The following is a 204,660-nucleotide window of genomic DNA, read 5'->3' as shown; positions in this document are numbered from 1 at the left end:
GAAGGGGACAACAGAGGATGAGATGGTTGGATGGCATCACTGACTCAGTGGACACAGTTTGAGCAAGCTCCAGGAGATGGTGAAGGACAGGGAAGCCTGGTGTGCTGCAGTCCATGGGGTCACAAAGAGTCAGATACGACTGAGCAACTGAACAACACAAAAGGAAAGGGTTGGCGGCCATGTCTCCATTCCATACACGTCCCCACAAATTCTATGATGGGCAATGGCAGAAGCAGTTTAAAGCCCAAAACACGGCTGTTTCATTCTGAGATAAGAGTGATCATATGTTCAATTTATGTTAGTATGTTTTCCTCTGGAAATTGGGACCAACCAGGGTACCAAAGTGATACCAGAGGCATTGTGCCTGGAGCTGCTGGAGGAGACAGTGCATCTGAGACAAAATATTTAACCTCTCTGCCTTAATGCTTTCCATCTGTAAATTGTCAATTATAACAGTAACTATTTCACAGAGTTATGATAAAGATTAATGGGATAATCCAAGTAAATCACTCAGCACAGTGCTTTGGCACAAAGTTGATGTCAGGTACTGTAATAGTACACACCGGTACTGTGTGGAGCACCCACACATTCCATCTACCGCCAACTTGCCCTGACCCACAGAGTTTGGTTTGGCTTCATTTTCAAATCAGCCCAGGCTTATGAGCTTGAAGACTGAATGTCATGAACACCTGGACTCACACAAGTGACTCAAGGGCCATCTGGATCTGATGCACAACCCCAGATGACCAATCCTTGTGAGTGTCACACAGCTAGCCTGGGGCTGTTTCTGGGTCCTCAGAGTGGAAGACCTCTGCACTGGAGCGAGGTGTACTCTGCACCTGGGGTTGGGAGAGTGTCAGGGTTGGAGCCTTAGCAATAAACCAAACCTTGAGCAAGTCTCTCTATCGCAGCCTCTTTTTACTCATCTGTGAGATGGAGTGTGAGTAGCATCTACTCTGCATAATTCACACAGCTTCTGTAAGATTCAAAATCAGATAATACTTACATGATGCAAATGCCACAAACTGTTCTGGATCCTTTAATCTTTTAATTTTCCTAACAACTCTGCGGTAGTTACTGTCCCCGCTTCACAGAGGAGAAAATTGAGTCAGGCAAGGAAAATCACAACAGCAAGTGGCAGAACTATATTCAAACCTAGGTAAGTAGCCTGGCTCTCAAGTTAGGTGCTATCAACCATAGCCTCATCCTTTCAGAGTGAGACAGTTGGTAAACTGCACCCCCTCCTTAGCAGTACAGCTTGAACTGGCCCGGAGGGGGAAAGATGAGCCGTGGGGGAGGAATTACTGTGCAACCCTGGACACAGGTGAGAGGGTGGGAGGCCGGGAGTCAGGAGCAAGACCTGCAGACTCCTTAGGGTCGCTCTTCCTGGGAGCGGGATTCCAGAATTCAGAGGACTAGGGGAGGGGGACAAATTCCTCCTGTTCCTCCCCTAGCACCAGCTCATTTTAATACAGGTGCCAGGGGCTTCGGCCCTTGTCGCAAGTGAGGGGTGCGTGGAGCGGGTGACACTCCCTTTCCGATGCTGATGACTCCGGTGGTGTCTCCTTAGAGGGGTGGGGGGTGCTAAGCCTTCCGCATCACTCCGGGAACAAATTGCTGTTTTGGCCCCGGCGGTTCCTCTGGGCGCGGGCGGTAGCCGCGCTCGCTGGCAAATCGTGGGAGGGAGGAGGAGCGGCGCTGGCAGCGCGAGCCTGGGGGGACCGACGCAGCGCGGGAGGCCGGCGAGAGACTGCGGCCCCGGGCCGGGCTGCGCACCGCCCAGGGTCGGCTCCTCCTCCCACCCCCTCGCTGGATGGGAGGGTCCCTCAGCCACCGCACCCTCTTCAGCGCAGAGCCTAGGGCTCCCGGACTGAAGGCGCTGGGGCAGAGGAGACACGGTCCTCTCACTCCCCGGTCGCAAAGACCCACTAACACAGGGCTAGGAAGTTTCCCCCAGCTTCTGACGGCTACCGTACCTGTATTTGCAGCCTGGAAGCGGCAAAGGGTGACCAGAAGAAATGCAGGGGCAAGACAAAGGTTCTGGGGCTCCCCCATCCCCACACACCTGTTTTCCACTCCCTACACTCTCCACCTCCCGATCACACACGAAGAGCGTCTAAATCTTATTTCCAGGACTGCCCACCCTCCAATTCCCTGACAGCTCCAGTCAGCCGCCGCTTCAGGCTGAGATGCGCTTAGTGAAGGATGATCCATTCCCCGGAGGGTAAAGTAGAGGCTAAGAAAGACTCGGATGCCCAGAAGCTGTGTTTAGATCCCCTCCACCAAATCTCCTTGCAGACGTCCCCTGCCCCACAGCTTCCGCCAACCACCGGTCTTCACCACCTCCGCCTGCTGGCCCAGCCCCCTTTCCTATTACATTTTTCCTAAGGGAAAAGCTTCTTCTAAAACAAGCAACCCCCGCTCAGCCCCCGCCTGAGCTCTCCCCAGGTCCCTCCGGGGGAGGAGAGGCTGCCAGGCTCTGTGAGCACCCCCTTGCTGCAGAGAAAGACGCCTCGCCCCTGCGGCTGAGTCAGCCCGAGCGGGACCAGGCGCTTGCCCGTCGTTCTCCGAAGGGCGGGCGGGGCGGCTTGGGGTGGCCCGGGCGGCCCGCTTGGCTCGGGTAGGGAGGGAGGGCGCCGCCTCCCAGGCCCCCACGAGGTCCCGAGGGGAGGGGGATCCCTCGGCGGGAGGCCTGTCCCTTTAAGGAGGCGGCCCTGCCTGGGTGTGCCCCGTCTCCATGGTTACCCCGGTGCTGGCGGCGGGCGCAGGAGGGAAGGAGGGAGGCTGCCGCTTCTCCCCGACAGACGGAGGGAGCTGCGGGGATCCGGTGCGGAGCGGAGCCCGAGCGGGAGCCGACCCGCAGCCGAAACGGGAGCCGCTGCTGCAGCCGCCGCGCGCGGAAGGTGCCGAGAGCACAGCGCGAGCGGAGCCGCGAGTCCAGGATTCGTGGGCTGCCAGGGCGCGAGGAGCCGCGCGCCATGCTCCGGGCCCCGACGGCGGGGACGCCCCCTTACGCGCGGGCGGCTGGCAGGACCTGCGAGCCTGGGGTGGGCATCGCCCCCCGACGGCTGCGCTAGGGGGCGCGGGGCCCGGCGGGGGGCGGCCGACTTGGGCGCCCTCCCCCGGCGCTGAGCTCCCGCGCCCCGGAGGGATGGGGCGGGCGGCCTTGGCCGCCTAAGATGCCGGCCATGCGGGGACTCCTGGCGCCGCAGAACACCTTCCTGGACACCATCGCCACGCGCTTCGACGGCACGCGTGAGTCCCGACCCTCGTCCCACTGGCTCCCGGACCAGCTGTCCCTAGCCAGGATTCCCTCTAGTCCGGTACTCTGACATCTCAGACTGGAGCCCTCCTGCTCTCGCCTTCCCTTCCCCGAGCCCCACTTTAAGCTGGGACCACCATCTCCTTTCAAATGCCGTTTCTGAAAAATTCAAAGTCAACGCTGCCCCAGGCCAGGCGAAATGACTAGAACTCTCAGTCTGGGAGCCGGACATGCTGTCTGTGCCTGGGGGAGCGAACCCTGAGCTACTTAGTCAAATCTATCCCATCCCTGCGTCTGGCGCTGTCCCATCGACTACCCTCGAACTGGCAGGTTGGGGAGTGAGGCAAGGAAGTGTCAAGAGACAGCCCAGAGGCTTAAGAAACTGATTTAGAAAAGAGGTTTGCAAACCAAGATAGAGTAAACGGGTCTCCGGAGAGCACTGTTGGTTCAAGCTCACCTCACCGCCTAAACCCACTGAGTCCATCTATCCCCAAATAGACAGATTTGGGGACTCCCACCAAAACTGGGGAAGTTTGGAGAAGGCAACCAGAGTTCTGAATTATGATTTTCTATGACTCTGAGCCCTGGAAAGTCGTGAAAGCTCCCTTCCTCCTCCTTCTCCCTCAAACTACTCCCCAGTGGGGCTTCCCAGCTCTCTACCTCAGTCTCTGGCTCCTCATAGTGGGTGGAAACCCCTCTCTGAGGACCCCTTCAGGCTTCTCCCTCTGCTTTGCCTGCACTTGGCTCCTGTAGCCTGCGGATTCAGTGCCCCACCACCCCCCAATACGTTCCTGGCTCCAGGCTGCCAGAGCTCAGCCACCATCCTTACACCCCCATTGTGGGTCACATTCACTAACTCCCGAGCCAGATCAGGCAGCTGGGGCTCAGACAGAGTGCAGAATAGATGATGGCTTGAATCGCCTCTCCCAGCCAGTCTCAATGGGAGGAGCCAAATAGCCAGCCTGACTACCTGGCAGGTGAGTGAACCTGGCAGAAGCTGGGGTGGGGCTGAGGCTGGCCTAGAACTGGTCCTGCAGTCCTTCAGACATCCCCAGGCCCACTCCTTACCCCAAGCTGCTCAGCTCACACTCCAGAGAGCAGAGCACCGACACAGGGCTGCATTCACCAACCTCAGGGCTCAGGTAGCCAATTCACTTATACACACGCTGCTAAGAATGGGTCCTTGCAGGGCACTGACACACAGGTGACACCCTAATTCCAGTTCATAAACAGCTCCTGTCCTAACCACCCTCCAGGCCCCCAGCCCAAACACTCTCAGGCAGGATTCCCAAGATTTGTCACCACCCCCCTTTGATAGCAGGCAATGTTAAAGGAGGGGCAGTAGACCTTGTGTCCCTTCACCACACACCCACTCTGAGAGGTGCTCTCTTGCAGATAGTAACTTCGTGCTGGGCAACGCCCAGGTGGCGGGGCTCTTCCCCGTGGTCTACTGCTCTGATGGCTTCTGTGACCTCACGGGTTTCTCCCGGGCCGAGGTCATGCAGCGGGGCTGTGCCTGCTCCTTCCTCTATGGGCCAGACACAAGTGAGCTCGTCCGCCAACAGATCCGCAAGGCCCTGGATGAGCACAAGGAGTTCAAGGCTGAGCTGATCCTGTACCGGAAGAGTGGTGAGGGGCCGTCTGTCCAGCCTGCCTTACTTTCTTGGTCTCACCCAGCCTGGTACCCACCCCATCCACAGTCCCTCCTTCCCACTCCCATCTTCATCTCCCCGTCTCATCCCATCTCCCCACATTCCCATCTCCTTTTTCTCCTCACCGCAGTCTCAGCCAGTCCTCTATTTCCCATCTTGGATTTCCCACCCCAGCAGAATTTGCCCATCTTACTTAGCAGGACAGATCTCTGAACACGCATGTCTGAATGTCAGCTCTGTTCTCCCTTGCCCTCCCTCGCCCTGCTCGATCAAGCCTAAGTGTCCTAAGTGGAGCTGGCTTGTGCCGTAACTAAGGGGTGTCAGTGGCCCCTCTGTCGTCTTGGGCAGCATGGAAAATGGGAGCTGAGCTGTGTCTTCATGCCCAGGGCTCCCATTCTGGTGTCTCCTGGATGTGATACCCATAAAGAATGAGAAAGGGGAGGTGGCCCTCTTCCTGGTCTCTCACAAGGACATCAGTGAAACCAAGAACCGAGGGGGTCCTGACAATTGGAAAGAGTCAGGTGGGTACCGCTGATCTGGCTGCTCTGCCTGGGGTGTTGGGTACTTCAGCCTGGGTGGGGCCATGGCACCCAGTGCGGGCTTGAGGGCCCCCCACCCTACCCGCACTGACTGACTCCTGCTCTACTGGCTAAGAAGCCTATGGCTGTCTCATCTCTGCAGACCCAGGTGGGAAAGCTTGCTGAGACACAGTTGGAGTTGTTTTTTTCTTTTTTTTAAAGATTTTTTTGGTTTGGACCATTTTTAAAGTCTTTATTGAGTTTGTTAAACATTGCTTCTGTTTGATGTTTCGGTTTTTTAGCTGTCAAGCACATGGGATCTTAGCTCCCTGACCAGGGATCGAACCCACACCCTTTGCATTAGAAGGCAAAGTCTTAACCATTGGACCACCAGGAAGTCCCCAAAGCTAGAGTTTTGAAGTCAACTTTACTAAGAAACTGGAAAAAAAACACATTCCACTAGTGTCCATGAAGTACCATTTTTCCACTGATTAGTGAGGCCCACCTGGTTCCTTTTCCTCACACAAACCTGTCTGGAGAGCCCTACCCAAAACCCTCTTTTAAGTCCTTGTGGTCTTTCCCCTCTTGCATCCTCTCACGGCTTGGGAGTGGCCTTTGGACAGCTCACAGAGCTGTTATCGGAAGCTGCCCCAAGGCCTCTTTGCCATTTGCTAAAGCTGAAACTGCAATACTTTGGCCACCTCATGCGACAAGTTGACTCACTGGAAAAGACTCTGATGCTGGGAAAGGTTGGGGGCGGGAGGAGAAGGGGACGACAGAGAATGAGATGGCTGGATGGCATCACCGACTCTGTGGACATGAGTTTGAGTGAACTCCGGGAGTTGGTGATGAACAGGGAGGGAGGCCTAGCGTGCTGTGATTCATGGGGTCGCGGAGAGTTGGACACGACTGAGCGACTGAAGTGAACTGAATGCTGGGATACTCTTCCCATCCCCCAGCTATGGGCTGCAGCAACTCTGCCCCATGGCCTCCTGCTAGCTCAGCACTCCGCCACTCTGGGAACCATCTCCCCACTCCTCTCTCAGGCCTTTCCTAGTGGAGATCCTCTCCTGCCTTGCCCTGGTCCCAACCTCCTTCTTGGAGAAGGCACTGCGAGGAGGGTCCATATGCACCCTCAGCACTGCTCATTGCTGGGGTTGTTGGCAAATGACTCTAGGCAGTGAGAAATGCTGGAGCCCCAGCTCTGAAAAGTCTAACTAGTCAATGAGCCAGTCCATGGGCCAGCACCAGGTGTCCCACCCCCACACCCCAGGGCTAAGTGTGTAAGTGCCCCTCCCCGTCCTTCTCTCCAGCCCTTCTTCTTTCACAGGTGGTGGCCGACGCCGATATGGCCGGGCTGGATCCAAAGGTTTCAATGCCAACCGGCGACGGAGCCGGGCTGTGCTCTACCACCTGTCTGGGCACCTGCAGAAGCAGCCCAAGGGCAAGCACAAGCTCAATAAGGTGGATTGCGCTCTAGGGTGTGTGTGGGAGGGGGGTGCGGGGGGGCAGGCTGAGGAGATGGAGCAGGGGCACGGAGCCTACCCCAGACAGACTGCTCAGGGGGCTAGGGGGCTCTAAAACCTGTGTCAGAAGTGGTTTTGAGAATGCAGGGAGAGAAAGGAGGCCAGACCCTATCCAGACTCAGCCTGTGCCAATTTCCTGTCCTCTCTGCCTGGACCTGCCCTGCCTCTCATTAGGGGGTGTTTGGGGAGAAGCCAAATTTGCCTGAGTACAAGGTAGCCGCCATCCGGAAGTCGCCCTTCATCCTGCTGCACTGCGGGGCGCTGAGGGCCACTTGGGATGGCTTCATCCTGCTGGCCACCCTCTACGTGGCTGTCACCGTGCCCTACAGCGTGTGCGTGAGCACAGCCCGGGAGCCCAGTGCCGCCCGCGGCCCCCCCAGCGTGTGCGACCTGGCCGTGGAGGTCCTCTTCATTCTCGGTATGTGCACTCTGTGCCTCCCACCCCTGGGGACGCCCGGGCTTTGATGGCGATAGTCTGCATGGCTTCCACTGCCCCCTGGTGTCCCCCTGGCCCTCCCTTTATGACCCGTGGCCTTTGAAATAGGACCTAGCTTCCATATGTCTTCTCCACTGCTAATGGGTCACTTGACTGCGACCTAGTCGTAGCCTCTCCAAGCCTGTTTCTCCCACCATCAAATAGACATGACAGTACCAACCCTTTGCAGTTACTGTGAAGACTAAGATGATGCATATAAAGGGCCCAGGCCAGTGTCACATACTGAGCCAGGGGCCCAGCAAAATGTGGCTCCTCCCCAAGCTGAGTTCCGCTCTGACTTCCCACAGACATTGTGCTGAATTTCCGTACCACATTCGTGTCCAAGTCGGGCCAGGTGGTGTTTGCCCCCAAGTCCATTTGCCTCCACTATGTTACCACATGGTTCCTGCTGGATGTCATTGCAGCGCTGCCCTTCGACCTGCTGCACGCCTTCAAGGTCAATGTGGTCAGTGCGGTGGGGCTGGGTGGGCTCGGGGGCGGGATGGGCCGGGCCAGCCCTGGGGTGACCGCCTCGCCTCCCCCCACCTCAGTACTTCGGGGCGCACCTGCTGAAGACAGTGCGACTCCTGCGGCTGCTTCGCCTGCTCCCTCGGCTGGACCGCTACTCGCAGTACAGCGCCGTGGTGCTGACCCTGCTCATGGCCGTGTTCGCCCTGCTTGCCCACTGGGTGGCCTGCGTCTGGTTCTACATCGGCCAGCGGGAAATTGAGAGCAGCGCCTCGGAGCTGCCCGAGATCGGTACTGGAGGCTGCTTGCGTGTGTGTGTGTGTGTGTGTACACACGTGCCCAAGGAATCTGTTCACTCAGGGGTGTGTGTGTCAGGGAAATGTCAGTTCAAGTGTGTGACAGGGGACATCTGTGAGCTGATACAAGGTGTCAGATGCGTGCAACCCTGCGTGTGTACATGCTCACAGCTGTGTGTCTGGGGCGTGTGTGCAAGTATGTGTTTGTTTGTGAGGAGACAGAGGCTGGTGTGTGTGTGCAGAAGGGAGTGTGACAGAGCCTCCCCCTCAAGGCAGGCCTGCTCTCCAGCAGCCCCTTATTGTGGAAAAAGCCTGGTAGGCTGCCTGGGAGAGGCTGTTCACCCATCGTGGCCTCCTCGTGGTCAAGCCTGTGGCACTTGCTTCTGTTCCCTGCCCACCTGGGAAGCCCACCCCTCTCAGGAGACCTCTCTCCCGTGGTCTCCCATGGTTTCCCATGGTCAGGGGCTCCTCCCATGCCTGGCACTTTCCCGCCAATCTCTTGGAAACTCATTCCCACCACCTTGGCTCCTGAGGCCCCTTCCCTACTCCTTCCACCTCTGGCGGCACGTTTTCTCATGCATGTCAGCCTCCCCCTGCCTGAAATGCAGCCTTTCCCTGTGCCCCCCCCCACCAGTGTCTTCACTCTCCTTCATTTCACCTCCACGCTCACAGCTCCTCCCTCTGCTTACCTCCCACTCACGACTTAACTCCTGCCAGGAGGGCTTCCACCCCCACCACTCAACCCAAAACGTCACCCTGCAGGTCACAGCGACCTTCTGGGGCCAAACCCTTATCCCCTTGAAGTCCCCAGAGCACCTGACCCTGCCAGCCACCTTTCTGCCCCAGGAGGAGGATGAGGCCTCCTCCTGCCCCGGGCTTTCCTCAGACTCCTCCTCCCCTCGCCTTGCTCTCCCTGGGCGACTCCACTGGCACCACTGCGTGAACATCTCAGCTTCTCCAAACCATTCTGTTCCAAAATTGAACACACCTTCGTCCACCCACGTCCTCCAGCAACTTCCTGGTAACTGGCCTTTAGCCCCTGTTTGCAGTCAGTGGGCGAGAGGCCAGCTGCTCAGACGCCCCCCTGTGACTACCTGCTCCTTGGTGGGGTTGGTCACCTAGAGTCCAGGTTGGCCTTAGACATGTGCTCTGATCAGTGCCCGGGGATGAGGAGACTTCTGCGAATCCTCCCCCGTTCACAAAGCCCACAGAGACTGGTGTGTAGCCCAGAGGCCCACTTGGATATTCCCCAAAGCTCTAGTTGCTGAGCACAGGAACCAGAATGTTCCAGACAGTGTCAGCTCCTTGGCACCTGCCCTTCCCAGAGGGAGGCTGTAGTGGAGGCAGCTCTAAGGTCAGAGGGTTGGGAGACAGGTAATGGTGACGCAAAGCCCTGACCCCAAAGTCATGTACGTGTGCGTTAGGACTCAGTTGTGTCTGACTCTTTGTGACCCCATGAACTTTAGCCCACCAGGCTCCTCCGTCGGTGAAATTCTCCAGTCAGGAATACTGGAGTGGGTTGCCATTTCCTACTCCAAGGGATCTTCCCCGCCCAAGGATTGAACCCATGTCTCTTGAGACTCCTGCAAATCCCTAGGGTCAGTTGCCTTCCCCAGCAGGATCCAGACACCTGAGTCTTGGGTCCATGTGGCTTCTCCATTCTGGCTACCTCACAGGGGTTGCTGAGCTGACATGAAGAGCACCTTTGGCTCCCAGAGGAGCTCTAAGCCCCTCCATGGAGAGTATGGGGGTTGTAGGGGGCTGTCTGACTGTTTTGCAGATCATACCTTGAACCCTAAGTTCCAGAGGGTTTTTCTGTTTGGGGCTGGTACTAGTTCACATTAGAAACTTCCCTGTAGCTCAAACGGTAAAGAATTTGCCTGCAGTTCAGGGGACCCGGGTTTGATCCCTGGGAAGGAGTTCGAAGGAGTTCTCCATTCTGGAGAAGAGAATGGCAACCCACTCCAGTATTCTTGCCTGGAGAATCCCATGGACAGAGAAGCCTAGCAGGCTATAGTCTGTGGGGTCACAAAGAAGCAGATGTGACTAAGCAACTAACACACACACTAGTTCACTTTAGGGGAGTTTCCAAGTCCTTCACATTTTCATCTGCCCCTTTCTTCTCCAAGGAAACTACCCTTAACTGGGTGGGAGCTACACCCAGACCTGCTGAAATCCACCCTGGCCCGTTGGAGAGAGTGGTGCCCCCTGGTGTCCCAGCTCTGCCTGGTGGGAGGTGCCTTCCCTCAGCCTCCTTGCCTTGGTTCTGGGCAGCTGCGTCGCCCCGGGTGTGGACACAGAGTTCCGACCCCAGAGTCCCACTAGCCCAGTGGAGATGGGCTGGATTTTCAAAAGATGGTGCTAAATACTGAGGGAGGTCATTTGGGGGCATTTCTCAGTATGAATACCGTCAAACTCCAGAACAGCTTCTGCAGTTGACCCTCCGCGTGCCTCCAGCCTCCTCCTCCTCCCCTAGCAACTGGCTTCACCTCAGCGGCCCACCTAAATACCGACTGAAGAGCTCTGTGCACTTCCTTGCGTTCTCACATCTCAAATAACAGGAGGGCGAGCCCTCGCCTTGGCTCAGGATTTCACATATACCTCCAACTCCTCAGCCTGGAGCTTGCTCCCCAGCGTGGACCCCACATTCTAGCTAAGCTAAGCTACTTGTCTATACTTGTAGCCAGTTCTAGGTTAGTCCAGGCCCTTCCCTAGATCAGGAATGACCCCCCTCTCAGTTTCTTCATCTCAAAACCACCCATCCTCTGAGACAAAGCACCAGTGCCCCCTCTTTCAGGAAGTCATCTAACTCTGGCCCATAGCACATGGGTTGGAGCCCCACCCCAGGGCCCTCAGGTCCTGGGTACATTTTTCCCCTGCAGGAAGCTCCTGGGGGTCCCCCGGCACATGTGTGAGGTTACTGAATGAAGGGCTGGGGGTGCTAGGAGGGGTGTGAGGACCACGGGGGCTGCGGGTGTGGTGTTGGAGTGAGTGTGGACTAGGGGACTGGGGAGGGGCATGTGGAAAGGGGGGTCCAACCGCAGCCTGTGATCCTGAGCCCACCCTCTGGACCCCTGTGCTAGAGCTGCCCTCTCTCCCTGGCTCTCCGTGGCCCCCACCTCTGCCAGGACTCTTGGGACCTCTGTGGACCCTGGGGACCTTTTTCTAACGCCTTTGAAATCCCACATCCCTCCAGCTGGACTGAGTGACTTTGGGCAGCTGTGGGCTCCTGAGAGACCCCAGTACACAGTCCCACCCCCTCTAAGGTCTGACCAGAGAACGTGGGGTTGATGGGGAGACTGGGGTGGTCTTCATTCTCCTCCCAGCGTCCCTGGCTGGCCTGTGTCTGTGTGTGTGCAGAGCCTCTGTGTTCACTTCCCTGTGTGCTCATGTCCACACAGGTGTGCCCCTCTCCTACCTGGGTGTCAGTGTGCGAGTACCTCTGGGTCCCTGGCTCTCTCCTAAGTGTGCACAGGCATGGCTGTGCTCCTGGGGCTGTGCTCACACCCGTGTGTCCTTGTCCTCTTGCCTGCGTGGAGCACAACTATAGCCTTAATGGGCTGTAGGCACACATCCTTGTCGCCGTGCCCGAGAACATGTCCACGATGGAGGATGGCTTTCCGGAGCTCAGAGAAAAAGTGAGACGAGTCTAGGAGGATCAGGCAGAGGAGGGGGCCCTGGGAGTGAGGCTGTGGCTGGTACAGTGAGCCCACCAGCCCCTGTGCCCCCTCCAGCTGGGCTCACTGTCTGGGTTTAGTGCCACCATGGGGAGGAGGGTGCAGTGCTCCTCACTGGAGCCTCGGCACCCAGAGACACGGTCTGGGGAGATGACAGTCTCATACTCGTGGGCTTGTCTTGGTGAGGGTCAAGGGAGGATGGGGTGTGCAAGGCTGGCAGAAGAGGGACACACCTGGCAAGAAGCCATGAGGGTGGATCTGCAGCCACATGCCCCCTCACCCCAGGGGAAGCAGCGGGCACGCCTGTGCCCACAGTGCAGCAGTGCCATCCTGCCCTATCCCCAGGCTGGCTGCAGGAGCTGGCCCGCCGACTGGAGACCCCCTACTACCTGGTGGGCCGGAGCCCCGCCGCAGCGAACAGCTCGGGCCAGAGTGACAACTGTAGCAGCAGCTTCGAGGCCAACAGGACCGGGCCCGAGCTCCTGGGCGGCCCCTCGCTGCGAAGCGCCTACATCACCTCCCTCTACTTCGCGCTCAGCAGCCTCACCAGCGTGGGCTTCGGCAACGTGTCCGCCAACACGGACACGGAGAAGATCTTCTCCATCTGCACCATGCTCATCGGCGGTGAGGCCTGCCCCGCTCCCGCTCCAGGGCCCCCTCCCAGACTCTGACCTAGGCCGGCCCCGCCCTCCCCGCCCCTCGCAGGGTCCCCAGGTCCTTCCCCGAGGTGTGACTGCCTTAGAGGAACAAGGAACCCGAGGCCGGGGCCGGGAGAGGCCACACGGCAGCCGGGGCCTCGCCTAGCGTGGGGCGGAGGGGGAGCTGGGGGGCAGATGTACCCAGCAGGTGGCAGGTAGGGCTGGGCCGGTCCTGGAGGTGACCCCTCTGCCGCCTCCCCAGCCCTGATGCACGCGGTGGTGTTTGGGAACGTGACGGCCATCATCCAGCGCATGTACGCCCGCCGCTTTCTGTACCACAGCCGCACCCGCGACCTGCGCGACTACATCCGCATCCATCGCATCCCCAAGCCCCTCAAGCAGCGCATGCTCGAGTACTTCCAGGCGACCTGGGCGGTGAACAACGGTATCGACACCACAGAGGTGCGCAGGCCTCCGGGGCCGGCCCTTCCAGCCTCTGCTCCTTCCAGGAGCGTGCGCTCCGCCCAGGATTCCGAGGAGCAGGCTGGAGGGCGAGGGAGGCAGCATTCTGACCTCTGTGCCTCCGCTCTCTCCTGGGGAGACAGCGGGGAGGAGCAGAAGGCAGCCAACCCGGGCTCGGAGGCCCCTCTCCACCATCGTTAGATCTACAGGCCCAGCTCTCTGACGTCCAAGCCCAAGGCCTGGTGGAGAAAAGCAGGGCTGCTGGAGGGGAAGGAGGCCGGTCCCTCCCACGCCTCCCCTTGCTCCCCAGGCTCTCCGGGTGGAAAGGGCTGGCGGGAGGCTGCCCCCATTCTCCACTCTGACCTTCCCCACCTGGTGCCACCCGCAGCTGCTGCAGAGCCTCCCGGACGAGCTCCGCGCTGACATTGCCATGCACCTGCACAAGGAGGTCCTGCAGCTGCCCCTGTTCGAGGCGGCCAGCCGGGGCTGCCTGCGGGCGCTGTCCCTGGCCCTGCGGCCCGCCTTCTGCACACCGGGCGAGTACCTCATCCACCAGGGCGACGCCCTCCAGGCCCTCTACTTCGTCTGCTCTGGCTCCATGGAGGTGCTCAAGGGCGGCACCGTGCTCGCCATCCTAGGTTTGTGAGGGCGGAATGGAGGATGCCAGGGCTGGGGAGCGGGGCGGGTGGAACCACGGCCCCTTCTGCAGAGAGAAGATGTGGGCAAGGCTACCAGGGAGAAGCAGCCAGGGTGGGGTCGGTAGCAGCCCTGGAGCCCTGAGCAAAGCTCAGAGTGGACCCAGTGACCACCAGGTGGCAACACAGAGAAGTGACCTCATCTCGTGGATTTCGATAGGCCAGGCTGAGAGCAAAGTGCCAGCCTTTGGTCTGTGAGGGGATGGAGGGGAGCACTTTCTGTCAAGGGGGAAAATCAAATGCTAAAGATGCAAGTGCTGGAAAGTGTTCAGGCAGGAAAAAGGGAGGCAAGAACGCTATTTTCTTTCAATTTATTGAAGTATAGTTGATTTACAGTGTGTTAATTTCTGCTTTATGGTAAAATGATTCTGTTATGCGTATATATATATACACAATCTTTTTAATATTCTTTTCCATTATGGTTTATCATAGAATATTGAATATAATCCCTTCGCTACACAGCAGGACCTTGTTGTTTATCTATTCTATATAATAGATTGCATCTGCTGATCCCAACCTCCCATTCCCTCCCTCCCCTGTCTTCCCTCCCCCTTGGCAACCGTAAGTCTGTTCTCTACGTTCTGTGAGTCTGTTTCTGTTTTGTAGATAAGTTCATTTGTGTCATAGTTTAGATTCCACATGTAAGTGATATCATATGGTATTTCTCTCTGTGTCTGACTTACTTCACTTAGTATGATAATCTCTGGTTCCACCCACGTTGTTGCAAATGGCATTGTTTCATTCTTTTTTATGGCTGAGCAGTATTCCTATATACATATATACATTTTTTTTTTTTCCTAAGTCGCTTCAGTCGTGTCCAACTCTGTGCGACCCCATAGACGGAAGCCCACCAGGCTCCCCCGTCCCTGGGATTCTCCAGGCAAGAACACTGGAGTGGGTTGCCATTTCCTGCTCCAACATATATACATACATACATGCTACCTCTTCTTTATCCATTTTTTGGTCAATGTGTATCTAGGTTGTTTCTATGTCTCGACTATTGTAAACAGTAATGCTATGAACATATTATTTATATGTTCAACTTATATTTTTTTAAATTAGAGTTTTGTTTGGATATCTGCCCAGGAGTGGGATTGTTGGACCACATGGCAACTTTTTAGTTTTTTGAGGAATCTCCATGCTGTTTTCCATAGTAGCGGCATCAACTTAAATTCCCACCAACAGTGTAGGAGGGTTCCCTTTTCTCCACACCCTCTCCAGCATTTGTTATTTGTAGACTTTTCAATCATGGCCATTCTGACCAGTGGGATGTGGTACTTCATTGTAGTTTTGGTTTGCATTTCTCGAATAAGTAGCAATGTTGGGCATCTTTTCATATGCCTGTTGCCTATTTGTATGTCTTCTTTGGAGAAATGTCTATTTAGTTCTAATGCCCATTTTTTGATCGAGTTGTTTTTTGCTGTGATTATGGTTGTTGTTGAGTTGTATGAGTTGTTTGTATATTTTGGAAATTAAGCTCGTTGGTCATATCATTTGCAAATTCTATAGGCTGTCTTTTCATTTTGTTTATGGTTTCCTTTGCTATGCAAAAGCTTAAGTCCATCTTAGCTCAGGTCCAAAAGCTTAGGTCCATCTGTTTATTTTTGCTTTTATTTCTATTGCCCTGGGAGATTGACCTAAAAAATTACTAGTACAATTTATGTCAGAGAATGTTTTGCCCATGTCCTCTTCTAGGGCTTTTATGGTGCCATGTCTTATGCTTTTAAGCCACTTTGAGTTTATTTGTGTGTATGGTGAGAGGGAGTGTTCTAAGTTCATTGATTTACATGCAGCTGTCCAACTTTCCCACATCACTTCCTGAAGAGCCTGTTTTTTCTCCATTGAATATTCTTGCCTCCTTTGTCGAAGATGAATCAACTGTATGTGTGTGTGTATGCCATTTTTGTTCGAAAACAGGAGATGCTACTTTCCTAGAGCAGGCCCGGGATTGAGATGGGTGACAACAGAGCTCAGGCTCCAAATACATTTCCCTTCTTGGCAAAAGAAAAGACTTATCCTTAGATCAGTCCCTTAGATAAGGAGGGAGAGATTGCAGTTGTGGAAGGGATGTGGTAACAGTGCTGGCCCCAGGGGTCCTACAGTGGAGCCAGCCCTGCATCTAGGCCCTTACATGCTTCAACTCACACAACCTCACAAAACCCAGCCGGGAGAAACTATTGCTAATCCTATTTTGCATGGCAGGAGACTGAGACTCTGAGAAGTTAATGAATCGGCAGGCCACTAGGGCGCGAACCTGGTCTGCTGACTCTCTACCTCAGGCTTCAGAAGTTGTGCTCTGAAGTGCTCTGCTCTGGGGAGGGTCATCCTGCAAAAAGGGTGCGATTTCAGGGTGGTGGGCGACATGGGGCTGCAGGCTCTGGGGCTGTGGGGATGCTGTGGTCTCTGTGGGGAACAGAGGGCCTCACATACGGATGGAAGGTGCCCGGACCACAGCCAATCCTCAGGCAGCAGTGCTCGCACACTCCCTGTGGGGACAGCTGATGCTGCCTGGAGAGGCTGGAGTTTGTCACTCACCTGGAGAACCACATGCCCAGCAGTAACCGTGTGTCCAGCCTCTCGTCTCTGAAGATGGTCTTCCAACAGGAACAGAAGAAAGAAATACCATGCGAACTGAGAGAGGCTTTGTTCACAAGTTTGGCTTCTGGTCCTATGTGCAGCTAATGCCAGGACCCTGAGCAACTGGAATTGTGGCCACTCGCGTATGGCTGGCAATCCAGGAGAAATTATGAGGAACTGGAGATAAATCAGAAAGGCAAAAAAGCAGATTTCGACAGTTGCAAACTGGTCACTCCAAAGCAAGATTGTCCAGTGGATTATTAAGCAGATGGTTGTCAGCTTGGAGCTGAGGAAGCAGCGTGGCCAGGAGCTGGCATGGGTCCTGCAAGAATATCTCTTTGATGCCAGGTGCCAGGTCTCAGAATACCATATTTGATAGGAAGACAGCCTCAGGGATGGCCACTGCCCATGTCCTGGCCTTTGACTCCAGAATTCTCCAGCACTGGGACTTACGCCACCTTTGATCCATCCTGTCCCTGCCCATATGTTCCAGATGAACGGTTTCCTCTGTTGACTTGGCTGCACTGGACGCCCTGATGGATGCCTGGCTCCCTAGCCTTCATGATAGCCTGGTTTTCTGCTTTGCCTTCACCCCATGTCCCACCTGCCTCCTTAGTTGAACATGCAGGTGCTTCCTGCCTGCTCCTCGCAGCTAAGGCTCACGCATCTCTAGCAGTATCAATTCTGGTCCCTACCTCTGTGTATAAACTAATAGCTAAGCATGCAAAGTGAGTTATGGGGGAGGACAGAGGCAAGACAAAGGGAGATGAGCTGAGTGATGGTGTGGGGACAACCTCACACGCCTTGATGAGTTGAGCTGGAAGCTCTGGCTGAGGTCAGCCGGAAGCTGGTCCCCGAACCAGTGGCATGGAACTACCCCGAGATAGGTCCTGTCCTATCTCTTGTTTTTCTCTCCCCTCTTGGATGAAGACAAGAAATACATCCTTATCCTATTTCCAGATGACACACATGAGGAGAGAGAGCTCATTCATCAGATGATCACACTGAGATCCAAACAGCTCACAGAAGGAACCAGAAGGATGGCCGGGAGCCAAGAAAATAAGATTTAACGATGATGCGTTCTACACTTAAGTTTGAGCAAAAGTCCGTGAACATTTAGAGGAGGCCTTTAAGCTCAGTGAGTTCTGCTGGCAGCGGGAGGCAGCCCACAGCGGGGGTGGCGGCAAGCCATCTTTTTCCTTAAGGATGAGGAAAAGCTGTCTAATCTTGTGAAATGTCTGGCTGTGGGCTGAGCTTCCTTGTGAAGGCCATGAGTGCTCTGCCCAAGCCCCCGTGGCCAGCCACCCCTGATGGGAATCAGCTATAGGGGATTCTTGTTGAGAGGGAAGGGAAGGAAATGAACTTTGACCGACCATCTATGTGACCAACAGTTTATCTACACTAACTCATTTAATTCTCATTGTGTCCGATTGGAGATATCCTATTTCATTGATTCTAAGTCATATGTTGCCCCCCCACCCTGCAATTTAACATCGCTTGAGATTGGGTGCGGACTCTAATTGATGCCATTTTACAGTTGCTGTCAGTCAGGTGGCAGTCTCACTTGGGGGACAGGGAACCCCTCTGTTGACACCTTCTGGTAAGATGGGGAACGCACCACAGACTCAGTTCAGGACAGGATCTGCCACATAGAAGAGGCACCAAGGCTCTGGCGCAGTAACGTGACCCTCCCTCCCCCCAACACACACACAGCACTAACTTGCTGGTTCCACATACTGGTTCCTAGACAAGCTCCACCTGAATCACCCACGGGGCTTAAAAACAATTGTGCAGTCTCCAGTAGATATTATGATTCTGTACGTAGTGATGGGGCTCCTTCCCTGGGGAGTCTGATAGGTTTAACTTTCCCAGAGGATTCTGATCCACACGCAACCTGGGAACCATTAGACTTAAAATTCGCATGTTTCAGCACAGTGCTTTGATCCCAAAGGCATTGGGCACCTGGGTCACAGAGCTGTTCTGAGAAGCCAGTGAGGCGGGCAGCGGGGGTCGCCCGTGTCTGGGTCCCACTGCTCTTGTCCTGGCTGGAGAGGCCCCAGGCGTCCCCCATCTGGTGGCTGAGGGACAGGGCTTGCTGACCTCTGTTGCCTCTTCCCAGGGAAGGGAGACCTGATCGGCTGTGAGCTGCCCCGGCGTGAGCAGGTGGTCAAGGCCAACGCCGACGTGAAGGGGCTGACGTACTGCGTCCTACAGTGTCTGCAGCTGGCCGGGCTGCATGAGAGCCTGGCGCTGTACCCCGAGTTTGCCCCCCGCTTCAGCCGGGGCCTCCGAGGGGAGCTCAGCTACAACCTGGGTGCCGGTGGAGGCCCCGCCGAGGTGAGGGCGCTGGATCCAGCGTGGGAGGGCTGGAGGCCTGGGGAGTTGGACAGAGAGGGGGTCCGTGGGGTGCTGTGTGAGCGCATGGCCTGGTGTGAGCACCGCGTGCATGATGGGGGTGGCTCCACACTCTCCTGCCCCTTCACTCCCTCACACTGGCCCTTAGAGCCCAGCCCCATCCTGCTCAGCCGCCTCTCCCACTCTCCCTGGCCCAGGAGAGTCTGACCAAGCCCACTGGCACCAGACAAGGAGGCTGTGAGGCTGCAGGGGAGGGCCGGTGCCCTCGGGTCAGGCCACCTCTGCAGAGAGCCCTGCCGTGACCCAGGACCACTCTGAGGGGCTTTTGAATTTCCCTGCCTTATGTCACTAATTCCAAACCTGTGTTTAGTACCAGCTCCTCCTGGATAGCTCAGTGTGCCTCAGAGACCAAGTAGAGGGACAGCGATTCCGTGCTTGGCTAGAATTTTGAGGGACAGTGAATGCCTCCAGGGCTGGTGGCTTTGTGATGGCAACAGGAAAACACCCCTTCCCCCTGCTGAGTCTCCTCCTCAGGAGACACCCGCATCCTGTTTTAACAAAAACAGCTCCTGGCTTCTAGGACCATGAGACCCAGCCGGGGGGAAGTGAGTGGGACACTGGGGATGTTATCCATGCTGACTCCCTGCCCCTGCTCTCTTCAGGCAGACACCAGCTCCCTGAGTGGCGACAACACCCTCATGTCTACCCTGGAGGAGAAGGAGACAGACGGGGAGCAGGGCCCCGCAGCCTCCCCAGCCCCGGCTGATGAGCCCTCCAGCCCCCTGCTGTCCCCTGGCTGCACCTCCTCGTCCTCAGCTGCCAAGCTGCTATCGCCGCGGCGAACTGCGCCCCGGCCCCGGCTGGGTGGCAGAGGGCGGCCAGGCAGGGCAGGGGCTTTGCAGGCTGAGACCGGCCCCTCAACTCACCCTCGGAGCTTGGAGGGGCTTCGGCTGCCCCCCGTGCCATGGAACGTGCCCCCGGATCTGAGCCCCAGGTGAGCAAGCTCTGGGCCACTGAAGTCAGGCAGAGATAGTGTGATAGGGCTGGGTCCCCAGCCAGGCACACTGCTGCCCTGGATGCCCATCCTTCCATCCTAACCCCTCCCAGCCTCCTCCAGGAAGCCCCCCTTGACTACCCCAGCTTCTCACTGCCTCCACTTCACCATTCAGGCCATGCACTGCTCAGAACTCTTGCTGTTTCACATCGCTCAAGCTTGAAACTACAAGCTCCTAGGGAAAAAGGGACCACGTGTTCCATCCTTCTCTTGGGACCCCAAGCCCCTGGCCTAGCTCCAGCTCTTGTAGCTTCTGTGGACAGTGGGGCATCTTGTCCTGTAAAACAAAACACCACAATGGCTGTCTATTGGCTGATTTGTTGTCCTGGCGCCCGCGTCCACAGGGTCGTAGATGGCATCGAGGACGGCTGTGGCTCCGACCAGCCCAAGTTCTCCTTCCGTGTGAGGCAGTCTGGCCCGGAATGTAGCAGCAGCCCTTCTCCTGGACCAGGTACTGGGGCTCAGTCCTTGGGGAGGCTGGCAGAGCAGGCCCCTTGCCCTGGGGGCCTCTGAGAAACTGGCAGGGCACAGACTTCGGATGCCTTCTCACCCTCACCCACCTGCATGGTTTGGGTGGGGGAGTTTGGTGGGTAAGACCAGCACGTTGGTGTTGGAAGGTAGCTGAAATGGAGCTTAGATCTCTGCTGCCAGCTTCCCATCTGTAAAAAGGTGGTTGTGCATGTAAAGTGAGATAATGTTGCTAAAACCCTTAGAAGTGTCTGGCCCACTGCGGGAGATACAGGGCTGGGGAAGCAGAGTTGAAAATGGCCCCTGGGCAGGCAGCCCAGAGTGTCCCCTAGCCTGGAAGACGGAACAAGAGACAGTCATGAAGGCAGCTTGCCGAGGGGGAAGCCAGAGTCAGTGTGCCCGAGGCCCCCTGGCGGTTTGCACTGGACTCAGCAACTCGGGCAAGGTTACAAATGGCTGTTCCTGGCGGCAGGCCTGGCCAGGCCAGCGTGGTCTGTGCTAACTAGGCAGAGGCCTGGACCCCACGCTGTCTTCATTCACCAGCCCTGGCTGGTAACCCCATCCTACCGTCCACAGAGAACGGCCTGCTCACTGTCCCCCTTGGGCCCAGCGAGGTGAGGAACACAGACACGCTGGACAAGCTTCGGCAGGCGGTGGGTGAGGGGCAAGGCGGGGCGTGCCTGCTGTTGGGAGGTCCCGACTCCACTCTGACCTCGCCTGCCCTCCCTGCAGGTGGTGGAGCTGTCTGAGCAGGTGCTGCAGATGCGGGAGGGGCTGCAGTCCCTTCGCCAAGCTGTGCAGCTGGTCCTGGCACCCCACGGGGAGGGCCCCTGCCCTCGGGCGTCAGGAGAGGGGCCCTGCCCGGCCGGCGCCTCTGGGCTACTGCAGCCCCTGTGTGTGGACACTGGGACATCCTCCTACTGCCTGCAGCCCTCAGCTGGCTCAGTCTTGAGTGGGACCTGGCCCCACCCTCGTCCAGGGCCCCCTCCCCTCGTGGCTCCCTGGCCCTGGGGCCCCCCCGCATCTCAGAGCTCGCCATGGCCTCGAGCCACTGCTTTTTGGACCTCCACCTCTGACTCGGAGCCCCCAGGCTCAGGAGAACTCTGCCCTGAGCCCAGCACTCCTGGCTCACCACCTCCCGAGGAAGGGGCTAGGACTGGGCCCCCGGAGCCTGTGACCCAGGCTGAAGCTGCCAGCACCGGAGAGCCCCCACCGGCTTCAGGGGGCCACGCCTTGCCCTGGGAGCCCCATAGCCTGGAGATGGTGCTTATTGGCTGCCATGGCTCTGGCACGGTCCAGTGGACCCAGGAAGAAGGCACAGGGGTCTGACCACCAGCCCCAGAACTCAGTGTTGCCAGACCTGCTTCCATCTACTGCTCTGCCCAAGCTTGGGGTGGAGGAGGGGACAGCCACCCCCCGCCCCCCCGGGACACAGTGCTGCCTGCGGACTCAGGGCAGGGAGCTAGACAGCAAATGAAGGCCTGGCCCCGGACTCACAGGGTGGGCGGGAACTTCAGGGGCAGGCCCCAGCCCAGGAATCTCTGGGCTCCTACTCCTGGGGCCCTTGCTCCCCTCAGCCTGCTCCTCTGACCACCTTGTCTCCCTCTGAAGGCTGGGGGACAGTGGCCCGAGGCCCAGGAGGGGTTCTGCTATCCCCTGCATGTGCCCCTGCCTCACCTGTCACCATGTTTTTTATATTAAAAAGAGAATAAAGAAACTACTTTGGAACTCAGTACTTTATATTTACAAAAGAAAAATAATAAAAGAAAAGTCTGAAGCTATTAATAATCAGCTGAAGAGAGGGAGCAAAGGCGGGAATCTGGGGGAAAGGGCGGGATCGTCTGCAGAGAGAAGGAGAGAGGCTCTGGCACTAAGGAAGCTGAGGGTCCCAGCCTCAGGTGCTTCCCAGGGCCAGCCGCACCCGCCCACAGAGGCTCAGATCAAGGGGCCAGGAGCCGAGTCTCCTGCTGCCCACTCTGGTTTCTCCAGGAGCCGAGTCCCCAGCTCCAGGGGCTGGGGTGGCAGGGGACACTGAGGCCGGAGGGAGCCATGGGTTCCACCGCCACTTCTCACTGTGGTGTGGTCTTGGCAGCCTCGGCCCGAATGAGGGCAATGAGGTCCTGGTTGATAAGGAAGACAAACCGCAGGCTGGCAATCTGTGGGCAGGAGAGAAGGGTAGCTGAGGACGGAGGTGAGACTGGGGCTAGGACCAGGCCTGCACTCTGGCTCACCACACCCCAGGCTTCACCCTGGCCTTTCCACCTCCCCCCAGCTCACCTCCACTACTGAGTTGTTGCTAAGGCGCCACTTGGAGCCACACAGCACAGGCCGTCCATCAATGTAGATGGGCCGCCGGCCCTCATTGGCAATGAAGAAATCACCATTGTTTTTCAGCTTGATGACACCTATGGGAAAAGAAAGGAAAGGGGTATGATGGGATGAGAGACGCGAGAAGAGGGTCTAGCAATACCCACATGTATCCTCTGTGACACTACAAGGCACTCAGCACCCCCAAGTTAGGGATCTTAAAATGCCAGCTCCTCAGCCCCTGACTGTCTCCAAGGTTCCCATGGAGGCCAAGTCCTGGGGTTGGAGGGACTTCCTCACGCTGCTTCCTGCAGATACCTTGCTTCCGGGAGATTTTCCAGGCCGGACCCTCCAGGGACAGGTCCACATCAATCTGGTTGTCCTTGGTCGCTCTGCCGAGGGTGATCTGAGAAAATGGGGCAGGTGAGGGCTGGGACCTGAGGAACGGGAGGGGTCCACACAGGCCAGGGAAAGATGAGAAATCAGGACCAGACATAGAAAGGGCTGTGAGGGGAAGATCAACAGAGGCGGGGAACCTCGCAAGGGGGTGTGGGGATGGGGATGGGGACGAGGACAGGGAGGGCCGGGCCGGCCTCACCTCTCTGGAGCGCATCAGGTACCGCACCATGCGGCCCCGCAGCACTGCCAGGGTCTGGTTGTCGAAGTCTGGGGAGCTCATGCCTGGGGGAGAGCAGCTTGTGTCAGAGGAGAGCCCCAGTGTGGAAGGCAGGGAACCAGGCCAGGACCCACAGAGGGAAAGGAGCTACAGGCCTGGGAGAGGAGGGTGAGCCCAGCCCAGCAACCAGGGTGCTCGAGGTGTGGCGAAGGGAGTGGGAGCACGAGCGTGCTGGCCCCTGGCCGCCTCACCTGTGATGCTATCTACTAGCACCTGCCACTTATGCAGCTCCTGTTCCAGCTGCCGAATCTCCCGTTTCTGGCGCCGGTCAGCCACAGTCAGCTCTGGGGTGAGGTGGGGTGTAAGGTCTGAGGTCACCGGCACCTTTCTGTTCCAGCAGGAGCCCCCACCCCCTCAACATTCCCACCAGGGCACACTCACCATGTTCCAGGACTTCATCTCGCATGTCCCTGGGGGGCGAGAAGAGAAGGATGAATCAGGCTCCAATTCAAGCTTACCTGCCATCACTATTAGGTACTATTTGGCTCACTAGGGTCCCTCAGCCCAGCAGCCCTGTAGGCTGCTCCTCTGGTCCCAGCAGAGCCTCCTTCCCTGGGGTGGGGGGTCACGTACAAAGGGTGGAGGTTGGGGTAAGGAGGGCTCAGTAGGGTGACCAGGCACCAACAGCTGTAACTGGGACTCCAGGCCAAATATGGGCTGGGCTCCGTGCTCCGCAGTGAGAGGCAGGGCTGGGCAGTGTGGGGAGCTGCCTTGGGAGACACATGGCTCTCTGTGCCCTGCTTGTGACCCCAGCCACTCACTTGAGCTTATTGTCATCAATCAAGTCCTCTGCGTCGGAAAAGTTCAGCACTTGGTCCCCCTTGGGCAGCGGCTGCACTGAACGAAGGACGGAGGGAGGGTCAGTGCCAATGCTCCCACTCACCCCCGAGATGCTGAGCGGACAACTGAACTAAAGGACAACCTGCAGAGATAGCCCTGTGGGGACGGCCTCGTGCTAAAATCAACAAAGTGAGCCTGATACAGGTAACGGAGCACATGCAGGTCAGACTGCACGCTACTTTGGCACAACGCATTCCTAGGCTTAGCTGGGGGCAGAGGTGGTTCTAGAAAGTGAAGGAATTAAAGCTGACCTCTGTGTGCTCTCTCAGTGTGCGAACAGTTCCCACTTACAGAACTTGCTCTATGCGGGGAAGGTGCTACTACTAGCTGCACGTTCCAGATGAGGAAACAGGAGGGTGGGTTAAGCTCTGTGACTCTAGTTCAGGACAGCATCAGGAATCAAGGCTGCTTTCCTGCTTCCAAGTCTAAGCTGCCCCTTCTACTACATCACATGCTCCCAAACATTTCCTGACACAAGTTGTTGAGAGGCACAGGACAGTCAAGTCTCATTCAGGAGGTGTCAGAAGGGAGCCTTAAAGCCAGTGTTTTCAAACTGTGGGTCATGACGCATCAATGGGCCATGAAATGCATTTTCTTTCCAAAAAAAAAAAAAAAAGAAATGGAATACAATCAAATGTAGTCAGATATAGACTATACCCACCAGATAATAGGATAAATACTGATGTTTTTTTAATGAAAAAGTTTTATGAATGTTTTTCAGTTCTTTGTGGTCAAAATGTAGAAAGGGCTAGGGTCCCCAAATCTGAAAACTCCTGCTTCACGGTCAGTGGTTCCTAGGACTGCAGTGTCTGCTCAGCAGGAGCTCCACTAGCGAGACTGCTGGCTGAGGAGCCTGACAACCCCTGAGGTGTCGTTACTGCCAGGGAAGCAACGGGGGGGCTGCACAGGAGCCACAAACGCTCCATCACTACCGCCTCCCCTCCCCCCACCACCTTCACCTTAGTCCAGACTGGGTGGGAGATGGGGCTGGGGCAGTCACCCCGCCACAGCTGCCTGAATCCTACCAACCTGACATCCAGCTGACTTGAAAGGTGAGCTCCCTGTTGCTAGACTCCAAGTACCAAATAACCAAGAAATCAAATACCCACACAATATGACTCTTGAAAAGTTATACCTTTACATTAGCAAATTTACACAAGATAACTTTCAAAAGAGTGACAAAGGAGCTAGCTGTAGCAGCAAAAATAAACTTTATCCAGTGTCTGCTCTCTCTGTGGGAGGTCAGTGACAGCTGAGCCTGGGTGAGCAGCAGAGATCTGGAAGCTGCAGGAATAAAGGAGGAGGCACACTGCACACTAAATTCAGAGATCCTCAGGAAGAGAAGACGGGGCCTCTCCTGACAAGATTTCCTAAAATCCTCTGGTAGGAATCTTCTATTATCCAGAAGCTACAAGACCTAGGGAGTAAGGTGAAGGGCAGAACCATGGCTTGTTTTTCAGATCAGTGTGAACCACTACATGGCAGCCAACACGCAACAGTACTTAAGAGGCGAGAGTAAAGTGTGCTTGGACCATGCAGATCTGACCCTGAATCTTAAATCTAACTGAAGAGTTTCTTCCCATCTAATCGGACCACTTTCCTAATACTTATTACGAGAGTGAGCGTCTTGTTGGCAAGGGAAGAGAGGAATCGGAGAGCACTCTGACCCCTGGGAAAGAGGAAGACAGGCAGCCTGGGTGTGAAGCCCCTTCGGGGATTTCTGAGTGGCCTGAAGGCAGCCCCACAGCCTGGTGGGAGCAAAGTGGAGAGAGGGAAAGGCTTAGAGAAAATGGTCTTTATCTCCAGGGAGGGAAAGGGGGAGGGTGAGCAATGAAAGAGACTTTTGCGTTTTACTCAAGTTTGAAAGTTACTCATGAAGCAAGTCACAAAAGCAAAATAATTGAGAAGTGGGAGACCCTGCTGTTCAGTCTTTCTGCTCGGGATTCTAGGCAATTCTGGCTACCTTTACCATCAAGACCATTCCAGCCAGGCTCGCTCCCTCTGGAAGGAAGTGGTTTTTGCTGCAAAAAGAGGTGAACAAGACCCTGGGAACCACTGAGGATTTGTTACAAGGCACTTGAAAGCGGCTGCATCCAGACCCCTCCACACTCATACATACGCGCGCCCACTCTGCCAGATCCTGGGCCCAGTTACCTGTCTGGTCCTCCAACAGGTAATACTGCTTCATGAGCTGCCAGTGGGCCTGCAGAGCCTTGGCAGTACGGGCCAGGTAGAAGGCATCGGGGTGTCTATGCAGCAGGTCCTGGAAGGTCTCCAAGGTGGGCTGGCTGGTCTGGAGGGCAAGGAGTATGCTCCGGGGGTCTGGGTTTCCTTGTCCTGCCCCTGCCTCACCATCTGTGCCCCCTGCCCCAGTCCCCATCAGGCGATGGAAAAAGTGACAGCTCCTGCCAGTTAGGAAGCCAGGCTTGGCTCTCCCAGACAACCCTGTCCACAGAGGCCCCACAGGTGTACATGTGTCTGCAGGGTAAGTCCCCAGGCAGCACAGCCTCCCTGCAGTCAGTTTTCCAGGTGACTGGTTCCTGCCCTACCCCCTAGCCTCACTAGCCCTCAGCCTTACCGATCCCACTTTGCTCAGCAGCTGTTCCTCAGCCTTGCTAAACAGCGCCTTGCTCTGGATGGCTGCAATGGCCTCTGGGTGCAGCTGTCTCATGGCCTGGCAGGCCAGCCTGGGAAGAAGGGAAAGAGGGCAAGGGCGGGGTTAAAGACAGGGTGTCAAGCAATCTGGGGTTCCTACTTCTCCAAAGCCTGCAGGTCTTTGCAATGCACAACTCAAAGATCCAGGCCCTCAACAGAAGAGTCCAAGGGTGATGAGCAAGACCCCGGTGGCCTCGTGGGTTTGTCAAAGACGTGAATAGGCAATTCAGAAAACTCAGGCTCCTGTACTCAACCCTGCAAGGGCACAGCTGCCCAGAGGCAGTCCTGAGGGCGATCCTAAGACCAGCTGCACCTCCCGCCCCAAGACCTTCCCCTTTACTTGGCTAAAGCAGCCACCCACTAGACCTCCTCTTCCCCAAACCATGCCCTGCCCATTTCCTGGTGTATCAGGGCTGTGGCTATAACTTAAGCGGCACCAGTGTCTGTGGAGTAGAAGGTGGATGTTAAGCATTATTCTGATAACGTCAAATGAAGTGTCTGAGGAGGAAGTGTGTGTGCTGTGTGTGTGCACAGGTGTATCTGGAACTTGGACTGCTAGAACTGGAAGGGACCCTGGTGTTCTTCTGTTCCAACTACTTCCTATGAAGGAAGAAACTGTGGGAGGTCAGTGTGGGAAAGCTGGAAGGGGACCGCCCTAAACCACCATGCACACAGCAGTAGGACATGGCTCCCAGCACTCTTTCTGATGTTTTCTCTAGTGCTACTTCCTCAGCTTCCAGGTCCTTGTTCTCAGCATCCAGCTCGGACTAGCAAGGTTGATGTCAGGAAGAAGCTACCCCCAAAGCCTGGGAGGTCTTGGTATCATCTCAGAGAATACCAGGCCTCAGGGAGCCCTGCCTCCCAGCTCCCTCCCTTGTACAATTCTTTCTGTTCAAGAACCAAATCCTGGTGTCCCCAGTACCACACCGCCACTGGGGCCAGTTCACTCACTTGGAGATGACAGGATCGTAGAGCAGGGCGTACCAGCGCTCCTGGACTTCCCGCAGGGTGAAGCGGCAGCTGAACTTCACACCCAGGTGAACAGATGTCAGGTCATTGGTCTGCAAGACCCCAGGGCAGTTTGTTTCAGCCTTGGACCTGGGAAATACCCTCCCGTGCCACCTCCAGACACTGCCAGGCTAGCCGGGGGCTGAGAACTGGAAGCAGTGGGGAAAAGGGAAACAAGATCCCTGTGGCAGGAAGCACTACCTGCAACACGGCATTGATGAGCAGGAGGTCGTCCGCAGGCTTCCAGCGGCCCAGATCCTTGGTCACCTGGAGTGGCTGTTTGCTCTTCTTCACACGCTTGGTGAGTCCAGGGGCTGGGGCAGGGCTGGGAGGCACAGGTGTGCTGGGGGTCTTGGATACCTGGGCAGAGGGCAGGAGCAGAGTGAGCTCAGAGCTGGCACCAGGGCAGCTGGGGCTTCAGACCCAGAGCTTTGTACAGCCCCACCCAACAAGAAGCCACAGGCAGGGAAGGGAGCTCAGCTTTCTAATACCAGCCCCACCCCTTTCCTGCCCCCATCAAAGTACTTCTACATAGTCCTAGACCATATGGGGTCTTCTTTTTGCTGATGGTGCCCCCAACCCTGGAGTGGAGGGTGGGTGCGGAGGATACCAGGAAAACACTTGCTGGTACAGTGTCTGGGGCCAGAGCAATGCCACCTGGGGGTTATTTTTACACCCAGCAATGCTGGGAACAGGCTGTCTGCTCCCAGAATAGATGCACGCTCTATGCCTCCCACACAGAATGTGATACAGGATGCGCTGACAGGGTGGTGGTGGTGGTGGGGGCTGCAGCAAGAAAGGGGGAGTAGTGAGATGGGCTCCCAGGAGGGAGGCATCTGAGGTTGGGGCTGGGGCGGCTTGATCCTCTCACAAGCCTCCTCTGCAGGGCTCTTGCCAGCTGGCGAAGGTTGTGGGGAAACACGAAATCTGGCACTGGCCCCCACCCCCTGCTACTCCCCATTCTCCCAATCCTCACCTTCTTCTTCTCACTGGAAGAAGGTTCACTCCCCGAACAGCGCCCTGGTTCCACCCCACTGGCCCCCTTCGCCCGGGTAGAGGATTTAGCCAGGCTGCTCTCCACCAGCTCATCATCGAACTTCTTCCTCTTGATGAACCTGTGAAGAGTCCTCCTCAGTGAGTTCTCCGTGCCCCACCCCCAGTACCCACTCACCCACACCCAGCCTCCAAAGGAGAGCAGCTTCCCAGCAGTCAGAGTGCTCACTGCTCTGGCTCAGTGGTCGAGGCATGGAACCTTTATGCTCCAACCCTCTGAGATGACAGGGTACCACACTACAAAGACTTCACATCAAAGACCTAAGATCTCCCTCCCTTGCTCCGTCTCAAGGAGAGGGACTTAGTAAGGTCATGAAAAGCACAAGTCTCTGACAACGCAGGCCCCAGAGGGGTGCAGGGGTGAAGGCATGCTGCAGTCTCAGTTTCTGGCCCTTCAAACCCTTATTACCTAGAGGAGCTTCTCCGTTTAGGGATGGTCCCCAAGGCCTGAGAGGAGGCCCGCTTCTGCCCTGCCAGTGACTCCTCATCCTCTGAGCGGCTGGCAGTGCCTGATGCCATCAGGGATGAATCTAGTAGCCCCTGAGAATCTAGAAAAAAGAGAAGTGGTGAAGTCAGACCTCCTAACTGCCAAGCAGAGCCTTGAGCCTCTGCACGGGGGACCCCTCCTCAGCCCCACCTTTCCCAGCCAGCCCTCTTGGTCCCTCCCCTGCCTCCTTGACATTTGAGGTTTTAAGGTGGGAGTTCCTTGGCCATCCAGTCCCATCTGGGCCCAGACCTTCCACGCTGGGCAGTTCTCCCGGTGCCACGTGTCATGTCGTGCAGCACATGGTGCTCAGGTCAGACTGGTGATGCCGACACACCGGGCTCTGGGCATAACTGCTCCCTCTGCCATCAAAATGCAGCCATGCCAAAGAGCAGCAGCTCAACAGAAAGTCAGTCAATTGTGGCCTCTGCCGAGAGGTACGTGGGTAGTGCTGGCCCAGGGGGAGGTGGCAATGCCCAGCCAGGACCGAAAGACACATGTGCCAGGCACGGGGTGGAATCAGCAGATGCTTGGCGCCTGAGCGTTTGGGGAGCTGGCCCGGCCTCATACTACCTTTGTCCATCCTCTTACAGTCCCAAAGCCACTGGTTCCAAACCACAGGGCTAGAAGGAAGGGTCCCACAGGCTCATCCAAGGATTCTGACCAGGTGAGCTTAGAGGCTGAGAGGAGATTCTGCAAAGGAGAAATGAGGCTCCCTGAGGCTCAGATTTCCGTGTGGCCAGCCTCACCTCCTTATACTGGAACTGGTCCTCAGCATCCCATAAGCTAGTGAAAACACCAGAAGAGACACAATATATTCTGCTAATATGACCCTAATAAACCAGTAGCCTTTTGAAGGTCACCAACATCTCTGAGACAGTGATAAAAGCTAGGGACCCTAGAAAAATGTACACATTTCAGGAAGTTCATAAACCCCTCTAATTCTACTAACAGCCCCTAGGTGAAGGGCCTTGACTCCAAACTAGCAAGAAACAAAGGATTCTTGGCTCACTTTTGCTTTGTCAGCTGCCCACTCAGCTCCCCTCCCAGTCCAAAGCACGGGAAAGGACTCCAGCCAGTCTACCTTTTTTTTCATTTGAAGCTTTGGCTAAAGGTTTAGAGGGCGTTACTTCGTGGAAGTTAAAAAACGCGGCTTGGTCACTGAGCAAACATCAGCCGCCGTCTGGGGGACCCTCGCCTAAGACCGGAGAACTCAGGTACTGGAGACTCTCCGGTCCCGCCCCTCCTGATCAGGGACGCTTCTGACCAGGAAGCGCTCCAGCCCTACCCCCAGGTGCGCTCGTCAAACCGCTCCATCGGATACGGTTGGGAATTTAGCCACTTGGGGAAAGGGTGAAGAGCCCGATGCCGCCGTTACACTGAGGCACGGTCTGCGCCCCCTTCCTTTTCTGGTCCTCCGCCCTTCATTCTCCCCGCCAAATGCACACCCAAAGTAGGGAATTTGTCCGGGTCTGTTTCAGGGGCTCGGGATAGAAGTGGTGAAGTCAGTCCTGCAACTCAAAATCTAAGCACCGAATGAACCCCGATGCTCTCGGAGCCTTAATTCTAGCCCCAGGGGCCGGTGGCGGGGGCAGGGAGTCAACTCCCAGGCTAATTCTCACCCCACCTTTGGCATGCTACCTTTGCGCATGCGTAACTTCTCGGACCAGATTCTGGCCCGGTCCGGCCCACGCATGCGCAGATTTTCGGGGCGCTACCGGGGCGGAGCCCCAAACCTGGGGGGGATCGTACCCGGCAGCACTCTGGGAAACCCCATTTCACCCCCAACTCTCCTCAGAACCCTCAAAGGCGAACCGCGAAGTCTCACCATTCCTAGGCTGCCAGTTCCAACACTTTCTCCGCGGCGACAGCAGCAGCCGCAGGGCCAAGGCCGGCTTCCGTGAGGTTCGTCTACTTCCGGGTCTACGAACTAAGGGTTGAGCAATCCCTTCCGGCTCGCCCCGACTACGTAAGTAAAGGGGCGTGGCCATGGTAGCGAAGATGTTACCGTTTTGTTATCAACCGAAATCAAACTCTTTCCTAATTGAAACAACTTATTGGGAGACATCAGGTATTATAGGCCCCAAGTTGGAGGAAGTGATTAAAGGGAAAGGTGAGACTTGGAGCGTGATAGCCTGAACGGCTAGGTGAGGCAACCTTGGGAGGGGGTGGGCCGGAGGGTGGGGCCGCGCAGCTACTAGATTTCGGCTTCCGAATCTTGCCGCCTTGCTAGAGATCTAGGACTCTGATAGTTTCCCAGGACCACTTATAGATTGCTCGATTCCACCAGCGGTTTTAGAGAAACTACTGACTGACTGACTGACTCTGTGGCAGACCTGTGCTAGGCACAATATGGGGAGACAATGTTGAGGAGCTCCCTCCAGCCGGAGAGATGTGGCGCACAGAAGGGGCCGGGTGGTTGATGTCTAACGAAAGGATGGAGAGTTGTGGACTGCGGCTCTGGAAAGAAGAGGCCGAAAAGAGAGAGCGAGTTGAGGCCCAGGAGAAGGAGTGCCCTTCCAGTCAGCCCCACCACGCCTGGATTGCTGGAGGGAGCTGTTGGCCCTGGGAGGTAAGACGACCCGCGGAAGCACCTTCAGAGGAGAAGCCCTGAAGATGGGAGGACAAGCCTAAAGGACAAGTTGGGCGTTTGAGGGTGTGAGAGCTGCCTTGAGAAACCAGAAAGACTGCCCTCTAAAAGAGAGTTTCTATTTGTTTCACGCTTCCTTGGAGAGACACAGAAGTGTAATAGCTCTAAAGAAACATACTGCAGCTCAGAATAAGAAAAGTACAATTCCAAAGCTGTCTAGCAGCTAGGTTGGACCCCTCAGTGGAGGTGTCAAGTACTCCTCACCTGAACATTGCCAGGTGATTCAAGTGTTAGATGGTAGGCTGGCCCTTCTGGCCCTGAGAGTGTATGATAGCCTTCATACACTCTGAGGGGACGCGAGTCCCCTGTTCATTTGTGATCTTCTTAATGAGCATTAACCTACTGTATTTCCCCTGAAAGACTGTATTTTCTGATACAAGATGTGATGGACTATACTAAATACAGCCCAGGGATGGGGGAGCCTGGTGGGCTTCTGTCTATGGGATCACACAGAGTCGGACACGACTGAAGTGACTTAGTAGCAGCAGCTATACTAGGTGAGAGTTATCACAGAGGTCTCTAAGGAGATGAGGGTTGAATTGAGATTTGACATTTGATAAGGGATCAGTTGAGCAAAGAGCTGGGTTAAGATGGCCTAGTCAGCAGGGACAGCATAGTTCCAAAGCAGAAAAGAATTTGGAGAGACTGAGGAACAGGATGGAGATTAGTGTGACTGGAGCGGGATGATCAAGAAAAAGAGAGAAGGAGGAGATGAGAACAGAGAGGTCATCAGGACAGATCATTTTAGGCCTTGTGGTTCATGGTATGAATTTTGGCCTTTATTCTTTAAAAAAAAACTATATTAACTATATTAATTTACTTTTGGCTGTATCACACAGCATGGAAGATCTTAGTTCCCTGACCAGGGATCAAACCTGTGCCCCCTGCAGTGGCAGCATGGAGTCTTAACCACTGGACCACTAAGGAGTCCCCTTGGCCTTTATTTTTATTGCATTAGAAAGTCCTTAAAAGATGCAAAAGCATCCATTCTGTGATATGATTTACTTTTATAAATGATCCATTTGTCTGCTTGTGGAGAACAGATTGTAGGGAAGTAAGAGGAAGCAGAGAGAACAGAGAAGAGGCTACTGTATCGATCCAAATAAGAGGTAAACTCAGGTGGTTTAGATGGGTTGTGGGGGCAGTGAAAATGGACAGACATAGTAACTTTGATGTGTATTTTGGAGGTAGAACCACAGGGACTTGCTGATGGATTGGATTTGGGATATGAGGGAAAATGAAAAATTAAGGATCTAGATTTTTGGCCTGAGTAACTGGATGGATACTAGACAGCCCCTCCCACCCTGTCTTTAGAATATATCCAGAATCTGGTCATATCTCACCAGCTTCTCCACTATTTCCTGATCCAAATCCCCTGGATTCATCATCTCCCACTTGGACTATTGCAAGAGTTCCCTAACTAGTGTCCCTGCTTTCATCTTTACCACCTCTCCTCCAGTTTCTTTATAGCAGCTAGAGTATTCCCGTCAAAATGGAAATCCATACATGTCAAGCCTCTGCTCAAAATTCTCCATCATCCTTGGAATAAAAGCTTATGGTCTAGCCATAAGCTTAAGTGTTGGGGATTCCAACATTTAAGGTAAGGTAGAGGAGGAACCCATTCCCATCCATTTTAGTTCACAATTACTAAGATGTCCATGTTCAATCTTGCCATCTCTTGCTTGACCATGTCCAATTTACTTGATTCATGGAACTAACATTCCAGGTTCCTATGCAACAGTGTTCTTTACAGCTTTGGAATTTAAGTTCACCACCAGACACATAGGCAACTGAGCATCGTTTCTGCTTTGGCCCATCTGCTTCATTATTCCTGGAGCTGCTAGTAATTGCCTTCTGCTCTTCCCCATTAGCATATTGGACATCTTCCGACTTGGGCGGGAGGGTGTGCTCATCTTCCAGTGTCATATCTTTTTGCCTTTTCATACTGTTCTTCTGGTTCTTCTGGCTAGAGTACTGGTGTGGGTTGCCATTTCCTTCTCCAGTGGACCACATTTTGTCAGAACTCTTCACTATGACTCGTCTGTCTTAGGTGGTCCTGCACAGCATATCTCATAGCTTCATTAAGTTATACAAGCCCCTTCACTATGACAAGGCTGTGATCCATGAAGGGGCCTCAGATATGCAAATGGTACCACTCTAATGGCAGAAAGTGAAGAGTAACTAAAGAGCCCTTTGATGAGGGTCAAAGAGGAGAGTGAAAAAGCTGGCTTGAAACTCAGTGTTCAAAAAACTAATAAGATCATGGCATCTAGTCCCATCACTTTATGGCAACTAGAAGGGGAAAAAGTGGAAGCAGTGACAAATTTTATTTTCTTGGGCTCCAGAATCACTGCGAATAGTGACTGCAGCCATGATTTTAAAAGAAGCTTAACCCTTGGAAGGAAAGCTATGACAAACCTAGACAGTGTATTAAAAATCAGAGACATCACTTTGCTAGCAAGGGTCTATATAGACAAAGCTATGGTTCTTCCAGTAGTAATGTACGCATGTGAGAGTTGGAGCGTGAAGAAGGCTGAGCACTGAAGAATTGATGCTTTCAAATTGTGGTGCTGGAGAAGACTCTTGAGAGTCCCATGGACAGCAAGGAAATCAAACCAGTCAATTCTAAAGGAAATCAATCCTGAATATTCATTGGAAGGACTGATACTGAGGCTGAAGCTCCAATGCTTTGGCCACTTGATGCGAAGAACTGACTCACTGGACTAGACCCTGATTCTGGGAAAGTTTGAAGATGAAGAAGAGGGCAGCAGAAGTTGAGATGGTTTGATAGTATCATCCACTGAATGGATGTGAATTTGAGCAAACTCCACAAAATAGTGAAGAGCAGGGAAGCCTGGCATGCTGTAGTTCATCGGGTCAAAAAGAGGCGAACACGACTGAGCGACTGAACAACAAGAGAAGGAGCCAGCAAAGGAACAAAAAGAAGAGTGTGCATAAAAAGAAAAGTTAGTAGTAGCACCAGTCATCCAACCTCCAGTTAGCTGTCCCTGGCTCCAGAGTAATCGTTCACAGTACAGCACCCTCCCCAGGACAGGTGTGGCCCGGCCACGGAGGCAACGATCATGGTTTCTCCTGAATCTTTGCTCAGGGCCCTGGGTTCCTTCTTCTGAGGGATTAGGACATGGTGGTTAAGATACAGGTTCTGGGCTTCCCTGGTGGTCCACTGGGTAAGCATCCATCTTACAATGTGGGTTTGATCCCTGGTCTGGGGAGATCCCACATGCTGCAGGGCAACTAAGCCCATGCATCACAACTACTGAGCCTGCACCCCAGAGCCTGCGGGCTGCAACTGTTGAAGCCTCTGTGCCCTAGAGCCTGTGCTTACAATATGAGAAGCCACTGCAATGAGAAGCCTGCACACTGCAATAAAGAGTAGCCCCTGCTCGCTGCAACTAGAGAAAGACTGCGCAGCAGCAAAGACCTGCCACAGCCAAAAAATACAAAATTTAAAAAAAATTTTTTTTAAACAGAATAGAGGGTCTGTCCAGTTTTATTTCATTTTTTTTTTTTTTTTTTTGGCCATTTGGCATTTGGGATCTTAGTTCCCTGACCAGAGATCAAACCTGTGCCCCACCGCCCCTGCAGTGGAAGATCAGAGCCTTAACCATTGGACTGCCAGGGAATTCCCAGGCTCTGACTGGTTTTAAACCTTAGTTATCTCACCTACCAGCTTGTGACCTTGAGAAGTTATATTTCTTTGCCTCAGTTTCATCATATTGGGAAATAATAGTATCTACTTCATAGGATGGTTCTGAGGAATAAATCACTCTGCCTAAACAAGTAGGTCATATATAGCAAATGCTTATAAAATGTTTGCTGTTGGTAGTGATCCTCCTGCCAGGTGGTCAGTCTTGGACCCAGTGTCTGATAATATTCCCCTCCATTAGAGCAGGACCAGTTTTTCTTTCACCTGAGACTGCTACTTTCTGGGCACTAAGAGGACACAGGATTGCACTGCCCTTGGCTCAACTATACCTTCTTCGGAAGTCAGGTTTAATAATCTTTTGACCAGTACAAAGATGACTTTGGACTCAATGCATTTTTTAAACATTAATTTTTATTGATTTATTTATTTGTTTTTGGCTGCACTGGGTCTTTGTTGCTACACTGGTTTTTCTCTAGTAGCAGCGAACAGGGGCTACTCTAGTTGCGTGTGCGGGCTTTTTATTGTGGTAGCTTTTCTTGGGGAGCACGGGCTCTACAGCATATGGGCTTCAGTCGTTGTGGCCAAGGGCCCAGTAGTTTGGTTCCTGGGCTCTAGAGCACAGGTTCAATAGTTGTGGCATGGTCTTAGTTGCTCTGTGCCATGTAGGATCTTCCCAGATTAGGGATCAAACCTGAACCTGTGTTTCCTGCATTGTCAGGCAAATTCTTTATCACTGAGCCACCAGGGAAGCCCCTCATAATGCATTTTAAGTCAACATATACTCTACTTGATATCTGTATACTTTTCTTTTTTCTTTCTCTAAGTGAGGAGAAACCATCTGCAAAGTAAAGTCTCATACACAGGCTGAATTTCAATGAAATATCAACCCCCAAGGTAGAGAGTCACAGGCAAAGTTTATGAAACATCTGACTTGTTGTTCCATCTCGGTCTGAAAACTAGAATCACACTTAATGAGGAAACCTAAATTATTCCCATTAAAGTTAGGTATTCCATGAGGATAACCCCTATGGCTATTTTTATTTAACACTGTCTTGGAAATACTAGCCTATTTAATTTCAGAAGAGAAAGGAATGAGATATAAAAACTAGGGAAGAGGTGAAATTACCATTATTAATTTATGATTTAATAGCCCAACTGGAAAATCAGAGGATATCAACTGAAAAACTAATACAAATAAGACATTTTTGCAAAGTGGGTACAAATTATACACAAAAAGTCAATGAACAATAGCCAATTAGAAAGTATATGGGAATAAAAATATCATTTATAATAGCAAGGAAAAAGTAATGTAACCTAGAGCAATCTTAACCGTGTGCTAGATTTAGGTGCCCCAAACTGAAATTACTATCAAAGAACACAAAAAAGATAAGAATAAATGGAAAGGCATACTCTATTTTTGGGTAAAAGATACTATCATAAAGATGTCAGCTCTCCATAAGTTAGTCTATAAATTTAACACAATCTAATAAAAATACCAACAGACTACATAATCTGAATATAAAATTCATATGGAAATTTTTGCATAAAAATTAACAGCATTCTAAAAAAGAAAGTTAATAAGAGAGGAATAGCTCTATTGGATGTTAAACCAATAAGAGCTAAAATAGTAAAATCCAGAGGACACTAGCACAAGCATAGGCAATTTGATCAAGAGAACAGAGTCCAGAAATAGGCGCAAGACATTGAAAATGTTATCATGGAAAGATGGATTATGTGGTAAGTGGTATTGAGACAATTGTGTAGCCACCTGAAAAAGTATCTCGATTCCTCACACTAAAATAAATCTATATGAATCAATTGTGTTTAAATAAATGTAAAACAGTAAAATTATAAATTTGTATGTCACAGCAGAGAAAATAGAATAGCACAAAATTTCCCAAAGCATAATAAAAGGCAATTCTGTCAACATAAAAATCTAATTTCTGCAGAGCAAAAAATACCATAAACTAAGACAAATGGCAAACTGAGGGAAATGTTTGCAGCTCATTTCATAGACAAAAGGACTAATTTGCTTAATATATACAAAATCCTTTCAAATCAATATAAGAACAAAAATACAAGAACAAAATAGGATGGTTAACATGAAAGATAAACGGCTTTTAGACTTATGAAAAGATGCTCAACTTCACACACAAGAAAACAAACTACATTTCAATATCATTTTTCACCTATAGATAGGCAAAAATTCAAATGTTTGACAATATGCCCTTGGCATGGTTATGGAGAAAGAGGCCCTCCAATGTGTTACTAGTAGAACTGTAAATTGTCAGTACTTGCCAAAATTACAAATGAATATAATTTCTGACCCAATATACTTGCATAAGGGTTTCCAGGGGGCACTAGCTGTCAAGAACTCGCCAGCTATCGCAGGAGATGTAAGCAACTTGGGTTCAATCCCTGAGTAGGGAAGATCCCCTGGAGGAGGCACGGCAACCCACTCTAGTATTCTTGCCTGGAGAATCCCACGGACACAGAGCCTGGCAGGTTACGTACAGTCCATGGGGTCGCAAAGAGTTGGACACGACTGAAGTGACTTAGGACATATTCAGACTGAGTTGGAGGTGCCAGTGGGCAACCAGTTGAGATCCTTGGTTGGGTGGGCATACGGCTGTAGGACTCAGGGGAGAATCATCTGGGAATCATCAACATAGAGCTGATGTTTGAAGCCATAAGGGAGGATGAAGTCATCCTGGGATGTCCTGAGGCATGAGGAGAGGAGTCTGGACACTGGAGCAACCCCTGGCCTACAGGCAGAAGATCATGAACTGCCACAAGAGCCAGGGGAGTGTGGGGAACAGGAGGGAAGCCAAGTGTCACATGATAGAAATAAGGGAAGATTTTGGTAGCATTTCAGTGGTCCATGTCTCTCACTTGGTTAAAATATCCTTAAGGACATAAACTAGGTCTTATTTTTATTTTCTCCCTCTCTGCTCCACCCCTGCTGCTGCTGCTGCTAAGCCACTTCAGTCGTGTCCGACTCTGTGTGACCCCGTAGACGGAAGCCCACCAGGCTCCCCCATCCCTGGGATTCTCCAGGCAAGAACACGGGAGTGGGTTGCCATTTCCTTCTCCAATGTATGAAAGTGAAAAGTGAAAGTGAATTAGTCGTGTCCGACCCTTAGCGACCCCATGGACTGCACCCTACCAGGCTCCTCCATCCATGGGATTTTCTAGGCAAGAGTACTGGAGTGGCTTGCCATTGCCTTCTCCGCTCCACCCCTACCTTCAGTCAATACAAGATTTTGCACATACTTGAGACGCATGTGAACAAATAAGGGCACAAATAAGTAAATGCAATCAAAGCTGGGCCTTTACTTCATTACAAGTCCTCTAACTGGTCTCCTTTCATCCATTCTCTAACTTCTCCATGTTACCACACCTGCCTCTCTACAGCACAGGTCTAGTGATATCACTCCTTTCCTTGAAAATCATCCATGGCTCTCCACTGCCTGCTGACGAAAATCATCAGCTTGGCCTTCAAGCTCATCCAAACCCAATCTCAGCCCAGCTTTGCTCCTGTAATATCTGGCCTGTTACTGATGAACTACAGCCATATTGACCACTTTCTGGTCCGTCAACATGTTCTATGTTTATAATATTCTAATCCCTTGTATTCCCCTGGAGTCCTCCACCCCTGCCACCTGTGTTAGTTCTATACATCCTTCAGCTTTCTATTGAAATCCCACATAGCCCTGGGGGCCTTTCCAGACTGCAGTGAACATCCTTTTCTTTTGTTCTCCATTTGACTTTGCATCTGTCCTGTGTTTGTGTTTGTTATGTAGCTGCTGCTGCTGCTAAGTCGCTTTAGTCGTGTCCAACTCTGTGTGACCCCATAGACGGCAGCCCACCAGGCTCCCCCATCCCTGGGATTCTCCTAGATCCCCACTATTTACTACTTTGTCTCCACAGTGGAGTGTGAAAAGAGATTGTGTCTCAGTGTCATCATTACACATCCAGCCTTAGCACAGTATATTAGTGAAGTGAATTCGCTCAGTCATGTCTGACTCTTTGCTACCCCATGGACTATAGCTTACCAGGCTCCTCTGTCCATGGGATTTTCCAGGCAAGAGTACTGGAGTGGGTTGCCATTTCCTTCTCCAGGAGATCTTCCCGACCTAGGGATTGAAGCGGGGTTTCCTGTATTGTAGGCAGACACTTTACCATCTGAGCCACCAGGGAAGCACAGTGTAAATGTGCTAAACGAGTGATGAGTGGATGGTAGGTCCTTGTGAGGACAAGGACCTAGTTTTACATATTTTTATTACTCTGGTGCTTTGCATGTAGCCTGTGTCCTATTTTTGCAGTTAGCTCCTTAGAAGTTTGTTTAACTGACTTTTACACCCTTACCGCCTGGTACGGAGCATAACATCACAGTGGGTGCTCAATAAATGTTTAGGGACTCAATAATTACTCATTGAATTTGCTCTCAGTAGCCTCCAGAGGCAGTAGCTTTGGCAAACAGTGTTTGGCATGTGCTTCCTGCCGGCTCTGACAGGCTGCTTTAGTAGGTCATTGACAAGCTATGTCATGTAGTATGGTTAACAGACCGAATTAGGACTGTCATGGTGGTTACGCATTTAAGACAAAGAAAGAGATGTGGCTCTCCAGGCAGAAATGCAGCCTGGAAGAGGCCTCAGCGGCACGAGCAAGGCAGCTCAATTAAGGAAGGGTGGGATCACTTGTTCCTTAGGGAAAAATCTGACTTGGTGTCTACTATGTGCACAGCATTCTGTACTGGGGGCAGCTACAGCTACAAAAGCAACTGGGCATCTGCTCTTAAAGAGTTTAAGATCTGGTGGAGTTGAGGACAGCTCACCAACAATCCCAAAACAGGGGCTTCCCTGGTGGTCCAGTGGCTAAGACTTTGCCTTCCCAATGTAGGGGGCCCCAGGTTCGGTTCCTAGCCAGGGAACTAGATCCCACATGCTGCAACTAAAGATCATCCATGCCACAACTAAGCCAAATAAATAAATACTAAAAAAAAAACATCAGCAAAGATGGAGAGAACCTCCAGGAGAAGTGGGCACCTTACGGAGGATCAGAAGAGGCATCTTGGTAGGGGGAGTAGCATTTGAGTTCCTTTACTAAACTTTCCTGAAGAGAAAGGAAAGTTTCCCCCTCCTCGCCTGCAGTCTGTTCCCATCCCTGTGGCCAGGGTGATGCTCTGGAAGGGTGGATCCAATTACATCACATCTCTGCTCGGAATTCTGCAATGGTTCCCATTTTATTCAGAGTAAAAATGGCTCCTATTCTTTCAGAGTGAAGAACAAAGCATCCTTACAGTAGCCTACAAGGCCTTACGTGACCTGTCCTCCAGTCATTCTCCAGCGCTTTCCACGCTACTCTCTTCCCACTCACTCACTCACCTGGCACCAGTCACACGGGAGACCTGGCCATTCCTCTAGTATGCCAGGCATGCTTCCACTTCAGGCTGTTCCCTTTGCTTGTTTCCCTTCAGGCTGTTCTCACAGCTTGCTTCTTCATCTCCAAGCCTTTACGCAAATGTCAACTCAGTGAGGCCTGACACGCCCTATTTTAAAGGGTAATCTCAGGAATGCCCTGGAGGTGTGACACTTTCACCGCCTACTCCTCTGCTGAAATTTGTGTTTCTCCATAGCATCTTTTACCATCTGACACACTGTGTATTTTACTAATTTTTTGTCTATTTTTGCCCAATAAAATGTAAGTTCTGGGAAATCACTTAAAAAAAACAAACTCTTTTCTTCAGCACTATATCCCAATGCTTTCAACAGTGCCTCCTATTAGGAACCTAATAGATATTTGTTGAATGAATGAAGATGTGATACATATTTGAGGAAGTCTTCAGGAAAGGCCTCCTGGCAGAGTTCCTAAAAAATAGTTGCCTAAAGTATCATTTACAAGGACAGATCTCTGAACTGCAAAGCTGAGGACCCTGCTGGGGGTGAGTGAGTCAGGTGCCCTAGGCTGAAGCCACCAGGAATGGGTCCAGATGTCCAAAGGATGGGTCTGGAGTCCCTTGTCTCTTTCCCTATATTGATCGTATTTGCTCTCTTCACTCAGCCAAGCACCTTCTCAGATGAACTCCACCCAGCTTTGGCTGTGTCTTTCGGCAGTTCCCATACAGTTCGGCCCTCTCCCTACCCTGGACAGCCGAGGCCCTTAAACAAGCACTCTGCTGCCTCCTTGTGGCTCCTGTAGAACTCTCTTCTGGAAAGTGAGAGGACAGAGGTCTACACAGGGACTCTTAGAATGGGGGGTGTGGGAGAAGAAACCTGAATCTTCTTGACCCCTGTGGCAACCCTGAAATACTGGCAGCCACTCCCGCCCCCCCCCCCAGACATTACTGCCAATAGCAATGACCATCCCCTCAGCAGAGCCCTGACAGGTATACCAGCTGACCTGTGGCTTTGGCTGTTCCAGGTTGGGTCACCTTTGTGGAAAGAATTTGATGTAATAGTCAGATCCCAGGGCCTTCTTTGAGGGGCATTCAGACCAGTTGACTAGTGTATCGATCTTCTCTCCTTCTCTGCCTCCTCCCAACTCACAGCCAATAAGAAGAAGTCTTTAAGACCCCATGAACAGTATGAAAAGACAAAATGATAGGATACTGAAAGAGGAACTCCCCAGGTTGGTAGGTGCCCAATATGCTACTGGAGATCAGTGGAGAAATAACTCCAGAAAGAATGAAGGGATGGAGGCAAAGCAAAAACAACACCCAGTTGTGGATGGGACTGGTGATAGAAGCAAGGTCCGATGCTTTAAAGAGCAATATTGCATAGGAATGTGGAATGTTAGTTCCATGAATCAAGGCAAATTGGAAGTGGTCAAACAGGAGATGGCAAGAGTGAATGTCGACATTCTAGGAATCAGTGAACTAAAATGGACTGGAATGGGTGAATTTAACTCAGATGACCATTATATCTACTACTGTGGGTAGGAATCCCTTAGAAGAAATGGAGTAGCCATCATGGTCAACAAAAGAGTCTGACATGCAGTACTTGGATGCAATCTCAAAAACAAAAGAATGATCTCTGTTTGTTTCCAAGGCAAACCATTCAATATCATGATGATCCAAGCCTATGGCCCAACCAGTAATGCTGAAGAAGCTGAAGTTGAATGGTTCTATGAAGACCTAAAAGACCTTTTAGAACTAACACCAAAAAAAGATGTCCTTTTCATTATAGGGGGCTGGAATGCAAAAGTAAGAAGTCAAGAAACACCTGGGGTAACAGGCAAATTTGGCCTTGGAATATGGAATGAAGCAGGACAAAGGATAATAGAGTTTTGCCAAGAGCACGCACTGGTCATAGCAAACACTCTTTTCCAACAACACAAGATAAGACTCTACACACGAACATCACCAGATGGTCAACACCGAAATCAGATTGATTATATTCTTTGCAGCCAAAGATGGAGAAGCTCTATACAGTTAGCAAAAACAAGACCGGGAGCTGACTGTGGCTCAGATCATGAACTCCTTATTGCCAAATTCAGACTTAAATTGAAGAAAGTAGGGAAAACCACTAGACCATTCAGGTATGACCTAAATCAAATCCCTTATGATTATACAGTGGAAGTGAGAAATAGATTTAAGAGACTAGATCTGATAGATAGAGTGCCTGATGAACTAAGGATGGAAGTTCGTGACATTGCACAGGAGACAGGGATCAAGACCATCCCTATGGAAAAATGCAAAAAAGCAAAAAAAGGCTGTCTGAGCAGGCCTTACAAATAGCTGTGAAAAGAAGAGAAGCGAAAGGCAAAGGAGAAAAGGAAAGATATAAGCATCTGAATGCAGAGTTTCAAAGAACAGCAAAGAGAGATAAGAAAGCCTTCCTCAGCGATCAATGCAAAGAAATAGAGGAAAACACCAGAATGGGAAAGAATAGCGATCTCTTCAAGAAGATTAGAGATACCAAGGGAACATTTATGCAAAGATGGGCTCGATAAAGGACAGAAATGGTATGGACCTAACAGAAGCAGAAGATATCAAGAAGAGGTGGCAAGAATACACAGAAGAACTGTACAAAAAAGATCTTCACGACCCAGAAAATCACGATGGTGTGATCACTCACCTAGAGCCAGACATCCTGGAATGTGAAGTCAAGTGGGCCTTGGAAAGCATCACTATGAACAAAGCTAGTGGAGGTGATGGAATTCCAGTTGAGCTATTTCAAATCCTGAAAGACAATGCTGTGAAAGTGCTGCACTCAATATGCCAGGAAATTTGGAAAACTCAGCAGTGGCCACAGGACTGAGAAAGGTCAGTTTTCATTCCAATCCCAAAGAAAAGCAATGTCAAAGATTGCTCAAACTACTACACAATTGCACTCATCTCACACGCCAGTAAAGTAATGCTCAAAATTCTCCAAGCCAGGCTTCAGCAATACGTGAACCGTGAACTTCCAGATGTTCAATCTGGTTTTAGAAAAGGCAGAGGACCCAGAGATCAAATTGCCAACATCCGCTGGATCATGGAAAAAGTGAGAGTTCCAGAAAAACATCTATTTCTGCTTTTTTGACTATGCCAAAGCCTTTGACTGTGTGGATCACAATAAACTGTGGGAAGTTCTGAAAGCGATGTGAATACCAGACCACCTGACCTGCCTCTTGAGAAACCTATATGCAGGTCAGGAAGCAACAGATAGAACTGTACATGGAACAACAGACTGGTTCCAAATAGGAAAAGGAGTACGTCAAGGTTGTATATTGTCACCCTGCTTATTTAACTTATATGTAGAGTACATCATGAGAAATGCTGGGCTGGAAGAAGCACAAGCTGGAATCAAGATTGCTGGGAGAAATATCAATAACCTCAGATATGCAGATGAAACCACCCTTATGGCAGAAAGTGAAGAACTAAAGAGTCTTGATGAAAGTGAAAGGGGAGAGTGAAAAAGTTGGCTTAAAGCTCAACATTCAGAAAACGAAGATCATGGCATCTGGTCCCATCACTTCATGGCAAATAGATGGGGAAACAGTGGAAACCATGTCAGACTTAATATTTTGGGGCTCCAAAATCACTGCAGATGGTGACTACAGCCATGAAATTAAAAGACGCTTACTCCTTGGAAGGAAAGTTATGACTAACCTAGATAGCATATTAAAAAGCAGAGATATTACTTTGCCAACAAAGGTCCATCTAGTCAAGGCTATGGTTTTTCCAGTGGTCATGTACGGATGTGAGAGTTGGACTGTGAAGAAAGCTGAGCACTGAAGAATTGATGCTTTTGAACTGTGGTGTTGGAGAAGACTCTTGAGAGTCCCTTGGACTGCAAGGAGATCCAACCAGTCTATCCTAAAGGAGACCAGTCCTGGATGTTCATTGGAAGGACTGATGCTGAGGCTGAACTCCAATACTTTGGCCACCTCATACGAATATTTGACTCATTGGAAAAGTCCCTGATGCTGGGAGGGATTGGGGGCAGGAGGAGAAGGGGACGACAGAGGATGAGATGGCTTGATGACATCACCGACTTGATACACATGAGTTTGGGTAAACTCCGGGAGTTGGTGATGGACAGGGAGACCTGGTGTGCTGTGATTCATGGGGCCACATTGAGTCGGACACGACTGAGTGACTGAACTGAACCGAAGTCTTTAAGGGCTACCAGCCAGCTCAGGGCCAGGTGTGTATAAAGACAGGAGGGGGCTTGGCACTATGGAGAAGTGGGGGCCCATGCCCTGGAGGATGCTGCTCAGCTGAGACACTGCTAGTTCCAGCCCATTACTATTTCTGCAGGTAACTGAAACCCACCTAGGCTATTATCAGCCCCTAGTCAGGGAATGTCCTGGAATACACTGGGTTATCTTGTGGACTTACAAGGGATACAGCTGGACCTCAGGAACCACCTGACTGGCAAAGGCTCTGATGAGAAGACTTCTTTCTTACTTTTCTATATAATTTGTTTTTATTTCTGGCTGCTTTCAGAATGTTCTCTTATCTTTGGTTTCAGCAGTTAGACTATGCTATACTTAGGTGTGTTTTTCTTTATCCTGTTTGGGGTTCTCTGACATTCTTGGATCTGTGGTTGGTTTTCTTTCATTAATTTGGGAAATTCTCGGTGGTTCTCTCTTCAGATATTTCTTCTGCCCCATTCTGTCTCCCTTTTTCTGGAACTTCAGTCATGTCTGTCAGAGTATTTGTCATTGTCCTACATATCTTGGTGCTTAGCTTTGGGTTTGCTCAATTGTTCCTTAGCTTAGAATTACAGTCTGTTTAAATTTCCCCTGACCCGGCTTCAAGCTCACAGATTTTTTTTCCTCTGCTTTTGTCCAACTTGATTAACTGGCCAAAGGAATTCTTCATCTCTGATATTACAGTTTTCACTTTAAGCATTTCCTTTTTTTAAAAACACTTTCCTATCTCTGCTCAGATTCACCATCTGTTCATGCATGTTGTCCACCTTTTCCACTAGACTAGATCAGTCTTAGCCATGCTCATATTTTTTTTGGAGAAGACGACTCCTCCAACAATAGAATCATACTCATCCTGTATCTGACTTTTTCTAAGTCAGCCTCCCCATCACATGGGACACACCAGATCCCACCTGGCTTTCCCCTCCCTGGCTCTTTGTCCTGATTGTTTACAGATGGTTTTTGTCCCTTTCACTCCATCAGCACCTCCTTGAAGGCCACAGTTAGGGCTAAAATAGACCCTTCTCTCATGTTACCTTCCACCTTAGTGTTGATTCCTCATCCTGGAGACCCCGAGACTATGGGCCATGCAAGCAGAGCTATGGCCAACTCCCAAATCTGGCTTCAAGAAATACGCCAAGCAGTATTACTTCTCATATTTTGGCTTCCCTGTTTTTGTTTTTTTGAGGTTTAAGGCAATATCTTATTTGATCAAATACATCAACTTTGCTCTGAAAAAAAGATGAGGCTCTTGTATAATATTAAAGAATCTCATACCAGGAAAACATCATACACTATATCTATATATCTCCTTGGTTGCAATCCTCTTGGCTTCACAGCTTCTATCAGACACTCTGCTTGCTTGCCGGAGAGCTTGAGAGAAGACATCCAAAGAGTCAAAAGTCCTCCATCACCAGAGCGGGTTTGGCTGCCAGGCACCTTAAGCACAGTGCCAAGAGCCTATGAAAACATGTGAAACCTTTAAAAATGCCATTGGTGGGACTTCCCGGGTGGTCCAGTGGTCCAGTGGTTGGGACTCTGGTGCTTCCACTGCAAGGAGCACAGGTTGGATCCCTGGCTGGGAACTAAGATCCCACACTTTACTCCACAGGGAATAAAGTCATTGGCACCAAAATATAAAAAACATGTAATTAAATGTTTATATAATGCTCAAAATTCTCCAGTCCAGGCTTCAACAGTACGTGAACCAAGAACTTCCAGATGTTCAAGCTGGATTTAGAAAAGGCAGAGGAACCAGAGATCAAATTGCCAACATCTACTGGATCATTGAAAAAGCCAGAGAGTTCCGGAAAAACATCTACTTCTGTTTTATTGACTACGCTAAAACCTTTGACTGTGTGGGTCACAACAAACTGAGGAAAATTCTTAAAGAGATGGGAATACCAGATCACCTGACCTGCCTCCTGAGAAATCTGCATTCAGGTCAAGAAGCAACAGTTAGAACCAGACAATCCTGAATATTCATTAGAAGGACTGATGTTGAGACTGAAACTCCAAAACTTTGGGCACCTGATGCGAAGAACTGACTCATTGGGAAAGACCTGGGAAAGATTGAAGGCAGGAGGAGAAGGGGGTGACAGAGAATGAGATGGTTGGATGGCATCACTGACTCTGGACATGAGTTTGAGCAAGCTCTGGGAGATGGCGAAGGACAGGGAAGCCTGGTGTGCTGCAGTCCATGGGGTCACAAACAGTCAGACACGACTGAGTAACTGAACAACAACAAAAAACATAATATTGTCAGTTTAATTATTCTGTCAAATTTAATATTCAAAATGTCCTCATATTTACAAAACTTGTTAGATTTCATCTCTATGGGTGATGATTGCTGAGAAGTCACAGCCCACTGCACATTAAAAAAGAACCCTACAACTTACTCATAGTCAATTTCCAAAGCTAAGTTATAAAAATCTTTTCAGATCATTTATAAAGAAGTATATTTAGCATGAGGGCTACCATGGGTGAGGCCTCCTGAAAAGAATAGACCCAAAAGGCTAGAAATGGCCCATTCTTGCCCCAGCAGTCCAGTGTGTGTGACCTGCATCAAGAATGCCTCTCAACATCCTCCCTCCAGCAGGCTTCCTTGGGATACATTGAGCTGTGGCTTAGAGATCAAATCCTGCTTTGGCCCAGAGATCAGGTCAAGCGCCCATCTGTTTGCATCCCGTATTCTTCTCTTCCTTGCACAGTTTCAACCTTAAGCCGGGAGCAAGCATGGCTGCCATTCCTAAGAAACAGAATCACTGGATTGCGGATTCTCTGAGGACAGGGTGATTTCCTAGCTAACGTTGTGTTGTGCTGGCTCCCTAGGCCCGGCCCGGCCGGTGAAACAAGGCAGAAGGGGAGAGCCGAGGCTGATGGGAGACTGGCAGACGGCTGAGTGCAAGGGAGAGTGAGGGTGGGACTCTGCTTGTAAGCTGTGTGAACCAACCAAAGCCATGTCTTACCTGAATTAAGACAATAGACAGGCATGGCCTCCTAAGCCCACACCAAGTAGATTTAGAAACTCGTGTCTCCATTTGTTCCATCTGTGTCCTGACTTCACAGAAGGGCACTCGCCTTTGCCCCCCAACCCCAGCCTGGTCACCCCTGGCTCTGACTTGTACTATCTTCTTTTGTTCTAAGTGTTGACGCTCATTATCAGTTACATATTTGTCCACGTCTCGGACTGAATGAAGGCTTACTGAGCCCTGACGTATGCCAGACACTAATCATGGCTGTCTCGGCAGGTCGACTCCCAGAGGGCAAGCTCAACATCTGGGGGATCCTCTGTAACTGGTGTCCAAGTCATGGGCCTGGTTCCAAAAATGAGTTGGGGAGGTGTGGGTTTTAGCAATGAGACAGAAAATTTAAAAAATAAACATCTCTCTATTTTATTAACAATGTACAGTTTGCTTACTGAAAGAGGAAAGTAGTGTTTCTCAAAGTTCTAGGATTACTTAGCAGGACCCAGAGAGTTTGTTTAAAAACAGTAGCTGGGAATCTGCTTTGGAACAAGTTTGAGAATCACTGACTAAAGCATGGAATGGGGCTGGGATTGTCTCGATCCTTCTGGCTTCTTAGGGTTCCAGGGAAGGACTCGTTTGACTTTCTATGAACAAGCTCAGCTAACTCCTCTGGGGTTCCTGTTCTTCCTTTCTTTGGGTCACTGAGGCACTGAAAGAGTTAATAGAGTTATGGGTTGGGGAGCAGCTAAGACATGGCCCCTGATATGTGAGTGCCCACCCAGCCTACCCAACTGTTTCGCTGGTCGACTCTGGAAGACCAGTCCAGGGCTGACCCAGATGTGGAACTGCTTAATATGACATTTCTGCCACATTCCAGGGGCTCTGCTTCTTTTCTTGTGAATTTTCCTCTTCTTTCACATCACAGACTTCTCCCTCTTTCCTCCCCTCACTGTTTCCTGCTCCTTCTTACCCATCCATGCTTCTCCACCACTATCTTGGTTTCCTTCCCAGAAACCAAGTTATAAGTCCTCTCCTCTGTCAGCACCACATTGGAAGTCTGCATGAGTCCCTGCTCGCTGCATCTTGGCACACACATGTGAACCTCTGTGTACTTTGTGCAGAAACAGGCTCTGAGCAAGGGAGGGCAGGGCAGTCTGAGTTGAGGTGAAGATTCTTCTCAGACTACAGACAGTGTCTAGAGTGTGCGGGCATGTAGCTGTCTTACCTGTCAGACAGAGAGCCCAGGGGAGACGTGTAAAACAAAGCAGAGAAAGATTCTGGAGAAGGGGGTCTGCTGGCCTTTGAGAGACTCAATCCCAAAGCCCGGGCGGAAGATGAAGAGCCCTTCCCCACATGCTGAGAAGACATCCCAGTGAGCCTTTGATGAGGCAGGTTGCCAGTGTCAAGCAAACGGGGAGAATGGCGCAGTTGGCCCGAGGTGGGTCCCAGTTAGGAGACTAGCCACTACTGTGAACTGGAGAGCACAGCCAGGGGAGCTGATGAGGCGGGCAGGGTCACAAAGGGGTGAGTGGCCTGGACCCACACAACAGGTGGACATGCAGATTTGAGGCAGGCTGGGGGCAGGCAGCCAAAAAGAGAGGATGCACTTTTGGGAGTGGAAGCAGCATATCTCCAGAGGCATATACACACAGAGAATTCACAAAGACAGCAGCACGACTACCAGCCCAGGGGCAGTAGGAGCCTGGGAAGCGGCAGAGAACTTGCGTTCAGGAGCAGCAGATTCTCAGGTCATAGAACCAAGATCCCAGGACAAGGCAGGCAGCACTGCCCTGAAATGTCGGGGATCGGCTTGACATCCAGGGAGGTGGTGCCCACCTGGCACGTGGGTAAAGAAGACAGAAGCAGCAGGGCTTGACTTCTACACCTGGTACTGTGATAAACTGAATACGCGCATGTGGAGTTAGAAAAGGAGGAAGAAAATTGTATTCACCTAAATTCCCCTGGAAAAGAGAAAGTCTTCGGTGGGAACAATATTTTGATTAAGTGCTTAAATCTGAAGCTGAGATCCCAGTGGAGGGCTGGGTGTGGGTGGAACAGCTCTGCGTGAGACAGGAAGGAGTTTTTGTGTTCTGCATGTTATATACAGAGAGAGGGGAAGACAGGAGGCTGCTCTGTGTGCTGTTCACTGTGAACCCCTGTCTCTGTCACCCTCCTAAATTTTCAGAAAGTTACTAACATCGTGAAGCGCATGGGGCCAAGTGGCGTGTGTATACTTGATATTTCTGTGCACGCATTTATGTGTGTCTGGAGAACAAAGGGGTCGGTGCCTCAGGTTGAAACAGATGCAGAGCAGAGCCCTGGCCCTGGCAGAGATGCAGAGAAGGAGCTCAGAGAGGAGAGACACCACTATGGGGGTGCAGGAGTTGAGGGCAAGTTTAGCCCAGTCTCAGCAGGGTGTGGTCCCAGTTGATTTCTGGGTTACTAAATTCTGCCACGCTGTTGTTTCGGTTATTCTCAATTCTGTTTGCTCAGTTCTGTTGTATCCAAATCAACTAACAACAGCAGCAACACACCCACACACTTGGAATCTCTTCAGGAACTGAAAACCAGGTATCTATGTACTAGGTCCCACTCCAGCACTCTTGCCTGGAGAATCCCAGGGACGGGGGAGCCTGGTGGGCTGCCGTCTGTGGGGTCGCACAGAGTCAGACACGACTGAAGCGACTGAGCAGCAGCAGCAGCAGCAGCATGTACTAGGTGGGCTATGTTGCTGTCCAGCTGGGGCTCTCAGGACCACTTCAGCGTGGTATCACAGCCGAGCACCAGCTTCCTCTGATGCTGCTGGGCCACCCTGTCTTCCCTCAGTCCCTGTCGTGAGGACGATGGCAGCACCAGCATCTTGCAGGCTTGGTTCCGGTTAGGTCTAGACTGGCAGGCATCAGTGCCCTCTCCCTGTCCAACTCATTCGTTCATTCATTCTTTTCTTGCAGGATCTTAGTTCCCTGTGTTCCTGTGCTAAGCTGTTTCAGTCACATCTGACTCATTGCAACCCCATGGACTATAGCCCGCCAGGCTCCTCTGTCCATGGGATTCTCTAGGCAAGAATACATGGGTTGCCATGCCTGCCTCCAGGGGATCTTCCTGATCCAGGGATTGAACCTGAGTCTCCTATATCGCCAGCATTGGCAGGCAAGTTCTTTACCACTAGGGTCACGTGGGAAGCCCCTTAGTTTCCTGACCAGGGATTAAACTAGGGCCCTGGCAAAGGAAGTGCCAAGTCCTAACCATTGGACTACCAGGGAATTCCTATTCCATTCAGAGATCTTTAGTTGGCGCATGGCCAGGGCCACAAGAGACAGCTGGCATTAATAATGTAGAAGGGTTCCTTGAAGAACCTTGAGTCTTCAAGCCAAGAGAGGCAGAGTTGAACCTTCCTAACCAGAAAAGCCTCCTGTTGGCCCACTGAGTCCCACTTCCCTCCCCTCAGCTGCTCTTCCCGGGGGCAGTTCTTGAAGGCAGTAAGGAAATGACAGTGCCAAAGATGGGCCCAGGTTTATCTTGAGATTTTTGGTCTCTCTCATCTGTCCATACCTGCACCTGGCTCACCTTGAGAACAACCCCCAGGCCTAGGGAAAGATACACTCTTGAGTAATTTACATGCAAGTCCCAGGAAATAAGTGGAAAGAAAAGACTTCCATCCTGGTCTTCTGAGATGCCATGTGGAGTCTTTGAGAGAACTAGAATGGTGTTGGTGTGGTGACCCAAGCTCATGGCTGATGAGGCAGGTAAGCATCTGTCTGTCTGATGTGGTACGCTAAGTGAAAGCGTTAGTCGCTCAGTTGTGTCCAACTCTTTGCTACTCTATGGACTGTAGTCCACCAGGCTCCTCTGTCCGTGGAATTCTCCAGGCAAGAATACTGGAGAATTCTTCTCCAAGGGAAACTTCCCAACCCGGGGATCAAACCTGGGTCTCCTGCATTGTGGGCAGATTCAATGTGTTACAGTAAGTGAGTCATTATTAATGTTTGGAAAGATATCTGTTGGGCGGTTGGACACAGGGAGTGTTTACTCTGGCCCATGGGCAGGTTTCCCTGAATCCAGACTGACCATCTGGCCTTGCACCTTACCGGGCCTTGAGGGACATCAAGCTTTTGTGGAAGGAGGACTGCACATCCAATGCCAACAGGCGGGGAATGTCTGGGAAACCTCCTAGCTGGTCCCAGGACAGGCTGGCGGGGGTCTTCTTTTCTATGGGGTAACTGGAGACAGCCACATCAACCTTCCACATGGCCTCCATCTGGTTCCCCTGTTGGCTGGGGTGTGAAGGTGGAAAGTGCAAAAAGAGATGAAGTTAGACTTACAGAAAGGGAGACAATGGGGAGCAACAAGCTCTCCAGGGTTTTCTTCCCTCCTCAGACAGTTGTCACCATCCTCCCAGCCACACCTCTTCCCTTCCCTACTCTCAGTCTCACCTCCCGGAGTCTCCTCTGATTGAGAGCTACTGGAAAGGTTGTGAGATAGCCCCTGTTCCTCCGAGACATGCCCCGGGGCTGAAGCCCTGACCCGGCCACACTAGGATGGTTGAGGTGTGGCTCACAGTGTCTCTCTTTGAGCCCAGCGGTCACAGGTGGGAAGGCTCAAGTTTATTTCTGTGGACGGACCAATGCTCGGGGTGGTTGTGAGTTCTCAGCTGTGGGTCCAAGGAGTCTCTCAGTTGCATAGTTTGAAACATACTTGGTCAGGCCGGCTCTTGAAACCCACACACCATACACATACACAAACCCTCATCTAGGCCAATGACCAGAATTGGGCAGGGGAGCTGAGCAGCTGGGCTCCTTGCAACTCATGGGTGAGCTTTGCTTGTCTGTGCCTTCACTGAGCTTCTGGTCCCCTCCCCATTCTGGTCACCCTTGCTCCCCGATTCCCTACTCACTCAGCCAGCTGCCCCCGGCTTCCATGCACCTACCGGGCCATCTGCTGAGGCACACGTGGCTGGTGCTTGGTCTTAAAGAGCTCCTGGGATCGCTTGCAGAAGGGGCTGCTGGAGTGGATGTGCCGCAGTAGGAATGGAGGAGGCTTGCTTTTCCTTGACTTCGGGGAGATGACCACAGGGATGTGCAGGTTAATGTTCCACTCCTTCTGGAGCTAAGCAAAACCAGCAGAGAGGCATCATCAGTGAGACAGGAATTTATCCTCTTTTTAAAGAATCCGCCTGCCAATGCAGGAGATGCAAGAGACACAGGTTTGATCCCTGGGTCAGAAAGATCCCCTGGAGGAGGGATGTTTACCCACTCCAGTATTCTTGCCTGGAAAATTCCAAGGTCAGAGGATCCTGGTGGGCTACAGTCCATGGAGTCACAAAGAGTTGGACACGACTGAGTGGCTGAGCACAGCCCAACACAACTACTGCCTGACTTGGGGTTTAGCAGAAAGGGGGAGGCCCAGGGGATCCCTCCAATTAGAGACCGCTGGGACTTCAGTGGATCACATTTCCTAGAAATGCCTTGAATTGCAATTTGCTGGTTTAGTTCCTGTTTTCTCCTTTGTTGTGGAGAATCCGGACAATGGGCAAAACAGCAAGGGAAAAACTAAAGGAAGCTAGAGCAGCTGGAACTGTGAAGACTCCTAGGGTTCACGACATGGGTCAGGTTGTGTCTGGAATGCTCTCTGTATCTAGTCATTCAGCCTCTGCCCTGGCCCTGGGCAAGGAGCTGGGGGAACCCTCACTGCCACCTGAAGAATTATGTATATATATGGTCCCTTTCCTTCTCAACCTCAAAACCAATTTAGTCAGTCAAGACACCTACAGGAGGTGATCAAGACTAGTATAAGGAGACAGGAAACTGATTTGGGTGATAGCTCCATGGCCAAGGCTCTTCCAACTGCCTTGACTCAACTTCCAATGCTAAATCCCTCAGGACACTGCTTCCCCCAGACTCTGACCATTGCTGCTCAGGATTCAGAGGGGTTACCTCTTGGCCCATCTTAGCAGATTCAGAGTCACTGCTAGCCATCAGCTAGCCTCCTGTGGACCATGTCAGCACTCGATGCTTTTCTGACCTTGGTAGCAAGAGAAAGAGTACAGGAAACTGAAGGCAGCCCTTAGAGAATAAAAATAGGTCAAACCCAATAGGAGTAAGACTCAGAATGACTTTTGACTCTCAACAGCAAAGCCACAACCAGGAAGGCAATGAACAGTGCCTTCAAAATTGTGAGAGAAAATGAATTCTAACCTAGACTTCTCTATACAGGCAAGCTGTCAACCACAGTTAAGGGTAGATATTAAGTGAAGACATTTTCAGACAACCAGGGTCTCAGTGATTCTACCTGCCAGCAACCCTTTGTCAATAAGTGACTGGAGGCGGTGCTCCACTAAAACAAGGGAGACCCAGCATTGGAAGCAGGGAGCTGTCTCCAGAGAGGAGTAAAGGGAGTCCGCAGCATGAGGGTGAAGAAGACAGCGGTGACCAAGCCTGGAGAGCAACCAGATCTGACAGGAGCTGGACAAGGAGACCCACGGGAGAAGGAGGATCTGAGCACAGAGCTGGACTGCAGGTTCTGGTTACCTCCTCTGCAGAAGAGGCTTCCTTCTCTAGCTCTTTTCTTTTTAAAATTTATTTATTTTTGGCTGCACTATGTGGCATGTGGGACCTTAGCTTCTCCTCCAGGGATTGAACCTGTGCCCCTTGCATTGCAAGCATGGAGTCTTTGCTGGACCACCAGGGAAGTCCCCTCCAGCTCTTTTTGAGGGTCCCTCAGATCCCCTGGAGAAGGGAAAGGTTACCCATTCCAGTATTCCGGCCTGGAGAATTCCATGGACTGTATCAGTTCAGTTCAGTTCAGTCGCTCAGTCGTGTCCGACTCTTTGTGACCCCATGAATCATAGCACGCCAGGCCTCCCTGTCCATCACCAACTCCCGGAGTTCATAGTCCAATACAATTCATGGGGTCGCAAAGAGTTGTACACAACTGAACGACTTTCCCTTTCTTCCCTCTCTTGCTCTCCCCCATATATGGAGATTGGAAAACTTGCCTTCCTTCTACTCAGACTGCCCCCTGCCTTTCCCTCTTCCTGGTTCAGAGGTTTTAATTTTAATATGTTCTCTGATTTCCCATCTGCTCTCCTGCCCCCAGGTACACCCCCACAGCCCCGTGGCTCCACCCTGGCCCTGTTCCTGCTGGCTGTGCTGACCCCTGAGAAGGTCGCCAGGTGCGAGGCCCACCTTGGGGAACATAATTGCCATGCTGCTCAGGCACTCTCGGTGCTTCTCCTCCAGGTCCTTCTGCTTGTCTGTCCACACCTGCAGCTGGAGTTTCTGCAGGTGGTCCACGTTTTCCAGGAAGAGGAAGAGGTTCTGGGCCTTGTAGGAAGCCCCAGCTTCTCTCACGACTTGTATATGGTTGATCACATCTTGGCTGGGAAGAGAGGGAAGCGATTTAGTGGGTGAAGGGGCCTCCTCCCGGCCCCTAGCTCTCTGTTAACCAGGGATGACTCTATGTGAGAACTGGGGAAAACGGGGAGCAGAGGTGAGATGGTATCAGGTAAGAAGCCTTGGGCTGGGCTGGAAACAGGAAGAGGAAGTAAGGTACATGGGGGAGTGTGGTAGGCGGGTTATGGGCAGGGCAGTAGGACAACAGGAAGACAGTAGGAAGACTCACAGAGGGACAGTAGTACTAAGTACTCTACCTCCCACACCTCAGGGTTGCCCAAGGCTCTGAGGCTGGGTGTCATGTGTAAGTTCCCCTCTCAGGGGCATCATGTCCAGGCCTGGGTGATTCTCCCCACCCCCTGCCCCGTGCTCCTTCTTTCTCGTTGGGTTTTGGCTCTGCCCACGGGTGTGAGTGGTGCCAATGGTTGCCAGGGAAGACTTACCGGAGGCTCTGGAAGTGTCTGTAGCAGATGTACTTGTGGCAGAGGCACCATAGCTTGAGCTCATTCAGCTCCATGGTGGTGGTGGTGAGCTCCAGAGCCTTACTGCGCAGATAGTGGGGCAGCCCCAGCGTGTCCTCCTCAGTCAGGAGCTGCAGATTCCTCCTCTGGGCCTCCATGTCCATATGGTATACCTTCTCCTTCAGAGTTACTGTGGCTGTATGCAAAGGGGGCTGGGTCACCCTTCGCGGGGATGGACCCGTGACAGGAAAGGAGGCCGATTTCTTGGGCTTCATGGGAAGCCGGTGGGCCTGTGGTTTCTGGGTAAACTCAGCTGAACTCATGGACCTCTTGTTTCTGGGGGTGGGCTGCTGGGTCTTAGGGGACCTGGGCACATGTGGCCTCCTGCCTTGAGCAGATTGGGCCCGGCTTGGGGGAGGTGTCAAAGATGCATCCTCCAAGTCCCTCCAGCGACTGATGGGCACAAAGATCCTCCTCTCTAGGTCCTCTCTCGGCTGCTCCAGCTCCCTCCACGGGCCCTTCGGCTCCTGGTCCAGTCTCAGCTGCTGCTCCCTTGCCACCTCCTCCACCGCCCACTGCCGCAGCTTCTGCTCATGCTCCTGCTCTAGCAGGGCCCACCTTTCCTGCCGCTGCAGCCACATCTCCTCCTCCTGCTGCCACTGCTGCCTCCGCCTCTCCCAGCTGAGCTCCTCTTCCCTGGCCTCTGCTTTGCTCTCCGAGGCCAACTTCCTCGACCTCTCTAGGGATAGCTGCTTCTGAAAATGGGGCTTAATTTGGGGTCCTTCCTTCTCCCAGGTCACTTCCTGGAAGTCCTTCTGGTCTTTGGCTCTGTCACCTAGGCTTTCTGCTGACAGTCTTTCCCATTTCTTAGGAAACATGTGATCCATGGAGGATGGCAACACAGGCTGAAGACTTTCAGCATCCTTGCTCCTGTACACATCTGCAATCCTTGAATCCATGGTCATGGTGGAAAGAGGCTGATCTGGTGAAGGCAGAGCACCACTGTCCCAGGCCATGGCCACAGGGCTTGGGGAATGTGGTGAAAACTGCTCCTCCTCCTTGGGTTCCTGTTGGGTTTCTTCCATGACTGTTTCTTTCTTTGGGAGGGCTTCTTTCTTGGCAGGGTCTGGGAACTCAACCAAGACCCTGACTAAGTCTTCTGCTTGACCTCCAGCGGACTGAATCTTCTTCAGCTGGAACTCTAGGGCATGCTTTATCAGGAGCAGGTCATGATACTTTCCCCCTAAAATTTCTATCTGCTTTAGTAGGGCATCTCTCTTACTCTCAAGGACCTGGAGGGACTTCTGGAAGTACAGCTTCTGGTTGCCGAGTTCTTTGGTCATCTCTATTTTCAGGTGCCTGTATTTGGCCTCCAGGCTCCTGTTCTCCTTGTGCTGGAGGATCAAGGCCTTATTGAGGTTCTCCACCACAGCAGACATGTACCTGATGGCCCTAACCTCCCCTTGGTTGAACATGGTGGAGTCCAGGAGCTCCTGTAACATGGACTTCACCTCGGAGACCTTTACACAGGTAGTGTGCTTGTCCTGCAGCATCTGCTCTGGGCTCAGGGGCTGAGGGCAGGATATCACTTTTTGTGGGCTCTGTTCCTGCCAGTCCTGCCAGAAGGTATGTTTGGACACTAGGAGAGGTAGAGAGAACAAAGACGATAAGCTCCCATGGATCCAAGGATTATACTGATTCTCCAGATCCTGCTTGGCCACGTTCCCATCCAGCCCTCTTAGGGCTTTGGTAATAAGGAGCTGGGGCATTACATGAGGCCAGGGGAGATACTGTCGGGAGAGGACTCTGTTGGGCTCAGATCTTACCTGTCAGGGTCTGTCAGCTCCATAGCACCTGTAGGGTCCAGAGGGGTCTAGACCTATTTGATCCAGTTCAACTCAATTCAATACACTCCCGATCCTCCATATTTCCCTGGAGCAGAGTTATTTTTATTATGCTGTTCCCGGTACCTACTTTGTGCCCCTTTCCTTTGTCCTTCAATGAGAGTGGAGCAAAGGGAAATGAGAGACTCGATGCCTCCTTTGGTGGCTATGAGGGAGAGAGGTAACACCTTTTCCATCACCTCGATCCATTCATCCAGGGCTTCCTCTTCCTCCTCACTCTTCCTGTTCTTGATCTCATAGGTCAGGCTGTCACCTGAGAGAGAGTGGGAGGTTCAGGCTAATAACAAGCTGTCCTCTATGGAGCCCCAAACAGCCCTATAGCATGGGGGTAACCCCAGCAGCCTTTGAGGTTAAATTAGTTTAACCTCTTATTAGCTGTATGATGTTGGGCAAATCACTTATTCCCCTGAGCCTTAGTATCCTTGCCAAAAAAGGGTTGGGTATGGATTAATGAGATAATACAAATGAAATGATTGTATGTACAATTTAATGCATACATATTAAATTGTATTGTTTAATTGTATTATTCAGACACAAGGCCAGGCATGTGTCTGACTTGTTATTTTTCTACACTCATTGCCTAGTCTAATTATTTATTCTATCTGGACAATTAAATGAATTAACTGTAGTCAACAGCTCTGCTTAGTTTCTGGAGGCAGCTGAAGAACTACTGAACTGAGCACTCCTCAGGAGCAGGGCAATGGGTTAGAGCATATGCTTATACCATCTTCCTCCAACACTGCAGCATCCATCACATCTCACACCAGACTGAGGTCTCTTGATGGAACAATTCTGATCCTAAGAGGGATAGCACTGGTTCCAGGGCTGCATGCAGCTGGTCCACACCCAAATGGCTATACCAGTTGCTTACAGCTGGCATCCATGCTCTTTGGCCTAGTATCCATTCAGTACTTTGAATATCACCCTTGAGTTCCTCTATGAAATAGCTAATGCTGCTGCTGCTGCTACTGCTGCTGCTGCTAAGTCACTTCAGTCGTGTCCAACTCTTTGTGACCCCATAGACGGAAGCCCACCAGGCTCCCCCGTCCCTGGGATTCTCCAGGCAAGAACACTGGAGTGGGTTGCCATTGCCTTCCCCAATGTGTGAAAGTGAAAAGTGAAAGTGAAGTCGCTCAGTCGTGTCCGACCCTTAGCGACCCCATGGACTGCAGCCCACCAGGCTCCTCCATCCATGGGATTTTCTAGGCAAGAGTACTGGAGTGGCTTGCCATTGCCTTCTGCGAAATATTATTAGTTCTAATACTTTTTTTGGTGGAAATAGCTAATATGCTCCACCAAAAAAAGTATTAGAACTAATAAATTCAATAAAGTTGCAGGACCTAAAATCAACACATAAAAATCAGTTGCATTTCCACACACTAACAATTAATTATCTAAAAAAGCAATAAAGAAAACAATCCCATTTACAAAGCATTAAAACAATAAAATATGTAGGAATAAATTTAACGGCAGTGTGTGAAAGATCTCTACAGTGAAAACCATAAGACATTAATGAAAGGAATTGAAGAAAACACATATAAATGGGAATATAACCCATGTTCATGGATCAAAAGAATTAATATTGTTAAAATGTCTATATTACCCCAAATCATCTATATATTCAGTGCAATCTCTATCAAAATCCTGTAGCATTTTCCACAGAACTAGGAGAACAATCTTAAAATTCATATGGAACCACAAAAGATCCCAAATAGCCAAAGCACTCTTGAGAAACAAAAACAAAGTTGGAAGCATCACACTACCTGATTTTAAGCTATATTACAAAGGAAATCAGTCTTGAATATTCATTGGAAGGACTGATGCTGAAGCTGAAACTCCAATACTTTGGCCATCTGATTCAAAGGAAGGACTCATTGGAAAAGACCCTAATGCTGGGAAAGATTGAAAGCAGGAGGAGAAGGGGATGACAGAGGATGAGATGGTTGGATGGCATCACCAACTTGATGGAGATGAGTTTGAGCAAGCTCTGGGAGTTGGTGATGGACAGGGAAGCCTGGTATGCTGTAGTCCATGGGATTACAAAGAGTCGGATATGGCTGAGTGACTGAACTGAACTGACAAAGCCATAGTAAACAAAACAGTGTGGCACTGACATGAAAACAGGCACATAGACAAATGGGACAGAATCAAGAGCTCAAAAATAAATCCATGCGTATACAGTCAGCTAATATTTGACAAGGGGACCAAGAACACTCAATGAAGAAAGGATAATCTCTTCAATAAGTGGTGTTGGTAAGCCTGTACATTCACATGCAAAAAAATTGGACTGCTGTCTTATGCCACTTACAAAAATTAACTTGGAAGGAATTAAACTTAAATATAAGCCCCTAAACCATAAAACTCCTAGAAGAAAACTTAGGGGAAAAACTTCTTGATATTCATCTTGGCAATGATTTTTTTTTTTTTGGATATGACATCAAAAGCAAGGCAACAAAAGCAAAAATAAATAAGTGGAACTACATCACACTAAAAAAGTTTCTGTACAGTAAAAGAAATGATCAACAAAGTGAAAAGGCTCAACCTACAGAATGGGAGAAAATATATGCAAACCATATATCTAATAAAGGGTTAATATCCAAAATATCTAAGAAACTCACAAAACTCAAAAGCAAAACAAAACAAATAATCTGATTAAAAATGGATAAAGGGGACTTCCCTGGTAGTCCAGTGATTAAGAAACCACCCTGCAAAATGCAGTTTCAATCTTTGGTCAGGGAACTAAGATCCCATATGCCTCAGAACAACTAAGCCTGAAAGCCCCAACTATGGAGCCTGCATGACACAGCAAAGATCCCTATGCAGTCAAACAAATAAATAAACATTTAAACATTAAAAAATGGACAAAGGATATGAATAGACATTTTTGCAAAGAAGATATACAAATAGCCAATGGGTATATGAAAAGGTGTTTAACATCACTCATCATCAGGGAAATGCAAATCAAAGTCACAATGAGATATTACCTCAGACCTGTGAGGATGGCATTATGTGAAAGATATGAGATAACAAGTATTGGTGAGGACACGAAGAAAAGGGGCCCTTGTGCACTGTTTGTGGGAGTGTAACTTGGTATAACCATTTTGGAAAACAGTATGGAGGTTCCTCAAAAAATTTAAAATAGAATAACCGTATAATCCAGCAATCCTACTTCTGGGTATAGAACCATAGGAAACAGAATCACTGTCTCCAAGAGATATCTGCATGCCCATGTTCAGTGAAGGCAATGTTACAAAAGTCAAGGCATTGGAAACAACCTAAGTGTCAGTCAGTGGAAGAACGGATAATGAAAATGTGGTATATATAATGAAATATAGATAGTCCCCAACTTATGACTTTTTGACTTTACAATATGAAAGTGATATGCATTCAGTAGAAATCTTTGAATTTTTATCTTTTCCCAAGCTAGCCGTATATGGTATGATACTCTCATGATGCTGGCACTAACAGAAAACTGCAGCTCTAAGTAGTCACACAATCACAGGAGTAAACAACAAATACACTTACAACCATCTGTATGTATACAGTCATCCTGTTTTTCACTTTCAGTATAGTCTTCAATAAATTATGTGAAATATCCAACACTTTAACATAAAATAGGCTTTGTGTTAGGTGATAAGCTAATGGAAGTGTTCTGAATAAGGTAGGCTAGACTAACCTGTTTGATAGGTTAAAATGAAAGTGCTAGTCACTCAATTGTGTCCAACTCTTTGGGACTCTGTGGACTGTAGCCCACCAGGCTGCTCTGTCCATGGAATTCTCCAGGCAAGAATACTGGAATGGGTAGCCATTCCCTTCTCCAGGGGATCTTCCCGACCCAGGGATAGAACCCAGGTCTCTATTGCAGGAGACAGATTGCAGGCAGATTCTTTACCATCTGAGCCACTAGGGAAGGTTAGATGTATGAATACATTTTTAATTTATGGTATTATAACTTACAATAGGGTTACTGGGATGTACACCCATCATAAGCTAAGGAAGATATATATTATTAAGTCACAACAAAGAAGGAAATCCTGCCACTTATGATGATATGGATGGACCTTGAGGGTATTACACTAAGTGAAATAAATCAGACAGGGAAATGGAAATAAAAAAATGTTTAACTGACAGAAACAGAGAGTAAATTGATGGTTATCAGAGGCTAGGAAGTGAGAGAAATGGGGAGATGTTGGTTAAAGGCACAAACTTTCAATTATAAGATGGATACATTCTGGGGATCTAAACTCAGCATGGTGACTACAGTTAACACTGTATTGTATGCAGGCACATCTGGTTTTACTGCTCTTTGCAAATATTGCTTTTTTAAAAACTGAAGGTTTGTGGAAACCCTGCATGGTCGGATGATTGTTAGCATTTTTTAGCAATAATGTATTTTCAATTAAGGTATGTACATTGTTTTCTTAGATATAATGCTATTGTACACTTAATAGACTACAGTATAATAAAAACATAACTTTTATATGCACTGGGAAACCAAGAAATTCTTAAGATTCACTTTATTGTGGTGGTCTGGAACTAAACCTGCAATATCCAATATCTGAAATTTGCTAAGAGAGAAGATCTTAAATGTTCTTACCATACACACAAAAAAGGGTAGCTGTGAGGTGATGTGTTATTGTGATAATCACTTCACTGCATACATATATATATAAAATAATCACATGTACACTTTACATTTATACAATGTTGTTTGTCAATTATATCTCAATAAAGCTGGAAAAAGAAAATAGTGTGAGTTTGCATTTAGTTTCTGTCTTGATAACAAATGAGATGTAATAATGAACCCATGACTTAGGCTTCATCACATAGGCATCTAATGTCATAATCTGTTATGTTTTGGACAATGACACATTTGCCTCTCTGATGTGCTATGTCATGAGTGGGAGATGTTTTCACTGGAGAGGCACTGAGATGTATTCTTTGCTCCTTCTGCACCCACCACCCTGCCCTTCCCTCCCAGCAAAGGCTGACCTAGGGTGGGGAAAGGAGGAGGTTGAGTGAGCTGGAACCAGAGTCACTAGGGGAAGGAACCCACCCTTAGGACTGCACCCAGCCTGCAAACTTACCCCAGTCACCTAGCCAGTGAAGAATTTCATACAAGTGCTTCTCTTTAGTCTTAGCATCTTTGGAGAAGGAGGAAATTTTCTCCAGCAAGAGGAATCTGTTCTTGCCCTTTTGTTCTGGCTGGGGAGGTTTTGCCTTTTTTTTAAAATCATATCCTAATTCTTCCTGGAAGCGGTTGATGACACAGTTGACATTGTCCAAGATTTCTGAGAGCTGGGAAGAAATATTCTACACGGGAAGCAGCAGATTGTAGTGTTTAGGAATGTAAACTCTGGCACCAGATGCCATGTCCTAGTCATGTGATCTTAGACAAGGCAGCTAACCTCTTGGGGCCTCAGTTTTCTTATTTGTAAAGTGGGGATCATTACAATAACTATGTCACAGAGTTTTAGTAAAGATTAAATGAGCCAGTATTTGTAAAGCACTTAGGTCAGCACCTGGCACAAAAAGTAAGTGTTAGCTTTAATTACTCTCATTTCAATTATTAAGACCAGGTTAGGGAGAGAATACTAAACATTTACAGTGAACATTTCTTCAGAATTCCAGAATTTGCCAGGGACTTCTGGACATCTCTCCTCACAAGGATCCAGAGGCAACAGACTAGGAAAATGAGGCCTCAAGAAACCCAAGGATCAGAAAAGTGAAAGTCCCTCAGTTGTGTCTGACTCTTTGTGACCCCATGGACTATACAGTTCATGGAATTCTCCAGGCAAGAATACTGGAGTGGGTAGCCTTTCCCTTCTCAAGGGGATCTTTCCCACCCAGGGATCGAACCTGGGTCTCCTACATTGCAGGCAGATTCTTTACCAGCTGAGCCACGAGGGAAGCAAGGATCAGAGGTTTCCATTAAAAAATGCAACAGAGGCTCATGTGCAGGATGATTAGAATCTTTGGCTATTTCCCTGTGAGTTTGTAGGGCCCAACTTGGGGAGATTCTGATAGGTTGTCAAGAACAGACCTGAAATCATGAACTCTGGGCCCCTTCTGCCCTAGTAGGACCCACCACCATGGTCTCAGGGCCATCCTAGGGCTTCTCTTGGGGTGTCCTCTTCCTGGACTCATTGCTGGCCTCAGGGGGCACGGTTTGATTCCAGCTCACCCTCCAGAGGCCAATCTAGGAGGTGAATATTTTGCACTAAGCTATCCACAAACCCAGCTTGCTGAGGATCCTAGGACCCACAGGGGCCCAGAGCTGGAATCTTGCCCAAATCTGGCATCAGTCCCTGGCCTCCCCATCAGACCCCAACAGAAAGGTGACATTTTCATCTCAGGGGTTACCTCCTGAGCCCGAGTTAGCTGGGCAGCCTCGATCCTTGAGATGATGGCTTTCACTGACGCAGGAGTCACTAACTGTGGGGGTTTATCTTTCTCCATCTTGGATCACTCTGTCAGTCACAAAGACGTCCTGTGTCTCTGGTGCAGGGGCCTAAACACACAGTTTTGGCTGCTTGGGGGTTAAGGACTCCAGAGTAGATCCTGACCCCTCTTCCTAGCTGCAGCTCCCTGTAACTGCCAGATGACAGGTTCCAACTGACCTTCTTTCTTCCAATGACATCATCAGGTTGATTGGAAGAATGACTCCCTGTCATCTATCTGCTTGATTATCTAGCTTTTTATCCATATCCATCACATAATATATATTAACTTGGCCTATTGCTTTTTAAAAAATCATTAAATGTTATACTCCCAAACTAATATTAATAGCTAAAAGTAGGAAAAAAAATTAGAAAAAGTTATTTTCCCAATGAGGTTTTTTAAAAAATTACAACCAACCAATAACTAATGGGAATATATTTCAATTTACACCAAGAGTCAGGGCTTAATCAATACTTTCACTGAAGATAATCATCATTACCAGAGGCCTTTTTAAAACAAATGATTAAAATGGACACTGTTTCATGCCCAGGACTAGAACTTTGCCTGGTATATAATAGGCACTTAATAAACATTTGTCAAATTAATGAATATGTAAGAAAAATACATGTATGTGCAAATTATCCTTCCATGTTACTGAAACATTTAACAGATAGGAATTAAACATTGTAAGTTCAGTTCTCAGCAGTGCCTTAGCCACTTAAAAACATGTCACCAGACACCCACCTGTCTTTTACATACTATCATTCATTCACTATGGGCTTCCCCTATGGCTCAAGCTTATTCAAAGTTAATTCTTTCATTGTCTCATTCAAGCAATGAACACTTATTGGTAACATTTAATGTTTCAGGCATGGAGCTAGGTGCTAGAAATACAGAAGAGTGAGACCTAGTTCTGCCTTTGAGGTACTCACATCCTGCTTTATGGATTCCTATATATACATCTGGCACTGGATCCCTTTAATCCCTTGTGATTTCAGAGCGTGTTGTAGTTTACAAATAACTTATTCATCCTTACAAACATGTTTTAGAGCCAGCTGAGGCTCAGAGTTATGAGATTTATCTAAAGTTATAGAGCTGGCAAGTACAGAATCAGGACATCAACCTGCTTTTCTGATTCCCCGTCTGGGGTCCTTTCCTCTTTTTTCCTTTCTCTCCCTCTCTACTTTTTCTTTCTTTTAAAGATGATCATGCTGCTGCTGCTGCTGCTGCTGCTGCTAAGTCACTTCAGTCGTGTCCGACTGTGTGTGACCCCATAGACAGAAGCCCACCAGGCTCCCCCGTCCCTGGGATTCTCCAGGCAAGAACACTGGGGTGGGTTGCCATTTCCTTCTCCAATGTGTGAAAGTGAAAAGTGAAAGTGAAATCACTCAGTCGTGTCCGACTCTTAGCTACCCTATGGATTGCAGCCTACCAGGCTCCTCCATCCATGGGATTTTCCAGGCAAGAGTACTGGAGTGGGGTGCCATTGCCTTCTCCAAAGCTTAAGATTAGAATCATACAAAATCTGTTCTCAGATCACAATGGAATTAAACCATAAGCCAAAAATTAAGAGATATCTGGGAAAATTCCCAAATGTTTACAAATTAAACAACACACTTCTATAGAACTCATGAATCAAAGAAGAAATGACAAAGAGAATTATGAAATATTTTGAACTGATTGAAAATGGAAACTTGACATATTAAAATTTGTAGGATGCTGCTAAAGCAGTGCTTAGAGTAAGAAACTAGATAAGTAATTACAGAGAAACTGAAGCAGAAGGGAATCATATGGATAAGAGTAAATAAATAAAACAAAACAAACAAAGAAGGATAGAGAAAATCAATGAAATCACCCAAATCTGGTTCTTTGAAAAGATTAATGAATTGGTAAAGCTTGAGTGTACTCCGGGAGTTGGTGATGGACAGAGAGGCCTGGCGTGCTGTGATTCATGGGGTCGCGGAGAGTCGGACACGACTGAGCGACTGAAATGAACTGAACTGAACTGAACTGAAAGCTCTATCCAGCTTTTACCTGGGGGGGAAAAAGACATAATTTACCAACATCAGGAATAATAAAGAGGACATCACTACAGACTCTACAGTGGAAAATAATGAGAGTATTATGAAAAAACTTTATGCCAAGAAACTTGATAAATTAGATGAAACAGACAAATTCCTTGAAGGATACAACCTATTAAAGCTCAATAAGAAAGCAAAACCCTGAAAAACCCTATATCTACTAAAGAAATTATAATTAAAAACCTTTCCCTTAAGGAAGACTCCAGCCCCAGATAACTTCATTGGTAAATTTTGCCAAAGATTTAAGGAAAACATAATACAAGTCTAGATACAGTCTTTGAGAAAGTTGAACAGTAATGGAATACTTCTCAAATCATTTTAAGCAGTTAGCATTCAGTTCAGTTCAGTTCAGTGGCTCAGTCGTGTCCGACTCTTTGCGACCCCATGAATTGCAGCATGCCAGGCCTCCCTGTCTATCACCAACTCCCAGAATTCACTCAAACTCATGTCCATTGAGTCGGTGATGCCATCCAGCCATCTCATTCTCTGCCGTCCCCTTCTCCTCCTGCCTGCAACCCCTCCCAGCATCAGAGTCTTTTCCAGTGAGTCAATTCTTCACATAAGGTGGCCAAAGTATTGGAGTTTCAGCTTTAGCATCAGCCCTTCCAATGAACACCTAGGACTGATCTCCTTTAGAATGAACTGGTTGGATCTCCTTGCAGTCCAAGGGACTCTCAAGAGTCTTCTCCAACACCACAGTTCAAAAGCATCAATTCTTTGGCGCTCAGCTTTCTTCACAGTCCAACTCTCACATCCGTACATGACCATTGGAAAAACCATAGCATTATCTTGCTACAAAAACAAGATAGAATATTACAAAAGCACAGACCTGATATAGACATAAAGGAAAATAAAACAGAAGCCCTTGACAGGAAAAAAATTATTTGCAAACATGTATTTGGTAAAGGACTTGTATCCAGAATATATCAAGAACCACTATGACTCAATTACGAAAAGGAAAACAATCCAGTTGTTAAATGGGTAGAAGATGTGAATAGGCACATCACTGAAGATATTCAGGGGCTTCCCTGGTGGTCCAGTGGTTAAGAATTCACCTGCCAATGCAGAGGATACGGTTTGATCCCTGGTCTAGGAAGATCCCACAGGCCAAGAGGTAACTAAGACTGTGCGCCACAACTACTGAGCCTGTGCTACAGAGCCTGGGAACCAGAACTACTGAGGTTCACACAAAGAGAAGCCATCCGCGATGAGAAGCCCGCACCACAACAGAGCAGTCCCTGCTTGCTGCCACTAGAGAAAGGCTGCGTGGAGCACAAGACCCAGCACAGCCAAAAACAAATAAATAGATCTTAAAAAAAAGGAGGTTCTCAAAAGGTAAATAGCACTAAAAAGATTCTCCACATCATTAGTCATTAGGGAAATACACTCAAAACCACAACTTGTTAACCACAATAAAAAGTGTGAGCACACTAAGTGTTGAGGAGGATGTTGGAATGTGAAACCCTCATTTATTACTGGTGAGGATGTAAAATGGTATGGCCACTTTAGAAAGCTGTTTGGCAGGTTTTTTTTTTTAATTAAATATGTATTCCATACAATTCAGCAAGCCCATTCCTAAGTATTCACCCAAGATAAATTAAAACATATCCATACAAAGACCTATACACAAATATTCATAAACAGCTCTATTTGTTATAGCTCAAAACTATAAGCAACCTAAATGTCCATTAACTGGTAAATGGATAAACAATGAAATGTACCACTTCATAGTTTTAAAAAGGAATGAACTAGTGATACATGCAATAACATGGATAATCTCAAAAGCTTTACAGGAAGCAAAAGAAGGCAGACACACACTACTGCAAACTATATAATTCCACTTACATGAAATTCTAGAAATGCAAAAGTACTGTGACAGAAAGGAGGCTAGCTGATGCCAGGAGCCAGGTGAGGGAGGTTCAGCTGACGGCAAAATGGAACAGAGGCCTCTGAGGAAAGGACCGTTTTATGTCATGATTAATTCACTGCACCCTACACTTCAAATTGGTGAATTTTATTATGGGTAAACTGTATATCAATAAAGCTGATTTTTAAAAAATTATTTATTTATTTGGGTGTACTGGGTCTTAGTTGCTGTGTGTGGGCTCTAGTTCCTCAATAACTAGGGATCAAACGCAGGCCCCTTGCATTGGGAGTGCAGAGTCTTAGCCATTGGACCACAGGGGAAATCCCAAAGTGGACTTTTATCTATTTTTTTAAACTTTAAAAATCATTTATTTTTGACTGCTCTGGGTCTTTGTTGTCACGCACGGCCTTTCTCTAGTTGAGGTGCATGAGAACATCGCAATGGCTTCTTCTGTTGCGGAGCATGGGCTCTACGAGGTGAAGGCTCAGTAAAGGCTTCAGAGACATCCCCCAAACTGATTTTTTAAAATGTAATGTTCTATAATGTTCAGGGCTGTGGAGGGATTATGGGCAGACAGCACAAAGGACTGGAAGTTAGTCAGGAGGGTATAAGGAAAGAACTCTTTCTCTTTTCTCAGGTGGCAAGTCTTCCCTATTTCATTCCCTTTACCACTGGAGCTAGACACTTCCTCCTCCAAGCCCCTCTCCCATGCAAGCCAATAGCAGAACCTTCACCACAGTTCAAGGGTCACACTAGTTGATCACCAGCTCAAAAGAGATATTTGCAAAGCTTTAAAAAAGCAGCTGGGGGCTTCCCTAGTGGCTCAGTGGTTAAGAATCCGCTTGACGATGCAGGAGACACCGGTTCGATCCCTGGTCCAGGAAGATCCTACATGCCAAGGAGCAACAAAGCCCGTGCGCCACAACTACTGAGCTTGTGCTCTAGAGTCTGGGAGCTGCAACTATTGAAGCCCACATGCCCGAAAGCCCTTACTCTGCAACAAGAGAACCCACTGCGATGAGAAGCCTGTGCACCACAACTAGAGAGTAGTTCCCGTTTGCCACAACTAGGGAAAAGTCTGCACAGCAATGAAGACCCAGAACAGTCAAAATAAATAAAAATACATAAAATTATTTTAAAAAACCCAGCCGACCCTCTTCAGCAAGCAAAGCCTTTTGTAGAACTTCACTATCTAGAACAGATACAAACAATGTCTTATTAGAACACATTTGTAAGTTCAACTTCATATCTCTGTGTTATAAAATCATTCAATGTCTGTTTTGACAAACCCAAAAATTTGAAATGCAGGACATTTGAGTGTTCATATTTTTAGGCTGCTGTTTTACAAACAGTCAAAAGATATTTAAAGTTTCTGGGTAAAAATGGTAGATTGAACACATGTATCTAATTTTGCTCTACTAAAAATACACTAAAACTATAGCAAAGGGATTTGTTTTTTAGGGCATAAATGCACAAAGACAGGAAAACAAGAGAGGAGACAAGAGTGAAATACTTTAGGAAGCTAGATGAGTGGTTTCTGACAGAACAGAGAAGGATGAATCCTAGGACTGTAGTGCGGCAACCATATGGCAAATGGAATTGGTCGTGCCAGACTGCTGACCACCCCGAGAAGGCAGGCCTAAAGATGGGACTCCAGAGGTTCCCTGTGGTGAAGTCCTTGGAGACAAGTCCACTCATGTACCTAAGCCCACACAGCACAAATGCTTCTAACTGGGATTTTGGTAACCCATCCTTAATGTGAGCAGACAACAAAGGATTATAAGAGCAAAGAATACACATGAAAGAAACCAAAATCACAGAAAAAGAAATTTAGAAAAAACAACAATTATGTGAAAGAAGAAAATTTAAACCAAAGGATCATTAATAGTGTCAGAGATGTGTGCCTGTGCTCAGTGGTGTCTGACTCTTCGAGACCTCATGGACTGTAGGCCACTGGGCTCCTCTGTCCATGGGATTTCCCAGGCAAGAACATTGGAGTGGGTTGCCATTTCCTTTTCCATCTAAATTATAGGAGTCACAAAAAGAAATGAGAGAAAATGGAAGGGAGGAAATCACAAATGGGATGATTCAAGATTATTTCCCAGGGGACCTCCCTGGTGGTCCATGGCTAAGATTCCATGCTCCCAATGCAGGGGGCCTGGGTTCGATCCCTGGTTGGGGAACTAGATCCCACCCACATGCCACATCTAAGAGTCCGCATGCCACAACTAAAGATCCCTTATGCTGCAACGAAGACCTAGTGCAGTCAAATAAATAAATGCAATTCTAAGAAAGACTGTTTCCCAGAAGTCATTGAGTGCCCAGCACTACAAGTAGCCTCTCCCGGACATATCACTGTCATTTCAGAAAACTGAAGACAAGGAGAGGTTCAGAGGGAGGGGGAAAGTCACTTATGAAGGATAAGGAGTTAAAAGACTTCAGACATCTCAAGAGCAGTGATAGAAGCTAGAAAGTAATATCACAATGCCATCATAATTTCAAAGAAATTCAGGCCCAGCCAAACAAAACAGCAAGTGTCAGAAGAGAATAATGGTAATGTCAAATGTACAGTTTCCAAATAATTTACCTTCTCCTTTCTGAGGAAGCTTCTAGAAGATGGTCTCCTCAAGAGGGAATAAGTTAAAAGAGAGAAAGATATAGAAAATGGCAAATAAAAGACCTAACAAAGGAGAGAGGCAAAGAAAATGCCTAGAGAGATGAGAAAGGAGATGCTAGGCGCAGCAAGGGGATGGGAGGATGAACATTGGAGCAGGTCAGGAGGCTCCAGATGTCATCAAGAAGGTGAAATTGATAGGCTATCTCCTGTATCTATACATTCTGAGAAGAGATTTAGGCAACTTCGGGAAGATTCTGAGGCAGATTTTGTGATAAACACATAGAAAACTAAACAAATGAAAAAAACAAGATAAGTACTAATTCTGCTGCTGCTGCTGCTGCTGCTAGGAAACACAAAAAGTGCAGGAAGGGAAGAGTAATCAAAGTTTCTCACAAGGCTCAATTGTGAATAGCATATGCAGTCACAGCATCATAAGAACTGAAAATTGAACTAACAAAAATCATCAAATTTAATTTGGCAGATAGGAGATAAGAAGAAGGTATGAGCAATGGGGAGGGAGGAAGGGGAAAGAGTTAAATCCTCAATACTGCCCCTATTATTTGTGGGGCCTTCAACAAGATTACAGTTGGAGACTCACACTACATATCTAAATGTTACAAACTAAGGCAACACACTGTTAAAGAAAACACCTTCTAAACTCCTAACTTAACAAATAAACTTTCCTAAGGACCTACCTAAAAGGCCAGGCTCTAAATTACAATTTTGGGAATCCTGGGTTCTACAGTAGAAAATAACAGCCCCTAGCCTCTGACTCTTGCCTGACCCCCTTCCTTTCTGCCATTGCATCTGTCCTGCAATGAGAGAGCCTTGCATAAGGTCCTGTGGACACCCCAGCTTGTGCTCATTCCTCTTGCTTGAATAGCTGCTCCCTGGCTACCCCTCAGTCCTAGGAATGCCCATATGATCAGCATGGTCTCTCTGGGGAGGAAAGACCCAAGGAGGAAGCTGGTGCAGGCCCAGGAAGCAAGCTGGGCAGGGAACCCCAGGGTCCCAGGTATTCAGAATATCATATATTAGAGGGTAAGTGGGCTTTGGGTCTGGAGGAGGGCATGGCAACTCACTCCAGTATTCTTGCCTGGAGAATCACTTGGACAGAGGAGCCTGGCAGGCTACAGTCCATAGGGTTGCACAGAGTCCGACACCACTGACGCGACTTAGCACACAAGAAAAGGCTTTGGGTAGGCACATCCCCTTGGATGCCTCACCCTGAGGGGAGGGGTACAGCTGGAGGAGGGTCAGAGGTATGAAGATAAATGCCAGAAGAAACAGTTAAAAGAGCTGAATATGGCTGCTTCCCAGGAGGTAGAGATGATGGACGAAGGGCTCTGCTGTGTCTATGTATTCTTAAAAATTATCTCATTAAAAAAAACTGTAAAAATAAAATATGATTGATAAAAGTTTATGGAGCCCCCGAACCATTCTACTATGCCTACTACTGCTGCTGCTGCTAAGTCACTACAGTCATGTCCGATTCTGTGCGGCCCCATAGACAGCAGCCCATCAGGCTCCCCAGTCCCTGGGGTTCTCCAGGCAAGAACACTGGCGTGGGTTGCCATTTCTTTCTCCAATACATGAAAATGAAAAGTGAAAGTGAAGTTGCTCAGTCATGTCCCACTTAGCGACCCCATGGACTGCACCCTACCAGGCTCCTCTGTTCATGGGATTTTCCAGGCAAGAGTACTGGAGTGGGTTGCCGTTTCCTTCTCCATCTGCTATGCCTAGAGGTCTCAATAATAATATTTGAAAGCAACAGGACTAGGCCCTCGTTTGAGGCCATCTAGTCCGAAGCGACTTAGCAGCAGCAGCATTACAATGAAAACCACATGGTTTGAGAATTCCCTGGTCGTCCAGTGGTTAGGGTCATCCCTTCCACTACAGCCGGCAGAGATTCCAACCCTGGCTCTGGAACTAAGATCCCCACAGGCTGTATGCTGCCAAAAACACACTCCCAAACCAACTCCCTCCTAATGAAATTTCTCTCCGCAGTGGCCTTAAGAATGACTCGCTCCTCCTTTCCTCCTGTTTGTCACCTTTAGAACTTCTACTTCCTATTGGTTGTTTTCCTATCTCTCACCTGCTAGGCTCTCAGCTTCTGGCAATCGGACCCAGGTGGAAGTTCTTTGTGTCTTCAAGATCTAGCACAGTACCAAGCACTGAGCACAGGCTCAGCTGCTGCTGCTGCTGCTAAGTCGCTTCAGTCGTGTCCAACTCTGTGCGACCCCATAGACGGCAGCCCACCAGGCTCCACGGTCCCTGGGATTCTCCAGGGAAGAACACTGGAGTGGGTTGTCATTGCCTTCTCCGACAGGCTCAGCTAAGTGTGGATAAATAAAGAAAAGAGGAAACACCTTTACCTGGGCTTTGGAGGGAAGGTGTTCCACCTTTCTGCACACAAATGCCTGGAGCTCTGTAAGTTACTAGCCCTGAGACCTTGAACAGTCATTAAATAGCTTTAGGTTATGATTCCTTTATCTGTGCAACGTAATATCTATGTCACATCTTTATTCCTAAAATGAATTGGGCCCCTCACCTCACTGTCTTTACCACACGGTGGGAGCCAATCTCAAATACAGCAACACCGGAGTCACGTTAGAAGCACGTGTGCAACGCACGAGGGCAGGAATTTCCGGAGATCTGTTCACTTTTATTTTTTCCACTGCTATTTGCCCAGTGCCTGCACACTTCCCGGCACATTAACAGGTGCTCAAAATAAATAGCTGTTGAATGAGTAAATTAAAGTGCTAAAAATAACTATGCACTGAACCAAAAAACGTCTTGCGAAGTGCAAAGATACCCCTATATTCGGAATGAATACTTGGGTCTGGCCTCTGGTCCTAGGAGCAAGCGCACACGTCACTCCGTGCGCTCGGGCAGCCCAGCGCGAAGGCCGAGAAGCGGAGGGCGGAGGTCGGAAGCCCGCCGGCAGGGTGGGAAAGAAGGGCGTAGCAGGCGCGCGCTCAGCGGTCAAGCTCCACGCTCTGGCCGCGGACTGCAGCCCTGCGTCGGCCCTCTCGCAGTCAGAGCCGGGGGCAGGCGTGCCCCGCCCCCAGTGGGCGGACCCCGGACCCGGCGGCGAGGGGGCGGGGCCTGGCTCTCCGTGCCGGGGGCGGGGCCGGGCCCGCGCTCTCCGGGCCGGTGGAGGACCCGGCTGGTCGGTGGGAGAGACCGGAGCCCCGGCCACCAAGGGGTGCGACCCCCCACTGGCCCCGCCTTCCCGGCTGCGGTCGGCCAATCAGAGCGGCTTTTACTGGCGGGTGGGCTGAGCCGGCCCAGCTGCTCCGAGGCTCTGGCATGGTAACGTCCCCGCGCGGGGGTGGCGGGGCCCGGGGCGGTCCCACAGCGCCCCCGGCGGCCCGGGCCTGGGCCGGGGGGCGCAGGGAGGCCGCCAGGGGTACCCGGGACCCCGGGGCAGAGCGAGGGGAATGGGGGGTTAGGGAGAGGAGCCAAGGAGGGGGAGGGGGCGGGGATTTGGGGGAGAAGGGGCGGGGGAGGCCATGATGGAGGATGGCGGGGGGGTGGGGGTGTTGAGGCGAACTGGAGTTGCGGGACTGGGTGAGGAAGGGAAGAGGATGAAGTGAAGGGTGCGTTTGTGGAGAAAGGTCGGGAAAGAACAGAAGGGCGAGAGACGTGGGAACCGTGGGTCTAGGGGAAAGCGGGGGGCCACAGCTTCTCCTCCTGGGATGTTTGGCGTGCGACAGGCCCCTTTCTCAGACTCACTGCTTGCTCCCTTTGGAAGCCCTGGATGCCCCCTAAGACCTCTTGAGACTCCGTCCTTCGTTTCCCCGCATAGTCTCCTGCTGTGAGGAGGGGGTATTGTCTCCTGAGGAAAGAGACGTTTCTGGCCCCAACCCAGTGCTGGGTAGTCCAAAAAACGGGGAGAGCAGAAGCCCCTTTGTCCCAACCCTGGCTCTGCTGCCAAGACAGTCTGTAACAACTCTGTGTGACCTTGGGCAAGTCACTCACTACCTTTCTTTGGGCCTAAGATTTACCATCGATTTAAAAAAAAAAAAAAGGAAGATGCATAAGGATATCCCAGATCTCTTTCTGCTCTTAAAATGGGGAGGTGCTTGAGGAGAGAGTTCAGGAGAATGGGTTCTAAGACGTGGGGAAGCAAAGGAAAAAAGGATGAAGATGGAGGCTAGGCCTTCAGCTGGGGCCGCAGAAAATCCCCAGGGATGTAAGGGGAGGGTAGGCACAAAGCAAGGCTGGGGCAGGCTAGCCAGCGCCTCGAATCCTGTTGGAGTGATGGGAGGACTGTAAATAAGACGAGGAGGTTGAGACTGAACCCAAGAAGGATGAAGACCAGAAGTAACATTGTGTTCATCAGGAGAGTGGTGAGGTGATGGCAGGATTAGAAGCAATGGAAAATATTTTCTAATATTTTGGGGAAACAATAATAAGGCTGGTACAGGGGAGTGGGAACTAGGATGGCTTCTAAAACAGGGAGGGAGTGGTTGGTGCTGTTTGGGGCAGCTAAAGAAGGGCAGCTGGTGGATGTAGACCACAGGGTAATCAGCTGGTCTCTTGGCCTCCCTAATATCTTTCTTTTTGATGATTGCCACCTCTTTCGGAAAGGTGTGCCTCCCCAGCCTTCATTTTCCAGCATAGATCCCTTTAGGAAGTGAGTCAGAGCAGGCCAACCTTGGGATCACTTGGCTGTCTGAGGATTTCAGGATTGTTTGAGAATTGGGGTAAAAAGAAAACAGGGGAATGAATTTGAATGTGAGAAATGCTTGTGGTACCATCATCCTTGCTGGGAGGCTGCTTCGTAGAGTAGTTGAAAGCTTAGTCTTCTTCCGGGTCAGACTGCTTGGATTCCAAACTTGCCCCTCCCATTTAATCTCTTGGAACCATGGTCAAGTTACTTGATCTCTCTGAACCTCAGTTTCTTTATCTGTAAAATAGGGATAATAATCTCTAAAATAGTTGCAAGGATTAAATGACTGTTTGTCATGGTATCTGGCTCATAATAAGCACTCAGTAAATATTAGCAATTAGGTTTTTTTTTTTCCCTTCCCTCCTTCCGTTCTGTGTCTCTCCAGTCTTCTCCTTTTCTCCTTTTGTTCTTTTTTCTGAATCTTCAGTTCTGAGATGTCCCCCACGAGTGAACACTGAGAAGAATTGATTGTATGGGGGTGGGGAGGAATCCTTCAGTTGGCCCAAGTGAACACATGATGATCAGATGATTGATTATCTCTTCATTGTCTGTCCCTACCCACAAATGTGTTTTTGTTCCAGGGAAGACACATGATCTGTTTCTCTTTCAGCTCCCTTTTCTATATCGTTTTCTCACACAATTACTTCTTCAGAGTCTCACTCAGAAGTGTAATAAGACTCAAAGTTACATAGGCACTGCGTCAAGTGAGATGGGGCAGGGGTGTTTCAGGAAAGAAAGTATACAGGTTGCACAGGGGAGGCTCAAGGAAAGGAGGGCTTTGAATGTTTCACAGTAATGTGTTCATACCATTGCTTTGTCCTCTGTGGAAACTGTCCAAAACAGGCTAGTGTCTGGATCCTGGCCAGGGGTCTCCATTCCAAGTTAAAGATGGTCATATAGAGTTAGTTTTTAACAATTGTTTAGGTTTTCCCATGCTAATATTTGATTCTAGTTCACTTTCCCCAGACACACAGACCTCTGCCAAACTGCCTCTCTCTCCATCACAGTCAGCTTTTACCAAAGAGTTTATACAAATGTACCTGGGTACATAAGCACACATTTGTCTGTTTTAGGATATTCCAGTATGCAAAAATAAGGTTAGGGATGAGTCTGCATTTTGTCACAACACTTTGTATACAGGACCCTGACTTGACATTCAGAAGAGACTTAAAAGGAGAAAACTCAATCCCTAAACGTGGGGAAACCCCCACCTGAGTAGCAAGACATGCAGTCCCATGTGAAACACCCAGCAAACATCCATAGAGTAGCCTGTCACTCTGTGCAGGGTAGTGTAGTATTTATCCTGAGGGGACTAAGGTAGGAGGGTATATGTGTGGAGGATAATCATAAAGGACCTGAAGGAGGTGAATATCGGATCATCTTGAACAAAATAAAGAGACAAAGCAGAATAAAAGAAACACATGGAGTAATCTAATACTTGCTGTGCAAAGAGGAGGAGGGAAGCCATGAATCAGGGTGAGCCAGAAGAATGTGGGATGGGTCTTGTTTAAAGGCTTTGAATGTCCAATTAGAGATTCTGTAGGGTGGGTAATGGGGAGCCACCACTGATCTCCAAGCAAGAAAATGTTGGACTTCCTGGTTTAACCATGTGGCAGAGAATATGCTAGCGTGAAAAAAACAGACCTACTTCTTGTAAGGATTGTGTTTTTAAGGGAGTAGGCCTGGAGGGCAGATTGGATCCAGCCCTGGGACCCATTATTCCCCCTTTTTTCATCTGAGAAAGAATGCCTAGGGTAGTTGCCAGAGTCTCCTCCAGCTCTGACATTCTGTGTTCCCTAAATAACTGCTAGACCTTACTGATGCCTTTGTTTTGTGAACCTGCCAAGACCATTCAGTCATTAAGTTAAGAAATAATAGCATGTACTGTGAGCCAGTGGGGGTGGTGAAGAAATTACAATGGGCACAGGGTTATGGGATGAGCAAAAACAAAGCCCTTGCCCCTTAAAGTTTCTAGCCTAGGCTGGAAACGAGGTATCAGATATTTCATTGATTCTAAGACTCACATCTTAACATTTCTGAAGTCAAGATGCATCTTAAGATCAGTGGTGAAAGTTGCTCAGTCATGCCCAACTCTGCGACCCCATGGACTGTAGCCTACCAAGCTCCTCTGTCCATGGGATTCTCCAGGCAAGAATACTGGAGTGGATTGCCATGCCCTTCTCCAGGGGATCTTCCCAACCCAGTGATCAAACTTGGGTCTCCCGCATTACAAGCAGATTCTTTACCATCTGAGCCACAAGGGAAGCCCAAAATCAGTGGAGTATCATAATTTGGCAGCATTTGTTTTTACACATAAAATAATAATACAATCAGAATTGTACAAATAACTAAAATTCCACTGACTAATTGCTGAAGGGGAAGGTACATGGTGTATGAGTGTGTAAAAGAGGAGTCTGACTAGTCCGCTGGGTTGGAGAAAGCCTTTCCTGGAGAAATAATGATGACCAGATACAAAGGTTATGGAGGTGGGGTGTGTGGGGTTGATGGGAGGATTGCCGCAGGCAGAGGTGGATGTCTTGGTTGGGAGGACTGCAGGAAGGAGTTCACCATGGATGAGGAAGGCAAGGCAGTTGGGGAGCAAACCTGTCACAGCTTCCCAGGCCCTGAACGTGGGTTTGGGGACAGTAGGACGCCATTAAAGAGTTTTAAGCAGAGGAGTAATGTAGCCTGCGGTTGGAGAGGATGGGTGGACACCAGTCAGGAGGCCACTGAAGTGGGTCAGATTTTTTTTTTTTAGGTTGTAGGATTGGAGGAGGAAACAGATGGATTCAGGAAATCTTTAGGAGGTAAAATTAACTGGACTCATCGATGTATTCACAGGAAAGAGGAAGTGTGGTGAGTGGCTCACAAATTTCTGTCTTGGACAATTGTGTGGATGGTGGCATAGTCTCTGACACGGGTAATCGTCTAGCCTGGTAGGACCCAGAGATGGTCATGTAGCCCCTGGGAGGCTAGGACCCTGTGGCATTGGGTGGGAAGGTATGGCACAGAGAACTGGATTTCATCCTAAGTTGACTTGTTTCTGACTTCTCATGCAAAAGGAGGTTTCAGGGGGCGGAGCAGGCCTGGATACAGGGCTTAAGAGTAGCTGAGCCCCAAGGAAAGGTAATTCAAGTTGGAGTAGTTTGACTTACCCCCTCTCTTAGGACAAGATAAGCAGAGGGAAGGAAGGACAAGTGTTGCTGAAGTGGAGAGTAGAAGCATTGTTAAATAATGAGTCTTCCCAAAGTAGGGATACTTGGGAAATTGGGCAGCAGTGAGCCAGCTCCCACCTTTACCTGGAACTCCTCCTCACCACCACACTCCCAGTACCTTCCAAGCAAGGAGGAGGAAGGACAGAGCCTTTTAGCTGCATTTCAATGCCCCGGTTTACTTAAAAACTGTTTTGGAATGGGTGAATTTAGTTACATTCAGAGTTACAGAGGGCAAACAGAGTTCTTTCTACCTGTGTCCTCATTCTCATTTCTTGTGTCATCTTTTGTTTCTGATTTTTATGCAAGTAATAAAACTTTGCTGCACTTTGCTTTTTTTCCCACTTGTTTATGTATCTTCCAGATTATTATTGAGACAGTGAGCCTTTTCATTCTTTTTATGACTCAGTAGTTCATCTTATGTTTGTGTAAAATTTTATAGTTCCTTACTTAGGAATATTTAGGCTGATTACAGTCTTCTGGTTTTATAAATAATGCTGCTCTGAAAATCTTGTACACACATGTAGGGCTATATCTATAGGATGAATTTTTAGAGCCTAAGATTCTATATAAATAGGATTTGTTCTTTCATTTGTTTATTCATTCACTTTATATTTGTTGAGTACCTATTATGTGCCAGACGGTGTGGCAGGTACCAGGAATTCAGCTTTCGACAACTCAGATATGATCTCTGCCCCCATGGAATATGTGTATATGTGTAAGGGGAAGCACGTATTCAATCTAACATAATAATTACAAAATTGTATACGTGAGGAAACTAAAAAGAGGATCAGAACAAATTGGATGTGCTTTAAATAGTATCAGGAAGGATTCTTAGAGCAAGTGATATTTAAGCTGAGAACTAAAGGATGAGATGTGGCTAGCCAATGGGTGTAGGACAGGGAGACCTAGGCTGTTCAAAGCCTCCTCCACTGGGGTGAATCTGTAGGAGAGGCACAGGCCGCTATCTTGGTGGGGGCTGGGATGCAGAGCTAAGAGAAGGAGGGAATGGGAATGGAAGTGTCAAGGAGAGTGAGTGACTAAAGATGCAGCCAGTTAGGGGAGGGGGCTGGTGGTAGTACTTAGGAAGGACTAGTGATTGTGTTTAGAGGGCTTTGGGTTGAGTCTCTGTACTGGGTGAATTCAGGAAGGCGAACAGGAAAAGAGGACACTTCCTCCCTGAATGGGAATGAGAGACCTCTGACTGATTTGAGGGAAGCACAGCCTTGCCCACAGGCGGGAGGGTGGATCACAGGCCTTGGAAAGAGTTGATCTGTGCCTGAACCTCCTCCATCTTTTCTTGGCTTGGGCAAAATGGAAACTTCCAAACTACAGATGACTTTGATGGGGCTCAGCCAGCTGACTCTGGACTGGCAAGGAACAGGTCTATCGAGGGCTCAGAGTGGAGATGGGCAGGAAATTGGGCTTTGAGACTCTTCCTCTGAACTTTGTACTCCTTTTTCATCCTCACGCCTCTGCTTCTCTTCTACAAAAGCCCATCTCTTTGCCCATCCGGGGTTCTATGACTTTTCTCTCCCTCAACAGTCGGTTCCCGATTCTGGTCCCCGGCCCCCAGCAGCGCCTGCCCCCTTCCCACCGGGGCCCCCCATGATGCCACCACCCTTCGTAAGTTTTATGTCTTTCCCTGGGCTTGGCTTTTCCAGCCTGCACCCCCAACTTCCTAGTCCCCAGCACTGCTGCAGCGCCAGCACAGTTTTTGTGTAATGCCCGCTTCTGTTGCCCTTGGATGAGGGATGGTTTTGCTTGGGTCCATAAAGTTGACAGTTCTCCCTTTGTCTTTTTGTCCTTGGGACACACGGGGGCTGGGGCAAGAAGTGAATGGGAAAAGACCCTCTTAAGTGTGAGGGCAGGGTGGGCCTTTCTTTCTCTTTCACTGCTCCTTGTCTGTATTCTTTTTTGTCCCCCCCCGCCCAGCATGGCTTATGGGATCTCTGTTCCGCAACCAGGAATTGAATCCACGCCCTTGGCAGTGAAAGCTTGGAGTCCTAACCACTGGACTGCCAGGAAACTCCCCTTGTCTATATTTTTTAAATATGTCATGAAGTCAGGCTGGAATAGCAACTGGTGGTCATCAAGCTGGGAAAAAAGGGAAGGAGGCAGAGGACTGGGAGATTGGGAACTGGACACCTGCCTCTGGTCCCGCATCTGAAAGGCCTCTTTGGAGAGAGTCGCTTAAGTGGTGGAGCCTTCCAGTCACAGTCTGGTGGCAGTTCCATTTCTCTTTCCCCTCTCCCCTGCCTCTCAAGAAGCTGTTTGCTTGCCTCTTAGACCCAGAGGACCCCTGTTATCAGTCTCAGTGGTGAGGAGGGAGGCAGTTTCATGCCTCTCAGACTGAAACTATGGAACTGTCTCAGAGCCAGGGTGGAGGGTTGGGTGGGAGATAAGTGGCTGTTTCCTGACAGGGGCAGAGCAGTGTCTCCTCTGCTCAGGCTCTCTTCCTTTCCTCATTTCCAGATGCCTCCTCCAGGAATCCCCCCACCTTTTCCTCCAATGGGGCTCCCTCCCATGAGTCAGAGACCACCAGCCATCCCCCCCATGCCACCTGGCATCATGCCCCCAATGCTCCCACCAATGGGGGCACCACCGCCACTCACACAGGTAATCTCCTCCCTTGCACCAGGGCCTCAGAAAACCCTGTCATTTCAATTGCAGGTAGAGATGAAGGTGGATATCTGAATTTAACCTGAGAATCTGGGGAGGGAGGGAGGGAGGGAGGGAAGGTGGGGCCAGGCCCACGTGAATTTGTCTGCTGAGTGGCTAGAGGCCACTCTGAGGCTCAGCTGAGCGCCCAGAGCCCAGTGAGTGCCCTTGTGAGGGTCATGGCCCCGACAGGATCTCTCAGGACTCTGTGCAGCCTGTGCTTGCCTTCACCTCAGTAGCTGGTTTTTGTCTCCTTTGTATCCATAGATACCAGGAATGGTACCTCCCATGATGCCAGGAATGCTGATGCCAGCAGTGCCCGTCACCGCAGCGGTAAGCACTGGGGGGCAGGAAGTGGGCTGTGTGCTGCAGCCCAGTGGGTCTGACTTGGCGTGCAGGGATGCGGCCTCCGTTCTTTCCCTCTTCTCATCACATCCACCCTTGGCCCTGCTGCACTCCCCACACTGAGTCCTTCTTCCAGCCACGAACTCAGCTCTTCCAGTTTCTCACTCATCCCAAAAGGCACACACACCCTCTCATCATCTCCCTGCTATGCCCAGTTCCCTTAAGGAACACCTTCACTCCAGACACTGATCACTCACAGAGTCAGCACTGTGGACACGTGAATACAGTTTCCTCTTTGCATCTTCTTTGTCTCTGGAGGAGGCGGCAGTACCTGGAGATCTCACTGTACCTTCTTGTGCTGCTGTTCAGTGTAGTAGAGTTGGGTAGGATGTGGCAGTTGGTACTTTCTGTGGAAGAGGTGGGCCATGGAGTCTCACTCAACAGAATACTCTCATCTGAAAATGAAAAAAGGAGCTGCCGTGCAGTTTCTTCCTGGGGTCCTAGAGCCATGGTCCCGGAGGGCGGGGGAAGCTTGTTAGGGAGCAGAGATCCCTGGGAGCAGGACACATGGATCCTGGCCTGGCCTGCTTCTTCATCCCCCATGGCCTGGGTCTTGGGGGCCACTGGGCTTGGCCCCAACCCTTCCCCCTCCTCTTTCTTCGGCAGACGGCTCCGGGTGCGGACACCGCCAGCTGTGAGTCTTCTGGGGGTCTGCTCCCCCCAGGCTCGGAGGTTGGGGGGGAGAGGGGACCATGGACTAGAGCCCACCCTGGATCATGCCTGTTGGGGTGCCAGGGATCCTGGGATGTGATGGGACCAGGGGAGATTTACTGGGGATGGAGTGTAAGGGAGGAATAGATGGGGATCAGATAAGGATTGGAACAAGGACTTAATAGGTTTCCTTTGGCTTCTTTTCTAGCTGCTGTGGCTGGGACAGGCCCTCCGGTAAGTTCTTTCCACTTAGGGGTCTTTGGGTAGAAAGGCTGAAAGGGAGGTGCGAATGGTTAAATTTTGGGGATGAGGAGGAGAAGCTTTGGGAAAGGAGCCTTGACCACCATTCTGTGCACCCTCCCCTCCCCTAGAGGGCCCTGTGGAGTGAGCATGTGGCCCCTGATGGGCGCATCTACTACTACAATGCTGACGACAAGCAGTCCGTGTGGGAGAAGCCCAGCGTGCTCAAGTCAAAAGCAGAGGTCCTGAGTGGGGCTTTATGGCCCTTTTTTTCAGCTGCCCTGACCCTTCCAAGACCTTGGCCTCCCCTGAATCTCTAATCATACTTGTGGTTCCTCTAATCCTAAGATCCCTGACCATTCCCCAGCCTTCCTAGGATCTCAAGAAGTCCACCTTCCCTCATCTTGAGCCAGGCCAGGTGGTAGCTAAACACTCCTGTGTCCCTCCCAACTGGGTCCCCTCACTTAGCTCCCCCAACTGTGGCAGGCAGGTATGCCCAGCCCACTGACATTCCCTGGCCCATCCTTTTACAGCTCCTGCTGTCCCAGTGTCCCTGGAAAGAGTACAAGTCGGACACAGGCAAACCTTACTACTACAACAACCAGAGTAAGGAGTCCCGCTGGACCCGGCCCCAGGACCTGGATGACCTGGAGGGTGAGGAGGGGCGGGCCCAAGCAGGGCTCGGGGGCGTGGCTCTGTGCTGCCCTCTAACCTCCTTATCCGTTCCTGTTGCAGCTCTAGTCAAACAAGAGGCTGTAGGGTAAGTGACTTGCTTGTCTTGCCTGCCTGTCCACCCATACATGGAGCCTCCTGAGGGGTGGGAGTGGCCTCTCCCCATGATCCGTGCTCTGTGAGAGGAAGAGTCAGCTCTCATCTCCCTGTGGAGTGGTCTGCTCTGGCCTTAGTCCTTCACAGGATAGAGACCAGCCAGCCCCTGACCACCTCTGTCTTTGCACTACTGGACACTGCCCTTCCGACCCACCTGCAGGAAACAGCAGCAGCCACAGACACTACAGCCACAGCCTCCTCAGCCTCAGCCCGATCCCCCACCTGTGCCGCCTGGCCCCACCTTGCTGCCCACAGGCCTCCTAGAACCTGAGCCAGGTGGGAGTGAAGATTGCACTGTGTCGGAGGCTGCCCAGCCCCTGGAGCAGGGGTTCCTGCAGCAGCCAGAGGAGGGCCCCAGCAGGTGAGGGCTGCCCCCCATGGCATTCTAGACCTCAGGCTCCCACTTGGGTTCAACCCTTGACCTCTGCCAGGTTTCTCGGGAAAGGGGTGAAGATCTGGGCATGGCCTCTAATGAGCAGAAAAGGGCTTCCCTGGGGAGCAAGGGGGTGTCCTAATCACACAGGGCACTGAAAACTATAGGGACTTGGGGACACTGTGGCTGACTTCCCTTTGTCCCCCAGTTCTGCTGGACAGCATCAGCCACCACAGCAAGAGGAAGAAGAATCAAAACTGGAGCCGGAGAGGTCTGGCCTCAGTTGGAGCAACCGGGAAAAGGCAAAACAGGCCTTCAAGGAGCTGCTGAGGGACAAGGTGCTGAGGGTGGGGCTCCCAGGATAGCCCTGGAGGGGGCTGGAGGTGGGCAGGGCCCATGACCCCTGCCTGCTCCATTCCAGGCTGTCCCCTCCAATGCTTCGTGGGAACAGGCCATGAAGATGGTGGTCACTGACCCCCGTTACAGGTAGGCCTGGGCAGGCCCTCCAGACATTGTTCATGAGGGCGGCTGATCCAGGGATTTCCTAAGAAACCCTGAGGGGGTCAGAGTGAGGAGAGTGATAGATGGGTGAGCGTGCTGAGGAAGAGAAGCTGAAGAGCCTCAGGAGAAGGAGGGGAAGGGAATCATTCAATAAATGCTTGTTGAATTGAATTGATTTGAATTGAATTAATTGGGGAAAGAGGGGTTGGATAGGGCAGAGGCCTGACTGCAACTTGAGAACCCATAGCAAAAGGGCTCAGTATTAATAGTGTCTTAAGAGCCCTGTCTTGTTCCCTTACTGTTTGTCACCTCTCCCCACATCCCAGAGACCAACCTATCTTGCTTCCCCTGGGGCCCCTGCAGCCCGCTGTGGCCATGCGTGGACACTTCAGTCAGTTCTGTGAGACCCATCCCCAGTGTGCCGTGACCCTGCTTTGCAGGCTCTGCGCTGTGGTTCAGGCTGACTCCTCCTTCCCCACCCAACTCCTACCTGTCCACCCTAGTGCCTTGCCCAAACTGAGTGAGAAAAAGCAGGCATTCAATGCCTACAAGGCGCAGCGGGAGAAGGAGGAGAAGGAAGAGGCCCGGCTAAGAGCCAAGGAGGCCAAGCAGACCTTGCAGCATTTCCTGGAGCAGCATGAACGCATGACCTCCACCACCCGCTACCGGTCAGGGGGCCAGCCTGGGTTGGGGCCTGGGAACCCTGAGACCCCCATGGGCCCAGGCTCTGTTCTCTGCCTGGCTTCTCACAGCCCATATGCTCCACAGGCGGGCAGAACAGACCTTTGGGGAGCTGGAGGTCTGGGCTGTGGTCCCTGAGAGGGATCGAAAAGAGGTTTATGATGACGTCCTCTTCTTCCTGGCCAAGAAGGAGAAGGTAACAGCTACTGGACTGGATCCGTCAGCCCCAGTCTCATTAAGGCCTTCCATGTCTTGGCTTCCTTGTGGGCCCATCCATTCACTTGCTGCCCCAGGGTCCCGGTTTCTTACTCAGAAGCTGGTATGGCATATCCCCAGTTCATGCTCTGGGCTCACAACTTGGTGTGGGAGGACAGGAAGGTCTCTGAGGGTGTGGTCTGTAACCTGTGCTTCCCCTTTCTGGAGTCAGAAAAGCCTTGAGTCTGGCCATCCCAGAGTTCCCAAGCCACCTGCCTTTACCGAGGTTTCCTCTGCCCAGGCCCACTGTATAGCTCTGCCCTGCCCTGCCTCACCCTGACCCCATGGCTCCCTAGGAACAGGCCAAGCAGCTGCGGCGCCGCAACATCCAGGCCCTGAAGAGCATCCTAGATGGGATGAGTAGTGTCAACTTCCAAACCACATGGTCCCAGGCCCAGCAGTACCTCATGGATAACCCCAGCTTTGCTCAGGACCATCAGCTGCAGAGTAAGCCTGGGTCTCCACTCGCTTCTCTCCCTTCCTTTTTCCTCCCCGACCCCCAGCACCTGCCTCACATCACTTCCCCTGCACCTCCTGCCCCCTTGGACATCTAGGAGTCCCTTGCATTTAGTCCAGAACCTCTCTGGACTTGAGATCACAGGATGGATGCTTCAGGACACCTCTCTCTCTAGGGTTTATAGTTAAATAGGATATTGTGTGTTCTTGGGGGAAGAGCACTGGGGTAGGAATAATATTTGAAGATGACTTTTATAGCTCATGTGAATATGGTTTTAAATCATCTTGGTATGGTGGGCTATAAATGGTCACACATATGGCAATCAGCTGCTGTTGGCCTGTCTTCGCTTGCAGTATCTTCTGATATTCACCTTCTGAAGTTATATCAAAGCCTGGTTGATTCCCAGTCCAATAAAAAGTAAAACCTTAGATTCTGAGATAACTGATTTCATAGTATGACTTCTAGTAACCAAATTCACAAGAGCTGAATGCTTCTATATAATACTTCATATAATCACTGAACCCTTTTCATGAACCATCATTCCAATAGCCTCTCCCAGGAGCCCCTGCTCCCCTCTCCCTACCACCCTGGATGGCCCCAGCACCTGCAGGAGTAGCATCTTGGAAGCTCTGGGGGTGCTGGGACTGAGAGGGTGTCCCGCCGGTGCGGTGCCTGCTGAGCCTCCTCTCTGCGGTTAGACATGGACAAGGAAGATGCGCTGATCTGCTTTGAGGAGCATATCCGAGCTTTGGAAAGGGAGGAGGAGGAGGAGCGAGAGCGAGCCCGACTTCGGGAGCGGCGCCAGCAGCGCAAGAACCGGGAGGCCTTCCAGGTATCTTTGCTGCCCTCTGGATCCGAACTCAGCTCCGCCCCGGACAGTCTCCTCTTCACCCATGCCCTGCCTCCTCTCGGCCAGGCCCACTGTTCTCTGTGTGCCCAGCCCTGTCCTTGCTCCATGAGGTCTCTCTGTGCCTACAGTTTTGCTCCTGCTGTGTCCCCTCAACTCTGGGCCAGCTCCTCTAGATAGGTGTGTGTGCCACCCAGAAACTGCCAGCAGATGGCGCCCTAAAAGTAAGGCTCGGCAGCCTGGCCATGTTTATTTCCCTTCACTGGGGAGCCAGACAGGCATAGCTAGTTCATCCCCCGTCTTGGAGGTGGCACTGGTAGTGGTGGTGGAGGGGGTTACTTGGCTGTAACACATTGGGAAGTGTGGGAGTCACGGGACGGTAATGCTGCAGGCACATTTCTGTTTCTTTGCCTCCCAGCTGGCTTAGTCTCATGTGAAGTCTGTCCCTCTCTGTTTTACAGTCTCTGTTCACATTGCTCTCTGCCTCTCCATCTGTAACTCTTCATCTCTGCCTCCCTTGCCTGCATTTCCTCAGTCTGGCCGTTCCTGCCTGTCCCTGCCATCTCTCCTCTTCCCCCCCCAGCTTTGACTTTGCCTCCCTCCCTCTCTCACTCTCCCTGTAACTGGCCTCTTCCCTGCTTAGACCTTCCTGGATGAGCTGCACGAGACAGGGCAGCTGCACTCCATGTCCACCTGGATGGAGCTGTACCCAGCGGTCAGCACTGATATCCGCTTTGCCAACATGCTGGGCCAGCCGGGTAAGGCAGCCGGGCTCTCCCTTCTCTGGCCTGGCTTCCTGCCCTGCCAGTCTCTCTGCACTCCCACTCCCTGGTCCTGTCCTCAACCCCACCCTCAGGCCTTGGGAAGCTGCCGCCCGCCAGGCCCCCCTCCCTCCCTCCCCCGCAGGCTCCACCCCTCTGGACTTGTTCAAGTTCTATGTGGAGGAGTTGAAGGCACGATTCCATGATGAGAAGAAGATCATAAAGGACATCCTTAAGGTGAGGGAGGCCTGGGGCTGTGGATGGATGTTGGCTGGGTGCTGGGCTTGCTCCCAGGACAGGGCTCCCGGATAAATCCTGTTCTGTGGGAGCATTGCAACTGAGTTCAGGAGATAGCTATTGCAATCCTTTCTTTATACAGAAGAATACAATTTCTGCCCAGAAGGAGCTCAGGGTCTAATAGGAGGAGAGACATGACAATTAGATAGACATTACAGAGGGGCAACGGTTATTATTACAGAGATGAGAATCAGAAGAATTGCCATTTGAACTGCACCTCTAAGAATGAGGAGGTGGGGAGGATGGAGGCCCTGGATGTAGGGTGCTGCAGGATCAAAGAGGAGCAGGAAGCACAACTAATCATAAACTATTTGCCCACAAGTATTTTCCTTCTGCCTGTACAGTGTTTTAGAAAAACCTGGAATTTGTTGCTAACATTTTAAAACCAAGAGATTACAATTAAACTCTGGATCTTCAGCATCTCTTGGAAATTTGGATTATCTAGCAGCACTAGGCTGGCTTTGCGAAACATTCAGTGGGCTAAAGCTAAATTGCCACGGCCTTTTAGAAGGGGCTTATCCTCCTCATCTGTCCTCACTCCTCCCTGTCACGTCTGTAACATGAGAGCAAAGTCACCTACAATTTACCATCTCCATGCTGGAGAGTTCCTCAATATTCATGTCTATCAAAGAGGGAAGAGTGAGTGATGGATTGAGAGAGCCCTGTGTTTCAGGAAAAAGATAACAGAGATGCATATTTCTTTGTGGAAGTGAAGACCCTTCTTATGAGTTTCGGGGAGCAGTGTGCACCGTGGTTAGGAGCAAGACTGTGAAGGCAGACTGGGATTGAAAGCCCATCTTAACCACTTACAAGTTTTGTGACCTTGAGCAGATTACTTTCTGAGCATGTTCCCTCATCTGAAAAGTGGGGAATATTCCCCCAGACTTCACCTGATTACCAGCAGGAGTACCTTGGTACCCGAGATGAAGAAGGTCTGAGAATAAAGCTAGGAATGTCTCACTGCACACACATTTCTTTTAAGTCCCGTGTTTTGCCTTAAAATTCATGCAGGTGCTGTACTTTAATACCATAACACTCATCTGTTAATATAAAGTTAATATTTTAAAATTACTTACCATTACCATTACTTATCGTATTGTCCTGTGGCTTCCTCTATTTCTCTATACCCCAGTTGGGAAGGAGAGCCCTGCATATAAAATTCTTTGAATGCTAAAATAAGGAAATTGGATTTTTATCTTGTAAGTAACGGGGAGGCAGGGAATGATGTCTTGGAAAAGCTCCGGTGGTGGTGTAGAGCCATGCCTGCAGCCAGAGTACCTACGTGCACAGGGATGGAGTGGTAGGAGGACGGGACTCGAAGCCTCAGGACACAAAAAGCAATAGTGGCAAGGGATTGAGATCAACTCTGAGCATGAGTCATCCTCTTCTGACTCACCCCTAGACTGCTCCCTTGCTGTTGGGGCCCTTGGGAGAAAAGTCTGGGCAGCCGTGGGTTTGAAGTGTGGGGGGTGAGCAGAGAGACCAGGCAGGGGCTGCTGCATGATCTAGGTGGGGATGGCCAGTGAGCACAACTGAGGTGCTCCAGTTGTTTCTGAAAACTCCCTAGGTCGGCTCACAGAGGCCTTTGGACAAGCCAGAGGGGGCGGGGTGGAGGGGACTTTTTGCTCCTTCCTCTATTTTCAAGTGTAACTGCTTGTTTCTCTTATGAAATGAGGGTTCTACTTAAGATTTTTATTTAAAAAAAAAAAAGCATCTGCTGATTTAAAAAAAGAATTTCAAACCAGTAGGCTAGAGTCACTCAGAAGTAGAATTGACACATTTTTTTGTGTGTGTGAAATTGAGGGAAGGAAGGAGTGAGTCGGAGATAGCAGGGGTGGATTGATGGTTGGTAAGGATTAAGCAGGAAGAACATGGCTGGAGAAAACGAATTCCATTTGGGAAATTATTCTCATAAAGCAACCGGGGGCAGGAGGAATAAAGCAAATACTATATTTTAAATATGATAATCACATAAAGTAGAAATATCTAATCCAGGAAGAGTTAAATTTTATTCGATACTTAACTTTTAACCCCTAAGTGTCTAGTACTGCTGACAGGCCTGTAGGGGCCCTATCCTTGCTGAGGCCTGTCTCTCCACACTTCCTGAGGACAGTCTTTGGTCTGTTCCCCTTCCTGTTGCCCCCTTTTGGGCTCCTGCCTCTGGAAGGCAGGTGAACCCAGGGCTCCCTGAGGCCATCTACCCGCCAGGCAGACTGTGGACTGTGACGGCACTTCACATCCCATAGGGTAATGCAGAGTCCTGAACTCAGAACAGCTGAAAGAAGATCTGGGCCCATCCATGGGAGTGGGGAGTGGAGTGAGGGGTGGGGGCTCCCAGAAAATGAATTATCTTGGGATCTGCTGAACTTGAAGTGTCTGTGAAATACCCAGTCTGGAATGGGTCTGAAAGTCAGGAGAGAGGTGAGGGGTGAGATTGCTAGGAACAGTGTGGAACCGGCACATACAAACGAGAGGTGGCAAAAGGGGTCAGAGACAGGAGGGGACCCTGGAGAAGGAAGGACTGCAGAAGTAAACAGAGGACAGAAGAGTGAGGACTGAGAAGGGGTCCCTGGAGTTCTTACGACTTGAGCGACCTCTAGTAGAAGTGTCTATGGAGCGGGTAGAATGAGTGCAACACAGGCTTTAGAGTTATATAACTCCTGGCTGTTTATTGGTTGAGACCTCTGCAAGTCATATAATGTTTCTGAGCCTCAGTTTCCTCATCTGTAAAATGAGGATAATATATATGCAAGGTCATGAAATTAAATGATAACATTTGTAGTACCTTGCTCATTAGTAGGCTTAATGTTTTCCTTTGTGCTGCATTTAAAGATTGTGAAACAGAGGGACAGAAGCAGAGGTTATTAGCTTGAGGAAGGTGAGCACAAGGTGGAAAGGGTATTCCAGGTTAAGTGAGGGGCGTACTTGATGGAAGGAGCCAGTGAAGAGGTGAGATCGAAGTCTGCAGTTCCCTAAGCGAGAGAGATTGTGTGTCTGAGGAGAAGAGCTGGAGGGCATGGGCTGAGGAAGCGATTTTGGAAGCAGCAGGAAGAGTATGCCTCTGCCATCAGGAGGGGCCAGAGCAGGTTCCAGATGAGCAGAGGCAGTAGAAGGGGACCTGCGCCTCTGCCTCAGACCTCACGCTCCAGGGGCTCCACTTTCCACTGAGTTGTCTTGGGCCAAGTGAGACAACCCTCCTACAGCCTGCTCATTGGGGTGTTGTGAGGCTTAGGTGAGAAGCACAGCACCTAGTCCATGGTTCTTTATAGTGTGACATTTTCTTAATAATGTTCGGGAGTTGTACAACTGATGGCTTTTATTTTTCCCGTGGACAAAATGATTGTGGGTATAGTGCTTAAAAGTAGGGGCTTCGTTGTTAGACCTGGGGTAGAATTCTTGTCCAGCCACATGTTAGCCTTGAAGACCTTGGGCAGTTACTCTAGTTCTCTCAACCTTGGTTTCTTCTTCCACATAAAATTAGGACCTGTGCTTTAGTTCAGATACGTGAGGATTACAATGAGATAATGCGTGTGAGGCACTCAGCATGGTACCTCGTACATAGTAAGCACTCCATAAATATAGCCGAAGATGCTGACTAAGAAAGAATACAGGGAGCTTACGACCCAGCAATGGCTCAAGCTTAAGCCAAAGGGACAAAGAATCAACTGTGAGAAACACAGGCATCTATCGGAGAACATGTACCTTGAACACTTACCCGTGATCCAACCCCCCCAGTTCCTGTGACAGCTAAGCCAAGGGCGGGTATGAGAGGCTTAATTATCAGACGGGGAGGACTCGAATGACTTGGCCTCTGAAGTGCATACCCGTCCTGTGGGTCCCTTCTGGGGGAGGGGGCTACTTGAGCATCTGTAGTCTGACCCTGCATGCCCTGGAGGCAGCCAACTTCAGGTTCAGGCCTGTGGTGCCCCCCTGCTTCATGCGCTGCTGTGCCCACAGGACCGGGGCTTCTGCGTGGAGGTGAACACAGCCTTCGAGGACTTCGCCCACGTCATAAGCTTTGACAAGAGGGCTGCTGCGCTGGATGCAGGCAACATCAAGCTGACTTTCAATAGTGTGAGGGGCCGCGCGGGGTGGGGCTGTAGCCAGGGCTCCGTTCTCGAACTCGTCCCTCGCTCTGGTTCCGTTCCTTCTCACTCACTGCCCCAGTGTGACTATCCCCAGTCCAGGAGTGATAGTAGGAGCTTGACTCCAGCTTCCCACACAACCACCTCCTGAGTGACCCTGCCCTGTGTCCTGTCGCCCTCAGCTGCTGGAGAAAGCAGAGGCACGTGAGAGAGAGCGGGAGAAGGAGGAGGCTCGGCGGCTGCGGCGCAGGGAGGCTGCCTTCCGAAGCATGCTGAGGCAGGCTGTGCCTGCTGTGGAGCTGGGCACGGCCTGGGAAGAGGTCAGGACTGCAGCCTGGCATCAAACACCATCCCCTCAGTCCTGAGGGCAGCGGTGCTTCTCCACCACTGGGGGCCCACCCCAGTCAGAGCACAGCTCGGGGCCAGCTTCGGCGCCCTTCCTTCCTCTGCCCCAGCCCTGCCCTGTGCTCACGGCGGCCTCCATGTTGTGCTGGGGCTGGTCTGATCAGCAGTGCTCTCCTGTTCAAGGTCCGTGAGCGCTTTGTGTGTGACTCAGCCTTTGAGCAGATCACCCTGGAGTCGGAGCGGATCCGGCTCTTTCGGGAGTTCCTGCAGGTACTGGAGGTGAGGCAGAGCTTCTGGTACTCTCTATCTACTCCAGTCTGGTGAACACATGAAGCTAGCTTAACAGTAGCCTCAGTAACCTCTCAGCCCCAGGCTTTCCTTTCCCGGACAACTAAGGAAAGGGAGGTCTCACGGTGCCCTGGATGTACCCACGGCCCTAGCCTCAGAGGAGGCAGCAAAACCTCTGGGACACAGGGTCCTTCCTGAGGCTAACCTTGATGCCTTCCTCACCCTTCCTTCTGCCTCCACCAGACGGAATGCCAGCACCTCCACAGCAAAGGCCGGAAACACGGCAGAAAGGGCAAGAAGCACCATCGCAAGCGTTCCCACTCGCCTTCAGTGAGTTGGCGGGTAGGAAGGATGTGGGGTGAGGCTGGACTACCTGGGGGAATAAGAACCACTCCTCTTGCTTTCCCCATATAACACCTCCCCTGGAGGGAGACTGGGAGATTCCTTTGGTCTTGGATTTTCCTGTCCCCAGTTCGCAGACTCGAGGGCTTCTGGAGCCCAGTGCCGCTCTGTGCTGACTTGTATCTGCTCATCTACCCAGGGCTCTGAGTCAGGAGACGAGGAGCTGCCCCCGCCCTCTCTCCGGCCCCTCAAGCGGAGGCGACGGAACCCCTCGGAGTCGGGCTCTGAGCCCTCTTCCTCACTTGACTCTGTTGAAAGTGGGGGTGCTGCCCTTGGAGGACGGAGTTCCCCCTCTTCTCGCCTTCTCCTCGGATCAGGTAAGCGGTTAGGAGCTGGAGGGGAGGCCTTAGGGGAGCCCCATCCCTGAGAGTGGACATGCTGGGGAGGGCTGCACCTGTCAGAGAGTAAGAACTTCCCGTCCCTGCCCAGGCGGGAAGCGGAGAGAAGGAAGGAGAACTGGACTGAGACTTCCTCAGACAGGTCCCTGCCTGTGAAGAATGAGCAGAGAAAAGGATGAGGCCTCCCTTTTCCCGTGGGACTTAGTGGGGATTTTTCCATCTCCAGATCATGGTCTTCGAAAAGCCAAGAAACCAAAAAAGAAAACTAAGAAGAGAAGACACAAGTCGGTGCGTAGAGAAGGAACTCGCGTCCAAGGCTCTGCTATATTATGAGCTATCTTCATGTCTTCAGCCGCCTCCCGGGCCGTCCTCCACAGGAACTGAGGAGGCGGGCTCTGGGCTCTTACAGAATAGTCCCGAGAGCGAGACAGACCCTGAGGAGAGAGCTGCCAAGGAGAGTGATGAGAAAGAACCAGAACAGGACATGGACAGGGACCTCCGGCGGGCAGAGCTCCCTAACCGCTCCCCAGCCTTTGGGATCAAGAAGGAGAAGGTGAGAGGCAGCCCCTGGCCCCGCCCGCTCAGCGCTCTGCCCAGGCCCTCGGGGACGCCGTGGCTGAGCTGTGCCTTTGCTCCACCAGACGGGCTGGGACACGTCGGAAAGCGAGCTGAGTGAGGGTGAGCTGGAAAGACGGCGGCGGACGCTCTTGCAGCAGCTGGACGACCACCAGTGACCTGACGTGCCACCGTGCCTCGGGTCTGCGTGAGGCTGTGGCTGAGTTCACCCTCGCTGTCTGCCCCAGACTTCTTCCTTAGTTGGGTCTGTGTCCACTTTTTCTCAAGTATCCCCAACCCCAACCCACCATTTCTGGCATCTTCCAAGGTGCTTGCGGTGTTCAAGGGTCCCCTCAACTTCCTGGACAACTAGTGCAGTCCTTGCCCTCAGTCTCAGACCAGCGATTGGTGGTGAATGCCATGTGGGTGGGTGGTGCCAGTAGATAAAATGTGAGAAGGGGCCCCCAGAACAAGTGGCAGGCTGGTGGGCACAGCCTGGATGTCAGGGGCGGGGTCCTTAGCCTCTAGCATCAGGGCCTGCTCCCGCCTGCCCAGGCCCTGGGGCTCCACCACTCCTTCTTCCAGCCCTGGGGCCCAGTGTATGTGTGTTCCTTTTGGTTTTGTTTTTTAAATGACAATATTTATAACATGGCCAGTGGTTCTTTTGTCTTATCCGTGGGCTTGGTACTGGGGGCAGGCTGGGGACCAGACAGGTACACCCATGGCCAGCAGGGGGCACTGGTGCCTCATGGGAGGCCTGCCTCCCTTTGTGAGGTTGGAGCCCATCTAAACAGGTTCTCCTTGCCCAGGCTTCTGCAGTCACCTCCCCCAAGCATGGCAGCTTGGCCCAGCCTCCTTTCTGTCCCTGTGGCTTGCTGCTGCTTAGTCACATCAGTTGTGTCCAATTCTGTGCGACCCTATGGACTGCAGCCTGCCAGGGTCCTCTGTCCATGGGCTTCTCTAGGCAAGAATACTAGAGTGGGGTTGCCATGCCCTTCTCCAGGGGATCTTCCCCACCCAGGGACTGAACCTACGTCTCCTGCATGGCAGGCAGATTCTTTACTGCTGAGCCACCAGGGAAGCCCCCCTGTGGCTTGCTGCTGCTGCTAAGTCGCTTCAGTCATGTCCAACTCTGTGTGACCCCATAGACGGCAGCCGTCCCTGGGATTCTCCAGGCAAGAACACTGGATTGGGTTGCCATTTCCTTCTCCACCCGCTGTGGCTTAGGTCAGCCTAAATGGCCATTATAGCCCCTATGCTCAGAAAAAGGAGACAGAGTCAGGTCTGGTATTTCAAGCCTTTGTTGAGAGAAGGAAGGTTTAGGGTTTATGTACAAGAGAGAAGGAAGTGGTACATGTACAAAAAGGACTGGGCCCCTGTGTTCCCTTCAGGGACTGAGAAGAAACACAGGGGGTGGAGAAAACAGCTGAGACCACCAAGACCCTGCCAGCAAAACCTAGCTGGGGAGACGTGAGGCTGCTGCTGGCACAGCCTTTCTCTTGCTGTCTCCAGGTTGGGGAAGAGGAAATGAGCCCTCTGCTCACATTGGCAAGGACAGAGTCAGCCTTGACTGCAAAGGGCCATGGGCAGGAAGCATGGGATTGCTCCTCTCCCCTCATCACTAGGGCACAGCTGGGCGGACCCAGGCTTAGGAGAGCCCTTGCTCCTGGTAGAAGGTGATCTGAGGCTGGCAGGGTCCAGGGCCTTCTAAGCTTGGACACTCCTAGATCACAGCTGACCACTGGGATTCAAAAAGTAAGGGGAAAAAAGAAGGGATAATTGCTTTCTCCTCTCCTCCCTCTGGCTCTAGTGACGGCAGGCCTAGGTGCCCATGGCCTAGCTTAAAGCTGGAAATGGTTTTTCTAGCCCTGAGCTGGCTCTTGAGGAAATGAAGTTGAAGACCTTGGGAGCAAAGTGCAGTACTGGAGGCACCAGGGAAGTGCCAGGCCCTGAAAGACCTAGTGCCCACAGAGGCGGCAGGCAAGCCGGGGCGGGCTGAGAGTGGCAGAGCCCTCTGCCGGGCCCTGGGCCACATCCAGGGCTTCGGGTGCACTGGCTGGACCTGCAGGGCTCTGAGGGTTGAAGTGCTTCTGCTTCCAGGAGGGTCTCAGTGGGGGCCTGGAGCCCGAGGGGGGCCGGCGGGCGGTGCAGCACTCCTGGCTGGATGGCGAACAACGAGGGGCTGGTGGTGGAGGCCTGTGGGGAAGACAAGAGGCCTGTGAACAGGCAGGGAGGCTGGGCCAGGCCCACCTCCTGTAGGCCCAGCCCCACAGGCAGGTCTAGCGAAGAGCCAGCGTGAGGCGAATGAGTGAGATTAAAAGAGGCTGGAGTGGACAGTCAGGGTGGACTCTGCATGTTCAGAGGAACAGGAGGGGGTACTAGAGGTCACTAGGGAATGGCAGAAACAAGGTGGACTCAGCAAGAGCTAGAAGCTGGGAAGAGACCCCAGGCAGATTGGATATCAGGGAACAGGTCAAGGATCATCTGATGTCCCTGGGCAGAAGCCACTGCCAGAGCTCATTTGAGGAGGCAAGGACAACGGACACCCAGGCCCAGGACTGGAGCTGCTCAGCTTCAGTGATCAGAGGCAGCGCCTGGCCCTGCCCATTTGGGCAGCTCCTTACCCCTTGGGTCTTAGTAGAAGCCAGGACAGCATTAGTGGGAGAGCACCACTTCCCTGAGGGTACATGCAGGGGATCAGTCACGCTTCTCAGAGCATGGGGCATGCAAGGGAAGAAGTATGTGTCCCCCGTCACCACAAGGCTGCCAGAGGACGGTTCCAAATCATGCAGAAGAGGAGGTGCCTGTGGGTCCCAGCAGGAGTGCTGGGAGGCGGGCATGCAGAGGGCAGCTGTGGTGCCCAGTACCTGTCAAGGGCCCCAGCCTTGGGGGTTAACAGTTTGACTCATCATGGTGGGCTGCATCACAGAAGAAGCGTGAGCCCCGCTTGGCAGTACGGGCCGTGAAAGGGACACTCTTCAGCACTGTGGCCCAGGAGAGAGACACAGTGGTCAGGCCCCATGGGGGTGGGGTGGGAGGAGGCCCAAAGGGCTATGGGAGGGGTCTGGGAGCCACCCAGTGGCCAGGCGCCAGGGAGGGCAAAGGGCCCACCTGTGATGATGTCCTCAATGGTACCATCCTTCCCCTCGTAGACAGGCCGGTGCTCCTTGGCTTGGCGCCGCCTCAACTCTGCAATCAGCTCCTGCTGTTGCCACTTGTTCCGCTGAGATGGGGTCTAGGGCCGAGCATTTGAAAGGGAAGGGAGTCAGCACTAACCCTCCACGGGGCTGGTTCCTGCCGCAAGATGCACTCAGACCCTGGAGTGCCCTGGACTGTGCTCACCAGCACCCCCGCTATGGCCTGGGAGTCCCCTCTCGGAGCCCCTCTCCCCATCCTGTGGACTCCAGCATCAGGCCCTCTGGGGGGTTTTTGGGCTCCAGTTCTGCATCTCCTCTCCAGCTCTCTGCTCCACCCTCGCCCTAAGCCTTTGCTCTGTTCTCCAGGCCTCAGCTCTTGGTCCCACCCACCTTGGCATCCAGTTTCTTGGCTTCCTGAGCCAGCTGCTTCTCCCGCATTACCTCCTCCTGCTTCTTGCGGGCTTCATTCTCTTGTTCTGCTTCCTAAGAACCATGAAAGATGGGGTGTGTGTGCGTGTGCGCGCGCGCTGGGGCTCACACACGCTATGAGGGGAGGAGCTGACACAGGGTGGAGAGTGGGTGTCAGTGGGACCAGCAACCCCAGGTGGCCACCCTCTGGAGGGGTACTTCCTGCCCCAAACAATGACAGGAAGGGCCTGGGCCCCCACCCTGCCCACCAGTTCACAGCTAAGAGGCCTGTGGCCAGCTTCCATTGATCCCTCCCAGGACTCAGAGGAGGAGATGAAAAAGGCCCAGACGTGAAGCCCAGCCCTCTCTCCCCCTACCCCATTTCCCTGAGCCAGACTCCTCTTTAAAAACCTCTCTTCTACTCACCTTGTAAGAACGAATGAATCGGACAAACACTGGGAAGAACACAGAAGGAGGTGTGGTCTTGGGACTCTCACCAAAGTAGCGTACTACCGCATTGTAGGCTTCCTGGGGAAGGGGTGGGCAGAAGGGGTCAGCCCGGTCGGGAAGGGGAAACCCAGCTCCCACCAGGGACCAGCCAGGTTCAAGGAGAGGCAACAGCAGCCCCCACAGCCCCGGTGGGAGAGAAAAGAACAAGGGGCTCCCAGAGCCCCCTGGAGTGCATGTCTCCAGGAGCAGCTGCCTGCCACCCACAGTGCAACCCCCTGCCCCCCAGTCAGCCAGCCAGCTGCTTGATGAAAATTCTCTGAGCCAAGAACCGGAACCACGCCCACCAGAGAGGCATGGCGCCTTGGCTCGGCTGCTTCCACCCGCCTCCATCCTGTGCTCACCTCGGCTGTCTTGGCGTCACGCTGGAGCTTGTCCAGTTTGCCTTCGTTGGTGCTAAGGAAGTTGCGCAGGACGCTGTTGTCATGTATGCTGCATTCCCGCCGGATCAGCTCCATGCCCCGGCCCAGCTCCTTCACGTCCAGCAGCACGTTCTCCAGGGACACTGTGGTCATCAGAGCCCAGGCTGAGGACTACAGCCCTCCCTGCAGCGGGGACCAGCTTGGTTCCTCATGCCCTGCTTCCAGAGCTCCCACATGGATGGAGAGGGGCACACCAAGCTAGCCAGGCTCTTACAGGGGCAAGGAGAAGGAGTGGAGGCTGTGGGCTCGTGACCCTCAAGATAGCCAAGGAAGGTGAGTTGGAAACTGCTGGGCTCCAACACAGCTGCCCCAGGCCTGCCCCGGTTTCATGAGGGGGACAAAAATAACAGTGCCCCGATGTCTGTGGGGGGCTTCACACACATCACAGAGACATGCCGGCTCCAGGGCCAGCCTGCGGGGGCAAAGAGCCATGGCTGCCTTTCTCTACCAGCTCCCATGGCACCCGGGTGGGCTGGGCTGGGTGGGGCGAGGGTCCTGTTGGAAAGCTCTCCCTGGGGGTGGCCCCTGCCCCTGGCACCAGTGGAAAGCTTTGAAGTGTCAGAAAAAAAAAGCCAGAAAGAAAGGCACCCAAGTGTTCTTCTCCTCATAGCTTCTGGGGATTGTCCTAGGCTGGACATGAGGGCGGGCTTGCCGGGCCAGACTCTCACCTGCAGCGGCTTTCTCCACAAAGTGCAGCTCATGCCAAAAGTTAGCCAGGTCTGGGTACTTCTCCTTCACCGTAAGGGCAATGAAATGAAGCAGGGTCATCTTCCTGTCGGTGGACTTGGTGTCCAGCAGCTGGTCGAGGGGGGCAAAGGGCAACGCAACAGGTCTGAACACCTGGGCTCCACAGATGCCGCCCCTCAAGCTCCCTGGCTCCATGTCGCCCCTACCCTCTTACCAGATCCAGGCTCTGGAGCTTGAAGCCATACACAGCTCCCCGCTTGCTGCTGTTCATGTAGTTCCCCAGCGCAAGTATGATCTGTCCAGAGGTGCACCAGAGGAACTCAGGGCAGGCCCTCCTCTCTGTACAGCTCCAGCCCCACCCAGGACCTGGGGACTACCCGCACCCACATCCACAACCTCCCCCACCTCCAACATCTGCTTCAGCTTCTGGGAGGACTTGACAGAGGCAGAGGCGGCAATGATAGCGTTGAGTTGCTGGAAGGAAAGAGGAAGAACTAAGTAACCCCACGCCAGGGCGGGATGGCGTCAGAGCAGGGCCAGCAGGGGAGGGGGCCAGCAGGTCAGGAATGGCGGAGGGGTGGGGGGCGCCGAGGACCACCGGGATTCGGGGAGAGCCGTACCGGCGTGAGCATCTGCAGGTTGTCCTGGAAGTTGCCCAGGAAGGCCATGCCAGCCATTCGCTGGGTCAGCCGCTCCACCTTGCTGAAGAGCAGCATGAAGCGGTCCTCGGCGGTCAGCTCCTCCAGCGGCTGCCGCTCCCGCTCGTACTGCCGCAGCAGCTTCACCTCCGCCTCCGTGGGCAGGAAGCGCATCAGGCACTCCACGAAGTCGACGGGCAGTGTCTGGAGGTCAAACCTGTGTAGGAGGGAGGAACCACCTCGGTCTTGCCTTTGCCCACAGTATCTGTCATCCCTTCATTATCCAGTTCCTGCAAGGACGGAGGGCGGGGTCTTGAGCTGCACACAGCCAGAGGCAGAGGACTCTCTGCCTCACCTCCAGTAACTCCACTACTGATGGTACTCGGCACCAGTAAAAGCTCTAGGGGCACAGTCCATCCTTGTTTAAGAACCCTTCAGTGTCTTCCCTCTGCAGCTAAGAAGTTTTAACTCCCAGATGTGGCTTAGGAGGCCCAGCCTGCAAGACTTCTGCTTGCCTTTCTGCTCTGTCTCTTTGGCTCCCCTCCTTACACTAAAGCCAGAGTCAATTTTCAGTATCAAGGGCACCATGCCTCTCCCTCCAGGCCCCAACCTGTACTTCATATACATATACATCCTTCAGGTCGCAAGTGAGACATCGCCTCCTCTAGGAAGCCTTCCCTGATCACCAAGCTCAGCTACCTGGCCCTCGCTGTTCTCCCAAAGCCTCCTGTACCTCCATCATCTTGGTGCTCGACTCCCCTGCACCTCATACAGTGTCTGGCACACAGCACAGATGCAGTAAGTTCTGGCCAAGCCACTGGATGACTGAGGGAGTTCTGTCGATATCCTGGAATCCAGGGAAGGCTGGGGTCCCAGGTGGAAATCCTAAGTGGGTTACCAACAGCTGGGGGCTGGGGAAAGTTCAGTGGGAGCCTCACGTGTGGATGGCCCTGCAGATCTCCTCAGCTGAGCGGCCAGCCTTGCGTAGGGTGATGGCCAGGTTCTTGGCACGATTGGCTTCCAACAGGGTCACCTTGCTGGCAGCCTTTTGTGCTGTCTTGTTCTTGGAGCAGATGAGATCGAGGGCAGGGCCCTGGGCTTTTGTCTTGAACAGTTCTTCGAACTTGTCCAGGTCCAGGTCCTGGCAGGAGTCATGACAGGGAAAGTGCTATGGTCTCACCCTACAGGAGGAGAGCCCCTGGCAGCACACCAGCACTGGCTCAGCTCTAGGACCCCAAGGACTGAGTCCGGGGGCTCCTCCAAGGCCAGGAGATCTAGCCTGAAGGACAACCTAGTCCCTAGCCCCCAACCCCATCCCTCAGGGACTCCAGGCCCTGCTACCTCCAAGATCTTCTCATCATCAAGTTCGCTGAAGACAGTGCCGCTGATCTGATTGGGTTTTAGGGCTGTCCAGTTGAAGACGGGCAGCCGGAATTTGGTCTTGATAGGTTTCTTAATGCGAATGGCTAATTTAGAAGGAGGATCAGTGAGACAGGAGCCAAGGACACACTCCCTCGGTCCCACTAGCTCTGCCCAGAGCCCTCAGGACACTCACCTGACAGGCCCACTGTCAACACCACAGAGGGGGCAGCGCCAGGGAGAGGTGGGGCTGGAGGACACTTGTCTGGGGGAAGAAGAAATGGCACAGTGACTCAAGGGCCAAGAGACCCCTCTGCTCGCCTACCTGTCCTTAAAGACTTTCAGGGGAGCAGGCTGCATGAACTCCTTGCCCAAGCGGCTCCCAGGGGTTCTGACTCTGACTCCCAGGGGTCCCGGGGTGGTGGTGCTGGTCTCTGACCCGCTCTTTCCTGCTTTAGTCTAAGCCCTCTCCTTGAATGTCTTCAGAGGAATCAGAAGCAGCATCTTTATGCTCCTTAAAACAGACCCACACCTGCTCTTAGAATCCCTTCCCTAGTAACCTGAGCATCTGTCAGATTCCAACCCTCCCTCAGCCCCTCCCATCTGACTTTACATCCTTCCAGCACATCCCTGTGGCCCCACAATAAGGTTGCACCTCTTAGCTTTTACCGGGTAAGGGGCCTGCTTACCTGGTAACGGGGGAGGAGGCGGGGGCAAGGGAGGAGCTGGCGGTGGAGGCAGAGGTAGGGCCTCCTCAGGGGGTGGGGCCAGAGCGAGGAGGTCCAGGTCAGAGTGGGGCATGCCCTCATTCAGCTCCGCAGAGCCCACCCGGGCCAGAGCCTCGCTGCCCACGGACTCCAGGCCCCGGGCACTGGGCTCCAAGTGGCACCGGCGCTGGAAAGCCTCCTCTTTCTCTTTAATGAGCCGCCGCAGGGTGTGTACCTGGTGGCTTGTGTTCTCGTAAGTCTCCTATTGGGCAGAGGGTACTATTAGGAAAAGAGCACCTGAAGGCCTCTGGGAGCGAGGCTTCCTGCACAGGGGTCTCCAGGAGGGTGCTCAGAGGCAAAGAGCAGCAGAAACCCAGGTGGGGACTGGGGGGAGCTGGGATGCAACGTAACAAGAGGCGAGTGGGAGAGTCGACCACCTGGCTGGCACCCTGCATGCTCCAGTCCAGTTTCACTGGTCCCTCGAGACCTGGGTAGAAGGCTGCCTTGTGAGATGCTCCTGGACCCACCAGCAGCCTGCTATGGCTGCTCTCAGCCCTTGGTGCCTCAGGCCTGCTCTCGTTCCATCTGCTTTGTACAACTGCTCAACTGGAAGCCCCCTACGGACGAGGCCCTGCCTCAGCCACCTGTGTCCTCCATACTCCCGACAGAGCACTTCAGACTCTTAGCAGGGGCTTGGCGGATATGTGCTGGGCTCAACAGAGCTGGCATAACTGTATTCCTGTGGGAGAACAGGTAGGTTGGGGCATGATTTTGCAACTACAAAAGTTCAATGAGGGACAGAAAAGACACTGAAATATAAGGAGGCCTTGCCCTCCAGTATGGGATGCCGGTGGAAACCCTAACAAACAGCCCCAAGGAGCTGGGCTGGGGAAGCACGTGGAGGTGCAGGCGAGGGAGAATCAAAGGGACGGGCTGGAGGAGGAGGCGGGGACTCCAGAGGGGTCTCCAGCCTTCTGCGTGTGCATCTGGCCCACTCTGGCTCCGGCTTCCCTCTCCAGCTAGATCCTGGGGTGAAATCATCAGCCCACCCTCAGTGGAGTGCTCCAAGGGTGAATCAAGATCTGGATTCTTGAGGACTTGACATGACTCAGGGATGGAAAGCAAAATCCCCTGGCCCCAGAGCCCAGGGGCCCCTTTCCCAGGTAACCTGGTACCTTGATGCTCTCGAGTTCCTTCTCCCGCTGCAGCAGCTGCTTCTCTAGCTCCGCCACACGCATCATGTTTTCATTCTCTAGGTCCAGAAGTTTCTCTGTGAGCTGCAGGATGAGAAGGGCAGATCTGGGGGCCAGTCCAAAAGCCTGGCCACTCAGCAGAGTCTAGGCCCAAGTGACCAACCCGGGTCCAACCCCTCCACCCAGGGCTCCAAAGGCATCCTGGCCCAGTGGCTTCCCTGTGGACTCCTGTGGGCCTGGGATCTGAGGCCGTGGGAAACAGTACTGGGCAAATGGCTACACCCAACTCTCTGGAGCCCAAGGCCACCTCACATCCAGTCCAGAGGTCTCTAGTGGTGTGTTCACTCCACTGTGGACGGCCCAGTGCCTCAGCCAAATCATGCGCTGGAGAGCCCTGCTGGATTCTGAGGCTTCCCGGGGGCTCAGTCGGGAGGTAGGTAGGTCAGCTCGGGATTCCTGGGACTCAGATGTCCCCACTCCCTCCCCACCCTCAACAGCGGTCCTGGCAGCAACGGAGGACCACGTACATGGGACACATGCTCCTCCAGCTCTTCCACCTTCTCCAGGGCCACATTCTTGGTCTCAGCATCCTCCAACAAACCCCCCACGTCGAACACGTTGTCCAGGTACGCCTGGATCTGCACCTGCAGCTTCTCGCTCTCTGTGTGCCGTGACTTCTGGGGAAAAGCAGACAGAGTAGTAGTGGGGGGAGCCTCCTCATCCCCTCCACAACCCCTTCCCAGAGCTAGGACCCGGGGAGCTCCTCCTGCAGCAGTGTCAGATTCTTGGCCCTGGGGCTGACTGACTGAGCCCTCTGCGGGAAGGCCTGAGTCCCAGGCCAGAGAAGACAGGTGGGGTGCCAGGGGCGTCCATGACTAGGCTCTTAGAAAAGAAACACCCACTGTGATACAGCTAAGCTGGTCCCCTGTCCCGAAGCGCCTCCCACTGTGAGGACTGCGGCCCGCTCACCTGCAGGAACTCCTCCAGCCCCAGCTTTGTGAACTCATACTGCAGGTGGACCCGGAAGTTCATGTCCTCCACGGAGTGCACCACGATGTTGATGAACTGCATGCAGGCCACCTGGGGGAGGGGCAGCCCCGAGGGTCAGAGAGCGCCGAGACAGACGCAGGCGGCTGGCAGAACCAGCATCATCGGGGGTAATCAAAAGGAGTGAGTAAATAGGTAAGTCTTCGGGGAACAATAGCAATAAGAGTATTTTAACTTAAGTCAAACAATATTCAGTGTGTGAAGACAAGTAAACTATATGAGAAATGGGTATAAATGAAGATCCGTGCTCTGATTTCCTTTGCACATCAGCAGTTTTGTTTTTTTTAACTTACTTCTATTTTTATTTTTTGGCCACATCACCTGGCATGTGGGATCTTAGTTCCCCGATCGAACCTGTGCCCCCTGCAGTGGAAGTGCAGAATCTTAACCACTGGATCACCAGGGAACTCACTCAGCAGATATTTCTTGAGACCACCCTACTAGCCGAACACCTTCAACTGAAGAGAAGTGGAGCCAGAGGAAAAGCTGGGGGAAAGGAAAGCAGCTCAGGAAGGATCCAAATCAGGGACGGTAAGGCCACAAAAAGCGGGAAAGGAACCAGACCCAAGACAGAAAAGTGACCTTGTCCTGAAGTTTCCTATGGGGTGAGTGGACAAGCAGCAGTTACTGAGCAGAGAGCCACTTGAGGTTCTACATCGAACACCAAAGCACACTGTCGGCCTGGCCCAGCTCTCAAGGAGTAGGTGGCCCTGCCGGGCAAGCACCCGACCCAGCCCAGCTCCTCACCATGAAGTCAATGTTGCTGTCCTCATTCCGGAAATATTCCATCAGCTTCTCAAAGCGGTGCAGCTCCTTGCACACCTGAACAAACAGACTTTCTCAGTAACAGGATCTGTCCCCTGCATAACTCTAGCACCCCCCGAGCCCTGGTTCCTAGGAACATTCGGCAAAGAGACTGGTTCTGACCAACTGTAACCACAACTGTTTATGCAACTGGCCACTTGGGACATAACATAAGAAAGCCTGGGACCTGACATCTGCTCTAGGCCTCAGAAGGGGATCAGTAAAGGTGTGACCTTAGTCTGGGGCTCTAGGTGCCTCTGGGGGTAGGCCAAGAAGAAACAAAGGGGTCTGAGGGTGCTGAGTTATTGAAAGGAATGGGGTGGAAGATGGGTGGAGACCAATGCTGAGGCAGGATGCTGAGATCCTAGCAGGGATGCAGGAGAAAGGCCGGGGCTCAGGAAAGCCCCGGAGCTGAGAACGGACCAGAGACTCCGCCGAGCCTCTGGCTTCAAGGAGGAAGAGCCACTTCCTGGCTTGAACAATGGATGCTAGGGAAGAGGTCCAAAGAGGAGGAAGGGGTGGGACCAGCAGCTGCGGCTGGACGTCGAGGAATCCTATGTTCAACCATATGGGGGTTTCAGAGCCAGGCCCCGGGGCTGGGGAATTCCAAGTAGGAGCTCCCTCTCCCTTCACCAACAACAGTCAGCAACCCAGGAGAACCTCTGCTTCTCTTCCCACAACAAGTATAACTGCCTTGGGTACTACCAGTGTGTTCACTGCCTCTGAACCACCCAGAGTGCCTGTTAAAGCACAGATCACCAGGCTTCCCAGGAGTCCAACCATTTACCAGGCTCTTCAGGTATTCTGCACAGTGGGTTAGGGACTATAGCCCTCAGTGAAGGCATCCTTTGCTGGCCAATCAGGGGCATTCCCAACATAAGATCTAGTAAGACTGAAGTTTGGCTTTGGGTTTAAAAAAGCAGGGGGCAGACCAAACTAGCTAAAAGCACTGGGTTGCTAAAATCCCCAGGATGTGTGAGATCACAGGGAAGGGTGCTTACCTATCTGGCTCCCACAGCCTCCCCACCAAACACACACACGCACACACACGTCAATGTAGGACACTGACCTCTTTGAAATTGTCAAAGGCAGCAAGAATGATTTCGTGACCTCCTCGTACCAAACACACAGCTGCCAGGAGCTCTAAGACAAGGGCTTTGGTCCTAAGGGGTGGAGAATAAAAATGAATACCCTCGCCCCTGCCCTGGCCACAACACAGTTCACTTGCACACCTGTGTGTGTCCTTTCGAGAGAACAAAGACAGCCTCCGTGGTGAAGGAGAAGGTGTGGGCTCAGGAGAGAAGGCAGGGGAGGCAAGCTGGCTCCCCTCCCTAAGCTGTGAGGGAAGCAGAACACTCCTCCTCCAACAGAGGGGAGGGGGCCGAATTAAGGCACTGACCTAGGCCATGGGGGCAGGACTTCCAGACAGGGACAAGTGGAGCCCAGATCTCCAGAGCCCTGGGCAGAGAGGGGAGGAAAGGAGAGGAAAGGAACTCACCTTGGATTCTTGTTGTTGAGACTGAGCGCAATCTCATTGACAGCATGAGGGTGGGACATGACCAGGTTGAATCCATACTGCAGCAAGGAGAAAGGACAGGAGGGGAGACGGTGATGCGGGGAAGGCAGACCCCTGACTGTGGCCCCACCCACAAACTCATCCTTTACAAGCTGGGGCCTTCGCGCTCTCCTGGTTGGGAGGCCAGGCGGAAGGGGCAGAACACCCGTGGCCAGTGCTGTTGCCGTACCTGGTAGTTCATGATGGCTCTGAGACAAAGGATGCACACGTGGACGTCATCCTTCTGGCTCACCAGGCGGGAGTTCTTCAGGGCCCTGCGCCCAGGGAGAGTGCTGTACCTGCAGGACAGCGAGTTTCTGGTGAAGGGTCGGGGGCACACAGCATCACCCAGACAGCAGGCTGCCCCTCAGCAGCAGGAGGAAAGGGGGATGCAGGACCTTGCACCAATAGCCCTGAGAGAGAAGGTGGAGGGGGCAGGGTGCTCCACTGTTTTCACCTCCCTGGAGCAGGTCTTTGTCAGTAAATCTCCAGGACCCCAGCCTTAAAACCAGTCCCCAAACCATCCTAAGCCCAGAGCTCCTCCAAACACAATAGGAGGTGTGCAGGCATTCTGAGACCTCAGGATGGGTCTGGGAGACATCCATCTAAGCCCACCTTCCTCCTCCTCCCAGTCACTGCATCTTCTACATGTCCCCTGGGGCAGGGGCATCTTGGCTCCCACCCCACTTCTAGGTCCTAGAAAAGACAGAGAAGACCCCAGAGGCTACAAGAGGGCCGGGACTACCTCTGACTTTGCCCCCAGTGATGTTTCATGGAAAAAAAAGGCAACACAAATGGTATCTGGTCATGCATGACTAGAACGATGAGCAGTGTCAGGGGCAAGACCCAAAGGGGACAAGGAGAAAAGCATGGCTGAGGGAAACCATGGGAAGGGCCACAGGGCCCAAAGGGAAGCCTCCTTCTGTGAAGGAGCTCTGCGAAATCATCCAGTCCATCCACCTGCGTCCGGGCAGGACAGCTCTTCAGCTGCTGCAGACCAATGCACACGCTGCAGCCTTAGAGGAAAAAAGACCTAAGGGAAGAAGTGAGGGAAAGGTGAGCAGCAGCAGGCTGGTGGGGGCTGGTCTCCGGGCAGCTGATGGAGCTGAGTACAGAGCAGAGGGAAACAGATGTGAAGGCAGGTGCTGGACCAGTCAGTGAAGACCAAGGAGCTGGATGAGGACAAGCCCGGCCTGGGGGCCTGGAGGAACGGCAGAGTGAGAGTGAGGAATGGAGGGGCCCCCAGAGCGGGGGGGACGAGAGGGGAGGGCTGGAACCCCAGAGTGGGTGGGCACAGCCGAGGGGGATGTACTTACCCAGGACAGATCGTGGGCAGAGTCAAGGGACAGAGAGGACAGACCAGAGACAGACTGGCAGGCAGAGGGCAAGAGAGCTGAGCCTGGAAGCAAGAGTGAAGGGAGGAGCATGAGCACTCACCGCTGTTACCCAGGCCCTGCACGGATGGGGCGAGGGTGGGAGGCAGGCGGGCAGAGAGAGCGCACACATACCGGAGCACAGACTGGCGCGCAGAGCGAGCAAGGCTGTTGGTGAAGGGGGCTGACAGCACGCTGGGTGGCTGCAGGTCCTCGATAGACCTGCTCCAGGACCGGAGCTTGTCAAACGCACCATCGTCACCACTCTCCAGAGCCTCAAAGTCAAACCTGGAGCAGGAAAGGACACACGTGCACGCACACAGGAGGAAGTCAGTGCCGAGCCCCTGGCGGGCCCACCCCCGCCCGTTAGACCTTGAGGGCCACGAGAAGCAAGGGCAGCCAGAAGAAAAAGCGAAACCGGGCAGCAGAGACCCAGCCCTAGCCAGGAAAGCCACTGGCACAGGTGTGCTGAGCAGGGCAGAGGCAGCACAGGCCATGCCCAGGAGGGGCATCTGAGGACATGGGGATGCTGAGGCAAGTTGCTGCTCCCCACTGGCCAAGCAACTCCAGGAGTCACCTCCCATGGGCCTGAAGGGACTCGGGGGGCTGGCAGTCTTTCTGCACCCCCAGCCATAGATAGGACATCTCAGAGACGCCACGGGTCCCCTTGAGTCGGCCCGAAGAGCAGCAGTGGGGAACTGGGCAAGTGCAGGTACTACTAGGCGGCCAACAGCAGCTGCCGGAGAGGCCTCTCAATGCCCTGAGGGCCCTGGGTGGTTCTGGATTAGGTTCATGAGGGCAGGTCTGAGTGGAGGAGGATGGGGGTCCTGGTGAAGCCAGAATGGGACAGGCCTCTAAGTTCAGGAGGAACTCCACAGTCCCATCCCAGCACTGAGTTTTGATGGCTGGGTTCTCCATGATTCTACTTGAGGTTTCCAGGTTTTCCTGGCTCAGAGGCTCCTTGCGCTGCAGCTTCCCTTGGGGGAGGGCAGAGGTGTGAACTGGGGTCCTTAGTCCCTACAGGATTTGGGACGGCTTCTTTGTCACTTTCTGCTTCTCGGACCAGCTGTCTTCCACAATCAGCAGTTTGGGAGTATGGCCAGAGCAAAGAGGACAGCTCAAGATGATGAACCCACAGGGCCTTCTCCCTTGCAGATCCCCTGAGAAACAAGCCCCACTTCCTGTCCTCTTCCCTGAAGTGGGTCACCCAGGACAGAACGAGCATTTCCAACAGGCTCCTTAAATATGCACAGCGCCAGGGTCAAAGTCACAGAGGCTAGGGCTTTCTGAAATAGGAAGCAGTATCTGCAGATGCCTGAATGTTTCCAAGAAAGTAGGAGCAGACTTCAGGATCCTGACAGTCAGATGTTTGATGGGGCTTTCAAGCGGACCTCGGAGGAGTCTCCAGGACAGGAAACCGCTTGCCAGTGCGCTCCCTCCATCGATAACAGCATTCCCCACTCCAACCCCACTCCGGGACGCTCAGTGTACAAATAAGTGCCTTTACTCAAACTCTATTTGGCTTCACTCTTTTCCTCTCAGCCTTCCCCAAAACACACACTCTTACCTACCCCCTACCTGCCCTGAGTCTTTCTCTTAAAAACACAGTCAAAGGTACTGCTATGGACACTATAATACTAAGGTTCCAGGGTATTTTGGTTTCAAGCAGCTGGAATTTATTTGCTTTCCAAACAAGATAGGCTTATTTGGAAAAATGATCTACATCTTTTACTATAAAAGCTCTGAATTTTTTTTAAATCGCTTCAGCAAATATTTTTCATTTCTTTCTATAAAAAGAGTGAGTTTTTTTTTTTTTTTTAAGGGATAGAAGGATGATGAGACTTGACTTCTGCAGGGATGGGAAAGGGAGTGGGTCACTCTTGGTTTTAACGGGATGACCTGGTAAAAATGACTAAGGCCAAACCCAGGAGAGGCAATAGTTCCGAACTCTTAAGGAGATGACGGGAAAAACCTGCCGAGGAAGGAGAATGGTCCAGGGCAAGGACGGCAGCAAGAAAAGTGAAAGTCACGACTGGGGTGGAGTCCCCGGACTGAGGAGTTCCCCAGGATGAGGGACTTTCAGCGCTAACGCTGGGGAAAGTCACGTGGAGAAAGTCACGGGTAAACTGGGATGATCGGTCACCCGAGGGCTCTGGTAAGTCTTGGGTACAGGTCTGCATGTGTTGGTCATGCTGTGAATGATCAACATAATCCCTCTTTCCATATATTTAGGTAATTATGGTAGGGAACACCACCTTAAATAACAACAATTAACAAATAAAAAGTGGCTATCACAGTACAGCCTATGTTCCAAATACTACAAACTGCTTTACACACAGTATCATCTAAAGCTTAGAGCAACCCTGGAACATGGATCCCCTCTTACATAAGAGGACCTCAACAATCTTTCTAGAGGTCACGCAGATAGTAAAGGACTGAAGAGACCCACGCGGGGCTTTGCCTTGAAAGACCTCGTTCCTTCCACTCCCCACCCAGCCCACGTTGCCTTTTCCTCTGTGCTAATTCACTTCCAGCTGCCTCCAACCCCCCACCTGCTTGAAAAAGGCTCCCGAATGCTTCATTTTCAGTCTGTCAAAGGCCATGCTCACTGCTCCTGGGGTGGCATGGAGAAACCCTCTCACAGCTGGAGACCTAAAGTGGCTTTGCGAAGACCCAGCTCTTCCAGCGTAAACGAACCCTGTGGGGGCCTCTCTCCCAAAAGCCAGGACACCTCCTTGGGCAGCTCCCAGCATGGAATCTGGGTCTTCTGGGTTAGGATCCTGAGCTGCCCTTCAACATCTTGCCTTCTGCTCCCCCAAACGCACCTTCTACTCCAGTCACCTGGCATTCTTCACTGACCTCAGACAGCCCCGTGGCCACCTGTCCACGCCCACACTGTTGCCTGGGGTTCCCATTCCACCTTCACTACTGCCAGTTCCGGTCAAAGCAGAATGGGACCACGTCCAAACTCACTGGTGCCCCCGCCCAGTCCCAGGCGGTACTCACATGACAGAACACTGGGCGAAGGACAGGTAATCCACCAGCACGTCCAGGCCTTTGTTCTCATCATTCAGAAACTCCCGCACCCACCTGCAGGTAAAGGAAACATAGCGGAGGAGTCTGCTAATAAAGTGGGCTGAGGGGGAGGAGCAAAAGGTGCCTCTGTGAAACAGCAGCCCCTCCTGGATCCTCTGGAACTCAGCACCAGGCTGGGAGAATGCTGAAAATCAAAGCCTGTGGCTGACCCAGCCGCAGTCATGTCACCGGGCTGGACCTCCCCCAGGCAGGGGAGCCAGAGATGGGGAGAGATGCAGGCCTTCCAACACCACGTCAGCCAAACCAGCCTTCAGGAGCCCCCTCCTCAAGAGCCAGGGCCCCCACGCCATCATTTTCTGGTTTCTGGCGTCTAACATGAGGCTGGGCACAGCTTCCTGATGCCACATTTGTGGGAGGAACTGAGGGTTACACAGAGTATTTACTGCAGTCCTTGGACAGAGCTGTGCCTGACAGAAGCTGGCAGGTCCCCAAATTGACTGGTGGCTCAGCAGGTAAAGAACTCGCCTGCAGTGCAGGAGACATAGGAGATGCGGGTTCGATCCCTGGGTCAGGAAGATCCCCTGGAGGAGGAAAGGACAACCCACTCCAGTATTCTTGCCTGGGAAATCTCCAGGGCAGAGGAGCCTGGCGGGCTACCGTCCATGGGGTCACAAAGAGATGGACACAACTGAGCACCCCAACTCAACCGAAGTCTCAGTTAAAAGACAGGCAGGGAGGGGCAAAGAGAGCTCTGGAAAAGAGGCATACTGGGCCAAAGGGCTCTCCACCGAGTTCAAGGAAAGGTATTTTGGGAAGCAGTGAACAGAGGGATATGTGGGATTTCTGTATGGGGTCACGGGTGAGACTGGCAGAATAGGAGAAGGATGGGGAACAGTCAGGAACTCAGGTAACTCTGGAACAGCTCTGACCTCTAAGAGACTGAACCGGGGAGTCAGGAGAGCAGGCAGGCCGGGGCGCTTCCACCCTTCTGCCCTCAAGCCTTTTGAACTGAGCCATCCCTGGAAGGAAAGTCAGGAGCCAGGCCCAGGATTGTTACAGCAAGGTTCACTCCTGTCCTGTGGCCCCGAGAGAAAGAAAGCTCTCCAGATGAAACCCTGACTCCCCTGTGCCCTCTTCACTCTGAGAGTCTGGGGGTCTTTCTAGGCCAGCTGCGCCGAATGGCCCCCCGAGGCCGCTTCTCCCCCACAGCCAGGACTCCAGCGCCATGTTGGATGGCCACACCCGGGCTACAGAGAGAGGCCGGGCCGAAGCGCCAGGCCCAGCAGAGATCTGGCAGCAAGCTCTGGCGGAGGAGGCTGACTGACACCGGAGCTGCCTGAAGTTAGCTTCCTCTCTGGGGGCCGACAGGCCTCCCATTTCCTGTCTGTCTGCTCTCCAGCTCCCCGCCCCCTTCTCATTTCCTGTCTGAGTCTCCACTGCTATTTTCGGGATCTTGACACTTTCAGGAGATGTCAAAGGGCACCTCGGCAAGGCCGTGAAACCAACACAAACCAGGGGGAGGAGGAGCTGGGGCAGCTCTGGAACCCCGCTTCCCAGACTGTCCCCCTCCAGGCTCGAGTCCCCATCTTCCAAGGGCCTGGGGCGGATCAGGCCGCTTCGGAGGCAGGATCGCCCTCTTGCTACCTTGGCCTGGGCTCCCACCGCCCTGGAGCTCCCACAGCCCTGCCTGACAGCCTGACACTCTTCCTGCCCAGAAATCCCAGAAGCGTCCTGGCCTTCCCACATAACTCCACCAGGGGAGCACAGTTCAAATGACAGGAGCTCCTCAAATGCCAGATGCTGAGCTGTTCCTGGGAACCAAGGACCCGGTTCGAATCTCGAGCTTGTGTGCCAACTGCTGAGAGGCCTGGGCCTGGGAACCATGCTGCTCTGGCCTCAGAGCCTGGCCAATGGCCAGAGGGGACGGCAGCAGGTAGAGGGGGAAGGCTGGGGGGACCGTCCCACACTGCTCCACCGCCCTCTCCAGGAAGAGCGGAGCCCCCTCCTCATGCAGCAGGACTCAGTAAGGAGGGCGGGAGGGCCTGAGAGAGAAGGGAGCAGGGAGGGGTACAGGCCCTTCAGATTAATGCAGGGTGGTGTTTGGAGCTGTCGTCTTTGTCACTTGTGCTCTCACATATGGGGTAGCTGATGGGGCGCTACAGGTTTTCCTTCCTTGAGCTTCACCAGATAGAGGTGAAGGCTGAGTTACACATTTCCTAGCAGGTCAGTTCTCAACGTGTGGTTCATGGATTCATGGGTGAGCTGTGAAAGCCAGCTGTGACCACCAAGCACAGCGACTGCGCCAGCAACTGTCCCTTTCCTGTTCTGTCCCATGACTGCAGGAGGCAGCTGACTGCATACAGGTAGCCGGCACGCGGGACGGGAGGGGAAGGCAGATGATGTCATTTGGCTCTTTCGACTCCTGCTCCTGGGGCTGGAACCTGCCCAGCAACCCCCACCTCCGCCCCAGGCTAGACTTCTCAGACTTCTCACTCCTGTGAGCTCTCAATGATCAGGCCAGACTTGCAGCACTGCCTGCAGTTCTCTGTCACCGTGAGGTGTCCTCTGTGCGCACACACACACACACATACACAGTCACACACACATGCTCACCCACACACACACACGCTCACACACACACACACACGTGCACACACACAGGCTCACACACACACACAAACACGCTCGCTGGCTCTCTCATCCTCTCTCTTGCTCTCACTTTCACTATATTTACCCTGGCTGGTTACAGTTTTATGAATCCAAGACTGGGGCTCTTTCCCTGTATCTCACGCATTAGCCCTGTGCCTGCTCAGCAGGTCCTGGTTCCCCACTCCTCTGGGAAAAAAAAAAAAAAGACTCATGTAGTTTCCAGGGCCCAGGCAACAGGTTGACAGGACCCGGGTCTGGGACTGCAGAAGACGCTCAACATCTGGTCCACCTGCATTAGATCTTCCCTGATGTTTCATCAGGAAGCTGCTTCTGCTCATGGACTAAAGAAGCTCTTATAATCAAGCAAATAGTCTTCTGGGCACCAAAGAGTCCACAAACCAGGTCTCAGCAACCCAATGCAATACATTCCCCCATTCCCAGCCTTCTCTGGGCCTCCCTTGGCCCAGCCCCAGGCCACAGGCAGACTCCAGTCTCAGCTGCTGTGGGAATGTCTTCCACTCAAAGCCACAGACTGAGGACCCCAGGAGAGGCCCCAGGCTTGCCAGGAGCATCCAGTCAGCAGCTGGCAGGGCTGAGGGGGAGAAAAGCCAGAAAAGAAACAGTCTGAAGCCCTCTGGGGAACCAAAAGGCATTCGAGCGGCAGCTCTACCCCACAGCAAGGAGATAAACAGGCAAACTCTCCTCAGTGGACGCCGGGTCCTAAGTGGCCAGGTGGAAAGGCTCTGACGGTCAAGGGTGACTCACCCAATGTGGTTGGTCCGCAGTGAGATCTCCAGCTCTCTCAGTACTTTGGTTGACTCCTGCACTCTCCTCCTGAATTTCTGTGAATGTAGGATTCTCTGTCACTGATGGAGGCCCCCAAGTCAACTTTACAATACAAGCAAAAGGGGCAGAAAAGGAAAGGGAAGGCACCCAAAAGGGCGCTGACAGTCCTTCCATCTGTTCCTAGCCAGCCACTCCCCCACTGTCCCAGAACAAAAACCCAACTCCTGCTGCTCAGAAGAGTCCTGACCCATGTCACAGGGTTTGCCCCTAAACCCCACAGGACTGCAAAGGACAGCAAGATGGGGCTACCCTGCTTCGCACCTCACCTTCCGAGTTACGCTGGGGTCCAAGAAGCTCTGGAGTTTCTGGATGTACGTGTGGGGAGGATTCTTCACCTGGAATCGTTCCTGTGAGGGAAACACATGTGTGCACACAGACACTCAGGCTTCTGAAGAGAGTGCTGAGGAAGCAGGGCGCCCACAGTGTCTGATGTGAGGGGACTCCTTAAGCTGTCATCTGGCCCTTAACATGCCCCACACCATAAGTTCCCCTCCATGACTTATCCTCAGGTTCTTCTCTGTCGCCATCTTCTCCTCCTTCGATGAGTAATTTTGAGTTACTGAGTAGACTCAGTAACCCTGAGTCTAAAGTAATTTTCTCTGTTAAAAATTAAGAGGCTGCTTGAGGCCAGACCTGTCTGAGTTCAAAAACTCATGATCTGTCATCTTCAAATGTACGCAGCAGAAAAAGCAAGGCCACAGGTGTGAGTTCTTGATTCTGAGCTAAGTGAAAATCTCTCTTTTCTCTTCCGGCTCTAAACACTTTCATGTAGAGAGAGCTTCCAATCCTCACATTCTGAGATTTGGGAACAGAAGACTAGAGGACCGGGGCTTCTCATTCCTGCTGCTGCTGCTGCTGCTAAGTCGCTTCAGTCGTGTCCGACTCTGTGCGACCTCAAAGACAGCAGCCAACCAGGCTCCGCCATGCCTGGGATTCTCCAGGCAAGAACACTGGAGTGGGTTGCCATTTCCTTCTCCAATGTGTGAAAGTGAAAAGCGAAAGTGAAGTCGCTCAGTCATGTCTGACTAGTAGCAACCCCATGGACTGCAGCCCACCAGGCTCCTCTGTCCATGCGATTTTCTAGGCAAGAGTACTGGAGTGGCTTGCCACTGCCTTCTCCGTCTCATTCCTAGAGGCCTGTAAATAATGGGGAAAAGGCTGCTATTTGCCAGGTCTGGAGAAGAGTGAAAGACAAATGGCGCTTTGGATTCTTCAGCCAAGCACAGCCCTCACCCTGGTTGGAAAGGCAGAAACAGGCTCTGCTGGGGAAACCACCAAATTCCTTCACAGCAGACCTCACAGCTCAACAACCCTTACTGGGAAGAAATCAAGACAGTGCTTTGTGGGAGCTAGAGGGGAACCTGGCCTACCAGCCTGTGTCTGTTAGGAAAGTGCTTTTAGAAGAGGAAAGAAGCATGGGCTGAGGCCAAGACCAGGCCAGGGTTCCTCAAGGGAACCCAGGGTTGCGGTGAATGCCCAAGGCCCTGCCGCCATGCCCAGCCTCACTTCCGGTCCCAAACCCTGTACCTGGTCACAGATGAGGTCCCACTTCTTCTCGTTGTCATACTGCCGCAGGAGCCGCGCCTTGTCGGGAGGCAGGTTCATGGAGCTCTGAGGAGAGAACCTGAGTCAACGGCGCTGACAGGCTTCCCTCACGCCTGAACCCTCAGGTTTCACCCTGACATTCCATGGCTGAACAGGAAGGCTCAGAGGGGCACGACCACCTTCCTGTTTCATGTTTGGTTCAGTTTGGTTGAGCAGCGTTTTCCAAACCACAGGTTGGGGAATCAGTGTAGTCAGTCAAGAGTAACTTTATTTTGAATGAGAAGAAACAGATTAAAATAGAACAAGAATTTAAAATATCAGAATTGATTGCAATTAAGAAGTATAAACAACATTTCACAAAGTTTTTGTTTCATGAACAAAACACACATACAATGTAAGATGTGTTTCTTAACATGGGACAGGTCAAAAAAGTTTGAAAGTCACCAGTCTAAAGTGACAACATCAATCAATTTTCCCCCACAGCCTGAGATCTGGGCAGGCTTCCTATACCACACACACCCCTGGGTGAATCCTGAGCCACCTATACACAGCCTGTGCAGATACAACAACTCTAACCCTTTCCTTCCCATCCAGGACACCAGGGAATGAGCAGAACATCACCATGAAGGTAATAGTTTACAAGATTTCAGTACTTTAATCATTAGTGCTGATTACTTATGACACAGCTCCCAATTATTTAAGACACAGTGAACTGTCCCAATCCCTCACTGAGACACTCTAGCTGAGAGTACAGGACAGACCAGGAGTCATTTTATTTTGTTCACTACCATTTGCTGAATGAATACACGAACACAAATCTAAGTGAATAAAAGCCAAGGCATCCAGGGGCAAGCCCCACCCAGACCAGCAGCCCTACTGTCCCCTCCTTACCCCTCCCCTTCCGCTCCGGTCCAGCCAAGCCCCTCCTCTAACCCATCTAGCTGCCTCGGCTGCAGGTCACAGTAAGGCCTTCCTCTCATCTTCCTCTCCCTAACCTACTGCTCCAAGCTCAGCTCTAACTTCCAGGTAAACAAAGCATGACCACCTGGCTTATCTCTGTTGGGTCCTTGACATCCTTGTCCCTGGGGACACAAACTGTATGTGCCTGGGATCCTGAGGAGTCATACCAGCTCCGAGTTATTTCAAAAAACAGCAAGAGTATCCTGGGAGTAGGTGCTCTGTTTTCTAAGAAATTGAAAGAAAATCCTTAAACATCATTTATTTCTGTTACATGTATCTATTTATTAGGTATTTATTTACATACATGCTATCAAACCAGCTGTACGCTCATCTAAGGGCTTTCCAAATGGTGCTAGTGGTAAAGAACCTGCCTGCCAATTCAGGAGACATAAAAGATGTGGGTTCGATCCCTCGATCAGGAAGATCCCCTGGAGGAGGGCACGGCAATCCACTCCAGTATTCTGGCCTGGAGAGTCCCATGGACAGAGGAGCCTGGCAAGCTACAGTCCATACGGTCACAAAGAGTTGGACACGACTGAAGCGACTTAACTCACACACACACTCGTCTAAAGGACTGACTGTACCATTATTCACATGATCTCCAACTCCTAATGACGTCTAACCCTATGACAGGCACCAAGCGGAGAGGAAGTTGATGGTAAACCTATGGTTAAGAGGTCCCAGTTGTGGGGCTTCCCCGGTGGCTCAGTGGTAGGGAACCCGCCTGCCAATGTAGGAGACACAGGTTAAGGATCCCTGATCTGGGAAGAACCCACATGCTATGGAGCAACCAAGCCCATGCACCACAACGACTGAACCTGTGCTCGAGAGCCTGGGGGCTGAGTTGCAGCTACTGAAAACTGTGTGTTCTACAGCCTGTGTTTTGCAACAAGAGAAGACACTACAATGAGAAGCCTGTGCCCTGAAACAAGAGAGTAGCCCCTGCTCGGTGCAACTAGAGAAAAGCCTGAGCAGCAATAAACATCCAGCACAGCCAAAGATAAATAAATAACAAAGAAAAAAACAGGTTCCGGTTCTGAGCTCTGGGCCAAGCTTCTGGCTGGAAACAGGGTCATTATGGCTCGAAAAAGGAAGTGGAGTTGGGATCTCTGTTCAGTGTTTAGAAATGGAAGAATTTAGAAACCCAGAAGAGAAGAAAAAAGGGGAAGGGACCACCACGTCACCCCTCTCCCCATGGTTGCTCCCGCCCTGTGAATCTGCCTGAGCTTCCGCAGGGAAGAGAGGCTAACTAAATCCGCCCCACTGCCGATGGAGCAGGCCTGGCCGGACAGGCAAACAGAACCCCAGGTGTTCTCTCTGGGACCACCCTGCTAAGGGCCGATCTCAGCGTGTCTGTGTGGCCAGAAGGACAGGAGCAGGAGGCCACCACACAACAGGGACCCGAAGACCAAAGGTGGCCTGGAGCAAGTTCTCCCACCTAAGCAGGGCCAGGCTGCAGCCCGCAAAGCCCGTGAGACCAGGCCTGGTTCTGGCTCTGCGCACAGCCTGAGGTGGCTTCACTGTCCTCTTGTGCCTCTCTCCCACGTCTGTGCCATGAAGACAGAAAACAGTAGTCTCCCCTGGAAGCACGCGACTCGGGAGAGGGAGGGGGAGCTCGTCGCGGCTGTGGCAGACATCACATCCCGTCTACACCAACTTCCTCCCTCAGCCGCTGGGGCCTCACACTTCCCCACCAGGTGAACCACTGAGAAAACGTCTGGTCCCCCGGGGCTTCAAAGACGAAGCAGGGTCACCACGTCTGGGAACCCCAGCCTAAGAGCATGGAAGAGGAAGCTCGGGGAACTGGCTAGACTAGAACTGGCATCTAGACTTTAGATGCCCAGGAGAGAGGGATGCCAGCAAATAGAAACCAGGGGCAGGAGCATGAAGCAGCTCTGACCACAGGCCCACGTCCTCCGGTCTAGAGCTCTGGGTGACACTTCTGAGCAGTGAGGGTAGTTTTCTCTCCTTTGTGACTGAAGTGTGATGGGGAAGGAAGTGGGTGGGGGAATCCCCCAGCCTCCAGCACTCACAAGCAGTCAGTCATGGACTGTGGGGGGTGGAAGCCACCCATCACGGGCAGGGCCAGGGTTTGGCAGTTCTCTCCCCGCCAGGCTGTGGCACCAGGGCCCCTGCCTCCAGCAGATACTGTGTGTGAGGCTAGCAGGGCTCAATGTCCTGAGGAAGGGCAGCTTCCTGAGTTCCGGTGACAGCAAGGGAGCAAACCTGCCAACCTTCCTTCCGGTTTCAGTCAGAGGTTGTTTCCTTGACATTTTCCTGCTGTGGCTCCACTGAGACCACAGGCTCTCTTGAGGCAGAAGCCAGGCTGAGTTCTTGCTAACTCCTCTTGGAGACCCTTGCTGAAGAGAAAGGAGACTAGGCTATTTTGGAGCAGCCTCTTCCCACCACAGAGGACACTGGATGTGGAACCAGCGAGCTCCAGATTGACTTCAAGCTCTTCAGAGTCACAGAACCTCAGAGAGCTCATTCACAAAACGGAGATAATCTCACCACTTCACAGGGTTTTATGAGGATTAAATGATAAATACTTTAGGTCCGAGTAAGTCTGGAACACTGTGGGTGTTCAACACACTTCCCCCCTGCTCCTCCTAGAAACCCTGAGCGATGCTGACACCCAGGGACCTGCCCTCTTCTCCTTGGTTATCCTCCATTCCTGCCTCTGTCCCTTCTCCTTCAGCTCTGTTTCTCAACACTCTGGGGACAGAACAACCCCTCACCCCTGCTTTGACCCCTGCTAAGACTAGGAGGCAGTAAAACATCACTGTCCTTGGGGAGGGAGGGGGAGACTCCAGGGAGATGGGAGAAGAGGAACTCAGACTCAAAGCAACTCTGGGACTGATTCCTAAATCAGAGGGAACCAGCCAGAAGTCTAATAATAAAAACCTATAACAGGAAGAAGCAGAAAGGGGTGGATCTGATGCTTCTCCAGCAACGCGGCTCTGGTTTATGGCCAGATTGAGACCAGGCTGAGCGCCCTGCTCAGGGGCCAACCCCTTCCATGGCAGCAAGGGCCCAGTCCCCCCAGGGAGGCTTCCTTACTCCCCACCCGACCCTGCTGGCCCCAGAGAAGCAGAGGAGGGGGGAGCTGGCTCGGGTCACAGAGGTTCCTTTCCCTTTCCTGCTCTGTACCCCCAGCCGGTCAGCCCCTCCTTGCTTCCTCCCCACCGCAGGGGAAGGGAAATGCCGGTGCTGCTGGAGTTTCCTTCAAAGCTGTGGGTCCTGTGCTGGGACTCACCCCTCCTCTGCCAGTCTCCTTGGGCCAGGCCTGGGGAAAACCCAACAAACAGAGATAGGAACCACCCAAAATTCCCAGCTGCCTCTACTGGTCCCAGTCAGTCATGACAGATTTCAGGATCGGAGGCTAAAACGGCATAGCTTCTCTGAGGAGAGAGAGCCCGAGAGAGAGATGGCTGACATGTTCCTGCAAAGGGGGTTCTGGAGACTTAAGGGGAGACAGGCAGGGGCTGTTCATTTTGAGCAAATACAGAATGTGAGTTGGTGGTTTTCTTAATGTTTTCCCTCTCAGAACCACCTCCCCACCGAGGCCCTTATGGCTGGCCACTTCTCCCTGGAGTGGTGGCTGCAGTTGCCACGCTCAGCCCATGGGGAAGCTGAGTCTAGAACCTCCCCAGAGGGGAAGTAAGGCTCTGTCCCAGGCACCACATGCTATTGAGCCCTGGGCCCTGGTCACAGCTGTCAGCGAGTCCTCTCGGACATCTGCAGATCACCCCATTATGCGGATGGCAGAGGAGAAGACGGTGAGGAGGTACAAGCTGTGGGAGTCCAGGAGACTGCTGGAGGAGCAGCTGGAGTACCATATTCCTACCAGGAGCCCCTCACAGACCAACATCTCTGCCCCCAAGTCAATGGAGAAGCAGGCGACACTGGGCACAAAAGCCCACGCCCAGCCGCCAAATGGACCTAGGGTGAGGAGTGGCCAGGCCTCCCCTCCACGAAATCTCCTGGTGGGCAGTAGGGGCAGCTGTGGCCAGCTGGGTGCTGCTCCCAAAGGGCAGGAGCCCAAGGAGGTGGGAGGCACCATTCCTGCTACCCCGGCCCCCTCAGCGGCCATAGCCAGCCCTGCCGCGGTAGCAGCTCCCAGACAATGAGAGTTATTTTCAGCCAGCGCTTTAACACAAGCCAGCTGGCCAGTGTGCAGGGCGGGAGGCCTCCTCCACCCGGCCCGCCCAGACAGCAGGCCCAGCCCGGTGCTTACACGGCCGCCGCCTCTGCGTCACTGTTTGTTTATCTCACTGTTCCAGCACAGCTCCTCCCAACTGCCCCCCAAAACTACAATATTGGCAAAAGGAAATAAAAAAATCAGAGTGTTTGAGCAAAGGTCCAAGAGCTAAAATTAAGAAGGTCCAGACATGGGAAGCACAGCTTCCCCAGCCCCGTGACTGGTGGGTGTAGTGCAGGGAGGAAGCGGGCCGGGTCGGCAGCCAGCTCTCAATGCAGCCCCCGCAGACAGGCCAAGCCAGGCTCTGTGGCCAACCTAGGAGACGAAGTTCAGGATGGCTCTCCTCACTTTCTTCCCTCCCATCTTTCTTTTCAGAGGTCAGGTTTGGAGAAGATAACATGGGACAGACAGAGCCTGGAATGAGCCCGAGTCAACTGGGAAAGGCTCTGGGAGAAGAAGTGCCCTGCAGCAGAAAGGAAATCACAAGAACAGTTCATGACACTTGGCTGGAGGAAGAGGGAGCCCTGCCCATGATGGAGTAGGGTGAACACTTGAAGAACAGGAAGGAGTGGACCGGGAGCAGTCACCTCCCTAGATGCGAGACCTGGAGCCCTGGTGCCACCAAATCCCACAGCCTCAACAGAACAGCTCCCCTGCCTCCTCCCTTCCCCCATTTGCAGCCCCATGCCCAGGAGCTCATGGGTGTGACACAGCGCTCACCACACACATGGTTTCCTCAAGGCCTGAGCTGCCCGACTAGACCTGTGGGAAATATACCGCAGTACCTTATGACAAAAGACATCAGAAAAGTGGGTGCTCCTTGACTTAAGCATCTGTAGCGGCTTAGATCTGACTTTCTGGTTTTGTTTGCTTGAAGCTATCACTTTGGGGACAAGCTACCAGAGAAAAGTCAGCTTTCAGAGCCCTGTCTGGAGAACGTGCTTCTGTGGTCACTGATGACTCTATAACCAGAAATGACTTGCTGAGCAGTTACGGGCCAAGTCCCTGAGCAGCCTGGAGGAAAAAGAGATGGATTTGCCAGATGTCTCAGGCTGAGCTCCGCGACTCACACCAGCGAAGTCGGGTAAAGGCAAGGTCCTGGAAGGCCGCTGTCAATCAAATGAAGAGGTGGCTTTATCCAAATACAACTGTACCCCGAGGCCTCCTCCTCACCACAGTAGACTCCTGCCTTGGATCCTGAACTGGTGCAGGAAGTCAGGCAGGTCCCCAGTGCCAGCAAAGCCCCTAGCTCCACTCTCTGCCACGCTGTCGGCCTTACACCTGACATCAGGTAACCTGGGCAGGTAACCTGGCCCTGGCTAAGGACGCCTTCTTGGCCTACTCAGTCAAGAAGCATACAATCTCGGATAGAAGAACTCTTGTTAGCTATGGGCCCCAAGCCCCAGCTTAGAAACACCACTGCCCACAGCAACTTGATCTGTCTGCTGGCTCCTCAGCCCCTCCTCGCGGTTAGCCAGACCCACACACTCCCCAGTTACGCAGAATGGAAACTATTCTGCTGGGGGCAGCTGGCTTTTCCAAAGCCAAGGAGTCTTGGGGCAGACTCACATTGTCTCTGTAGCCAACCAAGGTTGACCCTTCTCTTCACCATATCCTGCCTTCCCACAAGGGGAGCCCTTAGGCAGCTACCTCAGAGAGGACACAACATTTCTGGGGTTACACCCCACAAAAGACATTTCCCTCTCTCTCCTTGGACCACAGGCCATTACTCACTAGGACCCAAGTGTGCCTCTCCCAGGGTCTCTCATCCATACCTTCTCCTGCCCTCCCATGGCCACCGTCAGATGGGCCCTTGGTGTGCACTCCTGACCTTCTGGGATAAACTTCTAGCTGGCATCCCTACTTCCAGCCTGCATGCGATGGAATTTCCAAACTTCCTAGCACATAAGATAAATCATGCTTCTTTTCAGTTCGGAAATCTCTGACTCCTTACCATTTACACAAGAAAACCTAAACTCCTTGGCTGACTGTTCTCAGCATCTTACATAAGAAAGAGCTTCAGAGCTAAGATTTTTTCCAGGTTGGCCCCAGCATCTCTGACCAGCTCATTGTCTCCTGGGTTCTCTTAGAGCCGCTACTCTATCTTCTGAATCCACACTTTTTACTGCTGCTGCTGCTAAGTCACTTCAGTCATATCCGACTCTGTGTGACCCCCATAGACGGAAGCCCACCAGGCTCCCCCATCCCTGGGATTCTCCAGGCAAGAACACTGGAGTGGGTTGCCATTTCCTTCTCGAACGTGTGAAAGTGAAAAGTGAAAGTGAAGTCGCTCAGTCGTGTCCGACCTTTAGCGACCCCACGGACTGCAGCCCACCAGGCTCCTCCATCCATGGGATTTTCCAGGCAAGAGTACTGGAGTGGCTTGCCATCTCAAAATCCAACTCTGTGACTACCCAACATAGCTCAGCCCCTCTTCTGAGCTCCAAAGCATAATTATATGTGAAGAATGATAAGGTGGAGCCCTGCTTGTTATCCCCAACCTCTTCTCATCTTCCTTATTAATGAACCTCCAATGCTTAGCTGAGCACTTAGCAACCCAGAATTAATACATTTCTATAAACAACAAGGTCCTATTGTACAGCACAGGGAACTAAATTCAATATCCTGGGATAAACCATAGTGGAAAAGAATATAAAAAAGAATGTATATATCTGTATAACTGAGTCACTCTGCTGTACAGCAGAAATTAATACATTGTAAAAATCAACTATACTTCAGTAAAGAAAAATATTTTTTAATACAAAGAATTAATATATTTCTCATCTTTCCTAGCATTCAGATGTGGCTATGTGATCATGTGGGATGTGAACAAAGTAGTGTGTATAACTTCTGAGAAGTATCATTAAAGGGAGGGAGTATACCTTTTTTCCTCCTTTCTGCTTCCAGCCGGTTGGAATGCAGAGACAATAACTGGAACTCAGCAGCTGTTCTGGAAAATGAGGTGACCTTAGAAATGAAATCCAGATGAGTGAAGCAAAGAGAAAGAAAATACCTGGTCACTGATACTGTGGATCTCAACACAAATTGAATGAGATCATATAGTGCATTTTCATGTGTGTGTTTCCTTTATTTCAATTAGAATACAACTACTGGAGGGTAGGGGTCATGCCTTATCCCTCTGTGAATCATGTGCAGGTGCTTAATAAATAACTGATTGATTCTGCTACTACCTCATCCATCACCAAGTCCTTTGTTCAGTCCCTGGTTATTTTTGGAGGGGATTATCCAACTTCTCACAATTGTCCTTGCTATTTCTGGTCTGATAATCTGCCTTATGTGCTACAGCCCAAATCACTTTCCTAATATGTTGCTTCTCCCGCAGCAAATTCCCACTTCTCACTGGGTTTCAACTCTGTCTTTCAGTTCATGTCATAAGTCTAAGACATTCCCCTGACTTACCATCTAACCAGACGCATCTTCAAGTCCGCTAGAGCACAAGCTCCTGGGCACAGGCACCATCAGCAGCAGCTCGTTGATAACTGCAGCAGGTGCTCAATGAAGACTGAGCAAACGGAATTTCCCCATACATATACTCTCCATCCGCTCCCTAAGATTTCTCCTCCATCATCCTCAGAGATCATCTCTTTTCCAGTCGCCAGCCACGCCCCTCATCCAATTCACAACGGGAGAAATCCCACCTCCTCTAGCAAATCTGTCATAAGTAAGAGTGGGAAGGTTTACACTCTCCCCTAAAAGTATCTCTACACACTCCCTAATGCTTTTAGCATGTGTTCACGGAGTTGTGATGTACAGCTAAAGTCTCTTCACTTTTTCTTGGGCGTTGAATAAATATCACAAATCTCAAAGAGTGGCTAAAGCACAGAATGAGGAGCCACACTGCCCGAGTATGAATCTTGGTTCCACCTTTCTAGTGTGGCCTTGGGAGAGTTATTTAACTTCTATGAGCCTCGATTTCCTCATCTGTAAAATAGAGGTACAAATAGTACCTACTTCTTAAGGTTGCTATGACAATTAAATAAGTTAATATATATAAAGCATTTAAATCAGAACTAGGTAATAAATGTTACACATAAAGCTGGCTGTGTTCTTGGTTTTTCGTTTGTTTTTGGTTTGGATTTCTTATTCAACAATTAGCAGAAAATAACTATATGCCAGTCACTAAGCTAGGAGCTGGAGATATAAAAATAAATTAGGTAGGATTCCTACATTCAGAAAGTTTATATCCAGAGGGTAAGGTAGATCAGCAAGCCAGGGATGAGTGCACACAGTACTACTGTCAAACAGCAGCATATGGCACTGTGGGATCCCAGGGAGGCAACGAAACAGAGGAGTCAAGTAAGGCTTCCTGGAAGAAATGCTATAGGACTTACTCTGAAAACATCAAGCAGGAGGAAGTTAGGCAAAAGCAATTAAGCAGGGGAAGACGGTGACATTCTAGGCAAGGACATGGCATTTGCAAGTACACAGAAGTACAAAACACCATAAAAAGTCCAGGAGTCTCCAAGTGATCTGCAATAACGGAACCAAGCATATTTGAGGAAATTACAGCAGGCAGGGAACGGCCAGATGACACAAGGTCCTCGGAACTAAGGTAAATCAGTGGCATGAGTGGGACACTAATGACAATACTATTAAAATGAAAAATAGAAAAATGACAAAAGCTAAAAACGTTTATTGACAAAACTGAGACAAGAACTCTATGTAAATGTCTCATTTAATTCTCACAATGAGCCTATGGAGTCAGGACCAAAATCATTCCTATTTTACAAGAGAGGAAACAAAGGCTCAGAAAGGCAGGCCGAGGAACTTGCCCAAGGTCACACAGCTAGTACGCGATGGAGTTGGGGTTTGAACCCAGGTCTGACCCTGACTTTGTATTCTCACACAATGCCTCCTCTGAGACAACCAATTGTTTTAGCCTTTCTCTGAACCTTTTCAGATTGTATGCATCCTTCAGGATTAATATGATCAAGGTGCCTCATGAAGCCCCCTCAAACAACTCAAAGACCTCTGCACACTCCATCCCTTGAACTTCTGCAGGGCTACTGCCCTCGCCTCCCATCCACGATTATACTCCATCATTCCTTTAGTGTCTTCTAGGCACCATACACTGTGCCAACTGGAAGTCGTGTTTTGTCTGGTAATAACTCTTATATGTTCACCCAAAAAAGGAAAAATTATGGCTTATAAATATCTACTTTGGTCTGAGCACTATGCTAGATCTTTTAATTGTAAGATTTCTTGAAAAAAAAAAATGATTTCACTCCCATATTACTACTCACCTTTCACATTCTGTATTATTTTTTGAACTAGACTATAAGCTTCCTGAGGGCATGGACTTTTCCTTGATCTCACATGTTCCTAGACAATCTAACATACAGAAGAAGCCTAATAGGTGTTGTGAGTTGCCCATGTGGCCAGCTGGGGACAGCACTCCACCCCAGCCAGTACCACTGGATCTGGATTTCCAGAAGCCTCATTATAAATCCAGGAGCTTATCATCAAGTCATAAAACCTAATGAATCCCTTCCTACATCCAGACTACACGTGGGAGAGGCATGACTCCTGCTTTATGGAAGGACAAACTGAGACCCAGCACCAGTCATATCAGCTGGGGAGAGGCACTACAAGTCTTTTATCTCTCCTGGCTTTTCCAATTGCTCTCAAATGGGGGTCCATCTCAGTGCCTCGGAGCACCTCACCTCTTTGGGGAGGAAACATAAAGACCCTAGTCTGCTCTTGATCCACAACCCACCTTCCCAACATTGTCCCTCCCTCATACTTGTTAAGGCCAGAGCTTGACACAGTGGTCACGACTGCCCACACTCCCAACCCCATCTTTGAGTATCCCAGCTTTTTTGTATCTCATTTGATCGTCCAGCCAGAAAAACAAAACAAAAAACCACCTGTTTAGAGGCAGCCTCATAAGAGTTCCCACCCTTTGACCCAGAGAGACTCTGAATCTTGTCTGCTTCTCTCAATGTCTGGCATCCTAGGGGTCATAATCACTCAGGGCCGCAGATGGGAAGGAAAACATTACTGAGCGTCTGTTACATGCCAGGCACTTTTGTCACTGCTCTCAGTAACCCGTGGAGGTTAAGTGGTGTTGTGCCTGTTTAACTGGTGAGAGAATTAAGAATCTGAGACCAACTGGCTCGAAGTCATACCGAATGAGGCAGAACCGAGATTCAAACCCAGATATGTGGCCTCCAACAGAACTTTTGACAGGACATGCCTTTTTCTGCCATATCTTGCCATCTCCTTTCGAAGAAATCAAATCTCCATTTCTAACTTGGAAAGGCCCACTTGGATTTGTCTGACTGACTTTGGTTGATCATTAAACAGTGCTTCCCTGTCTAGCAAGACTGGGTGAAACTAGCTGAACGAGGTATGTGTGCCGGACGCCTGAAGTTCAAGGCTTCTGTCTCACAGGAAGAGGGGCACCATGCAGGGCAGAAAGCCAAGGGAACTCCCTCTTGGACACCACCAGAGACAATTCCTTCATATCTGAATGGCATTTTAAACATTCAGAGCCATCTACAAATAACGGCATGGGCTTTTGGAACAGGGAGGACCTGGATTTGAGTCCTGGTACTTTTCATGAGAAAGTGGGAAGGTTACTAGACTTTTCTGAACTGCAGTTTCTTCATCCATAAAATGTGAATCACAATCTCTACCTCCTACAAGAATTCAGTGAAGGGATGAATGAACGAAAAGTATTTTGCAGGTGGCCTGGCCCAGGAGAAGGGCTCTATAAATGGTAACTGGGATGAGCTACTCCAGGAGTCACAGGTGATTCAAAGACAGCTTCTAAGCCCATACATAAAACATAATTTCACAGTACTTTAAAATACATAAAAGACAGAGTCTATACATGCAGCTGAACAGTATAGGTTAAATATATTTACTTATATGTTTACTAATTTTCTAGGATAGAGCAGTTGCATATACACCCCTTTGAAAGATAAGACTGGAAATACCGAAGGCCACCCAGGGGGTTCACAGGAAAGCTGGGACCAGAGTTTGGGGAGAAAGAATTGAGTCACTGACTGACTAAGGTGTTCTGCCGAGTGATCTTTTGAATGAGATTTTGCAAAGAAAGTTGTTTTCAGCGTTCCACCTTATCTCAAGTCCCTCGCTTCCTCGTTGTCTCCTGACTTCCTCAGGTGAAACCTGCGGTCTGCAAAGCTGAGGTTTGATTAACCACAAATCTCTGTTTTCGCTCCCCTCAGCTAACTACTTTTCTCCACAGCTCTGTTTCTCCCCTCGTGACCTTCCGGAAGTCCCTGGAGTCGTCCCTCCCAGACCCACTAAACGGCTGTGCTGTCTACGGGAATATAGAGAGAGGCATGAGAATGTTTCAGCCCCAAATTTTATTTGACCAACAGACACCGTGCGTGCTGAGTTGCTTCAGTTGTGTCTGACTCTGTGTGACCCCACGGACTGTAGACTGCCAGGCTCCTCTGTCCATGGGATTCTCCAGGCAAGAACACTGCAGTGGGTTGCCATGCCCTCCTCCAGGGGATCTTCCCAACTCAGGAACTGAACCCGCAACCCACATGTCTTATGTCTCCTGCATTAGCAGGAGGGTTCTTTACCACTAGCACCAGCTGGGAAGACACCAATGACTCTCTCAAATATGCATTTCTATCTCAAGCTAGAAATCTGAGTGCCACCCTGAATTCCTCCTTTCCCGCTTATCTCCACCTTTCCAATGTCAAATTTGATCCATCGAGCTCCCTACATTTAATCTTTTAAACTATTTGTTGAGTCTCTACCATACAAACCAGCCCTGGTTTGGGCTGCCACCAGCATCACCACACTGTCAGGCGTCCACTTGGCTGTCTACCTCCAACTGATTCCCCTCCCACAGCTGCCACACTGACACCTCAAAATGTGACCATGCCACCCTCCTACCAAAAAGCATGACGTGTGGTTCATCCGCTATGCCGTGCTTAGTTGCTCAGTTGTGACCGACTCTTTGCAATCCCACGGACTGTAGCCCACCAGGCTCCTCTGTCCATGGAATTCTCCCGGCAAGAGTATCAGAATGGGTTGCCATGCCCTCCTCCAGAGGATCTTCCCAACCCAGGGACTGAACCCAAGTCTCCCGCACTGCAGGCAGATCCTTCATTGTCTGAGACAACCAGGGAAGCCCATCCAAAGAGCAGTCAAAGTCCTTTCGCCACTGTCTGCCTTACACCTTATACTCCAAAAGCCCCGAGCAGCTCGGAAGGATTCTCAAGCACATCACGCTCTGTCTCGCCCGGACGCTGCCCCTCTACCTGGAATGCTTTCTCCTCCACACTTCTCTCCAGCTCCTAATTATCCTTTTAGCCAGCAGATATTTCCTCCTACAGGCAGCATTCCCCAAGCCCTGTTCTGTGCTGCCCAGATGCTCCTGCCTTTCTACACCATTGCACTTCCCAAGCTGAAGACTGCAATTAGATGTTAATGTGTTTGTCTTCCCCTTCAGACTGAACTCCTGGGGGCAGACACTGGTTCGGTCATCTTTATTTCTCTGGCACTTAACACAATCCTAAGTGCTTAGTAAGTGCCTGCTGAGTGAATGAACACCAGGCTGCATTCAGGAGGCTCTGAGCACTGGTACAGCATTCCTCTGCCTTCTCTGACTCCAGGCAAGGAAGATGACACCTCCACCGTTCTCAGTTCGCGGCCTCAGAAGCCCTCCAGAGCACTGAGTGACTCTTCACCTAGCCGTGGTGGGAGAAGGCCGGAGGAGCCTCTCTGCCCTCTTGCCTCTGAGACAATCAGAAGCAGCCGGCAGTGCTTTTAAAACACTGTGACACCACCTGACATTTCCCTACAGGCATCCATAGGCAACAAATACTAGATGGTTTCTTTACAATTCCTGGAGGGAATCAACCGAGAAGCCTAATGCTGCCAGACGCTGTCTAGCCGCCAACCCTTCAACTCCTGAGGTTTTGCTCCCAACTTTTAACAAGGGTATTCTGGGGAAATGACAGATAAATGCTTTGGGAGCTCACCAGGACCTGCTGCCCCATAAATGCAGAAGAGACTCTTAATCCCTTACTCACCCACGATGCCAGCAGTAATTAGACAAGCCCAAAGGGAGCAATTAATAGCTGCTATTGGACCATCAATCTGGAACTCATGCCAGATGCATCAGAAAATAATCTGCAGACGTGAGCACTTTACAAGGGATTTACCAAGTGCCCTGACTGCCAAGGGGCTGAGGATAATGAGCGTTTGTGTGATGCTGATTCTGCTGAGCAGCAAGTGAAAACAAAATAACCACAACCATAAACCAGAAGTCTGTCCAAAGGGGCCTAAGCATACTCTGGATACAGAATATTCAAACAAAGATGCTCTTTCCCACTTAGCTATCTCTCGTCCATCTGTTCTAGAACATTATCTGGGCATCATTCTGAGGCTGGTTTTGAGAAGAAAGGGAGTCTGTGACCCCTTCAGTCTGCAAATGAGCCACCACTACCCCAGAGTTCAGTACAGTCCCAGGAGCACAGGTCTGGACTTCAGTAGGCCTAGGATGGCTATTCTAGCCTTGGTAAATGCCTTAAAGGCTCTTCAAGTTCCTTCCATGGCTACACAAGAGATGAAAGGTGCTAAAGGATAGGCCAAGGGCTACATTGGTCCCTGGAGGTCCTAAGGCCTATGGAGAGGTCATGACAAGGCTAACAACATCAAGAAGGAAAGCAAGGTGATTAATGTGTGGTATGCAATTCAGTGATTTTACAACTTTGAGGTACACAGAACCAGTCTCTTACCCATCAACAAAAATCCATATTTCTCAATTAATACCAGATCCTTGACTTGAGGGCTTCCCAGGTGGTGCCAGTGGTAAAAAACCCACTTGCCAAGCAGGAAACATAAAAGACACTGGTTTGATCCCTGGGTCGGGAAGATCCCCTGGAGAAGGGCAACTAACAACCCATTCCAGTATTCTTGCCTGGAGAATCCCATGGACAGAGGAGCCTGGTGGGCTACAGTCCATGGGTTCGCAAAGAGTTGAACACAACTGAAGCAACTTAGAAGCCCTGACTTGAAAAGGTTGGTGGACTGAGAATATTTCTACTTAAAATGTACTGAGCACCCACCAGGCCAGACACTGCCCTGGATCCTTAAATGTTATTTAAGTCTCCTAAAATCCCTAGAAGCCAAGTACTCTTATCCTGATTAGACAGACACAGAAACTGAGGCTCAAGAGAGTTACAGCACTGGCCCAGGGTCATGGAGCTAATAAATGGCAGAGCTGGGATTCAACTCCAAATCCGTGAAGCCCCAGGGTCCTGAAAAAAGGCCTGGCTGAGCAGCCTGGCTGAAGGAACCCCGACACCGCCTATAGCTTCCCAGGCCAGATTTCTTAGTCCTCCTCTAGCCAAGAACACACCGTGACTTCAGGAAATCTTAAGAGAATCAGGCTTGAGGAACCCTGAAAAGACAAGTATCTATTTACAGTTAATCAGCACCCTGCCCAGCCCTGCAGACAGTTCTGACAAGTGGAGCCAGGAAGAGGCAACCACAGGCTCTGACTGGGCCCACCTGGGGCTAGGAACCAGCCAGGCTCCAGGATGAGCAGTGTGGACCTGACCCTGCTCAGACCAGCTGTGCTGCCCACGGACCCCCTGCCCTGGGGGACTCTCAGGAGCTGGGGTCCAGAGTCCACAGAGAGTTGTCTTCACTTTTCACTTTTTTCTTGTACTTTGACTCCCCAACTGCCACTTCACTAAAATATTGCCCCTCTTCCTCTCTACCCCTTTAGCTTCTTTTTCTTCATGGCACTTATCCCTACTCAACATTCCATACAGACCTGTGTTGATCACTGTCCCCACCAACAACATGACATCCATGGGGCAAGTCCCTCTGTCTCTTTTTCACTGTGGGACCCCTAATGTCTAAAATATAAACACTCAATACATTCGTGTTGAGTGAATAAATGAGTGATCACACAATCAAACTTTGAAAAATTCTATTTTTGGCACTTCTGTGGTAGTCCAGTGGGTAAGAATCTGCCTTCCAATGCGGGGACATGGGTTTGATCCCTGGTTGGGGAACTAAGATCCCACCTGCCATGGGGCAACTAAGCCACAAGATCCCACATGCCTCTCGTGTGTCACAACCAAGGCCAGATGCAGCTAAACAAATATATTTTTTTAAATGTATCACTTATAAAATGAAAAAATAAAAACTCTACCTGCCTCCCAATGGGTTATTTGAGAGGCAACTGAATAATGGCAGCCTCCCAGGACGCCCCATCAAACCTGTTGTTGGACCCTAACATCCCTTGCAAATATCTCCCTAAAGCTCACCCCTCCAGGCCCACAAACCCTAACTCATCCAGAGCAGGTACTCCAGGGAGAAAATGGAGCAGTGCCTAGGGAGGAGACACATTTCTCTTCCAGTTAAACACAGCCCAGAAGCTCTGCAAATTAAAAGCTCCCTCTTTACTGAATCCACTCAGCTTTAGTTATAGGTCGCACTTTTTATTTTTGTAACCAGCCAACCCACCAAATTATAGGCTCAGGCCACGGGCAGGCACGCCAAACACTGGGGCCAGCCTAGCAGAGGCACTGCCCTTTCTGGCCTGAGGTGGGTATAGGAAAGAGGGCTGGACACCAGTCAAACCTGAAAGAGCAGAGGGCTCGATCACCCTGCTGGGCAGAGCTGACTGAGGAGCCTGGTCTCACTCAGGCCAACAGGCTGCTGGGAGGGAAGCCAGATTCCAGGACTCGCCACACAGCAGCGACAGTGAACTCTTCACACTATAAAACAGATTGGGTCACTCCCCAAACTCCTTATCAAGGCTGATGAGGTTCCATGACCTGAGCCCTGATCACCTTCTACAATTCCTGACGTCTCTATAGCATCCTTGTTGACCAGTCTGGCATTACTTCAGTTCCTTGGATGTGCAAAGTTCTTTCCCATCCCAAGCTTTACTCTTTCTTCTTAGAAAACCTACCACTCACATCTTTATATATGGCTGTGAAGACGAATGGGGGCGGGAGTAGCAGACAGGTGGGGCTGGGTCTGCAAGACTGAGGAGAGACCCCTAAGGAGTCTACTACAGCAGACCAGGCAAGAGATGAGGACCAGCTTCAGCGGTGGTGGCACACAGAGAGACGGCAAGAGGAGCAGCAGCCAAGAGTGAGCCCCAGGTGTCCAGCCTGGGTGACTAGCTGGGAGAGGGTGCCATCCCACTGCCCCCCACCCTAATACAGTGGACAAGAAAACACTAGCAAGCAGAAAGGAGAACACACGCACTGGACACTATGCAATGAGTAGTATGAAATGAACACCGAACATAACAAGGTATTGTTAATTTTATAAATTATTTAGTACACGACCACATTCCACTTTAAAGGAAGGCAAGATGAGTTTGGCAAAGGCAAGAATTAGCCCCAAACTTGGTGACTAGAAATAGAAGCATCTATATTTTTTGAAAGTGAAAGTGTTCATTGTTCAGCTGTGTCCAATTCTTTGTGACCCCATGGGCTGTACGTAGCCCGCCAGGCTCCTCTGTCCAAGGAATTCTCCACTGGAGTGGGTTGTCATTTCCTCCTCCAGGGGATCTTCCCGATTCAAGGATTGAACCTGGGTAACTTTCATTACAGGTGGATTCTTTACCATCTAAGCCATCAGGGAAGCCCTTAGACTTCTGAAATTCAGGGGTGACATCTGGGATCATCTTCTATCCAGTTTTACTTATATTATTCTCTAACCTGTAAGGACTGAGTGGTTTTATTTGTTTGTTTTCTTGTATATTTCATTCATTCATTGTTACAAGCAAGACCATAATGGCCAGGAACCAATCTCTATTCCCCTCTGAAACTCCGGGCAGGAAGGCCTCCAGAGCCTTTTCTAACAATCAAGGGTTCTTCAGACAAAACTCTCTGTGAACTGGCCAACTGTACTGATTCAAGCTCATGTCTGTGTCAAGAACTAGGATATTCTACCCTGACAGGTGGGTCTCCTGGCTGCCCTTCATAGATCTGGCTAATTCTTCCTCTTTACTCCCCTCCCATTCTGCTCTAGCCTTCTGCTTCCTCTCTCCTAATCCACACCTGTCCCCTTTAAGACCTGACTTCAAGTCCATGTCCTTCTGAGAGCACTGCCTGATTAGCACTCCTAACCCTCCAGTCCTTCTGTGCTTGGAGCTATGTGGCCCCTCATCACCTCATGATCTCATTTGGTCTTCTCAAAAAACATGTGACTGGGCAAGACAAATAGTAACCCCACGTTATGGATAAAATAACTGAGGCACACAGATAGCCTCACAGATAACCCAAGGACATGCACTTGCTTTAATTCTCTAGTCGTTCAAAGTACAGTTCTACATGTATATTTTGTCTTTCCAATTATCTTCTATTGTTTGGTATTCTCCAAAGCACGCAAGACAGTGTTGCATATACAGCAGGCACCTAAGACCTATTTTCTTAGTAAAGCAAGAAAGGAAGGAAAATTAGATGAAAGTAGAAAGTCTCTCTTATGAATGAATACCTCTGGCCTTCATTTAGAGGGGAGTGTTGGTTACATTCTCTCGTAACAACCTGTCCTTTGCCTTCCAAGGACATATGATTTGTAATTAAGTACTTATTTATTTAATATCTGCATTCCCATAAACCCCATGAAGGCAGAGGTGATCTTTGTTTTTACCCAGTGGTACCCCTGGCACAGAGTAATGAAGAAGGAAAGCTTTGTTGGACAGTGAATGTCCTAGGGGATAGCTGGGATTCAAACCCAAGCCTGGCTGGGATGCTGAAGCCCAGACCTTCCCATCACACCTCTCAGCAAAACATGCCTTGTCCTACTTCCCCTGTTTTCTGCCCTAATGTACACAATCCCCACCAAAGCAATACTGAAGGTGAGGTAGGTGCTGACCCCAGAAAGAGAAGGAGATTGTGGTTAAGGATGCGGGTTTTGGAGTCAAACTGCTTGGATTCAAATTCTGACTTCACCACCTTCCTGCTGTGTGATCCTAGGTGAGCTAATATTTAGCCTTCTTGGACCTCCATTTCCTCATCTATAAAATGGAGATGATAGTAACTACTTCATAAAGCTGTGGAGATTAAGTGAGATAATGTGTATAAAGAGTCTGCCAAGTGACCAGCCTACCATTAGCATGCAACAAACATTAGCTGTGAAAATGATGAGCTATCCATGTTTCTGGGAGACTAGAATCTAGAGACATAGTTTCCTAAGTCAGTTCCCAGCTGCTGAACTGACTTAACTTTGAGAAGCTTAGCTGCAGTGAAGCCCAGAGCTCACGTTTATTCTCTTTGCTAACTTCCTCTGCTAAAGCTCTGCTGAGGCTGGAGGTACAGCTTTCAATAGCCTAGAAATGAAAGAGGCTAAAAATATACAACCTGCCTGTGCCGAGGGGACCGAGATTGTGCCTACATTTATGAATTTAAAATACAGCCTCAGGGCGTAAGGGCATCTCTTAGGATTCTTCCTACTGTGAAAACTACTGTCAGCTCAGAACAGAGCAGGGGATGACCCCAGTGGTGTCCTTTCTCCCTCCTGCTCTCTTCTTTTGGATCAGTGCAGAGTGAGACAGGAGCTTTCTTTTTTTCAGCAGAAGTTGAATCTTCCTCCCCTATTTTTATTCCTCCTTTTCCCTTAAAGGAGGAACAAATGTGTGGGTATGTGTAGCTTAAAAAATTAATCAACTCAAAAGCTTACAGAATAAAAAAGGAATCACTGTTTGGTCCCCAACTCTATCCACCCCCCTCCACAGGTAACCACAGGCACCCACAGCTTGGTGTTGATTGTCCCAGGCCTTTTTTCTATACATTTATATACACACATTGCTTTATAAAGCATTATATATAGTCTTCTTTTAATTCCCCTTTTAGACTATTATACTTACACACACACACATATCTCAGAGATTCCCATCAGCCACAACCATTTATTGAGGGCCTACTCAGTGCCAGGTATTGGGGTGGACAGTGAGAAGCATACAGAAAGTCTCTGCCCTCATGGAATCAACAGTCTGGGGAGACAGATAATAAACAATTAAATAATTTTAAAATAGAAAATGACACAAAAGAAGTTAATAGGATGCTAAGATAGAGAATAATAAGAAAGAGAGGGCTCTCTGAGAGACGATATTATTAAAACTGAGCCCTGAAGCATAAACTAGATTGAACCACTTGCAAATCCAAGGACAAGACATTCCTGGAGAGGAAACAGCTTGTGCAAAGGCCCTGAGACAAGGAAGGAACTTGTCCTAACTCAAGGAAGGCTAATGTGGAGGCTAGCAATCAGGAAGGCGAGTAAGGTTAAAGAAGTCAGCAGGAGCCAAAATAATGCACTTTTAGGGGCCAAAGCCAGGAGTTTGCTGTTCTTTTCCTTCAAGAAGGAAACCATTATAAAGATTTAGAAACCTAGGTAGGAAATAATGCTATTTGACTTATAGTTTAAATTTGGCTGCTTTGTGGCAAATGGATGTGAGGATGATGAAAGGGACAGTGGAAGAAATCGGGAGGTCAATTTGTTGGATGTAATACAAGTCAGAGTTGATACTGGCTTGGACTGAGGCAGTAGAGAGAGAAGGGGTAGATCTGAGACATATTTTTGGAGATGGAACTGGCAGGGTAAGAGACTGGGTATGGAGAAAGCAGAAGGAAAAATGAAGGATAACTCCCAGCATTTGCCTGAAGTTACGATATGAACGGTAAAGGAATAGATATGGACAGGAAATGGACAATCAGGTTTCTCCCAGATGTAAACAATGCAGTCCTGAGGATCTTTTCCATGCACCTTCATGCACGTGCATAAACAATTCTGTAAGACAGTTTCCTACAAATGAGATGACCAAGTTAAAGGGCATGCACATATGAAACCAGCAGACTCTACAAAATGTCTTCTAAAATGTCTGTACCAAATTACACTACCCCTAACCGTGTATTAATGTACTATTAGTGGCAGCCATGTCGCTGTGATAGTCACTTAGTTGTGTCGACTCTTTGCGACCCCATGAACTGCAGCCCGCCAGGCTCCTCGGTCCATGGAATTCTCCAGGCAAGAATACTGGAGTGGGTAGCCATTCCTTTTTCTAAGGGATCTTCCTGACCCAGGGATCAAACCTGGGTCTCCTGTGTTGCAGGCAGATTCTTTACCATTTGAACCATTAGGGGAGCCCAATGACAACCACAGGTGCTGTCAATCTTTAAAATTTTGCCCTGATGATTAGTATACAAGTGTATTATTGAAATGTTCATTTCTTTTATTTCTAATGAGATTAAATTTTTCTTTAACTTTTAATTGTATAACTAACACATAAATACATTCTCCTTGTAAGAAATATCAACATAATATATAAACATAAATTTCCTTTGACTTTCCTGTTCTTCCTATTATTATTCCGTCCCTGCATTTCACAGGTATTCATTATTAGACTTATTTGTATTCTTCCGGAAAATTGTCTCTGTTCTTTAAAATCTATATGAGCATCTTTTAGAAGCTGTATTTCTATCAATCCTTTTAGCATGAACAAAAATATCTAAACAAAAATTTTTACTTAAGGCCTCTCTAAGTGACACTTAAGCTGAGACCTTCTCCAGGTTAGTTAACTCCTCTGAGCCCTGGTTTCATCACTTGTACAACAGACATAAAATAACTGCCATGTTTAATGAGATAATTCGTGTAAAAGTATGTGGCATATACCCAACAAATGTTGAATTCTTTCTTTAAGCTATAAGAGTTAAGTCTAGGCATTTGGTGGAGCAGAAACCGAGCCACTCCTATAAGGATGAGATGGGAGACTCCACCCAGAAAAAACATTCTTAACACCGTCCCGAAAAAAAAAATTTTTTTTCATAATAAATAAAGCCCATCAAAGATCTGAATTTTTCTTCACAAAATTTTGGTATGAAATATTCTGAGCAGTCAATAAAAGCAAAGGTCTTTTTTGTTTTTCTTGGTAAGGCAGAAAGCAAAAGGATTTATGCATAGAAGTAACTGCTAGAAACTGTCAAAAATCCCCTTTAAGGCATGCCCAGCGAAGCCACAACCGCCTGGATTTCCCCAGAGACCTTAGGCCTGTGGGAGAGAGCTGCAGTTTGGGCAGGTAACACCTCCAAACACAGGGAGATGACCTAAGCTTTGGGCCTCACTGCAAGGACGTCCCTGGTTCCCCTGGCTTGTCAAAGTACCTCCTGCCATCCCTACCTGGATGTTCCTGGAGGTTGAGGGTCTGACTCAAAGGGGCAAACCTCACCACAAAGTATCCTTGGTCAAAGTTAAGATGTTCAGGGACCAGAATATCTCCGTCTGAATGGCAGTCAACCAAGTTTCAACATGCTCTCTTTTTGGATCCACCAACAGAGGCATCCTTTTATCTGAACTGATAAACAACTCCCTTCCTCTTATTAAAATATTGAGTACTGTCTGTATAAAGGAGCTCCTACACTGGCTTCTCCTTGTCTCGCTTTCTATTTCTCTAGGCTCAAAGCAAGGGGTTCCCTAGTAGACCCAAGAACGGGCTTAAAACCCTAAAGGGCTGTGTGCATGCCTAGAATTAGGAGTCACAAATTTAAGCAGATTTTCAAAAGCGTCCTTTATTCAAAAGATCCAGAAACACTGTTTAAAGAGCTCTTAAACATATTCCCAACCTAAAAGAACACTTCCCCCGGCCTGAGGAGCTAATGGGGTTAGTAAAGGTCAACAGTGAAATGTGTACCCCTAATTGCTCCTTGACAAGTTGTAGGGTAGAACTCACAGTACAGAAGGAACCAGGGAATCTGCCCTTAAACCTATAGACAGAGGTAATAAAAAGATGGAGGTCCAGCTCTTCCTTGAAGGTGTACCAGGAAATGGGAAAACCATGAGAAAACCAAAAACTGTTGCTCTGCCTTTACTTTTACTGCACTGAAAACTTCATCCCCAATGGGAACACAAAACAATGAGGTACAGATTAACAGAAGATAATTCTCAGCAGAAGTGCTATTAGCATTTTGGGTAGGATCATTCTTTATTGTGTGGGACTGACCCAAACACTGTGGATGTTTACAGTTCCTAGGCATTGGGCACTAAATGTCAAGCCACCCCAACTCCCCTAGTCAGTGTGATACCAAAACATCCTCACTTGCCAAAAACTCCCCCTGGGACAATACCTGCCCCATCTGAAAACCACTTTAAGAGGTGGCATACAGTGGGCAATGTATATGCCACGAATATTTAACTGCAGAACCTTTACAGATTACACAGTATTTTCACTATGCTGTTTACTTTAAACATCTTCAAAACCTTGTAACGTAGGTATAATCATTTCATAAAGATGTGACTGAATCAGAAAAGTTACAGACTTTGCCAATGGTCATCAGTTGGGGGGAGAAAAAAGGCTATCAAGCTGGATCAGAACCCAAGTTTTCTGATTCCAAAACTGGTGCTTTTTCTTTCAAAATATCATGTTTTTAAGGCTTCATGGGAAATACTGGGAGGATCTAGGGACTGGCTTCTCAGCTCCCTGCAAGGAAGCTGGTAAAAACTGAGAGGAAACTAACTCTGCTCTAAACTGTAGATAGTTCGTAAAACAGATAACCATCTCTGAAAGTACCCAAACACCACCCTGCTCTTCCTTAGAGAGGGGCTGAGCAATCGGAGGAGGGCTATGACACTCTCTAGTCTAGATCTGAGTAGAAATGAGCAAGCAGGGGAAGAGGAAAGTACATCACTTCCTCCTTTATGTTTTCAGGGACTCAGAGGCAGGACCATCAGCCCAGCCAGCCCTGGGAATAACCTGGGAGAGGATGAGAAGGTGGTATAAGGAGGGAACAAGGAAAGAGATGAGGACAAGAACTGAACCTTCATGGGTATTCAACAGCCGAAATCCTTCCTCTACTTGTAAAACTAGTCACATAAATAATTCTGTTCTCCCCATGTGGTTCTGAATATTACTTAGAACACCCTTCAAGTACCTCAAAGTACTTTATAAACTGAGAAAAATATGCATATTAGTAAAGGGAGTGGGGAAAACTGTTCCCCCAAAACCTATCCAGGTCCTCCTCTACCCAACACACAAACTTCCAACCCACAGTTCTGTTGTGAAGTGATGGAAGACAGAAAGCATAAGAGACTCTGGGAAGAGGATTCAGAAAGATGAAAACAGAAGAAGCATAGAGGAGGGTGGGAGGCGAAGACAACCAGAGTATCTCAAAGACAAGAGGCAGGCTGACACCTTTACATCTTTCCTGGGGGACTCATTCTCCCATGCAAGGAAAACAAGATATAAAAATGTAGCTCTGCTGAGGGAGGCAAAGAGAGACTGGAGATGGGAACTCGGGAATTCTAGCTGCCTAGTTGATCTCTATTCCAGAACCTTCTTCGTGGATGACAGTCTTAATACCCTAAGTTTCCATATGGTGCTATTCAGAGAGGGGACTCTCAAGTACAAGGCAAGAAGCAGGGGGTGGGGGCTATGTGGAGACAGTACCCTCTCTTATCTTCAAAGAAAAAGGTCCTTCCTCTTCTCTGAAGAGCATTTCCGAACTGGAATGAACCCCCGGCCTTTCCCTGGCACTGCTTCAACTCAGCTCAGACTTGGGAGAAACATTTCCCCAGAATGGAGGTGACCAGCCTGGCTGACCAGATTACACGCTGGCTTCAGGCAGCCAGCACTACTGTCCCCTGGGCCGACTGCACTCAGCTCTGGGGCAGACTCTTTGGTTTCGACCGCAGAACCGGGGCCCTGGCTCCGAGCAGCCTTCCCAGGCAAGCCCAGGGGCAGGGGAGGATCTGTGGTCTCATTTCCTCTCCACCTTGGCTTCTTTTTTCACTTCATTGAAGATTAGCTATTTCCACCACAGCCAGTTCCTGTTCTCACCAGCTGTAGAGTTGTTTCCCGATAGACACAGCCATGAGGCACTGGTGTGGCTGCCACCTGGGCCGTCCCAGCTGCAGACACAGATCCCGCAGGTCTTGAGCTAAAGGGCTTTCTCATCCCAGATAAACAAGCAGGGAGAAGAAATTAAGGGGCAAGAAGCAATTCTAAGAACTCCCCAGCGGATATACTGGTACCCATTTTATCGTTATTTTAAAATCTTACATTATAGTTACATATGCTCTTTCATACATGCAAAATATTTTATAATGAAAAAGTGTGGAAAGTGTATACATTTTTTTACACAGAAATATGTATACATAATAAAACCCCCAACAGAGAACTACGAACACATATAAAAGATGGCCAAAACACTTATGAGGAAATGCTCAAAGAAATGTAAATTAGAACAAGCTACTACTAATACTACAAGATACTGGCTAATTAAATTGGCAAAAGTATTTAAAGTTAAACCATTCAGTAATGATTAGCTTATCAAGAAAGGAGACACATTGTCAGTGGAAAAGCCAACTGGAACAACCTTTTCAGCTCAAAGGCCTTTGATCCAGTAATTTCTCTTCCAGTAATTTATCCCAAGGAAATAGAGATGCACACAAATATTTATGCACAGAAAATTCATCACAGTGTTAATTATAGTAAACAAACGGAGGAAAGATAAGGCATTAATAAAATACTATATTATGGAAAACTCTGTGGATGTGAAATCTCAATACTGAAGAATAAACAAATGAAAAAATGCTTAAAATAGTCAAATTAAAAATCAACTTACAAAACAATATGCACAGTATGACTAACTGTTAAAATATAAGTACATCAAAATGTTAAAAGCAAATGGAGAGATTACAGGTGATTTTAATTCTCTTCTTTATACTTTTTTATGTATTTTATATTTTGCAAACCTTTTCCTTCTAAATTCGCTTAAAAAGTGTTTTATTTTCATAATCTGGAGAAAATAAGCTGTTTTCAACCCTCCTCCCTCCCTTTAAAGACACCCACATGAATTAATCTCTTTTTTAAAAAAATCATTTGGAAACACATATTTAGGACCTGAAAAACATTATATCCTACAATCTGGCAAGTTCAATTTTGGGTTTCTATCCCAAGGAAAACTCTAACTATTGAAAATGTACACCAAGATATTCATCACAACACCGTTTATGCCGGCAAACAGAAGCAAACAACTCAATGTCCAACAATAGGAGGAGAGTTAACAATAGTACATTCACTTGATGGACCATTGTGCAAGCATTTAAAAATGTTTACAGTGACTAGCCTGGGAAAACTACTGAAATAACAAAGCAAAAAAAAAAAAGCCATATTGGATAAATATGTGTATGTATACACACACACACACACACTACTATCACAACATTGTATTGATACAAAACTCTACACAGAGAAACAAATATGAAAAGTTTTAGAACACGTCTCCATTTGCTAAAGGAATGGAGAAAACATGGACTTTTTTCCTTCAATCTAAATTATAAATTGCTCAAATTTTTTTTTAGAGAATGAGTATTACTTCAAGAGAAAAAAGAAACAAAGGTTGAATCTCCCTACGAGCAATGAAAACATCCCCAAATCACAAGGATTCCACTGCATCAGTTCCATCCCTCTCCCACCCAGCCCTACACCTCCCCAGTCTAACACAGGGTCACATGGAAAAGTCTAGGAATTAGGCTCCTCTCTGTGGCCTAGGGTCTTCTCAATGGGGTCTCTTAACAAGGGGGTTCTTCTGGCCAGAGCTTCTGTCAAGAGCCTTTTCCCTCCCCCAAGTCCTATCCCAGCCTGAACTAATTCACCACAATCCCCAAGGCTGGGAAAAACATTTCCACCATGGCGATTTGGAACTTGATATTTAGTCCAAGTTTTTCCCAGCCCCTTTCTGTGTCAAAGGAGGCTTCTCAAAGTCTCTTGACAACTAGCACCCAGGCCAGTTTAGCTCCCACATCAATGCTGCACTTAGAGCAAAACCCCAAGTCATCAGTCATCACAAGGGAAATGTGAAAGGAGGGGCCATGGCAGGGAAAGGCTGTCACACAGCCCCACCCTCATGCCCTGAGAGCCTCCTCTTGCGGGATATCCAGGGCTTTTTCTGGTATCAGAACCTTTAGACTTCATCTCAAATCTGTAATAAGCCAGCAAATAGAAAAATCGGTGCAAACAGGAAAAGCTATCCTTTTAAGACCATGAAAGCCCACTGTCTCCCCTTTCTACGCCAGCACTGGCCAGCATACGAGCTTCTAAGCAACTAAGATTGGGTAGTAATCCAGCCAGGGCCAAAACACAGAAGGGGGCTTTACCAGACCAGAGATTGGCTCTCATCCTGGTGTTAATAAAGAGGAGCTCCAATAACTGCCCATCCTAAACTCTCAGTCTTCAACAGAATAGGGGCTGCTGTCAAGACATGGGGTAACGGAGGATCCCAAGGAAACAGTGTAACATAGCAGCTTCACAACCTTTTTAATATGAGGGCACATCTAGAAAATAATACTGTTTGTACTGGACAAAGAATAAATGGTGGAAGCTGATCCAGGCAAAGGGGATCCATCTGGGATGTCAGGTGCCCCCAGAGGAGAGAAGGGCAGCATCTCAGCACACCAGGAGTAAAGCCCCAGGTGAGGGCACTGGACTGGAGCAGCATTCTTGGGAACAATGTCCTACACAAATCACCTCATGGCTTCAGACCTCAGTTCTCCAACCTCAGCTGACAGATTGTGGGTCAGATCATGTGTCTGCACCAAAAAGCGGGGAGCCTGTGGTCTTGACTCAGCAGTGATACAACTTCCCCAGCCAGGGTGTTTTTCAGGGGGGTGGTTTCCATAGATATATTGGGACTGGGGAAGCCCTCCATGTGACAGCAGCAGCATATCCTGGGACTGGCTATACATAATGGGGTAACTGGTTTCATCAGATTTCTGAACTGAAAATACTTTTCTGGGAATACAAGTGCGCTCAGATCTGAGTCACAGCTGAAAGTTACACATTTAAAAACTACTATTTACTGAGCATATAGTAGATGCCAGACTATGCTAACTAAGGACTTAACTTCTAGTTTTGTTAAATTCACACAATAACCTCAAGTGGGAAATACTATTATTACCTTCATTTATAAGAGGAACCCAGGACTTAGAAAGATTAAGTAACCTGCTGGAGGTCAAATACTCTTCTAACTGGAGACTGTGAGGAACCATATATGAGCCCATTTTGACTTGAAAATGCATATGCTTAACCAGGACACCAGCGCATCACCTCAGCAAAATCAACAAATAACTTTTTCATAAACCACATCAATTACAGTGAGGCTGACAATCTGGGAAAGAAAATGGTGAAAAAGGAGCAACCTGTCACATAATCAAAAAAAGAAACAAATCTATAATGAGTACCTGATGCTAAGCATTTTATATACATCAGTTCAGTTCAGTTCAGTCGCTCAGTCGTGTCCGACTCTCCGCGACCCCATGAATCACAGCACGCCACTTAATTCTCAAAACCCCACCAGGATGGGACTCATTTGCCCCATTGTACAGATAAAAAAAATCTAGGCTCAGAGAGGTTAAGATGATTGCTAAGTCAGAGCTCCTGCCTTTTCTACTCTACTAAGTTTATCCTGGCTGTTAGGAAATACATCTGAGCCTGTTCCAGGGTCAAACAGCCAATAGCCAATGGAGTTCCAAAGGATAGTGGAAAGGGCATATTTTAGGAACAGAGGAAAGAGGGATCTTTAAGAGCCCCAGAGAAGAACTGAAATCTCCAAGAAAGCATGATTTCCCTGTGTTGGAAAAAAGAGGTAAAATCCCCTCCTTTTCTAAAACAACTAGCCCCGGGCCTGCCCTGTCCCAACTTCCCATCAGCAGCAGAAAGATCAAAACAAAAGCAACAAGCAAACAAATGAAAACTTTATACAGAAAGGAAGGCTTGCAAGTGGGTGGTCAGGTCTCTGGCTTGACCTGGGCTTGCTGGCTAGTAATCAGGATACCTCGTACATTTTGTGAATATTAAGCCATTAACCTGCCAACTAACTAAACAAACGTGTCAACCGAACTCCAAAGAGGACATGACCAACTCTGGTTCTGAGCTCTCACAACAACCAGCCTGGTAGCCCCTTCCTAAGGCAGCCCCCCATCCAGTCCACCTTTGAACAGCCCTTTCTTTCCAGTTCTGCAGCTACCTCATGCCACTCGATCGGGGTTTTCACACCCTTACGGGAGTGCAGATTCCCTCCTACTCTTTTTCCCAACAGTTGAGCTCTTGTTCTCAAGGGCACCAAGTCCCAGGCTCTCCTCCTCAGCCTCTGAGATGGCCACAGCACATTAGTAATCACTGACTCACCCCATCCCCCTGAGGAGGCTAGGGGAAATGCAGAGGGCACAGGATGTGTGGCTCAGATCCCTCAAGCCCTTCACAGAGCTGATGGGCAAGAGAGGTGCCAGCTTCCCTTTGGAACCCTGTGGACCCTCTCTGATCCCGTTACGGTGCCAATGGGCTGATGTCAGGCTCTGTACCATTGGAGAGGCCAGGATCTCTAGACAGCTTCACTGATGCCAACAGATCTAATCTTCCTATTCCAAAGCAGATGAAATCCAATAAGGCTGCTAAGTCCACAACTTATCCCTCCTCACAGGCAAAGGCAAAGTCAGCCCTTCTGGCCATAGTAACAATAAAGGCAGCATTGGCACTGCCTCTAAGAGAGTTCTTGGAGCAACCAGGAACTATTTCCCCAAGTTTCTCTAAGATTTACCTCTGTTAGCAAGTGTTCCATCACCTAGTTCACTTTCTCAAAAATTTCATTTTTAGCTCCAACATATTCTCTGTCTCCATCTCAGGGATATCGATCAGATCCTCTGGGTCCAGAGAGACACTGACATCAATGTCCAATCCCCACATCAAAGGAGGGTCCCAAAGTCAGCCCTAAAACCTCACTCATACAGACCACTTAGGAACCTACAGAAAGACTAAAAAGCAGCACAGGCACAAAACAAAAACCAGCCACTAGGGCTTAACATAAAAAGCGGGGTGGTGGGGGAGGCAGGATGGTTTGTGTATTGTTTCAATTGGAAAAATACACTAGTGAAATGGTTTATCCACATGTTCAGCCCTTTTAGGCAAACCCACCGAAACTTTGCAGGATGCCTGCAGGCCGTTCTGAAAATAAGTAGAATGGCATCACTCTTTATTCCACCCGCTTCAAGGGCTGCCAGCCCCCCTCCACTCCCCCTCCTCTCCCCTAAACATCTGGTCTGGGCTGGGAGTAGGACCCACTCCCTGGAAAGCCTCCATGTTAACACGAGAGGCGGTCTCCCCAGTCAGAGAACCCGGACTGAGGCTGAGGAACGGGCCGGCCCGGAGCTGCTGAATTCCCCCTCTCCCGCCAAAGATTGAGAAATGAGAATCCCAGGGATCTGGGGAGGCTGTCAGGGAAGTGGGGAGAAGTGCGAAGGGCGGCAGAAGCGGGAGGGAAGAGGAAGAACTCTGGATACCGGGGCGGTCCCGGGTTAGGGACCCCTCCTCCTAAGTGTCCAGAGATAGACGCTTCGGTCGGGAGGTCCCCGACGGGGCTGCTCAGCGCCTGGGAAGGCGCTGGTGGTCGAGGGCCGTCGGGGGCCCTGACTGAAGGGGTGGGCCGGACCGAGGAACCCGGCAAAGTCCTACCCGGGGCGCTGAGATCGGGGCGGGGGGGCGGTAGGAGGGGGAAGGGACAGGATCGGCTCTCACCAGCACCAAGGCGAACCTCTCTTCCAGCTCACAGGGCTCCGGCATAGGCATCTTGCCTGGCGGCGGCAGGAGCGAGACAGAGGGGGGCTCGCCCGGGCCCCCCTCGGCGCTCTCCAGGTTGCCCATCGCGACGGGGCCCCCTCGGGGGCCTCAGCCCCCCCACCTCCACCCCCGGGGGTCCTGGGCTCGGCCACTCGGACCCGGCTCCTCCCTCAGTGCCGGCTACCCCAGTCCCTGCTCCTCCGCCGGGTCGGGGGCTCCTCGGAGTCCGACAGGAGGCGGCGCAGCGGAGAGCGGCAGCGCAGCGACAGGCACCGCGGCCACTGCTCTCGCTCACGCCCGCCGCCTCGCCGCTCTCAGCGCGCCGCCCCGGCGCTGCCCCTCCCCGCCCCCCGCGCTCTTTCCCTCCCCCCAACACTTCGCTTCCTCCCACCCACTCCCGGCCGGGACTCTCGCTTCCCCCCCGAGCGCCGACTGCAGCCGCGCGCCGCGCGCCCCATTCATGTAGGCCCCGCCTCTCGCCCACGGGCCTCCCTGGCGGCCCGCCCCGCCCCGCCCCCGCCTGCGCCCGATTGACTGCAGCAGCTGCCAATCACAGCGCCTCCTGTTCCCCCCGCCCGCTTCCCCCCCTCCCTCCCGGCGGCCTCGCGCCTGGCACTTGGCGCGCCCTGGCGGCCCCGGTGCGTATCTAATCACCGCAGTTGCTGAGGGCGTGAGGTGTCGGCTTGGGCGCGGGAAGCGGCCCTTTTCCACAACAGCTCATAATGTACACGAATGAGTAAGATATAGAGCACAGTGTGAAAAGATAACTACAAGAGAAGTAGAAACAAGTAGGATGCTCAGTAGTGGGAGAGAGACCACATCTGTTAAAGAGTCAAGATAAGGGAGATCATATTTGAACCAGGCATTTAGGGATCGGGAAATACCTTAGAGACAGGTGAAAAGGCAATTAAGAGAGAGGACCAACGTTCAGAGGTTGATCTGATTGGATGTGAAAATGTTGGAGAGGAAAATGTTGGATGTTGGAGAGGCAGGACAACAATGCTGTTCTGGATGAGGTCTGCTGGGTGGGTCATCATTTATGTGATGGACATCTGTTGTTTCTGCCGGCGGAGCCTATATCCCTCTTCAAGTTGTAGCACCCCATTTCCTTTTAGGGAACTTGACGTTCTCCTGTTCTGAGTCTATGTAGAACGGAATTTCACGCCTGTCCCAGGAGGTCCCCATGACCCAGGTTTGGCCAGTCATTGCATCTTCTTGCTCTATCTTTGGTACTGTTTTAGGGATTGCCACTTGACCCAGAATATAAAACTCATTTCTAAGGCTTTCACTGGGATCATCAGGAAACAGGCACTTTCTTCCCAGAGTGGGAAGGCTGCTGGATTGTGAGAATGTAAATCTGGAGCTGTTGGGGGCCATCATGCCATCACCATAAGATCTCAAGCCTGTTTGAGAATGAAGTCAATGCAGAGGAAAACAAAACTAAGAAGGAATTCTAATAACATGCTGAGAACCTGACTCCAGCCATGCCTGAAGTTATTACCTTGACTTTTCATTCATTTATTCAATAAGTATTAACTGAATAATTGATTATATGTCAGATACTGTTTGGACATTGAAGACATATCTGTAAACCGAAAAAGACATACAGGGAATTCCCTGATGGTCCACTGCCAGGGGCCAGGGTTCGATCCCTGATCAGAAAACTGGGATCCTGTAAGCTGTGTGGTATGACCACCCCCCCCAAAAAAAAAAGAAAGAAGCATACATCTCGCACTCCTTGCTCTTCTGGGTAGGAAAAAAGGTGGACAATAAACTAAATAAAATGTACAGGTGTTAGTGATCAGTGTTAACAAAAATAAAATTGAGGGACTACTCTGGTGGTCCAGTGGTTAAGACTCCACTCTGCCAATGCAGGGGCCGAGGGTTTGATCCCTGGTCAGGGAACAACTAAGATTTCATGTCTCTTGGCACAGCCAAAATTAAAAAAAAAAAAAAAGGAAATGGAATAGAGGTGAAGAGGGTTACAATTTTAAATAGGATGATCAGAGCAGACCTCACTATTAAGATGAGGTCTTGGATTAAAAGCTGAGGGAAGTGAAGAATTGAGTCATGAGACTATCTGGGGAAAGAATGATCCAGAGGAAATGTCAAGTACATACTATGCTTGATGTGTTAGAGGAACAGGAAGGAGGTCAATGTGACAAATGTGATGAGCAAGGGAAAGAGTAGTAAAGATGAGATCAGGGCTTCCCTGGTGGCTCAGTGGAAAAGAATCCACCTGCAAATGCAGGAGACTCAGGTTCGATCCCTGGTCCGGGAAGATCCCACATTCCATGGAGCAACCAAGCCTGTGTACCACAACTACTAAGCTGGTGCTCTAGATCCAGGGAACTGCAACTACTGAAGCTTGAACACTCTAGAGCCCGTGCTCTGAAACAAGAATCGCCTCTGCTCACCACCACTAGAGAAATCCCATGAAGGAACGAAGACCAGCACAGCCAAAAATAACTTAATTAAATTATTGTTTTTTAAAAAGATGAGGTCAAAAAGGTAACCAGAAGCCATATGGTGCAGGATAGTGTAGGCTGTTGCAAGGACTTTAGTTTTTCTCTAACTAAGATAGTAACCATTGGAAGATTTTGAGCAGAAGAGTGACATGATCTAACTTAAGATTTAAAGGATCTTCTGGCTCCTGCATGGAAGAAAGGAATAAAGGCATGGGCAGGAAGACCGGTGAGAAGGCTATTACAATAATACAGGTGAGAGGTGATGGTGGTTTGGAGCAGTGTAGTAGCTGCACAAGTAGAGAGAAATGATCAGATTTTTAATGGACTTGAAGAGCCAACAGAATTTTTTGACAGTTTGGATGTTGAGGGTGATTGAAAATTAATGCCAAAGCATTTGACCTGAGCAACTGGGAGAATGCAGTTTTCATTGACTGAAATGGAGAAAGATTGTGGGAGGAATAGATTTGGTGAGGGACAGCCAGAAAGGGAAGATCAGAAACAATATTTTTAGCCATGTTTAGCTTGATTTGCTGATTGGACATCCAAGCTGAGGCATTTTGGTGTGTGTGAGACCGGAGATTCAGGCTGGCAGTATCAATTTAAAAATTATCGGCATATTGATGCTATTTAAAGCTAGTAAATTCTGCTTTGTTGTAGGTCAGTCTGAGTTAGGTGTTGTTTACAACCAAACAGTGAAGTCCCTGTCTTTGCGAAGCTCTGGAAAACCTCAACCTCCTCCAGTCAGTTGGACAAATCAATTAACTCACATCTTATCCCCTCTCCTCCTCCCCCCATACTCCAAACACACTTTCCCAATTGCCATAGCTGACTCTTCTAGGACAGAATTTTAACACAACTGAAAACTTCCACTAGACAAAAAAATATTAGAATTCAAGAGAGGAAATAATTCATCAGTCATTTATCATGGGACATCTACCAGAAAGGAGAGACGTGACAAGACAGTACACAGTAGTATATTCACTCTTGTGTGGTTTCTTGGTCCCAAACTTAAAAAAAAAAAAAATTTATAGTTGAGGCTCCAGGCTCTAGAGCTCAGGATCAGTAGTTGTGGCACACGGGCTTAGTTGCCCCAAGGCATGTGGAATCTTCCTGGACCAGGGATTGAACCTGTGTCCCTGTATTGGCAGGTGGATTCTTATGTACTAGACCACCAGGGAAGTCCTGATCCAAAACCTTTTGTTTTTGCTTTATTTGACTACCAAATTCACATACTCTAGGGTCTGCATACTTCTGGAGTCTGCTAGATTACTTCTTTCATCATTGACTCTCTGCTCACCCACCTTCAAAGTTTTCTTACTTTATACGGGATAAAGCCAACGCTTACTCTAGTATTCAATGATCTCTATCATCTCCAAACCCCAAGGCCTCTTCAATCTAGTTTTCCTATCTTACTTGGCTCTAATATTTGTGAGTCCTCTGCTTCAGCAAGAAAGGTCCATCTCCTAACATTAGTTGTGCATTTTTATGTCTTCAGCTTTATTCCTTGTGGTAGACAGAATAATGGCTCCCCAAGTACCCACATCCTAATCCCCAGAACCTGTGAATATGTTATTTTATGTAGCAAAAGGGACCTTGCAGATAAGATTAAGTTAAAGAGCTCGAGAGGGGAAGATTATCCTGGATTATCTGGGTGGGCTCAATGTAGCCACAAGGGTCCTCAAAGCGGGAGGCAGGAGAGTCAGGATGAGAGGAGATGTGTCAACTGAAGCAGAGGTCAAGAGGATGCAGGGTCATCAGCCAAGGAATGCAGCAGTCTCTAGAAACTGGAAAAGGTCAGGAAACAGATTTTCCCCTAGAGCTTGTAGAAGGAACACAGTCTTAACACTTCAATTTTAGCCCCGTAGGACCTGTTTTCAGACATCTAATCTCTAGAACTGTTAGATAAGGAATCTCTATTGTTTTAAGCCACTAAGTTTGTGGTGATTTGTCAGAACAGCAACAAGAAACAAATTCCACTCCTGCTGTGTCCCTGATCTGGATTTCTATTTTTCTTATCTGCAGCCTATTCTGATCCCCCCAGATTCAGCATAATCTTTGGTTTTTAGCAAAATGTAAAAGACATTATTGGATGCTTATCACGTGCAAAACATCTGGCTAAATACCAACACGTAAAGAATGCAAGATAACGAAGATGAGTAAGAGACTCTCATGCCTCCCCACTTCAAAAGAGCTCATGGTCTACAGCAGAGGAGGTATGGTATAGAGGAGTAGGAGTATGGACTAAGTTTGAAGGCCCCAGCTAGGACCTTTGGTTATAGAGTAGCTGAAAGTGAAAGTCGCTCAGTCATATCTGACTCTTCATGACCCCATGGACTGTGTGTAGCCTGCCAGGCTCCTCTGTCCATGGAATTCTTCAGGCCAGCATACTGGAGTGGGTGGCCATTCCCTTCTCCAGGGGATCTTCCCAACCACCAAGAATTGAACCGGGGTCTCCTGCATTGCAGGCCGATTCTTTACCAGCTGAGCTGCCAGGGAAGCCCATATTAGTGGGTACCAGCCTTGAAATCCCATCCTGGAGTTCTCCCAGATTTGTGGTTCTTATTTTCTCTTACTTTTCATTTGAAATTTAATTCAGTGTTGTTACTGAGTCTACTATGTACAAGACACTGGGCTAGGTGCCATGGAGGATACCCAATACATAACTTGTGGTTCCTCAACTGCCATTGTTGTTTAATTTTTTTGTGTATGTCTTGTCTGGACTGTGGGTCTTTTTGGTTTGTTTATGTAAGACACGTATATCCAGTACCTGCTTTGTTTCAAGTACAAAAGAAGATTCAGTGATGAATAGGTATCTTTCTTTCAGGTTCTCAGAATCTAGTAGGGAAGTGTCTGAAAATAATGTTTATAAAACAATGAGATAAGTTTTATAAGAGAAGGGTATGCAAAATGCTGTCTAAGGCCTCAGGGAGTAGATGTCACTTGATCCAGGGCTGAGGGATAAATAGATGTGCCAATGGAAAAAGTGAGGCAGTGTGAATGAGAAGTTGATGGAAGGAGGGGTGATCAGGAAGGGGAAAAGTCAGTTTAAGGAGGAGGAACTGTGCAGGTGAAAATGGAGAACTGTAGAAGAGCACAGAACGAGCAATAATAAGAATTTCAATGAGGTTGGAGCATAGGGTATGTGATGGGAGGACAGGAGGCAAACCTAAAAAGTCAGGTGAATCAAGTTTAGAGGAGTCTTGTGCTCAGCTGAGTCTTTTCTGCTGTAGAAGATAGTCCTGTGTCCTAGGCAGGTTTTTTGTATTTTGTTTTTGTTTTTCTGACAAAGCAAAGAGTCTTTGTTGGGAAGAGGTGACTGCTCAGAGAGCAGCAGGATAAGCAAATCCAGGAGAACTGCTTTGCCACATGACTCGCAGTCTCAGATTTATGGTAATAAGGCTAGTTTCCAGATTGTCTCTGGCCAATCATTCTGATTCAGGGTCCTTCCTGGTGGCTCGTGCGTTACTCAGCCAAGATTGAGTCCAGCGAGAAGGATTCTGGGAGGTTGGTAGGACGCATGGACTGGTGTCTCCTCTCCCTAGTCAGTTTTTGAGTATACTCTTTGGAAGGATTCTTCTAGCAGCATTTGAGAATACAGAGAGGTCTGCAGAGATGATATGGAGGAGATAAGGGCCTGAACAAAATCAGGACCAGGGGCAGGGGTGGAGTGAAGAGAAGTAGAATTGGTGGGAAAGATTATATTAGGCTGTTCAGGCTGTTGTAATAAAATCCGGGAGCCTGGATGTCTTAAACAGCAGATATTTATTTTCTTACAGTCCTGGAGCTTAGAAATCCAAGATCATGGTGCCATCAGGGTTGGTTTCTGGAGAGACTTTTCTTCCTGGCTTGTAGATGTCTGTCTTCTCGCCATGCCCTTCCCTTACGGGACCTTCCCTCTGTACTCACATGGAGAGAGGGTTTTAGTGGCCATTCCTCTTTAAAAAAAAAAAAAACTTTATTGCATTTTCTTACAATATTGCTTCTGTTTTATATTTTGGTTTTTTGGCCTCAAGGTATTTGGGATGTTAGCTTCCTGACCATAGATCAAACCTGCAACCCCTACATTGGAAAGCGAAGTCCCAAACACTGGGAAGTCCCTTACTTCCTCTCCTTAATAAGGACACCATCCTATCAGGTTAACACCCCACCTTTATGCTCCCTTTAACCTTAATTGCTTTCTTAAAGGCCCAGTTACCAACTACAGTCACATTATCATCATATGAATTTGGGGTGGACACAATTCGGTTTGTAACAGAGATGTATCTGAGATAGAATCAATAAGACATAGTTACCTATTTGATAACAGTGACTAATATTTTTATAGTGTTTGTAATTTACAGCATTTTCCTCCACATCTGTTATCTTGTTTGACCTTCACAAGACTGTGGGAAAGGGATATTATTATCCCCATTGCACAGATGAGTAAACAGATTAAAAGAAGTTAAATAATACATCCGAGGCCTTACAGCTAGTAAGTACAGACCCTGGCACTGAACCTGGCCTTCGACATGGAATTCCATGCCATTCTGATTTTTTTTGTGTGAAAAGTGAGGGAGTAAAGAGGACTGAAAAGTTGAGGCCAGCTTGGCTCCCTTACCCTTAGTCTCTAGAGAAGCCCAGACTCTCTCTGTCTCTCAAGTCAACTGCTTACTCAAAATACTTTCAAACTCCTGCTACTCCCTCCTACCTAGGAAACTCTGCATTATCTCTAGCCCCCTCCTCTAAGGTCTTTAGAAACACACATCTGCTCTCTCTTCTCTTGTGGGAAGTTATGTTGGGGGGGTGTGAATATAGAAATTTTAAAATATTTTTTCATAATTTACACTGGTACTGATAGAATGATTTTCTCTTTCCTCTTAACTGGCTAATTCTTACTCATGCCTTAAAACCAGGCTTATAGGTCACCTCCTTCATGACCTCTCCAAAATTAATGAGAACATGTCTGTGAGCACATAGTGCCCCAATATATTTCTGTCATCATATCTTGAATCATCAGATTGTGTAAGTTCCTTCAGGGCAGGCTGATATTCCTAGTATCTAGCAATAGCACCCACTTTGTGTCTGTTACATGTTGAATAAATGAATGATTTCATACATTGTGACATTCCTCCCACACACCACAGAGCCCTTTTACTCTTTATCATTCTTCTCAGATAGTCTGACTGCTTCTATCACTGAAGGTTCAGTGCAGGAAACAAAAACCCCTCCAAGTCGTACAAGGATATGAAGACATAGGTGCTTACAAAATCACTTGGAATGTCTAGAAGCACCCAGTCTGGGCTGAAACTCCAGCAACGAGCTCCAGAACATGATAAAAGTGCTCTGTCGGACGAGCTGCTACCTCTGCCATAGTCAGAGAGGGTGGAGCACCTGGACGTCTCTGCTGATGATGGGACTTGAGAACAAGTGATCACAACTGTGATCCAGGGATCTGGAAGCTGTGATCAGGACATTGCCGCCACTGCACTCTGATGCAACCACCTCTCAATGTTTGCAAAGCTTGAGACATCACTGGGCTACTGCAGTAGAAATAGATCACATCTCCAAGGCCTTGCTTGCCAGGAGAAATAGCCAAAGTAGCAGAGTGATGACCTTTGTCTCACTCCTGCCTTTTAAATCTCACCCAAGTACATCTGACTGACTACAGGGTACGCTGAGAAATATAATCCTTATTTTTTTCAGCCTCTGCAGTATAGGAAAGCACACTGGAAGGAAAATCCATGTTAGGAACGTGGGAATATATGCTGAATGCTAATAAACATATCCACTACTCTGCTGGTGTGAAAATCCACCCAATACCTTAATCACCTGTGCTAGGTCTCTTCCTATCCCCTCCCTCCACCTCGCCACCCCACTCCCCCTCCCCCAACCCACCCAGGGGCCCCTGCTGGTGACTATCTCTGGTCCTGTCTCTCAGTCTTCTCCTTTAGGCTACAGTTTGCCTTTTTCTGTGATGTGGATGAGGCCAAAGTTCTTAGTTATCCTTAGCACAGTCCTTAATAGGACAAATGGATATACTTCATCGAAATTAAAAACAAATGCTCTTTGAAAGACATTGTTAAGAGAACTAAAAATAAGCCACAAACTAGGAGAAACGATTACAAATCACATATCTGACAAAGGGCTTGTATCCAGAACACAGAAATAACTCTTAAAAATCAGTAAGAAAACAAACAGCCCAATAAAAGAAATTGGGCAAAAGATTTAGAGGCTTGTTCAGCAAAGAAGATGTATGACAAATAAACACATGAAAACATATTCAAATCATTAGTCATTAGGGAAATACAAATTAAAACCACAGTGAAAAACCACTATATACACACCTAAAATTTAAAAGTCTGATCTGAGTGTTGGAAAAGCTGTGGAGAACTTGGATCTCTCATATCCTGCTGGTGGGAGTGTAAAATGAATGGTACAACCCTCTGGAAACAATTTGGAAATTTTTCTTAAAGTTAAACACACTGTGTAAGATTTTATGGGAAACCTGAATGAACTTTTTGGCCAACCCAATACCTACCATATAATTCAGCAGTTGTACTCCTAGATATTTACCCCAGGGGAGAAGGAACCAATGAGCACAGAAAGATTTGTACATAAATATTTTCGGCACCTTATTTATAATGGAAAAAAAAATCCCCTGGAAATAATCCCAAATTCATCATCAGGTAAATGAATAAACAATTTATGGTAATCCATACAGATCAAACCAGTCAATGCTAAAGGAAATCAACCCTGAATATTCATTGGAAGGACTGTTGCTGAAGCTGAAGCTCCAATACTTTGGCCACCTGATGGGAAGAGCTGACTCACTGGAAAAGACCTTAATGCTGGGGAAGATTGAAGGCAGGAAGAGAAGGGGTAGACAGGATGAAATGATTGGATAGCATCACCGACTCAATGGACATGAGTTTAAGCAAACTCTAGGAAATAGTGAAGGACAGAGGAGCCTGGCATGCCGCAATCCATGGGGTCACAAAAAGTCGGACATGACTTAGGGACTGAACAGCAAAAAATACAATGGGGTACTTCTCAGGAATAAACAGAAATGAACTATGATTTCTGTTTGAACAATAAATAGAAATAAACAAGCAGAAATGAACTGTGATTCATTCACAGCAATGAATGAATCTCAAATTTATGCTGAGTAAAAAGAGGCAAAAGGAAAAAGAGTATATATTGTATGATTCCATTTACATAAAATTCTAGAAAATTCAAACCAATCTAATAGTGATAGAAAGCAGGTCAGTGGTTGGCTGGGGATGAGGAGGGTGAAGGCAAGAGAAGTATTCGAATGAAACAAAGGGGCATGAGGAAGACTGAAGGGATAATGGATCATTCTTTATCTTGATTAGGGTGATGGTTTCATGTCAAAAACTCATGAAATTATACACTGTAAATATGTGCAGTTTATTATATGTTAATTATACCTGCTGCTGCTGCTAAGTCACTTCAGTCGTGTCTGACTCTGTGACCCCATAGACGGCCTCCTACCAGGCTCCCCTGTCCCTGGGATTCTCCAGGCAAGAACACTGGAGTAGGTTGCCATTTCCTTCTCCATTGCATGAAAGTGAAAAGTGAAAGTGAAGTCGCTCAGTCGTGTCCGACTCTTAGTAACCTCATGGACTGCAGCCTACCAGGCTCCTCCATCCATGGGATTTTCCAGGCAAGAGTACTGGACTGGGGTGCCATTGCCTTCTCCGCAATTATACCTAAATTTATTTAAATTTAAAATAAAGCAGAGACCTTTGAACTGGGAAAAAACAGCTATACTCCTTGTGTGTGTGTCTTTTCCAAGATCTAATTTCTCCAATCAAGCATCACACCCAGGCCCTCTGGGCCCAGCAGTGAAATCTCGGAGTCCTCACCACTGGACCACCAGGGAATTCCCTCACTTCTCTCACTTTGTGAACATCTGATGTCTATCTTCCCCTGTAGAGTGAAAATGCCATAAAGGCTAAGGCCATGCCTATTTGCATCTCTAACGTTTAACACAGAACCTGGTGCTTGTTAGGGATTTGACAAATATATGTTGAAGAAAGAAAAGAGAGAAGAGTTGAGAAGAGCTCCAAGTTTTCACCCTGAGTGAAACAGAAAATGTGTCATTGTTGATAGATAGGGAGGAATCAGGAGGAAAGGCAGAAGTGGAACACCCTAAGAGGGTCAAGGGAGCCACATAACACTATGTCCACAAAGCCAAGGGAAGAGGTAATTTCAGGGAGAAGGGTTAGGAAAAGGCCTTTGGATTTTTGGATTCCACAGTTAGACAGCATTAGCTCCCTGAAGAAAGCGATTTCGGACAGATACCAGGTTGTTTTCCCTCCCCAGTCTTCCCTATATACAAAACACAAACTTCCCTATACAGTAGAATACCTACTTGGTTTCCTCCATCTTCAACAAGCTGCCATTCTAGTCCAAGCCCTCATTCTTCTTCATTTGTTCTGTTCCAATAGGAGTTTCTTGGATGCCACTCTTGTTCTCTTCTGTCACAAGTTAAAGTGATTTTTTTTTTCAAGTTGTCCTGTGAAGAAAGCTGAGCGCTAAAGAATTGATGCTTTTGAACTGTGGTGCTGGTGAAGACTCTTGAGAGTCCCTTGGACTGCAAGGAGATCCAACCAGTCCATCCTAAAGGAGACCAGTCCTGGGTGTTCATTGGAAGGACTGATGCTAAGGCTAAAACTCCAATACTCTGGCCACCTCATGTGAAGAGTTGACTCATTGGAAAAGACCCTGATGCTGGGAGGGATTGGGGGCAGGAGGAGAAGGGGACGACAGAGGATGAGATGGCTAGATGGCATCACTGACTCGATGCACATGAGTTTAGGTGAACTCCGGGAGTTGGTGATGGACAGGGAGGCCTGGTGTGCTGTGATTCATGGGGTCGCAAAGAGTCGGACACGACTGAGAGACTGAATTGAACTGAACTGAACACTTTATTTTTAATTTTTGGCCTCACGGCATGTGAGATCTTAGGTCTTTGACCAGGGATTAAACCACACTCCTTGCATTGGAAGCAGGGAGTCTTAACCACTGGACCACCAGGAAAGTCCCTAGAGTTTTAAAACTAGGGACACAGGTCGTGTGCCTAGTTCTTCCTTGGAATCTCCTTGTCATTCAGTTTATCTCTTCACTGCAATGATTGGCACCCAAATGTGTTCAAGCTATGAAACTCTCAAGCTACATCACATCAGCTGGAATCAAGAAAGGAAATTACATAAGGATATTAGTTATATATTTCTGCCTAGCAAATAACCCCAAAATGTTGAGGCTTGAAACAACAAAACCAAAAAAAAAAATAATTATTATCTTACATTTTCTGAGAGTCAGGAATCTGGGAGAGTCTTAGCTGGGTGCTATTGTCTCAGGGACTTCATTAGGTGGCAATAAAGCTATTGGCTGCACCTCCAGTCATCTGAAGGCTCAATTTCTTTTTTTAAAGTATCTATTTATTTAGCTGTGCCGGGTCTTAGTTGCAGCATGTGGATTCTTTAAGTTGCAGCATGTGAGGTCTTTTAGTTGTGGCATGCTGAATCTGTTTTAGCTGTGGCATGCAAACTCTTAATTGCAGTATGTGGGATCTATTTCCCTGGCCTGAGATTGAACCTGGGCCTCCTGCATTGGGAGCGTGGAGTCTTAGCCACTGGACTACCAGGGAAGTCCCCAACTTGATGTGCTTTTAAGATGCCTCCCTTACATGGCTGTTGGTCGGATGCTTCACTTCCTCACTAGTTGTTGACAAAAGGCCTCAGTTCCTCCACCACCTGGGCCTTTCCACAGGGCTGCTTGAGTGTCCTCCTGACATGCAGCTGTGAGCAGAGAGATAGCAGAGAGGAAGTTGCAGTGCTTTTTCTGACCTAGTGTTTTTACCTAATCCTCATCACTTCCACTTTATAGACAGTTCCCAACTAACCATGGCTAAACTTACGATTTTTCCGTTTCATGATGGTTTGAAAGTCATACACATTCCTTAGAAACTGTAGGTAGAATTTTGAATTGTAATCTTTTCCTAGGCTATTGAGATGCAGTGCCATACTCTTCCCTAATGGGGATCGTGATGGTAAACAACTGATGCCGTTACAACCATTCTGTGCCCATACAAGTATTATATTTTTCACTTTCAGTACACATTCAATAAATTACGTGAGATATTCAACATTTTATTATAAAATGTGTTAGATGATTTTCCCCAACTGTAGGCTAATAACAAGTGTTCTGAGCACATTTAAGGTAGGCTAGGCTATGGAGTTGTGTGGTTTAGATGTGTTAAGTGCATTTTCAACTTAAAATATTTTTAATTTTTGATGGGTTTATTGGGACAAAGTCCATTGTAAGTTGAGGAAGATCTGCAATCTATTTATTAGAAGCAACTTAACATCCAGCTAATGCTTGAAGGGAGGAGAATTAAGCTCTGCTTCTTGAAGGGAGAGGACGTCTCATGTGAGGCAGTGATAAAGAATCCCTCTGCCAATGCAGGAGACAGAAGAGATGCGGGTTCAGTCCCCGGGTCGGGAAGATCCCCTGGAGTAGGAAATGTCAACCCACTCCAGTATTCTTGCCTAGGAAATTCCATGGACAGAGGAGCCTGGCAGGTGATAGTCTATGAAGTCGCAAAAAGTCTGAGCACATGCACATACACCTGAAGGGAGAAATCTTAAAGAACTTGTGTATCTGTTTTAAAACCATTAAAGGAAGGCAAAGAAAAAAGGTATGTTGAAGCCTTAAGGCAAGAAAGATTTTTGTCATCAGTTGTGAATAGTCATTCAAGGAGCCAGCGCAGTAAACAATGGTTATACAGTGCAGAGCTTTTCTACTGAAACCAAGTCCCTCTAAAACTTAGTTCCCTTGCAGAGTTTGTGATTAACCACTCTGTCCAAAACTTATTCCCTTTCTTGTCTCCTCTAACTTTAGTCCTGTGCTAACTAAATGCTAATCAATCAGAGTCAGATGGCTAAAATTGTTGTAGGTAACACTACCACCATATAAACTCAGGTTGTTCCTCCAGGGCAAGATGAACGAGCAGACCCCCAAGCCATGAACCACCTGGCCAGAGAATCATAAATCAGAGATATCCTGGCTTCCAAAACTACGATGAAGAAATGTCACAAAGTTGTCACAGGACGATGATTAATCCCAGCCTCTTGGCTCTTCCATTTTAAAAATCCCCTAACTCAAGACCTAGTGGGAGTGGATCTGAGGATTGTCTCCCACACCCTTGCTTGGCACCGTGCAATAAATCCTTGAAAGTGAAAGAGAAAGTTGCTCAGTTGTGTCCAACTCTTTGTAACCCCATGGTATAGTCCAGGCCAGAATACTGGAGTGGGTAGCCTTTCCCTTCTTCAGAGGATCTTTCCAACCCAGGGATCGGACCCAGGTCTCCCAAACTGCAGGCAGATTCTTTACCAGCTGAGCTACCAGGGAAGCCCAAGAATACTGGAGTGGGTAGCTTATCCCTTCTCCAGCGGATCTTTCCAACCCAGGAATCAAACTGTGATCTCCCGCATTACAGGCGGATTCTTTACCAGTTGAGCTATCAAGGAAGCCTAAATCCTTACTTTGCTGCAAACTCCTGCTGTCAGGGTTGGCTTTCTGTGTGCCCTGGGCACACAAGCCCTTTGCTGTGTTTCACTACCTGCACCCGTGACATATGGGATGAAGATGCAGCGGATGAAGAGGTTGGCCAAGTGTCTGGGGCTTGGAAGTGGTGATGGGATAGAAGAGTGTAGACTTTATTTATTGGCTGTGCTGGATCTTCATTGCTACAAGCGGGCTTTCTCTCATTGTGGTGAGTGGGGGCTACTTTCTAGTTGCAGTGTGGGGGCTTCTCATTGCAGTGGCTTCTCTTAGTGTGGAGCACAGGCTCTAGGCGAGTGGACTTCACTAGTTACAGAGCATGGGCTTCGTTGCTCTGTGGCATGTGAGATTTTCATGAACCAGGGATCAAACCCGTGTCCTCTGAATTGGCAGGTGGATTCTTAACCACTGGCCCACTAGGGAAGTTCTGAGTGTAGATTTTAGAGTGCTGGGAAATACTAAAGTAATTGATCTGAAACTCAGACCAAACCTTCACAGAAATGGAGAGAGCTCATTACTTCTAAGACTGAAGCATCTCTCATAGCTCTTTACAGAAACTAACTTAATCTATTTGAGTTTCAGTTTCCTCATCTATAAAATGGGACGGATAATATCTGCATGACTTTTGCACTGGAGTTGTTATACAGAGAAAGTGAAATGACTGATGGAAAATTATTTTGAAAAGAGTAAAGCATTCTAATACTCTTGTTACTGTTAATCCCTGCACTCTGAAAAGTGCCAATGGGCTGAGTTGATAGTAAAAAACACTGTAAACTGTGTATTTTAGTTGTTTTCTTCTTCTGGTCTTCAGTAATAATAGCCTACAATACTGTGATTCAAAAAAGAAAGCTCAAGTTTCTTCACTTCTGTCCTTCAGATGGAAATGCAAATAAGATCTGGGAAGTGAAAAGTCTCCCCCTGAATCTTAAGCAGAATATTAAATACACATTTGTAGGTGATGGTGCGGGTTTTGAAGTGTTTCAATCCTGTTCGCTGCTTCTTCTCATAACCACTGGGCAGAACAAGGTCAGCAAGTTTGAAGGAGGGATTGGAGTTATAAGAGTAGACAAGGAAAAGTGTAGGATTCAGGGAAGCCATGTTTATCGTTATTGTTAGGCAATCACTCAACCTCCCTATGGTTAAGTTGAGAGTGGGACCCCCAGTCATTCCAAGCTATCCCTCTCATCCTCCTCTCCTTCCTTAACCCTGCTTTCCAGTCTAGCTTCTGGAATGTAGACTCTGTTGCTGTCTTCCCACCTCCTCCCTACCATTTTTCTTTTTAAAAAAAATTTTATTTATTGCCTGCACCAGGTCTTAGTTGTGGCATGTGGAATTTTTTATTATTATTTAGTTGCAGCATGCAGTGTCTAGTTCTCTGACCGGGGATGAAACTGGGCCCCCTGCATTGGGAGCTCAGAGTCTTAGCCACTGCACCACCAGGGAAGTCCCTTCCGCACTGTTTTTTAAGCTCCCAAGCTCTTAATGTCAAGTACAACTGCTCTTTTCTTTCAAAGATTTTATTAAAACACACAAACACACAGAACTTTACAAAATTGCTTTAACAACACGTGCCAATTTTATGAGCTGCAGTTTAGCTTAATGATTAAGAATAAGGGCTTTAGAATGAGATACCCAGAGCTCAAATTGAAGCTCTGTGACCTTGGGCAAACTGAGTCTTAATTTCCTCATCTTAAATGTAGTATTTGTTTCTGCCTCGCAAGGTGATTATAAGGATTAAATTAGTTTATACATACAAAACATCTTATCCATTGATTAACAGGTAAGAAACAGTGTACAATACATATTAACCAGTATTATTATAGAAAGCAAAGGGAAAAAAAATTACCTGAATTCCCTAGCAGTCCAGTGGTTGGGACTTGGTGCTTTCACTGCTTTGGGCCCAGGGTTCAGTACCTGATCAGGGAACTAAGATCCCTCAAGCCGTGCTGCATGGCCCAAAACAAACAAAAAAAAAACAGAAACAGAAAAAACTTACCTATAATCACAAATGTTTTGCTTCTGCTCACTAATAAAAACAGACAAAAAATAACACTACAAATATGAGGAAGTTATGAAGTTTAAGAAATCTTTCTGGGGTCTTTTGATTCTTGGTCATTAGTTATATCTACACTCCTTGAAATAACTGGAAACCCAACAGAATTTTCCTTCAAATTCATGCTGTGGGAGGAGGTCGCCTAGCTTTCTCTTCTGCCATGTTCCCTGCCTAGCCCTCTGACCTACAACTTCCATTCTGTCCCAGGTTTGGGGCTGGCAGTTGTCCCAGTTTGCCTGTCCTGCTTTTAGTACTAAAAGTCCCTCATTCTGGGAAACCTCCCAGACCCAGGTAAATAGGTGGTTGGTCTTTTGTTCCCTTAACTTTAGGTTGGACATAGACACTTGGAGGATCTTCAGGTAGAGTGGGTGATGGCCATTTTCCTGGGACTCTGTGCTATTTGGAAACAGTCTCCTTGAGTCATTTTCAAAGAATATGTCTATGCTTTCTAAAAGTCAAGTTGCAGGCCCTCCTGGGAGGTGTGTTTTATGTAACTGAACTTGGCATTGGTGGGTAGAATGGGAACCAAAGGGTAAACGGTGAGATGCACAAATAAAGAAGCAACTGGAAAAGAAGACAAAGTCTAATTTAGGAATCCTGTCAGCTTAAATTTCACAATGTTTTTAAAGGATTTAGAGTCCAGTGCCTATCAGATAGTAGGTACTTCAACAGCAGCTATGGCCTAGTGCTTTAAAACGTTTTAAGATTTTTGCCTTTGTTTTCCTCCTATTTCCCCCAATCAAGCAGCTGGTGGACTTTATGCTTATTGTCTTCATGGAAGATATGGCAAGTAGAGCAGGGTCGGTGAACAAATAATGCCTGCTAAGCATTTCTCTTATTGGCAAAGTACACAAGGGTGTGGGCACAGTGTCTTGGACAGATAAAAAAGAAGGACCTTCATTTCACCAAACCAAGAAGAATTCCCCTCCCCTGGATTAGAGACAAGATGGAGGGGAGGTCTGTAGGGGCCTAAGAGCAGAGGGTTTCTGGGCCAGGTAAACCCATCTATATCTTCAGGGCCAGGAGAAAGATATGAATGGGGTGCAGCAGGCAGGGTTTTTAAAAAACTATTTGTTTTATAAGCAAACTCTATCTGCTCATCCATTCATATTCTCTCATTAAATTGGATTTCACTGACACAGACCCAGTTAAATGCACTTCACACACACCTAAAACAAATAGGAATTTTTAAACTATTTAACTTTGTACTTTCTTTCAATTTGAAAAATTTGGGAGAAAAAAAAAAGCACAGACAATAATAATAAATGCCCATGTTCCCATTGGTTATAACTAATGAATGTTAAGATTTCATAAGTTTTTCTTCAGAGAATTTCTCGTAAAGATAGGATATTATAAATACATCAAAACTTTCCTTCCCTAATCTCACTCACGAAGCATCCTCTGAGACCCCTATTATCATGATTCCACACCCAAGTCTCCTGCATGGCAGGCAGATTTTTTACCATCTGGGCCACCAGGAAAGTCCAATGTTTATACAGTCCAAGTTTTTTTTAAAAAGTTTCTAAAACCTGTAAAATGTTATGGAAAAAACTCCAAAGAACTTTTGGCTAACCGAAAGTGAAAGAGGAGAGTGAAAAGTTTGGCTTGAAGCTCAACATTCAGAAAATGAAGATCATGGCATTTGGTCCCATCACTTCATGGGAAATAGATGGGAAACAGTGTCAGACTTTATTTTTGGGGGCTCCAAAATCACTGCAGATGCTGATTGCAGCCAGAAAATTAAAAGACGCTTACTCCTTGGAAGGAAAGTTATGACCAACCTAGATAGCATATTAAAAATCAGAGACATTACTTTGCCAACCAAGGTCCGTCTAGTCAAGGCTATGGTTTTTCCCATGGTCATGTATGGCTGTGAGAGTTGGACTGTGAAGAAAGCTGATTGCCGAAGAATAGATGCTTTTGAACTGTGGTGCTGGAGAAGACTCTTGAGAGTCCCTTGGACTGCAAGGAGATCCAACCAGTCCATTCTAAAGGAGATCAGTCCTGGGTGTTCACTGGAAGGACTGATGCTAAAGCTGAAACTCCAATACTTTGGTCACCTCATGCGACGAGTTGACTCACTGGAAAATACTCTGATGCTGGGAGAGATTGGGGGTGGGAGGAGACGGGGACGATAGAGAATGAGATGGCTGGATGGCATCACCGACTCGATGGACATGAGTTTGAGTGAACTCCGGGAGTTGGTGATGGACAGGGAGGCCTGGCATGCTGTGATTCATGGGGTCGCAAAGAGTCAGACACGACTGAGTCACTGAACTGAACTGAACTGAATATTTAAACAATATATACATTACTATTCTGAGTGTTACTTTATATTTAAGTCAGTTGTACCATTTTGGGTGTAACATTATATAATTTGTTTTCATTCATATTGTGTTTAAGATGTGTCCATGTTGATACATGTAAATCTACTACATTTGTTGTAGCAGCTGCACTGGTTTTTTACTGCCTAAGTCTGTTTCTCAACCTTTCTTTTGTTATTTTTCCCCAAAGAGAAAATGTTAACTACCAGTTATTAAATGAATAACATTTAACTTTAATTTAATTTCTTCCAACAAGAGAAAAAGTACTAAGGAATAAGATTTTCATTGGATAGAACTGAGCTTTGGGGAATTCACAAATCATAAACCACACCTAAGTTTTGGCCCCCTAAGAACCAATTTTCACCATTTTCAGGGTGATATTGCCCCTGTTGAGAATATATGGTATAAATATACCATGTTTCTAATTTCTTGTTGCAATGAAAGCCTTAGTTTTGTATCTTTATACATATGCATTAAAATATTAATATATCCCTAGAAGTTATGAGGTATGTTCATTTAAGCTTTGCTGCTGCTGCTGCTGCTAAGTCGCTTCAGTCGTGTCCGACTCTGTGCGACCCCACAGATGGCAGCCCACCAGGCTCCGCCATTCCTGGGATCCTCCAGGCAAGAACACTGGAGTGGGTTGCCATTTCCTTCTCCAATGCGTGAAATTGAAAAGTCAGAGTGAAGTCGCCCAGTCATGTCCGCTAGATCTTGTTAAATTGTTCCCCAAAATGTTTATGACAGTTTTCCATTACACCAGTAGCACATGATTTACTGTTTTTCCACTTCTTTATGAATGCTGGAGTTATCAGACTTTTTGATTTTTCCAATCTGTGTAAAATGGTCTATCATTGTTTCAATTTGCATTTTTCTAAATACTAGTGAGACTGAACATACTTTCCTTTGTCTATTGGCCATTTGGTTTTTCTCTTGGGTCAACTGCCTGTTTATACCCTTTGCCCATTTTTACGTTGGTTTTGTCCTTTTTCTTACTGATTTGTAGAAAGAGCACACTTTTCCATGCCACCCCAAGACAAAAACCAACAACCACTTTATTAAGCCTATGGAATCTATGAGACAGGACTTTGGACGGGATAGAGCAGGGTATCATCTGGGAAGATGAATTGCTAGAATCATCTGGAGGCTGGGATCATCCAAAGACTCCATTGTTCACATGTGTAACATCTGGGCTAGGATGACTCAAAAGTTGGTTCCATTGTGACTGTTGATGAGAGAACCTATACAAGGCCTCTTCAAGTAGCTTAGACTCACAAGCTAGTAGTTGGGTTCTAAGAGAGTCTCCAGAGAGTATTCCAAGAAACACTGCTCCAAGAAAAACAAGCAGAAGCTGCACGGTATCTTATGACCTAGCATTAGCAGTCACACAGCAATACTTCTTCTATAGTCTCTTATGGGAAGTAGTCATGAGCTCGTTCAGATCCAAGCGAGAGGGAATAGACTTACTCTGTTGATAAGTGTCAAGCATTCAAGGCCATTTTAGAAAAACTACCCCAATTATGGCTCAAGATTCAGCAATTTCGCTCCTAGGAACAGGCCCAAGAGAAATCAAAACATATTTTCACCCAAAAACTTGTACATGACTGTTCACAACAGCATTATTCATAATAGCCCAAAAGTGGAAACAACCCAAACGTCAATGGATGAATGGATAAATATCCCTTCTAAGCATGTCTTCTCTTACACTCTTTAAACCATAATCCCAGCATTCTCAGACTGTGATCTCTTTCAATGTTAATCACATCCCTACCTTCTACATATCAAGGATAGAACAAGAGGTGTAATGTCATTTGTGCACTCAATTGGCATGACTTAAGACTGATGTGGGTGGGAACACTGCATCATCACAGCATTTAGAAACAGAAGAGGACCTTAGTTGGGAAGGGCCTTTTGACACTGTGGACCAACAGTTTTAAAAGCGCTCAGAAGTGATCTTGGAGGAAAAAGGTGGGGCTACTCCGAGAGGACTGTTTGACATACATTCCACAGTCTTTGAAGAAGATGGAGTGAATGCCCTGGTGTCAGTGGTAGGGTGGGTGGGGGTGGCTTGTGTGTGGTGATGTACAGGAGAAGAGATGCCTGCTGTCACTCTTATTTCCTCTGGTGCTATGGACCACACACAGCTCCACAGTCAAAACACGGACAGGGAAGGATCAATACAGGGACCCATACACACAATTCAAGCCCAAGGCTTAGTAGAAGACTCTTGGTAGCCCAGAGGCCTCAGTTCATCTTCTGTCTGACCCCCAAGTAGGCATGTCAACACGATCCTGGAGATCCAATCTCATGGATTCCACAAAAGAAATACAATCCTGGCCAGGAAGAGTGATCAGGCTCCCCTCTTGGAATTGAGACTTGATCACAGGGACTTGGGATAATGCTGTAGGCATGAGTTCCAGAGTTCCTTGGGCATCCTGGAATTGGAGAATCCCATGAAGGGGAGAAATTTGAACAAGAGCTCAGCAGGACCCGATCTGGGCTGAACCTTGATGACACATAACTGGCCCAGATTGGTCCTAGGCACATGAGGAAGACTTAGAAAGTTTCTAGGAGGGCCCTCCAAAGCATGAGCCCTCTGAGGCATGAGACTTGGGACAGGGCTCTGGGAATAAGGGTATTATTATAAGGAAGTGATTGCTATGCAACTGTGAGGATAAGGTGTAAAAAGGGCTTCCATCTAGTTGTCTCTGCTTCTGGGATTGCTCTTTCTGGAAAAAGCTAGTCCTCAAGCTGAGAGGACATTTAAACAGCCCTAAGAAGGAACCCATTTGGAGAGCTCCTACGGCCCCCTACCAACAGCCAGCACCAAATTGTCAGCCAGACCTTGGAAGTAATTCCTCTAGCTTCAGTCAGTCCTTTGGATGACTGCATCCTTTGTTGACATCTGATTGCAACCTCTTGAAAGACCCTGAGCCAGAAATGGAGTGAATAATCTATGTCTTCAATGAATGAGTAACCTATGTCAGTAAATACCATCCAGGCCAAATTCTTAGCAACCTCTTGTTCTAGGTGGGTAATTCAGTATTAGCTTGACAAACAGTTTCTTGTGCCTTAAGAATGGCAAGGAAATAGCTACTATACCTGAAAGGACACCAATACAAATGTAAAAACTTCTGCAGCAACCTGTGTAAATTGAAGACCAGAAACCAGATAGGCCCTGTTCCCAAGCACTTTAGCCCCAGAAATGTGACAGAAATTAGGATGGGGTAGGGACAGAAATCTCAAGGACGACTGATAATGTATATTTTTTCCACTCTGATGATAATATATATTTTTTCCACTCTGATGAGTAAATATTAGGTTGCACTACAAAAAATAAAATGTTATTGAATATCTGAGTTTATGTTCCAAGAATCATACCCTGCCCATTTGTATTCTTTATGAAAAAAGATAACCATTCTACCCTTCTAGGGAATTCCCTGTCAGTCCAGCAGTTAGGATTCCATGCTTTCACTGCCCAGGGCCTGGGTTCCACCCTGAATCAGAGCGATCTGCCAAAGAAAAAAAAAGAAAAAATAACCTATCCTTCTAGAAAGCAGTTTCCTAAATCTTTCATTCTGATTTGATAGTCACTGATTAAATGCTTAATCTAAATTTCTTCCCTTGTTTTGCCAGAACCTTTTCTGTCCAGGGGCTTGTTTCCTTATTTGTAATATGAGGGTCGGGGTGGATCTATGTTTTGTACAGCCCAAAACATCTACAATTGTAGGGCTGTATTTCAGAAAAAGAATACAAAATTATGTAATAAAGTCAATATTTATTTAGAATAAGAATATTAATAAATCATTGCAGGTTTTAAAATAATGACAAAACCACAAACATCACACAATCCAAATGTATTATTTTTATAGAGATATTAGAAAAATAAATTTATAGAGATATTAGAAAAATAAATCAGCAAAAAAATAGTTTTGAAAAATGTTTTGAAAAAAACTGATGGTGTAGAAACTTTTAAAAATCAGTTTCACAACTCCTTACTATAAGTTCTTGGGCAAGTGTTGCTTAGGAGTCCTCGGAGAGCTCGAGCCCTTTGATTTCCCATGGCTTAGTTTCTTCAGGGCTGTCAGGGAAGCTCGGCCAGACAGCCACCCTCGTTCCCCTCCCACCTATCGGACTAATAATATCCACCTCCCCGAAGCAAGGTGGACAGGGAGGTGGTCCTGGTAGCCCGCTGGTCCCGCCCACGACCCCAGATCTACCATTAAGGCTCAGAGAGGGACTTTCAGGGTGGGCTCGTGCTTCCGATGTAGGACTGAGTCTGTTAATTCTTCCTCGCGTTCCTGGAGAATTCACTGAGCCTCCATAGGGGTTCTAAAGTTTAAGCTTCACTAGATTCACAGTAAATTTGCCCTTGTGACAGCGTTTTTCTATGTGTTCTCTGAATCTGTTTCCCCCTTTAACGTTACATGACAAACCTAAAACCAGAATCCTGACACTTTTGCAGCGCTACCTCACGCGTTTTGCAGGATGCATTAGTTGCCCAGTGTTTTGGGTGGGGCCTGCCCCTCTTCCCTTTGTCCACCAGAGGCGACTTTGGACCGCGACCCTTCCTTACTATGCAGGAAGAAGGTGGAGGTCTTTTGCAACGACGCTGGTTGGCGGCTAGAGTCCTGATCGACAAGGGAGTTAAGCAAATAGCTCTGAAGTAAGTAGTCGTTGTTTATGCACGTACAACCAATGGAAGGTCAGAAGTGCAACCAACGCCCAATGAGGACTGGCCTTAGGTCGAATGCGGAGGCGGGGCTTCCTTCGAGGGGCGGGGACGCAAGGGAAAGAGTCTGGAGCGGACCCTGGGAGAGTCAGAAGCACATCCGGTGTTAGAAGAGCTGTGAGGGCTCCTGAGAGGCCGGTCAGAAGGTATGTCTGAAGTTAGGAGTGCGCAGGCTGGGAGTCAGAAATGGAAAGAAGGTTAGCAGTTATTGCCTGAGAAAGAGTGGAAGTTGTCACCGTTTCGAACGGACTGCATCCTGAGGGAACTGGGCCTTGCTCGGCCGCTGGACTCCGAAAAGCTAGGCGGAGAGGGAAGAGAGGGAACTACAACTGCGCATGCGCAACTGTACCGTAGCAGGGGCGAGGCGGGGGGCGAGGTTGCTGGGCCTTTGCGCTGCGTCGAGGCGGGATTCTGCGCGTAAATGTTATCGAAGGCCCCCTTCTTGGCCTTCCTGCCCCGCCCAGGCCGCGTCCCTCCTTCTCCTACGCCCAAGTGTAAACTGCCTAGACCTAGCCCCGATTCCTTGAATTCGGGGCGCGTTTCCCCGTCCCCCCCCAAACCTCTTCCTTCGGAGGAGAATGAAAGCGAAACCTTACGGGTTTGTGGTCATCCCAACCCCGTCCGACAGATCGCTGGCCTGCTGGGAGGCCTCTGGCTTGGCCGCCTGTGGGTGAGGGGCGGGGGCTTGGACTCGGGAGTACCTGGTCCGACAGGCTGCCCTGTCAACGGCGGGGCGGGTGATGTCACACTCTTCTGTGACACGCGAGGCACCTTAGTTACTTGGAAGCTAACAGCAGAGGCGGGAGGTGAGGAGAGGCCAGGGCTAGGCCTGGTTTGCCAGCCACTCTGGGCAGCCCCGCTCTGATCTGATTGGTTACCTTTGGACAGGTGAGGTGGCTTTGGCTTTGCTGGTCCTGGGCCTTGTGGGCGTCTTTCTCAAAGTTCGCTCAGAAAAGGCGTCATCGGGCAGTTTTGTTTTTGTTTTTCCCTTGGACCTATACTTGCTGGAGCTGTGGTATTTTTGTGTATTTATTAAGTGAGGAATTAATTGCTGCCCGGTGCCTGCCCAGGTTGCGTTGCCTGCCTCATCAGCCTTTCATTGACCAAACAACAAAAACCTTTCTGAACTTGAGACTCTGTTCCAGCAATAGTTCAATTGTGAGTGTGTAATCATGCAGAAGAGCTGACTGTGCCTGAAACATAGACAGAAATTTCAAGGTTAAAGGTTAACGGCAAATGGGCTTTTTTAGTTACTTATTTATTTCAAGTTTATCTTTTGGTTGAATGTGTAGTTTAAGAATTAAGTTCAGGAAAGATAAAAGTTTCATAACCACATTTCTTATGGCTTCTGCAAACACCTTTTTGTAATTATTTGACTTATTCTCTTCGGTGTTTTCTTTTCCTTGTCTAATGTTTTTTTTGTCCTTGCTTCAAGAGTATGTTGACATTTAGATTTTCTGCCATTTTCCTCCAGTGGAGTCAGAATGGTTGAATCCTTGAGAAGTGCAGTCTGTAACTTGGATTCAGAGTTTCCCTTTTCCATTATTTTGTTTTGGAAACCTGGCTTAGTACCCTCTTTCTTTCCTTCTCTCCCTTACCCCCTGTTGATCCACTGAAGTCTCACTCTCATAAAGAATAGGAAAGTTAAAATTAATCCAGATATTTGGTCAGCCATTTCCAGGGTTTTTCCTAACATATGTGTATGGTTCATACTTACTGTAGAAATGCTGAAAAATACAGAAAAGTATAAGAGGAATCAGGATATGTTTGTTGTCATAGTAGTTTTACAATTTCTCTTGACTGGCAGCTGAAACTGCTTTAAGGAAAACTTGCTTTTCTGCTGTAGGGTGTAATAGTATAAAGAGCACTAGAGTTTACGCTAACCTGTCCTGGCTCTACTGTTTAACTTTCTGATGTTTATCAGCACTAATGTCTGTTTAATGTCCACTGTAGTGTTTAACACTTTACAGTAATTTCACAGAGATTTTCTTATTGGCGTTCAGTGAGTTTGATAGGGAAAGTGTTAATCATCATTCTCTCACAGATGAGGAAGGCTAGATGACTTTAGGTAAAGTGATTTCCCCAAAATTATGTGGTAGGATACGGCAGGACTTGTAACTTCATATCCAGTGCTCATGATGCTATTATGTTACTTTTCTGAATTGTCTTTTTAATCTTTAGAGAGGTACTAAGTTTGAGTGAACTCCGGGAGTTGGTGATGGACAGGGAGGCCTGGCGTGTTGTGATTCATGGGGTCGCAAAGAGTCGGACACGACTGAGCAACTGAACTGAAATCATTCTTATCCTTTCTTCATGTGTATGATATTCGAAGGGGATAATGTGCATAATAAAACGCTTTGAATGTTGCGAAGTTTTATATAAATGCAGTCAGTGGTATTGTTACAGGAGGTACAGTTGCTGGCCTGAAGAGTTTCACTTTATTTCATAAACTACCCAAGGGTATTAGTCTCCTCTGGGAAAACACTGAATATTCTCTTGATGCGCTATCTTGCTAAATTTTCCTTTGCTACTTTGATTTGGGTGTAGAATTTGGTAGAAATGTCTTTTACTCCATCTTGCTCTCTTCTAGGGTTACTAACCAGATTGCATGGGGTAGCTTTTATAAGATGCATACACATTTTTGTTTTCAAAAACAGTATTCAAACCAAGGAGAGAAAAACTGTAGACTGGCTTTTAGGGCCACTTGAATGACCTTTTAAGGTAAGTTCCTCTCTGAGCCAGCTGGGAAATGTTGATGTGTGGTTGCAACGCTTCATTAGATAGTGGCATCTAGATTTACTCTGGAGATTTAAGTGTGGGGGGGGATAGTGAGGTGAATCAGATGCAGGCTCTTAAAGTGATTACAGCGAAATGTGTGAGAAAAGTTCCTGCGCAATTAACTGGAATCCAAAACACTCGGGGGAAAAAAGAGCTTTAGGAATGAGGGTTGAATGAGTGTGCCGTTTGTCCTAATCTGTGCCTGCTCTCACTTGGATGGTTTTATTGGGGAGGGATTGCTGGTTTATACTGGAGGATGGTTATGTATTTAGGACATTGAGACCTTCTTATGATTCAGTAGTGTCTGTCAAACAATTGTGCTTATAGTTAGGGAGATTTAGTAGTGTCAGCTTGATGCAAAAAAATAATTTATTGAAGGCAATAGGCATTCCATCTCTAGTTACTTGTTAGGTTCTGAGGCAGCCTCCTAGAGATGCAGTGTTACTTGATCCAGGAGTTTTGGTCCAAGTTAAGGGATGGGCTGGGACATCTGGAATCCAAATCTAGGACAATCAAAGCTCAGCGGTAGCCGAGACAGAATTTCTTGGATTTCCTGAAACCAAACTGACCTGCCTTCTAGGGATGACAAGGAAAACATCAAGCTAATAAATAACCATTTACTTCATCAAATTCTCTTCCACATCAGACGATCACTAAGTGGTTATTAGGCTGTCTCAAAACACTTTTGTGGTCCTGGGGGACAGGAGAGACAGTGTAAATGTACCAAGCAGAGAGACATGCCAGTAAACCTTTTAATCGGTAGTAAGCTTAATCCAAGTTCCTTTCAATTCCAGTAATTTTCCTAGACTCTCCCCTCCTCCCATTTAATTTTTACTCTTTCATTGTTTAACTGTTAAGCCTTCAGGATATAGCTAGCTGTGCATTAGTGATTGGATAATATATATATATTTTAAAGTAAAATACAGAGTATATAAATTATTTCTAAGATAAATGTCTTCTAAAACTAGACTTTTAAAAAGGGAAAGCCACCACCTGTAGCCCTGTGAAAGATGTGTTTGGAACATCTGTTAAATGATTCTAAACAAATTAAAAAAAAAAACGGGAAATCATGCATTGAGAGCTGGTCTTACGTATGAAGCACTACTCTGAGCACTTTATTTGTATTCTTTCACTTAGTCCTCATTCCTGTGAAGTAGGGACTATTAAGTGTTCAGTCGCTCAGTCGTGTCTGACTCTTTGCGACCCCATGAATCACAGCACGCCAGGCCTCCCTGTCCATCACCAACTCCCGGAGTTCACTCAAACTCATGTCCACAGAGTCGGTGATACCATCCAGCCATCTCATTCTCTGTCGTCCCCTTCTCCTCCCGCCCCCAACCTTTCCCAGCATCAGAGTCTTTTCCAGTGAGTCAACTCGTCGCATGAGATGGCCAAAGTATTGCAGTTTCAGCTTTAGCATCAGTCCTTCCAATGAACACCCAGGATTGATCTCCTTTAGAATGGACTGGTTGGATCTCCTTGCAGTCCAAGGGACTCTCAAGAGTCTTCTCCAACACCACAGTTCAAAAGCATCAATTCTTCGGCGATCAGCTTTCTTCATAGTCCAACTCTCACATCCGTACATGACCACGGGAAAAACCATAGCCATGACTAGACAGACCTTTGTTGGCAAAGTAATGTCTCTGCTTTTTAATATGCTATCTAGGTTGGTCATAACTTTCCTTCCAAGGAGTAAGCGTCTTTTAATTTTCTGGCTGCAGTCAGCATCCACAGTGATTTTGGAGCCCAAAAGAATAAAATCTGACACTGTTTCCACTGTTTCCCTATCTATTTCCCACGAAGTAATGGGACCAGATGCCATGATCTTTGTTTTCTGAATGTTGAGCTTCAAGCCAACCTTTTCACTCCTCTTTCACTTTCATCAAGAGGCTTTTTAGTTCCTCTTCACTTATTAAGTGTTACTATTTTACAAAAGAGGAAACTGAAGCACAGTGAGGTTAAGTGCCAGAAACTTGCTGCATCGTACAGCTAAGGAAGTAGCCAGGGTTCAGAGGCCGCTGGCCGTGTTAACCGCTGTTCCAGGGACATGGTTGTACAGAGTCTACAAGCTATTTAGTAGGAAGAACTGCTAACAAAATTACTGCTCCACCCCTCCCCTTTTTTTTTTTAAACCACATGAGATTTTTCTTAAGTATCAATCAGATCCTTTTGGATGTGTGGGAACAGGATTCAAGATGGTTGAGTTTACTACAGTAGGAATGAAGAACCATGTACTTCACACACGGGATGCTTAAATAAATGTATGAGGATGTTTCTTTGACTTGTTGGTTTAATATTGTTAAATTATATATACTGAGGCAGCTTCTGTGCTGGCTCCAGAAGTCAGCAAGCTTTTCTGTTTCAAAGGCAAGGATTTTTTTTTTTTTTATGACTGCTAAATGCATGATAGTTTTGCATAGCTTTTGGCCACTTATCCATGTTTCATTTGCATTGTACTTAATAGGTGTTAGAATAAGATTGAGGAGAACTTTTTTTTTTTAATTTAAGGCTTGGCTGTTGATAATATTATGTTTTAGGACAGGTAAAGGAAGATTCTTAGAATACAGGAGATTTAACAGTATGTGAGAAGACATAGGTGTTAATTGATAAGACTATCTGACTCCTGTCTCCCTCTGCCTGCCCCTGCTGCCCTTCCTTCCTCAAACTAAAGCAGACCTCATGAATACTGACTCAAAACAATGTGTTTACTTAAGTTTTTCTTTCTTGGTAGAACTGTGCTATGTTTTTGGGTGCATTTGGCAGAGAGGCTGGCCTGGGAAACCACAGATAGTGACACTTCCAATAAAGCTTTAGCAATGTATCCATGACCAATTTTGACAAGTTTTGTTATTCTGCCTTTCTAAGGATGAAAGCATAAAATGAGTCTCTAAATTAAATTTGGTTATGATTAACACTTGAACATTTACTTCTCATTTACAAATGCAGTGCAGGCAAATTTCCCATGATTCTCAGAGGCACTGTCCACCTTCCTGTTTCAGATTGGAGTGTAGAACTGTGTACAAGTTGGGGTCCAGAGTGAGACAAACCAATGCTGGTATCCATTCTGTAATGGGTTTCAATGTATGTTAGGGGAAATCCTTTATTGAGTACATTTTTAGATACTTGCAGTATACTTTTCTCCTTTATTTTGGTAAAATACACGTAAGATAAAAATTATCACTTTAATGTGCTTTTACATGTCATTTATTTATCTATTTTGATCGAGCCACTCAGCCTGCAGGATCCTAGTTTCCTGACCAGGGCCTGAACCTGGGCCCTTGGCAGTGAAAGCATGGCGTCCCACCAGACTTCCAGGGAATTCTTTATACTTTTTTAAAAACAAATCTTTAAACAAAGATTTTCACTTAACTGTGGGGGCCCTCTGAAATGTTAACTGAGTTACTTGGTTAATAGTTTTGAATACTTCAAGCTGGGCTGAGAACTGACTGTTCCTGGGGCTGAAAATACTTTTGGTATGGGAGCTGCTATTTTTGAGTTATGAATGCAATTTAATCTTGTTCAGCTGAGCTTGCACAGGAACCATTGAATGTGTAGGTATCTTTTCTCTACACTTCTGAGCACGGGTAGTTAAGACTAAGATTGAAAACTGGTGCATTTAGTCTGTCTGGCAAAACTTGTAAGAACAGTTTTAACTCATTACTTGTCTGTATGTTGCTGCTGCTGCTAAGTCGCTTCAGTCGTGTCCGACTCTGTGCAACCCCATAGACGGCAGCCCACCAAGATCCACCGTCCCTGGGATTCTCCAGGCAAGAACACTGGAGTGGGTTTGTCTGTATGTTAGTGTCTGTCTTATTTGGAACAGACCGAGAGGAAACTGTCATATGTTTCCTTAATTCTAAGTCCTAACTTTTTTCCTCTGATTTTAACAGTTCTGAAGTTGTCATATACGCCTTGTCATATTTATTAAATGTTTACTTTATTGCATTTTCCCTATAAAGTTGCTACTACAATTGCTGTTTACCTTTGCATCTGGAAAATTTGATAATTACATATTCCACTTAAATTTTAGAGTTGATAGATTTTAAAAAGCTTAGAGTTGATGGTAACGGTGGAAAACTAGTTTTATTTAATTAATTTTTTAATGATTTTAAATCACAAGACACTAAATTATGGAGAAATTCTTATTTGACACCTCCTTCCCTATCTTAACAACTTTTGATGACTTTGGTTTTTCCATCAGCAGTTTGAAGAGAGAGAGTCAGTACCCCCTGGGAAATGCCAAAGAGCAAACTGCCATTCACCCCTCCCACAATTTCCACTCAGTGGGGTCTGGTTACAGAATGTTGCCCCTTTCTGATTAACAACCTCCAGGGTATTTGAGGATTTAACCCCCCTCCCCACCCCCACCTTTAACTCTTGAAATTGGAAGCAAGAGGCACTCTAGCTTTGTTGTGAGTACGAGAAACTTGGCTCTGAAGGTTGCTTCAGTGCTGTTGCAAGTTCTGTCTAGGGATGTCATTAGGGCACTTAATGGAAGCTTTAAACAAAGACACTTTCCAGATGCTGTATTCTGCCATCCTGTAAATGTGTTCTCTAGAGGGCGTATTCATCATGGTTATGGAAGGCTGTGGTTGGCCGTGCAACAGCCTGCAATCATTGCACCATCTCGATCAAGAGGGCCAGAGTCCCGTGACTTAGACTAGGTGAGGGGAATGGCTTTAGTAGATTCTGCAGCTTCTCACTGTATCCATCCTTAAGAACAAAACTGACAGTGCTGTTGAGGTGAGTAGGGATGCTGGTGAGAAAGTAAAGAGGAAATCAGAGGAAGCCAGCCAGCCATTGTAGTTGTTTTCATTTGTGAGAGAGAACCTCAGGAAACAAATGGTAGCAGTGGCTGTGAACTCTTAAGGATGGCCCAGGATTCCTCAGGGAGTCAGTTTGGGGATTGTAACTTTAAAAAAGTTTCCTTCTTTGTTTCTCAAAGAAACAAAATGTCTTTTAAAGGGGCAAGTTACCTGCTGAAAAAATGGAAATCAATTGCTGGTAATCAAACAGTTGGGGCAGAAGATGAGTTTGTCCCCTTTAAATTGGTTGCATATGATTGCGAATGTATTCTAGAAGGAAATATGTAAAAATGAAAATGGTGGTGTTAGGGCAGTGGGATTTTCAGATAACTTTCATTTTTCCAAACTCGTATGTTGCTGTTCATAACAAATACCTATGGCTGATTCATGCTGAGGTTTGACAGAAAACAATAAAATTCTGTAAAGCAATTATCCTTCAGTAAAAAGTAAATAAATTTTTAAAAAATTAAAAGAAAGTTGTTTGTTATTTTGTGTGTCCCTCCGTATATCTTTCAGATAACTTTTCTTATATCCTTGATTCCACAGAGTGGAGGCTGTGTCCCACAGACACTGGCATCATGAATATATTTGATCGGAAGATCAACTTTGATGCACTCTTTAAATTTTCCCACATGTAAGTGCTTTGACCTTGACTGTGCTTCCTTCTACATTTCCTTTTATGTCTTTTTTCTTTTCCTTTTCCTGGTGTATTAACTTCTGGCATGTATGAACTAACATATTAACTTTGCTAGAGTCCAGAGGATCTGATAAAAGCATCCAAACTCTTGAGGGCTGCTGTGTGGTCACTGGAAAGCCAGTTAGTTATTATAGTTTGGGTACTGATTGTTAATTCTGGGCTGTGGAGTCTTCCTCAGAATTTAAGATTTTCTGTTCTTTCTTTATTGTATTAAAACGTTCATATATTGCCTGAGAAGAAGGAAAATTATCCTTAGCTTAGAGAATAGAGTGGTCCTGGAGTGATGGCCATTATTAACCTTCTTTCCTAGAACCCCCTCGACACAGCAGCACCTGAAGAAGGTTTATGCCAGTTTTGCCCTCTGTATGTTTGTGGCGGCTGCGGGGGCCTATGTCCATGTGGTCACCCATTTCATTCAGGTAAGAGCAGTTTTCTCCTCTAGTTGCTGTGGCATAAATTGCATTAGGAAGAAACTAGCTCAGCAGGGTGGTACAAGCCTGTGTCTCTCCTTAGTCTTTTTCAGTAGTTGAGGATCTCCACCCAGCCAAGTGAAAGTCGTTCAGTCATGTCCGATGCTTTGTGACTTTCTCCAGGCCAGAATACTGGAGTGGGTAACCTTTCTCTTCTGCAGGGGATCTTCCCAACCCAGGGATCGAACCCAGGTCTCCCGTATTGCAGGTGGATTCTTTACCAGCTGAGCCACAAGGGAAGCCCAAGAATACTGGATTGGGTAGCCTATCTCTTCTCCAGCAGATCTTCCCAACCCAGGAATCGAATAAGGGTCTTACTAACTGAGATATCAGGGAAGCCCAGCCAAAACCAGTCATAAATCAGGACATGCAGAGCCATTTACTTTTTCTGGCAGTTATGCCCACTCTAGATACTGAAAACAGGATGTCTTGACCCTGACACTGAATGCTGAGCTGCTGACGTACGAAGCCCCCACCCACTGAGTAGAGACTTGACGTGCATGCTGGGGTGACTTTGCACAGTAACCTTTTTATCTGTTCTTCCATTCCTCTTTTGCCTGAATGACTGTGGAGTACTTGGATACAAAACACTGATTGTATGTTTAATTTCCAGGAGAGACAGGGTTGAGACCTTTAAGGACTTAGTCCATTTTATTCTATGATACAACTCATTTTCCTTTGAGGGAGAGTTTGAGTTTGGCTAGCAGCAATAAAAGGAATAGTTGAGGAATAACCAGAAAGTTTGAGGCTCACTAACCAACACTGGCCCCTTTTAGAGTTGTCCCTTTTAGTGTGAATGTGGAGACGTACTTGTGTTGGCATTTGCACAGCTGGGGAGTGGCATGCTCAGACACCCCTATACTCAGGCATCTCCTGGCAGAAGCTGTGTGAAAAATTACTTTGGACACTCAAAGATAGAGTTTTGATCCTTCGAGTTTAGACCAAAATATTGTACTTTTTAGACAACAGTGGTCCTTTTGGTTTCTGGTCGTGTTGGCTTTTTAAAGTGAGACACAGTCATCCTCATTTGTGGATTTGCCAAGATTCATTTGTAAATTCTAGAATCAGAAGCCCTTGTGGTGCTTTTGTGGGCTTTTGCAGCCATACAGAGTGGCAAAAAATTCGAGTTGTCTACTGCACCATGTTCTAGCTGAGGTTGAATAAAGCAACACTGCCTTCTTTCAAGCTCTCATACTGTCAACAAGTGTCCTTTTCATAGTCTATTTAGTGCCACATTTTTTTGCATTTTTATCATTTTTGTTGGTGATTTTGATGTTTAAAATGGCCCCAAGCATAATGCTCAAATGTCTGGTATTGCTCAATGTAATACTGTGATGTGCCTTCTAGAGAAAATACGTGTGTTAGATAAACTTTGTTCAGGCATGAATTACAGTGCGAGTCACTACTACACACCCAAGTGTCTTTAACCAGAAAACACACATTCAGTAAGGTTTTATATTTTATTTAGATCAGTTGATAAAAATGTTGACAAGACGCTCGAAAGAACTTAAACCTATATTTCCTCCGGGACCCTTTGTTGGGTGTCACTGGTTCACTGCTCACAGTGACTGTAGAACATAACTACTGTGAACACTGAGGATCGACTCTACCCTTAAAAAAAGGAAGGAGCTCCAGTGTCTGCATACATCTTTAGTGATTTTTTTCTGTCTCTATTGCCTGTTACTTTTCCCATTTGCCTAAAAATTTTTTTTTCTTAAACTAATGCATGTTCACCATAGAGAATTTAGAAAACAGGTTCGTTACAAGAAGGAAATATAAAACCCTGTAATCCCATCACCCTAAAATAACTCTTTAACATCGTTCTTACTCTGTCTCAATTCATTCACGCTGCTATAACCGAATACCATAAATTGGATGGCTTAAATAAGACACATCTCTCACAATTTGGGAATTCCATGAACAAAGCACTGGCAGATTTGTTGTGTGGTGAGAGCTTGCTTCCTGTGTAAATGGCCACCATCTGTGTCCCCACATAGTAGAAGGGTCAAAGGAGCTCTCTGGAATCTTTTATAAGATCATTAATCTCCCTTCACAAAAACTCCACACTTATGACCTAATCACTTTCTGAAGACTCCACCTCCAAATACCATTACATTGGGGATTGGGATTTAAACATGAGTTTTGGGGGGTACACAGTCATTCAGTTCTTCTCTCTCTCTGTGTGTGTGTATTTGTGTGTGTATGTTTTAAAGGGATCAAAAAGAGGTCATTCCTACTTATTCTGCAGATTGGAATGTTCTTTAAGCACCTGTCATTTTGATGCATCTTTTCTATTTCTTGGGCCAGACTCATAATTTGACTTGGGTAGTTATAGTTGATGGACTGCCTCCAGCATCCATCATGGTCCTAACCCTGTCCCACAAGGCTTTTGGTTTTTCTCCTCTGCCTTCACTGCCTTTTCCACTGCCTCCAGGTTAAGATCAAATATTAGGAAATTCAGGTGAATATTTTAATCCAAAAAAGTCTCCTGCAAGGTAAATTTGCTAGTTTCAAGTATTTAATTATTGACTCTCGATCTGACAGGCTGGCCTGCTCTCTGCCTTGGGCTCTTTGGGGTTGATGATTTGGCTGATGGCAACACCTCACAGCCATGAAACTGAGCAAAAAAGACTGGGACTTCTGGCTGGATTTGCTTTCCTTACAGGTATGTTTGGGATGGTTCTGATTTTGAGGGAGGGACACTATTTTAGTATCTCTTTAGACTAAGGCCCAAAATGTGTATGTATTCTAATGAACCCCAACTGGCACACTGTATTATCCTATCTTGTATTTGACTGTGCCTTGTATTACACTCTTATTTCATATAAGTACATCTTGCTACCCCATCCAGAGGGTAAGCTATTTGTGACTCATGACTGTGACTTCTACTTTTGTATCCCAAAATAAGCATTTGTGTGCTTGAATGAATGAAGTTTAAGAGCTTAGGTAGCTTGACTTGTTAGCAATGGACATGGGACTAAACAGCGGCCGGAGAATCTGACTGAATTAATTAAGAACTCAACACTGGCAACTTTCATAGGAGCATCTGTTCTGACTCTTGCAGACAGTTCATTAAAGCCATACGTTGAGATTCATCCTACAGGGCACTGTGCTGATTCTTAAGAAAAGAAGTACAAGCACAGCTCTTCTAGAATAATCATTAAGGAAAACAGTTCAAGCTACATAGTAAAAATACTTGCAGAGCAACATTTGAGTTAATACAACTTGTTCTGAGTGTGTCTAATCTGTACAGTGTTGAAGAAATCGTAGAAAACAAGGGATTTAGAGATTAGATTTTTAGATCAGGAAAAGCTGGTTTTTGAAAGTGTTAAGAGGTGGGATGCGCAGAAGGAGAGGGCATGGCCAGAGTAGAGGACGTATTGGAGCTGGGACAGGTTTCCCTCCTGTTGGCAAGTGTCCACCTGCAGAACTGGTCTGGCCTTTGCTGATACACAGGGAGTCAGTCGGCATGACTACAGGTTGATGGCCACTTTTCACCACTTTGCTCTTTATCCTTTTCTTCTATTCTGGTTCCCGATCTGGCCCACATTACAGTCTCACATCACTGCTCTTCACAGTTTTTCAGCCTTACAGTTTAGCTTGACAGCGTTTGAAATGCCTGCTTCATTTCTCCTAATCTCTGTTCCTCCTGGGTCATCCGTGATTTTCAGCATAGGACTTGGTTTTGCAGCTCTGTCCATAAATAACTCGGTCAAATATCTGTTCTCTGGAAAACAGTTGAGGATGGAAGGGAGGGGGACTGAATTATCTGAGTCCACTTGTTTTGTTTTCTAGGGTGGTAGGCATGCCCATGCTATTGATTAATCCTTCAAGAATTAGTGTTTATGCTGTGTTCTGGGGCTTTTTGTTTTCTAGGAGTTGGCCTGGGCCCTGCTCTGGACCTGTGCATTGCCATCAACCCCAGGTAACTATGTTAGTAGTGTCTTAGGTCTTTCTACCTTAATGAAGATACCTTCTAAACAAAGGTTATATACCTGTAGCCCTTGATATAACAGTTTTTTCCTTTAACAGCATCCTTCCCACTGCCTTCATGGGCACAGCAATGATCTTCACCTGCTTCACCCTGAGTGCACTCTATGCCAGGCGCCGTAGCTACCTCTTTCTAGGAGGTATGTATGGGCTGGAAAACAGGAAGAGGATCTCTGCTTTAGCCGAAATTCTCCCTGGGACCCTTTCCCTCCCTCCAACTTGTAACTGTTGGGTTGAGAATGAAAGCCTTTGTTTTTGGGGGAAAGTAAAGAATGGCTTTAATGGGATTGCTGAACTTTGTGTTAGCTTTTCTCAAAAGGTGACTTTTTGTCTTCCCTTCTAGGTATCTTGATGTCGGCCATGAGCCTGATGCTCTTGTCTTCCCTGGGGAACCTTTTCTTCGGATCTGTTTGGCTTTTCCAGGTGAGATTTGCATATAACTTTCCAGTCCCCATTTACCTGGTGTTTCTTTTTCTTGCTTAATTCCCTGAAACCAGGATAGGCTAGGAATCCTCCAAAACTGTATCTTCATGGGGCAGTGCTCTTGAAGCCTCCCCACTCACCCTTTCAGAGTGGAGCCTTCTGCTGCAGGTCAAAGTACAGACTGAATAGGGGTTGGGCATTGCAGTGGAGACGATGGTTTGCTCAGAAGTCATTTTTCTAAAACTAGTCCAGCAGTGGCTTCTTGTTAAAATGATTGAAGCTCTTTCAGTGACTTAAAAAAAATAAGAGCAAAATTGTGCTTGGGAAGGTAATATGGTCTTCACTGTGGGCTTCAATTTCCATGAATGTTGATGTCTGTAGGGTTAGTGTTTGATGTACTTTGAAGTGACCAAGGACCAGCGAGAGGTACGACTTTCTCTCTACAATGTCTACCACATGGTAACGTCTCATTCTTCTTTTGCCAGGCAAACCTGTATATGGGGCTGGTGGTCATGTGTGGCTTTGTCCTTTTTGATACTCAACTCATTATTGAAAAGGCTGAAAATGGAGATAAAGATTATATCTGGTGAGTGTGAAAATGGTCTTTAATAAGTATGGAGGAGGCGGCTACTCTTCAACGGCTCTTTCCTGAATCTCTGGGATGATCTTTTGTCTGACTCACCATTCTTTGCGCATTGGTAGGAATAAGAGTGGACCAGGTGGCACTGGCTGACTTACGTGGCCAACCTACAGGGGTGTACATGTTGGAATATCCAGGGTTTTGGAACTGTGTACCAGAAAGCATTGTCTTTCTCAGTTCCTGAAAGACATCAGATTTTTAAAAGTTGGACTATTGATAGGTATTTAATTATCCTTACTTTGAATAGTGGTTACCTCTAGGCAGATGAGAAGGAGAGGAATCTTCCACGTTTTACTCTTTATACTGTTGTAGTCTGTAAACCATTAACAATGAGAAGATATGTAGGTAATTTTTTTTTTTTTTATGTAATCCTCTCATAGTCTCAACTAGGTAGTCGGGGTTTAGACTTAAGCCTCTACAGTCTAAATTTTCTTTTTTCTGTGCTCCGTGGCTTCACAGAGTTAAAGAGGGTCTCAGACAATAGAGTTTTACTTAGTTGGTGGTAGGGTGCTGGTGAAGTTGACTCTTGGGGTTGGGATGAGGTTTTTATGTCCTGTACCTTTGTGGGCTTGTGGATAAAGACAAGTGGAAAGTGCAGTTTATAACCTGGTTCTTCTCTTTCAGGCACTGCGTTGACCTCTTCTTAGATTTCGTAACTCTCTTCAGAAAGCTTATGATGATCCTGGCTATGAATGAGAAGGTTAGCACCACCCAAAGAGGAAAGACTGGCTCCTGAGCTCAGCATCTGTGTGTCCTTCAAACCTGAGAACTTGCTCACAATGTGTGTGGGTCCAGGGTACTTGTAAGGCAGGCCACTGAATATGAGTTAAACTAGAAGTCTTTAGTTGTTGGATAAAAAGGAACAAGTAAAGACAATTCTGTTTTTTTTTTTAAGAAAATGTCTCCTCAAGATTAGTATCAGAAGGAAAAAAGCTTCAGTGGCAGCAAGAAACAGTTTCTATATATGAAGAATTTAAAGGCTGTAAAGATAGCTTTGACTCAAAAAGACATATCCTAGAGGATTTGGATAATATTGACAGCCAGCTTTTTTTAATCTTTATTTCAAAAATAGGCTAGTTTTACCCATTTGTTGGTCTAATTTTTTTTTTTTTCCAAGAGAGGTATTCTGTGTGGGGTTAGTGAGGGGCAAACATTGTCCACTCCAGTAGTGGGGGAATAGCTGAAAGCACAAGCCTTTCTTTACAGAACTTAAAATGGAATAGGTGACAGTGCGGTAGTGGTAGGTGCTGGTGACTGGATGGGATCTGTGGTCCTGTCTCGTCTATGCCACGAACGGGCTGAGCACGGAACAGCTATCCCAGTTTCAGTCCAAATAATTCGTCTTTCTTTCTTGTAATTATACACTGGGCTTCCACCCCAGTGCAGTGAAGAGTTTGGCTGGACTGGATTATTTTGAATGTTGGCTTATGCCCAGGATTTATGTTTCCGTCTGAGGCCTAATGGAAAGTTGGTCTTGGCCTCTCATTTAGTTCTTTTAGGATAGACTGCCAGTCTGCAGCTTTTGGTGGTTGGGATCTGAGCTGTCACGGTTGTGAGTAGCCAGGAGTGGTCAGGCAGCGCACCTTGCTTCATGTGGGGTAGAAGCAGGAGCAAGTGCGTAGCCTTTTTTCTTGTTAAGTCTGGCAGTTCGGGGGACCGCCGGTGGAAGACGGTTAAGCTTTAGCTCCTCTTACACCAAAGTAGCTTCTCTCCTTCCGTCTTACTGTACCTAATCAAAGGTGGTCAGCTGTTGGCTCACTCAGAGTTTTAGCTTAACTGTCAACACCAGAAGTTAATTGGGTCATTTTCCTCCATTTCTAGGATAAGAAGAAGAAGAAGTGAAGCAACCTTCCAGCCTTCCCCGGTTTGACTTCCTTTCCCTCCGCCCTCATTTCCTCTTTGCACACATTACAGGTGGCGTGTTCTGTGATAATGAAAAGCATCAGAAAAGCTTTTGTACTTTGTGGTTTTCTCTATTTTGAATTTTTTGATCCAAAAAACTGATTAGCAGAATATAGTTTGGAGTTTGGCTTCGTATTCCTGGGGTTTTTCCCTGCCCCCGTTTTCTGTCAGCCCCTCCCCTAGCCCCTTCCTCTGCTCGAGCAGCCAGCCCGTCGTGATAAGGAGCGGGGTCTGCAGCAGAGGCGAACTCCGAGAGTCTGCTCTCCGGCCGAGCTTCACCAAGTGGACCCGGACTGTTCGGTAAAGACGCCGCGGCCCTTCCTCCCTCAGCGTTGTTTGGTTGTGCACAGTTCCTGTGGGACTGGGCAGCGTGTTTTCCACTGGAAAGACTGCTGGTCCCATTGTTACTTGGGCTCATCATGTCTGAGCTGTCAGCCCCTACAAGGAAAACGAAAAGCCTCTTCTGGTGGATGCTGAGCTTCCTCTGAGCTGCCCAAGTCACCGCTGGTCTGGCAAACACACCTTTCTGCCTTGCTGTCACAAAAGGAATGTGGATTTGTGTGTGTTCCCTTCCCAGTCCCTTATCTGATCCTCAGGGAATCTGCCTGCTTTCCATCCATGGGGTGGGAGGATTTCAGTACAAAGGGAAATTCTTGTCAGGCATTTATGAAAGGCTGATTATATATGGCAAGATACGGAAAATTCCCAAACTGTCCCAGTTTTTTTTTTTTTGATCACTATCTTAATTACTGAGTGGCCTCTTAGGTGACTATGATTAAGGATCCCAGGAGAGGAAGGATAAGGAAGGGGCATGGTTGAGCCTCTAGGGTGATTGTAACTAATCCTGCCAGACAAACCCAGATAAGGACCCGCTTGAACCAGGAGAGAGCAAAATCTCCACTAACTGCATCTTTGTTCAGACCAGGGGAACCCGCTGTGATGACTCAGGAGGCAGCATTCAGAACAGTCCTTAGGTGCATTTTTGTCTTATCCCACCTGAGCACTAGTAAGTAGTATCAGGCCAGAGATTTGGGGCAGATAAATGTCCGTTTTACACATGCACTTTTAGGTTTTGGTCTGTTCACCGGTTTCTAGACATCTGCAGCTGCCTTTAGGCAGGGGCCGGGCGACCAAACCTCTGATTTCTTGCAGCTTTCTGTTTGCAAGTGTGGGGGGCAGTACTAACTGGGGTTGCCAGCTCCTCCCCGTGAGCTGCCGCAGTCAGCTGGCACAGGAGGGCAGGCAGCCTTGGCTGTGGCTCTGGCTGTTTACAGAACTTCGGCCTAAGGAGGGCTGGAGCCACTGAAAACTCATTGCTCGTAGGACACCGTTTTTGGCTTTCCTTGTTCACAACCAGTATACAGTTTGACCCAGTGGCTGCTGGCTCGCAGCGTACCACATCACCGTACCCCATGAGACAGTTGTGTTGGCAGGCCGTGTGGTTCCTGGAGTGGCATGCCACCCGGAAGAATGGCTTGCTTCTGCAGAGGATGCTGCTCTCTGATTGAGTTGCTATCCCCAGCCTATCACTTGAGAATTTACCAGAAGGGATTTCCTTCCTATCAACCCCCCACTAGCAACTCTCCATAAATTTGTTGATTCTCTGCTAGGCCTGAGAATCTGAGTTACATCTCCTGAAGCCGAACTCCACCTCTTGTGCTTTTTTGCTTGGAATTAAAGGAGTTTTTCTTTAGAAACAGTGCCAAGAATGACAAGACATAAAAAACTACTTTTAAAGAAAATGCCTAACAGGTTTTTAATACAGTAATCACTGTAGTTATCACTTTCTTTTCTAGTTTCTTGGTTTTCAGCTCAGGCTGCATTCTCTAACTCATACTGTGAAGACAAAGGTGTTTTTGATTCAGAAATAAATGAAATCTACATAGTCTTAATTTGTAAAAAATAAAATTCCTTAACCTTTCCTGGTGTGTGTGTGTGTGGAATTCAAGGCTACGGCTGAGTTTGAGGTGCTGTTGACTTCTTGTTCTTGGGGCTGGGAGTGGGACACGATTAAGTTTCTGCTCTAGGTATCAATAGAAACAGAGAGACCCCCACTTAGGCCTCCTGTTCTTGTAGACCCAGCTTGCCTCAAATGTTGGGAATATTCTCTGTTCCATACACAGCCCAGGCCTTTTTCTGGTCCTCTTCCACCGTCTTTATTGTAGGGAGTTCATGGCAGAAGCATGTATAGCTGGTTCCAGTATACAGCCAAGCTTTGAAGTTTGAGGATGCATAATGGAAAAGGGGTTTCCCTGCTGGCTCAGGCGGTGAAGAATCCACCTGCAACACGGGAGACCTGGATTCGATCCCTGGGGTGGGAAGATCCGCTGGAGGAGGGCGTGGCAACCCACTCCAGTATTCTTGCCTGGAGAATCCCCATGGACAGGAGCCTGGCGGACGGCAGTGCGTGGCGTTCCGGAGTCAGATGCAAGTAAGCACACACAGCATGTAATGGAAGAAGCATCACAACCCACTCATTATGCAGATATTCATGGCCACCCACTGGGCCAGGCTCTGTTCCTGATGCTAGAAATCATTGAAAATATAAAAATCCCTGTCTTCATAGTGTTTATGTATGCCAGTAAAAACCAAAATGTGCATTCCAGTTGCTCCATTTTGGCTCGCTTGCCCTCTGCTCAACAGCTTTCTGTTGAGCAGTCTGACTCCTGGCTGAGGCTCCCCCTGAGGTGGAGCAGGCAATGGGAGGGGCTTCAAGGAATAGTTCCCCACCCCCAATCTTTGTAACCAGAGCAGAGCAGTGAGTGGGCTCCCTTTTAGTCTCCCAACCTGCCCACCAGTCTCAAGTTAAATTTTGAAGAGGTGACATAGCTACTCATTCCAGGCCTAACAGGCCTGCAGGCTGAATTAGAGTGGGGAAGGTCTTGGTGGATGTCAGAAGTGGAAAAATGTCTGTTGGGAGAGCAGTCTCCTGACCAGGCAGGGAATCAGACGGGGCGTCCACTTGGCACCAGGTGAGAGGCTCCATGCTGGGGGTAAAGATGGATAAGGCACTTCCTGCTATTCTGTCTCCACAGTGGAGCAGCGCAGGAAGCCACATGCAGACATGAAGTTTTTATGTGGAAATGCAGGGCCATGGGACACGAGAGAGAGCCCTGTGCCCTGATTCAGGGAAAAGTGTGTAGGAGATGTTATGTGAGCAAAGGTGAGATCGCGAAGATCGAGTTAGAGGTTAAGATGGGCGGTGCTGGGAATGGGCCTTTTCAGGTCAAGAGATTAGTATGAGAAAATGCACAGGAGTGTGATTCAGCGTGGGGTGCACTGGGAGCGGCAATGGCTGGGTTGTAAATTTTGAGAGGACCAGGAGGATGACGAAGTGAACTAACTTAGGACCTGCCTTTGGGTGCTAAGGATCTGGCCTTGTCCTGAGGGCAGCTGAGAGCACTGAAGAGCGTTGAGGGAGGGAGTGGTCGGTTTTGAATCTGTATCCTCACATTTCGGGTGGCTACAGAGTAGAATAGGGAAGGAGCTAGTTGAAAGGCAAGTATTACACTAACGCCCAGATGTGGTCTCTCGTGTCAGTAAAAGGAAGCAGAGCTCCTTGGAAAGATGGTGCTTAGAGGTCGGCCCAGGAAATGTACAAAATCAACCTGGAACATAATGTTATGCCAGAAAGCAAAGGAACTATCAAAGATGACTACTGTAGTATCATTCAGAAGGACTCGGGCTAAAGAGGCTTCTCCTGGCCAAAGATGGGATAATTTGAGCATCAATAAGAATTATAAGAGCAGAGGGTTGAAATCAAATTTTTCAAACTCATAAGTCCATGATGATATTTTAAAAATAGTGGTCACTTTTGGTGGATGCTAGCTGCTGCTGCTAAGTGCTTAGTCGTGTCCGACTGCAGTCCCATGGACTGTAGCCCGCCAGGTTCCTCTATCCTTTCTTTTCTGTATGAACTGTACTTAAGCGACTTCACTTTCCCTTTTCACTTTCATGCATTGGAGAAGGAAATGGCGACCCACTCCAGTGTTCTTGCCTGGAGAATCCCAGGGACAGGGGAGCCTGGTGGGCTGCCGTCTATGGGGTCGCACAGAGTCGGACACGACTGAAGCAACTTAGTGGCAGCAGCAGCAGCAAGGGTAATCAAAAATAAGTTCAAGTTTCTCTCTACAGAAGTATTCCAGCTAATGAAGAAATTAGAGGATTGGTGGTTTAGCCACTAAGTTGTGTCCAACTCTTGCAACCGCATGGTCTGTAGCCTGCCAGGCTCCTTTGTCCATGGGATTTCCCAGGCAAGAATACTGGAGTGGGTTGCCATTTCCTTCTCCAGGGGATCTTCCCCACCAAACGGTTGAACCCGGGTCTCCTAAACTGCAGGCACATTCTTTACCGACTGAGCTATCAGGGAAGCCCCAGAGGATTAGAATGACTGTTTTGAAAACCTCTGATGAAATAATGAAGCTGGGTGATGCTAATCAATAGCTACCAACATCATATTAAGAGACAACCTGACATGCCTCCTGATGAGAGTAAGCAACACGACCAATAAAGTTTAATTGCAAGGAAAAAAAAATTGAATCTCAGACATATTAGGTTCTAGATCTACATACCAGTTTATAGGAAAGACAAGCATCAGAGGACTATGTAAATGACATCATGGAGAGGTAGGCAGCAAAATCTAGTAAAACTCTAAGGACAACCTGGTTTCTTTAAACAACAAAAAGATGAAGAAGCAAGTACAAAAAAGGAGGGAAAGAAACCTAGAGGTTAAGACTTATGAGCCAGGGATGGGGTGGGGAGAGGGGTGGGGGTAGGGGTCACATGTACGCCTATGGCTGATTCACGCTGATGTGTGACAAAAACCATCACAATATTATCATTATCCTCCGATTAAAGAGTTCGAGCCCTATCAAGAAAATGCAGTGATGTAAAACTGAATTAGATCCTAATTCAAATAAGCCAACTGTAAATGAGAGACGCGTGGGGCAACTTCAACCTGGGGTAACCATTCTCCAGGATGCCTCCCTCCCCCTAAAAAATTCCTGGCCTGGTATTCACACCCTGTACACATTGAGGCAGGCTGGCACAGATGGTGGGAGGAACACCACAGAAGTGTGTGCGAGTTATGAAGCTTGGTCATGAAAGGCATTGCAGCTTCCTCCTTGGCTCCCTGGTTCACTAGCTCTGAGGGAAACCAGGCCCGGGTTCTGCGGCGGTTCAAGCTGCCAGGTGGCGAGCCCTCTCAGGAGAGGACCTGAGTCTCCAGTCAACAGCCAGCTCTGACTTGCCAGCCAGTGTGAATGAGCCACCTGGAAAGCAGATCCTGCAGGACCTGTCAAGCTTTCTAGTGACAGCAATTTTAGGAGACACAGACCCAGAACTAGCTAAACTGCTCCTGAATTCCTGACCCACAGCAACCAAGTGACAGTAAATGTTTATTGTTGCTTTAAAATATTTTAGTTACACAGCAATAGATAACTTACACCAACCTGGACTAGATAGTTGATGATTTAAAGAAATATTGCTAATGCATAATGCTAATCCTGTAATTGTGATGATTTTTTAAAAAAACTATCTTTTAGAGATGCACACAGAAGTATCTATAGATGTATTAATATACTGCCTGAGATTCACTTCAAAATAATGCAGTTGGGTGGCAGCAGGGAGTGGAGGGCACAGATGAAGGGAATGGTCATGAGTTTATGTTGGTTGTATCTGGGCTCCCCTGACAGCTCAGTGGTAAAGAATCCACCTGCCAATACAGAAGATGCAGGAGATGTGGGTTTGATCCCTGGGTCAGGAAGATTCTGGAGGAGGAAATGGCACCCTACTCCAATATTCTCGCCTGGAAAATTCCATAGGCAGAGAAGCCTGGCAGACTACCGTCCATGGGGTCCCAAAGAGTCTAACACAACTGAGCACTCATGCACGCGCGTGCGCACACACACACACACACACACAGCTGGGCAATAGACACATTCATTGTTCTATTCTACTCTTTTGTATTGTTGAAAATTTCTATAATAGAAAGTTGGAAATAAATGGTCCAGGCACAAGAAAAGATGGTTTGAAAAAGAGCAGTAATTATAAGGATAGGAAGCTAGACAATGAGATAAAATGTTCAGGACTTAGTGACTGAACAGATGTACAGAGGAGAGGAGGGAAAACCTAGGGTAGCTGTCAGGGGTCTGGACGGTCCTACTGTCCACTTGGAGCTCTGCAAACTTGGTGAATCAACCAAGATTTCTGTGCCTCACTTCCCCATGTGTGAAATGGAGGTAAAAACAGTACTCACCTCAGGATGACTGTGAGGATTAAGTTACTTAAAACATATAAAGCACTAAGGACAGTGTTTGGAACACAGTAAATCCTCCCAGGGTTAGTTCTTCCCTGGGGAGGCCCAGGAGCAGTTCTGGTTTTGGACGTGCTGAGAAGGCCACCATTAGGGACTTCCACGAAGACGTCAGCTCTGGGGACAAGTGAGGGACAGACATACGGACGGTTTGACATATTGAAAAACCATACAAGTGAGTCAGCTCCTTGAACAGACACTTCACCAGAGAAGACACACAGATAGCAAACTGGCACATGAAAAGCTGTTAAACATCAGTAGTCATTAGGCAAATGCAATTTAAGGAAACTATGAAATACCACTATACATACTCACGGGAATGGCCACTTTTTAAAAAAACTGCCATAAAACCAAGTACTGGTGAGAAGGTGGAGCAACTGGATCCCACACACATTGCCAGTGATGAGATAAAACGGTCCAACCTCAAAATTAAACATATATTAAAGCAATTACACTACTGTGTATTAATCCTAGAGAAATAAAAATCTGTATTCACACAAAAATATGTACACAGGGACTTTGCTTCTCATCCAGTGGTTAGGAAGCCGAGCTTCCACTGCAGGGGACATGAGTTCAATTCCTGCTCAGGGAACTGAGATCACACAAGCCATGTGGTGTGGCCAAAAACAAATTACCCTCCCCACTCTCCATACACAAATGTTCACAAAAGCTTTATTTGTTAATTACCAAAACTGGAAATAATCCAAACACCCTTCAACAGGGGAACATAGTGTACAAACTAACACTGGTACCCCCGTGCAATGAAAAGTAAAAGCCATTCAGGTCTACTATATTCTTCTACTTCTCTGTTCAGTTCAGTTCAGTTCAGTCGCTCAGTCGTGTCCGACTCTCTGCGACCCCATTAATCACAGCACGTCAGGCCTCCCTGTCCATCACCAACTCCCAGAGTTCACTCAAACTCATGTCCACAGAGTCGGTGATGCCATCCAGCCATCTCATTCTCTGTCGTCCCCTTCTCCTCCCGCCCCCAACCTTTCCCAGCATCAGAGTCTTTTCCAGTGAGTCAACTCGTCGCATGCGGTGGCCAAAGTATTGCAGTTTCAGCTTTAGCATCAGTCCTTCCAATGAACACCCAGGATCGATCTCCCTTAGAATGGACTGGTTGGATCTCCTTGCAGTCCAAGGGACTCTCAAGAGTCTTCTCCAACACCACAGTTCAAAAGCATCAATTCTTCAGCGATCAGCTTTCTTCACAGTCCAACTCTCACATCCATACATGACCACGGGAAAAACCATAGCCTTGACTAGACGGACCTTGGTTGGCAAAGTAATGTCTCTGCTTTTTAATATATTATCAAGTTTGGTCATAACTTTCCTTCCAAGGAGTAAGCGTCTTTTAATTTCATGGCTGCAATCAGCATCTGCAGTGATTTTGGAGCCCCAAAAAATAAAGTCTGACACTGTTTCCACTGTTTTTCCATCTATCTACTTCTCTGTATATTCATTATATAGGGGCTTCCCTCGGAGAAGGCAATGGCAAGCCACTCCAGTACTCTTGCCTGGAAAATCCCATGGATGGAGGAGCCTGGTAGGCTGCAGTCCATGGGGTCGCTAGGAGTCGGACACGACTGAGCGACTTCACTTTCACTTTTCACTTTCATGCATTGGAGAAGGAAATGGCAACCCATTCCAGTGTTCTTGCCTGGAGAATCCCAGGCACGGGGGGAGCCTGGTGGGCTTCCGTCTATGGGGTCACACAGAGTCGGACACGACTGAAGCAACATAGCAGCAGTAGCAGCAGGGGCTTTCTTGGTGGCTCAGATGGTAAAGAATCTGCCTGCAATGCAGGAGACCTGGATTCAATTCCTGGATTGGGACCATTCCTTGGAGAAGGAAATGGCAACCCACTCCAGTATTGTTGCCTGGAGAATTCCATGGACAGAGAAGCCCGGCAGGCTACATGAAGTTGCAAAGAGCCTGACACAACTGAGCAACTAACACTTTCACTTTTCATAGTCATCTTATTAATTTTTGAGAGTTTGATACTCCAACTAAAAATCTTAATTTATCTGCTTAAAGCAAACAATTGTAATATATAGTGGAAATATATGTAACTTTGTTCTATATTTTCCAAGTCTCCTGCAAAAGAGGAGATAAGATAAAATAATATTTCCTGTAAAATAATGTTATTTTATATGATAAAATATAAAAATATGTTATCATATTTCCATAATTTAAAAAAAAAGAAAAGGAAAAACCATAGATAAATACAACTCAGGTGGATCTCAAAGGCAACATTTTATGAAGGTTGAGTGACCCCAGTGGAAGTCCCGCAACCTAAAGGAGGTTGTGGAAATCTTTTTAATCTGCCCTCTAACCAAACCCCTGAGGCCTAGGTTCAGGCCCTACTGAATCTTGCCTGGAGTATTGCTCCAGCCTCCTCACCGGCCTCCTAGTTCCCAGCCTTGGTTCTTTCCATGCACTCTGCACACTGTTTCTAGATGAATCCTTCTGATGGTGAACACTGAACTTTTCAATGACTCATTTTTGCTGTCAGGATAAAGTCCAAACTTTGCATCATACATTCGGGTCTCCTGCTTACCTCTGTCCTCTCATCTTTTAGTTCTCTAGGCCAAGTAAACTCATATTTATGCTAGAATGTTCCATTTGATCCTTCACTGCTGGGCCTTGGTATTTTTATTTTTCTGCTTAGAACTCTAGTCATCCCCATCCATTCTGCCTGATTCATCACACCCACCCTGCAGGCCTTAGTTTTCTTACCTCATCCAGGAAGCCTTCTCTGAACCCCCAAGACTCGGTGTTAGCCCCTTCTGGAGCCTCTAAGCGTCTGGGCACCCTCCATCATAGCACTCCCCACGTCTTCCTGGGATCCATCACCTGGTGACTGGCATCACCCACTAGAACTGAGTCCTGAAGGCTGGGGCCTGCCATGTTCATCCCTGGGTCGCTGGTCTAGCTCATTGCTTCACACCTACTAAGGGTCCAGTGAATGTTCCTTGAGTGAACGACAGTGCGGGTGGATGAGGAAACAGAGTGAAAGGGCAGGCGTGGTGTGGGGAGGAAGGGCCCCAGCAGAGTGTCCTGACTTCAGAAGGGGCAAGAAGGGAGAGGCAAATGAAGCCCAAAGTCCCTTCTGTTCCTTGGCCAATGCTGCCTGCCTTGGGACTGGCTGTGGGAAAAGTGCCCACCACGAGTCCCAGGTGGGGGCCGGACTTGCTGGGGGAGGGTTTCAGGGGAAATAGACTCTGACAGAGACAGTTTACGTCCATCCAAGTCCACATATTCCTGTTCTCCGTACTTTGTGCAACGCATGCAGTAGGTGCGAGGAGATCGTAACCCAGATTCCCCGTTTAAGGGTCATCGACGCTGAAGGGAGGCACCCTGCATCTCCTCTTCTCGCCACACGGTGGCACTTCAGACCCGCAAACCTCGCAGATGGGCTCTGCCGCCTGGGCGCCACCTGGTGGCCATGTATTTTCCAATTGTTGGGTAGGAAAGGATTTTTTTCAAGTTGAAGAATCTCACACAAAGAACGTATGAGGCAAACTTAAACAGGAGGCTCTTAAAGAACTCCTTGGAGTGCTTCTGCCTTACAGAAGGCCCCCAGTGCTATCCTGTTGGCTTTCCCACGAGTCACTGACAGAAACCCGATTTCCTGGTGGCTTCTGCCGTCTTAGGCCCCAGCTGCCCTCGGCCCAGACTCTGCTCTGCAGGCTCACTCTCCAGCAGGAATCATCCGCCGCACTTATTAGAGATCTGTCTTCAGTTGTGCTCACTCACTCCCTGGTTCGTGGATCTCCACCTCTCCCAGGGCTTTCACCTCTGGCTCATCGCAGCCAGCCTCAGAGTGCAAAAGTCCGTACAGAAATCTACTCTTCCGTCTCAGACCATCGCTCACGTCATCCCAGCTCGCGCATGCTCTTTCCTCTGTGCTCTGGACGCACTGAAACTCCAGTCCTGCCCCTTAACTCCTCCTGTAACTCTTATTCCACTTTGCTCTTTCAGTGCTCGCCTGGCTTCAACCCCTTCTTTGTGTTTGTGCGGACTCTGGAGCTGGACTGCCTGGGTTTGAATCACAGGTCTTCCATAGGCAAGCTTTGACTTTGGGCAACTCATTTAAGCTCTCTGAGCCTCACTGTCTCATTAAAATAGGGGGAACAACACCTACCTTAAAAGGTTGCGGTGAAGATGTGTGAGCACTTAGAACAGTGCCCGGCACACTGTAAATGCTGTGGAGGTGTTTGCTCTTAGACTTTATGATTGCTCAAGCCGGAGCCTGTGGTGGATGACCTTACCAGCCACCTCAACAAAGCCCATCCTTGCACTAAGCCCACAATCCTCCTTTCCATCCTGGAACCAGGCGTCTGCCCTCTGCTAAGAGAAGAAACAGAAAACACAAAAATCCCACTTTCCTGCAGACTTTGCCACTGGATATTTCTGATCTCAGCCTCCACTGGGCTCCAGTCTCCTTTGAAAAATCCTTGACTTGTTTTTAGCCTCATTCCTCTCTTCTGTCTGCAGTGACCGTTCCACATTGTCACCACTGTCTCCATTCACAGGATGAGAAATTCAAAATATATAAAAGGTTACAGTGAAAAAAGGGTCCCTCTGTGGTAATTTGATAAACACAGCCACCATATTCTATAGTCACTCCCCTTGACATGAGATGACCCTTTGGCTCTCACATTCTGATCCTCACATCCCTGCACACGCCCTGCTTTGTTCCTGTCTCCTGAAACCCTTCCACTGGATCCTCTTGAGCTCATGGCTCTTCATCAGCAAACTCCCCGTGGACATAACCTTTTTTTTTTTTTTTAATGTTTGGCCACACCCTGCAGCATGTGGGATCTTAGTTTCCTGACCAGGGATCAAACCCACATCCCCTGCAGTAGAAAGGCAGAGTCACAGCCACTGGACCACCAGGGATGTCCCTGGATCCAGCCTTTTTAAACATTCCTGGAGTGGCAGTCCGAGGGCAGGCTGGAAAAGAATTTCCAGACATAGAGCACTTGAGAAGGGAGCGAGTGTATCAAGAGTAAGGAGCAGAGATAATGGAGGTGCTGCAAAAGCAGTGGCTGGGGAGAGCCTACGGTTCTTTTCGTGGGTTAGTAGCCAATCTGTATAGACTCAAAACAAAGAAAATTCCTGCTGGAAGGGTGGCATTAGGTGGTTGGTTAGGGCGCTATAGGGTGAGTAGCAGGGTGGGCATTTTCACCTAATTTGGGGACAGGAAGCTGGTCAGTAAGGATCAAGGGGCTTTTGGCTGGTTAGTAAGGGTCAAGGGTCTTTTGGCAAGGTTACAAAGGGGCTCAGTCAGTTCTGAAGATGACCTTGACTCTGGATTCCACTTCTCTCCCTGTGACCTAGGGATCAGTTCAGTTCAGTTCATTTCAGTTGCTCAGTTGTGTCCGACTCTTTGCTACCCCATGGACTGAAGAAAACCAGTCTTCCCTGTCCATCACCAACTCCCGGAGTTTACTCAAACTCGTGTCCATCACGTCGGTGATGCCATCCAACCATTTCATCCTCTGTCATCCCCTTCTCCTCCTGCCTTCAATTTTTCCCAGCATCAGGGTCTTTTCCAGTGAGTCAGTTCTTTGCATCAGGTTGCCAAAGTATTCGCGTTTCAGCTTCAGCATCAGTCCTTCCAATGAATATTCAGGACTGATTTCCTTCAGGATGGACTGGTTGGATCTCCTTGCAGCCCAAGGGACTCTCAAGAGTCTTCTCCAACACCACAGTTCAAAAGTATCAGTTCTTCAGAGAGATGTCCATCCATCCATACATGACTACTGGAAAAACCATAGCCTTGACTAGACAGACCTTTGTTGGTAAAGTAATGTCTCTGCTTTTTAATATGCTGTCTAGGTTGGTCATAGCTTTTCTTCCAAGGAACAAGTGTCTTTTAATTTCATGGCTGCAGTCACCATCTGCAGTGATTTTGGAGCCCGAAAAAAGAAGGTCTCTCACTGTTTCCATTGTTTCCCCATCTATTTGCCATGAAGTGATGGGACCGGATGCCATGATCTTAGTTTTCTGAATATTGAGTTTTAAGCCAACATTTTCACTCTCCTCTTTCACTTTCATCAAGAGGCTCTTTAGTTCTTCTTCACTTTCTGCCATAAGGGTGGTGTCATCTGCATATCTGAGGTTATTGATATTTCTCCCGGCAATGATGATTCCAACTCTTGCTTCATCCAGCCCAGCGTTTCTCATGATGTACTCTGCATATAAGTTAAATAAGCAGGGTGACAATATACAGCTTTGACGTACTCTTTTCCCAATTTGGAATCAGTCTGTTGTTCCATATCCAGTTCTGTTCCTTCCTGACCTGCATACAGATTTCTCAGGAGACAGGTCAAGTTTTCTGGTATTTCCATCTCTTGAAGAATTTTCCACAGTTTGTTGTGATCCACACTAGTCAAGGCTATGGTTTTTCCAGTGGTCATGTATGGATGTGAGTGTTGGGACGGTGAAGAAAGCTGAGAGCCGAAGAATTGATGCTATTGAACTGTGATGTTGGAGAAGACTCTTGAGAGTCCCTTGGACTGCAAGGAGATCCAACCAGTCCATCCTAAAGGAGATCAGTCCTGGGTGTTCATTGGAAGGACTGATGTTGAAGCTGAAACTCCAATATTTTGGCCACCTCATGCAAAGAGTTGACTCATTGGAAAAGACCCTAATGCTGGGAAGGATTGGGGGCAGGAGGAAAAGGGGACGACAGAGGATGAGATGGCTGGATGGCATCACCGACTCGATAGACATGGGTTTGGGTAGACTCCGGGAGTTGGTGATGGACAGGGAGGCCTGGCGTGCTGCGGTTCACGGGGTCGCAAGGAGTCAGACACGACTGAGCGACTGAACTGAACTGAACAGAGTCAAAGACTTTGGCATAGTCAGTAAATCAAAGATAGATGTTTTTCTGGAACTCTCTTGCTTTTTTGATGATCCAGCGAATATTGGCAATTTGAACTCTGGTTCCTCTGCCTTTTCTAAATCCAGCTTGAACATTTGGAAGTTCACGGTTCACGTATTGCTGAAGCTTGGTCTAGAGAATTTTAAGCATTACTTTACTAACGTGTGAGATGAGTGCAATCGTGTGGTAGTTTGAGCATTCTTTGGCATTGCCTTTCTTTGGGACTGAAATGAAAACTGACCTTTTCCAGTCCTGTGGCCACTGCTGAGTTTTCCAAAGTTGCTGGCATATTGAGTGCAGCACTTTCACAGAATCATCTTTTAGGATTTGAAATAGCTCAACTGGAATTCCATCACCTCCACTAGCTTTGTCCGTATTGGTGCTTCCTAAGGAAGGCCCATTTGACTTCGAATTCCAGGATGTCTGACTCTAGGTGAGTGATCACACCATCGTGGTTATAAGGCTCCACAGTTCCCCTTTGACCTCTTGGCTTTCCCTGAGCGCACCCTCCCTGTAGGCCTCTCAAGGGGGTGCTGTTCTCTCCCTCAGCCTTGTGCCTGGAGGCCAGAGGGTTTGTAGGCACCCTCCTTATTCCTCAGGGTTGCTTTCAGATGGTTCTTCTTCCTGGAATTCCCTCAGCTTTGAATCTCATGCCGACAAACTATTCCACCTACCATGCCCCCCACTCTTATCTATCAATCTCTAGGTTACTTCCCCTTCTTTCTTGAGGTTTTGGCTCCTGCCTCACTGTCACCCCCTCTGATGCTTAGACCTCTCAATACACGCAGAGATAATCCTTGCAGTCCCTGGCCTCTGCATTTCATGACCTCTTCTCCAACGACCTGGCCCTCTGAGCCCCTCACTCTCATGGTCATTCCCTGGTCCTTCTCATTACCCATAACTGCAACCTTTCTGTTTTAGTGTGGGGCTGCCATCACACAGTGTCACAGACTGGGTGGCCCAAACAACAGAAATTTAGTGTTCCACAGTTTTGGAGGCTAGAAATCTGAGATCAGGCTGTCAGCAGTTCCTTCTGAGGGCTGTTGAAGGAGAATCTGTTCCCCAAGACCTGTCCTCTAGCTTCTGGTAATTTGCAGGCGCACGTCGGCATTCCTTGCCTTGCAGAGGCATCACCCTGATCTCTGCCATCATCATGTTCCATGGCATTCTCCTGATGTTCAATTTTCCACTTTTTATAAGGACATCAATCATTTTGGATTAGGATCCACCCAAATGACCCCATTTTAACTTGTAACCTCACAAGTTACTGGGGTTTAGGACTTCAACATTTTTTAAGGAAGAGAGGGAAACAATTCAACCCATAACATTTCCTGTTCTCCCATAATCCCAGTTTCACGCGACTCACCCTCTGACCATAACCTCTTTTCTTCTCGACATCTTTCCAGCTCATTGCTGCTAGTACTTTATCTCCAAAATGCATTTGATCCCACCAGGCCCTTCAGCCTACTGATTCTACCTCCCTGCATGCCTCTCCCCTTATTGTACTCTTACCCTCTTTGACCAGTGCAAAGCCCACAGCCGGTTAATAGAACCACTTCCTTGTATATATATATCTTCAATTCTCTTGCCTCGCTCTCTTTGTTGCTTATTTGGCAAATTGGCAGCCCTGGCTAATCTACCTTGCTGCCTATTCTGTACCTAATATGGCAGAAGAAAACCTCCAACACATTCACATTAGTAAGTCTTGTTTTTAATTCCTAATCACCTCAAGTGGGCCCTTTATGCCTACTACATTTCTCTAACTTATTCACTAACTTTCGAGATCCTAGGGACTTTCCTGATGGTTCAGTGGTTAAGACTCCACACTCCCCATGCAGGGGCCTGGGTTCAATTCTTGGTTACGGAACTAGATCCTGCATGCCACAGCTAAAGATCTTGCATGCTGCATCTAAGACCTGGTGCAGTCAAATAAATAAGCACATATATATATTTTAAAAATGTAGTAAGTAAAAAAGTCCAAAACCTCTCAGATTAAAAAAACAAAACCAAAAAGCTTTTGAGCTCCTAAATGACTAGTCATATTATCTTCTCTCTTCTCAAACCTCCAACAACTTTCTCGCATCCTTCCTCTTGGCTGATGACCTTGATTATTTCCTTGAGAAAACAGAAGCAATCAGAAGAGCTCTTCTCTAAGTTGACACCACCATATATGCTCACCTACCTGCCTCTGTTCCCTCCTCCTTCCTGTACCTGTAGATGCTGCTTAAGGCCACCTGAGCACTGAATACCCAACCACTTCCTGATTTCTCTCCTGCATCATCAAATGTGCTCTATCTGATCGGTCCCATAAGTACAGGAAAATGCTTTAACTTCTTCAGTGTCTAAGAAACCCTCTCTTGGAACCTGGGGGAAGCAACTGCCCCATAACAATAAGCACACATAGCTTCTAGATCTTGGTTTCTAGAGATGTTCTCACTCAAAGAAACCAGGGTTCATTGGAAAAATGGTTGATTTCAGAGCTGAGTTTGAGAAAATGAATCTTGAATGTGTTATGCCAGAAAGTATGTACTCAAAAATAATGCTGGAGATTTGTAAAAAACAAAACAAAAGCCAGTTTTAGGGGGGCTCCTACTGGCCAAATCATGGACAATTTGAGCACCAATGTAGATAATGGTAATAATGGATTATAAACCATTAAATAGGAAACCATGAACCTATACTGATACAAATGCGCAAATGGAAAGTTTCCTAAAAGTGAAATATTTACACAGTTTCAAAGTAGTCCCCACTATGTTCTGTGCTGTTTTTCTTCATTTCCTCTGCCCTCTAAAGAGATGGAGTAGCCCCAGGGTTTAGGACTCAGACCTTTCCTTGTACTCTCTTGGTGATTTCATCCAGTCCGTCGGCTTTAAATAGCATCCATATGCTGATGACTTACCGATTTATATCCCCAACCCAGGCTTCTTTTCTGAATTCTAGACTTCTATAACTCACTGCTTACTCCACATTTTCCACTGGATGTTGTCCAACAGACATCTCAAATTTAACACATCCAGGATTTAACTCCTGATCTTCCCTCCCTCAAGTCTGCTCCATCTACTGTCTTTTCCATATCAGTTAATGGCAAATTCTACCAGTTGTTCCAAAAAGCTTGGAGTTATCCTTTTTTTTTTTTAAGTATAGTTGATTTACAATGTTGTGTTAATTTCTACTGAACACCAAAGTGATTCAGCTATACATACATTTACATTCTTTTTATATTCTCTTCCATTATGGTTAATCCCAGGACACTGAATATAATTCCCTGTGCTATACAGTAGGACCTTGTTGTCTGTATACTCTATATGTAATAGTTTGCATCTACTAACCCCAAATTCCCAGTCCATCCCTTTTCTTTCCCCCTCCCCCTTGGCAACCACAAGTCTATCTTCTATGTCTGTGAGTCTGTTTCTGCTTCATAGCTAAGTTCATTTGTGTCATATTTTAGATTTTACATATAAGTGATATCATATGGTATTTATCTTTCTCTTTCTGACTTATTTCGCTAAATATAATTATTTCTAGTTCTATGTTGCTGCAAATGGTATTATTTTGTTGTTTCTTATGGCTGAGAAGTATTCCATTGTATGTATATTCCACATCTTCTTTATGCATTCTTCTTTCAATGGACATTTAGGTTGTTGGCTATTGTGAATAGTACTGCTGTGAGCACAGGGGTGCATGTATCTTATTGAATTATAGTTTTGTCCAGATATATGTCCAAGAGTGGATTGCTGGATTGCATAGCAACTCTATTTTTAGCTTTTTGCAGAACCTCCATACTGTTCATAGTGGCTGCACCAACTTACATTCCCACCACCAGTGTAGGAGGTGATCTCTTTTCTCTACACCCTCTCCAGTATTTGTTATTTATAGACTTTTTAATGATGGCCATTCTGACTGGTGTGAGGTGGTACCTTGACGTAGTTTTGATTTGCATTTCCCTGATAATTAGTGATGTTGGGCATCTTTTCATGTGCCTGTTGGCCATCTGTCTGTCGAAGCTGTCCTTGACTTTTCTCTTTTCCCCTCATCGCAATTACATTAGCAAACCCTGTTGCTTATAGTGCCTCTGCCCTGGCACAGGTTCCCATCTCTCACTGGAGTTACCCAAGAGGCTTCCTTACTGGTCCATTTCCATACTTGCCCTCTACAGTTTATTCTTACCACTTCCTAATTGCTCCCCATTTCACTCAGAGTAAAAGCCAAAGTCCCTACTTTGGGCTCCAAGACTACAAGACATGATCACTTACTCCCACCAAATTGCCTAAGAGTAAAGTTTGATAATACACAGTGTGGAAGATAGCCCACTTATACATTGTTGGTGAAGTATGATTTGTTAATATCTATAAAATTTTTTTAATTAAGCATATTTTATAATGCAGCAATTCCATTTATAGGAATTTATCTTATGGAAATATGCAAGTGGCCAAGGACACATATACAATGTTCACTGCAGCATTGTTTGTCACGGCAAAACATGTAAATATCACACATCCATTCAATGGGAGAGTGTACGATAATGGAGAATCATGATCTTTGGAAAGATCTCTAAGATATAATAGTAAGTGCTAAAAGAAACAGATCAGCAATTATAGCACAATCTCATTGTCTAATAAAAGGTCAGCATAAATATACTGTCTCTGTGTAGTATGTATTTAAAGTGATTTGAGGGAGCTGTCCCTTAGAGTGATCTGAGAGGCTGTAGTTGGCTTGAAGCCCTCAGAATGTCCACTGAAAGAGCACAATTTAAAAAAAAAAAGTGATTTGAAAGGAATTCCAATCAACTTGCGTTATATCTGGGCAGTGAGACTGGAAGTTGGAATATGAGACTCTTCCTCTTCCTTGCATGATATTCTATTCAATTTTGATTTTTTAAATTTATTTTTATTTTTTTGGCTGTACCCTACAGAATGCAGGATCTTAGTTCTCTGACCAGGGATTGAACCCACACCCGCTGCAGTGGAAGCATGGAGTCTTAACCACTGGATTGCCAGGGAAGTCCTTAATTATTTTTTAAAACCATGAACGCGCACTTAAAAAAAAATATTTTATTAGGATGTGACGGATCTTAGTTGTGGCATGCGGAATCTTTCGCTGAAGCACTGCAGGCTCAGTAGTTGAGATGAGTGGTCTTAGTTGCTCTGTAGCATGTGGGGTCCTAGTTCCCTGACCAGGGATTGAACCCATGTCCCCTGCATTGGAAGGTGGATTCTTATCCACTTGACCACCAGAGAAATCCTGAACATGCACTTTTCTAATTTGTATGTCTTTAATGATTTCAAAAAAGGTTTTAAAAAAGGTTTTCCTTACCTCAAGATCATAGAAATACTCACCTATATTTACTTTAAATTCATGTCTTTAAAAAAATTACTTATATGCTTGAATTAACTCACTCAGGACTATAGAATGGGGTGATATACCTAGAATTTGTTGCAGAGAATGGTTGTTTCTTTTTAAATTTTTTTTTGGATAAGGAAAACAAAGCATACTATTTGTAGAAAATCTAGACAAGGGTAGAGAAGAAAATAAAAACCATTGGCAACCCACAGAAAATCTCAGTTAACATTTTGAGACATTTCTTACAAGAAGCAGGGTGCCCATAAAGGTGGAATCTGGAGTCTTTTCATAGTTTTTTGTTGATGCCATTTGTGGGGGACAAGAGGAGTCTGGTGGTTTGGGCTTCTTTTGTTTGGGAAATCCAGCAGAAAGGGTCATATATAATGGCAAGGCAAGTATTCACCCATTGTTTGCGGAGAAAACAGTGAGGTCATCTTAATCCTGCAAGCAGATGTTACAAACTCAGATATGAAGTATTCTGCCCTAGTGAGGATCAAGTGGTCTTTTAGATAAATCTTTTCTTCAAGGGCAAAGAGAAATTGGTTTCCTGGAAGAGTCTCAAACTCAACTGTGTGTCCCTTGCCACAGAATTACTTCAGATGGAATATTCCGTCTGTGTGGAGGGCATACACAGTCATGTGGGCAGGCCCAGCACCCCGTAGCAGCACACTGGGGGACTTAGGAATGAGGAGCTGCCTGGTAGGGAAGGGCTGGCTCCAGGTACTAGGTGTGGCTGATGCTGCTCTGTCCTGGTGACTGACAGTGAGTTTCTTCTCAGGTGGCCCACATTGTCCCTGGGCCCAAGAGGTCACCTTGCATGTGAAAACACTGCAGGACAGAGCCCGGCATCAGAATGAGCAGACTCTGGAGACAGAAATCTGCATAGACCCTTGATCTCGGCTTGTCG

The 204,660-nt window shown here is 48.6% G+C and overlaps 6 protein-coding genes across 23 annotated transcripts; 3 read left to right on the top strand and 3 right to left on the bottom strand.

Moving 5' to 3' along the window:
- Positions 1-2,837: 2,837 nt before the first annotated feature.
- Positions 2,838-21,608, top strand: KCNH3 (potassium voltage-gated channel subfamily H member 3). Its single transcript, XM_055395943.2, has 15 exons — positions 2,838-3,255; positions 4,658-4,891; positions 5,301-5,435; positions 6,763-6,896; positions 7,133-7,376; positions 7,742-7,899; positions 7,985-8,192; positions 12,220-12,498; positions 12,775-12,974; positions 13,363-13,612; positions 18,366-18,583; positions 19,264-19,595; positions 20,000-20,106; positions 20,700-20,776; positions 20,856-21,608. Exons 1-15 carry the CDS (start codon positions 3,180-3,182, stop codon positions 21,450-21,452), a joined length of 3,249 nt encoding a protein of 1,082 aa, XP_055251918.1. The 5' UTR covers positions 2,838-3,179; the 3' UTR covers positions 21,453-21,608.
- Positions 21,609-21,835: 227 nt separating this feature from the next.
- On the bottom strand, positions 21,836-31,090 carry MCRS1 (microspherule protein 1). 4 transcript variants are annotated; one of them, XM_055395947.2, is made up of 15 exons: positions 30,975-31,081; positions 29,399-29,839; positions 29,072-29,210; positions 28,586-28,724; positions 27,811-27,969; positions 27,553-27,662; positions 26,525-26,633; positions 26,101-26,239; positions 23,868-23,943; positions 23,488-23,516; positions 23,298-23,390; positions 23,029-23,111; positions 22,749-22,836; positions 22,401-22,528; positions 21,836-22,279 (listed from the first exon to the last, which is right to left on the bottom strand). In XM_055395947.2, the coding sequence occupies exons 3-15, from the start codon at positions 29,179-29,181 to the stop codon at positions 22,193-22,195; spliced, it is 1,350 nt and encodes a 449-aa protein (XP_055251922.1). In that variant the 5' UTR covers positions 29,182-29,210; positions 29,399-29,839; positions 30,975-31,081; the 3' UTR covers positions 21,836-22,192. The 4 variants fall into 4 exon arrangements, with proteins under 4 accessions (XP_055251922.1, XP_055251921.1, XP_055251923.1 ...); XM_055395946.2 differs by having other exon boundaries at positions 29,720-29,839; XM_055395948.2 differs by lacking the exons at positions 29,399-29,839; positions 30,975-31,081 and adding an exon at positions 29,896-29,918.
- Positions 31,091-48,630: 17,540 nt separating this feature from the next.
- Positions 48,631-64,286, bottom strand: FAM186B (family with sequence similarity 186 member B). Its single transcript, XM_055396401.2, is given in 9 exon segments — positions 48,631-48,746; positions 48,749-48,780; positions 52,160-52,345; positions 52,999-53,177; positions 55,256-55,448; positions 55,906-57,562; positions 57,898-58,080; positions 62,915-63,140; positions 64,191-64,286. Coding segments are annotated over 9 exon segments (2,868 nt in total).
- Positions 64,287-73,968: 9,682 nt separating this feature from the next.
- PRPF40B (pre-mRNA processing factor 40B) lies at positions 73,969-94,344 on the top strand. Of its 11 annotated transcripts, none has more exons than XM_055394077.2 (26): positions 73,969-74,148; positions 80,269-80,349; positions 81,199-81,342; positions 81,652-81,717; positions 82,396-82,423; positions 82,649-82,674; positions 82,812-82,922; positions 83,214-83,334; positions 83,416-83,440; positions 83,669-83,869; positions 84,090-84,219; positions 84,303-84,367; positions 84,886-85,050; positions 85,151-85,259; positions 85,615-85,765; positions 86,474-86,607; positions 87,266-87,380; positions 87,529-87,620; positions 91,638-91,754; positions 91,948-92,085; positions 92,294-92,389; positions 92,642-92,740; positions 92,940-93,117; positions 93,365-93,426; positions 93,548-93,691; positions 93,780-94,344. In XM_055394077.2, the coding sequence occupies exons 1-26, from the start codon at positions 74,146-74,148 to the stop codon at positions 93,870-93,872; spliced, it is 2,694 nt and encodes an 897-aa protein (XP_055250052.2). In that variant the 5' UTR covers positions 73,969-74,145; the 3' UTR covers positions 93,873-94,344. The 11 variants fall into 11 exon arrangements, with proteins under 11 accessions (XP_055250052.2, XP_055250055.2, XP_055250056.2 ...); XM_055394078.2 differs by lacking the exon at positions 73,969-74,148 and adding an exon at positions 74,416-75,188 and having other exon boundaries at positions 83,214-83,286; XM_055394075.2 differs by lacking the exon at positions 73,969-74,148 and adding an exon at positions 74,416-75,188.
- Positions 94,345-94,978: 634 nt separating this feature from the next.
- FMNL3 (formin like 3) lies at positions 94,979-146,683 on the bottom strand. Of its 5 annotated transcripts, none has more exons than XM_055394072.2 (27): positions 146,311-146,683; positions 115,589-115,672; positions 114,328-114,408; positions 113,981-114,057; positions 110,537-110,620; positions 107,666-107,818; positions 106,348-106,456; positions 106,101-106,177; positions 105,672-105,765; positions 104,546-104,620; positions 103,721-103,831; positions 103,279-103,425; positions 102,734-102,835; positions 101,541-101,820; positions 101,048-101,116; positions 100,834-100,958; positions 100,431-100,633; positions 99,475-99,709; positions 99,260-99,328; positions 99,069-99,149; positions 98,836-98,965; positions 98,090-98,250; positions 97,665-97,766; positions 97,221-97,313; positions 96,805-96,928; positions 96,561-96,677; positions 94,979-95,889 (listed from the first exon to the last, which is right to left on the bottom strand). In XM_055394072.2, the coding sequence occupies exons 1-26, from the start codon at positions 146,434-146,436 to the stop codon at positions 96,586-96,588; spliced, it is 3,084 nt and encodes a 1,027-aa protein (XP_055250047.1). In that variant the 5' UTR covers positions 146,437-146,683; the 3' UTR covers positions 94,979-95,889; positions 96,561-96,585. The 5 variants fall into 5 exon arrangements, with proteins under 5 accessions (XP_055250047.1, XP_055250045.1, XP_055250046.1 ...); XM_055394070.2 differs by having other exon boundaries at positions 103,279-103,428; positions 146,311-146,682; XM_055394071.2 differs by lacking the exon at positions 96,561-96,677 and having other exon boundaries at positions 103,279-103,428.
- A 22,854-nt stretch (positions 146,684-169,537) lies between these two features.
- On the top strand, positions 169,538-187,123 carry TMBIM6 (transmembrane BAX inhibitor motif containing 6). The gene is made up of 10 exons (XM_055395228.2): positions 169,538-169,643; positions 177,627-177,714; positions 178,088-178,196; positions 180,792-180,912; positions 182,124-182,172; positions 182,280-182,377; positions 182,581-182,660; positions 183,146-183,246; positions 183,925-184,000; positions 185,122-187,123. Exons 2-10 carry the CDS (start codon positions 177,659-177,661, stop codon positions 185,140-185,142), a joined length of 711 nt encoding a protein of 236 aa, XP_055251203.1. The 5' UTR covers positions 169,538-169,643; positions 177,627-177,658; the 3' UTR covers positions 185,143-187,123.
- Positions 187,124-204,660: the final 17,537 nt, after the last annotated feature.

Source organism: Moschus berezovskii, chromosome 6, assembly GCF_049115385.1.
Source record: "Moschus berezovskii isolate FMDL1 chromosome 6, NW_MosBer_1.0, whole genome shotgun sequence".
NCBI classification, from domain to species: domain Eukaryota; kingdom Metazoa; phylum Chordata; class Mammalia; order Artiodactyla; family Moschidae; genus Moschus; species Moschus berezovskii.
This window is presented reverse-complemented; position numbering and strand designations above follow the sequence as displayed.

Bases quoted from the DNA above. Each gene is read 5' to 3' on its own strand.
- FMNL3 (XM_055394070.2), bottom strand. From the start codon at position 146,436: ATGGGCAACCTGGAGAGCGCCGAGGGGGGCCCGGGCGAGCCCCCCTCT. The intron at 114,058-114,327 runs GTGAGGTGCGAA...CTACATTCACAG, and splicing joins ACCCCAGCGTAACTCGGAAG to AAATTCAGGAGGAGAGTGCA. The intron at 101,821-102,733 runs GTACCAGGTTAC...TCTGCCCAATAG, and splicing joins AGGAACTCGAGAGCATCAAG to GAGACTTACGAGAACACAAG.
- PRPF40B (XM_088836936.1), top strand. From the start codon at position 75,282: ATGGCTTCTAAAACAGGGAGGGAGTGGTTGGTGCTGTTTGGGGCAGCT. The intron at 82,675-82,811 runs GTAAGTTCTTTC...CCCCTCCCCTAG, and splicing joins TGGCTGGGACAGGCCCTCCG to AGGGCCCTGTGGAGTGAGCA. The intron at 86,608-87,265 runs GTATCTTTGCTG...TTCCCTGCTTAG, and splicing joins AGAACCGGGAGGCCTTCCAG to ACCTTCCTGGATGAGCTGCA.
- KCNH3 (XM_055395943.2), top strand. From the start codon at position 3,180: ATGCCGGCCATGCGGGGACTCCTGGCGCCGCAGAACACCTTCCTGGAC. The intron at 5,436-6,762 runs GTGGGTACCGCT...CTTCTTTCACAG, and splicing joins TGACAATTGGAAAGAGTCAG to GTGGTGGCCGACGCCGATAT. The intron at 12,499-12,774 runs GTGAGGCCTGCC...CCGCCTCCCCAG, and splicing joins CTGCACCATGCTCATCGGCG to CCCTGATGCACGCGGTGGTG.
- MCRS1 (XM_055395946.2), bottom strand. The intron at 23,944-26,100 runs GTAACTGGGCCC...TCCTTCGTTCAG, and splicing joins CCTGTTGGAGGACCAGACAG to TGCAGCCGCTGCCCAAGGGG. The intron at 22,529-22,748 runs GTATCTGCAGGA...CTTTTCCCATAG, and splicing joins GAAAATCTCCCGGAAGCAAG to GTGTCATCAAGCTGAAAAAC.
- TMBIM6 (XM_055395228.2), top strand. From the start codon at position 177,659: ATGAATATATTTGATCGGAAGATCAACTTTGATGCACTCTTTAAATTT. The intron at 182,378-182,580 runs GTATGTATGGGC...CTTCCCTTCTAG, and splicing joins TAGCTACCTCTTTCTAGGAG to GTATCTTGATGTCGGCCATG. The intron at 183,247-183,924 runs GTGAGTGTGAAA...CTTCTCTTTCAG, and splicing joins GGAGATAAAGATTATATCTG to GCACTGCGTTGACCTCTTCT.